At 39.6% G+C, this 288,358-nt stretch overlaps 5 protein-coding genes across 8 annotated transcripts; 3 read left to right on the top strand and 2 right to left on the bottom strand.

The window, feature by feature from the left end:
- Positions 1-14,764: 14,764 nt before the first annotated feature.
- LOC139158377 (cytosolic 5'-nucleotidase 1A-like) lies at positions 14,765-30,273 on the bottom strand. The gene is made up of 7 exons (XM_070735683.1): positions 30,045-30,273; positions 25,550-25,607; positions 22,108-22,275; positions 18,720-18,849; positions 17,718-17,840; positions 15,992-16,170; positions 14,765-15,172 (listed from the first exon to the last, which is right to left on the bottom strand). The coding sequence occupies exons 2-7, from the start codon at positions 25,592-25,594 to the stop codon at positions 14,858-14,860; spliced, it is 960 nt and encodes a 319-aa protein (XP_070591784.1). The 5' UTR covers positions 25,595-25,607; positions 30,045-30,273; the 3' UTR covers positions 14,765-14,857.
- A 14,855-nt stretch (positions 30,274-45,128) lies between these two features.
- On the top strand, positions 45,129-76,514 carry SYT8 (synaptotagmin 8). Its single transcript, XM_070765002.1, has 9 exons — positions 45,129-45,332; positions 52,215-52,358; positions 58,022-58,182; positions 59,456-59,551; positions 60,372-60,539; positions 61,369-61,536; positions 72,215-72,332; positions 74,300-74,433; positions 75,410-76,514. The coding sequence occupies exons 2-9, from the start codon at positions 52,232-52,234 to the stop codon at positions 75,641-75,643; spliced, it is 1,206 nt and encodes a 401-aa protein (XP_070621103.1). The 5' UTR covers positions 45,129-45,332; positions 52,215-52,231; the 3' UTR covers positions 75,644-76,514.
- Positions 76,515-101,874: 25,360 nt separating this feature from the next.
- Positions 101,875-110,630, top strand: TNNI2 (troponin I2, fast skeletal type). The gene is made up of 5 exons (XM_070735672.1): positions 101,875-101,913; positions 103,462-103,590; positions 106,421-106,510; positions 108,240-108,416; positions 110,261-110,630. The coding sequence occupies exons 2-5, from the start codon at positions 103,468-103,470 to the stop codon at positions 110,354-110,356; spliced, it is 486 nt and encodes a 161-aa protein (XP_070591773.1). The 5' UTR covers positions 101,875-101,913; positions 103,462-103,467; the 3' UTR covers positions 110,357-110,630.
- A 20,413-nt stretch (positions 110,631-131,043) lies between these two features.
- LSP1 (lymphocyte specific protein 1) lies at positions 131,044-261,282 on the top strand. 4 transcript variants are annotated; one of them, XM_070764968.1, is made up of 11 exons: positions 131,044-131,597; positions 209,743-209,883; positions 219,090-219,263; positions 228,450-228,756; positions 230,672-230,785; positions 231,605-231,648; positions 232,475-232,556; positions 234,636-234,773; positions 234,989-235,069; positions 237,870-237,988; positions 259,910-261,282. In XM_070764968.1, the coding sequence occupies exons 1-10, from the start codon at positions 131,518-131,520 to the stop codon at positions 237,963-237,965; spliced, it is 1,257 nt and encodes a 418-aa protein (XP_070621069.1). In that variant the 5' UTR covers positions 131,044-131,517; the 3' UTR covers positions 237,966-237,988; positions 259,910-261,282. The 4 variants fall into 4 exon arrangements, with proteins under 4 accessions (XP_070621069.1, XP_070621078.1, XP_070621086.1 ...); XM_070764977.1 differs by having other exon boundaries at positions 131,289-131,597; positions 237,870-237,994; XM_070764985.1 differs by lacking the exon at positions 131,044-131,597 and adding an exon at positions 179,047-179,352.
- PRR33 (proline rich 33) lies at positions 242,309-274,187 on the bottom strand. The gene is made up of 2 exons (XM_070764954.1): positions 274,087-274,187; positions 242,309-243,990 (listed from the first exon to the last, which is right to left on the bottom strand). The coding sequence occupies exon 2, from the start codon at positions 243,979-243,981 to the stop codon at positions 242,410-242,412; it is 1,572 nt and encodes a 523-aa protein (XP_070621055.1). The 5' UTR covers positions 243,982-243,990; positions 274,087-274,187; the 3' UTR covers positions 242,309-242,409.
- Positions 274,188-288,358: the final 14,171 nt, after the last annotated feature.

Raw genomic sequence — 288,358 nt, 5'->3', positions numbered from 1 at the left:
CCCCTGGAAAAGGGTGCGCGGGGGGGCATTTTGGGGTGTGTTGGCGTGCGCAGCCTACAGGGAACGGTGCCAGGTGCCGCTGCAGCCGGCAGCCTGTTTCCGCTGCCAGTGCCCTCCCGCCGGGCCCCAAAGGACACTTGCCGCCGACGCCAGGGAAGGCGGGAAAAAGGCGCGAAGAATGAAGCTCTCCTTCTTCCTGCCTTCCTTCTTTGGGGCGCAGCAGGAGAGCGGCAGAAACCGCGGCATCGGGCAGGAGCCGGGAGGTCGGAGGCACCGGCAGTGCCCCGCTCAGCTGGAGCTGTTGCGGCACACCTGGCCGTGTCTCGCAGCACACTAGTGTGCCGCGGCACACCGGTTGGGAAACGCTGGTGTAGGCTTCATATTTTTCTCATTAACCTTATCACAAATCTGCAAAATATAGAGACTACATACAGATACATGCATATTTTTATACCTCCACATTCCATAAGGACTTGTGGCAGTGTGGAGTTAAAATTTAAAAGACACATTAAACGGCCAATAACATTATAACTTCAACAGTGTAATTAAAAATATTACACATAGGTGTCCGATGATTAGGCATCAACCTCTAAATATTTGTATGAATAACTCAAATTCAGGAATAAAGGCGACGTCTGGTGGTTCCTTATTTTTACCCTAAATGTCCAATTTAGGTGGAACTCATAGCATCTTCTTTCAAATACAGCAGATGGAGAAGATCCACTTGAAGAAAGTAACCCTGCAGGGTTACTTTATAGGTTAAAACCCAGGGTACTTTATAGGTTAAAACCCAATTGTACTTAGAGGTCTACTGGCCACCAACAGAACATCAGATGTTATCTCTGACATAAGATGTTAGATCTGGATAGTAGCTCTCAGTCACTAATATGTTGCATTGGCTGCCAATTGGTTCCCAGGCTCGATTCAAAGTCCTGGTTATGACCTATAAAGCCCTACATGGCATCGGACCAGATTACTTGCGGGACCACCTACTGTCACATGAATCCCAGTGACCAGTCAAGTCCCACAGAGTCGGCATTCTGAAGGTCCCGTCAACTAGACAATGTCATTTGGCAGGGCCTAGGGGAGGAGCCTTCTCTGTGGGGGGCCCGGCCCTCTGGAATCAGCTCCCCTCGGAGATTTATACTGCCCCCACCCTCTTTTCGTAAGTCTTAAGACTCATGTATGTCATCAGGTTTGGGCCGATTAGATCTTAGCCCCGGGCCAACGAATGATTGTGTGATTGTTGTAAGAATGGCTGTGATTGACTTTTAATTAATTGGGGATTTTAGATAATCATGTAATTTTATTTTAATTGGATTAATTTTATTGTATTTCATATGTTGTAAACCGCCTCAAGTTTTTGGAGAGGGGCGGCATAGAAAATAAATAGACGATAGATAGATAGACAGACAGACAGACAGACAGACAGACAGACAGACAGACAAACAAATATTGCATTTGGGACCAATTGCAGCTTTTTAGTATTTTTCCAAGGCACATCCATATAAAGCTTCTTCAAATAATCTAATTGCGAGATGGCAAAGGAGTTAGTTACTGTCATCAGGGCTTCCTTCTCAGGAGGGGCAACATATATGATGTCCTGAGTCGGTTGAGAAGGGCGCTGTTGCCCCAGGTCAGATCTCCATTGGAGATCGTTACTTTCGTGAGCTTCTGTTTCCCTGAAAACAACGAAACAGAAGCTCAGGAAAGAAAAAGATCTTGCCACGCTGCCGGTGTTATGATGCCCCGCTTCCCACTGGCCAGCTGGTCTTACGATCTCTGCTGCACATACATGTCCATGCATGCATTGGTTCACACATTTGCTCATGTGCCCATACCTTTCAGTTTGGCATACACAGGAAGTTCAAGGACAACATGAGGAAGGAAAACAAGCAGGAGTACCACAGGTGCAGTTTGGGCACTCAGTGTACTGGTATATAGTGACCAATACAGTAATTCTTCTAAGCTATAGACCAGTGTTTCCCAACCTTGGCAACTTGAAGATATCTGGACTTCAACTTCCAGAATTCCCCAGCCAGCGAATGCTGGCTGGGGAATTCTGGGAGTTGAAGTCCAGATACCTTCAAGTTGTCAAGGTTGGGAAACACTGCTATAGACCCCCCCCCCACACACACACCTCTTTATCCAGTGTTAATTGTGAATTTAGGGGAATCCCCATATTACTGTCCCACTTAAAGCGATTAATGGACAATTAAAGTGCTAGATAGTTTTTAACAAATAACTTGAAATAGTCTAACATGCATTCAATAAACAACTAATTCAGTAATTTAATTTCAATCTCTTCCATTACAGTATATACAGTCACGAAAGAGTGCTTTTTCACGCACATTTGCCCAGTGGCAGCGAGAGTACATCATTTGGAGATCTCCATAGGCTTTTTAACTTTACCTTTAAAGCTTAGGAAAAGTGATGGGGAAAGAGGTTTGGAAAATCTCTCACGTTTGTCCATAGGATCTAGTAAGCTTATTGTTATTCATTGCTCCAGATGCTGACTTAGCTTTTGCTGATACCGCAGAAGCTTTTGGTAGGGGGAGGAAGCTACTGACCAAATTAGTTTTAGGTACATGCCAACTTTGCTATCTTATAACACTATGAGCAGCCTGTGTAATAAGGCTGATTATTTCACATTTACTGAAGTTCCAGTCCAAAGAGCAAATTCATTGTCAACAGAATTAAATAAAGAGCTTAAGAACTGCTGCAAACATACACTGAATATTTCTACCTTTACCAAATCATTTCTTCCCCCCATTTTTTTAAGTTTCCCCAGCCTGAAAATATTTGAAAACACCTGCCTTAGTTTATATCTAAGACATATCATCTAGTGCAGTAGATCAGTGATTTTCAACCTTTTTTGAGCCGCGGCACATTTTTTACATTTACGAAACCCTGGGGCACATTGAGTGGCGGGGGAGGGGGCGACTAAAAAAAGTTTGGACAAAAAAAATCTCTCCCTTCCTCCCTTTCACTCTATTTCTTTCTCCCTCCCTCTTTCTCTCCCTTCCTCTTTTTTTCTCTCCCCTTCCTCTTTCTTTCTTTCTCTCTCTCTCCATCCCTCTTTCTTTCTCTTCCTTCCTTCCTCTCTTTTTTGGTCTCTTTCTCTCTCCCTCCCTCCCTCCCTCCCTCTATGTCTTTCTCTCTCTCCTTCCCTCCCTCTCTTTTTCTCTCTCTCTTGCTCTCTCTCTCTTTCTTTCTCTAGTTCTCTCTCTCTCTCTTTCTTTCTTTCTCTCTCTCTCTTGTTCTCTTTCTCTCTCTCTCGCTCTTTCTCTCTCTTGCTTTCTTTCTCTCTCTCTCTTGCTTTCTTTCTCTCTCTCTTTCTTTCTTTCTCTCTGAGCTTCACGGCACACCTCACCATGTCTCGCGGCACACTAGTGTGCCACGGCACACTGGTTGAAAAACACTGCAGTAGATGATGGCAGTAGTGACAATAAACATTGTAGATGATGATGGAAGTAGTGACAATAAACATTGTAGGATTTCTATATGGCAACACAAGAATGGTGCAATTGCTGGCATAAGAACATACAAAGAGTCCTAATGGATCAGGCCAAGGTCCATCTCAGTCCCACATTTTGCTTCTTATCAGAGGCCATTCAAATGCCAGATGGCTGCTCAGAACCTATTTAATAGATTAATAGAGTTGGAAGGGACCTTGTTGGTCATCTAATCCAATCCCCCGCTCAAGCAGGAAACCCTACACGATTTCTGATAAATGGCAGTCCAATCTCTTCTTGAAGGTCTCAAGTGATGAAGTTCCCACAACTTCCTAAGTGCAAGCTGTTCCATTGGTGGATTGTTCTCACTGTCAGAAAGTTCCTCCTTGTTTCTAGGTTGAATCTCTCATTGATCAATTTCCATGCATTATTCCTTGTTTCTAGGTTGAATCTCTCATTGATCAATTTCCATGCATTATTCCTTGTTTGTCCTTTGGGTGCTTTGGAGAATAGCTTGACCCCCTCCTCTTTGTGGCAGCCCCTCAAATTTTGGAACACTGCTATCATGTCTCCCAATCTTCGCTAGATTGTCCATGCCCAGCTCCTGCAACTCCTCTTCAGATGTTTTAATTTCCAGTCCTCTGATCATCTTAACTGTTCTCCTCAGCACTTTTTCTAGAAACTCAATACTTTTTTGTAGTGTAGTGACCAAAACTGGATGCAATACTCCACGTATGGTCTAACTAAGGCTTTATAGAATGGTATTTGTACCTCCCTTGATCTGGATTGTATCCCCGTTTGGCTGCTGCTGAACACTGCTGACTCATGTTTAGCTGGTTGTCCACTAGGACTCCAAGATCCCTCTCACAGTCACTGCTATTAAGCCTGGTTTCACCCAGTTTATATGTATATTTTTGGATTTTTTACCTATGCGTAGGATTTTACTTATTTCTAGCTGAAGCTATAGAGATAACCCTCTCTCACTGTTGTTTCTATGCTTTCTGTTCCACAGACTGCAGATATGATTTATCTCCTGATATGTTAATCCAACAAAAGTTGAGTTATGCTACTACAATCACCTCACGAGGAAAGAACCTGTGGTTTGTGGGGAGATATTCTGGAAGAGCACAGGACCCACACACAAAAGATTCATAGAAGAAATATGAAAAGAAACTTGGCAACCTCATTGGGAAAAAGCTTGGAAGATCACAGGATTTGAAAAAGACAAGCAACATGCCAATACTCATTAGCAGGCTAAGTGAATTGAGGGATTAAAAAGCAACTCAATTTCCAGTTTTAGAAAAATAAATGCAAATAAATAATTGGTTCCCTTTCATTAATAAATTTTTAAGGCTGCTTTCACATAGCCTTTAGGACAACTGTGGCACAAGTATTAATGAACCTATTTGTGAAAAGAATCTAGTTCATAATTGCCATTGGTTTAAATGAAGAAAACCCTGTATCATTTGGTCAGGCTTTTTACTAGAACATTTTGGCCATTATTGAGTTGGAAGAGTTCCAGGTTCTAGATTCATCTGATTCCTCTAGAATGCAACTTTAACTGACTATGAATAGCACTACCCCCCCCCCCCAACTGCATGCTGGGTGTGCTTCATTCTTGTGTTTGTGTAATGAACATTTAAGAGTAGCTTTTACAGTGGGGCTGTGGTACAGGGCTGTCAAACTCCAGGTGCAGATCTATAGGTCGATGCATCACATGCTGGCCATGCCCATGCCCAATTTAGTGAAGTTGGGAAAAGTCTGGATATCTCACATCACGCTGTTGTTATGACATGAGTTTGACACCCCTGCTGTGGTGAAATGGAAGGAAGTGCAAAATAACTTCCTGATTGAAAAATCAGGAAGCACAAAATAACCCTAACCAGTTTTTTTTAAAAAAAGTCCTGTTTGATATGGAATAACCTCATCATATTCCAACCCTGAGTTACTATATTATCTTCAGGTCAAGCTGCTTAGATGATGTGCCTCAAAACAAGGCCAGTCAGGTGTCAACCCTTCAGAAAGCAGACTCCATAAGAAATCTAGAACAAAGCTTTATTGAAGTAGGCTCCAGTCACACATTTTTTGATAGTTTGTGTTTTTATCTGGTTCCTCTTATACCCCAGAGAATCCAGAGCATGATACCATGGTCTTTCAAGGCTGAAGGATGCCAATGCAATGTTTACCTCAGTGAGTCAGCCTGAATCTCTTCCTAATACAAGCTCCTTTTCCAGAGCTAAGGAATGCCACGGCTCTTTTTGGTGTTGTAATGGCTTCTAAATATTTCATTCAAGTCTATCTCCACTGTTCTTTGCATCACATCAGGCAAACTGAGCTGAGAAAATCTGCTATGGATTTCTGTTTGGAAATGGTTTGCTGCTGCTTATGTTTGGTTAGTTTCCTGGCCTCTGACTAAAACATGTAACTAAGGATCTTTAGCCACAAAGTATGATTCCTCCGTAAGTCAAATTGAACTCTGTTCCCTGATCAGAGTTGTCAGGAGGTTTTGGGTTTTTTGGGGTGGTGGTGGTGTCAGTTCTAGCTGCCATTAAACTGCTTGTTTTTGAACAGGAGTAATTGTGGAAAGATAAAGGTTTTAATATGATGTGTTGAATAAACTACAATTGATTAGATTCACCGAAAACGCAAAGCCATAAACCATGTTTCAGAATTCTCAGTTCATGAGGAGAACACCTTAGTAAATATTACTGTGAGGTGAATCTGGGATAACATTTTGCAAAACATTTTGAAGATCTACCAAGGAAGCTAGCATTACAAATGCAACACAACACCTTTGAGATGTGTTGGATTATTATTCTCATCACACTCATCTAGCAAAATCAATCATCTCTTGCCCACAAAGCTCTTTGCAAGACAAAGCGTATTCTCTACCATGGAACTACGCTCCATCATATATGAAATTTGTAGTACCATAATCCTTACTAACCGTTGTGATTCAGCCTGAGGCTCCTCAGGGACCGGCTGGAGCTCTGCCGGATCCATGCCCAGAGGAGGAGGACAGTGACCAGGAGGGGGAGGACCAGGCAGACGGGGGAGGGGAACGTCAGGAAGAGGAGGAGGGAGAGCAGCCTGAGACCCCCGGGGGGGGGCCTCTCCCCAGCTAGTAGCCTGGATTCATTGGATGAAGATGCACAGGCTATAATAGACATGAGGCAGAGACGTGCAGCTCAAAGAAGGGGCCAATTAGAAAGATATTTCCATCCCTGAATTGGCAAAAGCTGGGTTTGGGTGTGGTTCTCCTCAGCAGGGTTGAAAAGGCAGGCCCGCCCTTACAGTCTTGTGGAGAGTTATCAACTGGGAGTCCTGTGACCTTGCTTCGATTCTTGGCGTCTCTGATCTTGGCTTGTGGCCTAGAAGGCTGAAAGACTTGGGGGAGGCGTGGGTTTTATTATCTTGTGTTGTTTTTGCCAGCAAGAATCCTGTTTTATTGCCTGGCCTTTGTGAAACCTCTGTGAAGCTTCATCGTGTTCCTGTCTGTAAGAACAGTTTTTGTTACCTGTGTTTGCTTTCCAGTATATAAACTGCCTTTGCTTTTTACCAGTGTGTCTGGGTACTCTTTTTGGTTGGTGTCTGGGGGAACCCAGAGAGAACACTAACTTGATTTGTGTCAATGACTAATATGTAAGTAAAGCATGACCAATAGCCATCCTGGTTGGCAATTAAGAAGTGTCTGGAGGGCACTCAGTTGGGGAAGGTTAGTGTAAGGCAGAGGTCTTCAAACTTGGCAACTTTAAGACTTGTGGACTTCAACTCCCAGAATTCTCCAGTGGCTATGCTGTGCTATGCTGGCTAGAGAATTCTGGGAGTTGAAGTCCACAAGTCTTAAAGTTGCCAAGTTTGGGGACCCCTGGTGTAAGGTATACTGCAGCACGTCTTAGGAGATTTAGATTGAAGTCTCCATGAAGTCATACTCTCCTCTGGGTAGCTTTCAACTGGGCAATATTTTCTGCTCACTCTATTCCACAAGGGTTTTGAGGGTAAACATAGAAATTCATATGATGCTCTATGTTTTTTGGGGAAAATTATTTATTTATTTATTTACTTATTTATTATTCATTCATTCATTCATTTATTTATTTTGTCCAATACACAATAATACACAATGAGGGTTACAGAGGATATAATTAGGTAGAATGTATTAAAGGGGGAATAGAGGAGAAAATAAAGGAGTCAAATATAACTATGAGATAATAGCAGTAAAAGATATAGGTATAGAAGAGAAGATATATGAGATATATCTAACAACAAAAGATTTAAGTGTCAAAGCCCACTGCAACAACATAGCCAAGAAGGCTTCAAGAGTTGTAAACCTAATCCTACGTAGCTTCTGCTCTGGCAATCTCACACTACTTACCAGAGCTTACAAAACGTTTGCCAGACCCATCCTCAAATACAGCTCATCTGTTTGGAACCCATATCGCATCTCAGACATCAACACCCTAGAAAATGTCCAAAGATACTTCACCAGAAGAGCCTGTCACTCCTCCACTCGAAACAGAATACCCTACGAGACTAGACTTTCAATTATGAGCCTAGAAAGCCTAGAACTCAAGATGCCTTAAACAAGATCTAAGTATTGCCCACAAGATCATATGCTGCAACGTCCTGCCTGTCAGCGACTACTTCAGCTTCAACCACAACAACACAAGAGCACACAACAGATTTAAACTTAATATTAACTGCTCCAAACTTGACTGTAAATAATATGACTTCAGTAACCGAGTTGTCGAAGCGTGGAACTCATTACCGAACTCCGTAGTGTCATCCCCAAACCCCCAACACTTTACCCTTAGATTATCCACAGTTGACCTATCCAGATTCCTAAGAGGTCAGTAAGGGGTGAGTACAACTGCACTAGAGTGCCTTCCATCCCCTGTACTATTGCTCTCCTATACCTTTCTTCTATTCCTATATCTCTTCTTCTATTCTTTCATTGATATGTTCTATTACTATATCTTCTTTTCTATTCTTTCATAGATATATTTTACTATGTGTATCTCCTTTATAACCTTCATCATGTATTTTACTATGTGTATATATATATATACACCCACTAAACCCCTCATTGTGTATTGGACAAAATAAATAAATAAATAAAAATAAATATAAGAGACTATAGGACAGGGGACGGTAGGCACTTTGGTGTACTTATGTACGCTCCTTACTGACCTCATAGGAACTTGGTGAGGTCAACTGTGGATAGTCTAAGGGTAAAGTGTTGGGGGTTAGGGGACAGAGTCCGGTAGTGAATTCCACGCTTCAAAAACTCGATTACCCAAATATGATTATGCACATTTGAAATTAGCTATCATTGTCTGGAATCCACTGAACTAGGTGAAAATGAGGTTTGATTGTACCGATTAATATCATCATAATATTGAAGGCCCGCCATTGGCTTAGCATGTCATATGAACTAACTCTTGGTTGTTGTGGTTATTGTTTTGGTGTTTTTGAGTCATTCTTGTCACTTGGCAACTATATGGACAAGTCCATGCAATTTTCTTGGAAACATTGTTTGGAAGTAGTTTGCCACTATCTTCTTCCTAGGACTTATAGATGGCCACTATCCCACAGTCATGCGGCTAGCTTTCTGCCTAAGCCATTGTCTTAGAACTTTGTAAGAACCACCTGGTTATATTGTGCCATAAAACAGTTTGAATAGAATGTATTATGCAACTCAGCAAAGTGTTCCATTAAATTGTTTTACCATGTCACGTGAACTTAACCACAGAAAAGATCATCGGTGCAAGGAACCTAATATTGTCACTGGCTGGGTTTTGGGGTTTTTTTGTTTTTTGGCAGATGGGATTAATCATGTTCTTTACCCTCAAGCTATGATCCTTCTCATTACATTATAAAATTAAGCAAGCTGCTCAAAATTTCTGCTGAACTAATAGAAAAAGAAAAAAGAAAACCCAAACTTTCCCCTTTACCCTAATATGTTCCACCACTTTTCGCTTGGTCATTCATCAGCCTATGTGCTGATGAATCTTTGTTTGATGCACATGACTGTTTATTCCTTCTGTCTTTGCACTTAATCAATCTTGCTTGCTCAGGATGACAGGTCACTTGAGTTCTGTGAATGAGTGCTTCCCTTTACCCATCATGCTGCTGAAGAACTTCAATACTGAGCCCTTTTGCCTGCAAGATCTTAGGTTTCACCAAGCATTTCTACCTTGTTTAATTTCCATTTACACAGACGTTTTAGCCCGCTATTAGCACTGTCAGGCAATCCTAGGGAGTACAATTTCCTTAATTAAAGAAGTTAATTTCATGCTGCTATGGAGTGCACCTAACTTCTGCAATAGAGTTTTTCAAGACCCGGACTAAGGCTGCTGAACACTGATGGGAGAAAAAAAATGAAATTGTTTCATGATTACAATCCATGGTGGTATGTTATATCTATAACAAAGAAGAAGTGTTTGTTGCAAGTCAGGAAAGTGAAGATTCTAAATTGTTTTAAGATATAGTAGAGGTTATGCTGATTTCTGGGACACATAAGCTCTACCTAAAATGATAATTGTGGAATATAGTCTACAACAAAAAATCTTTGAGTAAATTACCATTCCAATATTTGATTACCTTGTTTTTAATTAATAACATGAGTTAAAACACTGTTCTCTGTATACGTGAGACTCACTGATGTGAAGAAAGATTTTTGGCTAACATTCTTATTTAGCAATTTTCACTTAAGGGAGCAGATTGCTGCAGCCTGCCAGTTTGACACCCCTGAAGTAGATGTTATGCATCTTAACTAACATACATTTTTCCCTAATATGCTAGCTATACAATCCAAGAACCGCCTTCTACCGCACGAATCCCAGCGGTCGATAAAGTCCCACAGAGTTGGCCTTCTCTGGGTCCCGTCGACCAAACAATGTCGTTTGGCGGGCCCCAGGGGAAGAGCCTTCTCTGTGGTGGCCCCGGCCCTCTGGAATCAACGTCCTTCAGAGATTAGAATGGCCCCCACCCTCCTTGTCTTTCGCAAACTACTCAAGACCCATCTTTGTCGCCAGGCATGGGGGAGTTAAGATATTCCTTCCCCTAGGCCATTACAAGTTATGCATGGTATGTTTGTGTGTGTGTTTGGTTTTTATAATTAGGGTTTTTAGTTGTTTTATTAAATTGGATTGTTACATGTTGTTTTTACCAATGTTGTTAGCCGCCCCGAGTCTGCGGAGAGGGGCGGCATACAAATCCAATCCAATCCAATCAATCAATCAATCAATAAATAAATAGAGCTGTATTTTTACTTAATATTGGCACTTATTTTAGTACACATGATTATTTTATAGGTGGCAGTCTGCAGATTAAATATGAGATAATTTTTGCATCATAGTTATTACAACTTCCAAGTGACTGGAATATACTTCTCCCTAAATTGTACAATGGTAGCAGTGGCAGAAGTTTTAGATAGCTGCTTTGAGTGGTGGACCGTAAAATTGCAAGTGGCAGCTTTTAAATGTGGGATTTCCGGTTTCCAGAGTATATTTGTTAATCCAGACTATTCACAGGATTTTCCTGGCAGAATGGAATGTAAACCCTTCCTATCCTAGTTAAGGTTGTGTCCTTCAGCTTTAAAACTCCTTCAGCAGTGGCATATTATTGTACCACTGATTTTCCTGGATCTCATTTTGGCTTTCCTTTTAATCCTGACTCTTGGTTTGTCCTTTCAGCTAGTTAAATGCTAATTGCAGAAGCTGGTGATTACGTTTAAAATGGACATATAATCCTTTTGAACACACTGTCCCTTATCTCACCCCCACAGATGAGCAAACTAACTTTTGGAATGTTATTTAATTATATTTCAAATAATCATTGTGCTAAAGAGCCGTATGATGTCTTCTGATGGACAATTTGGGATAGCAAACTGATTGGTCTATCAATTATCTAGGTCAGTGGTTATCCATAAGTGGACTAGTATGTTTGTTTATTGTTAAACACTTGATAACTGAAACCTCATTCTTGAAATAGCAATAAATGATAAATATAATTGCAGATTTCCTGTCAAGACATTAATAACTTAATATATTCACAAAAGAAAATATTAAATTCCTGGGCTTGTATCATGGTAGGGCTTAGATTTTTGAAAAGGTAAGTGAACCTTATGTTTCTGAAGACTGAAAATCTCTACATTAGAAACTATTTCTAGTTTCTGTAAAAATGATTTTTAATAGAATAAAATAAGACATTATTTGTATATTTTATAAAGAATATGCCTAGGTATTTTTCAGCAAATGCAATGAATGTCCTCATTCTTATAGCTTTTGATGCTTCTGCTTGTAGTAATTATTTTGCCTGTAATCAGCATCATTCCAACATACTGTACTTTTTTTGCAAGCACTGGTTTTAGTAGGTATATTAAAATATTCTCTTATGAAGAGGTTATAGCAATATCTATGTCTCTATATATCTATATCTAGATAGATAGATAGATAGATAGATAGATAGATAGATGATAGATAGATAGATAGATAGATAAATAGATATAAAATGTTCTATATTATCAATGAAATAATTTTAGTGAAGAAGTGTTGATTCACTGATAGCTATTTTAAACTAGATATATGTAGTTTAATGCAATTACGCAACCATCACATGTTAAAACCTAAGCAAATTCTTGCAAAACAAGAAAATACATTTTTCACATCAGCTATTTAGTGTGAACTATTTATTTTAAAAAATGGAAGCATTTATACTCAAATTCACAATATTTAACCCTTCGAATTAAGCAGCTTGCCTTTATACAGAAGATATATAAAATGTATTATGCTAGAGAAGAGCTTTTTACATTTTACTCTAAAGTCCACTGGATGCCAATACAGAACTTACAAAATCAGAATTCCATGGTTGGAATGGTTATCAGATAGTAGCAGTGAAGGGCTACCAAAATTTTTACTACCACACTGTGGGCGTGGTTTATGCAGGACGTCCTGCATTTTCTTTCAACATCTTTCAGTGCAAATTGGGTGCTCTGGGGTGGAGCTCCATTTTTGCTACCCCACTGTATGTCCACCCCCCCCCCCGTGCCCGGGCAGTAGCCCATCCCTGGACTACTGCACTTTTCATGAATGTTTGTTTCCGAGTAATAGCTATAGCATTAGCATTTAGACATATTCTGGCTCATAATGCTTTACAGCACTCTCTGGGCAGTTTACAAGCATTTTGCTCCAACCTTGAATCCAGCTGGGATCAAACTCCTGGCTGTGGGCAGAAATAGCCTGCAATATTGCATTCTAATCACTGTGCCACTCTTCAAAGGTCTTGAAAGATAATCCCATGCACAGTCCATTGCATTATCTATTCAAAAGATGACAAGCGAGCGCATTACTCTTGTCAGGGACTCCTGCTACGGAAATGGTCACAAGTGGAACTAGTGATGTTATATAATGGACACAGTCAGTATTTTCTTTTTAATTACAGAAGAGCAGAATAGTTAACCATCTTATTCATTTACTGACTGTTTCGGTAGTGATTTTATTCAGTTTACTTGGCTTGACAATAATAAAAATAAATGTAAAAATGTGGGAGAAACTACAAAGAGGAAATGGAACCAGGAAATCTACAGTCATTATCAGATGATGCCAAGTAATTTATGTATAAGTCTCATCCTGCTTAGCTTTCTTCAAGATTAGGCAAGATGTTGACATTTAGGATTATTTAAATTATTTATGCTCTATTTTCTTATATCTTTAAAGGAGTAACTCACATGTACCTAAAGAAAATAACCATTTTAAAGTACATTCAAGTTTGAGGCTTTTAAAAAATGCACTTCAGAATTTCACTCTCAACTTTTTAAAATTCTTCCTGAATAGCAGGTAATTTTCAAAGGTGTCATGTGAAATTATTTTCAAGGGGTTGCTAAAGGCTGAAGTGGCTGTTACTTTGGATTAAGGGCAGTAATGGGTTTCACTTTCCTTGTTAGTGGTTCAGAAATGTGCATGCGCAGAGCGTCCGTGATGACATCTGATATGCCACAATTGGGGCGAACCGGTAGAAACCCACCACTGGTTAAGGGAAAGGGGCAAAAGAGGGCAACAACAATGATCAAGAAAATGGAGCAACTCCCTTATGGAAACCAGGTTGCAATGCCTTGGTCTCTTCAGCTTTGAAAGGCGGCGTTTAAGGGGTGATTTGATTGAAGTGTATAAAATGATGCATGGGATAAAAAAGATGGATAGATAAAAATTCTCTATCACTCTATCACACAATACTAGGACAAGGGGGCACTCCCTAAAGCTCATAGGTAAGAAACTGAGGACAAATAAAGGGAAATATTTCTTCACCCAGAGGGTCATTGGTTTATGGAATTCACTTCCAGAAGAGGTCGTGACAGTTGTCAACCTGGATAGCTTCAAGGCAGGATTAGACAAATTAATGGATGCCAAGTGTATCAGTGGTTATTGAAACTGCTGTCCAAGTGCCGCCTCTATGTTGAGGCAGGCAGGATTCCCTTGGGTACCATTTGTTGGGAGTCAAGGGAAAAGGAGGGTTTTGCCTTCTCTTTCTGCTCAAGATACCCATGTATAATTGATGGGCCACTGTGTGACACAGAATGCTAGACCCTGGCCCAATTCAGCATGGCTCTTCTTATGTCCTTATGAAATGGCAGCCAAGGATCACAGAATAAAATTATGTCACCAACGTAATGGACATAGACTCTAGGAGTTGGGGGAGTTCTTTAGGAAATTGCAGATGGATGTTGGTGTTGGTTTTGATAAACTAAACCCAAGCCAGAGTTTAAATAGTCCAGTTTTTCTGCCAAATCAGTAATTTTCTGCCATAATTTGGCAGCTCATTCTGAAGACTGATAGAAAGAAGGGAGCTGAAAGACTACAGAATCCAGGAAAAGGGGCAGATACATCACATCCAATTCAGATAGCGTGAAAGGATTAAAAGCACCCTAAAATGAGAAAAGACGATTCTTTATAAGACCTGTAGTAAATTGGTGTCACCAGGAGCAACCACGTGGGAATCAAAGCTGTTAGCGAGAATAGTTAATTTTTCACGGAGATGCTTAAATGGAATTCTTATGGTTACAGTAATTCCACTTGTAAAGCAAAGTCTGTTCCATGCAAATAGCTTTATGTTCCTAAACAACAGAGAAGTCCAGAATGTTTTGTTTGGAATGACCTTTTGTTGTAATAACACAGAATCTTCAAATTAATGGGGGGTGGGGGAGAGACTGTACAGGCAAAGAAAGGAACCAATTTGCTACATGTTAAGCATTGATTCCTCCCTTTTTTTCCAATAAGAACTTTATCCTGATCAGGTAAAGTCACTTCCTATTTTCTATAAATGTAATTTATTTTAAACATTGCTCTCACTATACACTTATGTACAGAAATATTGGTATTATTAACTGAGAGAACACTGTGATCCTATGATCCCCTATGGCAACTGTAAGGAACCAATGCAGAGGGTATGCCAACATCTTGAGCGCCTTGGATATTGTGGACATTATCATCAAAAAAGATGTGGGGCTGGATCTTGGAGAGGATAGGACCTTTTGGAGCTCCAGCCATGAAGAAGGCTTCATCAGTCGGCAGTCCCCATTCCCGAAGAGTTTTGATGGCCCGAGTGCCCATATCACGGCCACTGCGGGCAGTCACCAAATAGATGCGGATGGGAGAATCCTCTTGACTAAACTTTTTACGCATCTTCCCAAGATGCAAGGCAAAGGCTTTCATGGGGCCCTGGAAAAGACAGAAAGTACAAAGTATTATTTTACAGACAGAAATGAAAACCCACCTATTATACTCAGAGAAGGACAATTAAGCTCTATTATAATATTAATTTACAATGAGTAATATGATCAACATAGGGATCTTACTTTAGCCTATTAACAATAAGGGTTGGCCATGAAGGCAATTCAATAAAGTAGTGAATCTGAATCCATCCACTAGGCAATATGGAAGGACTTTGCATTGCATTTTCATATCTCAATTCAATTATCTTTTCATAACCATTAATGCATCATGTAACAAACACAGAGAGCGGCTGCTTTGTCGACATAAATAGATGCATTAAAGCAAATTTGTCATCAGTTAGCCTTTGAGCTGAATATACCTGTGAAAGTAAAACAGAGGTATTATGCAAACAGCTCACTTTGGATTAACCAGCTGTGAATTCTTTTTTAAAGTTATATCTCATCCCTTGTCATTCTTTGCTAAATTGAATGAAAAATATCATTTCAAGAATTGCAGTAAAACATACAGTTGAAGATGGAAAGAATGAGTTGACATGAAGGTTACTAGCAGTGGCAGGAAGACACCAGAAAGACCAGGGGGTGGACAAGCTGATGGGAAGACAAGGGAAAACTGGAGTGAGCTAACCATTAAGAAGATCAATAACAGCAACGGGATGATACTTGGGTTCAGGCTCAGTGACAGTACACATGTTTTGTGCTTAGAAGATCTTAAGATCAGATCCTCATAGTGAACCTTGAAAACACTGTCTATCTTGAGAAGAAATAGAGAAATCAGGGGTATCTTCTAGGAATGTAGCGATCTTACCTCTCCCATGGGTACAGTTTCCATATTTTTCTCATATTCTACTGCTTCCTCAAGACCTTTCTCATGAAAGACACGATCAGTCTCATCCGAAAAGAGTACAGCATCACCATCAAAGACAACTCGTAATTGGGTTCTAGGAGTCTGTATCTCCTGCTGAAAGGTGAGGGCTGCTGAGACTCCTGCATGACAAATAGACTTGTTACCTTGCTTGTTTAGAAGAGACATCTTGGCTCTGGTCCCAATTTAAGAAAGTAATTTCTTTTATCATTCCTGATTTTTCTGAAGATGATGTGGATTATTTATTTTGCATGAAACAAAAATGGTTAAAAATGCTTTATGGCTGCATAATGCCCCCTCGGGAGGAGCCATCAAATCATTTTATGTTTCTGAGGTTAGAATTGACAACTTTTCTTGTGAATAAAGTTTTTAAGAGGCACCATGGAGTAGGTGAAGAGAGATAGGAAATAGGCACCAAAATAGGCACCACAATTTCCAGAATTCTCAACTGGTTGGAAATTCTAGGGGGTTAAAGGTCAAATAGGACACCAAATTAGAGAAGAATGCACTAGATCAAAGTTTTTCAATGTGCTTCTAATAGTTCTACTGAACTATTCCTGCAGAGGATGACAGAAAATACCTATTCCTTTTTAATTAAAAGTAGACTTATTTTCCGGGTAGCAACCAACTTCAGAAAAACTTGCACTGCTAAACAGTGACACCAACTGGGATTTAGTGCATCTAACACAACTTGCTGCCCTCAGTGTTTATGCTACAAATAACCTGATATAAGCAATTGACAGAATGTCAAAATTGAAAAGCCAACACAGAGGAGATATTGTTCCTTGTTGGTTTGATCTTGAAAGAGCACAAAGGGTTTTCTCAGTGTTATGCCAGGCTCTTCACTAATAGCCCCCCAGTGAGTTAGGAATACAAATTCAAACACACACAAGCACAGAAGAAATGAAAATAGTTTATCCAAAACGTTTTTAAAGCACACACTTTAAAAAGAGCCAAATTTCTCTCACCCATACAACAGTCCTGGAATGTGGCCAAAAGCAAAAACAAACAAGCAATTAAGGCAGCTGTGAATCCTCACAGCCACCCCCTTCTATGACTCCACAAGAGTTAGTTAATTGTGAAGTGTCCAAAAAGTCAGTAGAAGTCCTGGAATAATCCAAACAGTAGCAATGGTCTTTCTCCCAATGGATAAAAGCCCACAAACACATTCCCAAATGCCCGTAATTTATCACCAAACCGATTAACCTAATTTCCTCAGGAACAGGTGTTATCCCTTATCTTTGAGGATACCTGCGCAGCTGGTCCCTTCTTGCCATGAGCCTGCACATATGGGCATCTACCAGTGGATCCTCCTCCTAGTCTGATGTCTCACTAATGGGAGCATTAACTGCTGAGCTGGCTGCACCCATATCTCTATTTGATTCCCCTCCCCCACCGTCTGACCTTGGCAATGAATCTTCACTATCATAATCTGCTGGCAATAACACACATCTCTGTGAACCCGAGAATTCCCCAGAAGCAACGTCCAAATTCCTGGTTGCAGAAGCTGGCCCAGAGCCACCCACAACAGTCAGAAGGGTCCTTGCAGAATTTGTGATAGTTATAATGGAGGAGCATTCATCTCAGGACAATAACCAGGGAAATGGCAACAAAATGTAAAAGTAAATGCTTCAGATAAAAAGGGAAGGAACAGAAAAGAAAGACAAACCTCTCTGAAGTGCATTGCACACATCTTTTGGATCAGCTGAGAGAAAAAGCTTCACATTGTGGGCTTTCAAATATTGAGTAGAATCTTCATCACTGACAAAGCAAAACTTGGAGATCTCCAAACCTTAAAATCCAGGAACAAATAAGGAGGAATACAAATAGAGGTTGAAGCAGCAAAAAGGTTTATCTTGAAATCTCATTCTTGCAATCCAACTATTAAAACCTATGAAGTGGTTAGTTGGCTCCTCCAGAGGTTTTTCTTAATGGAGATTGAAATGTAGCAAGATCACATTTGATATTTTACAGGGAAAGAGAAGGATTGTTTGGCTGTATATAACTGACAAAAAAAATGGAGTTGGCAGAAGAATAACTAATTCTCAAGTCCAGTATTTTCTCTCATGTGAAATTAAAGTTATAAAATTGTTTATTAGATCAGATTTATATACCATAGCAGCTCAAGACATACCCCTCCTCCTATTTTTTCTCAACAACAGTCCTCTGACACTAAAAGAAAATACAGTGGTACCTCTACTTATGAACTTAATTCATTCTGTGACCAGGTTCTTAAGTTTGTAAGAAGAAGCAATTTTTCCCATAGGAATCAATTTTAAAGTAAATAATGTATGTGATTGGGGAAACCACAGGGAGGCTCTGTTTCCTCCCAGGAGATTCCTAGAGAGGCCCCCACGGAGGCTTCTTCCAGCCTTTTCGGGCCCTGTTTCCTCCCAGGAGATTCCTAGAGAGGCCCCACAGAAGCTTCTCCCCACCTTTTCCGGTCCTGTTTCCTCCCAGGAGATTCCTAGAGAGGCCCTACGAGGCTTCTACCTGCCTTTTCCAGTTACAGTTTCGGAGGCTCGGGTTTGTAAGTGAAAAATGGTTCTTGAGAAGAGGCAAAAAAATCTTGAACACCCGTAAGTAGAGGCGTTTGTAGGTAGAGGTACTATTGTAACTGATTCAAAGTTTTAAACCCATCTTTGGGAGGCCAACTCAAAAAGCAACCTACCATATTGTTTCACACTATTGACTATTCGCACACCACTCTCTGGACTGTTATTGGAGAGAACAATGACATCAAAGAGGCCCTTTTCTTCTGGGTTTCTTTCAAGAAGCTTCTTGTTCACAAACTGCACTGCCTGAAAGAAGCAGGTAGAGATACATTACTATATGTCTATGGAGATTCTCAGTCAAACCGGTCATGATTGTCCCAAAAATGCTTTTTCAAAAGGCAACTGGACTTTTCTTTATTCTTTGGAGACGTTTTGCTTCTCTTCCAGGAAGCTTCTTCATGAATTGAAGCAGCTTCTTGGATGAGAAGCAAAACATCTTCAAGGAAAAACAAAACAAAAGAAAGTGCACTTGGCTTTTGAAAAAAGCACCTTTGTGACATGCGTTACTACAGGTTTCTCTGAACGCCAACCTTTAATGACCATATATATTTGCAAAAATGACATTTTAAACATAGTTGCAATTGTTTGAAAGGTCGCACATTCAATGCAGTATGTCCACATTAATGATCTGGAGTGAATTCTGAATAGAAAAACTTTGAACAGAAATAGAAGGATATATGTAGGAGTATTTGCAGAATATGGTCAAAAATATCAAGATTACAGCCACAACTGTGAGATCTAAGGTCCCCATCTAGTGTTACATGTGTTACATGTGCAACCCAGGTAGTGTTATATGTGCAACCCAGGTAAAAAAATGAGCAAGTCACCATTTTGACTTTTTCAAAAAAATCATATCTTGTGGACACCCCTGAGCTTTTGTTTATAAATAATATACAACTATTATAAAATACCCATAAGCCTTTGGCAACGTCTTCATAAAAAGAACACCTGGGTAATTAACAATTGAAGTTCTTATTTCTTAGAAAAAAATGGAGATACAATTACTGGACAAAAGAAGAAAAAACCAAATACTGGTAAAAACTTGGTTAGCTTTATATGTATAGATATAAAAGTTTCAGTCAAGCCAAAATCATTGCTGATGTAAAAACTCTCTGTGATTGCAGGCAGTAGAATCTTTGATGAGAGCAGATGGGGAAGAAGACTGCCTATAATGGCTAAACCACAGAGCTGACAGTTGGATGAAAAAAGTAGTGGTAAAGTAGACTGAAAATGGCCGAAATTAGTTCTAACTTCTATAGAATGAGTAGAACAAAAGGCAGAAGAACTGATTGAAATGTCTACTTGGTTTAAGGGAAAAAGCGGCGAAGGAGGTTGCAGAGCTTTTCTAAGACCCACAAGGACAGAAGATTGAAGGATAGTGATAGTAGCAGTTAACTAGATAGAGTGGATCTAGACTTGGAGATTTCCATGGGACTCTACAGGAAAAGTTGAAAATTGTGTAAACTGGAGAAGATTTGATAAACGTGTGAGATAAAATGGCTGTCCCCCTTTCCTTTGTACACTGACAAGACACTTTTTGTGTTGGAATTGAGATAAGGCTCAAGGGAGACATCTGTTGAGCAAAATACAATATATGCATGTAAATTGGAATTGAAGAAACAGAAAGAGAAAAGATGGATTAGTAAATTGTAAAATGAATAAGGAGAGATATGTTACCAAAATGAGGATAAAAAGAATATAGTGGAGGAGTTTTACAATAAATTATATAATGACAAAGACAGCTGTTCAGAAGATTAAAGCAATACATTGTCTAAAAAACGCCCTGTTCCCTAAAGTTCCAGAAGAAATTAAAAAAAACATGTTAAATGATGGAATAAGGATGTAAGAACAAATAGAAGCAATACAAAAAAACAACAAAACGCAGGCCCAGATGGTTTGCCAACAGAAATGTACAAAGAATTACAAGATATGTTTCGACAAATATTACTTGAGGTATATAGTGCGGTGCTAAATGAAGCAAAGTTTCTGTTCTGGTTTCTGGTAGAACTTTAGCTATTACAAATAACTCTTACTAAATGCAGTATTTCATAAACAAAGAAACTCCATCTTTATTTCTCTTCCCTTCCGTATTCAAAATACAGTTCATACTAGCACATTCCTCTTCCTCCCGTTATCTTTCTTAATTGCATTCCTCATATATTCCTCCCAGCCTTCTCTGTTTAACAAGATTTATATAGTCACAGCATGATTCAAAAACAGCAGAAATGACTGTAAAATAACACAGAATGCATTTGCTTGCTTGGGAGATGAACGGAAATACCCTAGAACCGTTGGTACATCCAAATCTCATTAACTGGGGAAAAATTGTGACATATAAGGATATGTTAAACGAACGGGGGACTAAAAATGAGATTGCAATTAAAAGAACAAGGAGTAGAATTGGAATGGTAGTCATACTTACAAGTTCAATCATGCTACATGAAAGACGTAGAAACGTGGGGCATCAATAGAGGTTTAATGATATTAGACAAACTTCTATTGGTGACAGATGAGAAAATGATTAAACTAATGTATAAATATTTATTAGACTACAAAATGGAGGAAGAACAAGTTAAAGAGACAATGGTGGTGGGTACAATATTGAATTGGAAAAGTGGAAAAAAAATGTGGGAAAGAAATAGGAAATTAACCCTTGTCATATCATATAAGGAGAACCTATATAAAATGTTCTACAGGTGGCATCTACCACTAGCTAGGCTAGCCAAAATGTATAGAAATTTATCATCTAAATGCTGGAAATGTGACCAACCACTAGGCACCTACTACCACATGTGGTAGACATATAAAAAGGCAAAAGACTGCTGGCAAGGAATTCTGGAAGAAATGACTGGACAGAGATTGGAATTTAAACCAGAACAATTTTTATTAGGAATTATAGCAGAAAAACCCAGCAAGGGGTTAATATATTTAATATTGCATATCACAACAACAGCGAGAATGGTTTATGCCCAACAATGGAAGAATGAGGACATACCTTTAGAAAGGGAGATAATAAAGAAAATATTAGACTGTGCAGAATGTGATAGACTGATGCTGGAATTAAAAAACAAAACAGAGACCGAATAATATGAGATTTGGAATAGATTTTATCAATGGTTGGATCTGAGGAATGGAAGCCAGAATGGAAAAGACCTAGGATATGTAGACAGAAAGATGATGTAATATATGTAAATATAAATGTTTAAAAGGGGTCAAATATGTATATATAATTAGTAATGCATACTGAACACATAAGATACTTGTGCTATATTTTAGTTTGTATGGTGGGGATAATGCCAGGACAGTTGCACCAAGTCCAATTTCTATTTTTATAATTATTTTTTTTAAGCCCTGTGATTGCTATTATAAATTTCCCATCTGCATTTACTCTATGTTTCAATTTAGTACGTGAGTATTGGATGAGGACTCTATTTAAATCTTAAAATGTGCACTACTTGCAAATATCTTGCTAAAAGAAATCCCATCTCCACAATATTTTTTTACCTGAATGAAAGAGAAAGCTGTTCCCTGCTCCAAGGGGCTATTCTCATATGCTTGCTGATGTTTCACATATTCCTCTTTGCCCTTGGTCAAGAAGATTTCATGCTCTTTCTCCAAATTGAAAATGGTCCTTGTTGTCACAGCGATAACCAATGCTTCCTTTGGATCTTTCTGGAGATGTTCAAGAACATTGACTTAATTAATATTACAGTGCTGGAAAGGAAGAGAAAGAAGCTGGTACATTCTCTTCTTTCACGCCTTTCTCATCATCAGGCTACATCACCTCTTGTGACCTGGCATTGTACTCAGAAAGTTAATTATTTAAAAAAACCTCTGCAAAACCTGTATTTACAGCATAATTACTACGTAGTATGAAGAAGTGATTCCAGCCTAGAAGCCTGGACCTGACCTTGCACACTGCCAAGGAAAGGAATGCCTAGGAAATCAGTCATCAAGGGAGGAACTGTAATCAACCAGTGGTCATCATCTCATACATGATTCTCATAATAATGTTCAAGGCAGTCTTGCGTGAATGTTAATGAGAGTCCACCATCTCTGTCAGCCACCATAAATCTTGCTTTTCATTGTAAGACTTGGCCCACACACACTTTTTAAAAAATTGGCTGCCAACTCATCATGTGAAGTGTCTTGAGGATACACTTAATTGGCCAGAGGAAAGGACAAAAGAAAAAATGGAAAAAGAAAAAAACTGGAAGGAGCTGGAGTGCCACAAGAGATCCAGAAGGGAGACATAAAAGCTTTAGAATAGACCTGAGCATTTTACAGCCTTCAGGCCTTTGGCAGTCCCTGTTTAGCCTGTGAGGATTGCTTTTATTTTGAAAGTGACTGTTTTTTAAAAAAATGTACAGGTATTTTTGTGTGTGTGCAAACCTACACATATTCACAGCCTTATTGCTTTGGCCACCCACAGTTTCAGTTTCTTACGTGGCCCCTTGGGAAAATTAATTGTCCATCTGTGCCTTGGAGGGTAGTTGGTTCACACAGATAATTTGGCCTACATTTCCCCTTTTAGTTCAAAGGCATATTGTTCAAAACTAGTTAATGTGACTATATTGAAGGTGTATAGAGCCATTCTAAAATATTTCTAAATTTAAGCTTTAAATTTTATATAAAATCAATATATCGACATGCCCAGAACACAAAAACTAGCAAGGAATACATCATCCAACTTTGCAATCGATTTGTAACAATTGGTAACTTTATGATAACAATTAACAACTCCCCAGGGAGAAAGCATAAAATAATTTAAAAATGAGATTAAACTGGCAACTTTAAAAATGACATCAGTAAAAGCTGCACAGAGAACATGCTACAACATATGTGTAGCCAAAACTTCTCTACAAAGGGATGCATCAATCATATTCATTCCAGTAAGACTGAAAGTAGTGCATTAACAAGAACGAAGATCTCTTATGATGTTTTGCAATATCAAGGTTATATATACTTACTCAGGTGAAAGCTTTTCATAGATTTCCCTTCTCAAAGCAAAAACAGCCCTTAGCATTCTCTCTGTGTCAATCAATATCCATTACCAATTCTCTTTTAAAACCCAAAGAGTACAAAGCTAAAATGGATAGATCCACAATTGTGTATTTTCCCTCTAAGGTCTCCTTCCAAATTGAGTGCATTATCTAGAAGCAGGGGAGATTAGCCTTCATAACAGAATGTCAGTTTAAGCCAATAATTGCTCTTTCTTAACCAGACTTGCCTTTCTTCTGGCATAGATTCTATTTCCAAGCAAAGAGCAGCACTAGGAACTTTCTGACAGACATCAAAGATAGCTTTCAAAAACACGAATTGCCTCCAATAAGGAGAAACATTTCCCATTTAAAATTAGCAAGAAGGATGACTATGGACTCTCAGATTTGTCTAGTGCACCAGTTGGGCCTGTTCTTGGATCAAGGAGACCTTCAGATGGACACCTGAGCTCCAGGTCACCACATGAATAAACTATTGCTATGTGTTCTACATGGAGCTGCTGTTGAAGATTATTCAAAAACTATCAAGAATATCGATCCGGAGTTCAGTGGTGCAGGCAATTATGGGTATGCTAATTGTTGGTTAAAATTCAAGGTGCTGGTTATTATTAATAAAGCCCTTAATGGCATAGGATCTGGTTGATGTATTTGTTGTTATTAGTCGCGAAGTTGTGTCCAACCCATCGTGACCCCACGCCTTAAATGGAATCCATTTAAGCTCACACTGACTGCTTCAGTGACTCCATCCAGCCACCTCATTCTCTGTCGTCCTCTTCTTCTTTTTCCCTCAATCGTTCCCAGCATTAGCTCTTCTCCAGTGAGTCTTTTCCAGTACTGGATTCTAAAACCCATCGCAACTGGTTCGCGCATGCGCAATGCCTCTGCACATGCACAGAAGTAGCCAGGGTGGATGGGTGGAGACTCCTGCTGCTACCAGTTCACAAAACTGGGCTGAACTGGGAGCAACCTACTGCTGGTTCTTCCTTCTCATTAGGTGGCCTAAGTATTTGAGTTTCATCTTCAGGATCTGGCCTTCTAAAGAGCGGTCAGGGTTGATCTCCTCTAAGACTGACCGGTTTAAACACCTTGCAGTTCAAGGGACTCACAGGAGTCTTCTTCAGCACCATAGTTCAAAGGCTTCAATTCTTTGGCACTCAGCCTTTCGTATGGTGTTTGACATATTACCTATCTCCAATAGTTTTTGCTTATGTGGTAAGTTTTGGCAGTGAGCTGTGCTCCAAGTCCCTTGGATTATATAATGCCATCTATAGGGATTTAGAAACTTAACCTTGAATGCGTTTGTAATTCTTCTGCATCCAGTAGCCTATGCAAAATTTCCAAAAGGGTGTTTCATTTTGCTGAAGGTTTGTGCGAACAATCTCTGAATGCGTTTGTAATTCTTCTGCATCCAGTAGTCTATGCAAAATTTCCAAAAGGGTGTTTCATTTTGCTGAAGGTTTGTGCGAACAATCTCTTAGAAGGTGCTTCCTATAACCATGCAGGCTTCTTGTTTCTAAAGACAGAGTAAATGTGTAGATCATCCCTGCTTTGTCCTTTCTTCCAGTATCCAAAGTGCCAATCCTGGTTGCAAAGTTACACAAAGTACATTAACAAGTCATGTTACTTCAGTGAGGTGAATTGTGATTGTCCAACCCTAAAATAATTGTTAATTCTACAAACCATATTTAGTTTAACATAAATTAGCATCTTATGTGACCACTGTCAAGCGAATTCCCTTATTTTTTAAAGGGTGATGGTATCAAGGAAAGAAACAATGAACTCGGGACCATATAACCTTGTTGCTGGCCCAATATTAGGCAAAATGAAAGCGCTTCCTTCATCATTTGCACAAGCTGAGCAGCAAAACTTGCCCCATGCAAAAAGCAGTCAGTAGCAGAAGCCTTTCAAACAGTGCATGTAAAGCACTGTTGTAATTAATACTTTACCTGGTTAACGCTGGTGTTTATGATGGTGCTGTCGGGATCTGCCATCTTATGTTCTCACCTTGAAAGGGGAAAAGAAAATGGCTGATCCATCAACTTCCTTTCATGTCAACAGAGCAGATATCAGACTTACAACATACTTTACTCTCTACCCCAAAGAGGAAGAAAACACTTTCTGTGCTATGAAATGCTGTAAGACAGAGTGAAGCAATGAGCTTTCTGAGATAAAAAAAAAAAGCCTTCCATGAATGAAAGCCTCCTGTTAATATTGACAATAGGGGACATCTCCCATTGTCCTTGAAGGCAACAGACTAGCATAGAGGATACAGAGTTGAGGAGAAGGTCCTCCACTTCTACTTTAGGGGGCTGCTATATACAAGCATTGGCTGTCCGAATTTCATTTTGCCTTACAGCCAAGTCTGTTTTCACTCAGCATAAACTTCTCATATAATTGGACAAAATGTTGTTCTAGAGAGCCAGTCTAAGCTGTAAATGATGAAATCTAATTCAAATGGAGTTGACAAATAACAGCTTAGTCATACAATTTGCTAAAAAAAAAAAGGAAAACAGAGAACCCCAAATTCAATTCAATTCAATTTATTAGATTTGTATGCCGCCCCTCTCCGAAGACAAATGAGTGAATATGCATTCAGCCAACATTCTGTTATGACATGTAATTCAGGCCAAAGTAAAAATATGGCACTTTTGTATTGATTTACTGATTTTTCTGCTGCTCAGAATGGGAATACACATTTTACATAAAAGATGGTGCATCTTTCGTAATTAGATCCTGAAAAAAGGCATTAACATTTGGAGGCTTTTAAAAAGTGTCATGTTTCTTAAAAAAAAAATAACCCAAACCTTAAGCCAATTCATTTTTTACTGGGACCTATTGATAGAACTTCTCATCCAGTAAAACTTGTCACTGCTAATATTCTTTCAGTAAAATAACTTTTATTCATTGAAATCTATCTAGTGACCAAATTGGATCCAAGCAGACCCAGATTTGCACTTAACTAAAGATCTCATCAAATTATTTTGAACCAGACATTCCTTCTGCTAACCTTTACTATAGGATGAAATTTATTTATTTATTTATTTATTTATTTACTTACTTATTTATTTATTTATTTGATTTGTATGCTGCCCCTCTCCGTAGACTCGGGGTGGCTAACAACAGTAATAAAAACAGCATATAACAATCCAATATTAAAGCAGTTAAAAACCCTTATTATAAAACCAAACATACATACAGACATACCATGCGTAAAATTGTAAAAGCCTAGGGGGAAAGAGTATCTCAGTTCCCCCATGCCTGGTGGCAGAGGTGGGTTTTCAGAAGCTTACGAAAGGCAAGGAGGGTGGGGGCAATTCTAATCTCTGGGGGGGAGTTGGTTCCAGAGGGCTGGGGCCGCAGGGAGAGGGGGGGCTTTTATGCCTGCTGTACTTGCATAAGATAAGGCAGGATACAAACACAAGGCTTACTTCTTAAAACAATGAAAAGTACAGACACCTGTTGATTTTTCTTTTTAATGTTAATTTTTAGGAAGAGGGAGTAAAAATAGATTCTTGAGCATTCTTTGTATTAGTCTGGAGTGTAAAGTGTCTATTGAGCCAGGATGGTGCAGTAGTTAGAGTGTAGTACTGCAGACTACTTCAGCTGACTGCTAGCTATAGTTCAGCAGTTCAAATCTCACCAGCGGCTCAAGGTTTACTCAGCCTTCCATCCTTCCGAGGTAGGTAAAATGAAGACCCAGATTGTTGGGGGCAATATGCTGACTCTGTAAACAGCTTATGAAGCGATATATAAGTTTAAATGCTATTGCTATTGTATGTGTGTCATTCCAGCTTGATATAGGTTGAATACTGCAGCAAATGTAGGCATGCTTGTCTTGAAAGATTGCATAAGTATATAAAGGACGGTGTCTGGATTAGGCCAATGTCTATCCAGTCCAGTCTAGTTCAGCATCTTCCTAACTCCCTTCCAACATTAGCCAATTATATAGTTTCAGGAGCATGACTTGTTTTAATTTTTTTTTAATATCACCAAGAATCTGTACCTACTTTAGCCCTGGCGCTCTTGCGTTGCCCTTTCTTTGCTGTGCAAAATTTTATGGTCAGCCTTGTCTTCCTGACTGCCCTTTGCCCGGCTATTCCAATCATAGCAATTCAAAGCCCTTGGGGCCTGTAGAGATTCTCAGTCATTCAGATCATGGTTGTCCCAAAGGTGCTTTATCAGTAAGCAACTTTGTTGGACTTTATTTTTTTCTCTGAAGATCTTTTGCTTTTCATCCAAGAAGCTTCTTCGGGGAAATGGGAAGAATTTTAGTTCCTTGCAGATAGCTGATCATTTGAATTCTTTTACAGCAGTGGTTCTCGACCTTTCTAATGCTGCGACCCCTTAATATCATTCCTCATGTTGTGGTGGCCCCCAACCATAAGTCTGGTGCTAATTCTCCCAACAGAGCTTTAAGCTGATTGGCAGGAAGGTCAGAGGGACACCCCCACTGTAAATGCCCGATTGGTCGGATTGTAAAAATATGTTCCAAGGTGTCAGAATAGAAGCTTTAGTTCCTAACACCATGGGAAATTTGTATTTTCCCATGGTTTTAGGCAACCCTTGTGAAACGGTCATTCAACCTCCAAAGGGGTCCTGACTCCCAAATCGAGAACCACTGTTTTAGAGAGACGTTGTAGCACTTGGATCTGTGTTTTCAGGGTCACCTGAGTAATGCTCCTGGTTCCTGTAGTGTACAATTTCCCCCCTGCAAATACTTTCCTCCTTCCACACCATTCAAAGGGTGTTCATTTCAAATTGCATAGCTAAAAGCACCTTTGGGACAACCATGACCTGGATGACTTTTACAGACTTTTAGGTATACAATTTGGGATGAACATCAGAAGTACTACTCAGGTGACCCTGAGAACACAAATAAACCTCCAAGTGCTTCAATGACCTCTAAAAGGATGCAAATGACCAGCTGTATACAAGGAACATAAATCCTTCCATCCAGCACTATACTGTCAGAGCTGAAGAAGTGAAATGTCTTCAAAGATAAAAACAAGAAAGTCCAGTTGCCTCCTAAGAAAAGCACCTTTGGGTCAAAGCCGTTGGCTTCTGAATGGGGAATCACTGAGGTTCCTTGATTCCTGTGCTCAATGAAATATACCTTCTCTAGGTAGATAAAGTGGATTAGGATTAACGCCATAGAATTTAAAGTGTGATCAATGATCAATGCCTAGAACTCACTACCTGGCACTGTTGTTTCCTCCCTAATCCCAAAATCTTCAACCTTAAATGATCTTCTGTTTACCTCTCCCCTTTCCTAAGAGGTCTATAAGGGGCGTGCATAAGCGCACTATTGTGCCTAATGTCCCTGTCCTATTATCCTTTTTATCACTTCTTTATACATTGTTATGTTAATACACACTATAATTCTATACTTGTTTGACAAATATAATAAATAAATAAAAAGCATGTTATAGACCTCCCCCCAAAAAAATTAACAAAGGGGCTAAAAAAGTCATTGTCTATAAAAATCTTAGGAATAAAATCCTAAGTACTGTACTTACACACTGTAAGTGCCAAATATTTAAAAAGACCAATGAATTAACTTGTCTTTTTTATCACTAACATTGCTGAAATCAGGTTTACAGCAAACCACTATTTCAGTTCTGCAATTTGTTGCATTTAAAGATGGTCTGAAAACTCCCAGGAAGTGTTATTTCACAATACTCTATTAATTTGACTGGATTGATTAAAGGTTTAATAGTGAGGGAGTTTGACTGGATTCAGCGAGATGTTCATATTTTTAGTTTCTAGCTATTAAATAATTTGGGTCAGTTCAGCTTCACCTGTAAAAGTTGGAATACCTGTTTGCAATTAAGAAGTTATAATAAATAGGTAGGGAAAGGGGATGAATTATAGGAACAACTCAGCCAATCTGTGGATGTAATTCATCCTCACCTTGTTTATAGCTAGTCAAGTGAAGCAGAGTCTTCGGAGAGGGGCGGCGCACAAATCTAATTAATAATAATAATAATAATAATAATAATAATAATAATAATAATAATAAACAAATGAATGAAGGCAAACATCCGAGTCCCAGAATAATGTTGCAAGATCCAATCTGGTGAATAAATCCGGGATAACTATTGGTTGACTTCCTTCCTTATACTACACTACACACAGAGAAACAATCTGCCTTCATCATCTCCGATGACTGCAATATTGTAGCCATTAAATCTCACTCCCCCCCCCCCCCCCCGGATTCCTCCAAGGGGAGAATGGCGCGCACAAGCAGAGAAATGGGACAGATTGAAAAGAAACAGCATTCGGCAAATACTTCCTTGTAACTCCAAAACGAATTGGGGAAGCGATAGAAAGGATCGTGATTGCAAAAAGTTGGATGCTTACAGTTTGCCGAATGACAAAAACAAGCATCCAATTCAACATCCAATGTGCAAATATTTAATAGTCAAATGTCCCCAAACTCACCGCCTTTCGTTCATAGACAGCGCGTTTCAAAACCAGCGGCATTCGAGGAATCACCTTTACAACTTAGCCCACGCCGCTTCTTTTTAAGTACAGTATACTTTTTTTTCCTCCCTTCGATTTAAAAGTTCTCCTGAATGCTGGGAGTTGTAGTTGACACCTCTGAAGGTCACATGTCTACTTACGAAAGAAAAGATCAGAATGGACTCCCTTTCCCAGAGCGCCTTGCGCTGACTAAAAAAAAAAATAGGGCGTGGGTAAGGCGTGGTTTTACAATTTTTTAAAAATAAATTCTCCTAGTGATGACAGTCTGAAGTTTCTCCACAAGGGATAGGGTACAAATTGCGGGAGAGTTACATTTCAAGGTTCCCATAGGCTAGCCTTTCAATTTTAGGACAGACTGTGCAGTCATCTTTCATAATCCTGTCAAAGGCATTTTTATTTTCACTGGAAGAGATGGATTATAATTTTCTTCCAGCCCTCTAATTTCATGAGCAATAAAGTGTCACTGTTAAATACAGCCCATCCCAGGCATCTGAAAATAGAACTTGGAAACGCCTTGATGTAAAAATATCAAAGGGGATAAATAAAACAGGTCTAATGATTAAAGACCCGTCCTTGCTTTTATTTAAAACTTTCTACTTTAGAATTCAAGAACTCTCTGCTTCCACAGATTTCAAGGGACGGAATCCATTTTTGCAGAAACAATACTTAACTGGTTCCTGTTCCCTTTTTAACCTATCGCTACCATTAGAATTTCATGTCCAAAATGTTTTTGCCTGCTGGGCATAATTGTTTAGTGCAATATACTTGTGATGGCTGTGGCATGGGCACATAAATTCTCAGCGGCCAAAAGGTCAAGACAGCTAAAAGAAATGGACATTTCACTAGTGTGCAAAACTTCCTGGCAGGCAAAATTATTTTGGCAGGCAAAACGGGAAGCGGAGCCTTCCAATTTTCTTTAACAGATTAGTTTTAGAGAAAAGCCCCTCTGAGCATTAATAGAATGCCTTTCTCTTTGGAATTGAAACAACCTAATAATCTTAAATAGGAAATAATGAAAATGCTTTTCTGATAGATGGACAGAAAAATGGTGAGGGCAATTCATCTGTTTACTAAAGGTTGTACTTAAGCCTCACCATGTTTATATTTCCGATTGGTTAGATTTCTATCCATCTTCTCCTCCAGGAGCTCAAAGCCTTCATTGTATTCCCTTTGCATTTCTGTGTGGTAAATTGTGAAAATCAGTGATAGATTATAGGGCAATTTTATTTCTTGTACAATCCAGGTGAGGAATTTTTTTTTTTTGGGGGGGGGAGGATTCTTCTGCCATCCAATCACAACTCCAACTGTCCCTATATCTTTCTTCTATTCTCTCATTGATTATTTTATGCTATACATGAACTCTCTCTTCTATTCTATTCTTTCTCTAATTCTATTTCCTCGAAGGCGTCCTCTATTACCTTCATTGTGTATTATTGTGTGTTGGACAAAATAAATAAATAAATAAAATAAATAAATGAGTTGAAAGGGTGGAGTAATTATTTACGTTGCAGTTCTAGACTCACAGAAGAGTAAGCCTCACTGGACTCACCATGAAGTGTGGTGGGATAAATACATATAAGATTGTGAATGTTAGAATCAGTAGTAGGTTGCTACTCATGCGGTAATGGACTGCGCACCAGTAGCAGCCATCCGGTGGCGCAATTTGCTCTGGTGGCAGTCCTATGGGTGCTGCCATCTTTGTAAAAACGTTTGGGGTTTTTTTGCTTCATGTGTAGAAGCAAAATCTTGTGAGGGAACATGCACACGCATGAGGTTTTGGCAATTTTTTGCTTCTGCATATGCACGGAAGCAAAAAAAAAATAACCAAAATCTCTCTCTTGCACACGTCCCCTCGCAGGATGTCAGCACATTTTTTGCTTCATGCACATGAGCAGAAGCAAAAACACACTGGGGACACACGCATGCACAAGCAAGACAACCGAAGTTGTGAGCACAGCACACCGGTAGCAGCAGCAATAGAAATACCCTATGCAACTAGACTTACAATCCTAGGTTTAGAAAGCTTAGCACTACGTTGCCTTAAACACGACCTAAGCATAGCCCATAAAATCATCTGCTACAATGTCCTTCCTGTCAACGGCTACTTCAGCTTCAACCACAACAACACATGAGCACACAACAGATACAAACTTAAAGTAAATCGCTCTAAACTTGACTGTGGGAAATACGACTTTAGTAACTGAGTAGCTGATGCATAGAACTCACTACCAGACTCTGATGTATCATCACCTAACCCCCAAAATTTTACCCTTAGACTGTCCACTGTTGAGCTCTCCTGATTCCTAAGAGGTCAGTAAGGGGCGTGCATAACTGCACCAGCGTGCCTTCCGTCCCCTGTCCTAATGTTTCTCTCTTAGTAGTATCATGTATATAAATATATCTATGTATACCATCAATACATACTTGACAAATAAATAAAATAAAATAAAATAAAATAAAATAAAAAAAATAAAATAAAAATAAAATAAATAAAAAATAAATAAAATAAAAAAATAAAAAAATAATAAAAAAAATTAAATTAAATTAAATTAAATTAAATTAAATTAAAAAAATAAAATAATAAAGTAAAATAAAATAAAATAAAAGTAAAGTAAAGTAAAATAAAGTAAAATAAATAAAATAAAATAAATAAAATAAAATAAAATAAAATAAAATAAAATAAAATAAAATAAAATAAAATAAAATAAAATAAAATAAAATAAAATAAAATAAAATAAAATAAAATAAAATAAAATAAAATAAAATAAAATAAAATAAAATAAAATAAAATAAAATAAAATAAAATAAAATAAAATAAAATAAAATAAAATAAATCCACCCCTGGTTAGAATGGAGAATTAGAAATGGGACTTAGTAGCATGATAGGGATTAGCAGTGAGGAAAAAGATGAAGCTCTAAACAGAGATGGCTCAGAGGCTGGATGTGTCACGCGCAGGCCATGCTCACTCCAGCTCCGAGAAGGGGAAAAACATTATGGAACATCACGTGACAGCAATGTGAGTTTTACACTTGTGCTCTAACATGATCGAGACATTTAAATATGTTAAAGGGTTAAATAAGGTTCAGGAGGGAAGTGTTTTCAATAGGAAAGTGAACAGAAGAACAAGGGGGCACAATCTGATGTTAGTTGGGGGAAAGATTAGAAGTAACGTGAAAAAATATTATTTTACTGAAAGAGTAGAAGATGCTTGGAACAAACTTCCAGCAGACGTGGTCGGTAAATCCACAGTCACTGAATTTAAACATGCCTGGGATAAACATATAACCATCCGAAGATAAAATACTGTACAGGAAATAGCATAAGGACAGACTAGATGGACCATGGGGTCTTTTTCTGACATCAATCTTCTATGTTTCTATGTTACTAAAATCAAGGAAAATTTTTAAAAAACAGAAGCTGCAAACCAAGAATTTACAAGTGGATGAGATTTCTGAATCTGGGGCAGAATAGGAAATAAAATCTCTTACGCCATTTGGGATCTACACAGAAACTCACACATCCTTGTTGGCATTAGTTGAGAATTCTTTCACAGCCTGTAGTCCTCAAATCGCAACAGCTCAATTAGTGACCGCTTGAAGTTGCATCATCACTGGAAAAAGTGACTTAGGACCGTTTTTTCACACTTACAATTCTTACAGGGTCATGTGATCAAAATTCAGATGCTTGGCAACTGACTCACATTTATGACAGCTGCAGTGTCCTGGGGTCACCTTTTGCAACCTTCTGACAAGCAAAGTCAATGGTGAATCCGGATTCACGTAACAACCGTGTTGCTAATTTAACAAGTGAAATGATTCGCTTAATAACTGTGGCAAGAGAGGTAATAAAATCAGGCAAAATTCACTTAAGAAATGTCTCACTTAGCAACATAAATTTTGGGCTCAATTGTGGTTGTAAATTGAGGGCTACCTATAGACATAAATATATATAGAGACATAGGCATATTTATTACCATTACTATTTAATTCATATACTAATTATTATTATTACTTTGGATGTTTTACTTGTAGTGTAGTCTTTACTATGGAAGTTTAAACTGATATTTCAGATTGTTTTTAACTGTGTACTTTTGTAACCTGTCATGATTCTATATGAGTAGATAAACAGAGATGGGTTCCTCCCAGTTCGGACCAGTAGCAAAACCCTGGTGACATCACAATGACATCATGGAACTGACATCAGCAAACAGTTGGTGCCGGTCTGTGGGTGCTGCCATCTTTTTTAAAAAAAAGATTGGAATTCTTTTTTATTTTGGGGGGGGGATTTTTTCCATTTCCCCCCCCTGCACATGTGCAGCAGCCAAGTTTCTGGCACTGTGCATGTGGTCGCCATCTTGTTTTTGGCTTTTTTAAAATTTTGAATTTTTTGTCATTGCATGTGCGCAGCTACGCGGTGCGAGAGGAAGCGGACCAGCAGCGAGGTAAATTAGAACCCACCCCTGAGGATGTAGCATGTAAATCTAACCACAAAGAGTACTTTCTTGTGGCCTTTGGGAAACTAAATTCCAGGCAATATTCACAAATTCAAGAGATACATGAAAAGATTGTAAGGAACAAAATTACTTTGTCCCCAGTAATGGGACATTCCAGTATAAGGGCTTAGGATATATCACACCTGCTATAGGAACAATTTCTCAGAGGGAGAAAATATCTGAGTCCATGAATTCAATGCCTGTGAAGATGCATAATGTGAATTATAAATTGTCTGTAAAGGCTGGTGATTAATGAATGCTTCATTAGGTTTTTTGGGGGTGAGGGTTGAAAGAGTGTTCCATGAGTATAGATCACTGATATTTATTTTATTTATTTATTTATTTATTTATTAGATTTTGTATGCCGCCACTCTCCGAAGACTCAGGGCGTCTAACAACAATAAGAAAGACAATGTAAACAAATCTAATATTAAAATAATCTAAAAAAACCCAATTTAAAGAACTAATCATACATACAAGCATACCATGTATAAATTCTATAAGCCTAGGGGGAAGGGAAAATTTCAATTCCCCCATGCCTGACGACAGAGGTGGGTTTTAAGGAGCTTGCGAAAGCAAGGATATGTTTCTCTTGCGCTGAGGTTTGGCTTAATCCAGAGGTCTTCAAACTTGCAAACTTTAAGGCTTGTGGACTTCTGCTCCCAGAGTTCTCCAGCCAGCTAAGCTGGAGTTCTGGAATTCTGGGAGTTGAAGTCCACAAGTCTTAAAGTTGCCAAGTATTTATTTATTTATTCAATTTTTATGCCGCCCTTCTCCTTAGACTCAGGGCAGCTTACAACATGTTAGCAATAGCACTTTTTAACAGAGCCAGCCTATTGCCACCACAATCCAGGTCCTTAATTTACCCACCTCGGAAGGATGGAAGGCTGAGTCAACCTTGAGCCGGTGATGAGATTTGATCTGCTGACCTACAGATCTACAATCAGCTTCAGTGGCCTGCAGTACAGCACTCTCCCTGTTGCGCCACCCCGGCTCTCTCTGTTTGAGCACCCCTGGCTTAATTTGTTGTTGCTGCTTTTAGAAAAAGAAAAAAGAAAGGGAACCGCCAAAATGAGCCTGGAGACCTTTAAACTGAAATATCATTAAACCCTGTCTTCATTGCCAAACAGAAACAGGGCAAACCTGCTCTAGAGTTGATGACACACCTTTTATGTTTCAGGCAAGGCTTTTAACAGATTTGGCGTTAAGGTGGAAATGCTTATGGAGATTTTGATATTTATTACTTCTCCATCACAGAGTGGAATGAACAAGAAAAAACAGCTCAAGTATGCAAGATGGACACAGAAGGTTACTGTATTTTCGTATTTTATAGGTTGCTTTACAAATAGTCCTCCAGTTACGACCATAATGGAGACTGCCCATTATTTATTATAAGATGGTAATTTGTACAAATAAAACATTAGATAAGTAATAATAAAAAGTAAGTAATGATAAAGATCAAAAGCAACATGAGAAAATATTATATTACTGAAAGAGTAGTAGATCCTTGGAACAAACTTCCAGCAGACGTGGTAGATAAATCCACAGTAACTGAATTTAAACATGCCTGGGATAAACATATATCCATCCTAAGATAAAATACAGAAAATAGTATAAGGGCAGACTAGATGGACCATGAGGTCTTTTTCTGCCGTCAGACTTCTATGTTTCTATGTTTCTAAAAGTAATTGTCATCATAAGTGATGACAATTCTAAAGTGAGTACAGTGGTCCCTTGACTTTCGCGGGGGATACATTCCAAGACCGCCCGCGAAAGTCAAATTTCCATGAAGTATAGATGCTCCCTTTTTTCCTTCCTTCCTCCCCCTCCCTCCTCCATTTCAGGTTTTAGGGGCGGCAAGCTGGGGGCTTTGCTGTGCTCGCTGTTGGCGTCTCCTATGGTGGTGGTGGCAGCATTGGTGTTCAGGGTCAGGACAGGGGAAGGGGAAGCTCAAGGCAAGAGGGATCCATGTCAGGACTCAAATCCGTGATTCCAGGCCGGTCAGTTGGGAGGTCAGACGCTACCACTAAGGGAGACGGTTTAGGTGGGTGGGAGCAGGGAGCCTACCAACGCTACGAGAATTAAAGGGGAGGGATCAGGAGGCTGGAGCGGAAGAGGAACTTTTATTTAAAGAAGCAGGGTGGCTGGGGTGGAAGGGGGAGGAGGAGAGTTAAAATGCACAGTACAGTGGTACCTCGAGATACGAGTTTAATTCGTTCCGGACCTGCGCTCTTAAGTCGAGCAGCTCTTATCTCGAACGACTTTTCCCCATAGGAATTAATGTAAATAATTTTAATTGGTTCCAGCCCTCAAAAAACTCACAAAGTTAGTCTAAATTATGCAAAAAGACATTGCAAGAATAAATGTAACTTTACTTATTAATAAGATGATAAGCTGAGAGCTTTCCTTCCCTTCCTCTTTTTACCCAAAACAATCAACATGGCAAACTTTTATTTTTATTCATTAAACTGTAGTTATTTATTCAACTTCACTGCCACCCAATCCTGTAGAGGGAGGAAAGAAGGGAGGAAGGAAAAGGAAAGCAAGAAATGGAGGGAGGAAAGGAAGGAAGGAAAGAAAGAAAGGAAGGAAGAAAGAAAGGAAGAAAGAAAGAAAGGGTGAAGGGACAGGAACAGAGGAAGGAAGCAAGGAAACTTATGAAAGGGGAGAGTAACTTCACTGCCACCCAATCCTGTAGAGGGAGGAAAGAAGGCAGGAAGGAAAAGGAAAGCAAGAAATAGAGGAAGGGAAGGTAAAAGAGAGAAAGAAAAAGAGCAAGAAAGAAAGCAAGCAAGAGAGAAAGAAAGAAAATGAAAGAGAAATAAAAATAGAGAGGGAGAATGAAAGAAATGGAAGGAGGGAAGGAAGGAGAGAAAGCAAGAGAAAGAAAGAAAGCAAGAGAAAGAAAGAAAGAAAGAGAAAGAAAGAAAGAAAGAGAAAGAAAAAAGAATGAAAGAGCAAGAGAGCAAGAGAGAAAAAGAAAGAGAGAGAGAAAGAAAGAAAGAAAGAAAGAAAGAAAGGCAACTTCAAAGAAAGGCTCACTGAGCATCTCTCACTCTCTCTCTCTTTCTATCCCTCTCTCTTTCTCTCCCCCCTCTCCCCCCCTTTCCCTCTCTCTTTCTCTCTCTCTCTTTCTCTCCCCCCTCTCCCCCCTTTCCCTCTCCCCCCCAGACCGGCAGCGATGTTTTAAAACAGCCGCGCTGTTTGCGAGCTAACTCCTGAGGTGCGGAAGTTCGCCTTTGGCGTTTGGGCCACTTGGAATGTGAAATTCAAAACAGCGTTCGGATCCCCCCACCCCCAGCAGAAGCCAAGGACCCCCAGAGTGGGGCGGCAGGGGAGGCGACCGCCTCTCCACTCACCAAGTGCCGGGATACGAGCCGAGAAGAGCCGGGCTGGCTTACTTTCCTTCCTTCCCGCGCTGATGCAGAGCCACTCGAACAAAGCGTCACGCCCCCCTGACGCTTTTGGCGGCAAAAGAGCCCAGCGTCGCTTCGGAAGCCGCCGAAAGCATCAGAGGGGCGCGACGCTTTGTTCGAGTGGCTCTGCATCAGCGCGGGAAGGAAGGAAAGTAAGCCAGCCCGGCTCTTCTCGGCTCGTATCGCGGAGAGGGGCGGCATACAAATCCAAGTAATAAATAAAATAAAATAAAAAAATGTCTCTCCTCTCCCAGCTCTTATCTCGAGTAGCTCTTAAGTCGAGCAGCTCTTATGTCGGGGTTCCACTGTATTGTACACTGGGTGGCCATAGGAAAACCCGTTTTGTTAAAAAAAACCACAGAGTATTTTTTTTATTAATATTTTTTGAAAACCCGTGGTATAGTCTTTCTGCGAATTTTGGACCTGCGAAAGTCAAGGGACCCCTGTAATCCTATGACTGATCATATTTTACAGCCTTTTTTTGCGGTAGTTGTTAAGTAAATCAGCCGTTAAGCTGTGTTTGCTATGGACTGTTTTTGCTGAAAACAAACATAAATAAATAATAACTCCAGTTTTCAGCAAAAACTTCATAAAGTGTGATCATGTTACCATAGGGAGCTACAAATACAGACCAGTTGCTAAGCAACTGAAATGTGGTCACATGACCAGGGTTGAACTTTAGGGTTTACCTGGGAGGGGGGAGGTATTATAATTTGAATGGCCATTAAGTGGCTAGTCATAAATCAAAGATTCCCTGCATTATACCAACACGCAATTGTTCTGACACAGAACTGTTTTAAAAACTGTAGTGTAGGAATTAAGGTGCCACTCTCAGTTTTCAAAATTGATATGAAAAATTGACAATCCGACTAATTTTTATCATAATTACTCTAGTTATTGTGATCTTTTCTGCGAATTAAACAGTCATCTGATAGAACCTAATGAATCCCAAATCATAAAAAAGGCTCTTAGGAGGAATTGTGAAAGTTTCGGTTGGTGTATTATACATATACTCCTTATTTCCAGTTTCCTTATCTTTAGCTCAATTCCTGCAGATATCTATTAGGTTAGCCTTCAGGAAGTGTGCAAAGATCAGGCTCTTTCCAGAAGCAATGAGATCAATGGAATTAAGCTATAAGGAAGTTTGTTTGATGCCCGGATGAAAAGGTATTTTTGTTTTTAATATTTTATGCATTATTGTGAGCTGTCTGGAGCCATGGTATGAGATAAGTGGCCATTATAAGTCCAGCAATAAATAAATACATACATTTTGAAAACACATTTCATTCATTCCTCATCTTCCCTTCTACCCTCATTTATTATGGATAGTTATGAATCACTATGCTACAGTCTAATTTTCCCCCCTGAATTATTTTTCTGTCATGCTTTTTTATAACAAAGAATGTGCCATAGAGAAAAACACAAATCCACCTGTTTTTCAAAACTATAAGAAAAGGGATAAAGATATTTTCAAGTTGAGCTCTACTGTTGATGATTTAATTCATGCAATCTTCTTTACAGAGCTATGGAAGTCAATTTTCATTATTTTCTTCTGGAATTTCTCCCCCCAGTTTGCAATCTAGCCGACTGTTTTGGTATTCTCCAATGGTCAGATGGCCCTATTGAGGAATGTTAAGCAGATCTGACCCAGCTTTTGTTCCAAAAATCATTCACTGAGTCAACTGAATGCTGCTTCTGGTCAAGGCCTCATAAGCTTAGTTGCATTGAACACATTTTCACTGTTCTTCTAGGGCAGGGGTCAGCAATTTGCGGCTCTTGAAAGGGCAGAGGAAGAGGTTCCTGGCAGGCACTGAGGCAGTGGTGGTTAACCTGTTGAGGCTCTGGGCCTCAGTGCAACAAACTGGAAGGGAGGCAGCCAAGTAGGTGGACAGGAAGGGCCGTGGCCTTGAGCCTCAGCAGGTAACCCGCCCCATCCTAAATGAAGTAGAATACTATAAAAAGAGTTTTTACATCACATGGTTTAATCTCTTGAGTACAAGAAGATGAACAGAGGCCATTTAGAGAACAAGACTGATTAAACCAATATTAATTTATGCAGTGTCCAAATTAAAGAAGCATTTCAAGAGTACAATTTCCCCAAAACTTGTTTATTCACATTTGGGGGGGGGGGGGGGGAAACAGCTGTAAAGAATTTATGGTGGATAATTGAATTTGCAACCACATGTTGTGATAATGGTGACTGGTTTATGTTGCTTTAGAAGGACATTGGTGAAATCATGCTGGTTGGCTATAATCTACCTGCAGGAACAGAAGCTATTACTAGTTTTTGCAGAAGAGCAATAAAAGATGAGAGATATTTCCTTTCTATATTCTGAGATCCAGGACTCTCAAATGAATATTTTTTTCTACAAAGATAGTTGACCTGATACTGCCTGGCTTTGCCTAAACTGACATGTATCTTTCTTTCCCCACATCAGAAATAGCTCCAAAGAGAAGGGAAGCAGACCTTGCTTTGATAATGCAACAAGCTAGGTGTTGTGAAGTGGGATGATTTATTTGTTTGTTTGTTTGTTTGTTTGTTTGTTTGTTTGTTTGTTCGTTCGTTCGTTCGTTCATTCATTCATTCATTCATTTATTTATGTATTTGTCCAATACATAAATACATAGGAAGAAAAATAGACATGTAGTAATATATATAAGGGTAAAAGTGAACTTATAGGAGAGGATATATGAAAGAAAGAAAATATATATGAAAAGTGAGAGAAGGGAAAGACAATTGGACAGGGGATGAAAGGCACACCGGTGCACTTATGTACGCCCCTTACTGGCCTCTTAGGAACCTGGAGAGGTCAATCGTGGAGAGTCTAAGGGAGAAATGTTGGGGGTTAGGGGTTGACACAATTGAGTCCGGTAATGAGTTCCATGCTTCGATAACTCGATTGTTGAAATCATATTTTTTTACAGTAAAGTATGGAGCAGTTTGTATTAAGTTTGAATCTGTTGCGTGCTCTTGTGTTGTTGCTGTTGAAGCTGAAGTAGTCATTGACCGGTAGGACGTTGCAGCATATGATCTTGTGGGCAATACTCAAGTCGTGTTTTAGGCGATATCTACTTGCTGCTATCTACTTGCTGCTGATAATGAGATCTCTTATTTTGAAGGCTTCACTAGCTTCTTCCAACTCTATGATTCTAAAAACATATAATAGTCTGAATTCAAATTTGTTTGTTTGTTTGTTTGTTTGTTTGTTTGTTTATTTATTTATTTATTTATTTATTTATTTATTTATTTATTTATTTATTTATTTATTTATTTATTTATTTATTTATTTATTTATTTATTTATTTATTTATTTATTTATTTATTTATTTATTTATTTATTTATTTATTTATTTATTTATTTATTTATTTATTTATTTATTTATTTATTTATTTATTTATTTATTTATTTATTTATTTATTGGATTTGTATGCCACCCCTCTCCGTAGACTCGGGGCGGCTAACAACAGTGGTAAAAACAACATGCGACAATCCAATACTAAAACAGCTAAAAACCTTTATTTTAAAACCAATCATACATACAAACATACCATACATAAATTGTAGAAGCCTAGGGGGAAAGAATATCTCAGTTCCCCCATGCCTGATGACAGACAAATGCAATAAGCATGATGACAGATGGACATACTGTAGATAGATATAGAGATAGATCATAGAATTGGAGTACCTTGGAAGTCTTCTAATCAAAACCCCTGCCCTAGGCAACAGACCTTATACTATAACATTCTGGACAAATGGTTTCTAATTTTTTCTTGAAGACGTTCAGTAATGGAGCATACACAATTCCAGGAGGCAAACTGTACCATTGATTATTGTTCTCAGTAGCAGGAAATTTCTCCTTAGAAATAAAAATTAAAGATTAAATATAGATTATAGAAATAGAGTCAGACATACATTAAAATGAAATCTAGCATCAGATGAAGTGTGGTGGTTTATGGAGGGAATGAACGTACGTTTCAAGATTTTTCTTAAAATGTGGCAAAGTAGAAGCCCACAAAACGGATTGGAGAAGGGAATTCAGGAGGAGGGGGCTGGTAATGCCACCCAGCCACCAAAAGACCCTACAGAAAGGTAATTCCAAGCAGTGGTGGAATCCAAATGTTTTTTACTAACAGTTCTGTGGCTTGGTGGGATAGGGGAAGGATACTGTAAAATCCCCATTCCAACTCCACTCTGAGGCCAGTCAGAGATGGTATTTGCCGGTTCTCTGAATTACTCAAAATTTCCACTACTGTTTCTCCAGAATCTGTCAGAACATCTGGATTTCACCCCTGACAAGTGAGCATTTTTTTTGGCCCGCAAAGAGCCTTTGAGGTGGCAAAATTTTGCAGGAGCAGGCTGCTGCCACTATTGCTCTCAAGTGCAACTGGGGACAAGTCTATAAGAATTTAAGAGTCATTCAGCATGATGTACCTCAACCCTGCTGGGCAAAAGTAGGCAATTTCCTAATTTTCCTAATTTAATTACATGTTAAGAATACACTGAAAAAGCGCTCTCAAATCTCATAATTACTTTGTTTACAATTAGGGAGACAAATGTATAACCAAATACTATCTGGCAGCAATTTTGCCTGTGCAGATGGTATTTTCCTGTGGAAACAGAGCGATGGATGGAAGCAGTTTGGATTATTTTGTGTACATTTTATTAAAAGTTTGAAATGGCCTGTAAAAACTAATACAAACTAATATGGAATGAAGAAAACAAAGAAAGGAAAAGAGAGAGAAAAGAAAAAAGAGAAAGCTACAGAAAAAAGATAAAAAGTAATAAGGGAGGAAACTTCCATTTGCCTTTGTGGCAAATATAAGCCTAATTATTTTATTATTTTATTTTATTTTTTATTTGGAAAATGTATATTGCCGCCTACTCACTCATGGTGACTTAAGGCAGCTTACAGAAAATAAAAACACAATATAAAAGAAAAAGTTAAAAAACAAAAGATAAAATAATAACCCCCTCCCTGGCGATAACACACACTCATACCAGCCATTTAATGCAACTGGAGGTTGCATTTAATGGGCTCCATCCCAGTCTGGCACTCTGGCAAAAGTACATCTTCCAGGCCTTCCAAAAAAGTGTCAGAGTAGGTGATAGTCTAATTTCCAGAGCGATGATGTTCGAAAGAGAGGAAGCCACCACAGAATAGGCACTTCTCCTGAGTTCCTTAGGGATGTATCTCCTTAGGAGACAGGACCTGAAATATTGAAATGTTCCATGCCACCCTTCTAGTGTATTGGATGGATGTCCCAACTCACTGGAGCTGGTTTCTCAGATAACCTAGTTCCAAACCATGAAGTAACAACCAACATCTTCAACTGCACCCGGAAGCAAATCAGCATGCAATGCATCTCCTGCAAGAGGGGTGGCACATGTGCTCACCGAAGTCTGCACAAAACCATGTGGGCTGCTGCATTTTGGATCATCTAGAGCTTCTGGATGCTTTTCCAGGGCAGCCCCATGCAGAGCATATTGCAATAATCAAGACTGGGCATGAGTGACCATGAATAGGGATTATTGGTCTGGGAAAGGCGTAAGTGGTGCACCATCTACAGCTGTGCAAAGACCCTCCTGGCCTTGACTGCTACCTGCTCTTTAAGCAGGTGTCATGAATCCAGGAGAACCCCCAGATTACACACTGGGTCTGTTTGGGGAAGTGCCACCTCATCCAAGACCAAGGTGGCAATTCTCCATGGACCAAAGAACCTCAAACCCAGAGCCACTCGGTTTTGCCAGAGTTCACTTTCAACTTGCTGCTCTCCATCCAGCCCCTAACAGCCTCCAAACATTGTGAGAGGCAGGTCACAGTGAGAGGCAGGTCACAGCAAAACAACTCATGAGGGGCTGAGATATATATGATGATTGCATGAACTTAACACCCACCCCTCCTACAAAAATGAAATATCATAGGAAATATTTTAAAAGGCAGAACATTATATAGAATATCTCCAGAAACATGCTTTTAGGCAAGGAAAAAGATTCACTCTTAGTAGCCCCCACCTTTATTATTTTTATTATTATTTTTATTTTTATTTTTATTTTTATTTTTATTTTTATTTTTATTTTTATTTTTATTTTTATTTTTATTTTTATTTTTATTTTTATTTTTATTTTTATTTTTATTTATTTTATTTTATTTTTTATTTTATTTATTATTATTATTATTATTATTATTGTTGTTGTTATTGTTGTTGTTATTATTATTATTATTTATTAGATTTGTGTGCCACCCCTCTCCAGAGACTCCATAGACTTTGTCTATGTGCCATCAAGGAATGGCCCAGCTCACCTTTGTTAATAGCTGGACCAATCTATTCTACATAACAAACAACAGCCATATTAGGAATTGCCCAAAGCCCTTTCCACCATCACCCAGCAAAGGGTCAGCTAAATTTGAATTCAAAAACACAGCCTACAAAGTTATGGCACCATGGGAATTTGACAACCAATCAAGAATTCATTTCTTATACTGAAACAGGAAACTCTGAGGTGGGACCTAACAGTAGTTATAAAATCTCAGAGATTCTCAGCAACTGCCCTTTTTTCCTCTGGACCCAACATCTGGAAACATGTGACCCACCTTTTCTGTACAGGGGTTCATACCATGTGCTCCTGTCCACCACTAAACCTTCTTTCCTAGCAACTTCCATGAATCTAGTGTCTTTCCCCCCACTTGGAACTGAACCCAGAAGAATATTACTTCCTACATGATATTTCTTGATCCGTGGTGACACCCTACACACACACTCACTGCATACCTGACAGATGATCTGGAATTAGATATATTCTATAAAAACATTCTGAACAATGATATTTGATATTTTAAATATAAGAATAGAATACAGTAGTACTTACGAAAAACCATCTAAATGACTGAAAACAACTTCTGTGTGAAACAAAAATGAAATGATAAAATTAAAAGAAAAAGAGGGAAAAGAAAGAGAAAAAGCAAAGGGTGGGGGGGAGAAAAAAATAATAAAAGAGAAAAATGAATAAACTGAATGCTATTAACAGTTTGGTAAAAATTGCTATCGCTTGGGAGTGTCCACACTTGTTTTCCTTTCCTACATACAGTAGATCAACAAATCAGGTGGGGCTAACTAAGACATTCCAATCCAGTTTTCTTAGTTGAGAAAAGAAGAATTTCCGGTTTAGTTTCTGCTTTAACCACCCACACCTATGCGCCTTCATCCCACTGGAGATTATATTCAACATGCTTAGCTGGAGGTTGCAGATTTAGCACCCCTTCAGGGAGGGGAATGGCTGAAAATGAGGAAGAAAGTTTCCACTGAGGGACAATGAAGAGAAATTAAAAGGAAACAAGTAAGTGGTCTTGTTTTCTTTTCAGCTGTAAGTGTAATTGCTTGTTTTTGAAGTGGCCAGTTTAATTTTGTTGATTGATTATTGAAACTAAGTATTATCATGTATAATATTTAAGAAAGTACACCCTGTTAATGAGTTTTTAAAGGCAACCCTCCTCCTCCATACACAAAGAAATGGCTTCTAACATCATCATTATCATAATAATTTCCATGGATAGGATAGAAAGGATATCCATTTCAGTGATATCCTTTCTGCCTGTGGATCATTCATACATATAACCTCTCTTGCAGTTTAATTCTGATTTGAAACAGCACTGTTCCTACTTGGAAAGGAAGTGTTGGACACTGATATAACTAATGTTCTATAAGAAACAAAAGAATCTGAAAATAATTTCCATGTCTTCTGAAACTCAATTTTATTTATATATTTTTACTGCAGGCCCCATACAGTTTGTTTGGAAATACAGTAGCTATCTTTCTGCTTCTGCTTACTTTGAATTCTGTTTAATATAACAAGTCCTATGGCATATATAATTATTATAATAATCTCTGGTAGTTTCTTTCGTAGTTGGAAAGTAGACGTTGTGATTAATCTAACTGATATATAAAAGAGACTATCCAAAGGCATTTAATCACATACAAATTTCACAAGGCTCTTACATATTCAGGCCTTCAAAACCAATTAGATTTCAGAATATTCACCCAGCCAGGAATCTCAAACCATTATGCAGGAAATGCTGGCAATTAGAGCTATTGTTATACCTTAATCAGCATTTGGTTATTCAGTTCAGTAGTTGGATTCATTTGATGTGTAACATCCATTTGAGGCTCACAGTTCACAGTTTGTGCTCTACAGCAATCTGAACTGTCTTCTTTTATACACAGCCAAGAATGCAATTATAATTCCATTGTTTGATTGCACCACTGCAGGAGCAACATTTTGATTATCTCATGCAACATAATTTCTGTGTTCTAAAAGCACACAGTCTTGGAACTCACCAGATGAAAAAGAACTGATTTTACTGTGCCCTGGTTTAGATGATAATACAAGTTGTGTGTTGATCTTTTGGCTGTATCCTATGTCTTTGCAAGGAACTGATATATCTTTACCAATAGCTCACTTAGATTAATTATTAGCTATTGAGCCCACAGCAGTAGAAATCAGAAAGAATAAATGCAGGAGGTTAACACGTACATTACTCATTTTTGTATAAAATACCAAATGCATGATCTGGAGATCTGGAATTAAATATATAAAACATCCTATAATCAGTGATGGGCTACCAAAGTTTTTACTACCACACTGTGGGCATGGCTTAGGCATTTTGTTTCAATATCTTTCAGTGCAAATTGGGTGCTCTGGGGTGGAGCTCCAAATTTTGCTACCGGTACTGTGTTCCTGACTGTACCTGTAGGAGCCCATCACTGCCTATAACCCTCACAGGCATCAAACCGGAGCTGGTGGTGGATGTAACGTGTGTACTGCCAGTTTGACACTCCTGCAGGCTAACTGCTATACTATTGCTCAGGCTGGCTGAATGCTGTAGTTTCTAGTAAGCCTATGAATAGTCTAAACTTCTGCTATTTGTATTTGTTTGTAATATATAATAACTTAATTATTAAATTTATGAGTCCAAAGACAGGTCCAAAGATGGGCTACAAAAATGGTGGAAGGTCTTAAGCATAAAAGTTATCAGGAAAGACTTAATGAACTCAAACCCTTTAAATATGATAAAGGGTTAAATAAGGTTCAGGAGGGAAGTATTTTTAATAGGAAAGTGAACACAAGAACAATCTGAGGTTAGTTGAGGGGAAAGATCAGAAGCAACGTGAGAAAATATTATTTTACTGAAAGAATAGTAGATGCTTGGAACAAACTTCCAGCAGACCTGGTTGGTAAATCCACAGTCACTGAATTTAAACATGCCTGGGATAAACATATATCCATCCTAAGATAAAATACAGGAAATAGTATAAGGGCAGACTAGATGGACCATGAGGTCTTTTTCTGCCGTCAGTCTTCTATGTTCCTATGTTTCTATGTATTATTTTATTTTATTTTATTTTATTTTATTTTATTTTATTTTATTTTATTTTATTTTATTTTATTTTATTTTATTTTATTTTATTTTATTTTATTTTATTTTATTTTATTTTATTTTATTTTATTTTATTTTATTTTATTTTATTTTATTTTATTTTATTTTATTTTATTTTATTTTATTTTATTTTATTTTATTTTATTTTATTTTATTTTATTTTATTTTATTTTATTTTATTTTATTTTATTTTATTTTATTTTATTTTATTTTATTTTATTTTATTTTATTTTATTTTATTTTATTTTATTTTATTTTATTTTATTTTATTTTATTTTATTTTATTTTATTTTATTTTATATTTTATTTTATTTTATTTTATTTTATTTTATTTTATTTTATTTTTTATTTTATTTTATTTTATTTTATTTTTTTGTTTATTTTATTTCTATTTTTATTTATTATAAAATTTATTTGCCATCCATCTTGTGTCCAACAACTCTGGAGGACCTACAACATAAATAATATATTAAAAAAACCCCAAAATTAAAACCCTCAATAATAATATAGTAACAAAGCGGATAAAAATCATGAACGCAAGATGGCAAAAGAGATAGCCAGATATATCTGGCAGAGAAGATTGGATGAGGTTTTAATTAGTCAATCACCTCCTGTATGAGGCTGCCCTCATTGGACAGAGCCAGGTCTTAAGGCTCTTATAAAATATCAGGAAGGTGGGAGCCAATATCACCTCAGAGGGTAGGATGTTCCAGAGGACAGAAGCCACAGCAGAGAAGGTTTTTCCCCTGGATCCCTGGATTTTATTAAACTCTGCTTCCAAAAAGCAAGCAAGCAAGCACGCAAACAAACAAACAAAACCCCCAGAAGCAAATATTTAAAGACTACGGGATAGGGAGAATGGAATTCCTTCTTATATGTGCTTGGCATACTGCATATTGCATATGATTTAGGGCTAACTTTCTGGATTTATAATTTCCTTAATTGCATTTTTATTTTCATCTTGTTTTATATGTATATGTATGCCATCTAGAGTTATTTTGGATTTGGCCAGTGCAGAAATTAAATGGAGGGAGGGAGGACAGAAAGAAAGAAAGAGAAAGAGAGAGAAAAGAAAAAGAAAGAAAGAAAGAAAGAAAGAAGCAAGCAAGCAGGTGTTAAGGAAATTTACCAATGGGGCAAAAGGTAAAAACATGCTTCTTTGAATTCCAGGATTGATGGGAGCATGCCTCTATTTATCTATACCTCTCTTCCTTATTGGTACAAGTTCAGCCACATTGCTTGTGTGTAGGTAAACTTTACACCACTGTGATAATGCAAGAAAATACAAAGAGAAGGGAGTCTAAAAAAAAAGAGCAGAGGGAATGCCAAGATGAGATTTATGGAACTATTAAGAATGAATAAAAAAGATCTGGACATAATGATCCCCAGTACCTATTAAGATTTAGACAATTAACAGAAGTGCAATTTTAGCAGATCTTTCTTTGAATGTGTACTGGCCAAAGGAGAAAATAAACAGCTAGATCAACATGGAATGCAGGATTATCAGTATGCTGATGATACTTAATTTATATCTCTATCCCACCTATCCTGATGAAGTGGTTAAAGTTCTGTACCAGTGCCCGGAGGCTTTGGCAGGCTCGGCTTAATCGTGCCAAGACTGAATGGCAGTGGATCTTAGAAGTAGACTTTCCATCCTTAATTCTGAGTGAGGTTTAATTGCCTTCCTTGGGCTCTGCCTGCCTGCAAATTGGGAATCTTCCTGAACTCGCCACTGCATGAAGGGTGGCAGTTGTAGAGGGCTTTGCACAATTTTGTGCCTCATGCCTTAGTCACTCTGTTGTTTGAACTATTGTAATGTACTGCATCTGGGCCTGCCCTTGAACACTTCCAGGAAGCTATAATAGGTGCAGAATATGATGGTGTGGGTAGTTATGGTTGCTTTTCATTATGCTCATGTGACACCAATACTCTGCAAGCTGTATTGGCTCTCAGTTGGCTTCTGGGTGCAATTGAAGGTGCTGGTTATCATATGGCATAGGACCAGATTATTTTGGGAACTGCCCTATTCCTGATATATCTTCCCCCTCATCCATTCTGAAGAGCCTGTTCTGAATATCTTCACTGGAATCATGTGGGATCTAGGATGCATAGCTTCCAGTGTCGGCCTTCCTTCTAATGTAATGAAATGCTCAACCCTGCTGGCTTTTAGGAAGACTGAGAAGGCCTGGCTCTTTCCTCGGGCATTTAGGTCATCATGACATGTTATAGTCCCAGTTGGATAGTAGTGTTATTTCACTTTGGATCGGCATTTAATTGTCTGTTTGTTTTATTAGTGCTTGTAAGTTGTGTAACATGGTTTTATGTTCTTTTCATTAGGGTTTATTTGATGCCTTACTGTTCGTAGCTTGCCCAGAGTAATCTTGGTTGATTAGTTGGCCATGTTTTTCAACAAACAAACACTCTCCGTGAGCAGCTTATAAAAAGACAATAAAAATGTTAAAATCCCATTAATAACGAACACAAAATGCTAAAAACAAATCTGGTAAAGTGGCATTAAAAACTAAAATATATAAAAAAATTGTTTTTGAGATTTGTTTCATAGCACAGAAAAGAACTAATTAATTGTTGATGCCAATGGATGATGTAGGAATGCGGAGCAATATTCTCTTAGTGACCCTGTAAGTTCAATGGTCCTATGTTGCATATTAGTTTTATGTATCATTGCAAATACCTTAAACTGGCACTCTTTGATTGTGGGAAAGACACCATATCACGTATATACAGGCAAGGGTTTCCATGTTCTCAGCTAGTTGCAATTTCAAGGCCGTCTTCCATGGCCACCCATGAAGTCCATGATCCCTGAGAAGGCCTTCCGGCATTGTGAGTGGGACTCAGAGGAGAGGAAACTGTCTTTTTGCTTCTTTTATTCTGTATAATGTAGCAATCAAAATAACTCTTAATAGTATTAATTAGTGAAGGATGTTTATGTAGCACTCACAATCTGTTTTAACAACTTTATCTCCTGGAAAACTAGCGGAGCTTTCTTATTAAAGAATGCTCTGAGAAAAAAATAATTCTTATGTAGTTGAGGAAATAGGACTTGCCAGTTTCAACACTGTTCCTTGATTAAATCCAGGTACATTGACACTCAATACAAGTGGATGCTGTTTAGAAGCCAAGGTAAATCAGTGATGAGGCTACCATCCTGATCAGGTGTGGCCCTTGAGTTGCCAGGGAGGAGTGTAATCTTCACATCTGCCTAGATTACAAATTGGTTAACCTTTGTAGTAGCAGCACAGCAGGGCTGGGTTCTAACTTACATTGCTGTTGATTAACTTCTTCCTGCACCGTGGGGCAGTGTGTTCATTGTGCGCCACGTGGGCGCATGCATGCACAGTGCAAAAACCTCAGCTTCTGTGCATGCACAGAAGCAAAAATTAGCTTCTGCTTATGAGCAGAAGCCAAAAACAAGATGCCGGTGCCCATGGACTGGCATGACAGAACCGGCTCTGTGACATCACCATTGGTTCTAAAGAACTGGTTAGAACAAGTAGAACATTGAGCATTGCCAGAAGGAAGCAAGTTGGATCCTTGAGGCAAATCCCACAAATTGCTTATGCATTTGGTTAAGTGTTGGTTATGACCTATAAAGCTCTTCATGGCATTGGACCAGAATATCTCTGGGACCGCCTTCTGCTGCATGAATCCCAGCGACCGATTAGGTCCCACAGAGTTGGCCTTCTCCGGGTCCCGTCGACTAAACAATGTCGTTTGGCGGGGCCCAGGGGAAGAGCCTTCTTTGTGGCAGCCCTGACCCTCTGGAACCAGCTCCCATCTGAGATTAGAACTGTCCCCACCCTCCTGGCCTTTCGTAAGCTCCTTAAAATCATCTCTGCTGTCAGGCATGGTGGAACTGAGATAACTTCCCCAGGCCTATACTGTTTATGTATGGTATGTGTGTGTGTGTATGTTTTCTTAAATTATGGGTTTTTAGTTTTAATTATTAGATTTGTATTGTACATTGTTTTTTCTATTAATGTTGTGAGCTGGCCCGAGTCTACGGAGAGGGGCGGCATAATAAATAAATAAATAAATAAATAAATAAATAAATAAATAAATAAATAAATAAATAAATAAATAAATAAATAAATAAATAAATAAATAAATAAATAAATAAATAAACAAACAAACAAACAAACAAACAAACAAACAAACAAACAAACAAACAAACAAACAAACAAACAAACAAACAAACAATAAATAAATAAATAAATAAATAAATGAATAAGGTGACATTCGCAAAACTAAGCATTTCTTCAAAAAGTATTCAGCATGTATACCTACCTGCATTTCAAGATTTAGAAGCACTCCCATTTTCTGCAACATCTGAACATGAGAGAGGCTGGTCTGAATGGTAGACCACCTCTTCTGCATGAAAAAAAAATGCCTGTTCAAACCTGGCATTGCCAGATATGGCTGAATAACTTCCTGTTTAAAGACTTGAAGGGAGGCTGAAAGACAGGAAAGCCAATTCTGGGACAGAAGGGCTGTCAACTGAGCCTTATGTAGGGAACTGATTCTACAGAAAAGAACAGAAAATCATGCATCTATCAAGGGATCATCCTATTAACATCATAAATTTTATTCTTGTTGCTCAGAGGAGCCATTGCCTTGTGTTAATTTAGAATCTGACTGGCTGGTGCTATTGCAGATACTGAGGTATAATTTAAATTCAGGTTATATGAAAGATGATAATAATCTATATGGTGATGTCGGAACATAATCAGCCTCTTGTAAATAATTATATTGTTCTTCTTTTGCAGGTCACCTTCCGTGGGCCATGGCTTCTAGAGCATCATCTGCCATCACTGTTGTTGCTCCCAGAGGCTCCAGTAACCTCACCACAACTGCTGTGCTAACCACTGCCCAACCCAGCTTCATTGAAGGCCTTATCAACAAAATACCATGTGAGTCCATTCAAGGCATGATGGAATGATCTTATTATGTGTAGCTCAGCTGAGAAGTTCCAGAAGGTCCAATTCATACCTAAATTCGATTTATTTTCAACAAGTGATTGGAAACTCCCCCCCCCCATCCATTCAGTCATGTCTGGATCTTGGTGTCCCTGCAGTTTTCTTGACAAAGTTTTTCAGAAGTGGTTTGTCATTGAATTCTAGCTAGGGCTGTGAGAGAGTGACTGGTCCAAGGTCACTCAGCTGGCTTCATGCCCAAGGCAGGATTATAATTCAGTCTCCCAGTTTCTAGTTTGATGCTTAACCGCTATACCAGATGCATTTACTAAAAACATTTACCAAAAATACATTACTAAAAATACGTTTACTAAAAAAAATAGAGATGGACATGAATTTCTTCCAAAAAATAGTATGTGCATATGTTTGTGTGTGTAATTTACCTTGTTGATTTAACAGTGACCACCATCAATTGAAACTACTCCTAGAAATTCCCCTACCACAAGAACCCTGGCCAATAAGTAGCTGCAGAATGTGCGTGTGTGTCCTCATCAAAAACCATCTTCCAGAAAAATAAGGCCCCGTTGTCAAATTGATAAAAAATACCTAAAATACACATACTCCATTTCTAAATTTATTCCTTCCTCCCAAATCTGGACATACCAATTTTTTCTCATGTATACAAACTGCGCCAACACACAAGTACCTGCCTGTATTCCTTTCCTTGTTTTTTACCCAACAGAAACAGCAACAAAGCAGAGGGGATACATAGAGAAGGATAGTTTATAGGGAATATGTAGATGTAGTGAGATGTAAAAGAAGGGATGGAATAGGGGAAAAAAGGGAGAACTTAGTTTAGGCATTACAATCAATGGTAAAAAATAACCAACATTCCCCTCTAAAACAGCCATTACTTTATATTTTGCAAGTGAGATATCTGCAGCCACTTATCCCTTATCGTGACCCAACCGCTGACAACAAAGTTGACAACAGACTTGAACGATGAGGAGGTTGGGGAGCAACTTGGGCCAATCCTGCAGTCTGAGATAGGCTCTAATGGATGCCCTGTGTGTGTGTGTCGGAAGCAGAGATAGAGCCAGAGCCACCTGAAATTTCCCAGCTGCCTTTGGAGTCGGAGATAAGTGGGGAAGAAGTACAGCTGGGGCCTGTTCCAGATGTGCGTATGTCAGGAGAGGAGAGCAACTGAGTATTAGGAGCCGACTCAGGAAGAAAGACAGACATGGATGCTGAATAGCCCCTCCCTGGCTGAGGAATAAATAGAAATAAAGGGGAGTGGTGTCGTAGGAGGCAACCATTCAGATTTCATTAGGAAGATTTGCTCATCGTGGTTCATGCCTCAGACTGCTTGAGAATTTAGTTTAACTTACAGCTTTGGGACTGGAAGCTCTCGGCCTGGCAATTATCCAAGGACTGATGAGGTCTGTTATTGCTATTAACCCTTGGAAGGGTTATTGCTGGACTTTTCTGTGTGTGAATGCCATGAATTCACAGTATTTATTTATTTATTTATTTGTTTGTTTGTTTGTTTGTTTGTTTGTTTATTTATTAGATTTGTATGCCGTCCCTTTCCGTGGACTCGGGGCAGCTCACAACATGATAAAAACAATTCATAACAAATCTAATAATATATAATGTAAAATTTAAAATAGTTAAAAAAAACCCATTTATAAACAGACATACCTACAAACATACCATACATAAATTGTATAGGCCCAAGGGAGATATCTCAATTCCCCCATGCCTGACGACAAAGGTGGGTTTTGAGGAGTTTACGAAAGGCAAGGAGGGTAGGGGCAGTTCTAATCTCTGGGGAGAGCTGGTTCCAGAGAGTTAGGGCCGCCACAGAGAAGGCTCTTCCCCTGGGGCCCACCAACCGACATTGTTTAGTTGACGGGACCCGGAGAAGGCCGACTCTGTGGGACCTAATCGGTCGCAGGGATTCGTGCAGCAGAAGGCGGTCTCGGAGATATTCTGGTCCGATGCCATGAAGGGCTTTATAGGTCATAACCAACACTTTGAATTGTGCCCGGAAATTGATCGGCAACCAATGCAGACTGCGAAGTGTTGGTGTGACATGGGCATATTTAGGAAAGCCCATGATTGCTCTCGCAGCTGCATTCTGCACGATCTGAAGTTTCCGAACACAGTAGCTAAATAAAGGGATTTTTGGGGGGGAGACAAAGAGTCTGTTTCTAGGTTCTGCTAAGGCTGGGTCAGAACAGATCTTTCTAGCTTCTTTTAGATTAGAGAAGAAGACACCCTCGATTTTTAATTTTATGATGGTTTTACAAATATAAAAGTAGAGCAGAACTGGTGATGCAGACACTGCTAAACAGCTCCAGTAAGGAATGAAAGCTTTTATTTAAAGTCTACTGCTCCTGTATCAGCTCTATATTTGATAGTAAGCCTTTGAGATCTGTACAGAGTGGAAAAAGAGGAGATGCATTGGCCTTATTTTGATACTCTTTCACATGGCTCTGAAGATCTGGTTTTGCCAATGGGATTGGGGAACCCAGTGTGAGAAGCAGCCCCTCAAGTGGCTTATTGGATTATCTGTTGGTTGTCGTGAGGATGATGGGAGGGATTATTGGTTTTTTATTTTTTAAAATTTTTTAATATTAGTTTTTTGTCTTTGTAAGCTGCCCGGAGTTACTGAGAGTGAATTGGGCAGCCATGTAAATGTTCATAAATGAATGTATGAATGAATTAATGAAGACAAGCAATGAATGGCTTTGGATTACATTAAGCCATTGTAAAATGAGGCTTAGTGTCAGGTGTGGTTCCTTAATGTAACACAACCCACGGTTAATTAAACTACAGCCTGATTTGATGTATGAAAGAAGGCAAAATAATCAGTGAGATTTTTTTTTTAAAGTTATTTGTAAACCCACCTTGATCAGATCATTTTAGCAACAGAAGAGAAGTCTTCCTTGTACGTTCCTATTATTCTGCATAGTTGTTTATTCTAGAACATTATTCTGTTCTCTTATTCAAGAGAAGCTAGATGCCCATTTAATTCTCATGGCAACACATACATAATGCCCGGGATTGCTGAGAGAGTTTACCAGACACCCTCCCCTTCTCTTTAACACAGTGAGTGAGAATAAATCTTTATCTCCTCCTTTTTTGGTCCTAAAGGACAAAAATGTTTTATTAATGTATCTGAAAAAAAGAGCATTTAGTATAGTCCCTACCATATCTGTTCATCATGGGTCAAAGTGTCCAAGCCTAACACCAGCATGTTCTTTGCTTCCGTGCATGTCCTTTTAAAGCTTTTGCTAATTGACTTTGGCATGATAAGATGAACGAACAAATTATTTAGCTAGTGGGAAGATGGCATTATAGGAATAAACAAAAATCTTCTTAAAAAAAATAAGAGGAACTGACTCAATAATTTACTATCCCCTTTTGATATAGTGATTATAAGAATTAAAATATAATTTATGGTTATTCCTCCTATTGGTGTCCTTCCAGGTGTGGTAGATTCTAATTCCTGACATGGTGAACCATGTCAGTCAATTGGCATCTTGGCTATTGGTAATGGAAATGGTAGTCTAACTCGGTCTCCTTCTGAATGCAGTTCTAGGTATTAGTTATGACCTTTAAATAGTTTTAAATGTGAGTCAAAAAGTAGAGGGTGAGTCAAACAGTAATGTCATTTTATTTAGGACAGGTATAATTACCAACACAGGAACGTGTAGCATACATCAACATGAAGCTGGTCCTCTGTAGATCACACCCCTACTTCTCAATATAGTTACTCCTTGTGTCAATAGCAGTGTTCTACTTTTGAATGAGAGCATGTATCCCTGCCTCGTAAAATTTTATTGACTGTTCTTTGAACTACTTCTTCACTGCAGTTTTCATTTCTTTGACACTGGAATAATGTTTGCCTCTCAAATCTTCTTTCTCAAACCTGCATACACTGCTATACTCTAAAGCAGTGATTTTCAACCTTTTTTGAGCTGCGGCACATTTTTTACATATACAAAATAATGGGGCACCTTGAGCGGGGGGAAGTGGGGGGGCTAAAAAAAGTTTGGACAAAAAACCCCTCTCTCTCTCTCTCTATTCCTCCCTTTCGCTCTATTTCTCTCCCTCTCTCTCTCCCTTCCTTCCTCTCTCTCTCCATCCCTCTTTTTCTCTTCTTTCCTTCCTCTCTTTTTTGCTCTCTTTCTATCTCTCCTTCCTTCCCTGCCTCTCTTTCTCTCTCTCTCTTGCTTTCTCTCTCTCCTCTCTTGCTTTCTCTCTCTCTCTCTTTCTCTCTCTTGCTGAGCTTCGCGGCACACCTGACCATGTCTCGCGGCACACTAGTGTGCCGCGGCACACTGGTTGAAAAACACTGCTCTAAAGTATTGTCCTCAAACACATTTTGTAATCGTCTGTGAATGTTCACAGGGGTTTCCCCCTCAGCCACAAGGAATTCAATCATTGCTCTTTGTTTTTGATGCAACTCTAAGAGGGCAGCCATTTTGAATTTTCCTTGCAAGTCTACAAACCTGAAAAGTAAGAAACAAAATATTTCAGAACGTAAATGACATAATCATTTATGACTGGGAAAATTTTCAAGTACTGTTCCTGAAATAAATAAAATGGCATTACCTTTTGACTCATTAATGTCATAGATGAACTGCCTCATCCCGCTAGGACAAGCCTGTCCTTCTTGTGCTAGTAGAGAGTGTCTACTTTAGAAACTATCTGTCAAAGGACTCTGATTATCAGGATTCAAAGAAGAGCCATCTTTGCCTCAGTGTCTGTCCCTTGGAACATTTTACTCTCTCAACTGCCCCTACAAAAGACTGGAGACCTGGTTCTGCAGATTGGCTGGGTACTAAGTGGGGGAGTTCCACACTGGGGGTGGCTGCTAGATTGATGGCAGACTCTACCTCCCTCTCCCCTTACTCTTGATTATGTACCTGTTATAAATTAAGGTTTGAAAAAGTGTAAACTGTTTACTCCAAGATTCGCTCCCTGAAGCGGGAAAATCAAGACCGCTGATTGGTTGAACCAGGCAGCAGTCCTCTATTTAAAGAAAGAGCTTCCTGGCTGGTTCCTTTGCTTGATCTATGTGCTATTCATTAAAGAGCTGTTAGTCACTACTGCGTCCAAGTCTCTTCAGTACCAGGACTTAACACCATCCATCCATCCATTATTTTGGTTATCCTATTGAGGTATTCCTGTTGCATTCCTTTTTTAATTATTATTTTATTATTTTTACTTCTGTTTGCACCACCTTTCATTTTCTTTCTTTTTAATTATTGCAAGCTGCTTTACATGGCAGCAAATAAATTTAACAAATCAATAAGTCTTTGGCGGATAATGAGTTCAGCATTAATTGTTGTAAATGCTTAATTCTTTGACATGGCAGAACCCATCCCCTACTTTGCAGCATTGCCCAATCTTTTGGGCACCAGGAACCAATGTTTTTCTGCAGACCAGAGGAGACCAGCATCCCAGAGATGGGGTTTCGCTTGTTTGTAACAGTTGCTAGCATGCTATGAACCGGTGCCAGTCCATGGACCAGAAGTTGGAGACCCCTGTACTAGAGCCCCCAAGACTTTGTCACTGTCCAGAAGCAATTTCCTGATTTGCATTACATAATTTCCCCCCCTCTTTCTTGTCTCCTGCTGCTGAAACAGTACCCAGATGGGCTCTCATAGCAATTGCTGTAGCAGTAGGCCTAGTCCTGCTACTTTTCCTTATCTGTATCATCAAGTGCTGCTGCTGCAAGAAGAAACGGAAGAAGAAGGAGAAGCTCAACTTAACAAACATTAATGGTGCCTCCACAACAGCCAGCTTGGTAGGTAACCTTGACTTTTAGGATGGAATAGCATTTTGATTTTTAAGTTCAAATTTCAAGAGGGCTGTAACCCCTGGAGAACTTTCAATGACTTCTCAGTTACAAAACTCCTTCTAGGCTTGAAGTACAAATGGTTTCTAGGCTTGAAGTACAAATACATGGCAAGTGGATAGGAAAACAAGATGGACACAATTCAAGTGATCTCAGTAGCCGTTAAGCAAGAACTGGCAACCAGGCAGTCAAAAAACAAAATCAAATTGGTAGCCATGAATGCATCCTCAAAGTTATGGTACTTGTTAAGAAAGGGGCAGAGCTTCAATTGTGCACTTGTATGCCATCTTGACCTTTTGATAATCTGTGCAGATGTCCCTGGTAGCCAAATGATTGGGAATAATTGTTCAACTTACAGTTGCTCAATTAAAAGTTGCTCAATTAACAGTTGCTCAATTAAAAGTTGCTCAATTAACAGTTGCTCAAAATATGACACAGAAGCTCAATTTTGGAGTATATTAATATCTTTGATAGGTCACTGATGAAATCATACACAGCTCTGATTTCTACTATTTGGCTCCAAATACCTATTTCTTGGTACAGAGAGTCAACAGTTAATGTCTTGTTCAGTGACCATTCAAACTTGTGAGGGCACTGAATGAGGGTACTTAAGACTGGTTCTCAGGGGTCTGGCTGGCACAGAGAGCAGATTGGGTGCTCAGCAACTACTCCAGATTTCTGGCGAACGGTGTCCCACAGTCACGTGATTACAATTTCCAATCTCTTCTTCTGCTTTCTCACGAGCAAAATCAATGGGGAACTGGCAGAAAATCAGTAGTTGTGGACACATGAGGTTCTCACCTAACAATAGTAACCAGAACTTGCTAGTAACAGTGCTGGAACTGCTGTCACTAAGTGGTATCACAAAGGACACTTTACAATTGCATCACTTAGAGATGGAAATTTCAATCCTAATTACTGATGTTAAACAAAGACTACCTGCATCATATTTTCAAAGTCATTTTTTTTTCAGTACCATTGATAAGACTTGATAGATTTTGGGTTGGTTTTGTGTCTTCAAAACTGAATATAATATGATAAACACCAGAGGATTGTTGTTATAGGGAAAAAGAGAAGCGGGGGGACGGGACACATTGAGTTCCTGAATGCAAGATGGCATACAGTATATATGGTCAACCCAAAGTCAGTCATACTTCATATACCATTTATTATATGAATTGCGTTGAATGTTTGAATGAAGGATGCTAATATTTTGATGTAGGTCCAACCTGATTTGGAAGACATTGAATGTGGATTGAAAGATGAGAAACGAGGACGGCTGCAATATTCCCTAGAATATGACTTCCGTGGCCAGGAGGTATATTTTGCAATTCCCGGGGTGACAAATTTATACTCCTCTTTTATTATAAAGCAATATTAAATAGCAATACTCTTCCTTTCTGCATTTCACATATTTGTTTTCATGTGGGCAATCTTGGATGTCTACCTTTACTCTACATTGATTCTTTCATCCAATGATGACCCATTTTAGAAAAGCTACAGTCCTATTGGCAAATGCATAGCTTCTGGGTTCTTCCTATTCGTTACTGCTCTAACAAATTTGAGTCAGTGACTAAGGCCTCAGTTGAATTATCCACCAGAAATTAAGGAAAAACCTGGAGCATTTACTGAAACCAATATGGGTCCAGTATTTTGATTGGTTGTGATTGCTCAATAGGTCTTTGTTCCCCATGATGTTTGGGCAACACCAGCAAACAGTCAGAGAATGATCAGGTCATGACAAAGGACTGATGGTAAAGTCTTGTAATAAGATCCTGTCACAACTGTCTGGGACAAAAAAATAGATCTAACATGTAGCCTAGCATGTTTTGGACCTTCAATGACTTAAATCAATTCCATAACTTAATGCCATCTAGTCAAATGAAAGTTTCTCAAACCCAGTGACAGAATCTAGACGTTTATTTAAGGATGTTGTTGTGACGTAGGCAGACCAATACAGATGAACAATCCAACTGTTTCCTAGAGTCAATTTTCATCCAGAGAGTCTAATGTCACTACTTTTAAGAACATTACTTTTCTATTTTGGTTTTCTTGCCTTCTCCATTTCTAGTCCATTTCTGCAGACTTGCAAACTTAATACACATTGTTCATTTCAAGACTTTCATTTATTTATTAAGTTGAAGGTTGGAGTGAAGCAGGCAGCAGATCTAAAGGCCATGGACAGTGGGGGTACCTCTGATCCCTATGTGATTGTCTTCCTGACATCTGACATAAGGAAGAAGTATGAAACAAAGGTTCATCGTAAGACACTCAATCCTGTTTACAACGAGAGCTTCATTTTTCAGGTAGGGTACAAGACTCTCGGTAAATTCATTGATCTGTTTCAATTCAGTTTGGTATTGTTAAAATTTAGTTTAGCAGTTTGCAAACAAATTCATTAACCGTTTTTTCATAGCTATTTCATGTTCTTTGTTTGCTTAATTGACTTTAATACAATTATTGGTGATGTTGAGTTTATAAATCCTGTCTTATTATTTATTTATTTATTATTTAGATTTGTATGCCGCCCCTCTCCGAAGACTCGGGGCGGCTCACAACAGAATAGAACAAATCATAAATAATCAGAAAACTTTAAAATTTATACAAGCTTTAAAAGAACCCCATAAACTAACAGACGCACACACAAACATACCATGCATAAATTAAACATGCCCGGGGGAGGTGTTTCAGTTCCCCCATGCCTGACGGCAGAGGTGGGTTTTAAGGAGTTTACGGAAGGCAGGGAGAGTAGGGGCAGTTCTAATCTCTGGGGGGAGTTGGTTCCAGAGAGTCAGTGCCGCCACAGAGAAGGCTCTTCCATTGACATCTTCTTTATTGTGGCACCTGATTTTGGTAACCCTATTCCACACACACACACACACACACACACACACACACACACACACACACACACAGGGTAGATTCAAAGAGGCCCCAACCTGTTGGAGAACCAATGTTGGAGAACCAATGTTGATCAAAATGGATCTTAGACACAACTTTTTGACACCATTCTTACTTTGCAGGATGATTGTCCCATATTGCTCAGATTCACTGCTTCATCATTTCAGAAGGACATTGGGTTTCATCCACTGGTAGAAGTGAAATTCCCATCCCCCTTTCCCCCCTCTTCTCTAGGTTTCCCAAGCAGAGGTGACTGAAGCTATACTGGTCATGCAAGTGTATGATTTCAACCGCTTTTCCAAGCATGACATAATTGGTGAGGTGAGCCTGCCTCTTGTGGATGTGGACTTACAGCATGTAATGGAACAATGGCTTGATCTCTCTCCAGCTGGCAAGATAGAGGTATGTATCTCTGACTTGACAGTGACAATTTTGTCAAATTTGGGGAACCTGGCATCTTATTCGTTCAGGGTAAGGGAAGCAACTCTAAGCCCCATTTTTATGAATTTAAAGCTTTCTAAAGTTATATCATATGAACATGCAAACAAATGGTTTTCCTTCAGCGGTATTGGTTGTCACTTCAGATACAACAGCAGTAAACCGAGAGTGATAAGCTGAATAATTATTTCATTTCAACTATTCAACAGAAAAATAAGAAGCAAATAATTTAGATGCTTTCCTTATGAATCATCTCATCCTCTCAGTGCCAGACCTCTTGTGGACCTCCAGGCTGAAAAAAAAATCCCCAAATAACTCAGACCTAATCACAAAATACCCCTCAGCTTTGATGCAGAAACTGGAATAAATCTCAAAAGGTTCACATGAAATTCTGGAGCTGGGGACGGAAAATGCTGACTGGTTCTACTTAACTGAAGAGTTAGATCTTGGTGCTGATTCTCTTGACCAGCCAAAAGTGCCTTTTCAAGCTCAATTATGCAGATTGCATCACTTTGCTATTATAGGAGTTTAATTATATAGTTCTTTCCCATGCTGAAGGTTTTGTAAATTCCTCTGCATGTGGGGCATATGTTGCCAAGGAAGGAAGTAATGATCTTTTCAAAGGCAATATAAAAAGATATATAGAAATGGAGGGGATTGTGGCCCCACATATGTTTGTTTGTTTGTTTTGTCAAGTACATATTGGTGGTATACAAAGATCTAATAATATTTATATACATGATACTAGTAAAAGAGAAACATTAGGACAGGGGACGGAAGGCATGCTGGTGCACTTATGCATGCCCCTTACTGACCTCTTAGGAATCGGGAGAGGTCAACAGTGGATAGTCTAAGGGTAACATTTTGGAGGTTAGGTGATGATACATCAGAGTCTGGTAGTGAGTTCCATGCATCAAGTACTTAGTCGTATTTACTGCAGTCGAGTTTAGAGCAGTTTACTTTAAGTTTGTATCTGTTGTGTGCTCCTGTTTTTGTGGTTGAAACTGAAGTCGTTGACAGGAAGGACATTGTAGCAGATGATTTTATGGGCTATGCTTAGGTCATGTTTAAGGCAATGTAGTTCTAAGCTTTATAAACCTAGGATTGTAGGGCTAGCTGCGTAGGCAGGGGTTGGCTGCTGCATGAATGCGGGGGACGGGACGGGACGCAGTGGGGTAGTGAAAATGGAGCTCCACCCCAGTGCATCCAATTTGCACTGAAGGAAGTTGAAAGAAAATGCAGGGCATCCTGAATAAGCCATGCCCACAGTGCGGTAGTAAAAATTTTGGTAGCCCTTCATTGTGCATAGGGTATTCTGTTGCGAGTGGAGAAGTGGAGGGCTCTTCTAGTAAAGTATCTCTGGACATTTTCTAGAATGTTTATGTCCGAAATGCGGTGTGGGTTCAAGACAGATGAGCTATATTCAAGGATTGGTCTGGTGAAAGTTTTGTATGCTCTGGTTAGTAGTGTGAGATTACCGGAGTAGAAGATATGTAGGATTAGGTTAACAGCTCTTGAAGCCTTTTTGACAATGTTGTTGCAGTGGGCTTTGGCACTTAGGTCATTTGACATGAGTATTCCAAGGTCTTTTATGGAGTGAGGGTTGTCTATAAGGTCTTGTTTATTCAGCTTGTATTTGAGGTTCTGATTCTTTTTGCCAATGTGTAGGTCAGACCATTTTTGGTTGCAATGCTCTGCTGTTGGACGAACTGCCTGAGATTTCTGAAACTACAGAGTACGCAGCATCTAGTTGTCTCCTCTTCTTACCTGTAAGGTAAAGTTAGCAGCAAGAGAATTTACTCAGTGTTTGTTTTCAGATTTGGCAGTCTCTATGAAAAGAGATTAGACTAAATTACTTGGTTATTCTGGTAGTAAAAGACAAAAATAAAAAGTTTTTTTTCAGGCAGGCTTTTGAGAACGGAGAAAAATGGCTTTGTTGTTTGTTTTGTCTCTAATTTGTGAGTGTGTGAACCATTTTATTTTGTACCCTATTAGCTGCCTTGAGCACCATTATCTGGTAGAAAGGTAGGGAATCAATACAATCATAAATCTATTTAGTTCCTGTTGTGCGCAGAATATTGTGTACAACCTTGTTCAGATTGTAAGCTTTGATAAATCCCTAAAAGATCTATCACAACCCTTACATAGTATAATGTTAACCTCACCATCTTTCTTCAGATTTAAATGCATTCTTAACAACTTATGCACAGTTGATTATAGATTCACAGTGTGACCATTGTGACTATCGGCAGGTGCAGAAATTAATTTGATTTAATGCTATAGTTTTTACAGTACAGTGGTTAATAAGGCCCCTGAAGGTGATTGAGTCATTAAGTCTACAATTACCGAGGTGAAGAAAATTCTGTTGGATATATAAACATTCTGAACCTTCAAATCTCTCAGGCTGCGATGTTTGTTTATTTTAATGGCCCTTGACTCTTTTAAAAGAGTTGTCTGAGTATTTGAAAATGGAGATAATTGTGTCTTATAAATTAGGGGAATGCTAGCAATTTTAGCTGTGAGAAACATTGTGAGAAAATAGCTACACGGAAATGTGGAACTCCAAACTAGACCTGAAAAACTAAGAAAAATCTCTGGTGGAAAGACATTCTATGCATATTCAGCCAACAAACGACAAGAGTCTTTGCAAAAGAGTCATATTCCAGTGGTGGGATTAATTTTTTTACTACTGGTTCCATGGGTGTGGCTTGGTGGGTGTGGCAGGGGAAGGTAACTGCAAAATCTCCATTTCCTCCTGATCAGTTCGGACTTGAGAGTAGATGAGGGCAGGGACAGTCAGAGGTAGTATTTACCTGTTCACCGAACTACTCAGAATTCCACTACTGGTTCTCCAGAACTGGTCAGAACCTGCTGAATATCCTCTGTCTTATTCCAAATCTGCTTTTTGAAATAAGTTGATGTCATTAGTAATTATTATTTAATTACATTAACAATATGTAATATTAATTTAATCATCAATATTCTAGATTTTATTTTTATTATTTGCCAAATGTTCACTAAATAAATAACAGGGCTACATAAACAATGTAGTAGCAAGAAATTTACCCATTTTGTAAATTTTGGAGCAAAGCCAACTCATCACTTAATATCAGGCCACTTATTCGGTAAAGACTAAGAGGAGAGACATAAGCCATTTTTTTTTTCAAAGTAAAGATCTGATTGCAATATGTCCTACTATTTTTTAGTCAATTATAAAACCAATTACAAAATGCTGTGACTGGCAAGCGTAGCACACAGGTAGACCTCACTTACCGACTTGTTCGTCAACCATTTGAAATTAGCATTGACAAAATAGGTTTATGACTGGTCCTCAAATTTGCGATCCCATTGTGGTTGCACAGTTGTAATCTGGGCATTTGCAGCTGGCACATATTTATGACAGTTACAGTGCTCCACAGTCATGTGAATGCCACTTGCAAGCTTCAAGCAAAATTTATGGGAAAGCCAGCAGGAAGTCGCAAGTCTCAGTCACATCATGTCACACTTAACAACCCATGCTGACTTGCTTAATGACTGCAGGAGAACTGACTGGCATGTCACACCACATGGCATCTCACTTATTGATTGCATTGCTTAGTGACAGAATCACTAGTCCCAATTTGAGGTCAGTAAGTGTGCATTCAGTAATGGGCAGCCAAAATTTTACTGCCACATTGTGGATGTGGCTTATCTTGTGGATGTGGCTTGATGGTCACGTGACTGGGTAGGAGTGGCTTGCTGGCCATGTGACCAGGTGGGATTGGCTTAAACGGTCATCATCGTTCAAGTGGACTGTTAAGTCCTCAACTTACAACCTCTGGGGTGACAATTTGCTTCACGTTTCCCACGCTCTCCTTCCTGGGTCACTCCCTGCCTCCAGCTCGGTAGCTAAGTGAACAGATGCCAATCAGCTGTTGAGAAAAGAGGGGGGAGAAAATGGGCCCCCTGCAACTCATGCTGGTGCTGGTCTCCCTGCCGCTTTCCAAGGAGGAGGAGGATGGGAGGGGGAGATGATCAGCTGGAGCTGGGCACACAGCTTCATTTATGTTGTGAGCTGTTCCGAGTCCTCAGAGAGGGGAGGCATACAAATCCAATAAATAAATAAACAAATTTCCACTGGTGGAACTGTGTTCCACCCCGTCCTGCCTGCTGCCCACCCCTGGGTGCATTTGTGTCCCAGGAATAAAGCTGGGGAATCAGTTCTAATAGCATAGCTTGGTCTGATATCCTTTGATTAGACAGACAGGGATACAATAGATCTAGCTGATGGAGCTGCATGTACAATTAGGATTCATCTAATCTCCTTGTTTCAGTTTGGCATGGCTAAACACTGCAGCTTACTGCACCAGTTGTAAGGCTAAACTGAAGGTATGAAGCTTACTGAAAAAGCTCTTTAAGGTCACTTTCAAAGCTTTCCAACCAGCTCCTGGCCTCAGTGATTATATGATATTGGCAGCGTTCAGAAGATTTCTTCCAAATCAGCTACGAGATAACTGAAACCAAAAGGCCAGGCTAATATATGAGAAATTTGTTGGGGATCTGTAAATAATCTCTTTTCCGTATTGCAAAAATTCTTCCTTATCCTGTTTCCTATCTCCTTAATTTAAATTTAAAATTAATTTAATTTAAAAAAAACTTTTTAAAAAATAATTTTTAAAATTTAATTTAAAAATTTTAATGGCATACTGTATGCAACTTCAAGTAAGACACAGAGGAGGATGCACAAGCAATTTGTTTTATTTCTATTTTGTTTGGAATGAGGGTGAGGACAAATTTGTTACTCCAGGATCTAATGGGATGGTGATTATTTTAAAACTCTTTGTTCTGAAAGGTCAGAGAAGGAAATATTGCTTCTTGACTTGTGGGCTGATCAAATGCAATACCTGTTCTTATTGTGTACCACCTTCACACTGAGCAATTGGGACATGCATTTAGTGGCAGGATGGAAATGACTTGAATCAAAGAAACTTGGTCTCCTCTATTAAAATCTGTATCAATAAGTGGCATTTTCAATGAGGCAGTCGAGGAAAGGTGTTTCAACCTCCCAGCCTGCCTCTCAAGTTTCTTTTAGTGGTTGAAACACCCTGCAGGAGAGAATAAGAGAATGAAATAAGGATGAGGGATTCAAATGCAATGAAGAGTAGGTTGAAGCATCAAGAAAACCCATCAGTCAATGGATCTGGAATATTTGCAAATACACCTTGGACACCACACATTTATATCTTGAGCAGCTGCTGTTCCCTTTCGTACATCAACCATTTTGATTAGGCATAGAAATGTAGTTAAATTTTAACCTGTGATGAAAGAGCATTCTTACTGCTGGATAAAAGGATTATCCCACCCATCCGTGAGTCAGCTCAAAACAATGCTGGCATAAAATTGACTGCCCATGTGGCCAGACCTGAGTGTTCTGTTCTGAGTCATTGACAAAAGATGGTGTCTTGATTTCTGAACATACCCATTGATATAACTATGAATAGTTTTCTGCTCTTATTTTGCTGCTATTCCTTTTCAGTAAGTCACCAGCTACAGGGAAAAAAAATACATGAATCAGGAGTTTGCAGCAAAAATAGGGTTGGCCTGTCTTAGGGAACATTAGAACACAAAGTTTGTCTGCTTTTTGATGTCTCATTTTGGCACCTCTTATTCGTAATTATCTCCAAGAATGAATAAAACATATGTTAAAAATTAAAGTACACGCAACCAAGAGATAATTTAATTAATTGATAAGTTATAATAGCGCTGCAGACCAAAGACATGTTTTAATATCATTTAATACAGAAACAAAAAGGGATACAACCAAATTATATAATTATTATATGTTTACTTCACTAATACAGAAAACATACCGTCCAGCCTTTCTGATACATTCTTTAAGGGTCCAAAGAATTCAGAATCACCTTAGAACCAAAGCAACATTTTAAACATTTATTAAAGATTTGAATCTACTTATGTTCCGTCATTGGTTATGCCAGTTGTTCATTCCATAAATCATAATGTCAGTTAATTTCAACTTCAAAAATATTTTCAAATTTCTGCTTTAGGTGCAAAATCTATTTGATTTCAGAATAGGCTCCATCTTTCTTGGGGCTCTTTGGGATTCATATTTAAATTGGTTTATATAGCCAGAGTCAATTAGTGGATTAGATTAGTGAATGGCCCCAAATATAGCTACTTGTTTGTAAATCAGGAAATGAAGGACTGTTTTTGCTATGTGAGGCTGATTTAAAACATTGTTAAGATCTTAACAGAGAGACATAACAACTTTCTGATAAAACTTATAAAAGTTGGTATTCAAATATAAATGATAATATAAATGTCTAGTGATATTTTTTGAGACTCTGGTAAATTAAAACTTCTTTATCAAAGATAGTTTCAGCTTAGGCCGTAATATTCCTGATAGTCTAGTTTCCTACATAAATTTCCTCAATAGACTCTTGATCTGAATAAAATAACTTTTTGGAATTAACAACAATACATATCTTATAATATGCATCAATTAGGTAGTAATATTCATTTTAATAATGTTAAATTTAATAGATTTTAAATAAATCCACTAGCCTTCAGAATCTCATTTTAACATTCAATATACTAATTTCCTCATATTTTGAAATGTTTAAAAAATTATATAAACCAAAATATTTTATATATTCTGCCCAAATTAAAAAGCCCAATAATTTTTATTGATCTGTTTATAAATCAGGTTCCAAAGAAAATAAATTATTGTCCCAATTAATCTTATACTTCGAATATTTACCAGTAGTCAATTGATATAATAAGTTAGACTATTCATACAATATTTTCCAAATATCAGCAACATTTAAAATAATTAAATTATGAATCTAAATAGCATGGCATATGCCAGTCCAATACCATTAATATTATAAGATTGCCTGAGAATAATTGTTAATAGCTCATGAATTAGGTCATAAACCAATGGAGCAATTGGGTAACTATGTCAGCTGCCATACTATAACTCATCTGATAACTCAACTGGTCTAAAAATTAAAAATGTTATTGCACTTGCTATTGGTTTCAAATAATACATTTCAATCCATTTAATAAAAGAAGTTGGGAATCCTTATGTACACTTGTCTCACTTAAAAAAAATTAAGCCTACCCATGTCTAAAGCTTTTTCAGCATCCAAAAACATTAATACATCAGAATCCAATTTATCTTGAGCTATATCATACCTATTTATGAGTTTAAATTATCTTATACTGTCTGGTTTTGAAAAATTCAGACTGAGTTGGATGAATTATGCATGGTGACATTCTCTGAAATCATCTAGACAAAAAGCAATAAATATTCTTCCATCTACTTTATCGATTTATAAATTGCACAAAATTCAAATTTTTTAACTGCTTTTAAAATCAGTGGCGTAGAAGCCTCATAAAAAGACAAAGACAATTTACTGGATTTAAGTAATTCATTATAGACCTCTGACAATAATGGCTCAACTAATCTACAAAACATTTATTTCATTGGACAGAAAAGCTGTCCACTGGAACTTTCACATTTTATCTCCAATTTCAAAGATACCTACAGAATCCTGTGATAATGGTTTAAACAATGTAATAATGGAGACTCAGAATTTGAGAGATTTGAAAATTTACATTCTATAGGTGGGAGAACTGAAACTCTCTACTTAATTTTGGAAGGAAGAAGGACTGAGACCAACCAATACAGGAAAGAAAGCAAATGAGCATAAACTCACCTCCCCCTTCCCGCTCCCCACTCTTTCCCCAAATAAATAGTGTTTTCTTTTTCTCCACATTGTTCAAAGCCTGTATGGATATAAAAGGAAGTCAGGAAATAAAGAAGGCATTTGTAAAAGTTGACTGAGGTAAAGGTCATTCATGATCATAGGGGTAATTATGAGATATCTATGCTTCTAACACTCCCAAACTGCACCATTTCTAGATACCTCTAGCCTCCTCATTTACCTTTCAAGATGAATCATTTTACATGTATCAAAGCTGTTCTTGAATGGTGTTGGATTAAAGGGAAATTCTACTATTATACCAATGTAATTAATGGTAGCTGATGTCTGTCTCCTCCATTAGTGAGGGAGAAGATAAGGGCAACACCAAGGAAACAAGGGCCCAAATTACATTAATGTCCACATACTTTATAATAAAGAATACTAAACAGTCACATCCAAAATAGTGGTAAATGAAACATTTGGAAAGGGTTCAATAAATAATGGATTCTTTGTCTTTTTCAGCATATGTCAAACCAAGTATGGTCTCTCTTGATCATCAACATAGAGATATGTTTGAAGACATCTCATCTGAATTCAGCATATGTCAATAGCAGATGTTATTATATCTTTGGAGACATACTGTTTTTCTTTCTCTTGAAATCCATTTTAATCAAAAGATGGGGAACATCAATTTTCCAAGATAGAAAGAAGCATATTTCATTCCCTAAGCTCATTAAAAGAATTGGGTTGCTGATCATCAGTGGGATTATGGAAGTATTCAAATCTCAGAAGTGAATGAATAAAAATAAGTATGCTTGGCTTGTGAGCATGCTAGCTTGATAGCACCTTGACATCTGTAAGACAATTCTAATAGTTTTATTACTGAGGAAGAAATGGAATATCCCCTAGAGGGCACTATTAGCAATTATATTATCAGGAAACCCGTAATATCTCCAGCTGAATATGAATGGTTAATTAAATTTGTGTGTTGAGTCCATTGAGCAGTGTTACATTTTGTTCAAGAAAACTACATTCACTTTGGGATCAATTGCCTAGAGCATGGATTTTACGGATGTGCAACATAGGCAACTGCTCATGGTGATAAATGTTTGAAGCGTATGATATTACAAATTGAAATCTTTGTATGCTGTGTGTTTATATGTGTGTCTATATATACACACATGCACATTCCTATTCAATGAATCAACATGTAATTGGTTGGATTCATAATAATGGTTTTATATAATGTTATAATGTAGTTTCATTGATTATTTCTCATACAATGTAAGAATAGCCATTGTAGTTGGTCAATATGGTTTATGCATATAAGAAAGCAGCCTTTATGTCTTAATCAACAATTAATGATTTAAACAAACTCCTAGATTAGTGCAGTATGTGAACCTAACACGTTTACTTTCTGGGATTAAAAAAATGGGAAATCCTTTTTTAAAACAGATATTTGGACATACCATTGGAATAGAAACAATATTTTTCAAATGATACCTAGTTTCCCCCTCAAGGAGCAAGTTTTTCAATTAATGCAGGTGAACTATTGGAGGTCTTGGCTCAGATCACTCTTTTCCTGTGTGTATGGCGTTTCAGGGAAATAAAACTACCGTACTTTATTTTTATTTTATTTATTTGTCAAACATTTATAGGATAGTAATAGTTTGTATAACATAACATAACTAAAAAGTAACAATAAAAGAAGAACAATAAAAGTAACAACAAAAAAAGAACAATAAAAATAGACGGTAGGACAGGGATGATAGCCACAGTGGTGCGCTTATGCACGCCCCTTATAGATCTCTTAAAAATGGGGAGAGGTTGATTGTAGACAATCTAAGGTTTCCCATCTCATTTCTCAAAGTTGCCCGTTTGGAAAATGCTAGTTGCCATTGATGCTAATAACATCCATACAAAGATGGGACCAAAAGATGTGAACCAGTAGTGGTTTCTAAAACCTTTGCTACCAGTTTGTCTGTGCACGCTCAACGCTTCTGTGCATGAGCAGAAGCATCCTGGGTGGGTGGGCGGAGACTCCCTCTACCGCTGCTACCAGTTTGCAGAACCGTGCCGAATCAGGAACAACCAATCGCTGATGTGAATGGCAGAAATGGTTCAAGGCTTAAACCTTCTCTTTCCTGCACTATTGCTTCACTTTAAGGTGGAACCCTCTGCTGGACATTTGAAGGCTGTTTGAAAGGATTTGCCTATGAACTTAAGCAGAAACAGTACAAGTGATTTGAGTGAAAGGACATTCCATTTAAACACTGCTCCTAATCAAAAAGAAAGAATATCATTGTTGTGGATACTGAAGATGAATGCAAGCAGACATGCATTCCACTTGATTTGAAACTTAGATTTGAGAGGGGTCCTTGGTACTCTCTGAGTTGATGATGTTACCGATTTAGGGCAATGAAATGTTTGCAAGAAAACAAGGAAGCTCATAAAGTATCAAGGACCCCTTATTTCAACCCTGAGCTACTAGTATTCTCCTTTATTGAAACCTAGGTGTGTTAAAAACTACAGAAAAACTTCACTTCTTCTCCCTACAGAGAGGGAAACCCAAGGTGTCCAATGGCTCATGGATGCAAATAAGCAATGTCAACATCTTTATTAAAGACTGGAACTCTGATCACAGACATCATCCACCATCCATTGCTTGGCTTTAGTTGAATTTGCCTAAGTTTAAACAAAAATCAATGAATTAGGGTTGTTAATATGGTGCATATTAAGAAGAGTTTCTCCTCTGAAGTGCCATAGCATAGTTCTCAGTTTTTCTGGATGTAGAAAAATGATTTCTGGAGCAACAATAATTGTTTCAAAAGTATTCCTCAGGATGTTCCTATTTTAGTGCTATGTTTTGGTTTCATCCCTTTATCTTTTCTCACTATATCAGTCTGATTTCTCCTGTGTGTTTTTTTTTCTCACAGCAAGAGCACCTTGGAGAAATCTGCTTCTCACTGCGATATGTCCCCAGCACCAGCAAATTAACGGTAGTTATCATGGAAGCCAAAAAGCTTAAGGTTATGGATGCAGATGGATTATCAGGTATGAAGGACAGATTTCTAAGGCTCATTGTGGAGAGCAGAGGAATTATTATTATTATTATTATTATTATTATTATTATTATTATTATAAATTAGATTTGTATGCCGCCTCTCTCCGTAGACTCGGGGCGGCTCACAGCAATAGTAAAAACAATATACAACAACAAATCTAATAATTAAAATATCTAAAAAACCCTTATTTAAAAGCAAGACATACACACAAACATACCATGCATAAACTATATAGGCCTAGGGGAGATCTCTCAATTCCATGCCTGATGGCAGAGGTGGGTTTTAAGGAGTTTATAAAAGGCAAGGAGGGTGGGGGCAATCCTAATCTCTGGGGGGAGCTGGTTCCAGAGGGTCGGGGCCACCACAGAGAAGGCTCTTCCCCTGTGTCTCGCCAGATGACATTGTTTAGTCGACGGGATCCCGAGAAGGCCAACTTTGTGGGACCTAACTGGTCGGTAGGATTCGTGCGGCAGAAGGCGGTCCCAGAGATATTCTGGTCCGATGCCTTGAAGGGCTTTAAATGCCATGCTGATTTAGAGCCTGCTAATCCACGTTGCTGAAATTGATCCCATTATATTTTGAATCTCTTTTGTCTAAAGCACAGATGTCAAACTTGGTGCATCACATTGCCATCATGTGATGTTTCATGACGTTTTTCCCATTCGTGGAGCTGGGGTGGGCATGGCCTGTGTGTGATGCATCCAGGCTGCAGGCTGCCAGTTTGACACATGTGAAGGCCCATATTATCCCTTTTCATTTGAATTACTGCTGATCTTGGAAGCAGCAGTTGTAAGAACTACAGCCCTCTCTTGCATCATAAAAGCAGAGTGAGTTCATCACGGCTGCTTTTATTGGTATCACAGTGCTCTAGAAAAGAGATAGAATTATATTAGTCTATGGCAGTGTTTCTCAATTATTTTCTGTTATGCCTCCTCCCCCCGGAAGAAGAAAACATTTTGCGCGCCCCTAACTCTCCTGTGGGATGTTTGTTTGCAATATTCAGCACGTTTTCCCTCCAAAAACCCAAGTGGTTTATCAGCCTGATTGGAGTATAATGTGTTCCCCAGAGTCACACGCCCCCCCTGGCATTGCTCTGCACCCCCGCAGGGGTCCCACCTTTCTACTTGAGAAACAGTGGTCTACGGTAACCAAAAATCAGAAGGAATCTGATTTTCTGGCTAACACATTTTATTAAAAGATAAGCGCTTTTATGAGCTGTAGTTCATCAGAGACGTAAGTGAATCTACGTACTTGATTAAATGAGCTGCAGGTTAGAAAAACTGATGTCTTTTCATAAAATTTCTTAGTTAGAAAGGAAAGTCCTCCTGAACACCAGAAACAAAGGACATTACTGTTATTTTTGTAAGAGCTGTGGTGGTGCAGTGGTTAGAATGCAGTATTGCAGGCTGAATCTGCCAACTGTCATCAGTTCAATTCTCACCAGGCTCAAGGTTGACTCAGGCTTCCATCCTTCCAAGGTCAGTTAAATAAGGACCCAGGGTTTTGGGGGTAATATACTGATTTTGTAAGCTGCTTAGAGAGGGCTGCAAAGCACTGTGAAGTAGTATTTGAATCCAATTGCTATTGTTGTTTTTGTTTAAGAAAAAGGAACCATATAACATTTGATAATATGATTCATTTTGGTTGTGAAAGCTGGTGGGGATGAATTACATTTTTTCTCCCAAAACCCCACAAGAGCATTTCAGTCTCACGGTGACCTTTACAGTAAGATCAGTTGTTGTTATTTTCCCCTTCCAAGCCAAATACCTAGTCAACCTACAAGGCCGCTGGCAGACCCACCAAGCTTTATAATAAAGAAGCTAATATTTGAGTTAGGAGTTTTTCGTGGAAATCTAAAAGGCTGCAATATGGTGTTCAGAAACGCTTTAATGTCTGGGGAAAATCCTTTTCGGATTAAACTTCCTCAACTGTTCTTTGCTTTGCTTTCCATGCCAGACCCATATGTCAAAGTGCAACTTATTCTGAACAAAAAGAAGTGGAAGAAAAAGAAGACAACTGTGAAGAAAAACACATTAAGCCCCTATTTCAACGAAGCTTTTGTTTTTGAAGTGCCTTTCCACTTGATCCAGGTAGGCCCAGTAGAAGCCATTTTATAACAGAGCCGGTTATCGGAGAACGAAATAATCTCTAGAAGCCTCATTGCTTTTGCAGATGTTTTGAGCTCACCTTACCAGACCTGCTGTAAAAATGTATCTTTTTATACAGATAATCCTTTAATGTCTTCCCTGCTTAACATTGTTTGAAGTTACAACAGTACTGGAAAAGTAACCTTATGACTTTATGGTCCTTGCATTTATAACTGTCATGTGATCACCATTTGCCCAATGAACAGCTTGCTTCCATCAAGCAGAATCAATGGAGAACCAGCAGTAAAATTGCAAGTCATGATCGAGTGATGTCTCACTTATCTATTATGGGTGCTTTGCTTAGCAGCCATGATGGAAGTGAGGTCACGTCTAAGTTGCAGTCATATGGTGTCCTGCTTAATGACCACATGACTTAGCAATGGAAATTTTGATCCCAATTATGATTATTAAATGAGGAATACTTGTACTAAAGTCTGTTTTTCTTCTTATTGTGACTTATTTCCTGTTACTGTGCTTCTCTTTTGCTACATGAAGCTATTGTTTTGGGGGCCTAAACTGAATAAACATAATAATTAAGAAATAAAAAAAATATCAACACCATATTTAATACCTACCATAATGATGTCAAACACAAATAAGAGTTTGCTCTTTTGACGTCTTGCAAGTGTTATTTTGTAAGTGTAATTTTCCAGGGTGCAACCCAAGGCATCATGGAAAGTTTAAAGTCCTTACTATAAATCTTTATTATGCAGCTCTTTTAAGCAGGATTTGGGCTGACATTTGAGAAATAATGTACACGAATACAAAAGAGGAACAGAAAGTGACTAAAGCTGTAATGGTAAAAGGGTATGAACTCTCCCAAATTCTCCCCATGCAGAGAGAATTGTTTGCATCTTTCACCCTTGTTTCCCCTTCCTTTTCATCCTCTCACCTCTCCACTTTGTAATTTTCATTCTAGAATGTAGACCTGGTGATCTCAGTCTGGGATCGTGACAAAGTGACCAAGGATGACCAGATCGGAAAGTTGTTTCTCAGCTGCCGAGCTACAGGGAACCAGTTGCGCCATTGGTCAGATATGCTGGCTAATCCTCGCAGGCCTATGGCACAGTGGCATAGTCTGCAGCCTGTGGAAGTCGTTGACAAAACTCTGGGACTGAAGACACGCTTCAAACTGAAATTACCCACCAGCTAACCCACCCCAAGTCATTCTCTCTGTGCTTCTCAGGAAACCCACAGTTATTATTTATTAAGGAAGACCTGATAGCACAAACCACCACATCCGGTTCAGTTAAAGATATAGCTGTAATTATTCTAGACAAGGGGAGGCAAGGCCACTATATGTTGCCACTATATCCCACATTTAGGTAACCAGCAGTTATATGCCATCAGGATTATTCTTCTGAAGACGTTTTGAACCATTGCACAAGTCTCTTTATTAGTGTTCTCCTAAGCTGGAGAAGATAAAGAAGCAAGAGAATGACAAGTCACCCAAAGTGGGAGATGAAAAATCAGGGCACCAACCTGTGTACTTCCGTTTTAATGTTAAGATGGAGACATCTCACATGGAGGCTGAAACCCCCCCACTGCCTGTGTAAATAGGGATGGTTGGGTGGGATGACATAGCAAAGCCCTACTGCACTTTAGGAAGAAGGTGGGATGGAAAACTGTCTGCCCCCTAGTGTCAGAGCAAACATTGCAAAATAGCAGAAGTGAAAGTTAACCAACTCATCAGCTGGTGACTTCCCTAAGTCTAAGGTCTAAGTCTGAAGACACAGAGATGTGGAGCCAATCTCAGACATGAACTTGTGAACCCAACAAAAATTGACATGTTCACCAATGGTATGTGCTGTACTATCATGGATCAAATCATTACTTTGATGGGGGGAAAATATGTATCACTTCAAAATCAATCTGTTCATGTATCAGTATATGGACTAGTATGGGTCAGATTTTTTTCCTCTAAATTTAAGGGGAAAACAAAACTCAAAAATAACCATGATTAGAATTGTGCTCCCCCTTTCCTTATTAAATATTTTAAAAATAATTTACTTTACCATTCAAAACATGTGTGCAGTCATTTATATATGTTTCCTTTGGCATTGCTAGCATCAGTTTGGGGAGAGAGCTTAAAAAAAGTTCAGATGAAACAAATGCAAATAATGATTGTATATATGAAATGAATAATTTAAATTGTGAGTTCTTTGTTCTCAAGCATTTTTAAAAAGGCTATCATTCTAGCTCTTTAGGGATGTATCAAGGCAGTCTTGCCTGATGGGAGGCTTTAAGATATGGGCTATTAATTGGATGGAATGAATACTAATTTCCCATTATGCTTGCACCTGACATAAAGCCTCAATTTCTCTGGATTACTTCCATTGTGCAATTCCATGACATACCGTATTTTTCGGAGTATAAGGCACACTTTTCTCCTCCTTTAATAGGTTGATAAAGCTCTGAATGTAGCTTTTCCTTCCAGGCCTAACTAGCTGCTAACGATCTTCCCAGCTTTTACCTTGCAGCCTCTTTCATTGTTTCTCTCTGCTATGAATGTTTTCCAATCCCTAAGTCTTTGCAGGTTTTTTTTTCATCACTCTAACTTGCTCCGAATAAATTTCTTTCCAGCCCTTACCAGGTGTAACGATGTTCCCAGCTCTTACCAGCTTGCAAGCTCTTTCATTGTTACTCTCTGTGAAGAATGTTTTCCAAACCCTAAGTCTTTGCAGGTTCCCCCCCCCCATTGCTCTGGATGTTTCTTTCCAGGTGCCAATAATGCTCCCAGCATTTACTGGCTTGCAATCTCTTTCATTGTTACTCTCTTCGAATATAGTTTTTTTAAAGCCCTAATCAGGGAATAAAATAATGTCCTGGCTAAGGAAACTAGCAAGATGAATACCTGGTAAGCAGATTCTTTTCCCTATTTTTCTCCCCAAAAATTAAGGTGCGTCTTATACTCCAAAAATACATTATCTTCTTCTATATGTCATCTTCTTCTTGGAATGAATAATAATTAAAAATCATAGCAAACCCAGTAAGCAAAGTAATTGACCCTTTTTAAGAATAACTATACATTATTCTGTCATGTCCCTTACAGAGATGGGATTTTCATAATTTCCCTACCTGTTCAGCCAGTGCACGCATGCTAACTTTGGTTGCGTGCATGCCTTCTGTGCATGTTCATGGCCTCCTGTGCATATGCTTTGCTCTTGCACATGGCTTGCATGCATGCACGTGGCTTGAAAACATGGCTAAATAGGACAGCATAGCACCGGGCAGAGGTGGGCTACTGCCAGAATGGCTATTTGTGTGCAGCTCCACAGCTCTGGAACATGAGTGCGAGATTGAGTGCAATTATGCTTCCTGCACAGGGACGTGTGTGGGGGGACGCGTTTTGGTGAGATTTTTGCTTCCCTGCATCCAGTTCCCTGCACCTGTGCATGTAGCAAAATTGTGCTCGATCCCACATTCATTTTCCAGAGCCACGGAGCTGCACACAATTAGCTGTTCTGGAAGCAGCCCACCAGTGGTGCCGTGACAGGTGGGTCTACCCACAGGTCACTACTACTGGTTCGCCCGAACAAGTCTGAACCAGCTGAATACTACCTCTTATCTGATACTTCTTCTAAGGATCCCTCCTGGGTTTATTGTTTCCCTATTGATGTTTAATAATAGTAATAGTAATAGTAATAATAATAATGAGGATGATGAGGATAGTGATAATGATAATGATAATGATCATGATAATAATTTATTAGACTTGTATGTGGCCCCTCTCCGGAGACTTGGGGTGGCTCACAACAACAACACAAATACAAATCTAATAATTACAACTATAGCTAAAACCCATTATCTTAAAACAAGCAGTAATACACAATCAACACTCAATATTGCAATCATACCCACACATAACTTTTAATGGTCAGAAGCGGGGGGGGGCATATGCTAGTTGCCCCATGCCTGGCAACATAACTGGGTCTTGCGGCTCTTGCAAAAGGCAGGGAGGATGGGTGCAGTCTGAATCTCTGAAGGGAGCTAGTTCCAGAGGGCTGTGGCCGCCACAGAGAAGGTTATTCCCCTAGTCCCTGCCAGATGACATTGTCTGGTTGATGGGACCTGGAGAAGGCCAACTCTGTGGGACCTGATTGGCCGCTGGGATTTGTGCGGCATAAGGCGGTCCCGTAAGTAATGCAATACAATTGCTCTTTTTCTGTCTTTCAAAATCCAGTTGCTGCTGCAGATGCAGTAAGCTTCTGTCACATACTCCTGTCGACCAAGCAGTCCAAAGACTTTGCACTGCTGGGTAGGTAGATGGGTACCATTTTGATGAGCAAAATAATGAGGACATGAAATGAAGACAATTGGGTGTCCCCTGGACAATGGTGATGTTGCTGTTCAATTCTTTCAACTAGAAGCACTTTGGTGCTCCCTACACAAATGGCATCATATAGATATGAGATATGGGACCTGATACACCACATGGGGCATCACATAGCAAACACTATATTGAATAGCAAAAATCAGGCTCATTAGCCAATTCTGTGGAAGAATGATGCTTTATCTACTCTCTATTAGCTGAGGTTATCTATCTTTCTCTATCTTTTATTAGCTGAGGTTGGTTGACTTAACCAGGCAGTCTAGGAATAGCAACAGGAAGCCAAGCAAAAGTAAAACAGAAGCAAAATATAACAGCTAAACATTGTGCTTTTAAAATTAGGTGACATTTGGATTATTACAAGCAATTCATACTTAGAATTCTAAGAAAAAGTATTTGCATCACTGTAATGTGCAGACATATCCCGCTTCATTAGATAATCAAACTTCTTTGGAAAGTTGGTCTGCAAAAAGAGAGAGAGGCATTTAAGAATACAAGGATTTCTGATAAAGAGGTTTCTTGTAGAAAAATTAATGAAGTCATTACAAAATAATTCCAGGGATTGCAGGTTATCAAAGGAAATCTATTGATAAAGAAACCCAATTTTGTATTCTTGTACCTCTTTCAACCTTCTCAATATAAAGAGCTAGAAACCACTTCTTTGGGGGTAGAGTGATTTCCACAAGCACATAAAAGACAGACATTTCTTCGTATTTTACTCCTGTTCCTACAGGTGCCATTTGTGACCAAATGAGAACTTGTTGCAAAAGTTCTTGACTTTCATGGCAGGTTCTCAAATTGAACTCCATTTTATGTGTGTATATATATTCAAGCTTTAATCTCTGGACCATTTGATGGGAAAAAACACATAATTCTTCCCTAGTACAAGCTGAGAGGAGGAGAACCTTTGTTCTAGAAGTTAAAGCTACTGCCTTACAGGCAGACTCCCCAGGTTCAAATCCCGGAAAAGGTATGGCTAGCTGATGAGAGCAAAATAGCTTGAAATAGCTCTATACAAGTCTCCCTTCCCTTTTATTATCAGCAAAAATATGTTACACATATAGAATATAGTTTGTTGGCTATAAAAATGTAACTGCCTTGGATATGGCCCGTTGAGGGTCCGAGAGGCAAAAACTCCCTCTCACATTTGGATACACCAGGGTGAGTCCACAGAAAAAAACACACATACATATATACATATGCAAAAGGTAAGCATATATAGATAAATATATACACATACACATATTCATTATATATACATAAACATATGTAAATATATTGGAAAGTAAAGACATATATCTTTATTAAGCAATAATGTTCAAAATTTATCACCACCTACTGAGAAAAATGTTTCTGAATCTCAAGGCATTTTTCTTATTGAGACTGATGTCACCATTAAATGTGCCGCCATACAGATACTTAATAATTTCCACTATTCATATAGGTTAAATATGGATATTCTAACCTCATCCTGCTAGTCAAGTAAAACAAGTAGGATATCAAAGGAGTCACTGTAGTTAAAATACAGTGAAAAACATCTTAGTTTTAAATTACTTTAATCATTCTGCTCAACAGAGTTTGGCAGCCGATCTGTTTTGTTGAATGATTTCAGTTGCCTTAAGTAAGAAGTGTGATGTAAAAGCAGGAAGAAATCTGAATATGAGGGTGGGAAATGAAATGAAGAAAGGAAGTCCAGAATTCAGAATATAGACTCATAATTCAGTTGCATTAAAACTCATCGGGTGAAGCCTTAAGACAAAAAGCAAACGAGCCACATGCAAAGCAGATCATCTGTGTGACACCTAGAAGCAAAGATGGAGATATATGTCTTTTTGTGAGTCCTTCTCCAGTGAATATTGCAATGACATGTGTAAATAACCTTGAGATACAGAGGGATGGGTCAGAGCCAGGGCAACAGTTCAATAAGTGGCATATTAGCCTGCCAAAGGAATGCGGGCATGGCAAACATTTCATAAGACACATTTCATTGAATCTTAGACTGTAAAGGTGGGGGAGGAAGAGCTGTATTTTCAGACTTGCAAGTTTCAGTGAGTGTAACCTTACAATAAAGTTAAAGCTATGGTAGTACAGTGATATCTTGTCTTATTTATTTATTTATTTTATTTATTACTTAGATTTGTATGCCGCCCCTCTCCGAAGACTCGGGGCGGCTCACAACATGTAAAAACAAATCATAAGCAATCAGACAAATTTAAAATATTTAAATATTTAAAAAACCCCATATGCTAACAGTCACACACACAGACGTACCATGCATAAATTAAACGTGCCCAGGGGGAGATGTTTCAGTTCCCCCATGCCTGACGGCAAAGGTGGGTTTTAAGGAGTTTACGGAAGGCAGGAAGAGTAGGGGCAGTTCTAATCTCCGGGGGGAGTTGGTTCCAGAGGGCCGGGGCCGCCACAGAGAAGGCTCTTCCCCTGGGGCCCGCCAACCGACATTGTTTAGTTGACGGGACCCGGAGAAGGCCCACTCTGTGGGACCTAATCGGTCGCTGGGATTCGTGCGGCAGGAGGCGGTCTCGGAGATATTCTGGTCCGATGCCATGAAGGGCTTTAAAGGTCATAACCAACACTTTGAATTGTGACCGGAAATTGATCGGCAACCAATGCAGACTGCGGAGTGATGGTGAAACATGGGCATACCTAGGTAGGCCCATGACTGCTCTCGCAGCTGCATTTTGCACGATCTGAAGTTTCCGAACACTTTTCAAAGGTAGCCCCATGTAGAGAGCATTACAGTAGTCGAACCTCGAGGTGATGAGGGCATGAGTGACTGTGAGCAATGAGTCCCGGTCCAGATAGGGCCGCAACTGGTGCACCAGGCGAACCTGGGCAAACGCCCCCCTCGCCACAGCTGAAAGATGTTGTTCTAATGTGAGCTGTGGATCGAGGAGGATGCCCAAGTTGCGGACCCTCTCTGAGGGGGTCAATAATTCCCCCCCCAGGGTGATGGACGGACAGATGGGATTGTCCTTGGGAGGCAGAACCCACAGCCACTCCGTCTTATCCGGGTTGAGCTTGAGTCTGTTGACACCCATCCAGGCCCCAACAGCCTCCAGGCACCGGCACATCACTTCCACCGCTTCGTTGACTGGGCATGGGGTGGAGATGTAAAGCTGGGTATCATCCGCATATTGATGATACCTCACCCCATGTCCTTGGATGATCTCGCCCAGCGGTTTCATGTAGATGTTGAATAGCAGGGGGGAGAGGACCGACCCCTGAGGCACCCCACAAGGGAGAAACCTAGGAGTCGACCTCTGGCCCCCCACTAACACCGACTGCGACCGGCCAGAGAGGTAGGAGGAGAACCACTGAAGGACAGTGCCTCCCACTCCCAACCCCTCCAGCCGGTGCAGAAGGATACCATGGTCGATGGTATCGAAAGCCGCTGAGAGGTCAAGGAGCACCAGGACAGAGGATAAACCCCTGTCCCGGGCCCGCCAGAGATCATCCATCAACGCGACCAAAGCGGTTTCCGTGCTGTAACCGGCCCTGAAACCCGACTGCTGGGGACCTAGATAATCGGCTTCTTCCAAGGACCGCTGGAGCTGGAGTGCCACCACCTTCTCGACAACCTTCCCCATAAAGGGAAGGTTGGAGACTGGACGATAGTTGTTAAGTACGGCTGGGTCCAGGGAGGGCTTCTTGAGGAGGGGGCGCACAAGCGCTTCTTTATAGAGTGATGGAAAAACTCCCCTCCCCAAGGAAGCGTTGGTAATCTCCTGGGCCCAGCTCCGTGTCACCTCCCTGCTGGCCGAAACCAACCAGGAGGGACACGGATCCAGTAAACAGGTGGCGGAACTCACAGCTCCAATGGCCTTGTCCACTTCATCAGGTGTCACCAGATCAAACTCTTCCCAGACAGGTGGACAAGTACGTGCCCCAGTCACCTCGACTGACTCGTTGTCAGTCGACTCTGTTTTACAATTGGAGTTGAGGTCGGCCCGAATCCGAGCGACTTTATCAGCGAAAAACGTGTTAAAGTCCTCGGCACTACTCTGCAAGGGCTCCCCAACTCCCCCCTGATTAAGAAGGGAGCGGGTCACCCTAAACAGAGCGGCCGGGCGGGATTCCGCTGATGCAATCAAGGCGGCATGGTACGCGCATCTTGCCGCCTTGAGCGCCACTTTGTAAGTCTTAATAAAAGCTCTTACAAGTGTTCGATCAGATTCAGACCTACTCTTCCTCCATCGCTTCTCTAGACGTCTCTTCTGGCGTTTCAACTCCCGGAGCTCCTCGTTGAACCATGGAGCTCTACGGGGTCTAGCGCCACGGAGAGGTCGCAAAGGCGCAATCCGGTCAAGAGCCTCTGCTGCAGCCTCGTTCCAGGCTTTCGCAAGAGACTCTGCCGAACTGTGGACAAGTGCCTCTGGAATAACCCCAAGCGCCGTCTGAAAGCCCTCTGGGTCCATCAGGCGTCTGGGGCGGAACATCTTAATTGGTTCCGCCTCCCTGCGGGGAAGGATTGGAGCCAGGAAGTCAAGCCGTAGTAGAAAATGGTCTGACCATGACAAAGGCACTGCTTCTAAGCCCCTTAGTCTCAGACCATTACTCAATTGCTCGGAAAGGAATACCATGTCGGGTGCGTGCCCCCCTTCATGAGTCGGACCCTGTACTACTTGAGTCAGGTCCATGGCTGTCATGGTGGCCATGAACTCCTGTGCCAGCCCAGAGGTTTCGCCGAGTGACGGCAGGTTGAAGTCCCCCAAGACAATAAGTCTTGGGAACTCCACCGCCAACCCGGCTACCTCCTCGAGTAGCACAGGCAGGGCTTTTGACACGCAGCTGGGAGGCAGGTACGTGAGAAATAAGCCCACCTGAACCCCTAAGTCCAACTTCATCAAGAGTGACTCGCAACCCGCAATTTCCGGAGCAATGAGTCCACGTAGGCAAAGGCTCTCCCTGGCTATAATAGCCACTCCTCCCCCCCTTCCCTGGGGTCGAGGTTGATGCCATATCTGAAACCCAGCTGGGCAGATTTCAGAGAGAGGAACACCTCCCTCTGGGCCCAGCCAGGTTTCAGTAATACATGCCAGGTCGGCCTCCTCATCCAGGATCAGATCCCGGATGAGGAGAGCTTTATTTACCACCGACCTGGCATTGAGTAGCAGCAACCTGAGCCCAGGGCCAGAGTTACACTCATCACCAGTACCCAAGATTGGGCTCACGGAGCCAGAACAAGGGATCGTTATTAAGCAACGGTCCCTCGTTCCCCTGGAACGGCTAACTCCGCGGCCCCCGCCATATCTGCCTCTCCCCAGCAACACAGGAATATTCTGACCCTCTGTCTCCCCAGAGATTAGTGCCCCCTCCCCTCCCGCCTCTCCGGCGTCAGGTGGGCAAAGTCTATCATTCATACTGCTTCCATTTATCACATTCATACCATAATCCCACCCGCCCCAACCATTGCATTCATACCAATCATTCGTCCCATATTTACCCCAATCATCCATTAATTACAAAACCCCCTAATGATATTAAAATGAATTAAATTAGTAATAATTAAAATACTAATAATATATATATTACGAACTTAATTGGTTCTGGAGGAGGTTTGTAAAGTGAAAAGTTCGTAAGATGAAACAATGTTTCACATGGGAATCAATGGAAGAGCGATTAATGCGTGCAAACCCAAAATTCACCCCTTTTGCCAGCCGAAGCGCCCGTTTTTGTGCTGCTGGGATTCCCCTGAGGCTGCCCTCCATGGGAAACCCCACCTCCGGACTTCCGTGTTTTTGCGATGCTGCAGGGGAATTCCCAGCATGGGAATCCCAGCATCACAAAAATGGGCGCTTCACTGGCAACGGAAGTCCGGAGGTGGGGTTTCCCAGCGAGGGAAGCCTCAGCAAAATCGCAGCATTGTAAAAACACCAAGTCTTCGAAACCCCACCTCCGGACTTTGATGTTGGGATTCCCCTGCTGGGATTCCCCTGCAGCATCGCAATAAGAAGTCCGGAGATGGGGTTTCCCATGGAGGGGAGCCTCAGGGAAATCCTAGCAGTACAAAAATGGTCGCTTTGCTGGCAATGGAAGGTCCAGAGGTGGGGTTTCCCAGAGAAGGGAGCCTTCACCTGGCAACAGAAGTCCAGAGGCGGTGCATCCCAGTGGCAGTGGCTTGGGTTCGTAAGGTGAAAATAGTTCGGAAGAAGAGACAAAAAAATCTTAAGCCCCGGGTTCGTATCTTGAAAAGTTCATATGATGAGGGGTTCGTAAGATGAGGTATCACTGTACTTCTGGGTGTGCATCTTGTTTGAACAATCCTGCAAGGATGACAACTCTCACCCTTATGGGTTATTCACTGCTTCCTGAGTACAGAAACAGATGAATTTGCCCTTATTTCAATCTTGGTATACCCCATATCTTCACTATAATGTTTGAGCTTTAATTCAGAACTGTTGTTTCCCAAGCTGAGCTACCATAAACTCTTTTCTTGTACTTCATTCTATTTATTAGCGCCTCCAGCTCCCACTGGCTGCAATGCCTGGTATGTCTTGTCCTCCTCCAGTGGTTGGCCACTGTTATGGATAGCCATTTCACTCTGAATTATCAGACTTATATTCTCTGATGCTTAGCAGGAGATCCAATGCTAGCCTGTTAAGTCAATGGACCATCCTTAAACCTAAAAGCTCAACTCCATTCAATCCTTATATTTCTCAGTGGACCTCTTTTCAATTTTTACCCAGCCTGCATAAAACAAAACTTTGCTTTTCCAACTCCCATCTTGCAAAGCTTCCTTTAATTTTTTGTAAAAGTATCTTTAGGTTGCAAAACAAGCACATTGTCACTGTCTTTCTACAAAGGAAGAAAGGAACACAAAAAAGAATTGTTCCTTTTGCATTGATTATTGTGGGATTGGAGTTTGATGGCATCATTGGGGCAGAGAGGAAAGGAAGGGTCAAAGGAGATGATTGGGAAGCAGCTACAAACATCCACATGTGAAACTTCTGATAAAGGAAAAGATTAAGACTTATGTTGGCCAGGTTTAGCACCCAACCAGTTCTATTGCCAACCCATTGCAATTTGGATTAGAATTTTCAGTTTTAGAAGCAGTAGCAACATGGGAGACAAGCAGCCTTAACTGCAATGCAGAACTGCCCTATGTTCACACACTTACTAAACCATAAATTATCCAGTTAAATTTGAACAGAGTGAATTGTGCAAAGCTGCCCACTTTTTTATGGTTGGGAAGGATATTGTGAAAAGCTTGAGGAAAATTGAGTAACTTGGGGTTAAGTTCATGAGTTAGCATGTTGAGTGGTTCATAGAGCAACAGCCTGTCTGTTCCCAGGCTAGTTTTCAGAGGTGGCAGCTCAAGCTGAATTCTGTACTACCTGGCTTCTTGTAAGATAGATCTTGTTTGCAAGATAATTTACTTTTAACTTATGGTACTTTTAAATCAACGTGACTTTTACAGGTGGTAGGGATGCACTCTTTTGAGGAGAGCAATTTGGCAGACCCATGGGACCCACTGGGAAGGGCTAGCATTGTTTTTTTCATTTTTCTTCAGGTTTTGTGGTTTTCAAGCGTATGAAAATATAAAATATAGTTTGTGCAGACTTTTATATTTCTTGCCTCAAAATGGCAGGATGCTACAAAGTCAAGGATAGCAAGATACAAGAGAACAAATTTTAAAATCCACAAATTACCTAAAACGTACAAGAATCAGAGCTTTCTTATTTATTTATTAGATTTGTATGCCGCCCTTCTCCGAAAACCTGGAATCAGTAATAATTCCCAGGTCATCTGAAGATTTTATTGTTCCATCCGACATCCTTCTCTTTGTTTAAACCTTGTGAGCATTGTGTTGTGATTAGAGTTTGCTTAATTGTCTTTTCTTTTAAATCCGGATCAGAAGCATCTAATGCTCTGTTTAGAGGATATAGATCTCATAGGTAATGAGTGCACGTAGCAGGAGGTCTAAATATTATTTCAATTAAAATCTAAAAGCCCATCTGTGTTGGGTTTGGATTCAGGCATAGAAGCTGATAGTGGGACCCAGAAGCAGAGCTCAGCATCTTGACCTTTAAAGGAAAACCAAAGGCTCCCTAAAGCAGAGAAGCTTAAATGTATTGATCTCTATGGGGAGATGGTTCTATCTGTAAGTGTCAACAAAAAATATCTGATTTAAATGCATAGACTATAAGAGGGAAGTCTGCAGGCTGTTTGCGTCACAAAGCTATTTGTATTCATAAGCTGTTTATTTAATCTTTTCATGTATTAATTATGTGATTCCCAGGGCAATGTATTATAAACAGACTGCAGCATTCACGACCCAAAACACAGAAGCACAAACTCATAACATAGTAGCATTTTGCACACATTAGGGCTATTGATCTGAGTTCTGTGGTTGCTGTTATTATTTAAACCTACTGTGTCCCCAACCCCTGGTCTTTGCAGCATGCCAGAAATCAGGCCACACAAACAAGCAAAACCCCATCTACGGGATGCCCCTTCTGGTCCATGGAAAAACCTCTCTCCACGGAACCGGTCCCTAGGTACCTGAAAGGTCGGAGGCCTCTGCTTTCATTTAATTTAATTAATTTAATTTATTAGATTTGTATGCCACCCCTCTCTGGAGATTCGGAGTGGACTTTAATCTAAGTACTTTTAAAACTCTAATTGCCATTACCTTGAACTGGGTGAAATGGTGCATCACAGAGCAACCAAAAAGTACCCCAAACTTACAGAATGTGCCCAAACTCTGGGATCTGTGCAGGGGTGGGCTTCAAAATTTTTAGCAAGGGGTTCTCTGCTCAGTTGCTGGGTGGGCACGGCCATGATGGGTATGGCCATGTCAGCTTCCTGCACCATAGCCAGGGTGGCATTTTTGCCCTCCCCGGGCTCCAGAGGCTTTTTTTGAGCCTCCAGGAGGGCAAAAACAGCTTCCTTAGTTTCCAGAGTCTCCCTGGAGGATGGAAACAGACCAATTTCCAACCTTTCCAACCTTCCAGTAAGCCTGTTTTTCACCCTTCCCAAGCCTCCAGGCCTACCCTGCACTTACCTGCACCCAAAATGGGCCTTGTGGGGATTCCAGGGAGGAGCAGAGTGAGGTGGGTGGGGCCAACCAGGAGTGGGATGTGGCGGTTCTCTGGAGTGTGTAGAATCTTAGCTAGAAGTTCTCCTGAACCCCCACAAATCTTCAGCAGCTCACCCCTGGATCTGTGCCTCCTGAGGGAGTGAAATGTGGCTGTTTCAGTCCCTCTGTCTCTTGCTGTGCTGCTTGGGCTGTTACCATGATTACATGGTCTTCATTTACAACGTTCAGTGACATTTTTTTAGTCAATCTCACTTTCCCTCACTGCATCTCCATCCAAGAGCAATCACTTACCTGGTTCTTGGAAAGGGAAGGAAGGTTCTGATTTGGTTGGGGGGAAGAACAGGCTTTCACCGAAATTTTATGTTCAGAAAATTATATGGAATGAATGAAGTTGTTTCTATCTAGCACACCAGCCTCCAAACATTTGGGCACCAGGACCAGTTCTATGGAGAGACCAGGAATGGGAAGCCAAAATTTTTACTGCCACACTGTGGGTGTGGCTTAGTGGTCATGTGAGTGGGTAGGAGTGGCTTGCTGGCTATGTGACCAGGTGGAAGTGACTTGAACGATCATCATCGTTCAAGTGAACTGTTAAGTCCTCGAATTACAACCTTACCAATGTCGCTCGCTGGGGTAACAATTTGCTTCACGTTTCCCACACTCTCCTTCCTGGGTCGCCCCCCTCCTCAGGCTGGGTAGCTAGGTGAATGGGTTTGCCAGAAGCATAAATGCTGCCAGTGCCACTTCTGCTTGCACCTCAGGCAAGTGATGGCCGTGTGAGGCTGGAAGGGAGCCAAGCAGGAGAGAGGAAAACTCGTCCGAGGCCAGGAAGGAGGAAAGAGGAAAAAAGCAAGGAGCGCAGACGCAGCAGCAGGGGAACAAAGAGAGCTGAGCTGAGACCGGTAATCCAGGAAGTGACTGCCACCGATTAGCTAGAGCTGCGCATGCAGCTTCATTTCCGCCTGTGGAACTGCATTCCACCCCATCCTGCTTGCTGCCCACCCTGGGAGAGACGTTTTTCCCACAGATCAAAGAGGCCATGATTTTGCATGCTGCCTGCATTTTATGGATGGGGTTTTGCTTATTTCCATGATCCAGTGGCTGGCATGCCACAGCCTGGGGCTGGTCTGTGGCCCAAGGATTGGGGACCCCTGATCTAGCATATCTATCTATCTATCTATCTATCTATCTATCTATCTATCTATCTATCTATCTATCTATCTATCTATCTATCTATCATCTATCTATCTATCTATCTATCATCATCTATCTATCTATCTATCTATCTATCTATCTATCTATCTATCTATCATCATCTATCTATCTATCTATCTATCTATCTATCTATCTATCTATCTATCTATCATCATCTATCTATCTATCTATCTATCTATCTATCTATCTATCTATCATCTATCTATCTATCTATCTATCTATCTATCTATCTATCTATTTGATATTTATGCCACCCTTCTCCTTAGACTCAGGGCGGCTTACAACATGTTAGCAATAGCACTTTTTAACAGAGCCAGCATATTGCCCCCACCATCCGGGTCCTCATTTTACCCACCTCGGAAGGATGGAAGGCTGATGCACTGGGATGTCTTCACCACAATATCTCAAACAAACCTGTCTTCCTATTCCCCCCACCCTTTCAATATGCTAAATCTCTTGTAATCTCCAGTAAATCAAATGAGAAATTGTATTGTAAATTCAGACCATTTCCCCCCCACAGTTCAGATTATAGTTTCATACTCAGTGACATAGACAATGCTGAATAAAAAAATGTAATGCAAGGAAAAAAGGTGGTTACAGACAAGTAAAAGACAATACTGTATTGTTGCAAATCCAACCTCGCAGGGGTAGGATTAGGGTTTGGGTTTTTCCTTCTTCACTTTTTCACACACTAGATAATTTTATTTTTGTCAGTGCATTTGTATGTTCTGTGGCAATCTGACGTTACAGCACTTCTCTTATTTTCTTTTCTTCCCTCTTTGCTTCAGTGGGTCACAGACAAATACCTATTCATTTGAAATTTCTTTTGATGGAATTAAGCCACTGGTCAGGCTTTGGCGCCTGTTTGTATTTAAACCATGTTGTTTAGCATTGCTATAAAATTTATAGCACAGGTTTCTTAAGTTAGTATTCGGTGGTTAACATATTGCAATACAGTACTGCAGTTTTAAGAGCTCTCTCTTTATGGAAAGGTAGTAACATTTGTAACCAAACAGCCCATACAGTCCATTGCAATAAGTGGAGCCATTTCCTGAATTACTTCATGAGCACATCATTTTGAAAGCGTTGTTTTAAGGCAATGCTCTGACTCACTGCATTGGTCTGATGAAATGTCCCTGGCATAGGAGATGCCTCATTGAACTCCGATTTCCCTTAGTCCAAATTGCAGAAGAAAGTAGGTTCAAGGTAATAGGATGAAGAAATTTCTTGGATGAAGAAGCAAAACAGTTACAAAGAAAAACAAAGAAAGTCTAGTTGCCTTTTGAAAAAAAAAGCATTTTTGGGACAACCATGACCTGAGAATCTGCCATAGATTGCACTTTGGGATGAACAAATGGTGCAGAAGTATGAATGGATTTCCAGAATACTTGTAGACTACAGGAACATTAGCACTTACAATTCGAGATGCAGAGAATATAGACTCATCCCCAACAGCCAGCACTTGTGTTCAACAGTGAAAGGACACAGGGCAGAAAACATCCTGCAGGCTACAAGAGAGCTAATGACCAGATGATTGCAAGGAATATAAATCCTTCCATTCTTCACCATTCAGTCAGAACTGAAGAAGCTTTTTAAATGAAAAGCAAAATTCTTCAAGGAAAAAGAAAGAAACTCCAGTTGCCTTTTGAAAAAGCATCTTGTGGGGGTAGTAGAATGAATTGTTCCTTTCTTACTATTTTAAGGAAATGTTTTGCTGCCTCGAAACTGAATAAATTGGGATAGATTTTGATGCTCACTTAATTGTCATTGAATTGTCTGCTTTGCTCGCATGCTGTGTTTCTTTGAGGAAGGATTGAAGGGACAGAGAATTAATTTAAATCCAAAATAGTTCTGGAGCTACCTGGGCTAAATTAATTCTTTCTGGTCAGCTAAGTTGCCCAAATGCGAATGAGATGCTTAATCTTTTTGTCTTTTTTTTTTTGCTTGAAAAAGATAAGATAAAATTACATGTCAAATAAAACAAAAAGAAAAAACACCTAGTGTTTTTCTAAAAAAAAATAAAAATACAACAAAAGGCAAAGGAAAAAGGTATATATCATTTTAACAATAAATGTTAGAATTCTCTATATGCTGTTATTGAAGTGTGTATGTGTGTGAGAGTGTGTGGATTTTTAACATATTTATATAACTATCGTTCTAATGTACTGTATTTTGTATAAATGAGTCATGTGGTTCATTTATCTCAGCGATCGGTTCGGTCCCACAGAGTTGGCCTTCTCCAGGTCCCGTCAACTAGACAATGCCGCTTGGTGGGGCCTAGGGGAAGATACTTCTCTGTGGGGGCTCCAGCCCTTTGGAATCAGCTCCCCCCAGAGATCCACACTGCCCTCACCCTCATCGCTTTCCACAAAAGACTTATTTATGCCGCCAGGCTTGGAGCCATTAGACCCTAGGCCCCTGGTCAAATGAATGTGACAAATATACAGCACTCCACTGCGGTGGGTATTTTATAGCCTAGGAGTCACATAGCAGAAGTTCTTCGCCCACTGCCAGGTATGTGAGTTTTAGCAATAAGGCTGCTCAAAAGAATTTCTTGCTGATGTAAATAGCTGAAAAGGTTCAGAGTTGGGCTTAGTCAGGTCCTAAGCATCATTGCTTTTAAAGATCAATGTTAGCACCTTAATTTGTGCTCAGATCATCATTTGTTTCAGGGGTCCTGTAATCCCAATATCTTCCACTGGGTTGGAGCTCCTGCATTTTATACCAAACGTGGTATTTCAAGAACAGTCCCATGTAAGGCATCTTGCAATAGTGAAGAGGGAATATAACCAATGCATGGATACTGGCTGAAAAGTCCACCCAGCTGACCACTAGCCATAGCCAGCTGAGTCAATGCACTCCTTGCAAGCCCAGTGACCACAGGAGGTCAAAGAGCCTCTCCAACCTTCAAATTTACTCTTTCCAAGGAAGTGTAGAACAATCCCTAAATTCAGCTTTCTTCTACTGACTGCACCTCTGCCTTACCTGTATTTAGATTCCCATTTTTCTCTCATGGGGTACAACACTTAACGACTGTCATAGGGGTCAAATAAGCAATGAAGAAACAATCAATATTAATAAAAATCTTAGGATATAAGCAACAAGTTATAGTCATACAGTCCTAAGTGGGAGGAAAAGGATGATAGGAATGATGAGAAAAATTAGTAGAATAGAAGTGCAATTTGCAATTAGACTACAGGGACCAGTGTAGCTGGCTGTCATCAGCATCCTAATGGCACCCCACTCAGCACTCTAAATGATCTTATCTACTGGTTTCACTTAGATGCTAAACAGCACAGAGGGCAAGATAGAACCATATAGGACATCCTAGCTTAGTGCCCTAGGTGTCAGGCAATAGTCACCCAGCACCACCTCCTGGATGCTTCAAAAATAGATGAACATATATTTTTAAAGTAAGTATCTCTGCAGCTACTAGATCTGCAGAGCCACCTATTGTGGAAAAGTCGGTAGATTTTCAGAGATTTCTTGAAGGTTCTTGCCCAAACCTGGGGCAGTTTTACATAATGGTGATGCCACTCATGTATTTTTATCCTGTTCTGTGGTCCATGTTAGGGGGATGTCACAGGATATGAACAGTTTCATGCCTTCTGAATGTTTTATTCATATTGGCTTTGCTCCATCTCCTCGGAGACTTCTTTTGCTTTGGTTTGGGAGTCACTTCAAGTTCTGGGGGTGAGAGGTGAGTGGCTCAAGAAATGCTTATAAAAGGAAGAAAGTGTGGTTGTGGAAACAGTCTCAATTCCATTGGCCTGAAGCTCTACTCTCACTATACCTGTTGATTCCTTTCCACAAGGATCTGTTGGATTGGATTGACTGTCATCTGCTGGTGTTTTGGCTGCAGATCTACCAGCAGGTGGCAAAAGAAAACAATCTTGTCTCCAGCAAGGCAAGTGATGTACTGTATAACTTGGGCATTTAAATATTAAGGAAGGTACCCTTCTCCATTGCAAATATATATAAAAATGTCCACTCTTCTGGCAAGGAGATGCTATGCAGAATCTGTTCATCTGTCTTCTCCCTGCTGCAATCATCAGAGGAAAAATGTGTTAGCATAGGGCTGGCATCTCAACAGAATAAATGAATTATTAACCCTTCTTTTTTTCTGCTTTGCAGTTTGATGGAAATTATAAACCAGATATTGGAGTTTTTCTCAATCTCATGACTTTTACTTAATACAAATAAGGCCATTCTTCTTTACTAACCTTTCGCAGTAAAAAAAACAACAAGAACTGTATTCAAGTTCTAAATGTTGAAGTAGTTTTAAAATTGAATTTTAGCATAAATTGACAAATTATTAATAAAAGCTTCAGTCATTTCACAAAGTGAACAAATATTGAACAAAGATAACTGATTACAGGAAATAATAGGAACAACAGTAGAACCTGCCCCAGAACTTTAAAAAAAAATTAGGTATGTTCAAAAGGCAATACGATAAAAGTACCAAGTATCTGATTTTGCACATCACAACAACTGCTACGATTGCATACACACAATGCTGGAGGAACCCTAATACACTCATTGAAAGTTTGATAATCAAGAAGATATGTGATTGTGCAGAAATGGACAAATAAACCATAGAATTTAGATGACAAAAGGACTCAGTACAGACAATGGGACAGCATGAGCTCCTGTCTTTTATTCCAGTTCCTGGATATGAAAAGACTTTGAAGCACTTTCTCTGAATACTTTTTGAAGTGATTCCCTAATAAAACTGGTGTCAGCTGGTGGGCTAGTGGGAGAGGGCCTTCTCTATGGCTGCTCCAATTCTTTGGAACAAACTACCTCCTGAAATCTGGACTACCCCCACCCTACTGGCCTTCCGGAAAGCCTTAAAGACCTGGGGCCATTGATATGATGGTATACCATTGGGATCCGGCCATTAAAAATATGCATGGTTTTTTTAAACTGTTTTAATTGCTTTTAATTGTTCGTTTAAATTGTTTTTAATGGGCTCTTAATATTACATTGTGCTTTGTTTTTCCATTGTGAGCTACCCAGAGTCCTTTGGCATATGAAACCAACCAACCAACCAACCAACCAACCAACCAACCAACCAAACAAACAAACAAACAAACAAACAAACAAACAAACAGTATGGATCTATGTTGGAGGTTACTTAAAGTATATTTCACAAAGAACTGATCACAAAAACAGTCACATAAAAGTTTCTGAACAGTGAAATGGGCAGCATATAAACTGAATAAATAAAAACTAACAATAAATATCAGTGTTCAGCCTAATCTACCTCTGTCTCCTTAAGGAAGGATGTGTACAACTTAGATAAATCAGCATCATAGTTAACATGCATGATTAATGCAAAATTCAGTCCGTGCATCTTTTCATCCCTTTGATTCACCAGATTAATTTTCCCTATCTCCTGCCTAAAATCACCAACTGACCCAATGGTAAAGATTCCTATTTCTCTTTAGGAGGATTGCCTGATAGAGCAATCTACTTCTCCAAGATCCCTTCAGGGTTTTGCAACCTGACTGCATTAATTGAGGGTGGTGATTTGTATTTCTGGATCCTTGCACACTATTGGTCTGAGGAAGGCTTCATGCCCTTAAAGAGAGATTTTTTTTTTGCTGAGCTGTTTAAGAAACCCATTTATACCTCCTGAGGAAGCCGACTGCTTGTGGCTTGTCAGTCGAACCTGCCCTCCCACCAGCGCTCTCTGTATTTCTTCTTGGGACTTGGGTGAGCCCTTTGCATGTCTCTTACTCATCTCTCTTTACCTTTAAGGGAGTAAAAGGAAGGAATAGAAGTGCTCCGGTGCTTAGATTAACAATGTGTGCTTGGCTGAATTATAGGGTCTAAAGATGAGCATTTGAATCAAAAAGCTGTTCCCCATCACCTCTCAGGAAGTCCCATTTTTCTCCTGATCCCCACTTTTAGCCTACACATTTTCAACTGATATTCTCTGTACTATGTTTCTTACTGCTCTCAGTCCATTCAAGAATGCCAAGTTTGTGGCACTTCAAAAGGGAAATGTTGACATTTCTCATCTGTTTTAACTCTCACACATTAAGTGATAAAGTTGAAAAAATCTATAAATTTGCATGCTGGCTAAATTTACCTGGTTGGTGTTTTTTTCTTCCCTTGTCCAATGAGGAAGCTTGGACAAAAGCAGCAATTTTTGCTTTGCCAAAATAAGTTTTTGGGCGGAAAGAAATGGAATTGATGCTCCGTTCAAAAGCAGTTTGAGGCTGCAGGCAGCAAACACTAAAACTGCTTTGTTCAAAGGGAGCCGGGAAGCTATCACACTTGGCTGCCTGGTCTTTTTCACATTTGCTGGTAAAGAAATAAATTGGAAGGGAGAGATTGCTTTTCATTTCAGGGAGGCCAAGCTGTGCCGCTTTCTCAAGCTGTGGGCTGACATTTTTTGTCAAAGTTATTGTCACTCATACTTTGGGCTCCTGTCGTTGCCACAGAGATTCCCTCACAACTCATGTGGTTGAGCCTGGAAAAGGCTACAATCCAAGGAGACAGCTGCAGTTCCTTACAAGCCATTTTTAGAAGCACTTTCTTCTCGGTTATGTGATAGGTCCTACACATTTTTAGGATAAGATTTCTTTTGGGAGACTTGCCACCGCCTTCTGGATGTCTTTGCTGGGCATCTTTTAACTGCTCGTCTTATTCCAACTCAAAAGGACATTGGTGGTGACTTAGGCTAGCATTAAAAAAGGACACCAGCAGCGTCACTAATAAGAGAAAAGGTCACCTTATCATCCTGGTATCCTTGAAACACCAGTAATACCTAAGGTTATAGTTATGCATTGCACCAGTGAGCACACCCATAGTAATCAGTATGCAAACATTGACTCTAGAAGATGTCATTGACCAAGAATCCTTACAATAAATATAAGGTGTCAGACTAAATCTCAAAACATGTTTTGCTTCCCTGTTCAAAAATATCCCCTGCCATTAAAAAAAGTCTTGCAGTTGTTCAAGTAAACATTATCTCAAGGGTGGGGGGAGAGAATAAAGTTTGGGGACTTTCTGAAATGCTTGGTGGACCATGGTTTTCTCCAGCTATGATTAATAACACACATGGCTGCTGTCTATAGATGTGGTAACTATTTCTCCATTCAACAGAAGGATAAGAGTTAGGGAGGTAGTATCACCTGATTTTTTCCCCCTGTTCAAAGCAGTGTCCAATAATAACTAATCTGAAGAATTCAATTTTATTAAAAAAGTTTATTCCTTCTCGTTTATTGCAGGGTCTCATCAACAAAACCAAGATGTCTTCAGAGTAAGTTATTCTTTGTAACTTGGATGTTTTTATGAATTAGAGATTCAAATATTTTTAATTCTCAGTTTTTAAAAAATGTGCCCCAAATCCACCTGATGTTCAGGCACGTGGAAAATGAGTTTTTGGGGTCTTATCTTCATGTAGAAATGGGAGGTGCATTTGCAGTTATTTATTATTTATTTATTTATTTATTATTTGGATTTGTATGCTGCCCCTCTCCGAAGACTCGGGGCGGCTCACAGCAAGTAGTACAAATCATAAATAATCCAATCAGTTAAAATATTTAAAGATTTAAAAAACCACATATACTAACAGACACACACACAAGCATACCATGTATAAATTAAACATGCCTAGGGGGAGATGATTCAATTCCCCCATGCCTGACGGCAAAGGTGGGTTTTGAGGAGCTTACGGAAGGCAGGAAGAGTAGGGGCAGTTCTAATCTCCGGGGGGAGTTGGTTCCAGAGAGCCGGTGCCACCACAGAGAAGGCTCTTCCCCTGGGGCCCGCCAACTGACATTGTTTAGTTGACGGGACCCGGAGAAGGCCCACTCTGTGGGACCTAATCAGTCGCTGGGTTATGGACTTCCTGCATTGAATTTTTTCCTATGCTTCCATTGTTCCTTCCTTGTAACCTTTGGAAATATTCCATCAGTGTTGCCCTTAATGTCCATGATTATTTTTGAGATAATGGTACTTATATTTCATTTTCAACCTTCAAACTAACCATCTTGTTTTCCTCCTCCCTCCCTTTCTTCTTGTGATCATCTCGTCTTTCCCAACAGAGAAGAAGTAAGTTTTTTAAAAATTGATTATTCTGGGGACTCTATTTAGAATTAGAATATGATTAACTTGGTGACACCATCGGCCTACCTAAATTTTCTCTTGGGTAGAAGAAACGGAAGAACAACGAATAGCTGATAGTCATAACAGATTTTCTAGCTTCTTTATCTTTCCATAAAAATGCCAGTTTGATTCAATTGTATTATGTAGTTTTTATTATATATTATTAGGAGATAATATTAGGGAGATTGTGATCCCACTATATAGAGCGCTGGTGAGACCACATTTGGAATACCGTGTTCAGTTCTGGAGACCTCACCTACAAAAAGATATTGATAAAATTGAACGGGTCCAAAGATGGGCTACAAGAATGGTGGAAGGTCTTAAGCATAAAACGTATCAGGAAAGACTTAATGAACTCAATCTGTATAGTCTGGAGGAAAGGGAAATGGGGGACATGATCGAAACTTTAAAATATGCTAAAGAGTTAAATAAGGTTCAGGAGGGAAGTGTTTTTAATAGAAAAGTGAACACAAGAACAAGGGGGCACAATCTGAGGTTAGTTGGGGGAACTCAGAAGCAACATGAGAAAATATTATTTTACTGAAAGAGTAGTAGATGCTTGGAACAAACTTCCAGCAGACGTGGTTGGTAGATCCACAGTAACTGAATTTAAACATGCCTGAATAAACATATATCCATCCTGAGATAAAATACAGGAAATAGTATAAGGGCAGAATAGATGGACCATGAGGTCTTTTTCTGCCGTCAATTTTCTATGTTTCTATTACACACACACACACACACACACACACACACTATACTAAATTATTTAAATTTGGGTAAAGCCAATCCTGCTGAGTTGGGTCATTGTTTTATACGGAAACATTCTATTTTTGGTCCAAAATCCTATTGAAATGGCAACACTGATCTCAACATTGCATCACATATTCTTAGGTGATAAAGAAACAGAATCCAGGTAAAACAATCTATGCAAATGAAGAGGAAGGGCTACATCAGAGGTCTTCAAACATGGCAACTTTAAGACTTGTGGATTTAAGATATGTTGGCTAGAGAATTCTGGGAGTTGAAGTTCACAAGTCTTAAAGTTGTGAAGTTTTGAGACTCCTGGGCTACATACACAGCATGAAGGCTTATGTTTGATAGCAAGATTAAAAGAGCTGGGTTGTAGAATGACACTGTTCCCAACAGAAGCATTTAATCATACTCCCAAAATTAAATAAAGTGCTGCCATTTTGGGGATATAATATCATAGCAAGTGAAGGCCTCCCTCCCATTTCTGATACTAGATTGCATATCTTTTCTGAAAGATTTCTAATGGGAAACGGCATTTTCTAACGACTCCTTATTGTTAACTATAATGAAATGGATATTTTAGGTAGCACACAAGAAAACTATTTGGATTATAATAAATCCCCATCCGACTCTTTGGAGTGGTTATTTCATAGTATCAGATGGAAAATAGTTGTTATAATTTTCTGGAGCGCATGCTGACCTCCAGTATCTTGCTCAGAGTAAGACTCACATGCTGGATCCAGAATGCTCTGCCGTTCCAAAGAATCCCTCTATGTTCTTGGGAGTTAAGCTTTGGGATAATCTGAAGAGCTATGAACAAACAATGCTTTGCTCTGAGGAGCCCCAAAGCAAAACTTTAAGGACTAAAGCCAGCCTGTTCTGCCCTACCATGCAAGAAAGCAGCTGGTGAGGCCCCCTAGGCATGCTTCAGGCAAAGATGGTTTGCTTTAAATCTTTTAATATCCCAGACGTTTGCACTCTCCAGACCCATTGGAAGTAGTGCATGTTGACTGCACAACATGCAGTGAAGGAACAACAGCTGTAGCAGTAAAGCCAGGGAAGAATGATGGAGTCCTTCTTCTTAAAGAGTCTCCTTGGCCCGCTCTACACACTGCATGGACCAGATTACTTTTAACATTATACAAGTCATCCTGCCAAGCACAACTTTCCGTATATAATAAAAAGCTATTAAAATAACTTAAAAAGCTTAAATAGACAATGCCTCAAGGGTTCCTCCTCTCCTGGGGACTATCATGGCACTGTAATAAGGCAATCTGTTTTCTTATAAATTGTGTGGGTAGCCTTGAAGGATTTGCAAAGTTGCTATCTGAAGAGCTATTAAAGGAGGATGTAGGATGAAATCAATTGCAAAGTACATCCTTCCTTTTTTAAACTTCATATCCCTAACCTTAATAAGAACTGGGGAGGGACTCCAAGCTTAAATCTGTAGATAGTTAAAGGCCGAATTAAAAAACTGCTGGAATATACATAGCCCGCCCCTCCCTATTATGATTCTACAACTCCTTTTGCTATAACTGGAATCCTGTTTTCCAGAGCAAATTTGTAACAGCAGAAGAATTTGCTCTATCTCTAATTATATTTGTTCTCTTTATGTAATTGCTTTGTAAGTTATTTGAAGAATTCTAGACCAACAGCTTTTCTACGTTCATGTATTACCAGGAGGGAATGAGTTGTTGAGAGGGACATTAAAAAAATTCATGGTTAGTTCCCTCCACCTTCCAACCCCTTTACCTTGAATTAAACTAGATTATGCCAAATAGTAAGTTGTATTCAACTATTCAGTCAAAACCAGTAAAGGAAACCAGTGTGTTAATACAAGCAAGCAAACAGATATCGATACTATAACGCTTGGCTGCATTCTCAAAGGTTTCATAGGAAAAATATTATTTTCACCAAGAGAATATAGGTTGATAAAGTTTCATGGTGGATTCAATTTGGTACACATGGTCTTTAGCAATGACTGGAAAAGCCCTAGCTTGAGAGTCATAACTTTGGTAAAGCACATGTATGCATGCAAAAATATCCTTGGATTCAATTCTGGGAGTTTCCTTAAACCACTACTCCCTTGGGACCTAAATGTAAGAAAAAATATACTGCTTCACCTCCAGAAAAGTGAAATTATAGTATAAAACTTATATCTCTAATTAGCATAATTTATGGAAAAATATATCTATTTCTGTATAACATGAAAAATATATGGGTACAAACATAGTTCCCTCTAAGCTGAGCAGTGAGCAATCGCTCACTTAAAAATCATCATCAACTCAGAGTTTTCCAAACCTGCCCAGAAGCCGAGAGGGAAAGAGTGAGAGGGAAGGAGAGAGAGAGAGGAAGAGAGGAAGAGAGAGAAACAGATAGAAAAAAGAGAGGAAGGAAAAGAGAAAGAAAAAGAATGGGAGTAAGGAAGAGAGAAAGAAAATCAAAATCTAGTTTGAAACTAGCTCAACTATTTAAGTGGCATTTTGATATTGATAGAGTTGCCCTATTATGAGCTCACTGTTATAGACACACAGTACAGTATTTTATTTTGAAATTCTCTGAGGCAAAACAGGGTGGGTTTTTAATTTGTTTGTTCGTTTGTTTATTTGTTTATTTATTTGTTTGTTTGTTTGTTTTTTATTTATTATTTCTGTGCCGCCCAGTCCTGAAAGGACTGCCGCTTTTCCGCCCACCCCCCCCAAAAAATTAGAGGGAACACTACAAATATAACAGAATTTATGGAAATAAAATTGGGACCTAAGTATTCCCTATGTGATGATTCAATCCTAGTCACTTCCTGAGGAAACACCAATTGGAAACCTAAAATCAACTCTGCTAAATTAGCTGGACCAATCCAGTAGTGGGTTCTAAAAACCATTACTACCAATTCATGTACGCAACACTTCTGCGCATGCACAGAAGCGTCCCAGGTGGGTGGGACTCTCTTAATGTACAGGGTTTTCTTTTTTAAAAATAGCTTCAGAACTTCCACTTTATTTTGTTTAATCCCATCTTTATTGAATTGGATTATCTGTACATAAGAAGAGCTACTACAGAATTGGTTTCTAGAATAGCCATCTTAGAACAAACATATAACTACAAACGATAGATTTGACCAAAGCTTACTGAAGTTGAACCAAGTCTTTCAAAAGGACAAATTCTGAGCTGAGGCTGTCCACATAATGAAGTGATCTTATCAGTTTTCTTAAACATTTCTTGGATAGGAGGCCCTCAAATGAACGTGCAACAAGCAGCACATGAAGCTATTCAAAACATGAGTAACTATTCCTGTTACACCAAACCATTAGAAGCAAAATATATGGTTCCCTAGAGAAGTCAATTTCTAGAAGTTAAAGTTCTAGACTCGCCTTCACTGGAGGTCTTTAAACAGAGACTGGACAGTAATCTTTCTGGAATGGTATAGTGAATCCTGCATTGAGCAGGGGGTTGGACCCAATGACCCTGGAGGTCCCTTCCAACTCTGTGATTCTATGATTCTTAAATTAATATAATCTAAGGACACATTTTGACATCTATATTAACTAATTTGAAGAAAAAGATTAGCAGGAATAGAAATAGGACAATATTAATAGGAGTCAAATTTTGACGTGAATATTTCCTGTCTCCAGAGTGTGAGGGGCTATAATTCAATCTTTGCACCACTATGAATTGTTAAAGCAAGTCTGAGAAAAGAAAAATTTGAATAGCAAATGGCAGGACAAAAGAGAAGTGGGTTTTTTCCCCGACTTCAATTATAGATGTTATTTTTGTGATGTTATCTCAAGTTTATATGGAAAGGGTGGTCAGCTTTCTAAGAAATATGCATGCAAAAATGTGGCTGTGGAAAAGGTACTGTAAAAGCTGAAAGTCTTCTTTTTCTTTTTCTTTTTCCTAATTTTAGAAAAAGAAGAGGGCTATCACTGCCCGCCGGCAACATCTCAAGGTATATTTACATATATATATATATATATATATACATATATATATTTGTGGAGATCATTTTGTTAAAGAAAGCAATGCCCCTTTGTTGCCTGTCTCCCTAGAGAAGAAGGAAGGTAAAAAGGCCTACTCCATGCAGCATTCCTCTTCTGGAATGTCTAGCAAAATATTTCCCAAATGATATCTGGGCATCTGCCAAGAATTAGAAGGAAAAAACTAGAACTGGACTGAACATTCCACATATATCTGCTGTCATTCATTAACAAAGAATGTTTCAAGTTAATGAACAGTTTAAGACAGTGATGGCGAACATTTATTTCCTTGGATGCCAAATGAGTGTGGATGTGCACTATCGCGTGTGTGTGAGTGCCCACACCCATAATTCAATGCCTGGGGAGGGTGAAAATAGCTTCCCCCATCACCCAGAGGCTGGAAAGGGCTTGTTTCCCAACTTCTGATGGGCCCAATGGGCTCCTGTTTTGCCCTCCCCAGGCTCCTAGAGCCAGGGAGGTAAAAACACCCTCCACAATCCCCCACGGAGGCTGTCTGGAAGCCAAAAACATTCTTCTAGAGCATCTATTCAAGCCAAAAATCAGCTGGCTGGCACACATATGCACATAGGAGCTGAACTAGGGCAACCGATTGCGTGTCATCACATATGTCGCCGCGTGCCACCTGTGGCACCTATGCCATAGGTTCACCATCACTGGTTTAAGATTTCTGTCCCATTTTCAAGTATAGGCTAGCTGTAATAGTGACAATTCTGACAATACTTTAAATGCAAGTCTGGCCCAAATGTTAGGAGATTTTCATTCTTTTCCTTCCCTCAAAATTTAAAAGAAGGAGACACATGAGGAAGAAGTTTTATCCCCGTACCTTCCATGAACCCCATTTCAACAATGCATTTTGCTCTTGATGTAATTTCTGATATCAAATTAAACTTGGGGAAAATGCTGTGAAAAGAATCTACAATTAGTAACCTACTGGTGGCTGGAAAAAGGTTCTTGCTTAGGGGCAAATTCATTATGTTACTGTGATCAGACTTTCATTCCATCTTTCTACATGATCAGGATAGTTCTTTTATTGAACTAAAGGACATCGTGCTAACCTCCAGTAAAGATGAAAATAATTAATAATAATTAACAGTTACATTTTGAATTTTAAACACTTCCTATTGGGACTTGAGTGTGATTTGCGGAAAATCTGTTAGGAAATTCATGGTGTAGTCTTAACATAATTGAACATCCTATTTTGTTGAACCAGAAATAGTAGCAATCCAGTCAATTTGGCCAGTTGGGAGCTATAGTATTTGGTAACATCTGAAAGACTATAGATGTCCAATTTGTGTCCTGTGTTTTACTTCTTAGATAAAAAAGACCACTATACTGACTCTGTTCTGTGCTATTTTCTAAGCCCTGCCCTTTGTTTTGATGTTAGCAGAGGTGATGGTTGTTTTGGGCACAACTTTATACCTTATGATGCATTATCTTTCTCTTCCTTGACAAATACTTATTCTGCCAATGTAAGTTTGCTTCTTCCAATTATTTTCCAGAGTGTTATGCTCCAGATTGCTGCTTCTGAGCTTGAAAAAGAAGCTGTAGCTAAGGAACAAGAAAAAGCCAATTATCTTGCAGAACATTGTCCACCTCTGCACATGCCAAGTTCCATGCAAGAACTGCAGGTAATAATTTCATCCCTTCCATCTCCTATTCAAGAACAGGAACATTTAACTTCACGTATAATGCATTAGTTGATTTGCTGATTGGACCTGACAATTTGTTTCTTTCCAAATTAGATTTTGCAAACTATAAAAGCATATCATACTCAAATATAAATATATGTTCTTAATTTGGCTTATGCAAAATTATTCCTAAGAGGCCAGTAAGGGGCGTACATAAGTGCACTGGTGTGCCTTTCGTCCCCTGTCCAATTGTCTTTCCTCTCTTTCATCTATCATATATATTCTCTTCCTTTCACATATCCTCTCCTCTAAGTTTACTTTTACCCTTATATATATTACCACATATCTATTTTCTTCCTATGTATTTGTGTATTGGACAAATGGATAAATAAATAAATAAAATAAATTAGAGGCCTAGGCCTGATAGTCCGTGTGGAGGAGAAAAATGATTATTGCCCAAAGACTGAAACTTCTATGCTTGTGTTAGGGCTTGGAACATTAAGAATCTCAGGGCAGCATTTATGTGATGAGGTCAATAGGCTAATATTGCCTTTTGATCCCATTATAGTTTGCTGAGGAAGCTGCTTCATGTAGGAGAAACAGCAATGAAAAATACTCATTGCTAATGTACAAGACTCTTTTTATCCATGATCTGTAAACCAAAACCCTAACTCCAAAATATCGGTGATGTTAGGACAAAACTAGACTTGAGAAATTAAACTTATATACAGGGGGGCCTGTAAGATGTAATTTAAATTCAATGTGATAATTATGCAGCACTTTGATCACATCTTGTGGGTACTGTTTTTTAAAATCATATCTCCATGGATACTTTTGTTTACATTAACTAGAATCAACATGAATATTCCAGATTTTGGAGATATAGTGACACATCCAAAGCTTTGGGAAGTTGTATCTCTTATTTTAAACTATATCACTATTATTGCTTATAAGTTACAGGCAGAGGTGGGCTACTGCCAGGATGGGAGGGAACGCAGTGGGGTAGCGAAAATGGAGCTCCACCCCAGCGCACCCAATTTGCACTGAAAGGTGTTGAAAGAAAATGCAGGGCGTCCTACATAAGCCACGCCCACAGTGTGGTAGTAAACATTTTGGTAGCCCTTTTGTATCTGTAGCCCTTCACTGGTTACAGATACAATTATAGAGAGACATTGGGTTACAACCCGTGATGTGCTGCCAGCCACCGGCGCTCGCAGTGCGCTCCGTGCATGCTCTCGCACGAGATTTGGCTGCTGTGCATGTGCAATCTCATGTGAGCATCCTTGCGTGCATGAGATTTGGGAGATTTTTGGCTTTTGTTTTTTGCTTCCGGGCATGCGTGGAAGCAAAGAAATAAGTGAAAACCGCCCAAATCTCGCTTATGTGAGGACGCTTTGCTTTCGCACGTACGGAAGCAAAAAAAAAAGGTGAAAACGCTGGTATTTTGCCAGCTGTGCCCGTGTACGGCCACCAACCTACCAGAGATGTGCACCTGGGCACACCGGGTGATGCCCACTACTGGTTACAGTACTTTGTATTTTTATGAATCATTTCATCCCATTTCTTTACTTGATTGAGAACTTCTGTTTTTAAAAGTAGTTACATTCATTTCCCCACAATGTCATGTTGTGTTCAGATGTTTTATTTTGTTTTGTCTGTCCGTCCATCCGTCCATCCGTCCATCTGTCTATCCGTCCATCCATCCATCTGTCTATCCGTCCATCCATCCGTCCATCCGTCCATCCACCCACCCACCCATCCGTCCATCCATCCACCCACCCATTCACCTACTCACCCACCCACCCACCCACCCACCAACCCACCAACCCACCAACCCACCAACCCACCAACCCACCAACCCACCAACCTACCAACCTACCAACCTACCTACCTACCTATCATTTATGTCCAGGGGTGGGGTCTAACTTACCTCATTGCTGGTTTGCTTCCCTCCGCACTGTGTGGCATGGGCAGTGTCAATCAATAAATAATTTTTTTTAAAAGCCAAAAACAAGATGGCGACATAAACTCAGTGCCGGAAACATCGCTTCTGTGCATACTGAGAAGAATTTTTTTTTAAATCCTCCCCAAATGATGGTGGTACCCATGGACTGGCAGCAACTGAACCAGTTCAGCTTTGTCATTGTGTTATCACCAGTGGATCACTACCAGTTCGAGTGAACCAGTCCAAACTGGGAGAAACCCACCTCTGGTAGTATCTGAATCTCAAAGTAATCGCAAAGGAATTTCTGGAAGGCAGCTTCTCCTGCTTCTTCTTCAGCCAAACCAGCAATGGAATGACCTTGAAAAAAACAAACAAAGCAGTGACCCCAAAGTTACAGGAAATCCCATCATTTATTAATTGTATTTAGGCCTTACTTTTCTTCCCAGGAAGTCCATGCTATGTATGTACATCTGCTTTACACCTAAACATCTTTAGGCAGCTAATTGTCTTCATAGTTAACTATGTCACATCATTTAAAAATAAATAGTTTTGGCCAAATGTTTATGTACCTGGGTTATACGGACATACACCCCATTCCGAAGACACTGTTGGCTTGGTATACCTTAAGTTTTTTTCATTCAGTGACCAATTCACTTCATCTCTTTCTTATTATATAATTTTACTTGGCTTATAAAAGGTGTTTTATTTAATTCCAAGAATAAAAAAATAAAATAAAAAATAATAATTCTGAAATGGCACATCTAGACATATCATCTTTCAAAAACAAGCTTTCAGAAGAAGAATTAGAAAGGTTTGGCCAAAAATATATAAGTTAAATAAGTTTAAGCAACCTCCTTTAAATAATCACTTGTTGTTTCTCAACAGGAATTCTGCAAAAAACTTCATGCTAAGGTAGAGGAAGTTGATGAGGAAAGATACGACACAGAAGTTAAATTACAGAAAACTACCAAAGAGGTAATCATCTTTAATTACAGAGCATATGTGTGGTACAGTATCCATACATATGGTCTATTGCCTGGATGGGCAATTTCTAAGCATTTGCGTCCAAGTGGATTTAAATTTTTATCTCGTAAAGAAATACAACAATTTTATACTTTATGAGACCAGCATGCTGGGCGGTGGCCATGGGGAGTAGGATTTAAAAAACAAATAAAATAGGTACAATCAAATGGTGCAATTAAAGCCACACCCCTTTTAATGTCTATTGCAACACACATACTGTGCAAAAGGTATGAATCCAATCACATGGATTGGCCCACCAACTTGTCTTTTTTAGATACTTTCCTTTGCCCAAAATGGTTTAGGCAGCTAACATTGAAAAATTGAAAAGAGGAAAATAAATTGCTGGACTGATATTGCTAGATAGACTTCATTACTCACACTTTCTGTTTTAGTAAATATTTAGATGAATACTGTGTACATTTAGAAAGTATAAATGGGAAAGGTGCAAAAAAGGGAAACAAGTATGATCAAGGAAATGGAGCACTTCCCTTATGAAACCAAGTTGCAACGCCTTGGTCTCTTCAGCCTTGAAACACAGCGTTGAAGGGGTGACTTGATCGAAGTGTATAAAATCATGCATGGCATAGAAAAGGTGGACAGAGAAAAATTCTTTTCTCTATCACACAATACTAGGATGAGAGGGCACTCCCTAAAGCTCATCGGTAAGAAAGCAAGGACAAATAAAGGGAAATATTTCTTCACCCAGAGGGTCATTGGTTTATGGAATTCACTTCCAAAAGAGGTTGTGACAGCTGTCAGCCTGGATAGCTTCAAGGCAGGATTAGACAGATTCATGGATGCCAAGTGTATCGGTGGTTATTGAAACAGATGTCCATGTGCTGCCTCTATGTTGGTTGAGGCAGGCGGGATTCCCTTGGGTACCATTTGTTGGGGTCAGGGGAAAGGGAGGGTTTTGCCTTCCCTTTCTGCTTAAGATCCCCATGTACAATTGGTGGGCCACTGTGTGACACAGTATGCCAGACTCGATGGGCTTTGGCCTGATTCAGCATGGCTCTTCTTACGTTCTTATGGATAGGAAAACATTCAGAATTCAGGCATCCACACCAATGGCAAAAAGCAACGTATTGTAAAAGTATGTTTATTTACACACACGCACACACACACATACAATTCTAATTACAAAAAATACACAGAAGCAAAATGGTTAACCCAGAGAAAGAGCCATGAGAAAATAGTTCAAGCCTTTTTAGAATATGCAGATTCATTGTGAGCGTATTTATTTGAAGAGATAATTAAATTCCAAGCACAGGATTATAAAGGAGCTATTGGAAGTTAAGGTGCAAAGTCAGGGGCTCTTCATTTTATTTTAGTTGATGCAGAACTGCCTGTGCATGATTTTCTGTAACAATTGTAGCATTATTTTCCCCTTGTATTCACAAGCACTTTCTCTTATATGAGCCGCCCCGAGTCTTCGGAGAGGGGCGGCATACAAATCTAATAAATTATTATTATTATTATTATTATTATTATTATTATTATTATTATGATTATTATTATTATTATTATAGTTCCAATATATTTACCTTTAGTCAGATTCTCTTCTGACTATGGATTGGATTCCTCTGGCACCTCTTTTTTAAAAACTTGATTTTGTCTTCCTTCACCATTCTTGGCTTTGGTCTCATCATTCGGATATTTTCATCTCTCTCTCTGACTGTAGCTTGAAGATCTGAGCCAGAAATTGTTTGACCTGAGGGGTAAATTCAAGAGGCCACCCCTGCGTAGAGTCCGCATGTCTGCTGATGCTATGCTGAGGGCCCTTCTGGGTTCCAAACACAAAGTCTGCATGGATCTTAGAGCTAATCTGAAGCAAGTCAAGAAGGAAGACACAGAAAAGGTATCTAGATAGTTGAAAAATAATAGAATTCCAGGGATGCATCTGTCAAGAATTTCACTGCACCTACCAAGTATTTTGATGGCTTGGTTATATTAAACCTAGGCTTAGCCATCTATCATGCTCAATATTTACCCTTGGTTGTTCAGTCTAATATTTGAGGAAACTGGGTTTGTAATCAATAGAAGGAATTAGAATGATATGACAGCTGTCCTCCAGTACTTGAGGGGCTGTCACAGGAAAGAGGGAAGTCAACCTATTCCCCAAAACATTTGAGAGCAGGACAAGTGAAAGATAATTAAAGAGAGGTCCAACCTAGAACTAAGGAGAAATTTCTGGACACTTAATTAATCAGTGGAATGGCTTGATTCCTGCAGCAGTGGGTGCTCCATCACTGGAGGTTTTCAAGAAAAATCTGGACAGTCATAGAGTCTCATGTCATGTAGTAGGGGGTTGGACTAGAAAACCCCCAAGGTCCCTTTCAACCTTGTTATTCTAATACTGAAGGTGTAAGTAGTATGCTATATTTGGGTATGTATGAGATTAGGGAAGTCTTTCAAATCAAGGTCAAAGTGGAATTCTATGCTGCCTTATTAAGGCCAATCATGGTCACTAGATATTTGACAATATTGCATTGCCCTGCAAATAAAATGAAATATTTAACAATATACTAAATGACTTATAATTTAATTTAGGATAGAGGTCATAGTTAATATGATCCTTTTTAAAAAAAAAAAATCAACTCCTCATCCTGCCTAATTGTCATTTATGGCTTCCTGCTAGAAGAATAATGTTATTAAAATAAGTGAAACACAAAATAAAATTAGATATTAATAATTGTTTTAGGTTCCATCAGAACTGATAGATCCTTCACTCCAAGAAATCTCCCCATTAGTTTTCCAGATTGCATCCAGGAAGCTTGTCATTCTAGAGTGACAGCAGCCACAAATAGATAGATAGATAGATAGATAGATAGATAGATAGATAGATATAGATCGATAGATATAGATAGATAGATAGATAGATAGATAGATAGATAGATAGATAGATAGATAGATAGATAGATAGATAGATCTTGTGCCCTAGCACAAGGACTAAAGCACCAGCCTGAAGATGACGAGTGGGACCCAGAAATCTATGAATCCTACATGGGAAGAAACCCGAATATACCAAGACCTTCATAGATAGATAGATAGATAGATAGATAGATAGATAGATAGATAGATAGATAGATAGATAGATAGATAGATAGATAGATAGATGATATACAGATGACAGATTGATGGATGGATGGATGGATAGTTAGATATCAAATATTTTTAAAAGACCTCTAATAGTAAAGATTCCAAAAATGGTGTTAAGAAAACTGGAAGATGAGACATTCCGCTTGTAGCTTTACCACTACAATGAGTGAACTCAACCATTGTGGAATGTTAAAACTAATATATTGGTGTAGTGCACTGTATGAAGCAATGGCAGATCATTAAACTGTAACTTACTAAAGTTTGTAAATGCAGGCAGTGAGGGTAAAAATGGGCTTTTTGACTGTAATATATCCAAAATACTATGGAGTTCTCAGCAGGGTTGGCAATTTTAATTTATTTCCAATTTACTGTCTGTTGAACATTTCACTCTTTTGGAATATGTTGGTAAGCTTCCAGGTTTCTTGATGAAAACTTGTGAACCACCACAATAAATATTAGTACACTTGGCAGTCATCTGTGAGTGAATAAAGGGTTTTTCTGTCCGGGGGAGATGTCATATCAGTAAGGCAAGAGTTGCCCCCTGCGTGAGCCCTGTTAAAGGCACTATCCAAGCATAACATTTTATCTCCTGTCTTTCCACAGGAGAAGGACCTGCGTGATGTGGGTGACTGGAGGAAAAACATTGAGGAAAAGTCTGGAATGGAGGGCAGGAAGAAGATGTTTGAAGGTGGCGAGTAATAAGATCTGCTCAACTCTATACTCCAGTCCTAATGCCTATCCAAATCTTCTTCAAACCTTCACAGCGCTGTTTTTGGGATGACTTTCCTCATGCCACAGTTGCATTCATAATGCAATCCACCATACAGAACCTACCTGCTGCCTGACCCCTTTTTATTTCTGGGTACTAGGCGATGAGATCCTTAAATACATAGTACAACAAAGGTAGTTGCATGAGCTTCAACTATTCAGTCTTCATTAACTCTTGTCATTTGGTAGGATCTGGTGTTGCAACGTGAACTAAAACTGTTGTAAATAAAGCTTTGAAAGTATGGCTGCTATCTTAAGACTTGGGAAATCAAGGCATGAAAGGGCTATGTGTCACATGGGCTTTGATTTCCTAATCGGGGAATTGTACATTAATTTCTGATAGATAGAAATTGCCTTTGATGTTTAGGAAAGCAACATAAAGAACTCATCAGGAAATTAACTGTACCGCTGAGAAATATTTCCAAAGCTGAATGACATCAAATTTGTTGTTGCACTCAGATTTATTCTTGCACTAAATCTTTTGGCAAACAATCAAATGTTTCTGAAACATGGAGGATAATTGCAGGTGGCAACAGGATGATCATAAAAATGACAGGAATTGTTCATGAATGGGTGAATAGTTTCTGGGATGCATTCCCATATTAATGGAAGAATTCTTCTCCTATGGGAGTAGACTGAACGAAAGCCAGCACTGAGAACAGTCAGAACAAACAGGCACCTATTTTGCTCTGGCATTAGGATGACGATTAGTTTCTTCAATTCTCCATTCTTCTAGATCAGTCAAAGGGTTTAACAAGGAACAGCATGAAGGGTATATCCCAATATTTCATTCAGCAATTAAAACAGTTATTGTGGAATTATTGCCCATCAACTCTTGAGCAAAGTTCCATGTGATTCAGAGTGTGTACTTTTCAAATATCATTTCTTTCTGTCATCTGGATAAGGTGGGTAAGATAAGGTGGGTAAGGTGAGAAGGCAGAGGTTTTATGGGTAGATGAAATCTGGAGTATGTTTATACAGTATGTGTATACACATACACACATACACAATCTATTTTGGGCAGGTTGTAATACTTCTAAGAAAGCAGGTCCACAGCTGGGAGCTGTTTCTAGAACCAACTTCGTTGCCAGAGAACCAGGTGGCCTCAGCAGTGTTAAATGCTTTTATTAACATTGCCCAGTTTGTCAGGTTATAGCCAATGCCGGACAGGAATAATTTTGTAACAGTCATCCATGCTCTAATAATTTCCCAGCTGGCTTCCTGCAGGATGCTCTCTGTGGGTCTTTTCTTGACAGTGATTTGAAAACCTAAGAGCACAACTGCTGGAATTCTGGCAATTATAACCAAATGCATCACCTTTGCGAGAACCTCATTTACTTCTCTCTTGTGACTTCATTTCAAAGTATAAATATTATTTACCCTAAATCCTAAATAGTTTAACATTCACATACCTCTTCTCATACAGGTTTGTGTTTATTATAGGATTGTTGGCCCTTTATCAATTGCCTATATCACAGGTGTCAAACTCTCGACATCACATTGTTGTCACATGATAGATCACAATTTTTTTTTCTCCTTCACTGAACTGGGGTGGATGAGGCGAGCACATGACTCATCTGACCTGCAGACCGCGAGTTTGACACCCCTGGTACATTGTCAGAAGGAAATTATTTAAGGACACAGGACAGGGATATCATAACACTCAAATCATGATTTTGAAAGTCCTCCTTAAAGGAAAATGACTGGCACCTTCAGGGCAATAGTTGTAATTTATCCCAACATATTGGTCATCTACATTTTAGGCTGTGGGATGGGTTCAATTGCTACAGTATATTCATTACAGTAGTATAATTTGCATTATGGTAGTCTTGCATCAATAAAACACATTTCTGGACATGGACCACTTTACTTTGCCAAGACTAGCAAAGTGGTAGATTCCATGTATTAGAATGGCTCTGATGTAGTATTGAAAGCAAAGTATGGCTTTATTACATAAGGGTCAATTGAACTGAAGCATCCACTCAGGGATTTATGCAGACTACATCTGTCTATTTTTCTGTCCTTCTGATCATACAACATGGAGTTGGACGAGACAGCTAGCATTATCTGGTCCAACTCTCTACAATTTACAGGAAAACTAATTAAACTATCTACCAGAGGCAGATGTCTAGTTTCTTACATTTTTTAAAAAAAGAGATGGAAAATGAGTAGTGATGGGCAAGTTCGGCAAGTTTGAACGAACTTTACACAAAATTCGAACCTGAACCGAACCCGAACTCGAAACCGAACGGGGAATCCCTCCCATGAAAAGATTCCGGGGGCGGAGCTTTGATGTCACCAGCAGGTTGCTAAGGACACCAAGGTGATCACTTCCTGGATTCCATGAAATCCAGGAAGTGATCACCTTGGCGTCCTTAGCAACCTGCAGGTGACGTCAAAGCTCCGAACACCGAACATGACCCCGAACTTTGCCCGAAGTTTGAAAAAAATTCAGGTTTGTGTTCGGCATACCGAACACCGCAAAATTTGGTGCGGACCTGAATTGTGCGGGTTCGGTTCGCCCATCACTAAAAATGAGCTACAACCTTAATAGATAGACTCTTCCACTGCTGTGCGGACATTAGATTTAGAATGTTTTCCCTTATACTTAAACAAAAGCCAGGTAGCTGCTATTTAAGACTATTTTTGGTCCTATTTTTTGTGGTAATGAAAACAGCTCCTAAACATTTTTTTCCTTTTATATATCTGAACCCTAATAATTGGTAGGAGGATAGAGAAAGATAGAATATCTGATTATCTGAAAAGAGCAGCCAGTTGCGAAAAAGAGCAAGAACAGATAGTTTTGTAAAAGATTTTGCAAAATTACATCCACCAACACTAGGTCTAAAGGAAGAAAAGAAAAAGATGAGAAAGTGAAAATCAGAAAGAGAGATGGAAAAGAGGATGAGGATGCGTTGCCTAGTTTTATTTATTTATTTTATTTATTTATTTTGTCCAATACACAATGAGGGTTTTAGTGGGTATATATCTATATACACATAGTAAAATACATGATGAAGGTTATAGAGCAGATATTCATAGTAAAATATATCTAAGAAAGAATAGAAAAGAAGGTATAGTAATAGAACATATCAATGAAAGAACAGAAGAAGAGATATAGGAATAGAAGAAAGGTATAGGAGATATAGGAGAGCAATAGGACAGGGGACGGAAGGCACTCTAGTGCACTTGTACTCGCCCCTTACTGACCTCTTAGGAATCTGGATAGGTCAACCGTAGATAATCTAAGGGTAAAGTGTTGGGGGTTTTAACTTTGCTCTTAACTACAGCAAGCATTAGTTCTTCCTACTGTCAAACATGGACCTAATAGATTATTCCTGAGAGTCTGCAGTCTTGTAAGGGGGAAAAAAATCCTAATTTTAATTTATGGACACATTCTAGAATTATAGGAACAAAGGGAAACTATTCAGTAACAAACGTAGCAAAAAGAAATGGTGCAGAGGATCAAGAAAGGGACTGCAAAGCAACCCATCATCAATAAAATAATGGTTAGTTTTGCTTCTTTCAGATCACCATTTTTAAAAATTATTATTATTGAAAAAACCTAGCTGGCAACTTAAATATATACCCATTTGTTCTACAGATCCAATAGTTCCTTTGGAGCTCTTTTCTACTGTTTGTTCTCCCATGTGATCATTTTTTAATGGGAACTCAATTATCTGTCTGCCATTTCATACGTAGCCAAAGTGGCATTTCTCATATATTTGGGGAATATCAGCAGGCTTGGAGAAAATCATAAGATCTGCTGGAGTACTGTACAAAACACAAAACACATTTATACAAGGATTTTTTAGGGAGGAGGGGAGAAAAGCATGCTTAGTGGGCATGAAATAGAGATGGGTTAGGCAGGGGAGGCTGTAATGGGAGAGACCACCTTGGAAGAAGGCACAATTGTGTTGTAGATACAGATGGTAATATTTTCTCGGAGATTTCACTTGCCTGTCATAAAACCAGATCCCGAACTGCCATGCAGGATCAGCTTTATAATATATGAACAAGCACAGCAGAAACAACTGGTGATGATTAGTCTCCTGGGATGTTTTCTGCTTAGAAAGAGATAATTTAGTATGCTGCTGAAAACAAACATTTCCCGAAGCTGAATACTTCCTTATGCTTCACTGACAGCCTTTGAAGAAAACATCCAGATACGGGATAACGAAACAAACCCTTTTCGTGTTAAGGGATCTGGAAGAATCAATTATGATGTTCTAAAACTAAAGGGTTCTTTGTCAACTTTTCAGACTTTGAGGGCAGGAACTGCATATTTCTGAGGCTTTTCCTTAGGACTACGTTGACATTTATCCTCTAGTTCTGGAACTGGGAGAAAATATGCCGGCACCAATTAAACTGCCCGAGTGGCGGAATCCTTTTCTGCTTCATTACTAAAACAGCGAGTGGAGCTGTCTTCATAGTTTTTAATGCAGGACAATTTAGGTGCAGTGATTGATGGGTTCCCCTGGATGTGTTTCCCCTCTCACTCCTTGTCACCAGCTGGTAGAAGATAGAGAGGGAGAAAGAACAGCAAACAACAGTGTCCTTGAGTAAACTAGACAAGGGATTCAGCAGGTTCTGACCAGTTCTAGGGAACCGGTAGCGGAAATTTTGAATAGTTTGGAGAATCTTTAATTAAATATCACCTTTGACTGGCCCCATCCCATCTATTCTCTGCCTCCCAAGTCCGAGCTGATCAGGAAGAAATGGGGATTTTGCATTATTTTTCCCCTGCCATGCCCACCAAGCTGTGCCCATAGAACCGGTAGTAAAAAAAATTGAATCCCATCACTGGTGTAAACATGCTTGGGAGCAATCTACAAGAGCTACCTGAGATGGATAAGGATTGCATTGGAGACTTTAGCCCCTTTTCAAGTTGTCTAAGTAATAGGTCATTGGTGTGAAGATTCCCTGTACCAATGACGTATCACTTAGGCCATTTCAGAACACAGGTCTGTTTTTTTGATTTTGCTATGGAAGAGAATTAAATCTATGTCCTAAAATAGCCCAGTTGACAAGATTGGTGGAGTGAGTGGGGGGAGGAATGCAGTATAAAGGAGAATTGACAGTTCCTGGTTCATGAGACAAAACTCCCTTTATTTCATCTGACACCCCTTCTTTACTCCATCAACCTGTTAGCTAGGCTATTTGGAAGTATAGATTAAATGATCTTCCAGAAGGGTGAATATAGACACTTGTTCAAAAAATAACTAGCATGGCAGATCACTGGAATGATGGAGCAGTAGCAAGGAGCATTAATGGCTCCTTCTGTGTCATCCCGTGTCACTCAGTTTGTGACCTTTGCTTAGTCTAAAAGTGAAAAAGATATAACTCTTTTCCCTTTCATCATAGCTCCCATATCTCCTAAGCTGGTAATTAGGCAAAATGGCACCTCCCTATCAAAAATAGCACAACCATTGCTGGCAAAAGCAGCAGGCATTTACTGCATAATATACTCATTTTGGATAGAATCGGCAATGCAGAGCTGAGAGAACCTGATTTTCCTCCTAGAGTTTAAAAAAAAATCAACTCTCTGTGAAGCACGGAACTAACACTCTTTCCAAGAAGAGGAAGCCCTATTTTTAAACACAATACTAGAATTCTTTCAAGCTAAAACTTTCAACAAGCAGTTCTAGTCTGTTTTAAAAAGCACTGAACCCATCTGTTAAAGAAGCCTACGTAAAGTTGAATAAGCACTGGTCAGGAATTGCACACAAAGGCAGGTGCTTCTGCAGAAAAAAAAAATCTGATCTCTACCATAGCACCAAAGTGGCTGTAGAAGACAATATCCAATCACTGGACAGAAGGGGACATTCACACAGCTGGCTTATAGAAGTGACTGTGAAATCAACAAGATCATCAACAAAATGTCATTGATTGTGTATATAGCAAGACTTGTGTTTCTTGCTGAAGGTGAACTTAAGCTGTGTTCATGGTCAGCTGGGGATGAGACCAAAACAAAATCAGCAGACAGGATAATTAAAAATGGCTATCAGAATATGTATATACCACGGCAAGCTCAATGCTGACACAGCCTTCCATCCTTCTGAGCTCAGTAAAATGAGGATTCAGATTGTTGGGGGCGATACGCTGACTCTGTAAACCACTTAGAGAGGGCTGTAAAGTACTGTGAAGCAGTATATAAGTCTAAGTGCTATAGCTATAATTAGGAGGAAGCAGAGGCGAGCATGAAGATTAATGTGGTGTCGAGATCAACTTTGCAATTTCTCAACTTCATTTCCTCTGCAAATAGTACTTCTGTTTTTCTTTTTAAAAATAATAATACTATTAAATTACAACTAAAAATAAAAAGTAATGCCAAGTAAAAAAGAAAAATGAAAAGAAAAAAATAGAAAGCACAAAACATAAAAAATAGAAAAGAAAGAAAAAAATAAAAAGTCTCACAAATAGCAAGAAAAGAAATATATAAATAAATTAAAACCTCATAATTCAGTCTTGAACAGCAAAAATCCATTAAGAGTCATCAGAGAAGGGAAGGGGTATGGCCAAGTGTTGCAGTTGTACGGTGTTTCCCCATTCTTAGGGGAAAAAAATGAAACTTTCAGGCATAGGGGGTCATGGAGACGTCCTTCCTGGCCAGCCGAAACATGGACTCCAGGAAGGACATCTTCGTGACATCAAAGCTCCGCCCCTGGAATTCCCAATTGGGATTCCCCACCTCCGTTTGAGCCTCCCGACCGGCTGACAGCTTCACGGCTCTTCTGCAAAGGTGACAGCCAGGTGGCGGCGCTTCTTGGCAGCCTCCCGAATGCCAAACCCGAACTTTTGCCGAACTTCCATGTTTGGAGTTCAGGAGAATGCCGAAAAGCCCCCCAGCTGTTTCGGGAGGTGACAGATGGGCGGCGGCGCTTCTCGGCGGCCTGCCGAACCCGAACCCAAACTTTTGATGAACTTCCGGGTTCGGTGTTCAGGAGAACGCCGAGAAGCACCCAGCTGTTTCAAAAGGTGACAGCTGGGCGGCAGTGCCCAGCGGAGCGCCGTTTTTGCGATTTTTTTTTTGCTTGCACGCATTAATCGGTTTTACATTGTTTCCTATGGGAAACATTGTTTTGTCTTACGAACTTTTTGCCTTACAAACCTCTTCCTGGAACCAATTAAGTTCATAAGACAAGGTATCACTGTATATATGGATGGCTTAGGGCCAAACTATCTTCAGGACTGTCTTCTACCACATAGCTCCCAGCGACCGATAAGGGCCCACAGGGTTGTCTTCTCCAGGCCCCATCAGCTAAACAGTGTCAGCTACTGGGGCCGTGGGGGAGAGCCTTCTCTGTAGTGGCTCCAGCCCTCTGGAACCAGCTACCTCCTGAGATCCCCACCCTACTGGACTTCTGTAAAGCTGTAAAAACCTGGCTTTTCTGGCAAACCTGGGGCTGTTGATTAGATGATGTACCATCCAGATCCGGCCATAAAAGAGAATATATATGATCTTATTGTGGATTTTAAATTGTTTTTAAATTTTTCCTTTTTAAAGATGTTTTAATATTCATACTGTATGTCTTGTTCTTTTTGGTTGTGAGCTGCCCAGAGTCCTCAAGAGAGTTGGGTGGCATAAAAATTGAATTAAATAAATAAATAAATTGAACTAAATAAATGTATTGTGGAGAAAAACAATAAAAAACTTTATTTTAAAAAATAAATAAAGAGGAACTGCTTGGAACATTTGTGGGTAATCTCAAGTTCTCTCTTTTTCCAGAAAGGAATTACGAATGAGTTAGTCTAGTCACCTGATCTTCATTCCATCATGGTCAATGTGGAGCTGTCTTTATTTTGCCATTTGTTCCCTAGAAGTCCCTTCAGGAAAAAAGCTGTTTTTGTAGACATTGCTGAGAATGATTGGAGTGACTTATAAACCTGGTAAAACAAATGAATGCAGCAATAAGTATAAATTAAGCTTGAAGAAATGTTAGGAATGTAGCCAGAAATGTTTTCTTTTGAGATCATTCCTTACTCATACTTTTTTTTTCCTGTGCAATTCCTTTTCTCTTTCATTTAATATCTTCTCAGACTACATACTTCATAATCAGATGCATCTGCTTAGAATAAATTTAAATCAGTGTCAAGCATAAGGAACAGTTACATGGAATCAAAAACTCATCCTTTACTGTCTCAAGATATTTTCTGCATTATGCCATCGTTTCCACTGTTTGGAACACTACAAAACACAGGTTCCGTCTGTCACTTTCCATTAACCATCCAGCTGTGACAAAATTGCCTTCTTCTCTGGCTGCCAGAGAATGAGAACACAAGTGCTGACATGTGAGATTGGATCACATGTAAAACAAATTGATCTTTGGTGCTGCTAAAGCGAGGGTGGGGTAAGCAAAATGGTACCATCCTCCCATCAGTAGTGTCATAACAATGATACATGGCATGAATGTCTGCAGAACTGCTTATTTGGGAAGGAAAAGAGGACATATTTTTGCATCTCCATATTGTAACTACTATACAGTGGTACCTCAAGATACGAACCCCTCGTCTTACGAACAACTCGTGATACGAACCCGGGGTTCAGAAAATTTTTGCCTCTTCTTACAAACTTTTTTCGAGTTACGAACCAGCATTCGGAGACTGCTGGGAAGCCGCGCGGCTGTTTTAAAAGGTGACAGCCGGGCGGCAGGGCTTCCCAGAAGCCTCCTGAACGCCGGTTCGTAACTCGAAAAAAGTTCGTAAGAAGAGGCAAAATTTTTCTGAACCCCGGGTTCGGTTCAGGAGGTTCCTGGGAAGCCCCCCAGCCTGGCTGTCACCTTTTAAAACAGCCGCGCGGCTTCCCAGCTGTCTCCGAATGCCGAACGCGGAAGTTCGGGTTTGGTGTTCGGCTTCGGAAGACAGCTGGGAAGCCGCGCGGCTGTTTTAAAAGGTCACAGCCGGCCTGGAGGGCTTGCCAGCACCCCCCCGAACCCCGAACTTTTGCCAAACTTCCGGGTTCGGGAGGTTGCTGGGAAGCCCCGCAGGCCGGCTGTCACCTTTTAAAACAGCCGCGCGGCTTTCCAGCAGTCGCCGAACGCCGTTTTTTGCGGGGGGGGGGGGTTTGGTTGCACGGATTAATTGACTTTACATTGTTTCCTCTTTTTTTTCCAATATTTTTTTATTAATTTTCTTAAAATAACACACAGACTTACAAACATTCAACATAAAATGTGGGGATGTATCTTCCCCGCTTCTCTCAAAAGTATAAATGCAGATACAGAAAAAGGAATACATAGTTAAATGCATAGTTCAATACTACTCATACAAAATATCTAATAAGGAAAAAGTGATATTATAAAAAAGAAAGATAGTTATAACTAATATAAAACCAAACAATCTTATCAATTCTATGTATATAAACTAATTCTAATATTATTCTTAATAAAAGAAAAAGAAAGATTTAAACCAAAACATCTATACTTATTATTAATCTTCTGTTGTTGTTTTTTTCTTATCTATCCATACATAAACATTGTTCCATGTTTCATAAAATTTCGTTTCTTCTTGATCATTTAAGCGTCTTGTCATCATATCCATCTCCGCGCAATCTAATATTTTTGTGATAACTTCCTCTTCTTTGGGGATATTTTCCCCTTTCCAATTTTGCGCGTAAATAATCCTTGCCGCTGTAAAAATATGTATAATTAAGTACAAAATTTCTTTTTTGTAATTTTGGTTAGTAATTCCTAGTAAATAGAACTCCGGGGTAATTTCTATGTTTTGCTTTGTAATCTCTTTTGTCATTTTCTCTATCATTCTCCAGTACATTTTAGCTTTATTACATGTCCACCATTGGTGGTAGTAGGATTCTATTTCTTTCTTACATTTCCAACACAAAGGTGATGTCTTGGGAAACATTTTTGCTATTCTACTTGGTGGGAGATGCCATCTATAGAACATTTTAATTTGATTCTCTTTTAAAGAAACTGATTTTGTCATCTTCCAATTGTGCATCCAAACTTTCTCCCATGTGTCTAAATCTATTTCTTTGCCTATATTTCTACACCACAGTATCATACTATCTTTTAATGTTAAATCAATATTCTTGTGAGCAATCAAGTATTTGTATATTTTCCCAATTACCCTGTTTTGATTTTTAGTAATTAAATCACTTAATAGATTTTTATTTTTATTAAATATATAAAGTATACTGTCTTTCTGGTATCTAGATCTAATCTATGCATAGTGCCACCAATCGATTTGTATCCCTTCGTCTTGTAATTTAATTCTAGTTTTTAATTTCATTTGATCATCTAACAAATCTTTATATCTTATTATTCTTGTATCCTTAGTAGAATTTGGATGTATTATTGCGTCTAATGGGGCAACCCAGTCCGGAATTGTTAAGAAGTGGTTTTTCTTTATGTCTTTCCATACATCAAATAAGTATTTTCTTAGTGTATGTCTTTTAAAATAAGAATGATTTTTGTCTTTATCATACCATACAAAGGCATGCCAGCCAAGCATAAGATCATGTCCTTCTAATTTTAATGTTCTCGTATCCTCTAAGGTTATCCAATTTTTAATCCATGTTAAGGCGGCTGCCTGGTAATATAATTTCCAATTTGGGAGGGCAAAACCTCCCCTCTCTTTTATATCTTCTAACATGTTTATCTTGATTCTTGCCTTTTTGCCTTGCCATAGAAATTTTCTAACCACATTTGTTAAATTTTTTAAAAAATTTGCCCCTGGATTTATTGGGATCACTTGAAATAAAAATAAAACCTTGGGTAAGATATTCATCTTAATTGTGGCAATTCTTCCCAGAAAAGATATTTTTAAGTTATTCCATATTTCTAAATCCTTTTTAATTTCATTAATTAATTTGACTTTACATTGTTTCCTATGGGAAACAATGTTTCGTCTTACGAACCTTTCGTCTTACGAACCTCCTCCTTGCACCAATTAAGTTCGTATCATGAGGTATTACTGTATGTCAGCTTGGATCTTTACTATTTATTTGCTAGATTCCCTGGATTGTATTATAAACTCCCCATATCCAGAAGCTCTCCTTGAAATGATTGACTAGCTTGCCAATAGCTACTCAATTTCAATTATCCTTTTTTTAAAAAAAAAAACACCAGAAACTAGCCAGTTGGCCAATCCTATCAAGAACACGCACACACACCTCTTTAACTTTCTGGAACCATTGTTGCACAGATGTATTCTCTTATGTTTATGTCCAAATGAGAGGTGAGAGAAGGAGAAGGTAAACTCTATTTGTGCTGCTCTGTTGCATTGGTTCCTCTATGTCAGTGATAGAAAAACTGTAGGAGAAAAAATAGTACTTTGCCTGTAACAAGTAGCCAACTCATCAGTCAGGGCAACCCTATCTAGCAATGATCTGAGTCCAGTGAAGGGCTACCAATTTTTTTTTTACTGTGGGTGTGGCTTATGCAGGACACCCTGCATTTTCTTTCAACATCTTTCATGCAAATTGGGTGCTCTGGGGTGGAGCTCCATTTTCGCTACCCCACTGCATTCCCCCCCATCCAGGAAGCAGTCCACCCCCTGCCTGAGTCATATAGAACAGAGGTAGGATAAGGATTAGCAATGTGCACAGCACATTTTGTGGCATTAATACTTTATGCTGTCTTAAGAAGGAAAGAACTTGAACTCAAGAGTGGGAAGGGCCCTCATCTATAGACTGCATTTTTAATTCTAGTCTATGCTTTGTTTCAAAGAAATCATGATATACAGGTGAAACTTGAAAAATTAGAATATCGTGCAAACATTCATTTATCTCAGTAATGTACTGGTAACTTAAAAGGTGAAACTTAATATATGAGAGATATTCATAACATGCAAAGCAAGATAGTTCAAGCCACGATTTGTCATAATTGTGATGATTATGGGGTACATCTCATGAAAACCACAAATCCCCCATCCCATAAAATTAGATTAATAAAACAAGGATTGTAGAAAGAACAATATCAAACTTCTGAAAAGTATAAGCAGGCATATGTACTCGGTACTTCATTTGGACCCATTTTGCAGCAATTACTGCTTCAATATGGCGTAGCATGGACGCTATTAGCCTGTGGCACTACTGAGGTGTTATAGAAGATCGGGATGCTTCAATAGCGGCCTTCAGCTCTTCTGCGCTGTTTGATCTCATGTTTCTCATCTCTTCTCTTGGCAATGCCCAATAGATTCTCTATGGGGTTCAGCTCAGGTGAGTTTGCTGGCCAATCAAGGACAGTAATCTCATGGTCATTGAAGTAGGTTTTCGTGCTTTGGACAGTGTGGGCGGGTGCCAAGTCCTGCTGGAAAATTTAAGTCACCATCCCCATATGCTCATAGGCAAATGAGTCTAAGGAGAAGGGTTGCATAAAAATTACATAAATTGGAATTACACATAACCCTGTGTAAGTGCTGAAGGCTTATTCAGCTGCTTTTTATCTATCACAACCCTGTGCAATATATTGCCACTTATTCTCCATATCTTGGAGATCGAGAAACAGGACCATCTTCAGCAGGTGGCAGCACCTGGCCAACTTAGTTTGATTTAGGAAGCAAAGTCAGGGTCTGTCTGGATAATTCTTAGATGAGAGACCTCCAGAAAATTCCAGGGATACAGACATGACTGAGACATTTAAAAGATATGTACTGAAAGAAAGCAGTGAAGCAGAAAAAAACATTTCTATGCTCTTGTCAAGAAAATAATAGGGCTATGTTTGCTTGAATCAGAAGATTTTCTCTATGGCTGTCCTTCTGTAAAACAAGAAATGGTCTGTGTTAAATTTGCACGTAATTGAAGATGCGAGTCGCAGGAACAGTTCAGCCCCTTTATTGTCTATTAGCTATAACTAATATGGACTGCTGGCAGGTTGCAGGGAAGCGGTTTTTAAGAGCTTCCCTGAAACCTGCCAGCCACTGATAGTAGTTTATTTCTCCAGCTGCTGGATTAGCCAATCAGTGGCGGCTATGCAAATTCATACACTGTATGTCAGTACATAACAGCCTGTTTAAGAGAACATTAGCATGCAAGGGGGTAAGTGGGATTTAGAAGCCCATCTCACAACTCCAGACCCTTTTTGGAGGTTTCACAGACATTTAAAGACTTCTAGATTGGGTGGCATACAAATTAAATAAATAGCGTAACATAACATGGAGGGCAAATAAGCATATTCAAGATGATCCTTGGCTTTGGAGAAATATTTGATTGTGGAGACTCATTTAAAGTGCTGCCATTTACTAACAGAATACAATATTTCTGCATTTATTCAGTGCTTCAGGCTGTAATCCCATGTACAATAAAGCAGGAGTCGCAGGAACAATTCAGCCCCTTTATTGTCTATTAGCTATAACTAATATGGACTGCTGGCAGGTTGCAGGGAAGCGGTTTTTAAGAGCTTCCCTGAAACCTGCCAGCCACTGATAGTAGTTTATTTCTCCAGCTGCTGGATTAGCCAATCAGTGGTGGCTATGCAAATTCATACACTGTATGTCAGTACATAACAGCCTGTTTAAGAGAACATTAGCATGCAAGGGGGTAAGTGGGATTTAGATGCGCATCTCACAACTCCAGACCCTTTTTGGAGGTTTCACAGACATTTAAAGACTTCTAGATTGGGTGGCATAGTGTAACATAACATGGAGGGTAAATAAGCACATTCAAGATGATCCTTGGCTTTGGAGAAATATTTGATTGTGGAGACTCATTTAAAGTGCTGCCATTTACTAACAGAATACAATATTTCTGCATTTATTCAGTGCTTCAGGCTGTAATCCCATGTACAATAAAGCAGGAATAATTGATTTCTCAATAGACATGTAAAATATAGGCTTGTTAACATTTCCCAAGCTTTTCACATGCTTAATCTAATTAATCCAAGGAGTCGGGCTTAAAGGCAATCTCTCTCTTTTCACTAACTTTGTTCAAGAAACAACACACAGTTTCACGGTTTCAAACCACCCGAGGTACTGTAAATTGCATTGTTCGAGCTGTGTGATAAAGACCTTGCTTCATGTATGAGTGTAGAAAAAAATGAGGAAGATATTGACACAAAGGAGGAAAAAAAAGAAGACATCAAGAGGAAGTGGTAGAATGGTGAGCATGGTTGCTTCATGCTCTTATTTCCTCTTCCCTGGAGTCCTATCTGTGTACAAGCTGTTCCAATGAAGCAGTTTCATTTTCCCCACCCCCACCTGCCTCTAACCACAGTCCTTTCATTCTGAGCCCTGAATACTTTGGATGAGATGACTGTGAAATGCCTAAGGGACACAGATAAGCATTTACACCATCTTGCCTTAACACTCCATACATTGACTTGTGCAAGCACTGAAGGAGCATTGACCAGTGCTTTATGCAATAGAGTACAATCAGCAACTCTTAGCAACAGTGGTAATTGTCTGGGCTTGGTGTGATTAGACAAGTATTATTTTTACTGGGCAATCCTAATATTTATTCAGAAATAAGTTCAGTTGAGTTCAGATGAGCTTTCCCAGGTAAAAGGTTATAGAAATGTGGTTAATATCCTCCAGGTGGATTGCCAAACACATTCTAGAAAATAATTGGGCTATTTTACCCTTTAAAAACATGTACACTTTAGGTGCCCTTTATACCACAGCTGCATTTATATTTCAATTGTTCATGACCTTGGTAAAAGAATCAGCTATGTTGTTAAATTACAATGGAAGCAATTTGCATCTCATTTAAGCAAAACATACAAAGCAATTTATTAGAAGGGGTAAAATTCAAACTCTTAATAAAACTAAATATTAGATAGAATAGGAAAAAACTATCCTGCAACCTACAGCCCCTCCACTGCAAAAGCATATGGACAACTCATCTTGACCAAGGAAAAACTATAGATGCAATTTATATTGACTTCTGCAAAGCTTTTGATTCAGTGGTCCACGACAAACTACTTCTAAAACTCAAATTCTATGGCATCTCAGGATCCCTCCACAGCTGGATTACTGCATTCCTATCAAACAGGCAACAAGTGGTCAAAATAGGAAGCTCCATATCCACACACATCCCTGTTAAAAGCGGTGTCCTGGGACCTACGCTCTTCATTCTCTACATCAATGACCTTTGCGATCTCATCACAAGCAACTGTGTCCTTTTTGCAGATGATGTAAAACTCTTCAGCACCACTGAAAACACAACTACTCTACAAAAAGACCTAGACTCAGTTTCTGACTGGTCCAACACATGGCAACTCCAAATCTCAACCAGCAAATGCTCTGTCCTACACATCGGCAAAAAGAATCAGAACTTCAAATACAAACTGAATAAACAAATTATCACAGATAATCCCCACTTGGTCAAGGACCTTGGAATACTAATAACTTAAGATCTAAGTGCCAAAGCCCACTGCAACAAGATCGCCAAGAAGGCCTCAAGAGTTGTTAATCTAATGCTACGTAGCTTCTGCTCTGGAAATCTCACACTACTCACCAGAGCTTATAAAACTTTCGCCAGACCCATCCTAGAATGCAGCTCATCTGTTTGGAACCCATACCACATTTCTGACATTAACACCCTCGAAAATGTCCAAAGATACTTCACCAGAAGAGCCCTTCACTCCTCTACCCGAAACAGAATTCCCTACAAAACTAGACTTACAATCCTGGGTCTTGAAAGCTTAGACCTACAACGCCTTAAACATGATCTAAGTATTGCCCACAAGATCATATGCTGCAATGTCCTGCCTATCAAAGACTACTTCAGCTTCAACCACAACAACACAAGCGCAACAACAGATTCAAGCTTAATATTAACCGCTCCAAACTTGACTTTAGTAATCGAGTTGTTGAAGTGTGGAACTCATTACCAGACTCTGTAGTATCATCCCCCAACCCCCAACATTTTACCCTTAGACTATCCCCGGTTGACCTCTCCAGGTTCCTAAGAGGTCAGTAAGGGGCGTACATAGGCGCACTAGAGTGCCTTCCGTCCCCTGTCCTATAGTCTCTCCTGTATCTCGTATTTCTTCTCTACTATATCCTCTATAACAGCGTTTCCCAACCGTTGTGCCGCGGCACAGTAGTGTGCCGCGAGACATGGCCAGGTGTGCCGCGAGAAGCTCCAGCTGGGCGGGGCGCTGCTGGCGCCCCTGCCTGAGTGTCGTCCTGTGGATGGTCTTGGGCTTCACAGTCGCTTCCTGGTTCCCTCTCCTCCCACCACCTGTGTCTCCCGCCGTCGCCTCCCACCAAGCCGTCGCCCGTTGCCATGGGTTCCTCGAGTGGGAGCTGCCGCTTCCCTCCGTCCAGCTCAGCCACGCTGCCATAGAAAGCACAGAGGTTATTGCCACCGCTTCTGCCTCCACTCAGGGAGCCACCGTGGTCACCGCACCTTTTCCTCTCGCTCAGCTCAACCACGATGGCTCCCTGAGTGGAGGCAGAGGCGGCGGCAATAACCTCTTGGCAGAGGGGAAGCGCTGACGGGCTCTCCTCCTTCCCCACCCCCGCGCTTTTCTCCCGCCCTGGCTTTTGCTTCGCCCCATGATTTCCCCACAATTTCATCCAGGCCACCTCTTGCCTCCTTTTGAACTGCGGGGAAATCTGCGGGCGAAGCAAAAGCCAGGGCGGGAGAGAAGCGCGGGGGTGGGGAAGGAGGAGAGCCCGTCAGCGCTTCCCCTCCGCCAAGCTGCCTGCTTGTCCTCACGCCTCATTGCTACCTCCTGCCTTTTTCCAGGGGCCTTTGGAAGGTACCCAGGGAAGGGGGGGATTGGGGGTGGCTGCAGCGGCTTCTCGTCCTCCTCATCGGGCTGCTAACGCCCACCCGGCCCCTCTTGCATGCAGTCCCTTCACCGAGCGCTTCTTTCTTCTCACAGCTGAGGCAAGATTTGGAATGTCGGGTGTGTGTGCGTGCGGGCTCCGCATCCCCCTGCCACCCGGAACATTTAAAATAAGAAAAACCTTCGCCGGCCTCCGCAGAGAAGAAAGGAAGAGAGAGAAAGAGAGAGAGAGAGCAAGAGAGACATAGCAAGAGAGGCAGAGAGAGAGAGAGAGAGACAGAGAAAGAGAAAGAGAGAGAAAGAAAGAAAGAGAGCTAGCAAGAGAGAGAGAAAGAGAGACAGAGAGAGAGAGAAAGAGAGACAGAGAGAGAGAGAGAGAAAGAGATAGCAAGAGAGAGAGAAAGAGAGAGAAAAAGAGAGAGAATGAAAGAGAGATAGCAAGAGAGGCAGAGAGAGCAAGGGAGAGAGAAAGACATATAGGGAGGGAAGGAGGGAGAGAGAAAGAGAGCAAAAGAGAGAGGAAGAAAAAAATAGGGATGGAGAAAGAGAAAGAAGGGAAGGAAGGAAGAGAGAGAAAGAGTGAGGGAGAAATAGAGCGAAATGGAGGAAGATTTTTTTTGTCAAAACTTTTCTTTAGCCACCCCCCCACCCACCCGTTCAGTGTTCCCCAGGATTTTGAAAATGTGAATAATGTGCCGCGGCTCAAAAAAGGTTGGGAAACACTGCTCTATAACATTCATTGTGTATTATTGTGTATTATTATTGGACAAAATAAATAAATAAATAAATATATTTCTCACATTTTAACTTTACGAGTTTAACTTAGCAAGGTATACAATATTTATTTGCATTAAGGAAAAATATTATGGAAAAATCCTATCTGGAAAGTCAAGGCATGTTGAGAATGTAATCACTGCTTCTTTTTAAAACCAAAATTACATATTCTTCCATCCAGGTTAATTATAGACAAAGCTTTCTCTATATTGCAAAGTATCATACCTAGCTTCACATGGAATATGTAATTCCTTGGTTGAAACATTTTTGTACAATGATATGGTAAAAAAATTAAAAAAAACTTTTGTGGGAATTTGCTTTCTCATGCTTATTGGTACATAATTTTCAACAGTTAATCTGACAGTCATTAATTATATCAAAAAAGTCAAGATGGCAGCCATAGCCATGTGGTCAAAATATCATGCAATTCATGAGATACATTTTGTCAGAAAGATTGGTAATTCCTAAGAGCAACTAAAACATAGAAAAATTGTTATGATTTGATAGACATAGAAGAAAATTCTTTGTTGGCCAAGTGTGATTGGACACCCAAGGAATTTGTCTTGGTGCATATGCTCTCAGTGTACGTAAAAGAAAAAGATACATTGGTCACGAATCATGTGGTACAACACTTAATGATTGTCATAGGGGTCAAATAAGCAATGAAGAAACAATCAATATTAATAAAAATCTTAGAATACAAGCAACAAGTTATCATCATACAGTCCTAAGTGGGAGGAAAAGGATGATAGGAATGATGAGAAAAAACTAGCAGAAATAGAAGTGAAGACTTAGTAAAAAGTTTGACAGTGTTGAGGGAATTATTTGTTTAGTAGAGTGATGGCATTTGGGAAAAAATGTTCTTGTGTCTAGTTGTCTTGGTGTGCAGTGCTCTGTAGCGACGTTTTGAGGCTAGGAGTTGAAACAATTTGGGTCCAGGATGTGAGGGGTCAGTAAATACCCATACTTATGGAGCAAACCAGGATTCTAGTTTGAAAAACTGGAGAATTTGTTTAAAGTACAAAAACATTTTTCATGGCTTTTTTTCAATTAAACAGAAGCAATCTACGTACAGGTTCACATGAGGAGAATAAAAAGTATTAAGGCCATAATTTTTAATAATATATTTCAGCAATTCTATGCACAGTTTCCCAAAAGGATGTAGATTTCACTGAACTTATTAATAGGATTTATTTCTGATAAAAAGAACAAAACCAACGATTTTATTATTGCCTGCAGTTCATTTTAGCAGATTTTGGAATAAAGTCCTACGAAAAGAATGCTATGTATGTGGAGTTTTTGGTGCTCTCTAAGCTTGGTTGTTTCTTGTTTCATTGTGCTCTGAAGATGTTACCTAGCTGAGTAATGAACATCTGGAAGCAAACAAACATTTCAGAGAGCCTCTGACCTTCAGGTATTCTCTTTTATTATTAATATTAAAAATGCACCCATATCTTGTGTTGTGGTTAGCTCTGGCCCAACTCCTGCCCCAAGGACTGTGGATGTGGGGGAGACATCCACATGCTGCAGGGCTGTTTTGCCCCCGATGGAATCTTCTGATGAAGGCTCCTCTGACCAAGGAGACATGAGTGACAGGGAGGAGGAGAGTGTGGCAGACAGCTCAGAAGGAGATCAATTATCTAGCTCCTCCTTGGATTCAGAACAAGAGTTAATGATACAGCCATGCATGCGGAGAGCGATGCATAGGCAACAACAACTGAGAGATTATTATCAAAGAAAATGAGGACACCTGTTGTTGGGTGGGGCTGTGGTAATTAGTGAGGCTGCTATAAATAGCAGCCTGTGGGTTTGGCCATTGTGGAGGATTATCTGATCATTGTGTTTCGTGACTGCTTTACTGACTTTGACCTTTTGTGTGCTGATTTTTCCTTGCTTTGAAACTAAACCAGAGCAAAGTGTGTTTCACTTTGTGAAAGGGGAAGGACTGTGAATTGGCTCACAGCTGCAAGCTAAGTATTAGAGAACTGATAAGGGACTTGTACAAATTACCAGTTTGTTTGGAGACAAGTGCTCTTTGCTATAACAAAAGAGGGTTTAGTTTAAGTGACTTTTCATTATAAAGAACATTGTTTTGAATTTTCAAACGTGTGTGTGTCTGAAATTTGTACCTGTGACTTTTTGGGAGGAGTCTACCAGAGAGCTCGACAGAACATCTTGTGAGTTGGGAAGAAAGAAAAGAAGAAGATTTAACACCATTGCTCATGGGTTAAATTAAAACTAAGGTTTCTTATCAGATTACATATTTTAACTACGGTAGCTAGGTAATCAAAGGTGAGAGATGGGACGGTTTAAAACGGAGCAAGTATAAAGCTGAAATTCAGTGTGATTTTGACCAGTATCTGCATTTACTGTATATTCTGGAGTGCAATGAATAGGGGATCAGAATCTGTGAGGTCTCAAATTGCTCTTTTTTTCCAGTAGAAATAAGAAGATGGCAGAGGAGAGGGTTGTTTCTGTTTCATGGCCCTGAATGTTTTCAATGCCTAAAAATGTATGAATGTGATATTCTGGTTACATGTGAAAGGTTCTATAGATACCAGTTCAGTAGTAATAAAATAAAACTTGCACTCATCTCATAAACTGGTTCACCCGCTTCTCTGAAGGAAACAAAAAATCTGTCTGGATCAATGGGTGGAAAATGAAAATGACAAATTTAAGTGGACTGTCTGGAGTAGATTACTACATGGGAGTCTTCTATTCCTTCTCTTGAGTCAGCATATTTACTGTATATTCTGGAGTTCAATGAATAGGGGATCAGAATCTGTTTACAATTATATTCTCTTTACAATGCTCATTTCATTTTTAATCTTCTGAAACATCTTGTCTTGGCGGTATCTTCTTCTAAAAGTAAAAACACTTTAAAAAAAAACCCAAACAGTTAACTATGCATTGACCTATCAGGACACCGAAATTATCTGTCCTTTTAAGGAAGTCACTTAGCCCATTAGCAGAAAAGGACTGTTTCATGTGGTTAGATGCATTATAGGTAGTTTGGGTTGCTTAATACTGACTAAACCTTTAACCCCCATTAATTTTAACAATATCTCTTGCTACGCAGCCCCTCTGGTCAGTTTTTTATTTCCTTTTCTTTTGCTAGACTGGATTTCTTGTTGCTTCCATCCCTTCAAATATGCAGCTTGTAGATACTTGAAGTTGTGTTGCAACTGCCCAATGTCCCAACCCTGTTGTTTGCTCTAAGGATCCTTACACAGACAAAACACAGATAAGGTCTGAAAGAAAAATGTGAAGTATCCAAAATTGCAAGTACAGATGTGCTGCCGCTTTTGTGAGTTTGACTTAAACACCAAGATTGCTCTGGGAGCTGCAATTATGTTTGTTCCCCTTATGGCCTGCATTAGTACTTGAGATTTTTTGGAGGAGGGGAGGGATTAGTTTTCTTCTTTTAAGACTTTTTTTTTTAAAGAATGATTCTTTCTGATTAAAAAGTAAACTCACACCCCCAGTCCCACATGGTTTCCGGTGCATCTGGCTTTAGAGTCAATACAGGAAGAGTGGTGAGAGAACAACTGCACTCTTATCATTCTTACAAAACAGTTTGGAGAGAAAAGTGACTCAACTCACAATCTTAACCCAGCAAAGAAAATGGCTGATGAGCAACAATGTTTGAGAGACCTTGAGGGTGAAATCGGGGAACAGAAAGGTGCTGAAGGAGAGACCCAAAGGTAGGGAAGTTCAGCTTAATTGTTAATTGCTTTTTCTTCTGATTTCTTTCTTTTTTTAAAGTAGATAAAGTAAGACTCTTTTAGAAGAAAGGGGGAATGACAAATCCAGAGGTATATCAGGTAAACAAAGCTAAAGAAGGCTCCAGCTTCTTTAGTACTTTGGCTTTCTTTGCAAGCTTGCAAGACACTCTTAAGGATAGCTTACTCAAATTCCTGGGTACACATTAACCACTTTGAGTTTGGGTTTGTACAAGTTAGATGAAGATATGGTTGGCTGATCTGTGTTTCATATGAATCCAGTTTGTACTACCTAGCTAGTCTTAAATATTAAATTCTGGCTTTTAGGAACAAATGAGCTGTCCCCGCAGTACACACCATAAATTTAAGCCTCAGTCATGAGGATTGTATGGGAGCTAGGAAGTGAACCAGCCTATCATCCCCACCCCGATAGCATTTTTCTCCGAGCTAGACTCCATACTACTGTGTGCAAAAAACAATGTGCTGATGGGAAAGCAATAGGCAATACTGTAACTCCAGAGTGGATATTTTGGGCAGGAGATAGAATTTTCTGTACTCTGTGTTCCTCACATTGGCCTCTCACTTTCAGCAAGACTGTGGCAGATCTATTTTTAAAAATTGGATGCCTAGTCTGAGTCTGATGTTAATGGCTAGAAGACATAGAGTGGCTATGCATCTTACAGCATGGTGGAAGTTAATACCGCTACAAATCTTAAGCCTTTCAAATTCTTGATGTCAGCCTTGGATTTCAGAAAATGCAATGACAGTGAAGATGCTCATGATGTTACAGTCCCACTGCAGTCTTGGCCTTTCTTAAGAATGTGTGTGCATGTCTTCCCTGGTAGCATTGATTTAAATGCAGTAAAAAGATTGTATTTTCTCATCCCAATTCTGAAAGTTCAGATGCAAAGCTGTGCTATTTTTGTTTCTCTGTGTTTGTGTGTCTCATGATTTCAGGTGGGTAGATTTAAGATAGCACCTATTGGGTGGGCAAGAAGAAAACAATCAAGACTTAAATTGCAGCATATCAGATAGGAAAAATGTGTTCCCCATCTTCCCTCTCATATTACAATCTTGATAAAAAGTTTGCTCCACTATTACCACTCACTAATAGTGAAAAATCCCCACCCCAGATGGGGAATCTTTCTTGAAAACCAAGGGCTTAAGAGGAAGAGATTTTGTTTGATTTCCTCTTACAAGTGTCTTTGTAATTGTAAGCATAGATTTAGTGGTATAGTGATGTCCAAAGAAAAGAAAGAAACATTAAATAAAGACCACTGTACAAATGAAAAGTTATGGATGTGTACTTTGGACACACATTAATTTGTCATTTAACCAAGTTGGCATTCTTCAACAGCTTCGATTCTTGAGGACCCTTGGGAAACCCATTCCCTGGACCCTCCAGTATCATAGGCAAAAGCCTTGAATTTGGCCTCTAATCATACCATGTTTCCCCAAAAATGAGACACTGTCTTATATTAATTTTTGCTCCAAAAGTTGTGCTATGTCTTATTTTCGGGGGGTGCCTTATATTTCTCAAATAAGACAAATTCACAGGCAGAAAAGCTGACACCCCCAAAGAAAGTGTACCGTACGGTACACTGATTACGGTATGGTACCTGTCACACACAAACGACGGCACTTATATGGTACAACAGTATACTCCCGCTATTGCAGCTTCCGGCCACCAGAGGAACTACAGTCTATGCACTGTAGTGGAGACTGTAATGGCGGTGAGACAGCAGCAGACTGTGTCTGCTGTACTGGACAGTACAAAGCGGTGGAAGGGGCCAGCAGGGGATGCCACATTATTACGGTACCGCTATGAACAGCTTTGAATGGTACCGTATGTTTTTCCACCGTATGTAAACTTGACTACGCCTTATTTTCGGGGGGTGCCTTATATTAGCAAATTCTGTGAAACCTCTGACATGCCTTACATTCGGGGTGCATCTTATTTTCGGGGAAACAGGGTAAATGAATGAAAAGTAACATTTTGGAATAAACAATTAGAATCAGTCACATGCCCTGAATAAAGTGTATCTATAGGTTTTGCATGAATGACTTGGAGGAAGACTAAAAACTGAATGTGGAACAACAGATTAATCATTTTGCTAACATTTTAGATGTGGTCCTTGCAAAGTAGCCATTAAAGCACCCAATGGATAATTCACTTAATCTTGAGATAAAGATTAGAATCATAACAACAGTGAATTGATTCAAGTGTCCCTGGATTTTGCTTTCAGTATTGTTATTACCAATCTCCTCCTTTTAACATTCTAAAAAGCAATATATGGTATTAGTAAAAGAAAGCTGTTTTACAACACAAAGATACTTAGGTGGTTATCTGACAGAAAGTCTCAAGGTCTTTGTAGGACTTCATCTTGATTTGCAAAGACTCCCTTCCAGTCAGTGCTGTTTCCTAACTACCAACTTCCCTTTTATGTTTTCAAAATGACAGGTACATGGCTGAATAAATGTTGAGCTAAGGGAGGGTAGTATTTTTACAGAGGTTTTTTTTTTTTTAAAAAAAAGATTGTCAGTCATTCAGAGGCTTTATGAGAACATAAAAATGTGGCATTGTGAGTATGTAAGTTAATGCATAAAATGGATGGAATTGGCTATGCAAACAGCCTTTCCTTTTCACAAAATCTGTAGACATCAATCTTTCAGAGTAAGAGTCTAGTTTATGATACTTTCTCTTTCCACTAAAAATAGTTGCAGCTTTTATGAAGATATTGATGGTATTAAGTGATTCTGCTTATTTTATTTGGGAGCTACAGTAGCTTTTCAGATTTTTCTTTTGGATGCATTGAAATTGTTTGGTACTCATGAATAGCAAGCATTTTACTCATTCCAGAGATAGTTTTGCCAATTAGCCAACATTTAAAAATTTATCTATCTTGAAAAATGGCCATCTGGAAGGATTTAGAATTATCCATAGTGATTGATGTACCCAGGGGCGGGCTGCTGGGGGTTTGCAAGGGTCCACTCCATCCAAAATGGCCCTGCTCCATCCCGCCTCATCCATGCGGCCCATTTTGGATGGAGGTAAGTATAGAGTACACGTGGAGCAGCGGTGGGTTTTCCCAGTTCGGCCCAGTTCTGCGAACTAGTAGCATTGGTGCCGGGAGGCTCAATCCACCTGGCTCCAGCAGAAGTGTTGTGCATGCGCAAACCAGTAGCAACAAATTTTATTACCCACTATTGATGAGGAGGCTCAGGGAGGGTGAAAAATGAGTCTACTAGAAGTTCAGGAAGGCCGGAAATGGGCTCAGAGGGTCTCCAGAGCCCTCCCAGAAACTCAAGGAAAGCCTCCACACCATGAGGAGAGCAAAAATGCCCTCCACCTTGGTCCAGGAGGTGGACTAGGCCACACCCACCATAGCCACACCCACCAGCAACTGGGCAGAGAAACCCTTGATAAATTTTTGGGAGCCCACCCCTGGATATACTGGGAAATTATCACATTTAGGATCTATTGGTTCAAGACTGAGGATCTATTTTCTGTCCCCACTGAGGGAACAGAAACTGAAATTATATTCTGGTATAATTTTTTTTTCTCTGCACCATAAAATAAAACAATATATAGTTATAAACACAACAATGCTTAAAATCAATCAAATATAAACTTTTCTTTTCTTATTACTCACTCAATTACTCAATCAATCAATCAATCAATCAATCAATCAATCAATCAATCAATCAAACAAACAATCCAGAAAGCAATTGTGTCAGCCTATACATTCACATTTATTCAGAAATGCTTTTCAGCACCTTGCATGGATTCAGTTTCTCTCTGTGACAAATCCAGCAGTCTTGCATTTTTTTGTAAATAAAATAAAATAAAATATAGCTGGTTTGATGCATTAAGGACTGATGTGATTCTTAAAGCAGTTTGTGGAAGTTTAGCAATAAAAAAAGCTGGAGGAGGGAGAGGAAGAGAAAACATGGCTGTTTCAATGAATAGCAGAGATGAGCTGGACTTGCAGATTTGAAACACTTCTATGACTCATTTTCAAAGCATGCATAGCCTAATTCATAGTGTTCAAATAGACAGGTTTCACATTGTGGAGTAGCTGTTACCAGTCACCACATTCACGTATTTTCTAACACATTCAACAAATCTTCATCAAAAAAAGGCATGACTAACTACCTCTGACTCATAAGCAGACCTGCAGGGCTTCTTAGGGGTGGCCTGTAAGAAGGCCCCTTGTAATGAGAGAAGAGATGTATGATTCCTTGAGCCCTATCAACTTGTTTCATTGGTGGAAGATCCTCACCTGGTGAAGTTCTCTCACTAACTAGCTAGTGGATATAGCTGCTGAGTATAGCCAGCCAGTATTTGTGGAGCTCATGTAGACTTCATCCTTTGGGCCTGGATAGATAATCTAAGAGGTTATTTGCACACATGATTATTTAATTTTAAAAAAACCCACTGAGAACAGTACCGCAATGTAAATACAGTATTAAATATATCCTCTATAGCTGTGGTTCTCAACCTGGGAATCAGGATCCCTTTGGGAGGCCAAACCATCTCACATTTTTGCATTTCTAGTAATCTCTTTGAATATCTAGGGTGGAAGCCACATATTATACATCTTCAAAATGTAAGGAGTGGATTTTTGGACAAAACTGCAAAGTTTTCCATAGTTGGGGTGTTTTGTTTTGTTTTTTGGAGGGAGAGCAAAAGTTTGAAACTGGTATACTTTATTTAGGCATAGCAGCCTTTGGGTTTTTTTTAACCTCCTTTAAGAAGTCTATTTCCATCTTAATTTTAAACTAATATAAACTTAGGTTTCTTGAAACAGGACATATCAAACTTTACATTTGAATGAAAATGACTGTACTTAGTAAAGCTGAAATATAAACGAAGAAGAATTTGCGTGAATGAGAAAATGGGTACTTGCAGACAGTTGTTCCCTACAGCTGCAGTCAAAGGTTTTGTGTAGGATTTTCGGTCTCTTTTCTTTCATAGGAAGAAAAGATGGAAGAAATGTTGTAGAAAAATATGGAAAGACAATGCTTACAGCAAAAATGATGGCATCTGGCAGTAATGGGCTGCTGTCCCCATGGGGGAGGGGGGATGCAGTGGCGGTAGTAAGTTTATGCACTATTTATTGATAGTTTTTTTAATTGTCTTTCCTTCTCTTGTACCTTAATATGATCCTTAATTACTTTTAAAATAGGAAATAATTAAATAGTATGTTTTTACCCTTAAACGCTTTAATCATTTAAATCATTATCTAGAACTGAACTTTTATAGGAATTAAAGAAAATTGAACTACTTGCCCAATCTGTTATCATACTGAACCTTGTGGGCTCAGTACAAAACCTTAAAATGTTACTGTGCTCCTCAACAAATAATGCTGTGTATCATTTGTCCTTTTTGTGGCTATTCAAATAATGTGACTTAATCAACTGAAAAAGAATCCAAGCACCTATTTGAAAACTTACCTTGGTCGGTAAGCCACTCCCACCAAATCACATGACCTTTAACCACCCCGGTCACATGATTGTCAAGCCACTCCCACCTGGTCACATAGCTAGCAAGCCACTCCTACCCGGCCAGATGACCAAAACGTCACGCTCACAGTAGGGTAGTAAATTTTTTTGCAGCCCTTCACTGGTGTCTAGATACCTTCCCTTATGTAGAATTCCATAATAGAGATGAAGAAAAATCAACAAAAGTCTTGCTTGAAAATATGTGAATAAAATACATGAATAAAATACAAGAATAAAAGTTGCTGTAAGAAGCTCAGACTTGTGACTATCAAATCAGAACTGAGATTCTGCTGTATTTAGTGGGACATACCCCCAAGCAAACATGTAAACATTACAAGTGCATGCACTATCAAATATTGTGTGTGTGTGTGTGTGTGTGTGTGTGTGTACATGCACACAAGTGTATTTTAATATATTTCCTTTCCATTTTCTTTAAATATCGGCTTAACCTGAGCTAATCATATCTGCTGTAGACAAGCGATGATCTAAAAGAATTGCAAGAATCTGAAATAGACTTCCCTTTCTTTAACTCACTTTAGCTCTTCAGAAAGAGGTGTAAGCAAAAAGGGCTGAGTGAGAAATTTAAGAGAAGTGGGAACCTACAACAAAATGTTGCAGGAGGTTCCAGACTAACTGCATAGCCTTTTTTCAGGATTTCTCCTTCCCCTTTTCCCTTTTGGTCATCTTCCCACAAAGCAGTATTTTATACTTGCTGCATATGCTGAAACCTCATAGTTGTCTTACTTCCTCTTTTTTCTCACTTTTAAAACTGTTGTTTTGGAAATACTGGGAGTTTCCCCAAGGTTGTTAATACTTCAGTCTTATCCCATAGGTGCTTTTTCAAAAGGCAATTGGACTTATGTATGTATGTATGTATGTATGTATGTATGTATGTATGTATGCATACATGCATTCATTCATTCATTCATTCATTCATTCATTCATTCATTCATTCATTCATTCATTCATTCATTAGATTTGTATGCTGCCCCTCTCTGAAGACTCGGAGCAGCTCACAACAGGAATACAAAATACAAATCCAATGATTAAAAAAGCAAACCCTTGATTAAAACCACTCATACAACCCAAAAAAACCATCCATAAAATGGAGTGGCCAAGGGGAATCAATTTCCCCATGCCTGCTAGGGAACACACAAAAATGCCTCGGTTGGAAAATGGTCTCCTAAATTATTAGAAATAACAAATACAGCAGATAAAACATCAACAAAATGCAACAAACTAAAAAAAAACAACAACAATGCCCAGCTTTCCCTAACTGAATAGTTTTCATCTATACTGGATTAGAACTCTCAAAATCTGCAGCCAATATGGCCATCTTAAATGGATGAATGATTTTGAAATCTAAGACCCCTGGCTATTTCAATCCATTTTTAAAAATATTGATCACACTTATATAATACATTCAATCATAAAATAGCCAACATAGTTGAGCTAACTGTGTGGTGCATGTGTACTAGTATATGTAGTTAGTTTAAGGTTGCCACCTAGTGATGGTTTGGATTTTGGCAGTATAGATACAGTAGCTGAAGTTAATGACGTTTAAGCATATCATGTAAATACAGTTACAAAACTCTTAGCTTAATCCAGCTCTTCCTGTTGTAAAAGGAAGATCTGATGGCAAAGATATACATTTTCTAGATTATTTTAGCTCTCTGTGTTTTGTAGTAACTTGATGATAATCAAGGATAAAGCTATGTGAAACATGATGTCAGGATGAGGCAAACAAAGTGTTGTGAGGACACAGGATAAAATTGGCTACACCACTTGGTACATTTGTCAGAAAATTCTAGCAGCACATTTGCTGGACCTGATACCTCAACCTTGTTTCAGGTTCCTCTGTTCTCCCTGACTGTAGTCACTTTTCTCTTTTCTTTCAAGGAAAGTGGTGAAAAGCTTAGAGATTTTGCCCTTGGATGGGGTCAGAATGAGGGAACTTCATTATATCTAAGGATGATTTAAACTTGCTTCTCTCTTGGGCTCATAATGTTTTCTTGGTGATGGCACAGGATATGGCACACACGCACACACATTTATCAGGGTGTGTCTTTGCTATGGTTATAACTGCAACTGGAGAAAAATACTTTGTCGCTTTAAAGAATGAGTTCATTGACATCCGCAAAAATCTCAAATTAGTATTTGAATGCTTTGTGATAAAAATATAAGGCAGAGCACAGGCACCAGCTTCCTCATTTGCATAAGAAGCAGAGGAACCTACATCGGAGACATGAAAATAAAAATGAGCAAAAATACTTCAATATTTTGAAGTAATTATAAATGTGGAGCGAAGGCATTTTGAACTGGGGGATTGGTGCATGCTCATCTGAATACTTTTTTTGGTTTTGTTTTGAAACAAAATGGAGGCAGTGGTTTAGGCACCAAATTCAAGTCCTGCCTTAGCCAGCTGCTTACCCAGCTGCTGTGGCCTAGAGGTGGAACTCTTACCTCACAATCAGGAGGTTGTGAGTTTGATCTTAGGTAGAGGCAGATGTAGGATCTCCTGCTTGGGCAATGGGTTGGACTAGATGACCTGCAAGGTCCAATCCAACTCTGTTTATCTGTTATCTTAGCCAGCTGGGTGACCTTGGGCCAATCATTGCCTGACAGGCTAATCCACCTCAAATAAGAGGAAAAATTATCTGCAAAACCTAAAAGATGTAAAAAAATAATACCTCAGCACTGAAGACATATTAATTAACCAGGCTATCCCACCAATCGATGGAAACCAATCATCTGTAACATACCAAATACAAACACTACAATACAAACCAGCAGATTACACATTAACATACTTTACCTTCGTACATACCCATCCAGATACATCATCTCTGATAAAACAATTTTCCTTCCCTTTTTAACTCATGACAGTACTTATGGAAAACGAGAATTCGCTAACCATACAAAATACTCTTGAACAGTTCGCTCAACTTCAAGAGCCAACGGAAACAGTTGGTTGCTCCCTTTCCCTATCTATTTCTCTTTCTTTCCTTTTCTATTTCTATTTACCCAATTGATTTATAATGTAATTTATTGAATTGTATCTTTGTAAATATTCTGTCAACTTTGTATGTTTTAATTGCTCAAATAAAGTCTATTTTTTTAAAAAAAAAATTAAAAAGAGGAAAAAGGTGTGTTGTCACCTTGAATTATTTCTAAAAACAATAAAGGCTGGAAGTAATTTTTTTTAAAAAAATGTTGCTGCTTAACATTTTGGGCCAGGTTGTTCTATAAAACTGGAGTGGCATGTCCTAACTCACGACAAAATGTCCCATAGAAATAGAAATGAGTTTTGGTTATTGTTTTCTCTCCCTCTGAAGAAGACCTTTCTCAGCAAATGTGCCTCTCCCTAAATTTCCAGTAATTCTCCATCCCCCAAAGTCACCTTAGATAGAGAATAAATGGACTGGCAAACGTGCAGATTTAAATAGTGCCTCCAACAAATATGATAGCCAAGGGGGTTGTCTTAGCATGTGTGACAAATATTCTCTGCCATTAGTTTCAGTGGATAATTGAACTTCTGCATTTTGCATAAATCAAAACTGGATGCAATTAGAGAGGACACAGATTGCAGGGAAGGTTGAGCGCAGGTTGACTGCACTCACATTTGGAAGGTTGTGTGAAACAGTCTCACCATTTTTATGGTTCGAGCTATGAGATCGTGGACTAGAAAATAGCTCCTTACAGGCACGATTAATTATCCCTGCCCATCCTTCAAGGTTGCCTCCTGCTCTGGCTTCTTGTTCCCACTATCTGGAGGCTGCCCATATATGGCCATTGATTAAGACTTGCTTTATGGGGCCAGGGAGCTACAGCCTTTCCTTTACATGTCCTTCCTTCAGCTGTCCTGAATTCTCTAGATCTCTTAGAGGAGACTTGGAGAGTCCTAAGTCAATGACAGCAATTGCTAAGAATATCCGGCATTGGGAGGAGATTGTCTAAGAAAATTGATACCCAAGGAGGCATCTTTGGATTCCTCAGAACTACATTCCATGGAGCAGAGCAGAAGAGGCACTGCTCTATGTTTAACTCCAATGCCTGTGGTTGCATTAAAGATGGCAAAAAGCTACACATTCTATTTTAGTGAATAGACCCCTTCCTGCACGTACTCTTTTTCTTGCCGTGGGTTACACAATTTATGATAATTCAATTCAATTCAATTTATTAGATTTGTATGCCGCCCTTCTCTGAAAACTTTCAGAATAAGTATAAAAACAAAGCGTACAGGACAAATCTAATATATTTTTAAAGTATAAGTAAAAACCCTATATAATACACACATAATAGGTTTTAAGTAGACCAGTTATTGGTGAGGTTGCCCACCCTGTGGTCTTTCAGATCCCAGTAATATACTGTAGATTTCGTATTTTTTCTGCATCAAAATACTGTATACCATCGGTTCATAATTTAATTGGTAGTACTAGAGCTAGCAGAAAGGAGGGGCAAAAATCTGAATGACCACTAAAGAGACACTCTTTGAAAGCATCAAACAAGAGAATCAGTCTAGGTATTTTTAATGAAACAAGACAAGGGCATTGGTGATTTCTTTAATCACAATTCGGAAGATTTACCTGGAAAATTAAAAAAGAAGAAGAAGAAATGAATTCTCATCATTAAGTCAAGCTCTCTAGATGAAATGTTCTTTTGCTAAGCTTGATCTGATTCTTGGAAATGGTGAGGACTAATTAAAATAATTAAATAGTAGAAAAGGTGTGCTGCTTGAAACCTTTAACCAAGACAAAAAGCACTGAGGAAAAGCACACCACAAGGGCCAGGCCAGCTTTCCCTTGAAACAGGGTGCCCCAAAAGACATCTGGACTTTCTTGATTTATTTCATTGAAAATGTTTTGCTTCTCATCCAAGAACTGAAGAAACGGCTTGAATGGGAAGTGAAATGTTTCTAAGAAAAACAACAACAAGAAAGTCTAGTTGCCTTTTGAGAAGCACCTTTGGGACAACAATGACCTGGATGATTGAGAATCTTAGACACTTAAAACAGAACGCTCAGACTTTGAATGGTGAAGAATGCAGAATGGACACAACTGAATATTCCAATTGAGTTGATCTTGACATTCTAAGTTTCGATGCTGCCCACTGAAGGGTGTTATTCTGTTATCAGGTTAGGTACAGCTGCTAAATTAATAAGCTTTTTGTATCACATGGTAATGGAAAAATGCCTATAAGAAACACAGAGAAACAAGAACAGGCATTTTTTCACCTTTTATGCCATAAGTGCTTATGGTTCGTTCCTGAATATAAAGAGTTTCTTGCTCCAAAGAGTTTAAAGTCTAAAATTCAACGCAGTGGAAACATCAAAGAAGGTGAGGAAATGGGACATATCATGTCATGACCATTTCAGATAAAGATTCTCCCTTAAAATGGAAGTATTTTTCTGTGTGATAAAGGATAATGACTAGATTAAATAGTATAAACCAGGGGTAGGCAAAGTTGGCTCTTTTATGACTTGTGTACTTCAACTCCCAGAATTCCTAAACCAATCATGCTAGCTCAGGAATTCTGGGAGTTGAAGTCCACATGTCATAGAAGAGCCAACTTTGCCTATCCCTGGAATAAACATATCCAGATAGATAATCTCATTGTTCCCCATTGTTATATAGCAGTCCTTCAAGATAAAACTGATCATTTTTTTACCAGCATCATAGGGCTGTGTAACATCTATAATGGGACAAAGATTTATTTTGCTACAGTAATTGTCAACTTGATCAATGAATGATATTTAGAGAAGGAGACTCTTGATGCAATCACATAATCAAACAAACCTTCTGTTGAATGGCTCAGACAATTTTATTTATTTATTTGATATTTATGCCGCCCTTCTCCTTAGACTCAGGGCGGCTTACAACATGTTAGCAATAGCACTTTTTAACAGAGCCAGCATATTGCCCCCACAATCCGGGTTCTCATTTTACCCACCTCGGAAGAATGGAAGGCTGAGTCAACCTTGAGCAGGTGATGAGATTTGAACCACTGACCTACAGATCTACAGTCAGCTTCAGTGGCCTGCAGTACAGCACTCTATCTGCTGTGCTACCCCGGCTCTCTTTTTACAGGCTTTGTGACAGATACTGTAATTGACATACATTGAGCACAAGACCAATGGAAACAATGGTTCTAGATTATTCTCTGCGATCCTGGGATAAAAAAATTCTTCTATTATTTGCAATATTCTGTAGATGTAAAACATCACACATCGAATCTAATATATGCAGTTGATGTGTTGTGTTGTTAAACACAAGATTATTTAGCCTATGGATACTTTCCTTGGAGTGGGCTAGCAAATTCTATGATCAAATTACTGCAGAAATGTTCTAATTGTGGTTTGACAAACCAGCAGCACCAGAAGATGGATAGCTGGAATGCAAGCTGATACTGGACTACTGTTCTGTAAGTAAGCATGGAGGTTTCTTGATGGACTCCTAGACAGAAGCAGCCTATCCTAAATTTTAATATGTTACATTGAATAGCTGTGCCTAATCAAATGGCTCTGGGAATAAATGAGATAACACAATACTGCTACCCAGTGAAGGGCTACCAAAATTTTTACTATCACACTGTGGGTGTGGCTTACGCAGGACACCCTGCATTTTCTTTTAACATATTTCAGTGCAAATTGGGTGCTCTGGGGTGGAGCTCCATTTTCGCTACCCCACTGCGCCTCCCCCCTCATTTGGGCAGTAGCCCACCCCTACCACCACCTCCCTTTGCAGTGGTGGGTTCCACTTACCTTCCCTACAGGTTCACATCGCATCGGAAGTGCGACCCTATGTCAGGTTGGAAAAATGACATGCACAGAAGCCGTTTTGCCTAAGATACTACCCTTTTTGCCTAAGATACTTTGCTCCAAGTCTATGGAGAGGGGGCAGCATACAAATTTAAATAATAATAATAATAATAATAATAATAATAATAATAATAATAATACTGTTAATAGGTTACAGACCTCTGATTTAGAGAGGAGATACTTTCAACACAAGAACTGTACATTTCTCATTGGTGATCTAAAATCCATCACCCATCCATCCATCCATCCATTTATCTATCTATCTATTCCAGTGGTGTCAAACTCATGTCATCACAGCGATGTCATGTGAAATATCAGGACTTTCCCCCTTTGCTAAAATGGGCATGGGTGTGGCCAGCACATGATGCCTCTGCCCCGTGGGCCAGGAGTTTATCAACCCTGATGTAATCTATCTAACCTTAGGAGAAATTACAGCAGACATAGACTGGATGATAGACATTCTTAGAAAATGAAGATGGCAAAAGGCTTTAACTCAGTATTTTGTTTATAAGTATGTTACATCAGGCATGGGGGAACTGAAACATCTCCCCCTGGGCATGTTTAATTTATATATTATTATTATTATTATTATTATTATTATTATTATTATTATTATTATTATTATTTATTCGATTTGTATGCCGCCCCTCTCCGAAGAGGGGCGGCATACAAATATATGGTATGCTTGTGTGTATGTCTGTTAGTATATGGGGTCTTTTTTAAATCTTTAAATATTTTAAATTTGTCAGATTATTTATGATTTGTTCCACGTGTTGTGAGCCGCCCCGAGTCTTCGGAGAGGGGCGGCATACAAATCTAAGTAATAAATAAATAAATAAATAATAAATAAATAACCAGTGAAAGGGCAGACGTAATTTGTGAGTTGAACATGAGAATCCTGGGTTGCAATGGAAAGTGGCAGAAAGCTACCTCATTGTTTTCTCTTCAGATAAACTCTTGATTTGTAAATGATGGCACTCATTGGCAGCCATTTTGGAAGTGGACAAAGCTTTCCCCCAAAGTCAGCCATTTTTTTTGAGTGGCCATGTATTTTTAAACGGTCAAAAGTGGTACCATCTAAAATATTTGGGAAGCCCCTTACTAAAACAATACTAAACAATACTGGTCTGACAATGTCGAGTATATGCAACTGAGTTTTACAATCATAATAACATAATAGCAGCTGGGTATGTTATCCTGTAAGGGTGCAAAATCTGATGCCTTTGTGGAAAAAGTTATTATTTATAATCATATAGATGGCCCCGATTTAAGATTACCAGCTCTCTGCTTCCATGTACGTCTGAGCCAGAATTCATTTTGATTTAATGTCAGAGCTGTAAGCTCCAATTAATCATAAGCACTCATAATTGTAAGCTTCAGTGCTTCGATTATTAAAGTATGGCCTTTGCGGAATTCTTTGTGAATGAGCTTGGCAGTAACTCGTTGGGACAATGTTGATATTAAACTATGGCTGGCATTAGTTTAGAACAGTACCCTCATCCACAAGAGATTAACCCAGGGTGGAAAAGCAGCTCAGCTCCTTCATCCTGGTATTTATGACTACATTGGATTACAGTTCCCATTACCTACAGATATCACACCCTCTGACTGTGTTTTTTGAAATTAATAGTTAAAATTGTGCAAAACAGCTAAAGACCAGCCAGAAGAAATGTAGACAAAATATGCACAAATACCTACATAAATAAAAAAGATTGGGTGAAACTTAAGCTGTCCTGTTGATTGATTGATTTCAATTTTAATTGGAGCTTTATATCCTTACTTAGGAGAAACACTAACAGAGTTTTCTTCTAAATAGGTATGCAATATTACAACTTTTGAACCATATTATCCTTTTAATACACATCATGTACACTTTTTTCCAGTCTTCACATCTGCCAACTTATATTTAGAGCAGTCTAAATATAAGAATATGTATCTGAGAGTGCCTATCTTATTTCTATGAGATACTTCTCTCTCTCTCTTCACAAAACATTTCTCTGCTTCTGTGAAGACTAATTCTAATGTAATCACGTGCACCTTAATGGCTTGAGGCATTAAAAAGTAGGTGAACTCTTGGGAAAATGCAGTTGAGTTAATCACCACTGCACAAGCAAGATAACTCGAATGAAGCAGAATATTAGGCACCCTCCCAACTTTCTAAGCAGTAAGGAGTCAGTTGTATTTTCTTGCTTGCCCTCAAGGGGGCAGGGTCTACTGTGCCATTTTCTAAAAGCAGCTGAAGAATGATGGTTACTACAACATTAGAGGCAATCTCAAGAAGGGAGAGAAATTTGTTCACTTTGCATTTTAATGAGATGTCACCTAATTTCTCCATTTCCTTCAGAGCAAAACACATTAGTTTTTGGGTGTTCTTCTTTTGCAATGTAATGTTAAGATTGAAAGCCATATTGGTGTAGTGTTCAAGGCACTAAATTAGAAACTAAGAGATCATGAATCTAGTTCTGTATTAGGCACAAAATCAGCTGAGTGGCTTTAGGGCTGTCAATCTCTCTCAGCCTGAGGAAGAAGGCAAAGGCAAACCAGTTTCCAGAATCTTGCCAAGAAAACATCGGGATCTTGTCCAGGCAGTTTCCATCAGTCAAGCCTGATTCAAAAGTACCTTGTCTCACAAAGACACACACACTTGAAAGATGTAAACAAAAATGCATTTGTTAATTAAACTTGTGTATTAACTTTGCATATGATTCACTGAACTGTTCATCAAAATACACAGGCAGTCCTCAACTTACAACCATAATTGAACCCAAAATTAATGTTGTTAAGTAAAAAAATTGTTTTTTTGCCCATTTTATGACTTTTCTTGCAATGTTTGTTAAATGAATCACTGCACTTGTTAAATTAATAACAGTGTTGTTAAGTATGTCTGGTTCCCCCGTCAACTTTGCTTGTCAGAAGGTCACAAAAGATGATCACATGACCCCGGGACACGGCAACTGTCATAAATATGAACCAATTGTCAAACATCTGAATGTCAATCATGTAACCATGGGGATGCTGTGATGGTTATAAGTGTGAAAAATGGTCATAAGTCACTTTTTTCATTGCCATTGTGACTTTGAACGGTCACTAAACAAACCATTGTAAGTTAAGGACTATAAGGGGGGAACCATGCAGATGCCACTTTGAGGAGGAACTGGTTGCAGAAAAATTTCGGATGAGAGAAGCTTCATCAATTCCAACCTTAACGCAAGCAGAAACATTGAGATGATGACATCTATGAAGGTTGCTTTATGAAAGCATCTTGCAGGAAGTCTATGGACATTCTCAGTCATGCAGGTCATGGTTTTCCCAAAAGTGCTTTTTCAAGAGGCAACTTCAGCTCTGAACTTCTCATTGTTCCTATCACCCATCCTCCTACTTATGACTGTATGACTGTAACTTGTTGCTTGTATCCTTACTGTTCTGTCGGGCTCTCTGGTAGACTCCACCCGAAAATTCATAGGTACAAATTTCAGACACACACACATTTGAAAATTCAAAACAATGTTCTTTATAATGAAAATTCACTTAAACTAAACCCTCTTTTTGTATAGTAAAGAGCACTTGTCTCCAAACAAACTGGTAATTGGTACAAGTCCCTTATCAGTTCTGTGATACTTAGCTTGCAGTTGTGAGGCAATTCACAGTCCTTCTTCTTTCACAAAGTGAAACACACTTTGCTCTGGTTGAGTTTCAAAGCGGGGAAAAATCAGCACACAAAAGGTCAAACGCAGCAAAGCAGTCACGAAACACAACAATCAGATAATCCTCCTCAATGGCCAAACCCACAGGCTGCTATTTATAGCAGCCTCACTAATTACCACAGCCCCACCCAACCACAGGTGGCCTCATTTTCTTTGATAATAATTTCTCAGTTGTTGTTGTCTATGCATCGCTCTCCGCATGCATGGCTATATCATTAACTCTTGTTCTGAATCCAAGGAGGAGCTAGATAATTGATCTCCTTCTGAGCTGTCTGCCACACTCTCCTCCTCCCTGTCACTCATGTCTTCTTGGTCAGAGGAGCCTTCATAAGCAGATTCCACCGGGGGCAAAACAGGCCCAGTCCTTGGGGCAGGAGCTGGGCCAGAGCTAACCACAACACCTTACGATTTACATTAATATTATTTTTTCCTGATTGCTTATTTGTACCCTATGACAATAATTAAGAGTTGATGATTGTCATGATTCTTGACAAATGTATCTTTTCTTTTATGTACACTGAGAGCATATGCACCAATCACAAATTCCTTGTGTGTCCAATCACACTTGGCCAACAAAGAATTCTATTCTTTTCTGGCCTTCTAGTCTAGTCTATGAAAAACCAGAAAGTTCAGCTGCCACTTTTAAAAGCACCTTGTAGGAAATTGAAACATAGGTCCTCACATTCACATGCTCATGAGTATCAAACAAGCCTTGCTTCTTTGATAGTTGACTTCCTTCCATGTAAATGGCTATGCTTTTCATCAGCAATGGCTCAACATTTGAATGGGCAGTTTCTAATACAAAAGAAGGACAATATGACCTTAATCATCAATACCAAATGACTGCTAGAGTGATATTAATTTGTTCGTGTTAATCATGTGAAATTCCAAGGAGGGTAACTCCCCAAATATATTAAGTCTTAAATAGACTTTCTGTGATATGATGATACTGTAGAGCAGTGATTTTCAACCTTTTTTGAGCCGTGGCACATTTTTTTACATTTACAAAATCCTGGGGCACACCATCAACCAAAATGACACAAAATGATACCCTAAGACACTCTTCTCTCTTTTTCCATCCCTGTCTCTTCCCCCTCCTCTCTCTCTCTGTGTGTGTGTGTGTGTGTGTGTATATACATACTCTTGAACCATTTCCAAAAACAGGTGAGGGCTGGGTTTTTTTTCTCTCTTATTCTTTGGGTGCTTTTTATCATATGCTTTAAATCAAGAGTCACTTCTCTCTCTCTTTTGTTTCTCTCTTTCCTCTCATTCTCTGTCTCAATCATTTTCTCATTTCTCTTCCCCCCCTTTCCCCCCTCATTTCTCTCGCTCCCTTCTTCTCCTTTTCTCTCTCTCTCTCTTGCTTTCTTTCTCTCTTGCTTTCTTTTCTTTCTCTTTCGCTCTCTCTCTTGCTTTCTTTCTCTCACTCTTGCTTTCTCTCTCTTTTCTTTCTCTCTCTTGCTTTCTCTCTCTCACTCTCTTTCTCTCTCTCTTGCTTTCTCTCTCTCTCTCTCTCACTCTCTCTCAGCAAAAGTTTGCGAGACCAGAACCTGAGCTTCCTTCTTCGCGGCACACCTGACCATGTCTCGGCACACTGGTTGAAAAACACTGCTGTAGAGGACAGATAAAATGAGGACGAAACAGGAGAGAATTAGAAATAGAAGACAAGGATGTTTGGTGGAAGAAAGAAGAAACTACTCTTGAAGAACGATTATTTGGAAGTAGAAAATGCAATTTAAGCTACATGCACCAATTCTTTGAATTTTAGAATTACTTGTGTCATTGTTAATCAACACAAGCTTTAGATTTCTTTTCTATAATATATGAAATCATCTTTCGTAAAGAGAGATCACCAGGAGTTTTAAGATTATTTAGTTTCCCTTTTCAGTTCCCTGCTGCGTTGGAACTTAAGACTATTTCTCTCTGATATGAAAGGTAGGTTTTGTTCACGATTGTTTTCCCCTTGAGCTTGTGGATCTATTCACTGATCCCAGTCCAGTGAATCTACCACAAAGCTGTGATTGTTCCTTCCACTATGCCTGCCCCAGCCCAGGGGTTAAGCCTTTTCTTGCTACAGATTGGAAGCAGGCTTTCCTTGTCAGTATATCTGTCTTAATATGCTCCAGATGTGCCAGACAGCCACTTCAGCATCTTAATCCTCCAAAGTTGGAGTTGTCTCTTTCCCAGCAAGGAAGAGAGGGTGCTGATGGAGACATCTGGGAGATTTATGGCACTGAATATTGGGGCAGAAAGTTGAGCAGACACTCCTCGCTTCCCACATGAAAAATGTGTGTTATGCTTCAAGATAATAGAAGCAAAATTATTATTTTGTAAATCCCTTCTTGTTGTTGAAGGTCCCTGACAAAAGCTGTATTCATAATTCCATTATTTCTCATGCTAAGGGTGCAGTATTAAAAAAAGGCATGAAGAAATATTTCTCCTTTACATGTTGGGGTCTCAGTGAATATACTAAGCATGCTATCATGCATTAGAGAACTGTTGCAAATTTGAGGTGTTAATTGCTCTCAATTAGCAAACCAGCATTGTGTTATTCTGCCCAATTCTCTAAATTGAGCCCTCGGAGTTGCTGTGCCTCTCCCCACCAATTAGCTCACCACTTATTTTCAATAGTTCCTGTGTAAACTGCACAAGCAATCACATTTTACATTCATCTTCATAGTACAGTAGTGAAGAATGTATTAACTGGAGGAGAACTGGTGACGATGTGTCCCGAATAAAAGAACTTTGATAAATGGAAATCTGAGTAAAGCTGTGCCAAAGGCAAAACAAAATGAATGCAATAAACAGAAGATATGATGGAAAATTATGGGCAATTTGAAGGTGCTTTCTTTATTCTTCTTATACTGTTGAGCACTGGGTATTTCTGCAGTGATTAATGAAAACAGCTGTTATTTCTGAAGCATTTTAAAGATTTCGTGTGTGTGTATACACACAACACACACATCTCTGTCTCAACACACACACACACCACACACACACCGAGGGAGGGAGGGAAGGAGGGAGGGAGGGGGAGAGAGAGAGACCCTCACAGGGATTGAATGGGTTTAATGTGTACAAAATATCAGACAACAGCCGATGGTGATAATTAATTACTTTGTATCATCTAAGGGGGGGGAAGTTATGTTTAATGGGAAAATATAAGGAAGATGGGAAATCCAAATACAGTGGTACCTTGTGATACGAACCCCTCGTCATACGAACAATCTGAGATATGAACCCGGGGTTCGGAATTTTTTTGCCTCTTCTTCCAACCTTTTTCCATCTTACGAACCTACCGCCCGAATGCCGAACATGGAAGTTTGGCAAAAGTTCGGGTTTGGGTGGCTGCCGAGAAGCCCCGCCGCCCGGCTGTTGCCTTTTGAAACAGCCAGGGGGGTTCTCAGCATCCGCCCGAATCAGAACGCGAAACCCAAACTTTTGCCGAACCTCTGAGTTCGGCGTTCAGGAAGCCGCCAAGAAGCCCCGCCGCCCGGCTGTCACCTTTTGAAACAGCCAGGGGGGTTCTTGGTGTTCTCCCGAATGCCGAACCCGGAAGTTCGGCAAAAGTTCAGTGTCGGCGTTTGGGTTCAGGAGGATGCTGAGAAGCCCCGCCGCCCAACTGTCAGCTTTTCAAAAGAGCCACGGAGCTGTCAGGCCGGTTGGGAGGCTCAAACGGAGGTGGGGAATCCCAATAGGGAATTTCATGGGCAGAGCTTTGACGTCACGAAGACGTCCTTCCTGGCCAGCCGAAACATGGACTCATTAAATAACCAGTCACTCCCTGTTCTTTGGTATAACCCCAAATCAACTTACTTAAACTATTGGCTCTGCCCAGGAAGGGGACTTATTCCACAAAATTGCTCTTTCTAACCCACAACACTAATCAAGAAGGGAAGCAACCTAGAACTAGGGAGTCATTTCCGGACATGGCATTGGCATCCTTCAGTCTTGAAAGACCATGGTATCATTGCTCTGGACTCTCCAGAGAATGAAGCCTGAGTAGGTTAGTATGGAGGATGGCATATAAATCCAATAGATAGATAGATAGATAGATAGATAGATAGATAGATAGATAGATAGATAGATAGATAGATAGATAGATAGATAGACAGATAGACTGTTACCCTAGCAGCAGATCCCACCTCTCCAGTGAAAGGCCACCACTTCCCGGCACTACTGGAATGGCTTCTGGCGGCGGGTGGGAGATAGTGCGCACACTTCAGCTTCCTGAGCATGCACAGAAGCTGAATCGCACACATGCATGACATTTCCTTAATTTCTGGTTATTTCTTTGCTTCGGCGCATGCACAGAAGCAACGAAATGCCGGAAATTTCCATGAGCCACACCAGGCTAAGCAATCGGCAACTCGCGCAGCTCCAGCAACAGTGGCAGCCCCAAACTTCAGCTGTGCGGCCTGTTCTGTGCTCTCCTGCACTGGAGGCATCTCTCGGCATGGCGGTGGTGCCCCAAGCGAGTCGTGGCCTTTGGGACCACAGCGCTGGAGGCCCAGCCTGGTGGCACACCATTCTCCACCAAGCCCCCGTATTTGTTGAAGATCTACCTCTTTGGCTATAAGAGTTATATACATCTCTGTCCATGAGTTTGGTATTTTAACCTTTAACATTAAATCAATAAATACTTCCAATATATTAGTTAATACATCCTATAAGATTTTGTGTGGTTCTGCTAGCAATCCATCTGGATCCGGTGTTTTCCCATTCTTCTGCCTTTTAATACCTTCTATCCCTTCCATCATTGTTATTCTCCCTTCTAACCTTTTCTCTGGTGTTTTGGGTATTTCTGCTCTTTCCAAATATTGTTTTATCTTTCCATCTGTTACTACTTCTTGTTGATATATTTGCTTATAATAATTTTACACTATTTTCTTCTTTTCTTTATTTTGATAATATACTGTTATTTTCTCTTAAGCTTGCAATGAATTGCTAAAGCTTGCTCCTAAATGACCACAAAATGTGATTCCTTTGATTGATTACATACCAGATAGAATGGAAAATGGGATATTTATTCCTGCGTGGAATAGGAGGGAGGAGAGACAGCTTTTGTTCCACAGATGGAGTTTACATAATGAGCAGAGAATGTGATGGCTGCTCCTGTTTCTCATGGAAAAATAATAATTTATTGGAAACCCTCCATAACATACAAAACATACATTTCTGACTCACTTGGAATGCTAAATTCAGGAAATAGTATTTGAGATTACACTGTTAGCTGAGAAACAGCGTAAATTTAAAAAAATAATCTGTCTCATTCCATATTTTTCCTATATGTTTTTTCATGTATTATGGAAGCCAAATGAGTAAAAATCCTTAATGTGGTTTAACTAATTTTTAATTTTTTAAGGATCTCTTTCTTCAATTACATCTTCTAGACCCTCACAAAATTAGATTTCCCTGTTTATTCTTTTGGGGCATATCATATGAAATAATTCATGCAATCAAATGTCTCTATCCATATGAATGACCCAGGCAAGTCCCACTAATTTAGCTTAACAGACAAATATCTCTATGTCTTCTTTGAAATCCTTTATGGAAGATGTATGGGGGGAAAAAAACTACACTAGATTTGCTGCTTTACATACTTTCCTCACCCTTGGCTTGTGAAGAGTGGATAACAAGGAAACGTGGCTTAAAAGCTTATTTTTTTGATATCTGCATCCAGCACAAAAGTGATTGTCTGCAGCTTCTGGCAATGCCTTTTATGTTGCTCCCACTTTGGATTATTGCAGAATGGAAAAAGAGAGAGTCATGCTCAGTTTGAATGTGAGATTGGCATCCACTGGAAGTGCTCTTCAAATATGCAGGAGTCGCATGTTAAGGTTTGAAGTAGCTACCTCTGACCTCCTGTCATTTGAATCTAATCTACATTGGAAACATGTGATTGGAATGAATAACAGAATTGTACAATATTTTTCCAAACCGAAAGCAGTGAAATGTCTTAGGGGGAAAAAAAATGCTCTGTGCTTCATTCATCAATATAAATAAAATAGCAGGCCTTCCTCAAAAATCATACATTGAAAAGTCAGAATAACTTTTGCCTCCATGATTTGTGTTGGCATAGAAAGTGTGATTTAGGATGATGAATTGGGCTAGTTAGCTATGGATTTTATAATCTTAAATCAAAGAACTGGGTTTTGGTAAGCAAGGTATGAATGAACCTTGCTACGTACACATGGCAGTTCTAGATTTTGTTCAGTAGTGCGTTCTAAATCCCGTGGCTACCAGTTCGCTCGCTTGTGATCAGAATCATCCTGGGCAGATGGGAGGAGCCTCCTACCACCACTGCTACCAGTTGGCTGAACCCACCACTGGTTTTACTTATAATTCATATGATCCAAAACAGATGCTGCACTGCTCTTACAACATGCCCTCCCCTTCATCTTCCAACTTATTAGACAAAGAGCCCTTCTATAACAGTTCTAGGGAAGCTCTTCTTATCACCTGCTGCAGTTTTGCACCCACTCCCCATATGAAATTAGAGTTGGTTTGCTTGGATGAAAGAATAACAGAGTTGGAAGGAACCTTGGAAGTCTTTTAGCCCAACTCCCTGCTTAGGCAGAAAACACTATACTATTTCAGAGAAATGGTTATCCAATTTATAAAACTTCCAGTGTTGGAGCATTCACAACTTCTGAAGGCTAATTGTTCTATCTGTAAGGAAATTTCTGCTTAGCTCTAGTTTGCTTCTCTCCTTGATTAGTTCCCATACATTGCTTCTTGTCCTGACCTCAGGTGCTTTTTAGAATAGGTTGATCCCCCTCTTCTTAGATATTGAAACACTGCTAATATGTCACCCCTAGTCCTTCTTTTCATTAAACTAGACTTACCCAATTCCAGAAACCATTCTTTACATCTTTTAGCATATAAGGAAAAAAGGGAGAACTTAATGAGCATCCACGTCTTGCCAACAAGAGATAAATTGGCAGTCTAGTCAACATACTCTTCAACTTATTTTCCTTATGGAAAGGGAGTTATAAAAGCTGTCTACTCAAATGACTGAGAAGTTTGGGGCTACCTTTGAAAAGTGTTCGGAAACTTCAGATCGTGCAGAATGCAGCTGCGAGAGCAATCTTGGGCTTCCCAAGGCTTGCCCATGCTACACCAACACTCCGCAGTCTGCATTGGTTGCCGATCAATTTCCGGTCACAATTCAAAGTGTTGGTTATGACCTATAAATCCCTTCATGGCATCGGACCAGAATATCTCCGGGACCGCCTTCTGCCACACGAATCCCAGCGACTGGTTAGGTCCCACAGAGTTGGCCTTCTCTGGGTCTAAACAATGTCGTTTGGCGGGACCCAGGAGAAGAGCCTTCTCTGTGGCGGCCCCGGCCCTCTGGAACCAGCTCCCCCCAGATATCAGAATTGCCCCCACCCTCCTTGCCTTTCGCAAGCTCCTTAAAACCCACCTCTGTCGTCAGGCATGGGGGAATTGAAATTTTTCCCTTCCCCCTAGGCTTATAGAATTTATACATGGTATGCTTGTATATATGATTGGTTTTTTAAATTGGGGGTTTAAAGATTATTTTTAATATTAGATTTCTTTACATTGTCTTTTTTATTGTTGTTCGCTGCCCCGAGTCTTCGGAGAGGGGCGGCATACAAATCTAATAAATAAATAAATAAATGAAAGTCCTAGGACAAGATGTAATTCCTACCAAATGGAAACCCTCTTGTCCACAGTTCCAGAGAGTTTAGGGTTAAGCCAAAACAGTGCACATCAACAGTCTTACTAAGTCTGCTTCCCAAACCTAAGTTGACCAGGCCAGGTCAGGCCAAGCCAAGTGGGTCAAGAGAGACAAACAGGATAAGGCAACAGCAGGAAAGAGAGGCAGACACTCAGTGGCAGCCCCTTCATCCCTCCCTTCCTCATTCTCCTGCTGGGGTGGCTGGGTTTGATTACAGCTTGTTTGGATTAGGACGGCAAAGACCTCAGGTGTCAGAGACCCTCTACTTGCCAGATGTTGAGGCTACCAAGTGTTTTGACTAGGCTTGGCAAACCCCAGAAAATAATGTTCACACAACCAGGGAATCAGACAAGCTTGGCTGTTCAGCAAGGAAAGAGATTAGCCTTGAGTAGAGGGAACACATCAAAGATGGGTTACTCCCAGTTCACATCGGTTCTATAGAACTAGTAGTAACTGGTGGTGATGTCACAGAGCCAGTGTGGTGCTGGTCCTTGGACGCCACCATCTTTAAAAAATAAATTTTGGCAGGATTTTTTCTTTTTGGATTTTTTTGCTGGTTTTTGCTTCTGTGCATGTGCAGAATCCGAGTTTTCAGCAATGTGCATGCACTGCCATCTTGTTTTTGGCTCTCTTTTTTGTTTTTTGGCATGAAGCACCTGCGCAGTGCAACCATGCGGCGTGCCATGTATGTGCAGCCACACCATACAGGAGGAAGCAAACTAGCAGTGAGGAAAGTTAGAACCCATCCCTAGAACACATGCCCCTTTTCTTTACCCAAATTGGTATCCATACCAGTGAAGGGCTGCCAAAATGTTGACTACCACACTGTGGGTGTGGGCCGCGTGGCTTATGCAGGATGCCCTGCATTTTCATTCAACGTCTTTCAGTGCAAATTGGGTGCTCTTGGGTGATGCTCCATTTTTGCTACCCCATGGGGTTGCCCCCCCCCCCATCCGAGCAGCAGCCCACCCCTGATTCATACCCTCAGATTGCCCAGGTTGACATTAGTGGTTGGCACAAGGTCAGCACCAATTAGCCATGCTAGGAAGGACAAATTAATTGGTATCAACAACTTTGCCAAAACTTTTCTGTTCAGTTTTCTCAAAAGATACCTTACAAAATAATATTATAGAGGGATATAGCATTGCTTCCAGCTGTACGGATTCAGCTCCAGTGATCTTAGCAGCCGATGTCTTAGAAGAACTTGAACAATTAAAGATAAATAAGGCGATGGGTCCAGATGGCATCCACCCCAGAGTTCTTAAAGAACTCAGATCTGTCATTGCTAACCCCCTGACTGATTTGTTTAACCAATCCTTGTTAATAGGAGAAGTTCCTGAGGATTGGAGAATGGCCAGTGTTGTGCCTATCCACAAGAAGGGCAGTAGAGAAGAAGCTGGTAACTACAGGCCAGTTAGCTTGACATCAGTGGTAGTTAAAATGATGGAGACTCTACTCAAAAAGAGGATAAATCAACACCTAAAAAACAATAACTTATTGGACCCAAATCAGCATGGCTTTACTGAAGGCAAATCATGTCAGACTAATCTCATTGATTTCTTTGACTATGTCACAAAGGTGTTGGATGAAGGTGGTGCCGTGGATATTGCCTACCTGGACTTCAGCAAAGCCTTTGATACGGTTCCACATAAAGAGCTGATAGATAAATTAGTGAAGATTGGACTTAATCCCTGGATAGTTCAATGGATTTGCAGCTGGCTGAACCGTAGACATCAGAGAGTTATTGTTAATGGCGAGTATTCTGAGCAGAGTCAGGTTACAAGCGGTGTGCCACAAGGGTCTGGGTCCTATTATTTTTAATATGTTTGTGAGTGACATAGGGGAAGGTTTGGTAGGGAAGGTTTGCCTATTTGCCGATGACTCTAAAGTGTGCAATAGGGTTGATATTCCTGGAGGCGTCTGTAATATGGTAAATGATTTAGCTTTACTAGATAAATGGTCAAAGCAATGGAAACTGCAGTTTAATGTTTCCAAATGTAAAATAATGCACTTGGGGAAAAGGAATCCTCAATCTGAGTATTGTATTGGCAGTTCTGTGTTAGCAAATACTTCAAAAGAAAAGGATTTAGGGGTAGTGATTTCTGACAGTCTCAAAATGGGTGAACAGTGCAGTCAGGCGGTAGGGAAAGCAAGTAGGATGCTTGGCTGCATAGCTAGAGGTATAACAAGCAGGAAGAGGGAGATTATGATCCCGCTATATAGAATGCTGGTGAGACCACATTTGGAATACTGTGTTCAGTTCTGGAGACCTCACCTACAAAAAGATATTGACAAAATTGAACGGGTCCAAAGACGGGCTACAAGAATGGTGGAAGGTCTTAAGCATAAAACGTATCAGGAAAGACTTAATGAACTCAATCTGTATAGTCTGGAGGACAGAAGGAAAAGGGGGGACATGATCGAAACATTTAAATATATTAAAGGGTTAAATAAGGTCCAGGAGGGAAGTGTTTTTAAAAGGAAAGTGAACACAAGAACAAGGGGACACAATCTGAAGTTAGTTGGGGGAAAGATCAAAAGCAACATGAGAAAATATTATTTTTCTGAAAGAGTAGTAGATCCTTGGAACAAACTTCCAGCAGACATGGTAGATAAATCCACAGTAACTGAATTTAAACATGCCTGGGATAAACATACTGTATATCCATCCTAAGATAAAATACAGAAAATAGTATAAGGGCAGACTAGATGGACCAGGAGGTCTTTTTCTGCCGTCAGACTTCTATGTTTCTATGTTTCTATGTTTTTATGTTTCCACATCCTTCCTTCTCTCAGACGCTAGAATAATGGGGTTAATAAAACTAATGCCAATATAGTATAACAGTTATGAGTCAGTTTATGATTGGGGAAACCCAGGATCACATTCCTATCCATCAAGTCTTTACTGGGTTACTTCGAGTCAATTAGTGCCTTTCCGCAGGAGGAGGAAGAGAGGATAAAATGAAGAGAGGTCTCCTGTCTGTTGAGTCCTTAAAGACAAAAGACAAAATGGAAAGGGAATGTGTTCCTTACAATAGCCATCACTCCCTCCCAAACTGGAAAATCCAAGGCTGAGGAAAACTTTTCTTAGCATTTTTTGTTTGTTTCTAGTCTACTCTTTCAATTCCTAAAGTCAAGAGAAGCCTGTTCAAAGTCATTCCAATGAAGAGCCAGTCAGAAATTAAATATAACATTGCCTCATGAATGAGGGGAGAACATTGGCCTCAAAACATTAGGAGGGTCACTCTAGAATTCCAATGTTGGATGCTGGACTGGAGGTGTGGATGGTTGGGGGTGGGGGGTGGAAAAGAGGAAGGAAATGTCTGGGGAACAAGAAATATTTGCCCTGAAATCACAATTCTCCACAGCTTCAGTTGTATAGGAGTGGTGGGGAACATGCTGATTGTCGTCACCAGGACTGCCCCACATAGCTCTTCAGACTTGCTGTGAAAATATTTACACTGAGTTTTCCTGATTGCTTGGGCAGTGGCTGCAATTACGCTTTCTCCCCCTTACCACAAACCCGGACCAGACTCAATTGTAATAACTTGGCATCTTGCAGTGCATTTCCATTTTTTAACACATTCTACATTTCAGAAAACCTCTGTGGTATCTGAGCATTTTCATAAACATTTTCTTAGGTTTCTTTTTCTCTATCCCTTACTTTTTATTTGCGTTCTCTGGGTTTTCCCAGAACTATTCTTGATGTAATAGCCAAATGCAAGAGATTTTATAAGAGATAAACATGCGGTTAAGTCCCAAGTATTGATGTTATTCATGAAGACAACCCTAATCTCAGGAATAATTCTAACTATACCTCTGCATCCAAATCCTTACAGCTGTTAATATAATGAGCATGATTTCAATTGGTTAAGAACACACATTTTCTACACATCTAAATTCTTACAGCCTACATCAGGGTTATCAAATTTGTGGCCTGTGGGCTGGATGCCTCATATACTAGCCATGCCCACGCCTGGTTTAGCAAAGGGGAAAAATACATCACATGACACAGGTTTGAAACCCCCCCCCACCCTGGCCATTATATTCAATATGGCAAAAGCAAATAATATGGATTTAAAAAGATTCAGGTGCTGTAATTTTTGGCAATGTGATATTACACTCAAGTTTTTGATTTTTTAAAGATGGTTCAATAATTTTGAATTAAACAGAATATTCTAATATCCTCTATGAAGCTCCTTTGCTGCAATATTGTTCATAGACAGCAACTTGTCCAGCATGCAGCCAAGAGAGCCGTGTTGGAGTACCCAGATACAGTGATAACTCGTCTTATGAACCCCTCATCATATGAACTTTTCGAGATACGAACCCGGGGTTTAAGATTTCTTTCCCTCATCTTAAAAACCCTTTCTGTCTTACAAACCTGAGCCCAGGTCCGTGGGCTCTCTTACTGCGCCTGCTCTCTCGTACTGCCGAAGGGATTCCCCTGCCTTGTGACTGTCACCGTGGGGATTTCCCATTTGCTTGCATGGGAATTCCCCGCCAGAATTCCCCGTCCCCTTTTGCTTGCATCTGAGGTGGGGAGCTGCCCATTTCCCTGCCACTTTCCCCTCTAGCCCTCCGCTTCCTCTGCTCCCTGCCCCATCCTACTGCCAACCCCCCTAGCTTGGCGCTTCCTTCACCCCATCTCGCTGCTAAAATCACCCCTCCAAAAGCTTCCTATCTTGCCCCAAATTCCCCCAAAAATCACCACTCCAAAAGCTTCCTGTCTTGCCCCAAATTCCTCCAAAAATCACCACTCCAAAAGCTTCCTATCTTGCCCCAAATTCCCCAAAAATCAACATTCCAAAAGCTTCCTATCTTGCCCCAAATTCCCCCAAAAATCGCCACTCCAAAAGCTTCCTAAGCCACCCCAAATCACTTCCAAAAGCTTCCAAACTCACCTCTCCTTTCAAAATGCCTTGTTTCTCCTTGCTGCCTTTCTTCACTCCATTTGCCTTCATTAGGACCTCGATTTGGGTGGCATAGGGAGTGGCTGGAGGGGCGATTTTTGGAGGAATTTGGGGCAAGATAGGAAGCTTTTGGAGTGGTGATTTTTGGGGGAATTTGGGGCAAGATAGGAAGCTTTTGGAGTGGCGATTTTGGGGGGAATTTGGAGCAACGTAGGAAGGTTTTGAAGGGGCAATTTTGGGAGAGATTTGGGGCAGCGTTAGCCTTTGTTAGGACCTCCATTCCTCACTTCTCCTCACTGTCTGTCTCCACTCTGTTAGCCTTCACTTTGTCCACCTGCCGCTTTTTCTTTAAGCCTTAATGTTTGGATTTTTCTAATGGGTTTGCATGCATTATTTGCTTTTACATTGATTCCTATGGGAAACAATGTTTTGTCTTACAAACTTTTCACCTTATGAACCTCATCCCGGAACTAATTAAGTTCATAAGACAAGGTATCACTGTACTTCCACATTAGTCCAGCACTCCATGAGCTGCACTGGCTGCCAATTGTTCTCCGAACGTAATTCAAGTTGGTTATTACCTATAAATCCCTACATGGCATTGGACCAGATTATTTACAGGACCATCTTTTGCCTCACACATCCCAGCAACCAGTCAGGTCACACAGAGTTGGCCTCCTTCAGGCCCTGTTGGGGGCCAACTGGCAGGTCCACGGGAGAGACCCTTCTCTGCTGCAACCAATTCGCCCTGGAGATCTGCCCTGCCTCCATTATCCTTGCCTCTCAAAAGGCGCTAAAAACACATCAATGCCAGCAGGCCTGGTAACCATGAGTGACAGTTTTGCTCCAGCCATTAATATGAAAGAGGAATGATTGTTTGTTTTATTGTGGTTTATATGCATTTTCTAAAAGTTTAAGTAGTATTTATTGTTATTGTATCTATTTTTACTTTTGTGAGCTGCCCTGAGTCCACAAGGAGAAGGATGGCCTATAAATCTAAATATATAAAATAATAAATGACTCTTAAAACATTTCCTCACTATTTATTTACAGTGATGTTAGAATGGCTGACAATTGTAGTTTTATTTCAGTCATAGCCCATTGTTTTCCATTCTTCTAAACTCAGATGTGCGGATATAATATTCAAGAGGAGACTGATCGAAGAACCTCTTGTGATTTGGAAACTAGGTTTTAACTAATACAACCTAAATACAACCTAAATAGTCAACTATTATTTCATATATATATATATATATATATATTAATACTGTTGTCAAGCGAGATAAAACCTTATCTATATTTGCACATCTGTATATTTTCTAAATGTAAAACATTGCATTTGTCTCTATTAATTTTCATGCTGGTATTTCAGGCCATTTCTCTAGCCCAATGATTCTCAACCTTTCTAATGCTACAACCCATTAATACAGTTCCTCATGTTGTAGTGACCCGCAACCATAAGTCTAGTGTCAATTCTTTCAACAGAACTTGAAGCTGATTGGCAGCAAGGTCAGATTGACACCCCCACTGTAAATGCTTGATTGGTCGGATTATAAAAATATGTTCCAAGGTGCCAGAATAGACACTTTAGTTCCTAACACTATGGAAAACATGTCTTTTCCCGTGGTCTTCGGCGATTCCTGTGAAATGGTCATTCGACCCCCCAAAAGGGTTGAGAACCACTGCTCTAGCCTATCAAAATCATTTTGAATTTTATTTTGATATTCCAAGACATTAGCTATGCTACCCAATTTTGTGTCTTCTGTAAATATAATAAGCAATCCCTCATCCAAGACATTAAATCCTTCATCCAAAACATTTAAAATGTTGACGAAAAACAAGGCCCAGAAATGAATGCTGCTAATTGGAAAGTTTTAATTGTCATGCCAAACCATTCCTCATTTAATTAGCTTGCTGACCAAAATGTTAATGTCAGATGCATTTGTCAAATTACATTAGGTCTTTTGCATTCCAACAATCTACTAAATGAGAGAGAAAGAAAGAGCCAGAGGAGAAGAAGAGAGGGAGAGGGAGGGAGGGAGAGGGAGGGAGGGAGAGAGAGGGAAAGAGAGGGAGAGAGAGAGAGAGAGAAATTTAGTGTGGAAATAATTGTTACTGTCAAATCTATGCTGATATCAAATAATTACTGCATTTTTTTCAAGGTGGTTACAATTTTGCAATCTGTTCTTGCTTTATAAAACTAAGATTTGTATCTTATTCATCAATTCAATAGACATTTGGTAATAGAGTATAGGACAAATTAGAAGTGTATGGTAACAAATCTTTACCTCTCCACTGGATGGGACTAGCATAGCAGATTTTGGTTTACCATAGCATCATAAAAGTATGCAACTACAATAATGGCCATGGTTCATCACCATAATCAAATCTGCATATACTTTGTCACAACCTCAGCATTCTCTTCTTGATAATCAATCACTAGCAATTGGATAGCAACTTCCCCAAAAATGATCTTCCAGTCTTTTTGCAAACCCCAACCTCCATGAATGTTGAAATATGATCACATAACCACTTTTTCCATTATCTAAAGCAAGCTGAGTTACTAGCTGCTCCAATGACTACATTTGAATTATGCACGAGTATGCTGTGGGAATGAAAATCAGTTTCAGAATTCCAAGGCATCTGTTTCAACTTTCGATTTGGATATGAGCCTGCGTATTGTATCTTACAGTCTAAGCCTAAACAATTCAAATTATCATGGCACATTCCCAAGAAATTCTGGAATTGTAGTTTTGTGGAATCTTACTTAGGAGTGCCTGAAATAGGTAGGGAAGAATACTCAAACACTGAATGATAAATCTTAAACCCCAACTTTTGAATATTACCAGTGAAGAAAGGAAAGGGAAGGAGAGGGAAGGACAAACCATTCAGTTTCCTTATCCTGATTTGGCCGGTGGCCACATTTTAATCTTATAAATTAATAATACTTTCTATTTTTCTATCGTATTATTAATATAATAATAATAATAATAATAATAATAATAATAATAATAATAATAATAATAATAAGCCGGGGTGGCGCAGCAGGTAGAGTGCTGTACTGCAGGCCACTGAAGCTGACTTGTAGATTTGAAGGTCAGCGGTTCAAATCTCATGCCCGGCTCAAGGCTGACTCAGCCTTCCATCCTTCCAAGGTGGGTAAAATGAGGAGCCGGATTGTGGGGGCAATAGCCTAGCTCTAACATTGCTAACATGTTGTAAGCCGCCCTGAGTCTAAGGAGAAGGGTGGCATAAAAATCGAATAAATAAGTAAGTAAGTAAGTAAGTAAGTAAGTAAGTAAGTAAGTAAGTAAGTAAATAAATAAATAAATAAATCTATTATTATGGATTACTGTTGTTACACAAGATCACAGGGAGTGTAACAAAAAACACCAAAGGAGCAGGGACAAAATGAAGGCCACTATTTCCAACCAGAATACAGATAGCCCTCAATTTATGACAGCAATTGAGCCCAGAATTATGGTTGTAAATCATGCCAGTTATTAAGCGGATCATCATGTGACTATGCCCAATTTTATGACCTACTCTGTAGCAGTTGTTAAGCAAACATGGTCATAAAGCAAACTCCACAGTTGTTAGGACAATTCCACAGTTGTTAAGTGAACCCACATAACTGTGGGACACTGCAAAGAGCCATAAATGCACCCAAAAAGTTGCTGAGCACCCAAAAAGTGATTTCTTGGCTGCAGGGGATGTGGGTGAAGAACAGCTATCAAAACTTTGAATCTTGGTCATAAGTACCTTTGGATCCATTGCAATTTTGAACAGTCATTAAATGACCCATTAAATCAAGGACTACTTGTATATTAATTGTAGTAGAAGCATAATGAATAATGTGCTTCGTTTTTGCATGCAGAAAACTGTGCCATTCAGAAACCAAGAACTTCCCACTGATTATCATCATTATTATTATTGCTATACAATCTTGGAGGACCCTGGAAATTGAATAAATGTGTCAGGATTTCTATATATAATTTAGAAACTGTGGGTTCCTCACCTCCTGTTCAATCTCCTTGTTCCTTAATTTGGCAGGCATGAAATACATCTTTAATCCCAATATAAAGGAATAGATAATACAACTCGCAGGGAGGCTACAAAATTAGAGCAGGTTGCTTTAGCTCCTATAATCCAAGCACTGTTTATAAATTCCCTTGGATTTTAATTGGAAGTTAGAATAACACAATAAAACTCTAGTATAGCCATGTTGTCACCTATTTTTACAGGAGACTCCCCCTCTGTGTTATGTCCCTTTGAAACCACATCTCCATGTGACTGCTACTGATATTGCCTGAACAAACAAGCTCTTTTGAATTGGTTCTCATTGTTTCCTGAGGTTTCAAGGTCAATTGATGTGGCTAACATTTACTATGCAGTTATTTTAATCACATTCAACAACCCAGATTGCCATAAGCTTGGAGTGTGCTGGAAGATTAATAACCTGGCATTACAGGCTTTCTTCACAAGCTCAGTGTATCATATAAAATGAACATAATCTTTCAGGGTGTAAAGATTCCTCCTCTTACACACTTATCTCACAATCGATTCAAACTTAATGTAAACCGCTCCAAACTCGACTGCAATACGACTTCAGCAATAGAGTGATCAATGCCTGGAATGCACCACCTGGCTCTGTGGTTTCTTTCCCAAACCCCAAAAACTTTAACCTTAGACTGTCTACTGTCAAAATCACCCCATTCCTAAAAGGTCTGTAAGGGGGCATGCATAAGTGCACCATTGTGCCTACTGTCCCTGTCTTACTGTCTTATTTCCTAATTTACCTGCATCTACCGTGCTAATGTTTATGTTTATACCAATACCTACTACCTTGTACATACTTGACAAACAAACAAACCAATCAATCTAAAGTCACCTAGACAGCTCCCTTACACAGATATTACAAATTCAGTGATCATGGGAATATGTTTCCTTTCAAAATGTCAATGAAACCACATGAAACAAAACATCTCTCTTATTTTTAAAATATTTATTGGATTTTTTTAAAAAAACCCTCCCTTATTACTTTATAAGTAACTCAAAGCCATGCACATACATAATATTCCTTCCTCCTGGTCTTTCCCCCTCAACAACAACTAAATGAGATGGGCTGTGCTGAAAGGGAGAGACTGTCCCAAAGTTACTGAAGAAAGAGCAACCAAGATGATTAAGGGATTGGAAACCAAGACTTACGAAGAGAGACTGAGGGAACTGGGCATGGATAGCCTGGAGAAAAGGAGGGCCAGAGCGGACATGATAGCAGTCTACAAGTATACGAGGGGATGTCGCAGAGAGGAGGGGATCACTTTATTCTTCAGGGCACCAGAGGGCTGGATGAGGAACAACGGCTGGAAGCTGACCAAGGAGAGATTCAACATGGAGATAAGGAGGAACTTCCTGACGCTCAGAGCGATCAACCAATGGAACAACCTACCAGTGGACGTTGTGAACTCCAACACTCTGGACATTTTTAAGAGAAGATTGAACTGCCACTTGACTAGTGTACTATAGGGTTCCTGCTTGGGCACGGGGTTGAACTCGATGGCCTTCATGGTCCCTTTCAACTCTAACAATAAATAAATAAATAAATAAACAAACAAACAAACAAGCAAGCAAGCAAGCAAGCAAGCAAGCAAGCAAGCAAGCAAGCAAGCAAGCAAGCAAGCAAGCAAGCAAGCAAATAAATAAATAAACAAATAAACAAACAAACAAACAAATAATAGAATAGCAGTCTCAAAGCTCCACTTTCATAGAGATTTAATTAAGTTCTAGGCCACTGATGGTGAACCCAAGGCATGGTGAACCTATGGCCATATCTTCTGGCACGTGAGCTGTTGCCCTAGCTCAGTTCCAGCATGCATGTGTGTGCCGGCCAACTGATTTTTGGCTCACACAGAGGCTCTAGGAAGGCGTTTTTTGCTTCCAGAGAGCTTCTGGGAGGATGGGGAGGGCATTTTTACCTTCCCCTGGCTCCAGGGAAGTCTTTGGAGAGGGCAAAACACGAACCTACTAGGCCCACCAGAAGTTGGAAAACAGGCTGTTTTCAGCCTCCAGAGGGCCTCTGGGGGGGATTGTTTTTGCCCTCCCCAGGCATTGAATTATGGGTGTGGGCACTCTTTCGGCACCAGATGAAAAAAAGGTTCACCTTCACTGCTTTAGGCTGTTCAACTTAGTGAAAAGAATTGTGCTATATTCAAAGGTTAGCAAGTCTTGCCTAGATTAGGACAAGCATAATTCTATTTATTTTACTGATCAATAAAGGTGGGGGCAAGGATAATTGCCTTTACTTCTATAGGAAAGTTGATTTCACTGGGGATGAGAAAGAAAGTTGCTAACTAGGCTAAAATCACTTCTTGGCTGATTTGCAAGCAACATCTTACAAAACACATCTTTACCTCAATTTGCTTTCAGAAGAACTAAATATTTTCAAGATGTCAGGACAATCTTTAATAAATAAATATAACCCTACAGTTTTCTTCGCCTAATGAGAAGTGTGATCAAACTGGAATAGGAAGCTTCTTCATAATCTTCTCCATTTAACTTTTTTTTCCTTCCCACTCCATGACTGAAAGAGAACTAGAGGCATGGTCTCATATTTATTGATGGTGCTAGATAATGAAATAAAGACCCAGCCAAAATATTGGTGATGTGTGTTACCACTTTAACACACAGAGTCAGCCAGAAATTTCTGATACAGGGAGAGAATGCTAATCAGGGAACTGATTAATAAAATAAATAGAAAATGCCCTTGAAAAGACAAAGGATGTGGAAAAGTCAGATAAGTTAAATGTTTCAAAAAAACCAAACAAACCTCTGCTGTCAAAGGGACAAACGGAAACTCAATAAAAGCCATTTTTCTGTATTTCAGAAACATTCTGGCTCTACTCCCACTCATTTCTCAGTTATTTTATTGCTTCCTGACTGCCGTTAAATGATCAAATCTCTCTCTCTTTCTTTCTTTCCATCATGTTGTGTCTTATCCACTTCTCTCCCCTTTCGCTTTTTGTGAGCTGTGGTGACGATTTGACGGAATCGGTGTGCTGATGCCTTACAGGCCCTAGAGCTCCTCAGATTTCTTGGAGCATAAATCCCATTGTTCCCACCTAAAGTAACAAGAGGTGCTAGATGACCCTTGATTTTGAACTTATCAAATTTCTAAAGATAAATGAAATGCTACAGTCTCAGAAATACTTTGACTTTTCTCTACTTGTCTGTAACCAACAAAAAGATAATTTAGAAATGTTAACTAAAAAGGGCTATTAGGCCATTTCCACTAGGGATATATCTAAACTGAGACTTGTTACATAAAGGGGACACAGAGAATACCCTGGAGCATAGGTGAAATGCTTCCGGTTCTCTCGTCCTTGTCAGTCATTGGAGAGCTTGCTGCGAAGGCAGACTGAAGTTCCACCCATTCGCCTGGACGTCGCCATTTGTGTTCTTTTATCCTCTGCACATGCGCAAAGCATTCTGTGCATGCACAGAAGTTAAAAGAACACAAATGGGGGTGTCCGTGTGGGTGGGCGGAGCCTCATACTGCCTTTGTGACTGGCTCTCTGATGACCGACAGGGATGAGTGACCGGGAGCATTTCATCCTTCCCTGGACTGAGATTTACCAATACCAGAGTTGGTAGCTGCTTTTGTTGCAACATCCCTGTTTATATTGAAATACTTTATGTTTTTCAGGGGAAATATGAACTCCCCATTTCTTACTTACATATAGGATTGCATTGGTGGTAACCTATTGGCTTTTAGTCTTCAAATCCCTTCCCCTGAGGCAACATGTTCAAGTTATGGTAGATGTGGAAAAGTAGTTTTAAGGTTCGCAATGAAATGTGATAGTTTCTTTACAAAAAATTGAAAACCCAAGAAGTTGATGACATTCCAATATATAAAAAAACCTTTTCCAAAGTTAGTCTAGCAGGTTTTTATTTTATAAATACATTACGCAGTCTTGATTTAATATGGCTTGAAGCTATGAATGTAATTTGGAATCCATATGACTTCATTAACATATGATATTGGTTGGAAAGAACCTGTTACAAAAAACACAAACGTTTTTCAGCTTTCTTCATATCCAGCTGTGCATGATGCCACTGGGAAAAAAAATCGGAAATTTAGGGGGAGAGACTTAATTAAAATATTATTATTTTTATTTTGTCAAGTACATATTGGTAGTATACATAGATATACAACACTATTTATATACACAAGATGAGTACTAATAAGAGGGAAACATTAGGACACGGACTGTAGGCACGCTATTATTTTGCTCTTTCTCTTTTGCAATTGGAGCCAAGGAAGTAATATAAATACTTAACTACTGCCTGAGTGCCATGAAGTGTTGGATGGTCCACATAAATTAGACCATCTGTTGGTTTAGGGGTGGCTTTTTTATTTTGATACCACCTCTTTTTAATGTACAGCTTAAGGCAGTGAATATAAAGTACCAATACGCTTCCTTTCTCCTTTTTTCTCTGCAACAATAATTCTGTGAGGTGAGACAGGCAGAGAAAGAATGATGGGCTCGAAGACACCTGATCAGTTTTCTATACCTAACATGGGACTAGAATTCACAGTTTCTAGCCCAGCATAGAAACATAGAAACATAGAAGTCTGACGGCAGAAAAAGACCTCCTGGTCCATCTAGTCTGCCCTTATACTATTTTCTGTATTTTATCTTAGGATGGATATATGTTTATCCCAGGCATGTTTAAATTCAGTTACTGTGGATTTATCTACAACGTCTGCTGGAAGTTTGTTCCAAGGATCTACTACTCTTTCAGTAAAATAATATTTTCTCATGTTGCTTTTGATCTTTCCCCCAACTAACTTCAGATTGTGTCCCCTTGTTCTTGTGTTCACTTTCCTTTTAAAAACACTTCCCTCCTGGACCTTGTTTAACCCTTTAATATATTTAAATGTTTCGATCATGTCCCCCCTTTTCCTTCTGTCCTCCAGACTATACAGATTGAGTTCATTAAGTCTTTCCTGATATGTTTTATGCTTAAGACCTTCCACCATTCTTGTAGACCATGTTTGGACCCGTTCAATTTTGTCAATATCTTTTTGTAGGTGAGGTCTCCAGAACTGAACACAGTATTCCAAATGTGGTCTCACCAGCATTCTATATAGCGGGATCATAATCTCCCTCTTCCTGCTTGTTATACCTCTAGCTATGCAGCCAAGCATCCTACTTGCTTTCCCTACCGCCTGACTGCACTGTTCACCCATTTTGAGACTGTCAGAAATCACTACCCCTAAATCCTTTTCTTTTGAAGTATTTGCTAACACAGAACTGCCAATACAATACTCAGATTGAGGATTCCTTTTCCCCAAGTGCATTATTTTACATTTGGAAACATTAAACTGCAGTTTCCATTGCTTTGACCATTTATCTAGTAAAGCTAAATCATTTACCATATTACAGACGCCTCCAGGAATATCAACCCTATTGCACACTTTAGAGTCATCGGCAAATAGGCAAACCTTCCCTACCAAACCTTCCCCTATGTCACTCACAAACATATTAAAAAGAATAGGACCCAGAACAGACCCTTGTGGCACACCGCTTGTAACATCATCTTAAACATTGTATCAAACGGGATTCTCTAGGTCAGTGATGGCGAATCTATGGCATGTGTGCCACAGGTGGCACACGGAGCCATATCTGAGGGCACATGAGGTACCTTCTTTTTGGTCATTTTCGTTCTCCCCATGGTAAAAATGGCCCAACTGGAAGTTCATTTGTGTGCTCTCCCTCAGCTTCCTTTTCTCTGTCAGAGGTCTTCAGGAACTTCTTCTGCTTTGGACAGTTGCAGCCGGGCCTCTCACATCATGGCCCATTTCTTCTGCTGCTAGGAAGGCTTTCCTGAAGGCCTGAATAATATTATTATTATTATTATTATTATTATTATTATTATTATTATTATTATTATTATTATTATGTCAATACAACACAGCAAACGAGATCACTATGCTGGATTTCGTATTTCATCTCCAGTCGGGCGCTTCCCAAGCACCTAGGACTGTGTGATGTAGCGGCAAATTATGTTTGCCGATCTCAGTAAAGCGGCCTTTTGCAATTGACAGATGGAGATTTTGTCAATTCCGATGGTTTTCAAATGTTTGCTGAGATCCTTTGGCACTACGCCCAGCGTGCCAAGTACCACTGGGACCACTTTCACTGGTTTATGCCAGAGTCGTTGCAGCTCAATTTTTAGATCTTCGTATTTCACTAATTTCTCTAGCTGCTTCTCCTCAATTCTGCTGTCCCCTGGGATTGCGATGTCGATGATCCATGCTTTCTTTTTCTCCACAATCAGGATGTCTGGTGTGTTATGTTTCAGAATTCGGTCAGTCTTAAGTCAGAAGTCCCACAGTAGTTTTGCTTGCTCATTTTCAACCACTTTTTCAAGCTTATGATCCCACCAGTTCTTTGCCACTGGTAAATGGTAGTTCCGGCACACGTTCCAGTGGAAATTATTATTATTATTATTATTATTATTATTATTATTATTATTATTATTATTATTATTTAGATTTGTATGCCGCCCCTCTCTGAAGACTCGGAGCGGCATAGCCGCCTGAATAACTGATAACAGAGCTCGGAATCGAACTGGAACTCTGTTATCGGCTACAAAGACCTTCAGGAATGCCTTCCAGCTGCAGAATAATAATAATAATAATAATAATAATAATAATAATTTATTAGATTTGTATGCCGCCCCTCTCCGAAGACTCGGGGCGGCTCACAACAAGCGATAAAACAATATTGTACAGGCACAAATCTAATATTAAGAAAAAACTAAAAAACCCTATCAATTAAAAACCAAACAGCACATACATACCAAACATAAATTATAATAAGCTTGGGGGAAAGGTGTCTCAAATCCCCCATGCCTGGCGGTATAGATGGGTCTTAAGTAGTTTACGGAAGACGAGGAGGGTGGGAGCAGTTCTAATCTCCGGGGGGAGTTGATTCCAGAGGGGTGGAAGAAGTGGGGGAGGCCTGGTTGCAACTATCTGAAAGTACATAGTAGGGCAGCTCCCCTTCCTTTCATTCCCAACTCTCCCCAGGGTTAAGGAAAGCTTCCTGAAGCCTGAGGATGGCAGAAAGTGGCCCAACAGGCCAAACTTCCAATTGGCCTGTTGGGCCACTTTCTGCAATCCCCAGGCTTCAGGAGGCTTTCCTGATTTAGATTTATTGGATTTATATGCCACCCCTCTCCGCAGACTCGGGGTGGCTCACCACAATGGTAAAAAAACCAGTACATAGTAACAAATCTAATATTTAGAAATCTAAATTACAGTTTTAGATTAAAAAGTCCAAAAAAGAACCCCCAATATATAAAAAACAAACACACAATCGAATCATACACAAAAACTACATGGGCAAGGGGGAGATGTTTCAGTTCCCCCACGCCTGACGGCAGAGTTGGGTTTTAAGAAGTTTACGAAAGGCAAAGAGGGTGGGGGCAATCCTAATTTCTGGGGGGAGCTGGTTCCAAAGGGTCGGAGCCACCACAGTTTAAGTTTAAGTTTAAGTTTAATCAGATTTGTATGCCGCCCCTCTCCGCCCACTCGGGGCGGCTCACAGCAATAACAATACAATGTAAAACAAATCTAATATTTAAGTTAATTTAAAAAACACCACAAATTAAAACCAATCATACACACTAGCGTACCATGCATAAATTTTATAAGTCTAGGGGGAGGGAACATGTCAATTCCCCCATGCCTGACGACAGAGGTGGGTTTTACGGAGCTTACGAAAGGCTAGGAGGGTGGGGGCAACTCTGATATCTGGGGGGAGTTGGTTCCAAAGGGTTGGGGCCGCCACAGAGAAGGCTCTTCCCCTGGGTCCTGCCAAACGACATTGTTTAGTTGACAGGACCCGGAGAAGGCCAACTCTGTGGGACCTAACTGGTTGCTGGGATTCGTGCGGCAGAAGGCGGTCCCAGAGATATTCTGGTCCAGTGCCATGAAGGGCTTTATAGGTCATAACCAACACTTTGAATTGTGACTGGAAACTGATCGGCAACCAATGCAGACTGCGGAGTGTTGGTGTGACATGGGCATATTTAGGAAAGCCCATGATAGCTCTCGCAGCTGCATTCTGCACGATCTGAAGTTTCCGAACACTTTTCAAAGGTAGCCCCATGTAGAGAGCATTACAGTAGTCGAGCCTCGAGGTGATGAGGGCATGAGTGACTGTGAGCAGTGACTCCCGGTCCAAATAGGGCCGCAACTGGTGCACCAGGCGAACCTGGGAAAACGACCCCCCTCGCCACAGCTGAAAGATGTTTCTCTAATGTGAGCTGTGGATCGAGGAGGACGCCCAAGTTGCGAACCCTCTCTGAGGGGGTTAATGATCCCCCCCCCAGGGTAATGGAACGACAGATGGAATTGTCCTTGGGAGGCAAAACCCACAGCCACTCCGTCTTATCCGGGTTGAGGTTGAGTCTGTTGACACCCATCCAGACCCCAACAGCCTCCAGGCACCGGCACATCACTTCCACTGCTTCGCCGACTGGACAAGGAAGGCTCTTCCCCTAGGTCCCGCTAGATGACATTGTTTAGTCGACAGGACCCGGAGAAGGCCAACTCTGTGGGAGAGTGGAAAAACAGCCCTACTGGAAGTCAGGAAGCTGCAGTGAAGCCTATGCGCAGGTGAATGGGGGAGGTAGCAGGGGTTTCCGCAGTGAAAGGCTAGCAAAATTTTTACTACCACACTGAGAGTGTGGCTTATGCATTTCCCCCCCAACATCTTTCAGTGCAAATTGGGTGCTCTGAGGTAGAGCTCCATTTCCATTACCCCACTGCATCCCCCCCGTCCGGATAGTTGCCCACCCCTGGGTTTGCATACATGTGCAAAGCATTGCATTACGGGTATGGGTACCCGCATGCATGTTAATGAATGCACATGCACTCTTTTGGCACCCAAGTTGAAAAAGGTTCTCCATCACTGCTCTAGTTGGTTGGTAGGATAAGGCATGCCAAGATTCACATTGCAACTTGTCATGGATTGAGAAACCCTGATTCTGAAACCAAGATTAACAATCTGGATATATCTTCGGACCAGCATTGTTTCTCAAGTGTCCAGGTGACTTTTACTATGTTTTAATTATAAGGGAATATAGAATAAAATTCTCACTTGACATATAACTATTTAAAGAAAGCATGAGAAAAACATCACTTGACATATCCAAACAACTTATTTATCTAGTCCATTCCTGAGCAGGGGTGGAAGGAAAGTTAATATGTAGCCATTTATTTATGCAAGAATTATTTGTTTGTTTGTTTGTCTTCTATGCTGCCCAGTCTCGAAGGACTCAGGACGGCTTACAATAATAATATAAAAAAGAAATAGAAATAGATACAGAACAATAAACAGAAATCATAATCCCATAGATACATACCATTCATACAGTGTGGCCCTGTCAGTTGTTAGTTCATGGCCTCCCAGGTCTGCCGGCAAAGCCAGGTCTTCATGGCCTTATCGAAGGCCAGTAGGATAGGAGCAGTACGGACAACGGGGGGAGGGTGTAGTTGGTTCCCTAGAGCTGGGGTGGCCACAGAGAAGGATTGAAGAAGAATTAAGAATTGAAGAATTGTTTTACTACATTGGCTCTCATAGGATGCACTCACTTGGATCCTGGAAAAATAGATTGGTCATTTTGTCTTGACCATCCATAAGTCATACCAATGTGGTGAAGGTATTTATTTGTTGAGGACTTGAATTTATTGTTTTCAGTCATGTTTGCTCAATGACAGTGTTTGAGAATGTTCTTGACTACTTAACAAAGCTTCATATCCAGTGAAGGGCTACCAATTTTTTTACTATCATAGTGTGGGCGTGGCTTATGCAGGACGCCCTGCATTTTTTTTCAACATCGTTCAGCGCAAATTGGGTGCTCTGGGGTGGAGCTCCATTTTTGCTACCCCACTGTGTTCTCCCCCCGTCCAGGCAGCAGCCCACCCCTGTTCATATCCTATACCTCTTACCTCTTGCGTGAGGTAATGAAATAATACTGATATCTCTGATACTATAGTATTGGATTTTTTAAAAATGGGATGTATGCAAGTCCTATGTGGATAGTATTGTACTACTTATATCCTTTTCGGAGGCCAGTCTGCTGCCTTGGGAAATAGAGGAAGATACTTTCCATTGTCGGTGTTGAAATTAGATTCAACTTCTATATAAGAGTTTGGAGATGGAGTTATCTTGTCTTTCTCCTCAAGCATGTTTTTAGGTATTACCAATCAAGTAAATTCCATTCATCATCACAGTCTGTTGGGATTGCTTTGAATCTAAGTAAGGTTAAGGAGTTTAAAGCATTTATTTATTTATTTATTTATTTATTTTGATTAGAGTCATTTATTTTGTTAATGAGTTGTATGGCATAAATCTGTCAGACATATCATGGTGTTGCAACAGTATATAGCACAGTGGTTTCTAAACCTGGGGGTTTGGGGGCTGAATGACCATTTCACAGGGGTCGCCTAAGACCATGGGAAAAGACAAATTTCCTATGCTGTTAGGAACTAAAGCTTCTATTCTGGCACCTTGGAACATATTTTTACAATCCAACCAATCGGACATTTACAGTGGGGTGTCCCTCTGACCTTCCTGCCAATCATCTTAAAGCTCTGTTGGGAGAATTGGTGCTAGACTTATGGTTGGGGGCCACCACAACTTGTAATGGTATTAAGGGGTTGGGGAATTAAAAAGATTGAGAACCAGTGATATAGCACAATAATGGTAAAACAGCAATTTGGATGATAGTGTAGATACATAGAGAAGAAGAAAAAAATGACTTTTAAATCAGTGCATAAGGTTTTGGTTACTTGGGTGCCCTAAGAAAAAAGAGAAAGAAAGAAAAATAACTTTTTTTTCTAGCTGATCTTTTCTGTTCTGTATTTTAGCAAACATGTCTTCTTAATTTTCCCCCAAAAGTTAATGGCAATCCCCCTTCTCTACTTTCATAGGAAACACTCTCTCCAATTGACTGGAACCCTTTACATGTGGGTGTCTCTGAGAAAAGGCTGAGCTAGTGATGAGTTTCGCTTAGATACTTTAGTCTTCTTGCCAAACATGTTTTAGCTTTCTGATGATTTTGCAACTCGCATAGCAAAAGGATTGTGTAATAGATGGAGGCTGGTTTGTCTTTCATTCTTGAGGACTTTCTCCCTCCCACCACAAAGCCTGATTCACTTCCTCCCTTGAAGTTTCCCTTACTTTGAAACACTTCCTTTTTTGAGGAGGGGGGGGGGGCAGAGATGTAGTTCCCTGAGGTCTTCTTATTATGGCTGTACAGTATATTTACTTCAGGGGTTACTATGCAGAGTTCTCACTCCCCAATGTCCATTTCATCATGTTTTAAAGCACATTAAAGTTTCCTGTAGCAATTGAAAAATACTTTATTTTGCAAGGCATCTGCAGTGAATATTCATCTATTTCTGCTATAAGCCATCCCAAAAACCTATCCCCATTTCTTTTCTCTCTTTTTTTTTTTTTGCAGTTACAGGGAGTTGACAATTTCTGTCTTTTGCTTCTTCTAGCAGCAAAGATGGAGAGAATGACAGAAGGGTACCTTTTTACCTTTGCCATAAGGACTAGTATCAATGTGGGGTGGGGGTCAACTGTAACTAATGGGCCACGATAGTTTGCTATCCGAACAAACAAACAAACAATAATGGAATAACAAAAAGGACCTTGGAAGTCTTCTATTCAATTCCTTGCTCAAACAGGAGTCCCTATTCCATTTTGGACAAATGGCTGTCCAGTCTCTTTTTAAAAGTCTGCAGTGATGGAGCACTCATAACAAAAAAAAAATCCCAAATAACAAAAGATATCTTAAATATATCAGCAGCAGAGTGATCAATGCCTGGAGCTCCCTACCTGATTTAGGGTAGTTGTTTCTCAATTGCACTGCACACCAAGACAACTAGACAAAAGAACAGGGTTTTTCCCCGAATGCCATCACTCTACTAAACAAATAATTCCTTCAACACTGTCAAACTTTTTACTAAGTCTGTACTTCTATTTCTATTTCTACTAGTTTTTTCTCATAATTCCTATCATCTTTTTCCTCCTACTTAGGGCTGTATGACTATAACTTGTTGCTTGTATCCTAAGATTTTTATTAATATTGATTGTTTCTTCATTGCTTATTTGACCCCTATGACAATCATTAAGCGTTGCACCCCATGATTCTTGACAAATGTATCTTTTTCTTTTATGTACACTGAGAGCATATGCACCAAGACAAATTCCTTGTGTGTCTTGGATGCTACCAGTCCCACTCCCATAAGTGGTCCATAAATCTAGGGAGTGTGTAGGTTGTGAGTGCATGTGCTGGTTGGATATTTAGCTTCATAAGCTGTCTAAAAATTGAGACAGGAGAATGGGAATAGAGTTGGAGGGGGTGATTGAAAGAAATATTTTTGTATTTTTACTTCTCAGGTGGAACTAGATAAACTACTACAGCCCATTTACAACACATTTTTAACACATGGTTGGCTTGTTTATGTGATTCTAAATCATGATTAGTTTATGGTTGGATGAATTTATACAGTTTTGTTCAATTATGGGTTAGAGTGTTCGGTGAACACAGCCCCACTCTCCACCGGCTACATTGACCAGTTTTCAACATACAGCCTTCTGCTCCTCAACACTCCTAGTGGTGGCAATAATGATGCTAGTATAATTTGTGCTATCATTTTTTGAACTCAGTCCTCGCCTCCTACCCCAGACTTACCATGCTTGCTATGACTATGCCATGTTTCAATACTTTTTCTTGTCACCAAAGTCAGCTTTTCACATTCCTCTCTGCCCCTCCTCAGTTTGCTATGGGTTCTGCTGCATACCAATCTATAATAAGAGCATGGTGACTGTTGGACCATAGTTTCATTTCATTCCCATCTTTATTGGTGGTGGCTTGACACTCTGGTTTCAGTCTGCAAATGGATAAATCCAGGGCAAATTTTTTGAAGCCAGTAGAATTGCTTCAGGCTATATTTTGAAAGTAAAATTGGATGTTATTTGTTGAGGAATCTGAATATTCTGTTTGAAACTAAGGATAATGCTAGCTCTAACTCCAGGGAATGAGGAATGGACTGTTAACCCCTTGTAAAACATACTGAGCCTGATTTTCTGCCCTACTCAAGTCCAAAGGATAAGTTGACATATTGAAACCAAAACATAAATAATGGTGTCGTGCAAACCAAGAAAATTAGATTGGTTTGATGAAATTATTAGTGAAAAATCACAAGTCTTCTTTAAATACAAAAATGTTCCTTGGCATGCAATTGTCTGGCTGTATTTGTCATTATTAGACAAATAATGTGGTTTGGGGCATAGCCTAAATTTTCAGATAGTCAATAAAATGAGCTGCTACAAAACTGAAAATTGGTAGTATCAATCCTTTTACCATATCCTCTGCAAATATTTGTGAAGATAAATTCTTCTTATAGTCATCAAATCAACTCTATTGCAAGGTTGCATTTTAAAAAAACTTTCTGTGTTAACTTTTCATCACAAAATGAGGCTATTTGTTCATCTCAGAATAAAGAATTTGATTTCTTTAGATGTCTATGGAGTTTCTTAACCATCCACATCAGGGTTGCTTGATTTGTCCAGCTGTTTACTGTGGGACATTCCTAATAATTTTTTAAAAATTACACCTACTTTGGAAGTTCACAGGGAGCAGTGGCTTCATGGATGTGGAACAATTTTTTACTACCAGTTCTGTGGGCATGGTTTGGTAGGCGTGGCTTGGTGGACATAGTAAGGGAAGGATACTACAAAATCTCCATTCCCATCCCACTTTAGGGGAAGGAAACTGTAAAATCTCCATTCCCATCCCACTTCAGGGGAAGGATACTGTAAAATCTCCATTCCCATCCCACTTTAGGGGAAGGATACTGTAAAATCTCCATTCCCATCCCACTTTAGGGGAAGGATACTGTAAAATCTCCATTCCCATCCCACTTTAAGGGAAGGATACTGTAAAATATCTATTCCCATCCCACTCCAGGGGAAGGACACTGCAATATTTCCATTCCCTTCCTACTCCTGGGGGAAGGATATTGCAAAATCCTCATTCCCACCCCGCTCTGTTGCCAGCCAGAGGTGTTATTTGCAGGTTCTCCAAATTACTCAAATTTTCTGCTGCCTGTTCTCCAGAAGCTGTCAGAACCTGCTGGATTTCACCCCTGGAACACATCCATTCCACCTAAGCACACATGTTAATTCGTGGACCTGTCAAGCCTCTACATTCTACACAGAAGTGCTTCCCCTGGAGAAATTAGGGAAGGCATGCCCAATAACTGCAATTTCAATTGTATTGCCTTGGGTCAGACTATAAAAGTTAGTTCTGTTAGTTCCAATCATGGCCAAAGCTCCAGCAGTATCTGATGGAGGACAGGCGTACACCAATGCATTGAAAAAACTCTGCAGAACATCTTCAGATGCTGGTTGGTTCTGCTCTTAATAGAATGCACCTTTGCTCTCTTAACAAATAAACTTAGGATTTTGTCAGGATAGAAGGAAAGTTATGGATCTTTGGCTGTGACAAAATTGTGACTTCACAGTGTGTGGTGTTCTTTTTTTTAAATGATCAGATAGGAGCAAAATATTTCTTTGCCTGTTGCCAGCTTTCCAAAATACCATTTTCTTTCCCTAGAAGATTTTTCTTCTAGTTTGAGAAAGGAGGGCGTGGAGGTGAAACAGGGGGAGTATTAGAGCGCGAGTGGGATAGCGGACTTGGAGAAACAAAAGGAAACCAGCTGCAGAACTTCCTGAACTGGGGGGGGAAAGTGTGAGAGGAGGGGGGGAAAGAGAGAGAGGGAGGGAGGGAGGGGAGAGAGAGAGAGAGAGAGAGAACAAGCCAGTCCACAGTAACTAACAAGATACTTAAAAGCCAGGGAAGGGATTGTGGTGGGGGTGGGCAGAGAAGAAGGCGGGCTCGCAAGCAGGAGTTCCGTCCCTGCCCCGCATTCATTTTCGCTCACCATGACCAGTGCGATCTTGAGGCGGAATTCCAGCAAACAGGGTTTGCAGAATCTCATCAGGTAAGTCCTTACCTGTCCACAGCGAAGAAGGGGGGGCGGGGGAGAGGGACCGGGACGCCGTCCGCTGTTTCTTTGTGTGGACCGAGGGACAGGATCCCTCACCTTCCCTCCGCACTCTCCAGATTGTCTACGGTGGCTAAAAAGGCTTCCCCGGTATCTGAACTGGGACTAGGAGAGTAGCTCCATCGGTTTGCAAGGCAGCGATGGTCAGTCTGTGGCAAACGCATTCCTACAGGCAGGAAGAATGGAGAGAGAGAGAGAGAGAGAGAGATAGAGAGATATGGCTTTCCCTGAAACACCCCTAGAGAATCGTTGCTTGGCTTTGGCAATTTCACTGATCCGGCATTTGGAGCGAAAATTATGATAGGAGAAGGAAGGACGATCTAGCCCCCAGACGCATATATGAGGGGGGAGCTGGAGTTGGTGGCTAAGCTCAACAGGGCAAACCCTTGGAAGAGGCAGCCTTTCAACCGTTTGAAAGACTGGGGTTTTCATCTGTCTCGTGAAACACGATCGATTTCCTTCCTAAAGCGAGGCAAGGTGAACTGGAGTTCTCCTCCGAGGCGCCCTTACGCGGGCGGCCCGCGCAGCCTTGCGCGCTGGAGGAAGTCCGAAGGAATGTAACAAGTTGCTTCCCAGCGCGCAAAGCTACGCGCAGGGGGGGGGGGGGGGGATTGCAAAATTAATTTGAAAAGAGAAAAGAAAAGGGGCGGAATAGCAATAGCAATAGCATTTAGACTTATATACCGCTCCATAGTGCTTTTACAGCCCTCTCTAAGCGCTTTACAAAAGCAACATATGGCCCCATTGGATCCTCATTTTACCCACTATGGAAGGATGGAAGGCTGAGCCAAACTTGAGCCGGTGGTGAGATTTGAACAGCTGAACTACAGCTAGCAGTTAGCTGAAGTAGCCTGCAGTGCTGCACTCTAACCACTGTGTCACCCTGGAATAACTGCACTAGGGTTTTCCTAAGTAGAGGCAGATGTAGGGTTTCCTGTTTGGGCAGGGGGTTGGACTAGATGACCTGCAAGTTCCCTTCCAAGTCTGTTAACATGTTATGTTTAATATGTTGCCTTCCATTGTAAAGAGAAGGGGTGACAAAGGTCAGTCCATTGTGCCTTCCTTTGGGACCAAGATGACAGATATTCTTGTATAGTAACCATTTGGTAACTAATTTGTGGATTTCTCTCTCCCTCTCTCTCACTACATATTTGTATGTGTACACATACACCCTCACCCCCACCACACCATTGTCCAAAACTAAGAGTGTATTTAAAACTCCCAACTAAACAACAGATTTAATGAGTTTACTGCATAGGGATTATTGGACTGATTTAACAGGACATTTAATAGAGAGTTCATTCATTTCTTATTGCTGTTTAGTTCTATTAATTAATGTTGATCCAGCAAGAAGTCCAAATATAGACAAGGGAAAGATTAATCACCTGGTCCAGGACAGAGAAGAATAATGTCTGTTATGGGATTGCTTCCCCCACCCTCCCCATCCTCGGTCCTCTCCATCACAAAACAATTGGCTAAGAACACTGGGAATCACCATCCCAACCCATCTGAAGGGCACCAATTGGGGCAGGCTAATTAAAACAGTTTGGCCATGCAGGGCACAGCAGATGGCCATCTATTGTATGGCAAGTCACTGTTTAAGCATGTTTCATTTGAGAGTCAGCATTTGTTTGGAAGCACTGACAACATGGAGGAGCCTTTACATATTTATGGAAGCATGAGAAGCTTCTTAACCGTGTGGGGTGCCTTTGAGCGGTGACCAGATGGTTAATGGTCTTCACACTCAGGTTTTCACACAGTGCCTGAAAAACATTGATCAGGCTGGTTACAAGTTTTAATATATACTGCTCAAAAAATAAATAAAGGGGACACTCAAATAACACATCCTCGATCTGAATGAATGAAATATTCTCATTGAATAATTTGTTCTGTACAAAGCTGAATGTGCACAACAGCATGTGAAATCGATGGTCAGTCAGTGTTGCTTCCTAAGTGGACAGTTTGATTTCACAGAAGTTTGATTTACTTGGAGTTGCATTGTGTTGTTTAAGTGTTCCCTTTATTTTTTGAGCAGTGTACTTACTCTACTTTAACATCTATTTCAAAGAGTATCCAGAAAGAAACAAGTTTTTGATAATGATGTCAGTGCATCCTCCTCCTCCTCCTCCTCCTCCTGTTTCTGTAGCCTCAGCTGCTTACAAAATGAAAATCTTGGCCAGAAAAAAAATTATGGTGCAGAGAGATGCAGCTATGTGCAAAAAAAGATTTATCATCTTCAATATATCATTCATCCCTCGGTAGATTTTATATGTGTATAAAATATTGTTTTTCATTTGCCTGGTTATATGCATCCATTTGTTGAAAACAAATAACCAACTGCAATAGAAACCCATGCATAAAATAAATACTTGTGATATTGAATAATCTACTCTCTTTTTCCCCCTGAAACAAGTTTTAAGTTGCTTAAACATTTTCCAGAAGTTGGGTATGATTTTTAAAAAAGTTTAAGTTCCCGTTAAATCAGCGGGCATCTGTTTTAGAATGATCCTATTAAGAGCAATGGGCTTACTCAGACAAATGAACGTTTTAGCTTCTAACCAATGTTTAACATTACACTCTTTGGAAGATTTATTCAGACATATGCTGAGTGGGATTTATTCTTATATAAATATGTGTTGGGTTGCAGCCTACATTTCACTGGCTTGTTAGCATTCCTTTTTATCTGGACTGTGGCCAAGAATTCTTTAAAAAAATAAAAATCCATACACTAATGAGAAAGAGAGCCATCCTTTCCTATGTACGAGACATAAAAACTACTAAATTGTACAAAAAAAACCATTAAAATTACCTCATTTAATAGTTATCTGGGCTGTCTGATACAAAAGTTCATGCATTTAGTTGTCCCATACAATTCTAGCATTCCAGAAAAGCCAAAGAAAGCATCGTTTGATGGAAAATTAAGCAGATCTCATTGGGTATCAATACTAGTAAAAGACTAATAGATTAAGGATTCTCCGCATGGATTTTTTAAAAATCCACATTACAAAATAGCATACAGAGTTGAGAATAAGAAATACTTTGCTCTTTTTACTGCACCCCCAAAATTAGAATATGCTAGGCTGGGTGACTTTGGCCCAGTAATCTGGATGATTTGCATATACTTGTATAAACTGTCTACATCCAAAATAATTATCCATTAGGAAGCAGTGTGATTCTGAAAAGATGGAAATAATTTATTGTGTCTCTGATTTTTTTAGTCAAGGCTGAGACTTCAGCCAAGTGAAAATCCTTGATTGCACTGCAGTTCTCCTTCTGTCTTTCTTCTTATAAAGATTCGTCTAAAACAGTAATGACATCACTGATCAACCACTATAAAAATGATAGTCACACTGTGTCATAAAGCACAATTATTGCTTTTAATGGAGACAGTTCATATAAGCATATGCAAATGAAGAATGAAATCACCAAATGATCTGTTCTCCCTTATCAATTAGCTCTTGATTAAAACAAATTGATCAAGAAACTAGGTGATGGATGAGCTAGGTTGATGAATAATGAACTAGCAGCCAAAGGGCTGCATACATTCTTTGGAAAACTTCCAGATCTTCCCATCGGAATTTCAGTCAGCAAACAGCAGCACTAAAATGTCTTGATTCTTTAAGTTGAATGAATTCAACATCTATTTATTTAGCTGTCTATCTCATATATGGCGGCCCATCTCGTACCTCTGAATAGCATGCAAAGACAAAATGGTACATTAAAGCAGGGGGTTTCCAACTGTGGCAACTTTAAGACTTGTGGACTTCAATTCCCAGAGTTCCTTAGCCAGCTGGCTAAGGAATTCTGGGAGTTGAACTTTACAAGTGTTAAAGGGTGCCAAGGTTGGAGACCCCTGTATTAAAGTATCGCCCTCCCTAAAAGAAGAAGGGAAAACAAACCCCAACATACCCCCCCCCCCATATCTACAATACTGCATCAGCACCTGTTAAGACCTTCAGGATATAGTAACATGCCATCTTCAAGCTCATATAAGAACATAAGAAGAACCATGCTGAATCAGGGCAAAGCCCATCGAGTCCAGCATTCTGTGTCACGCAGTGGCCCACCAATTGTCCATGGGGATCTTGAGCAGAAAGGGAATGCAAGACCCTCCCTTTCCCTTGATCCCCAACAAATGGTACTCAAGGGAATCCTGCCTGCCTCAACCAACATAGAGGCGGCACATGGACATCCGTTTCAATAACCACCGATATACTTGGCATCCATGAATCTGTCTAATCCTGCCTTGAAGCTGTCACAATGTCTTCTGGAAGTGAATTCCATAAACCAACGACCCTCTGGGTGAAGAAATATTTCTCTTTATTTGTCCTCACTTTCCTACCTATGAGCTTTAGGGAGTACCCCCTTGTCCTAATATTGTGTGATAGAGAAAATAATTTTCTCTATCCACCTTTTCTATCCCATGCATGATTTTATACACCGATCAAGTCACCCCTTAAACTCCGTCTTTCAAGGCTGAAGAGACCAAGGTGTTGCAACCTGGTTTCATAAGGGAGGTGCTCCATTTCCTTGATCATACTAGTTGCCCTTTTTTGCACCTTTTCCAGTTCCATTATATCCTTCTTGAGGTGCGGTGACCAGAATTGTACACAGTACTCCAAGTCTCACTATCGATTTGTACAGAGGCAACTTTCTGACTTATTTTCTTTCTTTTTTTTTTTTTTTAAAATTTTTTATTACAAATATATATACACATTTACATACAATATATGTTTTATATTAATACAAGGCTAAATCAGCGCGTAACAAATAAACGAACAAACAAACATGACAAACAAACAAACAAAAATATTCTTAAAAAAAGATCTAATTGCTTATTTAAGTACATTAATAACAATAACTATTCACTTAGCATATTTTATAATATTTGTACTTGTATTCCCTTCTGGAGGTAAGTTTGAATGATTTTTGATTTTAAATTATTTTCTGGTGAAGCATTGTTATTTCCTCAGCGTATACCATTTTCTCTTGTAGGTTGTCACTGTTTTTTTTTTTAAATCTTTTATTTCTTTCTTATCCGCCTTCTTTTATTCATATTCAATTTCTTTAATGTCATACAGATCTTTTTTTTTTATAAAGAAGTTTTTTGTATATATGTCTTTTGTATTTTTTTTTCTATGTAATGAAAAGGATATAAAGTATTGTTAATTTGATTTTTTCTTTTGAATTTTATTTCTTTTCTTAAACCAGTTATAAAGATGTATCCAGGTTTTATCGTGTTCGGAATCTTCTTTATTTTTTAATTTAATTGTTAGTGCGTCAAATTCAGCGCAGTCTAATATTTTTTTAATTATCAAATCGTCTTCAGGTGGTTCGGGTTGCTTCCAATTTTGAGCTATCGTTATTCTAATTGCTGTCAATATATGAATTAATAAGTAATGTTTGTTTTTTTCAATTTTTTGATCTATAATTCCCAGGAGAAAGGCTTCAGGTTTTTTATTTATCTTTATTTGTAAGATCTCTTCTATCCAATTCTGCATTTTGTTCCAGAATTTTTTCATTTTTAAGCAGGTCCACCAAATGTGGTAGTATGTCCCCATTTTTTTGCACCTCCAACATTTTGGGCTTGTTCCTTTATACATTTTGGCTAATGTTGCCGGTGGAAGGTGCCACCTATAATACATTTTGTATATGTTTTCCTTATAGGCTGTAGATTTTGTTAATTTATAGTTCTTGGTCCAAATTGATTCCCACTTATCTAAATTTATGCTATAACCAAAATTTTTGCCCCAACTATGTATACTGTTTTTAACGATGTGTTCTTCCATTTTATAGTGTAACATATATTTATATATTTTGGAAATCATTTTTTTTTCTTGACCTAAAATTATCTTATCTAATTCTATCTCTTTTATTTGTATTTCCTTCTTTTTCCCTTCTTGATATTTTGATTTAATTACATTATACGCCCACCAGTCGATTTTGATTCCAATTTCTTCTAATTGTTCCCTAGTTTTTAATTCCCCATTTTTTTCTAATGTTTGATAATAATTTAACATTTTGTTTAGTTCTCTTGAGTTTGGATATACCGTCGCCTCTAAGCTTGAGTACCATTTGGGAGTTTGGTGATAGTACATTTTTTTGATTTTTTTCCAAGTTGTGTATAACGAGTTTCTTATTATATGTTGTTTGAAGTAACTATGTGTTTGTTCTTTATTTTCCCACAGAATAGCATGCCACCCTATTCTCATATCGTGTCCTTCCAGTATTAGAAGTCTTTTATTTTCCAATTTAAACCAATCTTTCAACCAATCCCTAATTGCTGCATTATAATATAGTTCGAAATCTGGTAGTGCAAATCCTCCTTGTTTGATATTATCTTGTAGATATTGTATTCTAATTCTAGGTTTTTTTCCGGCCCAGACGAATTTTGTAATCATTCTATTTAATTTTTGAAAAAAGTCTTTTCTTAATATAATTGGAATCGTCCTAAATAGATATAGAATCTTGGGTAAGATAGACATTTTTATTGTTGAGATTCTACCTATGAGCGAAATAGGCAATTTGTTCCATTTTTCTAATTTCTTTTTTATTTCTTTTATTAAAACCGTGTAATTATCTTCCTTTATTGTGATCGCTTTTGCTGTTAATTTTATTCCCAAATACTTAACTGTTTTTACTATTTGTAAGCCTAATCTGTCTTCTAATATTTTCTTCTCTGTATTTGTTAAATTTTTAGTCAGTATTTTGGTTTTTTGTTTATTAATTTTAAGTCCTGCTACTTTTCCGAATTCAGTAATCTCCTTTAATAAAACTTCCCCTGATTCAATTGGATCTTCTATATTGAATACTAGATCATCGGCAAATGCCTGAATTTTGTATTCTTGTCCAGAATTGTACACAGTACTCCAAGTCTCACTATCGATTTGTACAGAGGCAACTTTCTGACTTATTTTCGATTCTCTTCCTAATCATGCCAAGCATGGAATTTGCTCTTTTTTTTACTGCTGCTGCGCACTGGATTGACATCTTCATTGAGCTGTCCACCAAAACCCCAAGATCCCTTTCTTGGGTTGTCTCAGAAAGCTTGGTCCCCATCAGTTGGAAGGTATAATTGGGGTTCTTTGCCCAGATATGCCTTATAGTTTTCCCAATGTTTATTCAAGGTAAAAGTCTGTGACTGCCTTTTTCAAAATAACCACTTGACAATTCAGTGTTATCTGGCTTGTATAAACTGTATCCAATCGCCCAGTGAGGCCCCTTTTTCCAGTTTAGGGCCATACTCATTCAGCTGTGAGCCCCATCTGGAGGGAGGTGAAGTAAGCAATGAGTTGGCTCAGAAGAGAAGTGAGAGAGAAACATCCACTTTCTCTCTTTAGCATCTCTCTTTTGTGCTTTGTTTTTACAGCTCTATTTTGTAAATTCTCTTTTATTGCTCTCATCTACAGGCAGCAACACTCTTATGGCATTTTAAAGGCACACGTTTATTGTTATGATCAGGATGGGGAACACAATGTTGACAACAAATGCCTTGATGGAATATGTCTAGACTCTTCTGACATCGCTGTTTAAAAAAGCAAGTCTTTAGATACATACTTCTGAATTGAAATGCATCTAATGCAATTTATAAAACATGACAATCACATATTTTCCAAACAAGAGCAGTTTTTCCACATGAGCTTTTGTAACGTTGCCAGCATTACACTTCTCTTTAACCAGTTGAGTGTAGCATCCTTATGTCACATTTGTACGCTACTGAATACAAATCAATGGAAATGTTTTTATCTGAAATAAGAATGCCATAGTTATCATACATAACCCATCTTTTTTTTGGGGGGGGGATCTGCAAAAAGTTTGCAAAACACACACAAAAAAATGAAAAACTGGTGGGCAAAAAATTTCTCTCAACCCTCTTCCAATCTCCACTTTGCTCATAGAAACTTTGATCTTTCTTCTCTAACAACTGGCCTGATCAGTTGGGCATGGAGTATTTTAGGAATATCCATCTTCTTATCCAACTTTTGTAGAACAGACATCATACTCTTTGTTTCTTCTTTGCTAGACTTGTTGCACTTGACATCCACTTGATCAATTAACTGCCTGAAGGTCACTTTGTGTCCACTTCTTTATAACAGCCTTGGGAAACAACTCTTTGGACTTTATACTGGCCTATCCTGTCTCAGAGGTTTGGATGCTGTCCTGATGATAGTTGATCTTTTTTTGTTCTCTTTCCTGGCCTCCCCTCTATCCCTGAAGCAGTTTGCCTATTCATTTAGCAAGTTTTTCAGAACTACTCATTTGTCCCATGTGCATGGCATATTTTTGGAATGTATTTTAGCAGTCGGGTACAATCTTCCATGTGCCTTGTCTCCATCATCCATAGTCAGATAGAGTGTTGAATCCTATGTAAATAGTTGGTTCCATGAAAAAACGCTGTCTGTGCTGAAACAGGAAGTCGCGCCTGATTGGCTCAGACACTGACTGCTCTCTTTTGGCGGGAGCCGCAAATGTATAAAAGAGCGGCTGCTCTCCAGGTTAAGCCAGACGTGTTCCCGCTGATTATCACTTCCCTTTTAAGAGCTGAATAAAGGAACCGTCTTTACTTAAGCCTTTGTCTCTGGACTCTTCATAGAGAATCTGAAATCTCGAAACAGTAGCTTTATTACTACATAAACTGTTGTCAAAATATGATATATGGCTGAGTTCATGCATAATAACTTAGTTTATGCTCTTACCTAGATGTCACTGTTTCAGATCACTTATAACTACCATTTATTCCTGCTGCTGAACACTTATTGGCTCTCCCCTGTATTAAAGGTCTCATGTTTTCCCTAGAGACTTCAAACCTTTAATCATCTCCTTAAGGATGAACTAACCAAAGGGTTTCTACCAATGCTCTTTTGGGCATCATTTTCAACGAGGTCCTGCCATCACTATTAGAGATCATGTTCAGCTTTCTACCAGGTTTCTCCCATCCAGTTAAGATTAGCCAAAAAGATGGAAAATGAGAATCAAATTCAGAAATGGAGGAGAATGAGAAAATAGGGAAAGAGATAGTATCAGAGGTATATCTCTTACAGTATATCAAATCAGGTGTATTTGGAGAGCCAAGATTCATTGCTAAAAATCTCCTTTAAAATTTTTCAACTTGAGATATGCATCAACTTCATTTTAACCACAATGTTTTTCTCTTCTTTCTCTTCTTCTTGACACTTTTACTCTTTATTCATGTATTTGTTTTGCAGTTGGTCCTCATTCATTCTACCAAACAATCTCAATGAATAATGGAATTATTAATGGAAAAGGGTGGGGAGAATTATTTTGATAGGGAAAAAAATGCATACATATACCCATTTGGTGGCTTTCATTCATATTTTTAAAGACATTGATGACTTGGATTAGAAAGTTTGATGAACAGTAATAAGGAAAAAATATGTTAAAAGGATATCAAAAGCAAAACCCCCTCCATTGTTACTGCATTTTATTTGCATAAGAGAGCTCTGAATGCATGATCAATATAGCAGCTAAACTAATTAGGATAACACCCTGAGATATATTCAAAATTAAAGTTAGAGCTATTTTTACTTTTCTAGTTTATAAATTAAAAAATTGCAAAGTTATATTGTAATTTATATTGAATTTCTCAAATGGTACTTCTATATTAAACCTAACCGTCAAAGCTTGTTGGTGCAAAAGTTATTCTGGCTAGTTTAAAATGTTGAGTCAACAAAATCTGGCCTCAATACAGTTTATTGTTATTATTATTATCTTATGTGTAAGAGGATTGAAAACATATGTATGTATATATATATGTATGTATGTATGTATGTATGTATGTATATGTATATGTATATGTATATGTATATGTATATGTATATACACCATGCCTATAGAATAGAATAGAATGGAATGGAATGGAATAGAATAGAATAGAATAGAATAGAATAGAATAGAATTCTTTATTGGCCAAATGTGATTTCTATTATAAGTACAATAAATCATATTGAAGCATAGACTGGAAGGGATGCAGCCATCTCCCCTTCAAACAGTATAATGTAAAAGATGCTTTGTAGACTCAATATATGGCTTTGGTATAAAACTTTACAAATGGGAAAAATCATAGGATGGATGTCTAATGTAACCTTTCAACTGTAATATCCCTATTCTATGTAGAGAAATTCATTAGAAATAAAACATGTATAATATTGCACAAATTCTTAAAAATATAAATGCTGTAGTGCTATGCTTCATCTCAGCAAGAAATAGGCCTTATGGGTATTGGAACTGTTGTTATTGTTGTTATATTATAATACAATTGTGTGCATACCAAACCAGAAGAGCAAAGTCAAATGCCACTGTTTGATTCATGGTATTTGAGTGACAAAGAAAGAAGTCTAGCATTTTATAAAACTGGCTTCAACCAAATATCTAATCAGATTCAACTGATAGTTCTGCTTTACATAGATGAACTATGCCAAAGCTGAGAAATTAGCATTTAGCCTTAGGCTAGCCATGATAATTATTCTTTTATAAAAAGAAACTTCATTTCTTCTTGCCTACCTCTTCTTGATTTAGCAAAGGATGTAAGTTTTACCTCAGAGTAATCTTGGTTATGTGAAGACCTTCACTCCAAACTGGAAATGATTGGAATTGTTTGGGGGAGAAGGATATTCAAGTCTGGAGCTTTGATAGGCACCCCATAATAATAAGTGGTATTATTGTGGATAGAAAAGATAAACAAAATGAGGCTGGTTGCATAAAACTGAACAAGCCCAAACCCAAATACACTTTTGTCAGTCTGCAAGCCTGAGAAAGGGAAAATTTACTGAAGAGAAACTTGGACAGCATTTCAACAGTGTCCGGTGCCACAGAAGTGCCAGGCATTGTTGCCATTGTTTACTTATACACAGGAATAAAGCGACTCAAAGCAATTCACCACGAAACAAAGGCTCATTTTGACAACCCTGGCAGAGTCTGGAAGAGAAGGGGAGAGAAACAGAGAAAGAGAGAGATAAGATGGTAATTGTCCATTCTTTCCAAAGTCATTCCTAGTTAATTACACTGTCGCTGGCAATAAAGTCTCCAAGGAATTGCAGTGTGTACTCAGGGCTTCCTTAATTGGACTAGCAGTTCTCAAATCCACAGCTTTTCAGCTGTAAACCGCTTCTTCCTTCTAGCAAGTGTTTCCATGCAAAGCTATGCTTGCTTCAAAGGTCAGAAAGAAAGGATACAAGCTCTATCTGAAGCACCATGTTTACAGCCACTTTCCATATTGAAAGATAAAATTGGATTTTCCATAGTTTTTCTTATGTCACATGGGTTCTTTGTTTTGTTGGTGGTTCAATGACATCAACTTGTAAACAACTGCCTTCAGTTTTTGTAGAACTATAGAATGGTAGAATTATAGATTTGAAGAGATGTCAAAGATCATATATTCCACACAATCAAGTCTGGATCCACTACAGACTTTTTTTCCTCAGGTGCGCAAGTGCCCACACCCATAATTCAATGTTTGGGGAGGGTAAAAACAGCTTCCCCCACCTCCAGGAGGCCCTCTGGAGACTGGAAACAGCCTGATTTGCAACTTCTTGTGGGCCCAGTAGGTTCATGTTTCACCCTCCCCAGGCTCTAAAGGCTTCCCCGGAGTTAGGGGAGGGTAAACCCCCCCCCCCCCGGCTCTGTGGAAGCAAAAAATCCCCTCCCAGAGCCTTTGTGTGACCCAAAAATCATCTGGCCAGCACACACATGCATGTTGGAGCTGAGCTAGGGCAACAGCTCATGTGTCAGCAGATATGGCTCCGCGTAACACCTGTGGCACCTGTGCCATAGGTTCACCATCACTGCTATATGCCAAAGGGCATGGAATACATACCTTCCCACCAAAGTGATGCCCATTTATCTACTTATTTACTTGCTTTCAAACTGCTAGGTAGACAGGAATTGGGGCAAGGACAGAAGCTCACCCTGTCACACAGTGCTCGGGACTTGAACTACCAGACTTCTGGTTGATGAGTTCGGCATTTTACTCAATAGGCTCATAAGAATCTGCAATATGGCCATAGCAGCTTTATAGCAGCCCAGAGCTCCTCAAGAAACAGGTCAGGTTTATTCTGCTGTTGAGTTGTCTAAGTGTTTTCAGTAAGGTTCATAACTAAGGTTGTTCGGGTGACAATTAGAAAGGTTTAAAACTCATTTGATTGGCCCAAAGAATTCTGTAAACTGGATTTAGTGTACATGCTAACCTTTTTTAGAGATTTCAAAGCTTAGAGAACTGCAGTGTTCATGATTTTTGGGGAGGGATGAAATTTACCAGTTAACATTTTTGATGAAGACCACCTATATCCTCCGTTTTTATGAACTAAATCGGCGCGAATTCCAGAAATATAATGAATAGCCTGATTTTCACACAAAGAACTTGTTCACAGCTGGAAAAGTTAGTAAGCAATAGCAAATCAATGAAATGATGGTATGTGCATTTAATGAAGAGTAGGCTGGGTGCTTCCAGCAATTCTTTTATTATGCAATCATTCTGCTTCATTCATGCTATTTTACAAGGATTCCAGATGATACTCAGTTCTGTTTACAATCCTCTTGTGTTTCCCGCCATGCCTTTTCTTATTAAGAAAAGATTTATTAAAGACATAATCTTTGAAGCATCGCTAGTGCTAGGAACCATTTCTTTGGGGAAATCCTAAATTATAGATCATCCTAAAAATAGAGTTCAGCTCCATATCTGATTTTTTTGTTCTGTTTTAAATTATCTTCAGGAAGTAAGCTATATTTTATGACTTTTGTTAGTGTGTCCACCAAAACTGTTTAGACTAACTACAGACTTGATAAAAGTCAATCACTACAGATAAATCCTCAGTAATATTTTTGTCTGAGGAGTGGCAAATGGAAAATATCTCAATCATGCTTATTTTAAGCTAGTACTTGTACCATTTTGCTGCCCATGAGACATTTATGAGACATACTCATTCCATTTTTAACGCTCATCTGTTCTTTAGAAGCCTGCTAGCTCATTCATTCCTTAACAATGTAAGAATATGTGAGCATGTATACTATATGTTGTCATTCCCATAATTTCCTGTCACAGGTTCTGCAGCTGCCTGAGTTCAGCTCATTATAGTAATCAATATCTAGGTTCTTATTTTGACATGCTCAGTTAAAAGTAACCAAATGATTTTATCTGAATATTAAACAGCTATACAGTGATACAGGCCTTCTTATAGTATGTGTGGGAAGTAGAAATCTGAACATAGATTAGACAGCCAAGGTGAAAGATAGTGTTGTGCAAGAGGACAAGAAAAGAACACAGAAATTGAGTATGGTCCACAGTTGTTGTTGTTGTTGTTGTTATTATTATTATTATTATTTATTTGATTTGTATGCCGACCCTCTCTGAAGACTCGGGGCAGCTCACAACAGCAATAAAAAACAGTATAACAATGGAACAAATCTAATAAATAAAATATATAAACCCCCCAACAATTAAAAACCATACAGCACATACACACCAAACGTGAAATATAATAAGCATGTGGGAGATGTCTTAGTTCCCCCATGCCTGGCGATATAGATGGGTCTTAAATAACTTGCGAAAGACAAGGAGGGTGAGGGCCGTTCTAATCTCCGGGGGGAGTTGATTCCAGAGGGCCAAGGCCCCCACAAAGAAGGCTCTTCCCCTGGGGCCCACCAAACGACATTGTTTGGTTGATGGGACCCGGAGAAGGCCAACTCTGTGGGACCTTATCGGCCGCTAGGATTCGTGCAGTAGAAGGAGGTTCTGGAGGTATTCTGGTCCAATGCCATGTAGGGCTTTAAAGGTCATTACCAACACTTTGCAGCTGAAGGTGTGGTAGAATGGGATTTGCCACTTGCAACTGTGGATGAAGGATAGTAGTTCTGAATGATTCTCGATATAAGTCTTCTTCCAAAGGAAATTTCCATCTTGGATGAAACTTGAAAATAAATAAAGACAAATTTGTTGTGTGTCCAATCACACTTGGCCAATAAAGAATTCTATCCTATCCTGTCCTATCCTATCCCATCCCATCCCATCCTACCCCACCCCACCCCATCCCATCCCACCCCACCCCATCCTATCCCATCCCATTCTAAATAAATATTAATCTGTTAGTCTGTGGAATGATAATTGCAGAGAAGAACTATATGGTGACAGGGAGACTTACTTTTGATCATTAAATGTTGTCTTGTCTTGGTTCCATTGGTTCTTTGATGATTAATAACTTAGTACTCAGGAATTATTGGTTATATTTTTGGAATGTATTAACTTGGTGTCATAGAATGTTGTTATATCCCTCTATACTATTTAATATTTGAATGAAAATGCTCAGTGTGTTACCAATATCACATGCTTGCTCTTTTCTTTTTTATTGAATTCAACTGTGAAAGCCTATTTTCTAATCAGTTCCTGTAGATGTAATGCATGGTAATAATCTGTGAAAGTCAATAAACTGAGCTCAGTCCAGAGAAGGTGAGAGTAGGTGATTTATTTATCCAGATTAGTAAGAAAGTGCTTTCTGCAGAGGAGTGGACTATAAACCATAAAATAAATTAATATCAATGGAAACCAATGAAAAATATATCACTGAAAGGAATGAAATTTACATAATAGTCTAATCTTAAAAATAAATTTTATTGCATAATTTAAGAGAAATTATGTACTGTTGGTATTTGTCAAAGGAAAAATGGTTTAGAATGTATTTTGAATCTTTTCTGGAATCCTTATCCAGGGGCGAGTGGAAGGGGAGGGAAAGACAGCGGAGGCTGTCCGGAGGGAGCCTCGTGGGTTGATTGACACGTGTGGGAAGCTGCCTGTCAACTGGCAGGTCTTCCACCCTCCTTGAAAGTTTTCGGCGACGGCGGCAAAGGAGAATCCCAGCATTCCGGCTTCAGACAAGGCTCCCTGGCTCCGTGCCTGGCACCCACTTCCTCCGGGGAAGTCCCTTCAAGTCCCTTCAGGGCTCCCTTGTGGTCATAAAGATAATAATAATAATAATAATAATAATAATAATAATAATAATAATAATAATAATTTATTAGATTTGTATGCCGCCCCTCTCCGCAGACTCAGGAAGCCGCGTTATAGATAGATAGATAGATAGATAGATAGATAGATAGATAGATAGATAGATAGATAGATAGATAGACGGACTATATGTTCAAAAATGGAAATATTCAACCTTATTCACAATAGAGAAATAGTTGGTGAAGATAGTGGAACTTGATATGATGGCTAAATCAACTTATTTGATTATAGAAAAGATGCACTATATGTACAGAAACTCCTTTTTGCATTAAACGGGAAAAATATTTATGACTTGTGGTTTTGGTGATTAGAAAAAAAATGGTAATAACTGCTTCTTTTTATAGAGTAAGATTAAGAGATAATTTTGTAATCATACTTATAGCTGCTGCAGAAGAAATTAGAAGTTTCTTCTTTCTCTTTTCATTCTTTCTCTCTGTACTTCTTTCTTTCTTTCCTCCCTTCCCTTCTTCTGCATTGGTTCATTTTAACTTTTAATACAATTAATTAATTAATACAATCCATATAAAATATATTACATTTACATTTACATTGACAGCTCTGCTTGAATTTGAAATGATACCATTCATTTTACCATTTCAGGACTTTATGTGTTTTCTCCCCATAATTTTGCTACACATGCCAACAAGCCCATATCTTTACATCTCATCTGAACTGTATCATATGGAAAGATTATATGAACTTGTAATTCTCTTTTTGTCCAATATCAATAATACAAAGCTTCACAAGGTTAATTTCATTGAAGTATGAAAGAACTTTCATTTGGGTGAAAATCATTGGCTGCCTGACAAAGCCCAGGAATCCGGGATTCTACTCATATTCTATCATAAGAAATGCATGAAATTGGAGCTAAAAAAACCCAAAGCAAAACAAAACCCGAAACAATTATTTTGCAATCCACATAATCTGTTTTTAATAATTGATGCAACCTCTAAGACAAAACCAAATTATGGCATATAGTGGCATATAACTTCTTGCTTTAACCTTCTTCAGAGAGTTGTAATGAGAATAAAATAATGATTTTGTGCTTAAATTTCTTAAAAAGAAACCAAGGATATATATATATATACCAAGACCATTATATATATATATAATTTTCAAATTCAGCAAAAAACAAAACAACACACACACACACACACACACACACACACACACATATATATATGTCACATGGTTTTTTTTGGTTTTTTTTTGCTGAATTTGAAAATTAAGGGAGACTTGGATAGATCTATTTCGGCCTTATTTTGGCCTCATCAGCTAGCCATACCCACTGGGACTTGAACCTGCAACCTTTGCCTTGTAAGGCAGAGAATTATCCTCTAGGCTGCAGTATCCAATCCATTCAGCTATATATATATATACAAACACAAATGCACACACACGTGGGAATAGATAGATAGATAGATAGATAGATAGATAGATAGATGATAGATAGATAGATGATAGATAGATGATAGACAGACAGACACACACACACACACACACACACACACACACAGAGTATATGAGCTCTAAATGATCAAATAAGATATCTGGCATGACATACAGGAAGACCTGTTCTCCTATGGTACAATGGGAATTTACAATTGCAATAAATTGGTGACTCCTCCTGAAACCTTAAAAAAAAAATCTTCAGTCTCTTGTCTGGTGCTGCTATGGCAAAAAAACCAGTATGTGCTAAATTATTCAGTGTCTACAAATATCATTTGGAATCTGGGAATATTGTGATCTGGAATAAGTATCCGGTTAAAATAAATAAACTGTGGTGTTGCAACCCAAATCCTTGCATCCTGAGATTGAAGGCAAATCTATAAGATATCCTTCCCATGTGCTAAATAAATAAATGTGATACCCTGGCGTACATTTAATCCTTTGCACTCTGCTGCCTCCACTGCCATCGTCATATATGGGTCTGAATCTATTAACATATGTGATAACTTCCTTTCCCCCTTTGAATAGTGGCCTTTGAATAACAACTGAATTTGCCATGTTTTCACATGGATGTGATGCGTGTCCTTCTATCAGCCCCGGGTCATTTCATCCCAGGAATATTTGCAAGCCAAGAACTCCTTTCCTTGGATTGTCAAAGTGATCATGCCCAGCAATCTCATTCAGCTGGGTAGTCTATGAAAGTTCTCTTCCCTGAACTCGACTCTTAACGTTCCTGTTTTGCATTCTGAACTAAGTCTCTTCTTGCCTTTCATGCTTCTGGAATGAATAAATCATCTGTTTCAAATTGTCACTGCAAATCTTTTTGCTAAATGACAGTTTCTCTTCTAGAATGTAATGACCTGCAAAATGACTTTCAGTTGTCCTGGGTTTTGTTGGTTTTTTTTTAAAAAAAAAAACATTATTTGGTGTGACATTTTTCACTGAATTCTATTTCCCAAGTAGTTTGTCTTGAGATGTGATATTATTACTTGTCTGACACAATTCCTAGATGAGAGACTGATATTCATGATTATTCCATTCTACAGCCAGTGAGAAATGGGGGAAGGGGAGACAATTTCTAAAGTAATTGATGCCAATATAAACTGAAAAGCATGAGGAAGTTTCTGATGATAGAATTTCGGCTAGAAATACCAGATGCAAAATTTCAGATGATCACTAGATGTCAAAAAGAGATAAAACAAAAACAAAAACCTGGAACTCTTTGCTGCCATCTATTGGCTGCCTGAAGTTTGACAATCCAGATCTTGTAGCCATAAATTCGGCAGATGGCTAGTGCTCTACTAGTGCAGAAGAGGGGGGGGGGGGGGAACCAGGCTGATTTGAGATTAATTAAGGTATTGAATATTGAAGAATATTTTTTTGAAAAAATGCAGTGAAGTATAGTACTGCACCCACTGGTTGTTTTAAAAAAATCAATTTACTCCTTTAATATTTTCAATGAAGTTAGGAACCAGTTATACCTGACCTTTCTTTCTTTAAGGTTAATATGACCTCCTCTCTCTTTTAATTTAAAGATACACTAATTCAATTAGAAACACTTACCCAAGCTCACCCTCATTATATAGCTTTCTATAACACCTGAGAATTCATAGTTGAGAAGAAAACTTTGACCAGTCTAATCCCTAATCTCTATTTTAAATCCCAACATCTCATATTGTTTTCAGGTCCTTTAGAGCTATGTAGCTGTCATTTGAGATTATTTTACAATAAAACCTCAACGTAACTCAATGCAGAATTCCATTACACTGCGATAGATAGATAGATAGATAGATAAATCAATCAATCAATCAATCAATCAATAAAGGGAACACTTAAACAACACAATATAACTCCAAGTAAATCAAACTTCTGTGAAATCAAACTGTCCACTCAGGAAGCAACACTGATTAACAATCAATTTCACCTGCTGTTGTGCACATTCAACTTTGTACAGAGCAAAGTCTTCAATAAGAATATTTCATTCATTCTGATCTAGTATGTGTTATTTGAGTGTTCCCTTTATTCTTTTGAGCGGTATATTTACTGCCCCACTGCCTTTTGTAATAGACATTCTGAAGCATCTTATTTCTAAGCAAGGCCACATGTCACTTTTCTGAAGGATCTTGAGCAGCATAGGCAAGCCATATTTCTACAAGAGGTGGTGATTTGGTGCTTTTGAGGAAAAGCTAGAACTGCTGATATCTTTGAAGAGATGGCCAAGACACAGTTTCTCACCAAAGTTGAAAACCAAACACCTTGGTCATTTGAATAATGGAAGCATTACTGGGCAATGCTATGCAAATAATACAGTGCTTTGAAACATATAGAGCAGTGATGGCGAACCTGGTGTCATAGGTGCCACAGGTGCCACACGGAACCATATCTGCTGGCACATGAGCAGTTGCCCTAGCTCAGCTCCAACATGCATGCGTGTGCTGGCCAGCTGATTTTTGGCTCGCAGAGACTCTGGGAAGGCATTTTTTACTTTTAAAGAGCCTCAGGAGGGCGTTTTTTTACTCTCCTCAGGATCCAGGGAAGCCTTTGGAGCCTGGGGAGGGCAAAACACAAGCCTACTGGGTCCACCAGAAGTTGGGAAGCAGGCCATTTCCAGCCTCCAGGGAGCCTCCAGGGGGTGGGCGAAGCTGTATTTGCCCTCCCCAGGCATTGAATTATGGGCATGGGCACTCATGCATGTGCGATAGCGTGCACACACACTCTTTTGGCACCCGAGGAAAAAAAGGTTCACCATCACTGATATAGAGTATGAATAGTGTCCATCTGAATTTTTTTTGTTTATGGTAGATACATGTTTTTGTAGGATGGCAAGGGTTCCCTCTGGCAGTTTAAGGCAGACACAGCTGCTTTAAAAAGTTGATCACGAGTCCCGTCCATTATAAACTCTGAGCCACTGTTGAGGAATCAAATCTGCACAACCTTAAGAAGTAAATTTCTTTTTATTTATTTAACTAAAAGGAAGGGGGGGGGGAACCCTGGCCAAATACTGTAAAAGCTTGATGACAGGCATAGTTCCCTCTAAGCTGAGCAGTGAGCAATCGCTCACTTAAAAATCATCATCAACTCAGAGTTTTCCAAACCTGCCCAGAAGCCGAGAGGGAAAGAGTGAGAGGGAAGGAGAGAGAGAGAGGAAGAGAGGAAGAGAGAGAAACAGATAGAAAAAAGAGAGGAAGGAAAAGAGAAAGAAAAAGAATGGGAGTAAGGAAGAGAAAAAGAAAATCAAAATCTATTTTGAAACTAGCTCAACTATTTAAGTGGCACTTTGATATTGATAGAGTTGCCCTATTATGAGCTCACTGTTATAGACACACAGTACAGTATTTTATTTTGAAATTCTCTGAGGCAAAACAGGGTGGGTTTTTTGTTTGTTTGTTTGTTTGTTTGTTTGTTTGTTTGTTTGTTTATTTATTTATTTATTTATTTATTTATTATTTCTGTGCCGCCCAGTCCTGAAGGGACTGCCGCTCAGACACTATACTTTTCCGCCCACCCACCCCCAAAAATTAGAGGGAACACTGATGACAGGTGGTACTTATTTCAAGATCTAGTTCTTAGGATGCCAGCTGGATGAGGGCAACCATGGGCTCTATTTTTGGAAGGGGTTTGTTGCGCTACTGTTACACATAGAATAACTGGCCTTCAATTATGTTCCATGCAGTCAGGACAAAGAAAAAGCAGCAGATTGTAAGCTTGTGAGTTCATGGAGGGAGACCAGTAGTTGCAACCAACGGAAACAAAAGGGAATGGCAACATCTCAATGAGAAGGCTTGTCTCGTGTACTGAACACTGAACTGAAATCAACTGAAGGACTGAAATCATTTGCTCTGGAAATTTTGCAAAAAAAGAAAAAGAACCCGAAAACGAAACAGGACAACAATAATGTAATTTTATGTAATTTGGGAAAAGCAAGTAAGCAAAAAACAACTTTCCTTTCGTACTGGAAAGGAAAAAAAAACCATAGTTGGAACACTTTGGACTTAGAGCATTTCTGACTTGGAGCTTTTATTATAGATTTTTCACAGACACTGAGAGCAGGATAGAGGTCATGATCGCAGGGCGTAGAGTGAATGATTTCATCTAGATTCTATTTCACTTTTCAAAGAGAGCACAACACCTTGGCTTTCTTCCAGATCCCAAGCAAGACTGTCCAAAGAAACTGTTGGCGGGTGGGGGGGACCACAGTGAATTTGGGTGCAGATGGTATAAAGAAAGTGGTTCTTCAGGTTTTGTTTCTGATGGTTTCATCTTCTTTGTTCTTTGCTCTTTCTGAGCTCAAAAGGATGTTGAAATCATGAAACAGAACAGAAAGAAAGCGAATGAGAGAAAGAAGGTACCAGGAAATGTTTCTTTATGTGGCTGTGTGAAAAGCTCCACAGTGAGTGGGAAAAAATGCATGAGGTCATCTAAGTTAAAAAAAAGGAGGAATCTGTGTACCTTTAGACTTCACTTCTGCTAAAAAGGCTTGGTTGTAGCTCTGGGAGTCCAAAGAAACATTTGAATTTCACCCTTTGTCAGCTTATTTGAGAAAGAAAAGGTTGGCATGGAATCCCAACCATGCAAAATGAGAGGTCCCAAGTGGTTCATGTGTCATATCTCACGTCTCTAACAATCCTCCATATGTAATCAAATTAGAAAAGGTTGTAGCAAATGTGGCACCATCAATCTCAAATAAATAACAGATAACGTTCCTGAATCTAAAACAAAAAGAAACATTCTTAAGTCCATGGAAATGAACTGTTCCTATTTTTTTTTTGTTTAATTGACAGAGGGCACAAAGCATCCAATATTTATTTTGCTTTTAATACAATATCATTCCTGCATCGCATTCCCTGTCATTTATGGAAACTGAAAAGTCTTAAACATAATGGGGACAAAAGGATAATGTTTGATCAGTCTGCAGTAGAAAAGAAAACTCATCAGGGGTTTTTATCCCTCTCTGAATTTGATTGTCTAGCACTGATGATGTTACCTACTCTGGATAATAAAACATCTGCAAGAAAACAACCAAGCTCTGAGAGCACCAAGGACCCCTCATTTCAATCCACAGCTACAAATATTCTCTTTTATTGGAAAAGTCATTCCTGGTAGTAGAATCTACTAGTGATAGATTTCTCTCAAGCCATTAATTGAAATAATTATACATCATGTGAACCTCCTTAGGAGAGAACCACCAATTTCTCTGTGTATGGGTTGATTAATATTACATTGAATAGAACTGGGAAAGAGAAATCACCAAAGAGTAGTGAATGTATCTTTGCATGTGGGAGAAGGGTGGGTGGCTTTGCAGGAGGTTCACTCACTCCTGAAGAAATCTTTCCAGCATCCAGAAGGATTTGCCAGCAGTTCCCCAATTATAATATTTTTTCTGGAGGAGGAATCTTGAGACGAGCTTACTTATTACTTTTATTCATTTTCAGTTGGGTGCAGGTCTGATTTAGAACATAATCTGTCATGGTCAAGATGACAGATGACCTCTTGTCTAGATTATCTCGTGTGAAGTTTAAACAGCTTTGAGAATCATCATCCCTGGTGGTCTACAGAAGTCTTTCAGGCACTGCCTGCTTCTATTATCTGAGAGAGATGTGGAGTAACTGTGCCTCTACTCAAATGCTATGAGGTACTATCAGGCACTATTTAATCCCTAGTGCTATTTAACTTTCATATCAAATATCTGGAGGTTTTTGACCAGACTATTTGCAATACTGACGTGCAGACAATATTGAGTTCTATCTTTTTGTATGTATGAATCAGGAAAGGCTGTGTATGTTTTTAACTGGTGCCTGGATGCAGAGTCAGGGTAGATGAGCTCGGTGAAGCAAGAACAACCTCAAAGGGACAGGCCTAGTTGAGGTGTACCAAGAGTTACCAAATGCCTTCTGGTCAGGGGCGGGTTCCAGTTACATTTTGCTACCACTGTGCATCCATGCGCGCTCTTTCCACCACACAATATCACTTCCATGCATGCTCAGGATGACATTACAAACAGAAACACAGCTGAGGAACTTCTTAGTTGTGCTGCAGACAAAGAATAAAGGTTGGCATTAATGCAAGGATGGGAGGGAGAACTTTTTTCAACCCAGAGAAGCCAGAAAAAAATTGCCAAAAATTACATCATCACCGGGCTTCTACTTGTGCATAGCACAGGACCGCACTAGTAAGAATCCACCACTGCTTCTGGTAGATCCTCTAAAGTGGACCTTCTCTGTTGTTCTGGAATGCTCTTCCTTCTGAAATTTGGAAGACATCTACTAGGTATCACTTAAAATTATATTTATTCATTCAATTTATATTGTCATTTATCTCATCTAAATGAGTCTGGGTGGCTTGCATAATTAAAAAATGATTAGGAAAACACAGTTAATGAAAACAATAAAAATGAATTTGTGGCAGAATACAATAAATTGCTAAGAACCAACAGGCTTTTTATTACCATTTGGCCCCCAAGCATGATGATAAAACCAAGTCTTAAGGAGTCTTCTGCAAAGCCAACAGGGTTGAAGTCTTTTCTTTCCACCCAGATTTTATATCATGAATGCTAGAAGTTTTTATTTTTCTCTTTTCCACCACCTTTTTAAGTGTATGTTACTGCATATTGCATTCTATGTTTTACATTGTGTACAGCATTGCTTTGTTGTTGTTTTTAGTGGTCTTTTTTGTTGTAAACTATTTTGAGAAATCATATGTCAATTGGCATAGGAATGTGGTATATAAATCATGATCTTCAATTTTTGCATTCCTAAGTGAAAAATAACCAGGGTTAAATATGTAAAATGAGTTAGAAGAGTTTTGAAATTAAATCTGAATGCTGATAATACAATACTCTAAAAGCTATTAATATTTAAGCTGTCTTTGGAATATGCTACGTAACAGGTATTGTTGTTTTGACACAGGTGGAACTAGATGCCATAAATCTAACAGCTTATAGCAATAAATCATGCCTTACACTCAAAAAGTGAAATAGATTATTTGCTATTTACCAAGGAAAATTGTTTGTTTTACTTTGTGGCAAATGAAACAGCTAGTGAAGGACAAAAACCAAAGTCCAAATGATTATATAAAAGCAAACAAAGAGAAGATGTTAAAAATGTCGACAAGGAAAACATTTTAAAAGGAGCAGAATCAAAGATGACACACAAAACTGAGCAGTTATAACAGTAAATGAAAAACTGGAAACATAAATCTCTACAGTTAATACTTGAAAGAAACTGATGGCAAGAAGAATAGTAAACAAAGCTTGGCAATGGCTTCAGGTTAGATCCATCAAGAAGGAAACAAAAGGTTTGATATTTGCAGCACCAGAACAAGCATGAGCAATGCAATAAAAATTAAAATACCCCCCTTGCTCAAAAGTCTTATGCAAAGAGAAAGACAAGATTATTGACTACAGAATCAGTGGTTGTAGCAGTTAAGACAAGATATCTGTCTGTCTGTCTGTCTGTCTTTCTGTCTGTCTATCTGAGGACCTAGATTGTTGGGGGCAATATGCTTACTCTCTGTAAACCATTTAGAGAGGGCCGTAAAGCACTATGAAGTGGTATATAAGTGTAAATGCTAAATGCTATTACTATCTACCTTCTATTTATTTATGCAAATTTATATGGCTGCCCAACTCATTGCCAGAAAGCAAAAATGAAATTTGCAATTAATGCAAAAGCCATGGATCTGATGCCCCCAAATATTGTCACAACCATTATATTATGTAAAAACATTTGTAGGGTTTCAGATTCAATTTGTCGGACCTGCCAAATACTTAAACCTTTAAGTAGAAACAATCCTTGGTCCTATTTGTTGAGAAAACTATATTTTTTATTAGCAGTCAAATGCATTGCAGAAGTGCTCAGCCAAAAATGAGAATCATGCACCACAATCCCTAAATTCAACTATCTGCTCTCTTAATTGCCTCTTATCGCTGACCAACCACCCCTCCTCCTATGGCCCATCAGGTTTTAGCAAGATAACAGTCACTTCAAGTGAAGGTTGGTATGTGTTGTGGTTAGCTCTGGCCCAGCTCCTGCCCCAAAGAATGTGCAGGTGGATGTGGGGGAAACATCCACATGCCACAGGCCTGTTTTGCTCCTGATGGAATCTGCTGACGAAGCCTCCTCTGACCAAGGAAGCATGAGTGACAGGGAAGAGGGGAGTTTGGCAGACAGCCCAGGAGGAGATCAATCATCTGTATCATCCCTGGATTCTGAACAAGAATTAATAACACATCCACGCATGTGTAGAGTGATGCATAGGAGACAACAACTGAAGGATTATTACAAGAGAAAATGAGGCCACCTGTGGTTGGGTGGGGCTGCTGTAATTAGTGCTACAGATAAAAGTGCAGCGTGGTGTTTTAGCTTCATGGCAGTTTATCTGATTCATTGTTTTGTCAAGATCGTGGTTTTTGTGCTGTTCAAGATTGTGTGGGGACTCTCTGGACTTTAGAATTGGACTCAATTTCCCAGTTATTGGGTGAGCAATTGGATTGCATTTAACCTGTGCCTTGTGTGTACCAGAAAATCCCTTTGACATTTAAAAGGGGAGCTCTTTCTGTTTTTCTGTTTATAAACACTTTTGGGTTTTCCTTTTATCGTGTGGTGTGTGTCTTCCTGGACTAATTACCCTGTAATTATGGGCGGTTGAAACCCGCTAGCAGAACAGTATGCAGCTGCGTTCTTCTCCCAGCTAGGTAACCTTGAAGCACCATCCCTGGGAGATACAGCAGCTAATTTCATTTTCCCCCAAGCATCTCTGATCCCATCTACCTTCCCCAAAGTTCATGGCAGATTGTCACCGTGTAGCAATGAAGCACACAAACAAGCATCCAGTGGCAGCTGACACAAACTGAGAAACATCTAGAACCTAAAATGCACCAAGGATACATCATTTTAAACTAAATAGTAAATAGTAAATACTAAAATACTTTTAATTATAACTATATATTTTGTCCCATTTACCCACATTTTCCCCATGTATCTACCTGTACATTAATAACAATTGATAGCTCACTTTATCAAACAATCCCCAACTTGTTTATCTAGTTGTTGTTGTTGTTGTTGTTGTTATTATTATTATTATTATTATTATTATTATTATTATTATTATTATTTAGATTTGTATGCCACCCCTCTCCGCAGACTTGGAGTTTTAAATCCTAACAAAGGTTTACAGTGTTCCCTCGATTTCCGTGGGGGATGCGTTCCGAGACCGCCCGCGAAAGTCGAATTTCCGCGAAGTAGAGATGCGGAAGTAAATACACCATTTTTGGCTATGGACAGTATCACAAGCCATCCCTTAACACTTTAAACACCTAAATTACCATTTCCCATTCCCTTAACAACCATTTACTCACCATTATTACTGGTACTCACTATTGAATAAGACACTTAGTGATATTTATAAACATAATTATTTATTAACAATAATTATTATTTTTTTATTATTTATTTGCAAAAATTATTAGTTTGGCAATGACATATGACGTCATCGGGTGGAAAAAACCGTGGTATAGGGGAAAAACCGTGAAGTATTTTTTAATTAATATTTTTTTGAAAAACCGTGGTATAGGCTATTCGCGAAGTTCGAACCCGTGAAAATCGAGGGAACACTGTATACATTTTTTTCAATTATAGCTTCATAATTTTACATAACTCATTTTCAAATTCCATTTTACCATTTTCAATTCCAAGTACCTTTTTGTATATATTAAATCTTACTTTCAGTGGTGTATATGAAAGCTCATGTTCTGTTGACTTAATCTTAAATTCATCATCTTCCTGTACTAATAAATCTTGTCAGATTACGATTTTTCTATTGTTTCTCTTTTGTAAAAGCTGTTTTGGGACACAATTCTGGGTTTGAATTTGTTCCATCTACTTAATATTATACTTCCCACATAGTGATTTTAAAAACTATATTAATTCTATTCTATACTAAAATGTTCTGTCAACTAAACCTCAAGTTATGTTTTCCTAATTCTATCTATCTGCTATTTCTCACCAACAGCCATCCAAATTAAATAGCAGGTTGCAAAACACAATTTAAAGTAAGGTAAATCTAGCCTTCCTTTATATAATATCATTCTTTTTTTTTTATCACAGAGATTCTACCAGACATCACTACAACCTTAGTAACTGAAATATAGCAATTAGCAAATAATCCAGCCAAGGTTTTCCCTTTAATTATTAGAACATCTAGAAATATATGTTCTAATATAATATTAATAAAGTATAATAATGGAATTGAGAAAACAGTTTACAAAATTAGAATAATTTGACCTCATATTTTGTTCACAAAAACTTTATTCAGAAGCACATACATATTAAAGCAAGGAAAAAAGGGTGGGGGAGCAGCCTGCTGCTAAAAGAGGAGAGAGATGATTCTGGCTCTAGATATCCAAACTTAATCCATTTTGAAAGGTTACAAAATTATTGTTACAATGTTCTCTCTTCTGGATTCTATCAAGGAATTGCTTATCTGGTGCCTAGGAGACTATGGAAAGCTGTTCCAGGCTTTTAATCCCATGTGGCATGGAAGGAAAACCTGAAATAAAACAGTACAGTACATGGTGCCCTTCTCAAACTGTATCTGTTCTATTTGTAGCAAAATAATCCCTTTCTAATATTTCAATTAAAACACAAAGCTTCTGAGAAAAAAAACCCCCTGCTGAATTCATTTATTGTTCAGAATAGCCTTTTCTAGAGCTCCAGTGAAGGATTGAGTTGTTTTCCTGATGATGCCATTATTTCAAGTAATATCTTATTTTTTTCCTTAGCAAATTGCTTACTGATTTTATTCCCCAGAACAGGTACCTTATGAGATAGACTGGGCTAAGAAAAAAACTACAATGTTTCCCTGAAAATAAGACCCTGTCTTATATATATATATGAACCCTGAAATAAGTGCTTGGCCTTACTGCCATGCGCTCAAAAGCCAGATTGGGTTTATTATCAGGGGATGTCTTATTTTGGGGAAAGCAGGATACTGGCCTGGTCAACCCAGTGAGATGTCATAGTTAAAAGCTGATTATTTTCTTTGCCTTTTACTTCCTTTCTGAATTATTCCAAATTTTAAACATTTATTCGAAAGCATGGCATAGCACTAATAACCTAATCAGTTCCTGCATCATCAGTGCTTTGACAGATTTTTCGCTTCAGTCTGCAGGCAATATACACAAGAGGTTGGGTGGCCTGAATTATTTCCCAAATATTGGCTCGATTTCTACAGCTCTTTTAACTTTTCTCCTAATAGAAGAGAATGTATGTAGCTCAGGGTTGAACTATGGAGTTCTTACAGGGGTGGATTTTATTTCCCTTCCCTGGTTTGGATTACATCGGAAGTGCGTGTTTTGCATGTGTAGAGAGTTCCTTCCAAGCCGCTTTCGGGAAGTGTTGAATGGAGGACTGGTTTGGGGGCGTGGCCAGCAGCTCTCGCTGCTGATTCAGGGAACAAAGGCAAATTCCTGCCACCGGTACAGGTGAAGTGGCCCAAACTGGCAGCAACCCACCATTGAGTTCTTAGTGCTGTCTGAATTTGCTTGTTTTCTTGCAGACATTTCAATACACTACTAAGCAGCAGCATCAGTGCTAGTGAATGTAGGGTTTACTGCCTGTCTATATACTGTAGCTTGCCCTGCCCTTGTCAGTGTGGGTGGGGTGGGGGGGGAAAGATAATTTTCTCTTTAGCAGGTCCTTTAGAATATTCTTTACTGCCTGATTGTTTGGCTGCTTGTTAATTTAAAAGATTTTCTCTTTCTGTACAGGTCGTTCATTTAATGATAGTTCAAAGTTACAACGGCATGGGGAAAAGTGACCTATGATATTTTTTTTTTACAGTTAAACCATTGCAGCATCCCCATTTTGATCACATGATCAAATTTCAGACACATGGCAACTGATTCATCTTTATGATAATTGCAGAAACCCTCTCCTTCTCCCTCTTTCCTTTTCATAACTTTTTGCTTTCTTTCTCTATTACGACTTTTTTAAAAAATTATTTCCTCTCCCTTCTTTTTTCTGCCTCTGTTTCAATATGATACATATGATCGTGATATTAAGAATTATACATACCTTTGTTATGTCTTGTTTTTGTTGTGTTTTTAAAAAGTATATACTTAATAAAGATTATTTTTAAAAGATAATTGCAGAATCCTGGTAATCATGCGATCAGCTTTGGTGAACGTCTGACAAGCAAAGTTAATGGAGAATCCAGATGTTCTTAGCAACCATGTTATTAACTGGACAAATGCAATAACCGTGACAAGAAAAACCGTAAAATGGCCCAAAATCACTCGACAAATGTTTCCTTTAACAACATAAATTTTGGGTTCAATTTTGATCAACTACTTGTAGTAGGGTTAGCACCAGTATTGGGTTCCTTACTGGTATGGGCCACACTGGGCACCGGTAGGAAAATGGCAATGCACGCGCAACTCCGGGTGACCGGTGGGTGGGTCCATCCATCCTGGCAAGATTTTGCTTCCGTACAGGACAGAGGATGTGCATGCATGAAAGCAAAAATCACTCAAATCTCTGGAATCAGCTCCCCCTGGAGATTCGCACTGCCCCCACCCTCCTTGCCTTGCAGAAGAGTTTAAAAACTCCTCTTTGTCGCCAGGCCTGGGGTTACTAGATCTTCCCCCTGACCAACGAATGTTTTTAGTATGATTTATTGAATGAATAGAAACATAGAAGATTGATGGCAGAAAAAGACCCCATGGTCCATCTAGTCTGCCCTTATACAATTTTCTGTATTTTATCTTACAATGGATATATGTTTATCCCAGGCATGTTTAAATTCAGTTATTGTGGATTTACCAACCATGTCTGCTGGAAGTTTGTTCCAAGGATCTACTACTCTTTCAGTAAAATAATATTTTCTCATGTTGCTTTTGATCTTTCCAACTAACTTCAGTTTGTGTCCCCTTGTTCTTGTGTTCACTTTCCTATTAAAAACACTTCGCTCCTGGACCTTATTTAACCCTTTAACATATTTAAATGTTTCGATCATGTCCCCCCTTTTCCTTCTGTCCTCCAGACTATACAGATTGAGTTCATTAAGTCTTTCCTGATACGTTTTATGCTTAAGACCTTCCACCATTCTTGTAGCCCGTCTTTGGACCCGTTCAATTTTATCAATATCTTTTTGTAGATGAGGTCTCCAGAACCGAACACAGCATTCCAAATGCGGTCTCACCAGTGCTCTATATAGCGGGATCATAATCTCCCTCTTCCTGCTTGTTATACCTCTAGCTATGCAGCCAAGCATCCTAGCTAGAGGTATAACAAGAGGTATAACAATGTTAATGAAAGTTTTTAAAGTTAGAACTTTTAAAGATTATTTTTATGTATATTAATTGGATGAATTGTACTATGGTGTTTTTCTATATGCTGTGAGCCACCCCGAGTGCTTGGAGAGGGGCGGCATACAAATCCAATTAAAGTAAAGTGCACATGTCCTCTTGCGAGATTTTGTTTCCTGTGCATGTGCAGAAGCAACATCTCACTGGGACGCGCCCCCCACCTGCTGGTCACCTGGAGATGCGCGCACATCACACACCAACAGCAGTGGGAATGGCAACTCTCACCTGGTTAGCACCACATGCAATGGAATTTTGTATGGTTCATTCCCTCCCTCACACCAGGCCAGCTGGGACTTCAGCTTGATCTTCACCACTGCTTAGAGGGTGGAGGTGGGGATATTTGCATCCAGCAGTTACATTTGATCCAGCAGTTATTGCTTGGATCAAATGTTTCCTAATAAAATAATTTCCTTCTGACACCCCTTGTTTCTGGTGAGGACTTGGGGACAGAAACATTAGCAAACTCTAAATATGTATCCATGTGTTTCTCTCTGGCTGATAGGCTGACAGCTCAATGGAGCGTGGAGGATGAAGAGGAAGCTGCAAGGGAGCGACGTCGAAGGGAACGTGAGAGACAGCTGAGATCCCAGGTAGAAGAAGGCCTCAACAGCACCTCTGAAGTGGTAGTAGTCCAAGAATGCAGGTAAGTCTGTGCCTGGCATATCAACAGAGCAATGAGAGTTATGCTGAACTACTGTAATGCTTTAAAGCAGTGTTTCCCAATAATTTTTTGTTATACCCCCCACCCCCCAGGAAGAAGTAAATATTTTGTTGTCCTCCCAACTCTCTGCCGTGACTGTAAATAGTATCATGGCCTGCCCCGCCCACCCTGACACCCCCAAATAGTACCCCACTGCAAGACACATGTCCTACCTGACACTTGTACCAGTACCTCCATCATGTTCCTTGGCATTGCACCCATTTGAAAAGAAAATGTCTTAGGAGTTCAATCAAACTTCTCAAACTTCAGTTCGAGAAGTTTGATTGAACTTGCAAGACAGCACAACGCTGAGGAATGTGATGGAGGTAACAGTACAAATGTTAGGTAGAACGTGCATCCTACTCTCTTTGGCCAAAAAAGCACATGCACCACCCTGGCATTGCTCCACACCAGAGCTGTCTTTGCCGGTCCATGTGGACCGCCATCTTTTTTCTAATTTTCAGTGATTTTTCAGCTCTCTGAACATGTGCAGAAGGAAAATCATCTCTTTGCACATGCATGGAAGCAAAAGCACGCTAGGGGATGGATACATGTGTGCGAGCATAGATAGCATGCACACATGAGCATGAAACATCACATGCAGCGCACTGGTAGGAAGGAAAGAGGAACTTGCCCCTGGGCCTCTGAATGCAGTAATATTCAGGAATATCATGGACTTTTATTAAATTTGGCTTGCCAAATCTAGTGAAGGCTTTTCCAGATATAAGGGATTCTACCTCTTAGAATTTCCCACACAGCCAACTCTGGATTTTGTTGCAACAGTGTGCTCTGTGTAATCAGTCAGGGAACAACCATCAACCAGACAGTCATATAAACGGGCTTAATAAGTACAGGTAGTCCTCGACCTACAACAGTTCATTTGAAGTTACAACATAAAAAAAATAAATTATGACCATTTTTCACACTTACAACCAATGGTGGGTTGCGCTTACCTGCATAGCGGTGCACTGCGTGCACATCCTTCCTGCATGCACAGGAAGCAAAAAAGGCCCAAAAATTCAGGGAAAAAAGATGTTGCCACCTGATGGACAAGCGAAGATGGCACTGGAGCGGTTGTGTTCAAATTGAGAAATCTGGCAGCTGCTACTGGAACGGAGTCTCCTACCGCACTGGAAGGAACCCGCCACAGCTTACAACCATTACAGCATCCCCATGGTCACATGATCAATATTGAGATGCTTGGCAACCAACTCATGTTTACGATGATTGCAGTGTCCTGGGGTCGTGTGATCACCTTTTGCAACCTTCTGACAAGCAAAGTCAAATGGAGAAGCCAGATTCACTTGCCAACCATGTTATTAATTTAACAAGTGCACCAATTTACTTAACTGCGGCAATAAAGGTTGTTAAAATGGGGCTAAAACTCCCTTAACATATGTCTCACAGCAACAAATTTTTTTAACACAACTATGGTTGCGGGTCGAGGACTACCCGTATCATATTTTGGGATCTTCCATGCAAATGCTTTAGAATACATTTATTATTATTATTATTATTATTATTATTATTATTATTATTATTATAGGTCTTTTTCTGCCGTCAGACTTCTATGTTTCTATTATTATTATTAATTAGATTTGTATTAATTAGTGTACCAGGATAGATCGTCTTTTTAAAAATTGTTTTGATATCACAAATTCCATTTCTAAATTGAACAGTGTGTTTTCTAGATAACAAAGATGTTGCAATTTAAACATCCTCATAATCATTATGATCATATCAACATACAAACATATACTAGATGCTATCAATCATAGTTACAAAGTATACTATCTTTCATAATGGCATCAATTATATAAGCATCAAAATGTTTACTAATCAATTTTACTTTCTCATATAATTCAGATTTTGACATAAATCCATCCATCTAACCTCTGTATCTATCAACTAACCATTTGTAAAAATGTTCCAATGTCATAAAATATTCAGAATCTTCTTTTTCTTTGAGTTTTAGCATTAGCCTATACATTTCTGCATATTCAATTTTTTAAATTATATTCACATCTATGGAGGTTCCTTCATTTTTTCAATATTGTGTGTATACAATCCTGGCTGCTATTAAAATATGTAGAATTAAATAGGTCTTACCTTTTCCTATAATTTTCTGACAGCATGCCTAGCAGAAATATCTCAGGTTTCAAGTCTATGCGTTGCTTTATCATAGCTTCCAGCCCTATACAGATTTTTCCATTATTTTTTTGCTCTGGGACATGTCCACCACATATGGTAATATGAACCTAGTATTTGGTTACATTTCCAACATTCAACCGATTTATCTTCGTACATATTTGCTATTCTTGCAGGTGAAAGTGCCATCTATAAAACATGTTATAGAGATTTTCTTTATATGCTGTCGACATTCTAAACTTGCAGTTTCTATTCCATAATTTCTGCCACTTGTCTAATTTGATTGTATAGCCAGAATTCTTAGCCCAAGGATGGATCATCTTGTTGGGTTGTCAGTTCCCCAAATTTGGTTCAGAGCAGCCATTCAGTGGATAATCTTTGCTGGAATCTTGTGCAGCTGTTATGTGCACACCCATGCATTCTCAGTTATTTAAAAATTGTAAATACTTGTACAATATAAATATTTACATATAAGATGTCAGGGAAAATAAGAATGTTTTGGTGCTGAAAGGACAGTGAGTGATTTTCAGGCAGGCCTCTTTAGGGAGGATATTTCACAAATCCTGGGCCTAGAAAATCCTGGGCCTAGAAAGCCTGGAACTAAGACGCCTTAAACAAGATCTAAGTATTTCCCACAAGATCATATGCTGCAACGTCCTGCCTTTCGGCGACTACTTCAGCTTCAACCACAACAACACAAGAGCACACAACAGATTTAAACTTAATGTTAACCGCTCCAAACTTGACTGTAAAAAATCTGACTTCAGTAACCGAGTTGTCGAAGCGTGGAACTCATTACCGGACTCCATAGTGTCATACCCAGATCCCCAACACTTTACCCTTAGATTATCTATGGTTGACCTATCCAGATTCCTAAGAGGTCAGTAAGGAGCGAGTACAAGTGCACTAGAGTGCCTTCCGTCCCCTGTCCTATTGCTCTCCTATATCTCCTATACCTTTCTTGTATTCCTATATCTCTTCTTCTATTCTTTCATTGATATGTTCTATTACTTTATCTTCTTTTCTATTCTTTCTTAGATATATTTTACTATGAGTATCTCCTCTATAACCTTCTATGTATTTTACTATGTATTTTACTATGTGTGTATATATATATATACCCACTAAAACCCTCATTGTGTATTGGACAAAATAAATGAATGAATGAATGAATAAATAAATAAATGCCCTCTGTCTTGTAGCCATTGACTGAAGTTCATTTGATAGTGGCATTTGAAGGAACTCTGTCCAGATAGCTCAAACCAGCGAATGAGAATCCTATCAACAAAGATCCCGACTATACTTTGGAGAAGGCATATGAATGAACCCTCACTGCAAATTAATTGTTTTATTCTTTTCCTTCAGCTTCAGAAATGCCAATCCTCTCAGATATTTTAGCTGCTTGAAATGCAGAGCTGCTACCTGAGGCTTAGGATGTGGTGACAGCCTTCTCCAAAAGCTGTCCAGAGTGATTGCTTCAAAATAGGCTGTGAGACAGCAATAGGAGAATGGAGGACAAGCCACAAAGCATCTTCACTATTACTCCTCAGCACCTTCCCCTTTGGGCAACTACATCAGTGTGCATGATATAAAAACGAATCTTAATAAAGTATCTCTTTAGTAGTTGTTTCTAATTATGAAAATGTCTTTTGTATATTTGCTGGTAGAAATTGTAGACAAATCTATGTAAGCCTTACTTAACTAAAATGTATTGATTTTTATGGAGATTCTTTGCCTAAAGCTCCCAGAGCAGAAAATAACAAGCGACAAACACTGTGAAAACCAATATTTTCCACTAGGTCAGTGGGAGGCGGCCCAAATTTATTTAAAAACCAATGTTTCTTTTCCTTTTCCAATGGACCTGATGGTTTCATTCTCCTCCTTAGCCATTTCTGCAGCTGTGGTTCTAGCTACAAAAGCCAGAATGCTAATATAGATGTTTTTTTCCCCTTCAGTAAACCAACTCCCCCTTACAGTGACTCATCCACTTCTGGTAAGCTATGCTGATGTACTAAAACACAGCTATCACAACTTGCCTGCTGTAGGTCTAGATTACCTTTGCTTGACATCCCTTACTTAATTTCTTACTCCAAAGCAGCCATTCACAACCAGATGTTCTCCAGATGTTTTGGATTACAACTTCCCTAGCTAAAGATAATAGTGTTAACGGTCAAGGCTGATGGTAGTGGCAGATCCCCAAATCCAGCAGATATGGAGCTGTGGGACACTACTGATCTCCATGTGTAGAAGTTAGTTCTGAGCATTGTAACTAACATTTTGGACACAAGTAAGGGAGTATGTATTAATTATATGCCTTTGTGGTTTCCTGAGCACCTGACTGATTACATTAAGGAGGGAAAATGCTTCACTAAATTTCTCTTCAGTAAAAATCCTCTTTAGAACAGATTCTAAATCTCTTCATAATTTAGACATCTTTTCATATGTTTTTCCCATATGAAATAACCGTTTCAATTCCTTTTTCTAAGTTGCCACACCACACCCAACAATAGTTTTCAAATTAATTTACATTCTTTGTTTAGTAAGGGGAAAAAATAGATATTTTGAGTAATTTTACAAATTCCCTCAATCCAACCTACCTCACAAGGATGCTGTGAGAACTACATACAATGAGTAAGTGTTCTGTGTGCTGCCTCCTAAATCAAAGGTGGGCTATAAATCAAATAAATAAATCATTAAAAAGTGTCTTTTAATTGCAAAATTTAATTCTTTCATGGATATTGATAAGAATATCAAGGAGCGTCCCTTTGGTACCCCAAAGAACGCATTTGCTTCACCTTGTCAGAAAAGTAGGGTCACTTTTTATTTCTTCCAACGTCAGAAAAATCAGTATTTTAAAATCCTATCGATTAAACTGGTGGTGAAGGTGATTTTTTTAAAAAAATCCATACTATTCAACTGCCTGGAAGAAATTGGTATATATAATAAATTGTGGAAAGCTGTTTTTAAGACTCTATCTAATTGAATTAGAAAAAAAGAGTAGGTAATCTTTTATAGCCCATGAGGCACATTTGTGAGTTGTAGCTGCAATGTTAACTTTTTTCATAACAAAAGACTGCCATTGTGAACATGCTGTGATTCCCCCCCTTTGCTTGAATGGAAAGAAAATAGGGGATATTACTTCTAGAAAGGCCTCTCTAGCTGCCATCCCAACTTTTCTATCATTCTAGACTGTTTTGGCCTTGTTTTCTGGGCAGGCAGACGTGGTTTAATGTTCTACAAAAGCCCAGTGGTGTTTCTTTGGGGGCCTGAGCAGCAATGGGCTACGAGTCGGAATGCTAAATTGTGCTCGCCATCACAGCTCGTAAGTTCTTGTGGGACCAGCGCGATTTTGCTGCTGCACCTGCGCCCGTGTTTCAGTGAGGTTTTACCTGCGGTTCTGTGAGTGATTTTGTTACCTTCACAGGTGCAGCATCAAAATCGCGCTGGTCACACAAGAGCTTACGATCCATGGTGGCAAGCGCAATTTAGCGTTCCGGCTCGTAGCCCACCGCTGGGCCTGAGGTTCTGTCAGGCACAAAAAATCAGGACCATATATTAAGATGCAGTCAAGAAGATTTATTGCTCAAGCTTATACACAATAATCTAATCAATTAATGCTCAGTGCTAAATTGACAGTAGATAATGGAATTCAATGGAATTCAAGAGGGATTGTACTGTGGTAATGTTATGTGATTACTTCATTAACTCTGGACTACGATGTTGCCTGTTTTTTTCTCCTACAGGTTTTCTCTTAAACACAGGAAATGCTGTATACTTAATCTTTGCAGGATGCCAATTTCTTATTTATTAATTTTTAATTCAAAGAAAGTTTTAAAACATATGTTAGGGAGCCAAGACTTGAATTATTCTTTAGCTAGGCCATCTTGAGAAGAAAATAGCTGAGGATTCCCTTTCATTTGTCCTTTTGTTTTCTTCTATCATCTTATAAGCAGGGGTGGGCAGCAGGCAAGATGGGGTAGAATGCAGTTCCAATTATGGAAATGAAGGTGCGTGCACAGCTTCAGCTGATTGGCTGCTGTCACTTCCTGGTCTCGGCTCGCTCTCCTTTTTTCCCCTGCCGCCACTGCTGCATCTTTGCTCCTTGTTTTTTTTCCTCTTTCCTCCTTCCTGGCCTCAGATGAGCTTCCCTCTCTCCTGCCTGGCTCCCCTCCAGCCTCCCGCGGCCACCTCCTGCCTGAGGTGCAAGCAGAAGGCGTGGATGGAAGCGGCGCTGGCAGCATTTATGCTTCTGGCAGCACCCATTTGCCGAGCTACCCAGCGTGAGGCAGGGGGCAACCCAGGAAGAAGAATGTGGGAAACACGAAGCACATTTTTACCCCAGCGAGCGACACTGGTAAGGTTGTAAGTTGAGGACTTAACAGTTCACTTGAATGATGATGATTGTTCAAGCCACTCCCACCTGGTCACAGGCCCATTAAACCACACCCACAAAACAAGCCACACCCACATTGTGGCAGTAAAATTTTTGGCTGCCCATTACTGCTTACAAGTATATTTATATTTAGAAATACTGGGTTCAGGTTAGAGGTACCCAGTCCCACTGCCCCGTGGGAAAAAGAAACTTCAGTATTAAAAAGGAGAGGCAACCAGAAAAAAATATAAAGCAATGCTCCCTTCCATTTGCTTCTAATCACACTAGGATCTCTCTTTTACTTAAGTGTGTTCTAAAGGCTTGTGCATCTCTGTATTTAATTGCAATGGATCATAAGTTTGGAATGCAGGCTGTATATTTTGAAGGCCAATTGCTAGGGTCTGGCCAATTGCATTTCAGTGCTTCTTTCCTCTTTTCTTAACTTAATGAATGGAAGAGAAGAGTCATTCTTTATCTTCCTCCCTCTCTTCCACCCAACATCTCTCTCTCTCTCACACACACACACACACACACGCACACACTACAATAAAACATGCATTTCAACTCTAGTGAACTCCTGCAAATGTAACAAGCGCATTGATTGCTTCAATTTGAATTCTCTGTGTGAATTAGTGTTTAGTGGTGGGAAATTTTCTGATAACCTTGCTTGGGAACACACAACAGTCCATTGACAGGCTGTTTGTTGGTAAGTTTTAAGAGCAGAATTTGGAACTTATTTCAAAGCAAACTCCTTTTCATCCTGGGGCAAATTTAAAAGCGAGCTGCTGTCTTTTTGCATTCTTGATCCAGTTCTTGCTGATGTTATTCAAATGTCAATCGCAAAAGTATCTCCCCCAATAAAATTACTTCACCTCCCTGCCAAGCTTTATTACCATCCACCGGTATCTATTTTATATTCCACAGTTCCCACAACCCCAGAATCTTTACCCTTAGTTTTTTCCTCTTCCTATGCATTTGAGCAAGTCTAGCTGCTGTTCTGCCTCCAAGTCATCCCTGCTGTTAAAAACCCAGCCTCAACATTTATGGCATCCTTGCCTTTGGGAATCTTCTGAGATTCAGTCCACCCACTCAATCATGATTTGTTTAACCAAAAGATGCCGACTATACAGTATTACACTTAATTGATTTAAACTCCATACAGCCGGGCTTGGGTAGTGCGACTCCAGGCACCGATATGTCTCGATTTGTTTTATTAGGAATTGGGCAGAAACAGTTATAAGATAACCAAAATTTACTGCTAGAGGCGTGGCTTAACAGCCTCTTGAATTTCCTGACCGCGGTTTAGCCAATCCGCGACCGGTATGCAGATGGTCTTGTTTACATAACTATTTACATACACAACAACGACCCTGTAATCCAGCATGTGGAGGCTGAGACTACCGTGGATAGCTTGAGGCTGCAGTTTGTGCCAATCAGTTTCTAACTTCGTCATCAATCCTGGGTATTGTTGGCCAGTGAAGCGCCGCGGGCTAGCCGAAGGTTGCCCTAAGTGCAGGGGGTTGAACCGGCCCATGTCGAAGATGCAGTAACACAGTTCGCAAATGCTCCTCCTCCTCTTCTAGTTTAATAGCTGCTGCAGTCTGAGCAATACAACAATACAGCAAGTCCCAGTCTTTAAAAAGAAAAAAGAAAAAAATCCCACCTTCATACAACACTATAAGTCATGTTTTACGGATCAGAAGGGCTCCCAAAACATGCTAGAAAATAAATGGTTTTCACCATTCCTTTCAAGACTTTTAATTCTGAATGACATCTAGAAATGACAATGCGTCAGGTATCCTTAATTCATTAAATGTCTCTTCTTTGGTCCCTCTGCCATTGTGAAGGAATAGGAAAGGGTCAGAACGTAGGATGGTCTTCCTTCTCCATCTTTGCATTATCCTTGTGCCTCAGGTGACAGTACAGGAGGGATAGTGGTGGAACATATGTGATGTTGTCATACTAGGGGTGTCAAGCTTGTGGTATCACATTTTCATCACGTGAAGTATCATGACATTTTCCCCCTTTGCTAAACTTGGAGTGAGCGTGGCCAGCGTATGAGCTTGACACCCCTGTGTCATGCAAATGCCAGGACATATGTACCTGTATCAGATGTTGGAACGCAAGTATAATTGCTGTATTTGTGAATATGTTATTACACCTGTTTTCATTTTGGTGTCCTTCCTAAGATACCTGCCCCAGAAACCTTCCCAAATCCCAATGTTTCTAAAAGAAAACAAGTTGTGATAGTGACAGAATGATAGCGGCAATAATAAAGTAGAGGTCTTAGTATGATGTGTGCACTTAATTTATGCAATAGATCACCAACATACCTTTTGGGACTAAAGAATAAAATCAAACATTAAGAAGAACTATGTTTTGGAAGGGAGAGGGATTGATGAAGGCATGTGGCAGCATCAAGAGGCAAACACTGCTCCTTGTGCATTTGCAGAAAACATTGCAATTCAAGAACAACATGGCAATACTTGTCTTGATGCCACCATGCACATTTGGGCATCACTCTGGTTAGGAACAGAAATCTCTACTCTGCATACAAACAGACACAATTTCCATAACTTTCTCTAGGAACCTGGTAATGTTCAACATCATTTCCCCCCTCATCTTTCAGAATTGATGGGAAGCCTCCTGGAACCTTAGAAGTGGAAGAAGATGAGGGCTTTAGTGACTGGTCCCAGAAACTTGAACAGCTCAAGCAGCGACAAGGAGGAGAGGGAGTGCAAGAAATTCACCAAGGGGAATGCAGAGAAGCCCAAGAAGCAGAGCCTATACAGTGTGAAGAAAGGTAGGGAATCTTTTTCACTGCTTGGAAGGAAGTAGTAACTAAACAAGAACCAACCAGAAAATTTGGGGAAAACTTAGCAGATTCCTTGAACTTTGAAGTAAGACCTGCTGAATTTACTCTGGATATGGGATGATTGAATGTATACTCCAAACATATAATAGACTGCAAAGCAGGCAGATTTCAATTTGACATTCACATTAGCTTGGTCAAATACAGCCTAGCTCAGTGATGGCGAACCTTTTTTCCATCGGGTGCTGAAAGACTGTGTGCACATGCTATTGTACCTGCATGAGTGCCCACACTCATAATTCAGTACCTGGGGAGGGCGAAAACTGCTTCCCCCACCCCCCGGAGACCCCCTGGAACCCTGTTTCCCAACTTCTGGTCAGCCCAGTAGGCTCGGATTTCACCCTCCCCAGGCTCCAAAGGCTTCCCTGGAGCCAGGGAAGGGTTAAAACACTCTCCCTCATCGCCCCCGGAAGCTCTCTGGAAGCCAAAAATACCCTCCCAGAGCCTCTGTGTGAGCCAAAAGTCAGCTGGCTGGCACACACATGCACATTGCAGCTGAGCTAGGGCAACGGCTTGCGTGCCAGCAGATATGGCTTCAAGTGACACCTGTGGCACCCATGCCATCACTAGCCTAGCTCGACTAACTATCATGCCATGGCTGTAGTCACATGTCAACTTTTTTTTCTGGGTATAAAATTTTTCTTTCAACATACAATAAAACAAGATGAGCAATAAAAAACACAGAATCAATGCTAATAATACTTTCAATATGTACTTTTTATCCTCTTCTTTGCTAAGTTAATTAAAATTAACCACACATGAGATATATTTCATCTAAAAATAACAATATTATAAAATCTAGTCCCTTACATTCCCTTTTTCTATTTATAATAAAACATAAACATCTTAACATCTTAACATCTTAGCTCAATATCTAATAGAATCCTTTCATCTCTGTGTTAACTCCTTATCCAATGCTGCTACCAGTCCTTATTTCGTCATCTGGGTCTTTAATAGATTAAAATTAAATCATCATGTATTTCTTCAAAAGTAAGTAAAAGAAAATACTTCTCAATTATTTTTAGTTTCCAACCATTCATAAAACTTTCCCCAAATCTTATAGTAACCTTAACTTGGTTACTTTTCATATGGTTAGTCAATTAAACCCACCTTTCTGGTTTTATACAACAAATTTAGATAAAGGTAAAGGTTCCCCTCCCAGATATGTGCTAGATTCTAGCGGGTGGTGGTCATCTCTGTTTCAAAGCCAAAGAGCCAGCGATGTCTGAAAATGTCTCCATGGTTATGTGGCCGGCATGACTAAATGCCGAAGGCACATGGAACACTTGCCACCAAAGGTGGTCCTTATTTTTCTACTTGTATTTTTACATGCTTACGAATTGCTAGCTGGGAAAAGTAATGGAAGCTCACTCCATTACATGGCGCTAGGGATTCAAACAGTCAAACTACCAACCTTTCTGAGCATCTTAACCACTGAGCCACTGAGTCCCTACAACATATTTAACCATAAACTAAATATATAGATGTAATTTGATGTGTTCTGCAAACAGAGTCAAAGAAATTGCCTGGAACAACGAAGCAGCCCGATTGTTTCTGTTATTATTATCAAATTTCTATATTATAAAATTTATTTGTCCCCCATCTCACAGTTTGAAGCAACTCTGAGCAGCATATTGTAGCAATTGGTTTGTTTTTCTTAAATGGTTCTTAACGGAAGCCCTTTACCTTTAAAAACTCATGACTAGGCAGAATGGTAATCAAATTGTAATTAAAGATTTAAGTCACATGGGGAGCTGCCTTTACTAGTGATAGAAGAAAAGAGCATTTGCCAGGGAAGAAGATGCAAACCCAGGCTTAAGGTAGGCCTTATATGGATGTATTTGTTCATATATCAGCATTACTGGCTTCATAAACAATACAAAATCTCTCTATATTACTAAAGTCAGTTTCCATTAATTATAGCCAGATAGTTGCCTTAAAAATTCCAGTTTGAAATGAATAAATGGATCACTGTTGAATTGATATAAAATAGTAAATGAACAAATAAAAATTATTTGAAGATAATATAAACTTATTATTCTAATAAAAGAAAATAAGTTAACAAGCATGCCAATCTAAATGATAGCTATATACTTAGGTGGGGCAATTACAGTATGTTACTGCTAGGCAGTAGAAGTCAAGGGTCAACAGAATGGTTGATGTTCATGTTGAATGTTTTCTATACAATTATTCATACATATATATGTGCTTATATAATGTTATATGCACTTATGTATTTGCTGGTTTTACTGTTTGTTTATATATATATGGGTGGCTGGCTGGCTGGCTTTGTTGGTGTGTCTGTGTGTAGTTGTGTGTAATAAAGACTATTTTTTTTAAAAAAATCCAGGGACTCTTTAAAAGGTTACTCCCCCCCACCACCAAAAAAAATATTGCTTCTACTTAACTGCTAAAGATACAAAAACTTATCTTCTTTTGTTCCAGAGTCAACCTAAGTGCTTCTCAGCAACTAAGCAGAGAGCTTTTGGAATAGTAAAACAAACCAAAAGCCTTAGCTCTTGTGATCTGCAAACATTATCTTAGTATGTTGTGGGAATGCAGTTAGTTGTAGTTTATTTCACAACCTGTGGTTAATTACTTCAACTATTGGTGCTTCTCAAATGATTCTCTCAAAGGTGTAGTACAGTGGTACCTCTTAAGTAGAGGCCTAAGAAGGCCTCTACTTAAGAAGTTTTCTATATAAGAACTGGGTGTTCAAGATTTTTTTGCTTCTTCTCAAGAACCATTTTCTACTTACAAACCCGAGCCTCCAAAACTGTAACCGGAAAAGGTAGGGAGAAGCCTCCATGGGGCCTCTCTAGGAATATCCTGGGAGGAAACAAGGCTGGAAAAGGTGGGGAGAAGCCTCTGTGGTGCCTCTCTAGGAATCTCCTGGGAGGAAACAGGGCCTCCACCCTCCCTGTGGTTTTCCCAATCACACACATTATTTGCTTTTACATTGATTCCTATGGGAAAAATTGCTTCTTCTTACAAACTTTTCTACTTAAGAATCTGGTCACGGAACAATTAAGTTGGTAAGTAGAGGTACCACTGTATATATGTTTGTGAATTTACTTGCATGACTCTGTAGGCATTGATTAATTTTGCCACCCCATCTTTTTGTAAAAAATATAGCTGCATACAAACATATGCTTGAACTGGTAAATTATTTAAACTGGTAGAAAAAAAGTGTCGAACACCTGTCACAGTTGAGGGCAAAGGAGAGGAAAGGGTTTTACCAACTTTAACCATGGGAAATATATTTAGGAAGGATAAAACTTAAATTTTCTACTTTGTGAACTCAACTGAAATGAAAGTGGATTTCTAGCAGTGTGTTTTCTAAATTGTAATTCTATTTCAAGGCCTTTAGTGAGATACCTTCAATTTATCTCTCTCTCACACACTCACACACATACACACATTTTCCCAATATTGGGGTTTTATTTTTAGAGTTTCTGAAAAAAATGTTCTGTAGTTTCAAATGTTAAATAAAGCAAGGGGATTTAAATCTCTATAATGTTGGCACATAACTTTGATTTTTTTTTCCTTTCCCCCTCCATCCCCTCCCCCCTCTATAAGAGTTAGCACTTTCAGGCCAGGAAGGTTTATTGTGAAATTGAGCACATTAAGCAAAAATTTCTCCTACATACAATATAAGTTCTGTTCCTCCAAACTTTTCTGCTTAACTCATTTTCTTCAGCAAGAACTGAATAAACCCCAACATCTTTTTTTCTCCGTGTTGCAGGCACTACTTTTATTTTTAGATTTCCTTTCAATATCTTCAATTTTACTTTATGTGAAACTGTGCAAGCCATCATTTTTAGAGAGGTTGGCGCATTTGCACCAACCTAAGAATACCACACACACAACCGCATGCTGAGAAAAAGGAGGAGGAAAGATTCAGGAAGTAATTATTTGAAGCAGCTGTTTCAGCTGTTTGGATAAGGGCGAGGAGAGAATTAAAAGAAGCTGCTCGCTTATGCTTAGGAAGACAGTGCAGAAAGTGATAGTTTTTAAGTTTGAAGATGTGTTACCTCTTGAAGAAATTCCTTTAATGAAATAAAGCAATGACTCTGAATTAAAAAATCCTGTGGACAATGGGAGAACAGTGTTGGGCAAACAACATCCCATTCCACTCTGTCCCCAGCATGGTATTTGTGAGTGCGATTATGTCCTTTTTCATCACAAAAAAAATAAAAAATAAAACTTATTAAGCTACACAACAAAAACATTTCCATGAATTTTGAAACTAAGAATCATTTTTAGAAATAAAGAAGATAGACTTCAGTCCTTTGCTTGATTTGGATGTGGGTCTATGTACCCTTCACTTTAGAAATTTGAATTTCTTTTCATTATCTTAGCAAACGAAATCAGCTTTTGAAATTGTATTGCTGAATTGGGTGAATGAAAATTTAAAGGACTGAGTTGGAATCAAATATAGATGTTCTTTTCCCAGAGCGAGTGTGATATAACAATGATGATGATGATGATGATGATGATGATGATAATAATGATGATGATGATGATAATAATAATAATAAATATCATCATCATCATCATCATCATCATTATCATTATTATTTTTTATTAGATTTGTATGCCGCCCCAATTTGAGGACTCAGAGTGGCTCACAGCAACAAAACACAATGTACAAATCTAATGTTAAAAGAACAATTTTACAACCCTTATTATAAAAAACAAACACACAACCTAACAGACCATACATTAAAAACCATAGTAGCTAAGGGGCATATCCGTTTCCCCATGCCTGGCGACATAGGTGGGTTTTCAGGAGCTTTCGAAAGGCAAGGAGGGCATCACAAACTGGTTTTCCCAGATCTGAAAATGTGAGCATGTGCACCACAGGCTGGCTTAGCTCACATGTTCGCCTTACACGCATGCACATGACATAGAAAAACCAGAGAGGACAGTGATGGCGAACCTATGGCATGGGTGCCACAGGTGGCACATGAAGCCATATCTGCTGGCATGTGAGTCGTTGTTGTTGTTGTTGTTGTTGTTGTTGTTGTTGTTGTTATTATTATTATTATTATTATTATTATTAATTAGATTTGTATGCCGCCCCTCTCCGTAGACTTGTTGCCCTAGCTCAGCTCCAACATGCATGTGTGTGCCAGCCAGCTGGTTTTTGGTGCACACAGAGGCTCTGGGAGGGCGTTTTTGACTTCCAGGGAGCCTCCGGGAGATGGGGGAGAGCATTTTGACCCTCTCCCGGCTCCAGGGAAGCCTTTGGAGCCTGGAATGGCATGGTAACACAAGCCTACTGGGCACACCAGAAGTTGAGAAACAGGCCATTTCCCGCCTCTAGAGGGCCTCTGTGGAGTGGGGGAAGCTGTTTTCGCCCTTCCCAGGCATTGAATTATAAGTGTGAGCACTTGCGCATGTGCGATAGCATGCTCCCACACTCTTTCGGCACCTGAAGAAGAAAAGGTTCACCATCAATGATATAGGACGTGATAGCACCAGGACAAGTGCATTGGCCAGAACCAGCACCAGCCCACCACTGGATATAGTGGTTAAGGCACCAAGATAGTAACTTGGAGACTGTGAGTTCAAAACCATCTGGTTGATCTTCAGCTATTCACATACTCTCAGCCAGAGGAAGCAAGCAATGGCAAATCACTTTTGAAAAGTTTGCTAAGAAAATGCAGGGACCTGTATAGGCAGTCGCCAAGGGTCAATGCTAACTCAAAAGCGCGGGGTGTGTGTGTGTCAATGACTCAAAACAGACCAGGTGTTTCGTAACTAATAGTTATATGTCTTTTTTCCTCAGTATTTTTTTTTTTTTGCTTAAGAGATTTGTGACTCCATATAATGGTCTTCTTCAGACTTTGCTTTGAAGGTTGAAAATGGTTTCCCCCCCTACCACTTTTTTTGTTTTTGTTTTGTTGTTAATCTGGTCCATAATTCATGTGGCTTTTGCTTTTGGCCTAGGTGGAAGATAGTCAAAACAGTATATCTAAGATATAACTAGCATTTTGACAGGTGCATTTGTTTTGCATGTTCTCTTGTAGCAATATGCTGCTCTTCAAAATAGTTCAAAGTAACTATATGAAAATAGTATAACATTTTGTATTGCCTGAACATGCATGCCCAGATGTCCCTGATATGGATATTTGGGGTCAGATGAAAGTTAAGTCAACTTCAATTTAGTTTTTACATGCAAAGGTAATTATATAAGCAAGCTCCAAGTAATAGGACTTAGGTTTAGGAAATGGAAATGGGAAATGATTTGAGGGACAAATTATATGTGATGTTTGACATTTTGCTTGATAAATTATAGCACCCTTCCACGAGGCTCACTCTGCCTCTAGATGTCTTAAATGAGCTTGAACTCTTCTCCTACAAAGTAGAAAACTGGTAGTGAATTTTCTACTGTAATAAACAGCTTATACCTTCTATGCCCTTGAAAATCATAAAATAGGATTTGGAATGCATTGTGAAGGCCACATGTGTATTAGCTGAACCTATTCTGGTTCATAAACTTCTAATTATTTTAAATACATTAGTACAGACTTTGAGGAGAAATGAAGCTTGTGTGACTTTCAAATATAGCTTATCTTTCAAAACTGCAATAGTTTGGAGTAGAACCAGTAAGCTTGCTATTAATATTGGCTAATTGCTATAAAGTGGAACAGAAGTGCTGTGTAAAAATGTCTTTGAATAAGACTATTCCAGTTACTCAAATAACATTGTAAACCAGGTTTGTATTAAATGCTAGATTTATGCCTAAGTCCAAAATGTTTGGGTAGCCGTTATAACCTTCTTACCTATCGAAGAGAGAAATTACCGTACTGCTTGTTTTAAAATAGTACAACTTTTTTATTAATGCATGAATGTAGATTTACATTGGAAGACAAAGGTGGAGTTTTGCTCCAAACTAGCAGGAGTAAGGTGGGGAATTAAATTATGTTTATGTTTTTAGACTTAAATTCTTAAGAGTTCTTAAGTCAGAGCCCATTTGCAGTCAGGCGGCTTTTCCTTTCAAAGGGCTATGTATAGAATGGGCTTTTAGAGGGAGCTTTCATTGTAAGCAGTAACACGAAATGTGGCCTTTCTCAGTGAACTACGAACCAAAAGCCACATAACAGTTTGGTTTCAATGAGTGCAGGTGTGGCCTTCAAAGTTTTTAGCAACGGGTTCTCTGCCCGGTTACTGGGTGTGTGTTTCGCCCTAGTGGCTGTGGCCTAGTCAGCTTCCTGCACCATGGGAAGTTGTTTTTGCACTACCCAGGCTCTGGAGGCTTTCCTTGAGCCTCCGAGAGTGTGAAAATGGCCTCCCCAGGCTTCAGAGGCCCTCTGGAGGCTGGAAATAGGCTCATTTCTGACCTTCTTAAACTTCTGGTAGGCCTGTTTTTCATCCTCCCTTAGCCTCCAGTGCATCCTTCACCCTCCCTGACCCTCCAGGGGCATCCTGCATCCAAAACAGGCCACCTGGGAACTCCTGGGAGAAGAGGGACGGGGTGGGTGGGGCCAGCCAGGAGTGGACTTTGGGGGATTCTCTGAACTGCATCAAATTTTAGCTAGAGGTTCTCTGGAACCCCTGCGAACCCCCAGCAGTCCACCCCTGCTTGAGTGGATATTTATTCTTCAGAAAGTCTAGAATGTGACAATGATTCTAATGGTAATTGAAAGCAAGTTTGAGATTCTCAGCAGTGAACTTCTGTCTGTGTTGATCTCTTTCTCAAACGTTTAAACCAGGTTGCCTGTTCTTCTTCCTTTGGCTGAAGTCTCAACTCTGTCTTTGAGGGATGTGCTGCAAGCCATTCTTTCCCCAAAGCAGTGGGCTGGAATTGGCTCAAAAGCAAAGTTATAATAGTCATGATAATAAACATTAATTATAATGAATAGGTTCCAATCGTGTTTTAATGTTTCTTTTTAAAAATCATACTGAACATTATAATTGGATTTCCCTTTTTATAGGGCATGGTAAAGCCAGTAAATGTAATTTTCCCATTGGAAAAAAAATATATAACATAAATATTTTTGCACAATGAAGAAAGGCATTTGGATGCTCTCTTTTGGATATCCAGGTGTTGTATCCTGGGCCTACACAGCTTGAAAATAAAAGAGGAATCCACGTACTGATATTTCAAATCAGTCTTTTTATATATAAAGTCTCATTTTTACAAGCCAAAGTCATGCCTGTGATATAATCTTGGCAGATCCTCAGTGAGGGTAATTAAGAGCTACCAGTTCCATGGCTAGGCTGGTGCAAAACAGTTCCATGGCTAGGCTTGTGCATTCCTTTGTGAGATAAGAAGTCTCCAGTTTCACAAACTTACTTTTACAGCTTCCCAGCACCTCCACAAACAGGGCACTTTTATTCCAAGGATTTTAGCAGTAAAATAACAGGTGGCTGGCTAAAATCTCAAAAATCACCTGACTCCATTGCCAAGCATTGTAATTCCACCCTGAATTACCCATATGCTTCCCTTAAATATCCATAGGAAGTGGCCAACAATTCCCTAGAGTTACAAACTACAGACTACTTCCTTTTTCCATACAGGTATTCTTGTCTTTTTTCTTTATCTTCTAAACTGGGCATCTAGCAAGGCTCCTGAACTTCCTCCTCATCTAAATCAGACTCTATTGTCATTGGCATATCTGCCATCTCTGGTGGTCCTTCAGTTTCAACCAGGTTTATTTCTCCCTCACTCTCACTCTTTGCATCAGCTGGCAACACTACAGGCCTAGGGTGCCAAGATGGGTCTGGCTCACCCTCCTTAGAATCTATCATTACCAGAGTTGGATGAAGAGCACTCACAACATCAGGCAACCATGTTATAATGGGAACTAGAGTCTCACACTAGGATGCCACTGCTTCACATCAATATTTCCAAAACCCTTTTTCACTATGCATGAATAACTGCATTGGCTCAAAATGGAATATTTTAATATTCAGTCTTCACAGATATCCATCACCTCACCAAGCAATTTCTTTCTTTAAAACCAAAATGGCAGGAATTAGAGTAATTAAGCTTGTTTATGACCTTAATTAGAGTAGAGTAAGCTTGTTTATGACTTTAAAAAATGCATTTATTTCTTAAAAGGTCACTTGTCCTTTCTTATTTTTTTCCTACTTGCCAATTCTCAGTCCCAGGTCACCAACACGCTCCTACGAAGAAGAAGAAGACAATCTGAAGGAAGCAGAAGTAATGATGGAGCAAGTCAATCTGGATCAGGATTCTCCCACCTTCATCCGCTTTGAAACCGGACCATCCAATTTCCTCAAATTTGTTTCTACATCAGTTTCCGAAGATCAGTCTGAAGCAGAGCTGGAACAGCAGCAGCAGTTTAGGGAAACCTTGGAGCTTGGAGAAGAAAATCAGCATGCTGAGGAACAGCTCCAAGAAAATTTTACAGAAGAGAATAAGCCTGAGGAAGAGGAGGAAATACAAGAGGTTAGGGAAAAAATGAATTATTTTTTTCCTCCTACTACTTTGTATCTGAGTTTGAGAAGTCATAAAATGAAAGATGAATTTTTAATAAGATATCTTTCAAGTATCCTTAATACTTTTTCCAAATTGAAATTGCCCAGGAGAAATAAAGAAACATAATTTTAGCTGAAGGTGGCCATTCTTCTCTTATGCCTGAGAAGGAAGGGATTGAAATGAAAAAAGAATAGACAATACAGTGGTACCTCATGATACGAACTTAATTGGTTCCAGGAGGAGGTTCGTAAGGTGAAAAGTTCGTAAGACAAAACAATGTTTCCCATAGGAATCAATGTAAAAGCAAATAATGCGTGCAAATCCTTCAGGAAAATCCCAAACTTTAGGAGGGAGGCGAACAGAGGGCAGGGAGGAGCAGCTAAAGGGGCGGGTGGAAGAAGCAAGGCTAGGCTAAAGGGTGAGTGAGAAGGAAGAAAGGCAAGGGGGCGCCCCTCCCTTTTCTTTCTTCAAAAGACACTCTTTCAGTGCCTCTGCAAGCACGCTGTTCTCTGCAAAGTCTTTCCCCCTCCAAGCCGCCGCTCCCTTTTCTTTCTTCAAAAGACACCCTTTCAGTGCCTGCAAGCACGCTGTTCTCCTACTTTTGTTAATGCAAAGTCTTTCCCCCTCCAAGCCGCCCCTCCCTTTTCTTTCTTCAAAAAAGGGGGGGGAAAGAAACCCCTTCATCCCAGCAGCAGCGGCTTGGGTTCGTAAGGTGAAAATAGTTTGGAAGAAGAGGCAAAAAAATCTTAAACATTGGGTTCGTATCTTGAAAAGATCATTAGAGGAGGCGTTCGTAAGATGAGGTACCACTGTACAGTAAATTGTGAAAAGAAGGCTGTGAGAAAGCCAAACTCTAAACACATGCATAGTGTTGCATTCTACTGCTATTAAATGGTGAAAATTATAAAATTATAATAGCGGGATGAAGATTACTAATCCATGTTAAACAGAAGAATAAAAAAGGCGTAGCTAAACATGGAAGCCCTTAGTGATGGAGAATCAGAGGTCCTGTCTCCCACCTCCACCCCAAATCTTCAACTCTTGCACATAGGTTGCTGCATAGATACTACTTTAGATTGATAATGGTTGATAATGTTTCTTAATTTTGGCCCAATTCTCAATCTGGTCATTAAGCAAGGATTACTTGTAGTGCAAACCAAGTCATTGTAACTTACAATGGCTTATAATAATTTTATATGGCTCTGCACTTGAATGATACATATATCCAAGTACTTTTATTTTGATAAAACTCAGGTTTTTTAAAATAAAAAATCAAGTTATGCACAGAGCATCTTCTTTGTATATTTGAGAATACTTCTTAGTATATACTTTAGAATATTTTTTAAAGTCGTCATTAACAATGATGAATAATACAACTACCATTTCTCTCTCCTATCAAAACTTGATTTTTTTTTAAAAAACCCTGAGTTTTATCAAAATAAAAGTACTGTACTTGGATATATGTATCATTCAAGTGCTGAGCCATATAAAATTATTATAAACCATTGTAAGTTATAATGATTCGGTTTGCACTACAATACTTTAGAATTAGTTTTCCAAAAAATCAACTTGAGTTAGAAAACCAAATTGACACCAGCTTCATACTAGATCAGATAATAGTCTAAACCAGCTTTTCCAAAACCCAGGATCTTTTAATTAAATCAAAAGTGGCTGCGACTATAAGAAAGAGTGAGCTATAAACCATGCATATACAAAGCCACAGACTCACTTCACATTTGTCCGACCAAGTCAAATTTCCCACGATGTACTGTACGTTGAAGTGGGTTCACCTTAGCACGTTGTTCCTTTGTTGTGTTGACTGAGAAGAGAGGTATTGATTGCATTTGAGCAAATACTCCCCTTCTATGCCTTTTTCCACCTTCAGGACAAAAAAAGAAGGCATTGTGAGGAAGAAGAGGTCCCAGAAAAACGACAGAGGACCCCAAGTACTTCCAGTCAGGAAGAAGAGTGTCAAGCTCCTTTAAGCCCAACATTAAAGGTATACATTGAGTTGTGTAGGAAGGCAAGGGAAATGCTGACTAACAGATCAGTTTATAACTACAAGCTCAAAGAAGTGACCAAAGTAGAGGCATACTCAAAAAGTTTTCTATTAACCTCCAGTCAAGCTCCACAAGGTTTGTCATTTGAGGATTTTCTGAACGGTATGCTACGCCCTACTTGAGGAAGTTTCAATAGTTGCAAGGGATAGAATAAGTACAGTACTTTAAAGCACTTCTCAAATTCCATAAATCAGTGATGGTGAACCTATGGCACGGGTGCCACAGGTGGCACGTGGAGCCATACCGTATCTGCTGGCACTTGAGCTCTTGCCCTAGCTCAGCACAAAAGTGCATGTGTGTGCCAGCCAGCTGATTTTTGGCTCACATAGAGGCTCTGGGAGGGTGTTTTTGGCTTCCAGAGATTCTCCAGGGAGATGGGGGAGATCCTTTTTTCTCTCCCCCGGCTCCAGGAAAGCCTTTGGAGCTTGGGGAGGATGAAACACGAATCTACTGGGCTCATCAGAAGTTGGGAAACAGGCAGTTTCCGCCCTCCAGAGGGCTTCTGGGTGGTGAGGGAAGCTGTTTTCACCCTCCCCAGGCATTGGATTATGGGCGTGGGCACTTGCGCATGTGCTCTTTCGGCATCTGAGGAAAAAAAGGTTCACCATCACTGCCCTAAATCTTTGACAGCATAAGAAAGGGAGAAAAATCTTGGCCATGCCCATTTTTCATTTTGGAAAGGAAGTTGGCACCAACCAGCATTTTGTATCTTTCCTCAAGACCACTATCCAAATGAAGCCCCTTGTTTCTGTTTTTAGATCACGGACAGGACTGAATCTCTGAATCGATCTGTGCAGAAAAGGTAACTTCTGATGAAATAATGAATGTTCCAAGCTCTGTGACCTTTCAGTTGCCTACCGGTATCTGTCTCTAAGTAAATTTGTTTGTACACTGTTTTTCTGGATACAATCTTCCCAAGTAACAGAGGGGAAACCCCTGTTATAACAACATGAGGCCCAGTTCAGCAGTATACGTTAAATAAAATGAGATTAAAATAAACTTTTAAAATGCCACTTCAAATGCCAAATACAGGGTACAAGCATGTGGATAACATTTAGAAGAAAGCTCAAGAGTTATGATGCCACCTATTGAAAGAGTTTTGCTCTGAGCTCTGCAAATAATTCAAGACTGATGCTTTGTTATGATCATTGTGTGTCTGAAAGATCTCTTTTCAATGTGTTGAGCTGCAGAAAATATTTCTTGCTAAGGCAATATTTCCATCTCACCAGTATTCTATTATGCATTCTTTCTAGGCAGTTAGAATTTATCAAGCAAGCTAAAATATTCATTGAATTTACAGAACCCTAATCAGGGTTCAGTCAACAAATCACTCTGAATTGTTGTTCTTATGTATGATTATATAACATACTAAGCTGCGATTTGCTTAACTAAAGGCTACTAAATAAACTCCATTTGATACTGATACAGATAACCATGAATCATGATTTACAAATAATCTTGGCTTGGTTCATACAAAAACTAAGCCATAAATAAGTAAGCCACGCTGTGCAAATTTGCTGTGCAAATTGTGGCAATCACTGATCATAATTCTGAATAAACAATGGTGATTAGGTCTGAAATGTTGGGTCTGTGCTAAGCATCCTTTCTACCTCTCTTTCTCCTTCCAGTAACAGCATAAAGAAGACCCAATCACCACTGCCAGTTTCCAAGATTGACGATAAACTTGAGCAATACACTCAAGCTATTGAGGTGAGTTTAAATTAACTGACTTTGACAAGCACTTTTGGGGTCGTCTTAAGAAATGTGTTACAGCAAGCCCACTCAAAAGCCTAATTCCATTGATTTTCACTCATTGACTGAGCACTACTGTCACCCATGCAAGATTTTTGCTTTTGATGTGTTCCTGCAGATGTCCTCCTTTCCATGGCAGCCCAAAAGTAGAGATGTATTATAATTTTTTGTTTGGCAATTAATCCTCAATGGCCTAAAATCCACCTTCTTCAAGTATTCTAATCTTTGCTTATGGATGCTAAACCTGGCTGATGGCATTCTCCTTTCCCTTATCTGATGTAGCTGATGACTACAAAGTGAAGACAATGTGTGTGCCACAGCTGCTTGAGCTTCTTTGCACTGTTTTTCTTTGCATGGCCATTGATGGGAGATTAGAGACATGGGGGCAGTGAAGGGCTACCAAAATTTCTACTATCACACTGTGGGCATGGCTTATGCAGGATGCCCTGCATTTTCTTTCAACATCTTTCAGTGCAGATTTGGTGCTGTGGGGTGGAGCTCTATTTTCACTACCGCACTATGTCCCCCCCCCCCCCGTCCGGGCAGTAGCCCACCCCTGCATGGGGGCATAGCGTGCATACATGCACTGGACAACTGATTTTCAGTCTTCTTTTCGGCTGTTTTCGTTCTCCCCACAGTGAAACGGCCCAACCGGAAGTTAACTTGTGTGTCCATCATCAGCTTCCATTTTGCTGTCAGAGTTCTTTAGGAACTACTATTGTTTTTGGATAGTTGCAGACAGGGCTCTCACATCTTGCCACATTTCTTCTGCAGCCGGGAAGGCTTTCCTTAAGGCCTGTGTAGCTGATAACAGAGCTACAGATCAATCTGGGGCTCTGTTATCAGCTGCACAGGCTTTTGGGAAAGCCTTCCTGGATGCAGAAAAAATGGGCCGAGGTGTGGGAGGCCTGGCTGCAACTATTTGAAGGTAAGTAGTACGGCAGCTCCACTTCTTTTCATTTCCGAACTTCCAATTGGCCTGTTGGGCCATTTTCTGCCCTCCCCAGGCTTCAGGAGGGTTTCCTGGACCCTGGGGAGTGAAAAACAGCCGAATGAGTGTACTGGAAGTCAGGAGTCTTCAGTGAGGCCTGTGCACATGTGTACTGGGGGGGGGGCAGTAGTGGAGGCCTTCCTGGGCCCTGGGTGAGAGTGAAAAAAAGCCCAATGAGTGTACTGGAAGTCAGGAGTCTTCATTGAGGCCTGTGCACATGTGTACTGGGGGGGGGCAGTAGTGGAGGCCTTCCTGGACCCTGGGGAGAGTGAAAAACAGCCCAATGAGTGTACTGGAAGTCAGGAGTCTTCAGTGAGGCCTGTGTACATGTGTACTGGGGGGGGGCAGTAGTGGAGGCCTTCCTGCACCCTGGGGAGAGTGAAAAACAGCCCAATGAGTGTACTGGAAGTCAGGAGTCTTCAGTGAGGCCTGTGCACATGTGTACGGGGGGGGGCAGTAGTGGAGGCCTTCCTGCACCCTGGGGAGAGTGAAAAACAGCCCAATGAGTGTACTGGAAGTCAGGAGTCTTCATTGAGGCCTGTGCACATGTGTACAGGGGGGGGCAGTGGTAGGGGGGGTTGCAAGCAGGGCATTACATTATGGGTGTGGGCACGTGCATGCTATCGCCCATGCATGCATACACTTTTGACACCCGAGCCAAAAAAGGTTCGCCATCACAGGGTTAGAATGTTGTATTGCAGGTTACTCTGTCCACAGGAGAGTTCAATCCTGACTAACTCATCCTTCCATCCCTTGGAAAGCGGAAAAATGAGGAAACAGATTGTTGGGGGCCAATGTGCTGACATTGTAAACAACTGAGAGAGGGATGTAAAGCACCATGGGATGGTATATAAGTCTAAGCACTACTGCTAGTCTATTGGCACAAAGTAGAGGACGTTTTCTTACCAGTTACTGAATTGAATAGCTACCATAATGCTGATTCTGCCCAATGAGTGCACCAACTCAATGGTTCATAAAGATATTTGACTATAAGAGAGAAGTTGTTTGAAACTAGAAAGCCAGTTCATCCTTATATTATTTTGCAGATCTCCAGCAAAACTCCAAAACCAGCACGCCAAGCTTCCATTGACCTTCCCACTAATATCGCAGCAGTGGCTAGCACAAAAAGCCTCTGGGAGACTGGGGAAGTGGCTCAGTCATCTACAAAATCAACGCCCTGCAAGGTAACATCTTTTTTTTTTTAATGTGGTCAAATCTCTGCTCTTGGAAAGATACAATTTCTTCTAGAGATTGATCTTCTGATGAAAATGATGTCAGGATATAAATGTCACCAATCAATATGGGCTCTAGATTTGACCTGTATTGCAAAACGTAAAAGACTTTTTTTTTTAACTGACGGTACTTCAAACGTCTCTCATCACATCTGTGTTCTTCCTAGGACATTGTGGCTGGAGACATTGTGAACATAAGAAGCCTTTGGGAGCAAAAGGAGAACACCCCAACAGATGCAAATTCCAAGGTGGGGACCTCTGCTTCCTGTGGGAGAAATGCTATGATGAAGCTTAGTTTTTCTGTATAAGTGGCCAAGCATATTAGGCCTGGCGGGGCTTTGTTGGAAGAAGGCCTAGAAGTGATGCAAAATGAAACAATACAGCAGCTTCATTTAACTCTTCCTAATGTTGCTTTGAAAAGATACTTTGCATAAAGCATTGTCAAATTAAAGCACCCTTCAAGGACTTCTATACCCATCCTGTGATTATTGAAAGGAAGATCCCCCCCCCTCTGTATGTAGTTGGATCTTTCTCAGCTTATTGAAGGCAGGTTCTTCTGTTCAGGGTATTAAAGGAAAATTGTTCCACTATATCAAGTGAACTATGTATTTAATGCAGTGTTTTATTTTGCCAGAAGCATAGTAGCTGCCCAATGAAGCCCACAAACGTGCTCAGGAGCGTGATAGCATCTTCCTGCTTGCGCTTCCTAATAAATGACATGCAGAGGCACACTGCCTCTACCTCTATGGAGCTAAAAACAAATGTTCACATGGATTAATCCTGGATCACATATTCCTGTCCAATTTCTCTACACAAATCATAGTTCTATGTTCTTCATTCTCATCATCTTGATGTGAATGTCTCCATCCAAAAAGGGGACAGAGAGGGGTTGAACACAGCAGCGGTGGGTGGCTCCTGGTTTGGACCAGTTCTTAGAACTGGTAGTGGTGGCAGCGGGAGGTTCCACCCATTCACTCACCCTTGAAGCTTCTGCACATGCGCAGAAGCTTCTGAGCATGCACAGAAGCATCACATGTGCCTGCGAATCAGTGGAAAACAAATTCAGAACCCACCCCTGGAACACAGAGAAGTAAACTATCTCTGAGGTAGTGGTGCAAACATGTTCTTAATTTTATATGAAAATGGATTGGATATACAGTGTTCCCTCGATTTTCACGGGTTTGAACTTCGCGAAAAGTCTATACCACGGTTTTTCAAAAATATTAATTAAAAAATACTTTGTGGTTCCCCCCCCCCTATACCACGGTTTTTTCCCACCCGATGACATCATATATCATCACCAAACTTTTGTCCACCTTTAATAAATGTTATTTTAATAAACTTTAATAAAGAAACATGGTGAGTAATAATCTAAATAGTTGCTAAGGGAATGGGAAATTGCAATTTAGGGGTTTAAAGTGTGAAGGGAATGCTTGTAAATAGTGTATTTACTTCCGCATCTCTACTTCGCGGAAATTCAACTTTCGCGGGCGGTCTCGGAACGCATCCCCCGCGAATATCGAGGGAACACTGTATTTTTAAATTCCATGTTAGTGGCCAACTGTGTGCTCCCCAGAAGGTTGTGTCTTTTTTAGCCCAACACCTCAAAGGTTGTTGTGGGAAAATGGGGAGAAGGAGTTTCAGGTATGTTTGCTGCTTGTTAAATAATATAGGCAGGATTAATAAAAAATAAAAAATAAAGTTATGAATTGCACCCTTATATGGAATATTTCACACAGTAAAGCAGGTCCAGGAATTTAGAATATGGTTTTGAGGGAAAGAGTCAAGAAATGGAAAACAGTGGATGATTTAAATGGCTATAAAGAAAAACCTCTGATGCTTAAAGAGAAAAGAGTGGGTGGGAAACAGAAGGGAGGAGAGAGAAGGAGTCATCAAAATTCCCCTATGTACTTAGGTTTTTTTCCATTTTGCTTTTTCTATCTTTATTCTTGACCCTGTTCTCATTTTTTATTGCATTATTGGGGAGGGGGGAGGAAATGTATGCAACTGCATAACTTATGTAAATAATTCTGAATGACTAACAACCAGTTCATAAGAAAAAGAATTTTTTTAAAAAAGTATCATTTAAAGCAGCATCCACAATCTTTTGGGCCTGTGGAACAATTGTGACCAGCAGTGGGGTGGGGAGATTATGGTTTCCCACCATAGTTCCCTCTAAGCTGAGCAGTGAGCAATCGCTCACTTAAAAATCATCATCAACTCAGAGTTTTCCAAACCTGCCCAGAAGCCGAGAGGGAAAGAGTGAGAGGGAAGGAGAGAGAGAGGAAGAGAGGAAGAGAGAGAAACAGATAGAAAAAAGAGAGGAAGGAAAAGAGAATGAAAAAGAATGGGAGTAAGGAAGAGAGAAAGAAAATCAAAATCTAGTTTGAAACTAGCTCAACTATTTAAGTGGCATTTTGATATTGATAGAGTTGCCCTATTATGAGCTCACTGTTATAGACACACAGTATTTTATTTTGAAATTCTCTGAGGCAAAACAGGGTGGGTTTTTTATTTGTTTGTTTGTTTGTTTGTTTATTTATTATTTCTGTGCCGCCCAATCCCGAAGGGACTGCTGCTCAGACAGTATACTTTTCCGCCCACCCCCCAAAAAAAATTAGAGGGAACACTGTTTCCCACACTTACCTGCCACTTTCAGGGCTTGGTTCCCAATGGGCTGCAGACTGGTACCCATCCATGGATTGGGAATTGAGGACCTCTGATTTGTGTAGGAGCATCTGGAATAACTATTCAACAGATTTGCTTGTTACCCTTTGAGCTGTCTTTTTGCAGAGATGTGAGGTGATTTTGGTTTTTGACATAGAGGTTCAGGGTTTCCTGGTATCAAATAATAAACTGTACTTTAAACTTCTAGACCAAAGAAAAAGGAACAGAAGCAACAGAAGCATCAAACCCGCCCATATTTGATGGCTAATGATCAAATTGAGCCCCCCCCCCCCAAAGCATTGCAAATACTTGTAGGGTGGAAAAATAGAAATGATTTAGGTTTTAACCACTGAAATTGCAATTTTCCATCTTCATTTTTAGGTCAGGATTCCTGGCAAAAAATATAAGTATGTGGCAACTGGACATGGACAATACAAAAGGGTGCCAATGGAAGATGATGGGGTGACGGAAAAATAGCTGTGTTGGTACCAAATTCACAGGTAAAGGTAGGCCGATGTACTAAATAGCACTGTTTTTGCACATATAGTCAGTAATATTCACCAAATGCTAATGGGTTTGCTATCAGAATTATACCTGAAGAAGCAGAAAGTGCTTCTTTATAAAGTGATTCTTTGTCATGTTTCTCCCTTACTAAGATAATGGACAATTCAGACATGGTTCTTCATTAGGACAGTCACATTTTAAGCTCAAAGAATTGAATCTGGAGTATTTAAGGAATGATTTAGGTCAGGGGTAGGCAAAGTTGGCTTTTCTATGACTTGTGGACTTCAGCTCCCAGAATTGCTGAGCTCATTATGCTAGCTCAGGAATTCCGGGAGTTGAAGTCCACATGTCATAGGAGAGCCAACTTTGCCTATCCCTGATTTAGGTGGTGTATTTTAAGGGATGTATGAGGGAGGCACACCTTTACTTAGAGCCATGCTTCTCAAATAGTGGAGCGTGCCCCCTGGAGTGTGTGGAGCTATGCCAGGGTATGTGTGTGTGACCCCAGGAACATTGTGGTTCCTCTTGATCGATTCTCCTGGATGGGGAGTGTTTTCCCAGTTGCATGCTGTTCCGAGCCTGAAAGAGAAGATGGCCAGGCAAGGCAGGGTGGCTGCGTGGGTTACTGTTGTTCTTGGCGGGCACCACAGTAATCATGAACAGCATGGTGAACCTGCTGCTGGACAAGGAGGAGTATCCTCTGCAGCGGGGTGAAAGCTTCAAACAACACCCTAAAGCCTCCTTCCACACCATTCACTGGCAGAGGTGATGATTATGGGCCAGGCTGGTGACCCCAAAACATTGGCTTGATTAAGCTGGCCTGGCCCCATGTCAAAAGAGGGCTCTTACCATGGTAGCCTATGCCTGCCTTACCGAAAATAGACTCCACTGAGTTCAGTGTGACTTACTCCCAGGTAAGTGGATAAAGCAGCCTTCCCCAGCCAATAGTTTGCTTGTAACTTATAATAAATAAAATAATAAATATTAACATTAAAATTCCATTGGGGCCCAGATTGGAGAGTGGGAGGGCACAAAATATTTGCTTCTTCCTAGTGGGGACATAACAGAAAATAACTGAGAAGCACTGGCTTGGAATAACATTTCTCAACTCGCTACTAGCAATGAGAATCCATTTTTTCATAGAAATATTTTATTCAAACTATATATTCAAGTTTATAAAAATTGTTCTTGAGTCAGGATTTCATACAAACTGCCCTTAAAAATTGTGGGTCTCTAGCTGTGAAAATAATTCTTTCAATGTTGGTGTAATGACAACCATCCCTGCAGTTATTCATAAACTCAAATTTAGAGCATCTTCTGCATCCATCATACCACTGTTCCTTTCCTTACCGTATATCCGTTTCTCTTAGGAACCAAACACTTCTATTTCCTCATTGCTCAACCTACCTTTCATATCTTATATTATCATCTTAAAATATGGCACTTACCCTAGCAGACATTTGAAACCTTAGTACAATTCACGTATGCTTTCTTTACTTAGAATTCTCTCTCAACCCAACTAATTTTGGATAAAAACGTATTCGAAGATGTGTGAAACTGAGCTTTTGGCTTTTATAACTGTTGCCAGCTTCATCAGTCCAGGACATCTTTATCTTCTATTATATTGCCCTTAAATTTAGGACAGAAGACTTTAACGTTTCTTCACTTTACCTGCCTGACCTTTATGCAATACAGTATGGGATACCTTTAGATTCTTACCTATATGTAAATTTTAAGACACTGTTAGTATAAATGAGAAGAACACACCAATTAAAAGTGAACACAAACATATCGGTTGACTCAGTTTGGTAAGTGGTTGGTAGCAAACTAGTTATCCTGCCTGCTGCAAAATCCAAAATTTTGATTCTTAGTCTTAAGGTACTGCTAAAGATATATGTAGGATAGTAGCTAGGATGTTCTAGTGTTCCATATATTCGCACTAAAGGAGACTGCGCTCCATATCTTACATGCCCATTTGAGATTTCTTGAAGCAACAGGCAGCTGGTACAAAAAACTGTTTTCCAATTATCTGATTTAAAAAAAAACCTATGATACTGCATGGCATATGATGAAGGTGTAAATACTGGTACAACTGAAAAGAACTCAGGGATTCCCGTCTATCATGGCATTTTTGGAATTGCATATTTGCTGTCATTCTTTTGACAATTCTTCTGGGGGGAAAAAAACCCCAGATCATGAGGTGATGGTAGTCCTCTGTTGTATGATATAAAACAAAGGACTTGCAAAAGACCTATAGTAGCCTAAAATCTGCTATCTGCATCACACTTTTCAAAGCATCAGTGCTGGAGTAAAAACTGGACATACAATCATATACAGTGAAACTCAACTTATACTAAAATATACTTTCTAGCCAACCTGAACATGAAGGATGTGTGCTTTTTTTCACAGTCTGGAAGGATTGAGTGGCATTCCTCCTTATCCACTCTATTTATCCACAACATTGTGGAATGGGATGGCTGAGCATTCACCGAGGTGGTTAAATGAGCAAGACACAAAAACTGTACAGTCTCTCAGTCAGATGCTATTTCAACCAGCTCCCATTTCTCACTTCAAGCCATCCATTCTCAATTTGTGATTGAGTGAAAAGAAACAGAAATGTGAGATTAGGTGATACATGGAGAAAACAATAGCTAGAACCTCTTTATGCTGGTGTTTGAAGTCACTGTGTAGCATGTGCATACACAATTTGGCTCTTTGAGGGGATGGGGGGGGGAGTGTCAAGCACTCCTAAATTCAGCTTGAGTGTAGTTTGATAGTCAAGACCTTATCTGGAGTTTGGCAGGTAGGGTTGCCCCCAAATCTTCCCAATTTTGCTTTTGATAGCTGATACTCAGGTTTTGCAACTACCAATGGGAAAAAGATCGTGAAGTGGCCAAATTTCTATGCCATTAATCCCCAGACTTCCCCATTTGATAAGGCATAAAATACCAAGTCCATGGCTGTTTCTCTGGTACATGGGTAGCCATTGGCTACTTCCTGTTTTGCAGTTATTGTATGTTAGCACTTGGGATATCAAAATACCAATTTAGCGATAGCATGTTTGTAATTTCTGGCAATGAAATAGTGATATGAATGTTGGACTCTTCTGCGTCTCAGTGGAAAACATTCTAGATGGTCTAGCATAAAAGCATTCTTTTTATGAATCCATGGCTAGTGATAATGATAACAGTCCTTTTCTCCATGAATTAGGAAAAAGAAAGCTTGCTAGTTTTCTGGAACTGATTGTTTCAAGTATTGGCAATTGTTTGACAATATTTAAAAGCTAGGTTCAGGGGAACAAATTGTTATTTGCACAGGGTTTTCACTTTTTTTAATATGTAAAATTGGTCTGCAGCTGCTTTCTAGGGGAAAATAGCCTTGACATGGTCATGCTATATTTTGCAAATGGTTTAAATTGATTTTACTGCATTTAAGAGAGAAGCACAGAATTGTCCAGATTCCACAACTTGGGTTTCTGTTGCTCATGAAAAAAATATTATCCCAACTCTGGTGCAATCAATACTGTTTACCCTTCAATTCATGCTGATAATGGCCTGATTACAAGAGCACCTTAAGGCAAATCTCTCTTTATTAATGTGCCTATTTATCTGGCAAAGGCTCTACTCTAGGAAGGTGCGTCTATGAGTTACTAAAGAGCAGGATTCTCTTGATGGAGAAACTGACATTTTGTCTCTAAAGAGATTTGCACGACAACTTTCTATGCTCATGTGAGCTAAGCCAAACAGTTTAATCTTTTTAATGTCATATTTTTAGGATCTGAAGCCATCTTGAACCTTGTTCTTGTATAACTGATGATTCTGAATTGCAATTTTGTGTGCATGTTAGCATTAGAATTTAGATTTAGGTTGTGCGTGAGAAATATTCATTTTTCTTGCCAGAAACATGAAAGTAGCTAGTGACAACAACTTTTGCTCTTACTATAATCCTACTCATCTTGTCCTCTAACCAAAAGGCCTAAACCTCTGGACAGCATTTGACCTCAAAGGGGGATGGAGAAAGAGAACATGTCTGAACATCTGTGTACCATGATATGGGAATATTGTTTGGCTCTAGTCAAAATGCTTTTGACTGGTTATGGAAGAAAAGTCAAAACCTTTAGCATTACTTTAGAATAAAAGGTAGGCTTGGTGGAGCAAGCCAATATATTTCTGTCCCATCCTATATTTAGTTCAGCAGATGTTTTAACTTCTATATAGACTATTTATTCTAAAACAAAAACAAGACACTCTCTCTCAAGCCCCATGTTAGAACTGAGTAAAACAGGTATATTCATTTTTTAGTATTATAGACAGTAACCCTGTATGAAGGATTTTATTTTATTTTTCCTCTTCCTTTAGTAAAATCTGGATTTATTTCATATTTTCTCAGCCCATTGATCATCTTCTCAAGGAAACATCTATTCCTCTCTTTCCTTCACCTGCCACCCGGATGCCATCCTATTAAAACCCGTCTGTGTTTCTTCAGGTGGTTGGCGTTGGATACGACGCACGTCAAACAGAGTAGTGATCTTTGTCATGGGTTTGGAAGCCAGCTCTTTTAGTTTCCGGGCATCGAAGCGTGGCCTGTGAAGAAGCAGGGGTAAACGTCGGCGGAATGAAAACATTCCCTCTTTCCTTATTTCCTTTTCTTCCTCAGCTTGTGGCTTTTTTTCCTTGCTGATTGTCATCTGGTACAAGATGGCGTCCCACATCTTGACGGCTTTTGACCTGGTTCCTTTTTTCTCCTGACCTGGATCCACTTCTGAGATTTCAGTTATTCCCTTTTCTCTCCCTTGCTCTGGCTCAGACTGTGAGACTGGGAACTGAGGAACGTCAGATTCCACTACCAAGTGTTTTTTGAGACGAGACCAGCCACTAAGTTTACTTTTGGGGGGCACGGCTGGCTTTGATTTGGGTGACGAGCTGGTAGGACTTTGGGAGACAAGTGGTGGTGGTGCAGGTGGTGGTGATACAGCCTGCTGGTTTATCTTTTCTGGCAAGAACTTCTGCTTACTGACAGTGGATGGTGCAGGAAAGATTGTTTCTGGCCCCATGTACTGTGATGTGTTGGAACCTGACTGTCTCTGGTCTTCAGTGTGTTGTTCAGGGCTTTTGCTGGTGCTTGGAGTTACAGGCCTGTCCAGCTGACGTGTTGGGGATGTAACCACGGTATGCTGCCTAGGGATATGGAGTATTTCAGCTTTCATTTTCCTGGCGGGTGGTTCAGGGGGTGCAGAAACAACTAACTTGGGGGTACGTGATCTGGGATGCTGTACAAAAGATGTGTCATGTGTCTGGCTTGATAGTGAAGCTGTGTAGTTGGTTTGCAAATGAACATGACTTGGATATTCCTCTGGCTGTCCTATTAGTGGAGACTTGGCCCTTGGCGCTTGCACGCTATGAAAAGAGGAATGCGTTTCAGCCACATGAGTGACCAGGACTGGCGTCTCCACTTGTGCAGTGTAAGAAATGGGATTTTCGTGAGAAACAAAGGCAGGGGACAAGCGAGGCGAGGGACCTGAAGGGAACTCTGTGGATTGCCTTGGTGATTCGGGAGTTCTCGGTCTGTAATGCGGAGATATGGCAGGCGAGACTGTTAGTTTGAGATGCTCCGAAAGGCTCCTCTGTTCCGTAACTGTGAACGTGAAGGGTCTCGCTTTAGGCAAAGGAGAAGGAACATGATGGATGATGGGCTTGACTGAAAAACGAGGCGGAAGGTTGATAGTGAGGCGGGCTTCAGTTTCTGTTGGCTTGAGTGGGGAAGTGCGTTCATGGTGCTCCAAGTCTGGACTAGCTTCACTTACAGGAGACAGATTAGACCGGAATGATGTGGTTGATTGTGCTGATAAGGTGGCCTTCTTCTTTGCTGCTTTTTTCAGAAGCTTCTGTAGTCGAAGGTTGTCGGTTCCAGGTTTTGGTAGAATAGGTGGAGGTGGAGCCTGTGATTGGAGAGTGATAGGTTCATAGGGTGGTGTCACCGTTATCAGCATTTTGACCCCCTAAATCAAAACAGAAAAAAAATGGTATTTTTTTTACTACTTACTTATTTCAGGTTTCTAGCCTCCAAAACATATAGGGTTACTGATATGAACATTTTGCTCAGGAAAGATTTAACTCATTAACCAGATATCTGTAAGAAATGAACCAGGATTGGAACCAAAAGTTTCCAGGCCAGGCAGAAGCATTATCTCAGCATTCAGAAGATGACTTCCATTCTCAAGGCAGTGAACAGCCCAATTTTTATTGACAATTTAAATTTTGGAACGCAGATACTTATTTCTGAGTGCATATGCCTTCTATCTTGCCTTCGGCAAGAAAACATACTTAGCCATGTGGCTTCTGCTGTAAGCAAGGCTCTTAAATGAAGGATTGCCTGTCTGCAGAATATAAATTTATTGCTGCATTTGGCATGAAGCCTGAAATTACCGTTTTCAAATAATTAAAGATAAAAATGCTAAAAATCTTTTTAGGAGACATCAAATTGATATGAAATCAGAAAATTTTGGGGATTGGGCTATGATGTCTCTTTATCACATTGGAACACCCTCCCCCCCAAATTAACCCCATACTTCACAAAAGTTAGTCATAGTATCTCAGAGCTGATAGTTTTCAGTGCCTGGCTGAACCCCTCCAACCGAGATCCTTGACCGGTGGCTTTAATCATCAAATATAGATTGAAAATACTAAATGAACAATGGCACGTTTTTATTATTCTGATTGAGCTTCCTTCCAATGTGTGAATCAGGCGTAAACATTCCTATCTCAGGAAAGAAGAATCTATCTCAGGATGAATGTTTGTCCACTATAAAAAAGGGAAGGCCTTATGTGAAAGGTTCTAGCTTCCTACCAAATCAGTATAAGTATGTACTCCATCTTCCTTGGAATCCAAAATGCATAGAGCCAGTGCACAGAGCCAGATACTCTCAAGTAATAAAGGACATTAGAAAAAAGCTGGTGGCGACAGGGTCACACAACTACTTCAGTCACACGACTACTTCAGCTTCAACCACAACAACACAAGAGCACACAACAGATTTAAACTTAATATTAACCGCTCCAAACTTGACTGTAAAAAATATGACTTCAGTAACCGAGTTGTCGAAGCGTGGAACTCATTACTGGACTCCATAGCATCACCCCCAAACCCCCAATACTTTACCCTTAGATTATCTACGGTTGACCTATCCAGATTCCTAAGAGGTCAGTAAGGGGTGAGTACAAGTGCACTAGAGTGCCTTCCGTCCCCTGACCTATTGCTCTCCTATATCTCCTATACCTTTCTTCTATTCCTATATCTCTTCTTCTATTCTTTCATTGATGTGTTCTATTACTATACCTTCTTTTCTATTATTTCTTAGATATACTGTATTTTACTATGAGTATCTCCTCTATAACCTTCATTATGTATTTTACTATGTGTATATAGACATATACCCACTAAAGCCCTCATTGTGTATTGGACAAAAATAAATAAATAAAATAAAATAAATAAAATAAAATAAATTTTAAGAGATCATGTTATAGGAGCGATTCCATGGCTGCAATCATTAACCGGTTCAAAGTGTTAGGGTTGTTAAATCACTAATTGAGGTAAACTCTTATCATTACCAATAGGTTTAATTTTCTGTGTGATCTTCAGACTTTCTTACCTATTTTCCCCAATGTTAGAACTTGTACTTGGCTGGCAGAAGAGCCCTTGAGAGAAGAAACTGAAAATAGGCAAGTTCTCCTCACTTCTGGCTCTTTAAAGTCCTATCTGTATATTCCCTCCACCACCCTCATCAATGTGTTTCAGGAGGGAAGCCAGCAACAATAGGCAAAGCTTAGATTTGATTGAATTTGAAACATGATATTTGTTCTTGGAAACAAGTGTTTTCTCTTTGCATGCTGACAGCCCCACTTCTGCTACAATATCAATCGAGGGTCAGCAAACTGCGAAATGTGAAACATGAGAGCCAAGAAGCTCATGCACGAATCGAATTTTAGCTCCTGGCAAGAAATAGTATTAAGTTTCAGTTGCAAAAGTTCATGAGGTCTGTCCTTCGTGCTTCTCCTTGGTGATCTGACCACAACTGATTTCACCTGCCATGGGTTGCAAGCCAAAACCCATGGCTCAACTGATAGCTGGTCCTTTGGGAAGGAGCTGAGCATCTACAGGAATGGAAAAGCTCTGTCTTTAGTGCATACCCATCCTTCTTATGGGCAGAACAAATATTGCCAACTGTCTCAAAGACCATTTGCTTAAGTTGCAAGCCTAACTTTAAGCACAAACTCACTACCCTTCTGGATGGATAAATTTTTGGTATGAGTAAAGAGGAGTACACCTTTTGCAGCCTTGCTGTAATTCCCAAATCTTTTATGCAGTACATTGGCTTGAAAGTGATTCGAAACACAATTCTGGAATCCAATCCACATAGCAAACAATCCATGGGAGGATAGCTTCTGAGCTTCATAGTAAATTAGAAGATATGACTACAAATGCCAAAAAGATTGCTAAAAATTGCAGCTGCTCATGGATGGCTTGCATTACAGAAGCAGATGCCAAATACAGCTGCTAGTACATCATTTAGATATAACCTGTGGGATATAGGCTGCAAACTGCTTCTACAGCTTTCAAAGAGTAATTTACATTTCCCCCTCTTATTTGGGTCACTGTGTGAGTCCTCTCAGTGAAAGAAAACAGCCCGTAAGAAAAGAATGACCTCCTTTCCCAAACCAAAATTAAATAATGAATTTAGGGAACAAAATTGTCTGTGCTTCTTGTAACTAGCTTCTTGAGTATTGGTTGCATTCACACATTAAGCTTAGGTGATAATGTACTGAACTTTGTGTGATATATGAACTGAGTCACCTTCTTTGGGAATGAAGAGAATAGGGGAAAGGGAAGGATATAACCCTAGATAAGTGTGGCCAGCAGGCAGGCAGACTAATAAGTGAATTTTGTATTGTGCTTAACAAGCATTGTGTACAAAATCATGGCCAGCAGATGGGACTACATATAAATAGAGTTATATTTAAAAATGCTTCTTAGATGAAAACTCAACTCAGTGTACAACATATGCAACAAATCATCAACACCTGGTGTTACACACAGGAACACATAACAATGAAAGATACACACACACACAGAGAGAGAGAGAGAGAGAGAGAGAGAGAGAGAGAGAGAGAGAGAGAGAGAGAGAGAGAGAGAGATACATACATACATACATACATACATACATAAATACATACACACCCTCTGAAAGGAATGAGTCAACTCACCACATCCAACTCGCTCTGGGATAAGTCATTGTGGGACAATTCAACAATTCAATATTTTTAAAATAATTTAAAAATTCTTTTAATTTTTCACATTTTATTTTGTCCCTCCTCTGGCATCCTTTCTTTAATTAGTCTATTTCATTTATTTCTTCGATATTAATGTAACTCTTGTCTGTGGCGAGTTATCCTAGAACACCTCCCCCTTTAATTCAGTTAAAAGCCAAATGACAACATTCACTTGTATAGTATAGTTGAAGCCAATTGAGCTTTATTAGATTTCTGCTAATGGAATGCAGAAAACACTATCTTTTTTTCAATTGCTTTGAGAAATAAGTATATACTACAAGTGAATTTGTTAGGTGGGCAAAGGATTGGCAATATAGTATGTTACCATTAAATGAATGTTAGGAGTAACATGGAATAGATAAAGGTGAGCTTTAATTAAGCTGAGTTCAGACTGTGTAACGATTTAAAGAGTTTAACAGCCATATCCATTTTTCAAATTGGGCTTGAAAATGCAGAACACAACACAGCAGGACAACAAGTCAGAAACTGACTATTTAACATTTGTCCATATTTTCAGCAGCCACATTTTGTATCCGCAAGATAATCTGATAACAATCTGTCTTTAAAGGCAGTGCACAAAGACTATATTAAAGCAATACGGATACTAAAAAAATGACCTGCCATCTCCAGATGCTATCACAATTGACATAACAAACTAAGCTGATAAAAATGTTTCCGGTGACTACTGCCATTAAACTACTTCTAAGATAAAGACTATTACTGAAGTCCTAGTAAAGTATTTGACTGAATGTGGGAACACAATTAGATTGTATCTACAAGCAGGGATGGACTCCTGCCTGGATTGGGGGGGGGGACATAGAGGGGTAGCAAAAATGTAGCTCCACCCCAGAACACCCAATTTGCACTGAAAGATGTTGAAAGAAAATGCAGGGTGTCCTGCATAAGCCACGCCCACAGTGTGGTAGTAAAAAATGTACCTGCCTACAGGCCTACTTTAACTGCCTACAGGCCTACTTTAACTAACTAAATATTCAGAGCTCCAGTTGTATTTGCTTGAATCTAAACACAGCCTTTAGCACTGCTATGGAACACAAGCAAGATGGTTGCGTTGATGGATGATGTCTGGCGGGCCCAGGACAGGAGCTTGTCCTCTGTCCTGGTGCTTCTTGACCTCTCAGCGGCTTTCGATACCATCGACCATGGTATCCTTCTGTACCGGCTGGAGGGGTTGGGAGTGAGAGGCACTGTCCTTCAGTGGTTCTCCTCCTACCTCTCCGGTCGGTCGCAGTCGGTGTTAGTGGGGGGTCAGAGGTCGACTTCTAGGTTTCTCCCTTGTGGGGTGCCTCAGGGGTCGGTCCTCTCCCCTCTGCTATTTAACATCTACATGAAACCGCTGGGTGAGATCATCCAAGGGCATGGGGTGAGGTATCATCAATATGCCGATGATACTCAGCTATACATCTCCACCCCATGTCCAGTCAGCGAAGCAGTGGAAGTGATGTGCCGGTGCCTGGAGGCTGTTGGGGCCTGGATGGGTGTCAACAAACTCAGACACAACCCAGACAAGACGGAGTGGCTGTGGGTCTTGCCTCCCAAGGACAATTCCATCTGTTTGTCCATCACCCTGGGGGGAGAATCATTGACCCCCTCAGAGAGGGTTCGCAATTTGGGCGTCCTCCTCGATCCACAGCTCACACTAGAGAAACATCTTTCAGCTGTGGCGAGGGGGGCGTTTGCCCAAGTTCGCCTGGTGCATCAATTGCGACCCTATCTGGACCGGGAGTCACTGCTCACAGTCACTCATGCCCTCATCACCTCGAGGCTCGACTACTGTAACGCTCTCTACATGGGGCTACCTTTGAAAAGTGTTCGGAAACTTCAGATCGTGCAGAATGCAGCTGCGAGATCAATCATGGGCTTCCCTAAATATGCCCATGTCACACCAACACTCCGCAGTCTGCATTGGTTGCCAATCAGTTTCCGGTCACAATTCAAAGTGTTGGTTATGACCTATAAAGCCCTTCATGGCACCGGACCAGATTACCTCAGGGACCGCCTTCTGCCGCACGAATCCCAGCGGCCAGTTAGGTCCCACAGAGTGGGTCTTCTCCGGGTCCCGTCAACTAAACAATGGCACTTGGCGGGACCCAGGAGAAGAGCCTTCTCTGTGGCGGCCCCGGCCCTCTGGAACCAACTCCCCCCTGAGATTAGAATTGCCCCCACCCTCCTTGCCTTTTGTAAGCTTCTTAAAACCCACCTCTGCCGCCAGGCATGGGGGAATTAAGACTTTTTTCTCCCCCTAGGCCGTTACAACTGTATACATGGTATGTTTGTATGTATGTTTGGTTTTTATATATTAAGGGGTTTTAATTTGCTTTTAGTATTGGATTTTATTGTATATTGTTCATGATTGTTGTTAGCCGCCCCGAGTTTTCGGAGAAGGGCGGCATATAAATCCAATAAAACTTGAAACTTGAAAACTTGAAGCAAAACTAATTCTATTTAGCTCCCAGAAAGAAATGTTGACAGAATTGAAAGAATGCAATGTTGCCCACATATTGATCACATTTCTGCATTAATATTTAGAAGATTTCATTTTCAATAAAGTTTATTACACCTTTTTGTTTTAAACCACTTGTTAGGTAAAGTCACTCTGTTTTGCTTAAAGTTGGGATTTGTAGGTCCTATGCAGATGATTAGGACTAGGCCATGCTTTCATACACGGGACGAGTTTGAGACTGTTGATCTTGAGGAAATGTGTACTTGGCATAGTTACTTTGATATCCGTATTTTACATTTTTTTCCTCTTCTTTGTTGCTTAAATCCTCAAAGGAGGGGCCAGATGAATGAATTCATACAGTGATTTTTTTGAGAGGATGTTGGTGGTGCCACAAACTTTGACATTGCTACTGTGTGCTTTCTGTTTATTGGTCCTTTTTGGGATCAATACGTTTGGACAATTTTCACCTTACCTACAAATGTTCCTTTCTAGATTCAGGCCAGTATATAGTAGTACAAGTCTTGGTGCACTTATTGATAAGCTCCAGTGGGTGTGAGATTGGGGGAGTATACCCACCCTGGCTTTCCTTGATTCTCAAGGGCCTTCAGTGCCACTGATCACAGTTCCTTTCTGGACTGGCCCAGAGGGTTGGGATTAGAAAGTTGATTTTTCTTTTCCTGGGGGTGACATTCTAGTTGGTGTTGAGTGCTTCTTTCTAGCATGGCTCAGGGCTCTATGCTCCCTGCTTCTCTTTTGACATCTAAATAAAAGCATTGAGGAAGGCCATGGAATGGTGTATGTCAGGAAGGCACACCAGGGACTCTCAGTTCTCATTTGAAGGACAAATGGCAGCTTTGTCCAGGATGGCTTTTGGACAACTTTATCTAGTGTGCCAATTCTACTCATTCCTTAACTGGATGGACCTGCTTGCAATCACTCATGCTCTAGTCATCTCTTGGCAGGCCCTCAGGAAAGCACTTTTTCAACATGCCTCGAGGGGAGGATAATTGGAACTTCTTTCTGAATGGTTATGAATCCAATTCCTTGGATTTTAATTATTTGGCTTGTTTTTCATAGATTACTAGGAGTTGAAATGCTGCAGCTGAGCAATCATATACATTCTTAGATTAGATTAGATTAGTAGAGTTGGAAGTGACCTTGTAGGTCATCCAACCCACCCACCCTCGCTCAATCAGGAGTCCCTACACCATTTCAGACGAATGGCCATCCAATCTCCTCTTGAAAGTCTCAAGTGTTGGAGCTCTCACAACCATTGCAGGCAAGCTGTTCTACTGGTTGATCGAATAAATAATAAATAAAACTAAACGAATAAATGTAGATGTTTGGCAATTTTGAAATCATTCCTGAATTAACTATGGAGGTGTCACTTTGAGCCAATAATTTTCTTTCAGGTCCCTTTACCTTCCACTTAGATGTAGGGTAAAGTGCATGCCAAATAAAAATATTAAGCCTTCCATTTTTTTCCCAGTTTTGATTTTGTGGCCCTGCTGTACACCTATAAGAGATTCAAGACATCTTTGGTGCAGCTTCTAAGAATCCACTCATATTTCTTTTCAGTTTAGCACATTTTGGATTTCAATCTTCGAAATGTTTACTGCGGTCATTCCAAGTATTTGCTTGTTTCACTTCTAAATTGCCAGCTGGAAATCTGTTGAACTAAATGTTTTTAGCATTGAAACTTAGACTTATATACCACTTCACAGTGCTTTACAGCCCTCTATAAGCAATTTACAGAGAGTCAGCATATTGCCCCCAAAAATCTGGATCCTCATTTTACCAACCTTGGAAGGATGAAAGGCTGAGTCAACTTTGAGCTTACTAAGAGTCAATTCTGCCAAACTGCTGGCAGCCAGTGATCAGCAGAAATAGCTTGCAGTACTGCACTCTAACCACTGCGCCACCGAGACTCCTGTTGTTTTTTGACTTCTGTTTGTTAACTTTTCTGTGACTGTGTGAGACCTATTTGTAAGATAGGTGTGTTCCCCATTTCTCCCCCATTCCCCAGGTCTGCTCTGAATTCTTTACACATATCTGAATAGAGACATTTTCATAACTGATCACAGCTGTGTATGTATGTATGTATATAGAGGTGGGATTCTCATATTTTACCTACCAATTTTCTCAGCAGGTGCGCACTTTCTTTGGTCTTCCATGCATGCACTTTGCTCATGCTCTCAGCTTGAAAACGTGGCTAAATAGGATGGCATAGCACTGGGGCAGCAGGTCGCTACTACCGGTTCACCCAAACCAGTCTGAACCTGCTGAATACCACAGCAGGCACACACACACATATATGTATACACACATCTAGATAATTTACCGATTCTCAAGCTGAAAGGTAACTACAATAAAGCCAGAAACTCCAGATATTAACAAGCCTTTAATTTAACCTAATGCCAAATTTTAAGGAGCCATGCTGTTCTACTTTACGTCAACTGTATATCTCTAGCTTCAAGAAAGCAGGGAGTCAGAGAGGGAATAGCTTCTGAGATGGAAAAGTGATTTGCAATCTGTGAGCCAAATGTAGACCCAGCTGTTCAGCTTTGAGAGAAGAGTGAGTTATGAAGAAACTGGATCCTAGTGTCATTGGAGCTGAATGGCTAAGGTAAAATTGGATTCCCCCACTAATTTTTGCCGTTGTCATTAGGCTAGATGGAAAGAAGAACGAAATACATCTGTTACAAGTACATTATGTGCAACAGATGAGAGTCTCTCTTAAAAAAACCCATTATGGTTCTTTGTGCAATGGGTGGTGAGAAAGCAGTTTTAACTTCACTGATTAGTGTCACAACGTGGGAAGAATGGAACTGATGTTAAATTAAGAAGAGATAAGATAAAGGTGTTAATCTTTGCCTCTCCTATAAGAACAGCCAATGAAATAGTAAGCTGATCACAATTGAAAGTAACCTTTGTGGAGGATTTTTGATTTGCAAAATAAAAGATTAATCCGCTGATCTCCTTAAAAAACCCACAACCAGTCTCACCAGCAATTTCTAGAGTACCATTTCTCAACCTTAGTAACTTTTAAGATGTATGATTTCCATGTGCTGTTGGAGAAGTCTGTGAGTGAAAGCCTACAAAGTTGCTGAGATTGAAGCAGAAGTGAAATGCTCCTGGTTCATTTGTGCCTGTTGGTTGTTGGAGAGCCAATTGTGAAAGCAGCACGAGGCTCCACCTACCTGCCCGGACACCACCATTTAGGTTCTTTTACCCTCTGCAAATGCACACTCCGCAGTCTGCATTGGTTGCCGATCAACTTCCGGTCACAATTCAAAGTGTTGGTTATGACCTTTAAAGCCCTTCATGGCACTGGACCACAATATCTCCGAGACCGCCTGCTGCCGCATGAATCCCAGCGACCGATTAGGTCCCACAGAGTGGGCCTTCTACGGGTCCCGTCAACTAAACAATGTCAGTTGGCGGGCCCCAGGGGAAGGGCCTTCTCTGTGGCAGCCCTGGCCCTCTGGAACCAACTCCCCCCGGAGATTAGAACTGCCCCTACTCTCCTTGCCTTTCGTAAGCTCCTTAAGACCCACCTTTGTCGTCAGGCATGGGGGAACTGAGACATCTCCCCTGGGCATATACAATTTATGAATGGTATGTTTGTATGTATGTGTGTTTAGAAAATGGGGTTTTTAAATATTTTTAAACAGTAATTTAGATTTGTTGTAAATTGTTTTCAGTTTGTTGTGAGCCGCCCTGGGTCTGCGGAGAGGGACGGCATACAAATCTAAATAATAAATAAATAAATAAAGTGTTTTGTGCATGTGCAAAGGGTAAAAGAACCCAAATGGCAGCACCTGGGAGGATGGGTAGAGACTTGCACTGCCTTTGCGACCGGCTCTCCGACGATCGACAGGCACTAGCAAACCGGTAGCATTTCACCCTTGGGTTGAAGTGCATTGCTCTAGAGCAGAGGAAGGCAAAGTTGGCTCGTCTATGACTTGTGGACTTCAACTCCCAGAATTCCTGAGCCAGTCATGCTCAGGAATTCTGGGAATTCTTGGGAATTCTGGGAGTTGAAGTCCACATGTCATAGAAGAGCCAACTTTGCCTACCCCTGCTCTAGAGCCATAGGGAAAAAAACCAACCACATGGCTCAAAGAAGCTGAAAAACCATCCAATGTGAAAGTGAGTGTCTGGCCCCCTGAGAGAAAGACCTTGCTCCAGGCAGAAATCAGGTGCTTCTGGCAGCTGCGAGGATAGAAAATAGCTCTTCTGCTTCTATGCTGCTTGTTCAGCACCAAGTGATGAGAAGAACAGAAAGAAGCTCCCAGCATAAACTTAAGCCACACAGTGGATGCCCTAGCCACTACAGGTTGCTATAGATTATAACAAGTTTCCATTGTCCAAAAATCAGACAATGAGAACCAACAGATTCCGCTTTTCTATCACATAGATATTCTGATAGGAATACATTGGAAAAGAACCATGTGAAATTCTTGGGCTTAAAGCATTACATGGTTACCAATAAAAGGAATTAATTATTTGTAGTTCAGAGTTGAAATAAGATTCGTTTTCTTGCAAATGTTTTATTATCCTAACTAGGTAACATATTCAACACTGATGATGTTACCTAGTTAGGGTAATGAAATGTTTGCAAGAAAACAAGCAAACTCAAAGAGCATAAAGGACCTCTCATTACATGGATCTTAGACACTGAAATGAGATTTGGTTTCAGTAGGCTTGGCTTTAAGCTTCCTTGGCTATTGAAGGATAGAACAACTATATTTTGATAAAGCACCTTGATCTCCTTCTTTCTCCATCCTTAACTAGGCAACAGATGTATGATCAATGTATCTCCTTCCCATACAATGGTTTATGTTCGATTGGGTATGTGTGTGAAAATATAAGAGTCATAGACCAGTGGCAACATTTTGTAAGCAGAAGTTCTACTTCCAGAGATTCTGCCCTCTCTTTACTTCCTGAACCAAAACCAGTTTCTTCCCAGCAAGAAATTCAGAAATCTTACTAGCGAGATTTATTAATAGGAAAATAACGATGATTCAAAAATTCCAGAAAATGAGTTCTTTTAGGGTGAATATTAACAATAGAATCACAGGGTTGAAGGATCTTGAAAGTGTTGAGTTTAACCTTTAACCAGGCAGGCATGCTCAGGCCATCCCAGTCAAAAGCATGTCCTATATTTGTTTAAAAGCTTCTAATGATAGAATATCCAGAACTCCAGAGGGCTGGCTAATCCACTGTTTAATAGCTTTCATAGTCAAGATATGGGTCTTTATTTCTTGTTTAGATCTTTTTTTGTTGGCTGTCATTTTATCTTCAGCACTATGGACAATATATTGATATTCTCTTCCCTGTGACAGCTTTTCAAGTATTGTTAAAACTGCTATAGCACCTCCAATTCCCCTTTTCTTTAGGTTAAACATACTCAGTAACTTCAATAATGCCTCATAGAATTTATCTTCGGCCCCTCGCCTTCATCATTCTTCTCTGCATTCTTTACTCAGCATCCTTTACATCAGTGGTCCCCAACGTTTTTTCCACCAGGGACCAGTTTCAGCAAGACAATTTTTCTATGGCCCAGTGGGGGCGGAAAGGGGCGTGGTTGGGGGTGGGATTAAGCATGGGGGTGCTGGTCCTCCCCGCCCCTCTTTCCCGCCATCGTCCTGTGGCCGGCAGAACCTGCCTCCCAAGCCCTCTTGCCCAGTGGGAGCTAAGCGCTGGAGAGAGGGGGTCAGGCTGGCCCTCCTGCCTCCCCCCAGCCAAAAATGCAAAAGCGCCCCGCGGCAGAAGCCAAAAGAGGCTTGAGCCTCTCGGTCCTTCCCGCCCCTCTGTCCCATCCATCGTCCTGTGGCCGGCAGAACCTGCCTCCCGAGGCCTCTTGCCCGGCGGGAGGCGAAGCGCTGGAGGGAGGGGGTGGCAGCATGAGGGCCGGCAGCTGCTGACTCCACGGACCGGTGCAACATGCCCCGCGGCCCGGTACTGGTCCGCGGCCCGGTGGTTGGGGACCCCTGCTTTACATCATCAATGAAATTTGATGCAGTATTTCTGACCAGTACGGACTAAGCTATTTCCCATGATTTTAATATGTTGATGCAATCCAATATTGCATTGGTTTCTTTGTGAACAACAACACACTACTGGTTCACACTTAATTTGTGGTCTACTAGGATTCCAGATCCTCATCACAAAAACAACTGCTAAATTGTTGTCCTAAATATGTAAACCTTACCTTTCTCTCTAGTGAACAACATTTTACTGGATAGGTTCCAATGTCGAAATCTGTCGAGATTTTGATATTGAGACCAGATCCTTATCACAAAAACAACTGCTAAATTAGGTACTATTATCCTAAATGTGTAAATCTGTTGTTTTTTTCTTAAGAACATTACCTTTCTCTCTAGTGAACAACATTTTACTGGATAGGTTCCAATGTCGAAATAAGATATTTTTAAAAAAACTTGGAGTCCATTTCCTGAATTTTTGGCCATCTGTTGAAGAAGTGGGTTTGCAGTGGGATCATCCTTCCAACTTTATCAAGAAAAAACGTTATCAAATGCCACACTGTAGTGGTGGTATATTAGATTCATAGCTTCCATGTGGTCCATTGATATAGTTACTCGTCATTACAATTTGTCTGACATTTTAAGAAAACCATGCTGGCTTCTTCTAGTAATCACTTTTACCTTTCAAAATGCATGCAAGCCTACTGCTTGAGATTCAGCAGTTCAGCCTTCTCTCTGTTGTCCTTCAATATCTTGTCATCAGGTAGCTGACATTTCTTTGGATTTCCTCTTACTCTGCATATACCAAAGAATCCCTTTATGTTATTTTTGGCTTCATTGCAAGTCTTGATTTATTCCAAACCCTAGGTTTGCTTAAAGGTTTGAGTTATTTGCTGATATTTTGCTTCTTGTTAAATATCCTTCTTACCATTTTTAAAACATGTCCTTTAAAAAAAAAATGAGAACATTCTTTGTAACCACACTAGTCTCAACAGGTCTCCCATCTTTCTGTTTGGACCTTAATGGTCTTTTTCTTTCAGCCTTCCTGAACTGTTTTTCATTTCAGGATATCGATCTATTATGGACTCCTTCATATATTTTTCTCCTTAACTTAGTCAACTCAGCTTTCATTAAATTAGTATTCATCACCTAGAACACCAAACTCACTAGTCACTCTCTCCCAAGTTTCTTACATTTCTTCAACTTATTTTTTTTCCTTACTAGAAAACATTAACTCAGGAATTTCAGAAAAAAGATGATGCACTGGAAAGGGGGCTCATCTAAAAATAAAAACGAGGTCTCTGCATCTTTGGGTTGGTTTCAGAATGGTTGCTTGAACCCTTATCCTTTTATCTGGCTAAAGCAGGGGTAGGCAAAGTTGGCTCTTCTATGACTTGTGGACTTCAACTCCCAGAATTCCTGGGCCAATTATGCTATCTCAGGAATTCTGGGAGTTGAAGTCCACAAATCAAAGAAGAGCCATCTCTGCCTACCCCTGGGCTAAAGCAATTGTTGATACTGGCAAAGTGCTACTTGTGTCAGTGCCATCCAGGAATGTGTATTATTCCGCAGTATGAATGTTGTACCGAGGCAGATGGGATTGGAAGTAGCCAATGGTACAGATAAAACTGAATTAGATAGTCCGGTGATATACCTTGATATATGACAGCTTTCAAAGCAATTCTTCCTACCACATGTACTCAGTAGGAATGCATGTCAGCTCCTAAGTGTTGCACGCATAGTAATTAATGCATGCTTTTACTCCGCTTGCTACACCTGTGACTAAAGGCTTTTAACAGTTTACAACAGAAAGCATTTTAAATGTGAGTATGGACAATTGCTAGCATAGAAATTAAATAGGTAAATCAAATATAATTCATGGTGAGAATTGACAGTTAAAAGGCTCCATCAAAAGATGGTTTTGAGGGCCAGCTTTAAAGCTAATAATGAGATTAGGCCGGCTTAACGTCAGAGGGAGTTCATTCTTAAGAGCAGAGGAAGAATTTGACTCTTCACCAGATGAACTCATAGCAATTTTAGGTAAAACTTGATGATCTTATTAATAGCGAAGATTTTTCTGAATGGAGGCCTAGATCTGAAATATAGAGAGCCTTAAAGATAATGACCGGGTACTTTTGTTTGGAAATTAATTGGTAGTTTTGACACCAAATGTGGGAAAGCATCTCTAGAAAGAGTGCAGAGACGAGCAACTAAGATGATTGGAGGACTATAGGCTAAAACATATGAAGAACAGTTGCAGGAACTGGGTTTGTCTAGTTCAGTGTTTCCCAACCTTGGCAAATTTAAGATATTTGGACTTCAACTCCTAGAATTCCACAGCCAGCGAATGGTGGCTGGGGAATTCTGGGAGTTGAAGTCCAGATATCTTCAAGTTGCCAAGGTTGGGAAACACTGGTCTAGTTTAATGAAAAGAAGGACTAGGGGAGACGTGATAGCAGTGTTCCAATATCTCAGGGGTTGCCACAAAGAAGAAGGAGTGAAGCTATTCTCCAAGCACCTGATGGTAGGACAAGGAACAATGGGTGGAAACTAATCAAGGAGAGAAGCAACCTAGAACTAAGGAGAAATAGAACAATTAATCCTTGGAACAGCTTGCCTCCAGAAGTTGTGAATGCTCCAACGCTGGAAGTTTTAAAGATGTTGGATAACCATTTGTCAGAAGCGGTATAGGGTTTTCGGCCTAAGTAGGGGGCTGGACTATAAGACCTCCAATGTCCCTTCCAACTGTTCTGTTCTGATCTGATCTGTTCTGTTCTATTCCTAATATTCAGGAAAGAAGTCATAGCCTGGGCATTTCCACTGAAGGACCATACTATCTGTCCGTCCATTGTTCTGGAGGGAGAAACTTTAACTCCCTCAGAAAGGGTCTGCAATCTGGGAGTCCTCCTGGACCCATAGTTGAGCCTTGACCACAATGTCTCAGATGTGGCTAGGGAGACCTGGTACACCAGTTGCGGCTCTATCTGGATCAGGAGGCTCTCTGTATGGTCACTCATGCCCTCATCACCTCATGTCTTGATTATTGCAATGCGCTCTATATGGGGCTACCCTTGAAGAGTGTTAGGAGATTGCAGTCATTCCAAAACACAGCTGTGCGAGCTGTTGTGGGTGTACCTAGGTACACCCACATAACACCAACACTCCACATGCTGCACTGGCTACCAATTGGTCTCTGGTCACAATTCAAGATGTTGGTTATCACCTATAAAGCCTACATGACCTAGGACCAGGCTATTTACGGGACTGTCTCCTGCCATATACCTCCCAGAGACCAATCAGATCCCACAGGGTTAGCCTTCTCTGGGTCCCATCGACAAAGCAGTGCCAGTTGGTGGGCCCATGGGTCTGTGGCAACCCCGGCCCTTTGGAACCAACTATGCTCCAGTGTCCTTACTGCTCCCACCTTATTGGCCTTCTGAAAAGCCTGAAGACCCCGCTCTGCCAACAGGCCTGGGGGCCGTGAGACTCAACATCTTAATTCCAGTTGAATTATGGTTTGATTGTATGTGTGAGTGGATGACTGTATTGTTAGTCTAAGGGTTTTTACAGTTGATTGGTTGTTTAGTTTAAACGCGGTTGTATTTCTTAATATTTGACTTTTTAAATTGTATTCTTTTATTGTTGTAAGCCACCCTGAGTCCCATGGGATTGGGCGGCATATAACACAAACAAACAAACAAACAAACAAACAAACAAACAATAGCCAAACAAAGCTATTTTAATTGTGGAGGTAGAGGTCCCCATCCCACGTCAATCATTAAATGCAATTCTTTATTTATTAAATGCAATAAAGAAAAAGAATAATCAAAGACAGCATAATCTCTGGGAAAATGTATTCATACCAATGATTGATCATGCTATTATATTTTTAGCTGAAGAAGAAAAGTTGTTTCAAGGCTACTACCTTCATAGGCTAATAATTGTAGTATCTAATCCTATGTTCTGATAAATAGGCTGCTTTCTTCGATCATGAAAGAATACATGATAGTCACAATTAGCATTTGCATTAATAAATTCTTCTCATGCCACTGGGCCATTGCCTTGGGACATATATTTTAATTACAAGTATGTGATGCCATTTTGACTTATGTGTTGTTGTTTTTTCCTCTTTGCAACCAGCTTGGAAACCTGAGGCAATACTTCACGCAACGCTGATGTTTCCCTGGCTATAAGGGAGCTATAGTGAAAGGATTTCTTCCCTCCTGGCTCAAACTGCTTTAAAACCAGCTATTGATTTCTTCACCGACAGAAGCATTTCTCCAAGCTGACTTCATTTGAACTTCGACTTGGCATCCATTCAAAAAGCAATAATGAATTTGAAACCCTTTCTAGATCAGATTTTTATTCTGAGAAATCTAACTTGTGGGCTGTATTGAGCTTTTCTCAAATTTGGTTTTGAACTGAATTTCCAGCCTTGACTAGGGGAAAAAGGTGAAACTTTTCCTCCCTCCTATCTTTCTGTTTACATTCTTGGTAAGGAGAGAGGAATATTCAGCCTCAAGATAGTTAGAATAGATTTCTGAGACCCAAGAATGAAAACAAAAGTAAATATAGAAATAACATTGAGGGTTAAACAGTAAAGGTGATGCTAAGGATTCTTGTAATATTCAAGCTTATCGAATGGCAAGAGATACCAGAATGTCTATTCTTGACTATATGATAATGCTTTGCAGGTGGGAACATTATTTCTTAGTACCATTTTAATACCACAAAATTTTGGTGCCACTCTAGTTAAATACTGCCCTTAATATTTTTTTTGAATGAAGATTTCTAAAATGGCCTTTGTGGTGAAACTTTGTTTTAGTTATGGTTACCTGGCTAAACTGCACTTCAAGAAATACCTTCTCCCAAAGTGCCTATCCTAACCACAAAATAAAATCCATCTTGCTTTGCTTATTTTTTTTCTTTTTCTAATGGCTGATTCACGTGAACAAACTCAAACCTTTATTCTCTTCATATCTACACTACTCTCAGACGTAGATATTGAAACTGGAACACTGCGATGTTTCTTGAAATATTTTTTGACGGAAAAAAAAGGCTGAAGAGTAAATGCAGGACATTATCTTGAGCATGAGTGGAGATCTAATGTACCATTTGACCTTTATCTCCCTTGTCTAAATAATTCTTGCCTTGAAGGAAACACGGGGCAATTGAGGTGCAGTTTTTATGGTGGTGCATTTAACAAGAAGCCAGTTAAATTACAGGACAATCCTTCACCTGCTTCCCTGACAGCTGCTGATACCTTTTGACTTATTTGAATAGATCCATTCCTGGAAATATAAATGCATCTCTTTGCCTCTCTATTACAAATAGTATTTGCCACCCTGTAAGATTTTTTTTTTAAAAAAGACCATTATATATTGCTTCTCCTAAGATTTGCATTTAAAAAACAGTTCTTTTCTGTATCTCTCATTTTTTGCTTTCATCTGTTAAATTTTTGTGTGATCTGGTCTGTTTCCTAACAATTTAATAAAAATTCTGTGAATCATAAATGAGTCCTGTAATGTCAGTTATACCAAGTCCAAACATGAGGGGCTGTGGTTTAATTGGTTTATTGAATTTAAAAAATGAGATTGAATTGCTTGGCATACCAAACCTAAATCATGATTTACAAATAATTGGGTTTACAAATAATCATATAACATGCTAATACAGAAATCAAATTAATCATAGTATGGGTGGGTCACCATGTCTTATTAAGTCATTATCTTCAAATCTTTGACAATTCTCAGTTTGCTCAATTGTGAATTTGAAGTAAATTCCAAATTACTGTAAAGATGTTTATTAGGGGCAAGAAACCTTGCATGCTTAACCCGGGGACTACCTCTATTATATTTTATACATGTATGCATACGGAGTTGAGCTTGAGGTGTCTGCTGGAGCCGGCGGTGTCTGCCAGAGCTGGCAGTGGGTGAGTGGCTGGGTGTGGGGTGGGGAGGCCTTGGCAGAGCTGAGGGGGAAGCGGAAGGCTCACTGTGCTCTACCTCGGTGGCTTTTCTTTTCTGGACAGGATGAGGGGAAGCAAGGCGGGCATCTCCTTTCTTCTCCGGATCCCAGATCCTAACTTTTGGTTTCTCTCTCTCTCTTTCTCTCTCTCTCTCTGTATGTGCAGAATAGAATAGAATATAATGTTTGTGGCGGGGAGAGAGAGAGATATTTTGTCGCTTTACTTCGCGGATTTTTGTTTATTGCGGATGGTCCTGGAACGTAACACCCGCAATAAACGAGGGATCACTGTAATGATTTTCAATCTACATGGAAAGAGGCAATCTCACCCCTGGACTTCTTTGCAGCATAGTATATGGTCAGGCCAAAGTATTAATTAAACTGTGCAGCAAGCACAGAGTGCCAATTGAAATCCACCCTTGAATTGTCATGCAATCTGCTGAGCTGTCCTTGAAGGCTGATACAGGGAGGTTCCCGACCTAGAGAGACAATGCCCTTGTGACTCTGGACACACAGATACAACAGAACATATGCTTCTCCAGTGCCTGCACTATGGAAACATTTGTAGTAACCTCATCTTCCCGTTTCTGCAAAAATGCCCAAGGCATACAGGACACTTCTATATCTTCTTGCTGCTTTGAAATACCAGCCTTGCTCCAACATACAGGGTTGCTAGTATCTGTACAGCAGCATTTATAATTCATCAGACGATGACTTATGCCATAAACTAGACTTAATGAGCACCTATTACATCATATTAGAGCACTCTATGATTTGATAGTCTTCCATATATTAATCTTTTATGCTCCCTTATAATCTCTAATGCTCTTGTCCCTTCTTTCAGATATTTATAGACTTTTATACATGATTTCTGTTTTACTGTCTTCTGCTTTTCCATTTTTGTACATTTTTTAGCCTCTAGTACGTTTTTTAATTGAATGTACAACATCCTATGTTAGTTTTGGTTGTAGTAAAGATTTGATTTGAGCTGAATGCCCTCAGTGCTGTATCTCAGTCATGGCCTTTCTCTAAAATATGAAAGGACAAGGGGCCAGTGCATTTTTAATGTTTCTTGTTACAATAAAAATGAAAATTAAAGCACACTTTTTTGTAGCCAATGGCAAATGAAAGATGTAAGAGAGAAGTTACGGTAATTCAATTTTGTTGCTGGTATTGGTGAACCCTCAGAGACATACATTTCAAGGAGAAGCTATAAATTAAGGAACAATAGCACTAAATGTTTCTGCAGTGTGTAGTTTTTAAGGGCAGGGATTGATACTGCAGCTGCTTAATATTTTTTTAAAAAAATGCAGGAAGCAACTTTTAAAGTCAGGTTGAGCTAGCATTGGAATGCAACTAAATGAGAAGAGTTTTTTTTCATTGACAAATAAATTATTCAAAGATAGACATTCCAGATAAAACTGCTGATAACTAAAACCTGATAGAATCTAAGTTAATTGAAATTTATTAATATACTGTGAAATGATTGGAAGGAGTTGGACCTCCTCCTAGATACTGCGGTGGTTTTTTAGGTCAAAACTTCAGAGAACCAAATGCGTTGCTGTTGCAACTATCACAATAAGCAGAGAATTTGAATTAATTCTCTCTCCTAATTGACTTGTCTTCTAAGAAAATGAGCTGCTGATAGAATAACTGAATATTTGTGAAGGATACATTTTGTGGACTTCAACATTGCCAGATTTTTACATGTCATCCTTTCCTAAGGAAGAAATAACCCCCCACCCCCCAAAAATGGAGTTATCTACAATTTACCCATCCATCCCTAAAGGTACATTCTTGCATGCGTGCATGCACCCATGTACATACATGTAGTCATCAACCTTCAACCACAATTCAGTCCAAAGTTTCTGTGGCTATGTGAGACAGCTGTTAAATGAATTTTGCTGACCTTTCTTGCCATAATTGGTAAGAGAATCACTGCAGTTGTTAAGTCAGCAACACAATTGTTAAGTGAATCTGGCTTTCTCATTGACTTTGCTAGTCAGGTTAGATGATCGTGGGACACTGCAACCGTCATATATACGATGTGTTGCTATGTGCCCAAATTCTGATCATGTGACCATGGGGATGCGACACAGATAAGTGTGAAAAACGGTCATGCATCACTTTTTTCATTGCAGCTGTACCTTTGAATGGTCACTAAATTAACTGTTGTAAATTGTGGGTTGCCTGTACTTGAGAATCCTATTGTTGCAAGCACAATACTTTTTTTCTTTTTAAAAAGAATACTTTGTATTCTTTTAAAATACAATTTGCAATTTGCAATGTGGTATCACCATGACTTTCTTTAAATCTGGATGTACAAAAGAACAGAATGCAATCTTTGAAGCTTAATGGGAGCTTAACATTTTCATGGGACAGATCAGTGAAACACCCCCCCCCCCAATCTTTTGGGCACCAAGGACCAGTTCCATGGAGAGAGTATCTATGGACATTCTCAGCCATCCAAGTCATGGTGGTCCCAAAGGTGCTGTTTCCAAGAGCCAGTTGGATTTTCTGGAAAGTCATGTTGCCTGATTTTGCATGGTGCCAGCATCCCACGGATGCAGCCCAGTTTCTGGCATATAAATACAAACCTTTATTTCTTCCCCTGAAGCACAGCTGATCAGCTCTTCAGCTGTGTTTCGGCTAAATCCTTACACTGAGCATGCACGGAAATGAAATTGTACGAGTGGATACGCATGAACAGAGCAGGTGTGTGCACATGAAACATTGCAATGCAAACTGATGGTGAAGGTAAGTAGAACCCACCTCTGGTGTTGCCCCATTGCAGGCCTTTCCTGATATATTTGTTCAGTAAATCATTGCAGTTGTTAAGTTAGTAACACGGTTGCTAAGAGAATCTGGCTCCCCCTTTGAGTTTGCTTGTTGAAAGCTGACGACATGACCCGGGACACTGCAACTCTCATAAATATGAACCAGTTGCCAAGTATCCAAATTTTGATCATGAGACCAAGAGGATGCTACAATGATTATATTGCAATGATTATGTAAAAAAAGGGGGACATAAGTCACTTTTTAGTACTGCTGTAACTTTGAATGGTAAACTGTTATGAGTTGAGGATTACCTTATTTGAATTTTTAAAAAAGTTATGTAACACCCTTGTCATAGAAATGAAAAAAATATATTTGCTTTGTTTATTCAGATACTCTTGTCTATCTGTTCCACATTCTGCTCTCAGAATGTCTCCAGATATTCAAATTTTGCTGATTTGAGTCTTCCCTGACAGGTTACAAGAAAAGACTTGATGATGGTGTTTTGAAAAAGGAATTTGGTGGAGCAGAAATTCCATTTCATTGCACACCCATTGCTTCCTCAGAAATATAATTGAGCTGATACACTTATATGAACCACAGCACAAAGAAAGAATCAAACTAGCATCTCTGTGACAATATGGGAGTGGTGTAGTTGGATTAATCTTTTAGACTGGATGACATGATAGGCCTCTTTCAAGTTTGGTTGTTTTAAGCAAGGCACTTAGACACTTAGACAGTATATACTGCCCCATAGTGCTTTGAGTGGTTTGCAATGTCTGCATATTGCCTTAACAATCTGGGTCCTCATTTTACTGAACTCAGAAGAATGGAAGGCTGAGTCATCCTTAATCTGGCCAGAATCAAACTCCAGGCTGTTCTGGTCCAGCTGAGCTGCTCCAATAATGCTCTTTTTACAAGCTTGGATTTTCAAAATAACAGTTCCTTATTTTTTTCTTCCACACTGGAATTTATCAATGTTACGTGTACAATATGCTAAGTACTATACATTCCAATCTCACAGGCTGACTTTACAAAGTTATAAATCCTCTCTAATGAGCAGATTGCTGACTTCTAGCATCTCCTTATCTCTGGGTCAGGTTCAAGCTAATTTCAAACAATTTTATCATGCAATGTTAAAAAAACTTACTACACTGAGAATGGCAGACATCCATCTTTTCTTCTTCAGTTTGCACAAAAACGTCCAACATCTCCGGATGTGACGTATTAATAAATTTATATATTCTGAAATAGAAGATTCAAAACTTTTTCCCCACAGTCTCCTCCTTTCTTTTTGCTAACCTCCTAAATCTGGCATCTAACCAAGGACTATTAACAACAGCCCCTCCCCCCGTTTTCTGAGGAAGAACTGCTTGTCATGCTAACATCTGATTGATTTTTTGCTATGCTCTCATCTCTACTACTTTCTCCCACTTCTCCTAAATACAGGATACATTACAACTTCTGTCTCTTGGCCCTCCTCTGAATCTGACATTTGCAGAGGCTGACAGCGAACACTCAGAACACAGGCTATGTGCAGAGTTTACCTGCAATACTGCATTTAACCATTACATCAGGAATAAACTGGAACTCAATTCTTGTTTCTATAAAGTTTCACAAAATCATTTCCTCCCCCCCCTTGAACACTAATAAGATGCACCAAGAAATGGAACACATGAAATCAGATGTGTGAATTGGCCTACTCTTTTCCTATACAGTAGTACCTCGTCATACGAACCCCTTGTCATACGAACTTTTTGAGATACAAACCTGGGGTTCGGAAATTTTTGCCTCTTCTTACAGACTTTTTTCACCTTATGAACCCGCTGGCGCGAACGCCAAACCCGGAAGTTCGGCAAAAGTCTGGGTTTAGGTGGCTGTTGAGAAGCGCCGCCGCCTGGCTGTCACCTTCCAAAACAGCTGGGGGACTTCTCAACATTCTCCTGAATGCCGAAACCAGAAGTTCGACAAAGGTTCGGGTTTGGGGTTCGGGAGGCCACCGAGAAGCGCTGCCGCCCAGCTGTCACCTTCACAGAAGAGCCGCAGAGCTGTTGGCCGGTCAGGAGGCTCAAACGGAGGTGGGGAATCCCAATAAGGAATTCCATGGGCAGAGCTTTGACGTCACGGAGACATCCTTCCTGGCCGGCTGAAACATGGACTCCAGGAGGGATGTCTTCGTGATGTCAAAGCTCCGCCCATGGAATTCCCTATTGGGATTCCCCACCTCCGTTTAAGCCTCCCGACCGGTCAACAGCTCCACAACTCTTCTACAAAGGTGACAGCCGGGCGGCGGCGCTTATCGGAGTTCTCCCGAACCCAAATGCTGAACCCGAACTTTTGCTGAACTTCTGGGTTCGGCATTCGGGAGAATGCCGAGAAGCCCCCCGGCTGTTTTGTAAGGTGACAGCCGGGCGGCGGCGCTTCTCGGTGTTCTCCCGAACCCAAACCCGAACTTTTGCCGAACCTTATACTTGTTTGACAACTAACTAACTAACTAACTAACTAACTAACTAACTAACTAACTAACTAAATAAATAAATAAATAAATAAATAAATGCATACACACATACATACATACATACATACATACATACATACATACATACAATGGCTACCCGGACTGCCTTGAAAATGACCTTCATGGAAGATACAATATCACTCAGACTGAGACACTTTCACATTTAGCACTGATCTAAAAGCAGCTCAGCAGCTGTGGGCAAGTTTCACTTAATTTCTGGCTCAGTTTCCATCATATAAAGGCCAGTATTTCCATCTGGAGTGTTGAAGTTCTAGAGAGCTTGTAAGAGTCTGTTTCCCCATTGTTTCAACCCATCTTGTTGTGAGCTGCGGAGAATGGTCTGCGGAGAATGGTGGCATACAAATATTATTATTATTATTATTATTATTATTATTATTATTATTATTATCTTCAAGCTTCAACTTTCAAGTGACTGTTTCTTCTTTCTAAGTAGATAGGATCTTTCAAATACAAGAAAGAAGTGGGTTCTTGGAGGCACCTCTGTGTCTACTCTCGCCCATTTAATAACTCTTTATTTTTTTAAGGAAAGAGGTGTTGAGGAACATAACAGTCTAATGTCAAACAATGCATTCTAAAAAAACATTAAGGGTGGGGGGGCAGTGTATTGATAGAGTGGGTTAGGGTTAGGGGAATGAAACATTTTTTTTACTGGAAAGTAGAAATAGTGGAGCTGTGAAATTGCCCTGATTGCAACAATATCAGAAGATGAAATTCAGAATTAGCATTTTTTTAAAAAAAGGCTTCCTGCATTTTGGAGATAATAACAACGCTGGAAAAGGAATAATAAACTTAGCAGAATGTAGAATGTGACAAGAAGAAGCCCGGAAATGATTTCATTGGGATTCACCAGAAAAGGCCAAATGATTATTCCCTGAAACAGCCTCACATAAATATTGCATACACTAGGGGCGATCACTAAGTTAAAAAAACTTGGCGATCACTAAGTTAAAAATTCCCCAAAATTTAAAAATTATACAGAAGTGATTTTTTCGGGATTGACATATTAAGAATATTTCAACATATTTCATGGCTTCATTCATTATTGCAGTGTTTCCCAACCTTGGCAACTTGAAGATATTTGGACTTCAACTCCCAGAATTCCCCAGCCAGCGAATGCTGGCTGGGGAATTCTGGGAGTTGAAGTCCAGATATCTTCAAGTTGCCAAGTTTGGGAAACACTGCATTATTGCAACAGAGACGGAATGTCTCTTGAGATGACATCTTCCTGGAGACCTTAATTTATTAATGTGCTTAAGGCAGTGATGGCGAACCTTTTTCCCCTCAGGTGCCAAAACAGCATGCGTGCAAGCTATCGCACATGTGCGAGTGCCCATATCCATAATTCATGCTTAGGGAGGGCAAAAACTGCTCCCCCACCCCCCAGAGGCCCTCTGGAAGTTGGAAACAGCCTGTTTCCCAATTTCTGGTAAGGCTCATGTTTTGCTCTCCCCAGGCTCCAAAGGCTTCCCTGGAGCCTGGGGAGAGCGAAAATGCCCTGCCCCCCTGGAGGCTCCCTGGAAAAATAAGAAAAATGCCCTCCCAGAGCCTCTGTGTGAGCCAAAAATCAGCTGGCTGGCAGACACATTTATGTTGAAACTGAGCTAGGGCAACGGCTCGAGTGCCAGCAGATATGGCTCAGCATGCCACCTGTGGCACCTGTGCCATAGGTTCGCCATCACTGGCCTAAGGGCTCTCTCCGTTTTTTCACTCCTTTTTACCATGAAGCCACTGAGGTGGTTATCTGTTGGCACAAGATTCAGTACCAACAAAATAACAAAATACTCAGTTATACATTTTGTCCCTAGGCCAAATTATTGATGTGGTGGCAGTATTCTCCCACTGCTTAGAGGCTATTAGAGACTGGATGGGGAGGAAGAGACCCAATTAATAATCAGAATTATTCCAGAGAAATTTCATATTTGACTATGAAGGGACTGCACTATCCCACTCACAGCTGGTCTACAATTGAGGAGTTCTCTCAGATTCACAGGAACTGGTGGCAGCGAAACAGTGAAGGGCTACCAAAAATTTGGGCATGGCCTATGCAGGATGCCCAACATCTTTCAGTGCAAACTGGGTGTCTGGGGTGGAGCTCCATTTTTGATACCCCTCTGCATTCCCATCCCTACAGCTATACCTTACAGAACATCTTGTGCACCGATTTCAACATTTCCTGGATCAGGATTTCCCTAATCTTCTTCCAGTTGGGTTGTTGTAATGTGCTCTGTATAGTACTGGCCTTCAGGAAACACCCAAGAACTACAGAATACGATGGCTTGGGATGTAAAAGACTATAGAAACTGAGTAAATACGTCGATAATGTTTTAAAAAATGGAAAGGAATGAAAGAAAAGGGAAGAAAATACCTCATCTTAACCTTGTGTCCTCTAGCTTCATTGGATTGAGTTGACCAGGACATTTAGCATGCCAGTGCTGTGTTTGCTAATTAGGCTGTTAGGCCTAATTTTAAAATGGTTGTTTTTAATCCAGGTTGTCTGGTTTTGTTTGTTTTTCTTTGTTTTAATTTAATTCTATAGTTGGTAAGCTGCCCAAGAGCCCACTGGATGTTAAATCTAATTGACAATCATAATTATCAATGGAATATTATTACATATCCATAAGAATTAGCTCAGAAATTGATTAAGAAATGTTTATGATTACTAGAATCGATGCTTACTGTATATCCCAGCTAATAATATGGAGAAATTAATTCTATGAAACTAGGACGCAATGAATATAAGGCCTGTGATGCCGAACAAAGAAATAACACATATACAGTATATTTATTTATTTGCTTGAAAGCCTTGAAAGATCAAAACAAAGAGATAACAGCTTGCATGTAGTCTAAGATTTTGCCTTGGGAAGATTCTGACAAATCTTCTGACAAACAAGACAAATACGCATAGCATGTGCCTAGAAAGCAGACAACTCACCTTCCAAGACACCTGGAATCTACCAGATCAATGTTTGTTAACCTTGGCAGCTTTAAAATGAATGGATTTCAACACTGAGAATTATCCAGTTAGCAAGCTAGCTAGGGGATTCTGGGAGTTGATGTCCACCCATCTTAAAGCTACCAAGGTTGAGAAACATTGCATCTGATACCTGCCCTTTAAAATCCATCACCTCTACTAGCTCTCCCCATTGATTAAGAATAATGTGAGCTATCATTTAATGCATCCCAAAGACATTAGTTTTGGATAGACTAATAGACTTATGAATGAATATTGGCCTAGTAAATGAATCATGAATAATATTCTAAATGAACCTTTGAATTTGGTTGATGATATAAAGGCACGTCTACCGTAGAAATGACATAATATATTTTTCGGACTATCAAATGCACCGGTGTATAACAAGCACCAGGATGTCAAAGAGGTAAGTAAGAAAAAATGTTTTTGTCCTCCCCGATTCCAGGAGCACTCTACAAGCATCCCAAAAACCGCTGGGCATCCTGTTTTTTTTTGCAAAAATGGGTCCTTTTTTAAAAAACAAAAAACAAAAACGGGCATTTTTGCCATTGCCAGGCTCCAGGAGGACTCTGGGGGAGTCTCCCAAACCCTCTGTGTACCACATTTGTTGTAAAAAAATGGCCTATTTTCACCTTTTTTTAACAAAATTGGGGTGGGGAGAGAATTTGGGAGGCCTGCAGAGAGCTCCTGAGGGTTGGAGGAAGGCAAAAACACCCCCGATTTTGCAAAAAAATGGCCCTTTTTTCAAAACAGGGGTGTTTTTGCCTTCCCAGTCCCCAGGAGCATGCTGCAGACCTCTCAAACTCTACTTGCACCCCATCTTTCTGAAAAATGGACCCAATTTTTTTGCAAAAATGGGATGCAGGTGTGGAGCTTCGTGAGGCTGTATTCGGTATATAAGATGCACCGACATTTCCATCCTCTTTTCAAGTGGAAAAAGGTACATGTTATTTTCTGAAAAATACAGTAGTTGTTTAGTTGGTTTCGTGAGATCTCTAGAATGTGCATGAAGAGGAAAGCTGTTTTACCAGTAGAAATGAATGAACTCTCAAGCTCAGTGCATTTCCCTTTCACTTGACAGGAGTTTTTCAGGCAGAAATCAACCCTGACCCAACAGCCTGAAGTCTATGGACTTGAAATGGTAGGGATTAAATCAGGAACATTCTACATATAAAGTCTGCTTTTTGTTAGTAAGTTGTGACTCTTCCCTGGGCTATTCTTCTACATGGTACTCTTTAGAACATTTCATTTTTTAAATAATATTTTTTCTGTATTCCCTTAACTTCTCATGACTTTTAAATGACTTTATTTATTTATTTATTTATTCATTTATTTATTTATTTAGATTTGTATGCTGCCCCTCTCCGCAGACTCGGGGCGGCTCACAACAAAGTGAAAAAACAGTTTACAACAAATCTAAATTTCTACTAAAAACATTTTTTAAAAAAAGACTTAAATGTCTTACAGTTATTTTTTATTTCTGATATAGTACTTTATAAGTCTTAGTTCTCCTCAAGTGATTTGAGTACATTTGGCCATAACAATCAGGAATTAAAACAGATAATTACACCAATTATCCCAGTTTCTTTGGGAATCTAAAGCTTGTGAAATGAGCAGTCCAAACAAAGATGCTCCAAACTGTAGCTGAAATGTACCAGAAAATCAGAAAATGCAGAGATGTTACCAGAGATCTACTTGTCGTAAGGGAGAATGGAGGGACAATGCCAGTTTATCAAATTTCAAAGTAAGTCGCTGAGTTGCTGTGCAAAGGGTGGCATAGCAATCTAATAGATAGATAGATAGATAGATAGATAGATAGATAGATAGATAGATAGACAGACAGACAGACAGACAGACAGACAGACAGACAGACAGACAGACAGATAGATAGAAGTATCTATTTTATCATTTCAAATGTTCACGCTTTATTAGATCCAGGAATAAAACTTCTTATCCATCTTACTGAGTAAACTACTGTGACACTCATGTGTGTTTTTGTCATCCATGTTCTCACCAAGATAATCCTCAACATAACATACACGTCTACAAGACACCCCAAAGACTCAAGCACGTAGCAGAACTACCAATCGGAAGATAAGAATAGTAAGAGTCTCGCTATCATCACATAGCAAGGCACCTCAATTTTATATTTGGCTGCCAGTGGTAAATTTTGCTGCCAACTGAAACTTGAATCATGAATACACATGGGAAGCAGGCAATCCATACATAAGGGAAGAGAAGCACAAAACCAAAGCATTTTTCAAGAACAAAACTTAGTCCTTTCCTGTTGGAATGAAGAGTGCATGTCTCCTTTCAGTGTATAGAAATGGACAGAACAGGTGAATGAATTTCTGTTCAATACTGGAAACAAGAAGGCCTTATTTGCTGCCTCTGAAGGCAGCTGATTAATTGAGAAAGTGCAGAATAAGAGACACAGCATGTACCCCAAGATCTTGCCACATTACTTGCTGTTCTTGCAGCAAGTGGTAGGACTGCTCCTAAAAGTGAGCAGTAAGCTAATCATTTTTAACTGAGGCAGGTTCATAGGTATTAATCTTTTAAACAGAAGGTGTTAGAAGGAATTATTTTTGTTCCTTTGAGCAACAAACAATACAATCCTGTAAATATCCCCTTTTCAGCCCAAAGGCCTATAAAAAAAGTACAGAGTGCAGCCATACTATCTCAAACAGATTTTCAGTTGCTTCTTCCAACCCTTAAAATGAAGCCTACAATACTGGATTATTATTGTAATTTTTTTTTTAAAGGGTACTTTTAGAAAGAAGTGGCCCTAAAGGTAGTCAGATGTTCAAGCATTTTGTAAGAAAGATGCTGTCTACCTTCCGATATACAGCCAGGGAGTCAATATGTTATCTCTGCTGCAAGCTTCAAAAGTTTCCTTATACATTTTCTAACTTTTTTTTTTAAGTCCAGCATCCTGATGTAAAAAATCAGGTCTGTCCCTGAACTACTCAAAGTACAAATTCTGTCTCCGGGTCAGAGCAAGTTACCTGGTTCCAATACAAGAGAATATCTGTAACTCGGGGTTGAACTAGGGATCAGGAAGCCTTTGGTGTGGTTTGAGCTTGTTTGTTTGCCTGCAGACGTTTTGTTACCGGACTAGGTAACATCATCAGGGCAAGCAGCCAAGCTCGGAGAGTTGCGTAACATTGGGCAATGCTCTGCCAGCTGGTGACCCAAGCTGAGAAACAAGTTGGTCTACTGTACTTGTTACTCAGCCAGAAACATATTTATTAGGGATTGTCAAAGGACAACATACAAAGGCAAATTACTATCTTATTATACACATTTTAACAGCCACTAGACTATCCTTCCCACAGACATGGAAGGAGGGAAATCTCCTGACAGACAACATGAGGATTGAAAAAATGTTGGCTTGTGCAGAAATGAGTATATTTACTTTAGAATTACAGAACTGTCAAGAGAAAGAATTCTTTACTGTGTGGGAAAAATTCTATAATTGGCTCACCCCCCCCTCCCAACAATAACAAGCAATCTTATAAAGTTGCAAATATTAATATAATTGTAAATAAATAAATTTAATAATAATCATCATCATCATTAATTAGATTTGTATGCCGCCCCTCTCCGAAGACGGACATGAATGCACAAAGATCGTATACCAATGACACAGAAATGTAAAATGTAAATATGTTTATGTGTGTTTACCTTTGTTTCTGCATTTCTCTTTATTATTTTACAAACTGAACAAAATTTAATTAAAAAACCCAAATAGCTATTTTAGTTTGTCTTCTTAAAACTCCACAAGCAACACACACGGATCTCCCATTTGTTGACACAAGGAAAGCATCTGCTTGTGCAGAGTTGAAAAAGAAGGCGATCCGGAGCATCAAGGAACGAATGAGCGGGGCTGCCTGCACGCTAACTCGAGACCCCGAAGTTTCAAACCCTAAGACGGAGCAACTCCTCAACTCTCCCTCTCTCTTAAACGTGTCTTCCCTCCTCCTTCCCGCCTTTAATTCAAGAGGGGAAAAAAGACTGCTTTCTGACAACCGCTCGTTTGCTTTGCTCTGCATTTTACTGTACCTGGACTGCCGGAGGTTTAAAGGCTGCAGCTTGCCGCGCTCCGCTCCGCGGGTTTCAAACCCTGTAGATGCATCCTTGCTTGGACTCCTCCTTTCCAAGCCAGGGAGGGGAGGGGGGAGGCAGACCTGATGCCCAAAATAAAACCTGCCCCCGCAAGCTCTTTATCGAAGGGACTTCCTCCCTTCTCACACAGGCTGGAAGAAAGAGGCCGGCGGAGGGATCGACCCCTCTGAGGCAGCGGCAGGCTCCCCAGCAAGGGGAAACGCGCCAAATCGTGCCTGCGTATGGGGATGGGGAGGGGAAGGAAGGGAATGGACGAACAAGTTACCAAAGAAGACAGGCGCAGGATTTTGCAAAAGCAGAGGCAACGGAGGGGCGCTTATAGCTTAGAGCCGAAGGCCCCCTAGAGGCTGAAAGAGGTAAAACTTCCAGCTGCTGTTGACTCTTGATTTCAAGGGACTGGGAATACAGTACACAGTATTCAGTTTCATGACTTTGGGGGTGATTGGTTCAGCAGTGAAGGGCTACCAAAATTTTTACTACCACACTGTGGGCGTGGCTTATGGAGGACGCCCTGCATTTTCTTTCAACATCTTGAACAGAGTCCTCGGAGAGGGGTGGCATAAGAATAAGAATAGAATAGAACAGAACAGAATTTTATTGGCCAAGTGTGATTGGACACACAAGGAATTTGTCTTGGTGCAGATGCTCTCACTGTACATAAAAGAAAAAGATACATTTGTCAAGAATCATGAGGTACAACACTTAACGATTGTCATAGGGGTCAAATAAGCAATGAAGAAACAATCAATATTAATAAAAATCTTAGGATTCAAGCAACAAGTTACAGTCATACAGTCCTAAGTGGGAGGAAGGGGATGATAGGAATGATGAGAAAAAAAACTAGTAGAAATAGAAGTGCAGATTTAGTAAAAGGTCTGACAGTATTTTTTTTTTTGTTGTTGTTATTATTATTATTATTATTATTATTATTATTATTATTATTATTATTATTATTATTATCTTTCAGTGCAAATTGGGTGCTCTGGGGGTGAAGCTCTATTTTTGCTACCCCATTGCACCCCCCCCCCAGCCTTTCAGGCTGATATGATGAAACCCATCCTTAGCCGTTTTCCATCCCTCGATCGAAAAGCGTCTCTTTCCAAGCAAGGAAAGTTTCTTCAAAAGGTGCCGCAGTTTTGTTAATAGATCTCCCGACCACAACTTGCAAAAATTTCATCAGGTGTGAACAAATGTGCCCAGGTGTTCCAGACTAACGTCCAATCCAATGCCAAGGGTATAGTATAATTGCATTACATTTAATGTGTTGTTATATAAATTTCAGGGGCTTCCCAAACTCAGCAATTTTAAGACTTGTGGACTTAGCAATACCAATAGCACTTAGACTTATATACCACTTCACAGTGCTTTACAGCCCTCTCTAAGTGGTTTACATTTGCCCCCAACAATCTGGGTCCTCATTTTACCCACCTTGGAAGGATGGATAGCTGAGTCAACCTTGAGCCTGGTGAGATTGCCATACTGCTCTCTAACCATTGCACCCCCAAGGCTTGGTGGTTAGAGTGCAGGACCTCAACTGCTGGCTGGAGAATTCTTGGAGTTCAAGTCCACAAGTCTCAAAGTTGCCAAGTTTGAAGACCTCTGTAATATCAATCACACATATTGTGTTGCTGGAGGATGTTTTATACCATATATACCAAGGTTCTCTCTTTTAATTTCTCTTTTAACTTTTTGGAATGGCAAGGCCAAGCCGATTCCCATTGTTGCCAGCTACTCCACTAAGTAAGCAGCAGACCTAAATCCCCTCATAGCTGCTCGGATAAAGCTAATTGCAGTTTGGATTGGGCCCCCCTTAGTTTTTTCCTCTGCCTACTCCAGGAAAACATCCTGCCCCATTGCCTTCTCTGTCAGCGTTACAATTGCACCACGTGTGTGCTGTTGTTGGGAGTTAGAATAATTCTGCGATCAGGGTGGCTTTAAATTAACACAGGGAAATGATCACCATGCTTTTCACTGCATATACACAAGAACCTCTGGTTCCAGTGAACTGATTATCCTTCAAATTTCGCTGGCATGATGGGATTTTAAATATAGAAACCTCAGCTATATGGTTGGTTTATTTTTCACCCTCGCCAAACATGTCCCTCCCATCTTGATCTAGGGCAGCTCCTTCAGCTGCTCCTATACTTGGGCTGACCTTTTCCCACCCCTCTTTCTTTCCTTGCTCTTTCCCTCCTTACCGTTGTGAGCCTGGTGGCCAATAAGCTTCTCCAGAAGATCAGATGTCACTATAACAGGAGGACTTAATTGCCTGCTGGAGTTGGCAGAGCCTGCAGCCTGATCCATTCGGCCGAAAGCTCCTTGCTTCTCTCAGCTCCCCCCCAGCTCAGGTAAGAAAGAGATTCAAGTGAGACATATATCGTAAAGTAGAGGGAGAAGGCAAAACCAGGTCCAAAGTTGTCTTACTCAGTCTAGGGTGGAATGCAAAACAGGAAGGCAGAGGTTCTTGGGCCTACAATAAAAGTAGGTTTCCAGATCCTAGTACCACAGGATTTCTCCTCCTTTCAGAGGGTTTGCTCCAAGCTAGTAATAATAAGCAGTAGCAGCTGTCCATAAAAAAAAAAAAGGAAGATGATCCATCAAACAGGAATCTATATGGCCCTGCGACCTGTGGTCAAAAGTGATATGTATCGCATACACAAAACACTCAAAATTTTCCAAAGTTGTCAACTGAAATACAACCTAAATGTGTGGGGTGGGCTGTTTCCTCCCTGCTTGAATTCCCACAGAAAGGGATTGAGTGGAGAGACCGCGTGGATTGCTTAGATGTTACTGGGAAGGAAGCCCATTGAGTAGAAGCATCTCTCAGGTTACTGCAGAAATAAAAGCATTTGAATACGATTGGATAATGTGTACATTTTAAAAAGAAAAAGCATATTTGAGCAGCGTGTTTAGATTATGTCAGCATCATTGGTTCAAATAAAAGGACTGCGGTGACTGTTTTTCAGTTGAGGGTATTTTAGTTTTGTGAACTCGAAAATCAGCTTGTTGAGTTGTTGCTGAGTTTGAGCAAGGAAAAAAGTTAGATGTTATCATGCATTGTAGCGGCTGAGCTTTGTTTGACTTGCACGAAAAAATATTGTCCTATGGGGATGATTAAACCTCCGTTAAATACTGTATATTTTTGTTATACATTCAATTCTGAGGATTGTTCTTAGGTCTTATGCGCAATGTTGGCAATGACAGATTTTCTTGCAAATTATACATTTTGCGTTGAACTATATGAAAGGGAAAGACCAGGGTATGGCATTGTTTGATTCTGAAATGAAAGCAGCACATGTGAGTTAGGCCTTTAAATTGTTGCAAGTATCAGGAGCATATATCTATCCTAGTTCTTTAAACAAGACCAATAAAATCTGCCAGAGGATTAACTTTTAATTGTGTAATTGGCTGAAATATAATTGGTTTCTTGGAAACTGGTGGCAGAGATGAAATGATCCACGGTAAATAACAGACCTGAAGTAGTCAGGAATCAGTGGTAAATCTTCTCAGTAGTGTATAGAAACATAAAAAATGATGGCAGACAAAGACCTAGTAGTCCATGAAGTCTGCCTTTTAATATCTTGGGGTTTGTTTTTGCTTTCTTTTTAATTAATTTTTCAATTATTATTTATTTATTCATTGTCAGATGATATTTCCTCACAATGAGTGAATCACTCCGCTACAATTCTGTGAATCATAACAACTATTGCATCTGAGTAATGCACCCCTTATTATATAATGGCATGTTCTGTTATGTCTCCCTACGTGAAAGTACTTCGATGCTTCTAAAAAAGGGAAGATAAAAAGCTGACTATCTGTTACTGAATTCTGCTCCTGATTGGATATGGCTGAGACATGACCTAGGAGCAGGACTATATAACTAATGTACCTTCTATGTCCCATATTGGAAACCATTTGTGTACGGTAGGGCAGATAGGATACCTTTCTGCAGCTCTTTTTTGATTGGGGAATTACAGAGGCAATCACTACACGAAGATTGCCACCATGTGTTAGCTTTCAACATATGCATCAGCCCCTAATCTGACTTGCTGGATTTCTAGGTAACCTCTTATTGGTCAGTTACTTTACTTTACCCAACTTGAAGTTCACAGAGGTGCACTGGCCTAGATTTTGTAGCCGCCTACTTACAGCCTTCTACTTACCCACCCCCACCTCCATTTTTGTATGGTATTCGTTTGGTGTTACAAAATATATAAATCAATTGCATTAAGAAGAAGAAGAAGAATACCCATACTTTCTGGGTAATTGTGCTTCGCCTAGCCACATAGAGCATTTCCCTTGTTTCCTCTCTAATAAAATAGGACAGCATGAAAAGCTCTAATGTCTCATCCTTAAATTTTTCCTCATTCTGGAATGCCAGAGTTCCAACTGAGTATGGCCACCATGTTTCGATTTGAACCTAAGGATAAGCAGACATTTTTTCCTTAAACTCATAGAGCGGTAGAGTTAGAAGAGGCCACAAGAATTATCTAACTCAACTCCCTACAATGTACAGGAAGTCCAATTTAATAATACATAGAAACATAGAAGATTGATGGCAGAAAAAGACCTCATGGTCCATCTAGTCTGCCCTTATACTATTTCCTGTATTTTGTCTTAGGATGGATATATGTTTATCCAGGCATGTTTAAATTCAGTTACTGTGGATTTACCAACCACGTCTGCTGGAAGTTTGTTCTAAGCATCTACTACTCTTTCAGTAAAATAATATTTTCTCACGTTGCTTCTGATGTTTTCTCCAACTAACCTCAGATGCAATTAAATAATAGAGAATAGATAGATAGATGATAGATAGATAGATAGATAGATAGATAGAAAGAAAGAAAGAAAGATAGATAGATAGATAGATAGATAGATAGATAGATAGATAGATAGATAGATAATAGACGGTATTCTTTTTATTTTAATGACATATTCTGGCACTTTTCTAATAACATAGGTTTACCATGAGTTTACCTATACTGTATTTGGATTGTTTTGCAGGCAAGGCTTTGCTTCTAAGAAGAGAAAAGTTTACCTGGGCTATATAGGTATCCATATCTCCAGCTGTTTTAACGCAACACTGTTGGCTATAAAGTTTTGCCTGCTCTCAAAATTCTTCACAATTACCAATCCATCCATGAGGTTCTATAATAAAATAACCAAATTAACATTTGGCATAAAAGCATTATTAATGCTGGCTTTACCAAGGGATATTTTGTTTAGAGAGCAGGTCTTTAATGCTGCACCCAGTCCCTTGAAGAACCCTTCTAGAACCTGAGTAGAAATGTCATAAACCTACACAGCTGTGTAGAAAAGGATCCGAGAGAGTTTGGTTTTTTTTGAGACTCTCTTCTTAGTGAACTCGGTTCTTTAGAGCCAGATTGGGCCTAAAGATTGAGCATAAGATCTGGACATATGGGTGGGGTTAAAAATGAAACTCTTAAGCTCCCCTTGTTTCTTTTAAAAACTCCAGCTGCTGGTTTCTTGAACCACATATAGAATGGCATTGCAGCCCAGCTAAAGTGCCAAGAAGAATTTTTGAGGCAGTGAAAAAAAAAAGAGGAGAGCACTGGAGACATCAGATTGATTAAATATTCTGCCAGGAGAATAGTTTCATCTGCCAAATGGGTCCATGAACCAATTTGCTTTTCTCCTCTGATATCCAGCTATGCCTATCGAGTCTGTCGTTTTAGCACCAGCAGCTTTCCTTTTCATTCTCCTTCCTATAATCTTCCTGCTTCACCTTGTATGGCCAAGGAGAGAGAGAGAATGATTGATGGGAGGACAGCTATTTTCATCAATGGTCTCCGAGATGAGAGGGAGTGAATTCAATCTATCAAGGGGAAGATGGGTACATTCTCAGCTGTTAAGAAGCTCCTCAAGAGATGGGGTCTGGGCGTTTTCAGCCAAGAATTGGAAGAGATTTCAGCCAAAAGGCACATATAGTTCAGAGTGGGAAGGAGAAATTGGTCGGGGATTTATGGGACAGAATTATGATCCACCTTCCCTGCTGCAGATTGGCTCAGCATCAGGCATTTATTTATAACATTTGCACTTTGTTCAGAGCCTGTCTGATTTATCTGAGTTGAATTTGTCTTTTTAAAAAGTGAGTTGGTTTGCTAGTGTAAACCCATATCATATGCAATTGAGTCAACAGTATACTTTTTAGAATTGATGTATAAATGTATCGAGAGTTCACCATCTCAGGGGTTGAGTGGTTAGGTTACTGTGAACTGATTTGATGACAGCAGAGCTGAAAGAAAAAGGCTTTTTGCTTATTTAAAAACACCCCTTTTATCTTAATTTAGCTGTGTGTGTGTGCGTGTGGATTTGTACATAATACATCTATAGTAATGATCCTCTCTTCCCACCCTCTATATTTTTGCTTGTAGTGGTGACAGGTGGATGGATAAGTAGGTAGAAATTTTTTTGAAACCCTGCAAAACTAATGCAAATTTTGAAGTGCAAATTTTGACACTGCAAAACATGGAAAATGGATTGAGAAAATCAAATAAAATGAAAGAGGTGGTTTTTGAACTTTTAAAACCAGCTGTTTTAAGGTTTGGCCCTTAAGCAAAGGAACAATGCCAGTGTATACCCAGATGTCACCTGTCATGGTATTGATTTATCATGGGCAGCAGATTACTGGCATACTTATAATTGGATGTATTTTGGATATTCAGTGCAATTTTAGGATAAAAAATAAATTGGTTATATTTTAATAAAGGCTAGGCTTAAATTTCAATCACTGAAATGGATTCCCTCAAAAAATTATGATGATGGGATGGAGATGACCCAAAACAACCTGTAACCACCATTTGCAGATAATTACAATATATGATCATCCTGGATATGAAAACTATTTAGGGACAACACTGGGAAGGAGATTTGGACTTATCTGTTTCATTGGCACCTCTATATTATTTGAGTTACTTATTCCTTGCCATGAGGATATTTGAGGGGAATCTGAACTGTTCAGAAAAATCCTATTTAAAAATTTGTTTTCTTTATATCAAGCTAAAAGAATATTAAACACTGTAAGAAAACCAGCATGACCTGGAACCTGCGTTCAATGCTAGAACTCAGCTGAAGTGCAATTGTACTAAGAAGCAAATTAATGCTTCTAAAAGAGTTTCTCTATCTAGGATGCCTCTACTGCACTTTTAGTTAACCACAATATTACTGGAGGATAAAAAGGAAGGGTATCCTTACTGTTTTAATGTTTATCAAATGATCCTAGTTTTCCTGATGTTTTTTCCCCCTCTCTGTATGATGTCTCAACCAAAATAATGTACGCTGTATTTGTCATCCTGCTCTAGATTAAAATTTTATGATGGCTTGTTGTGGAGAAGGAATTTGCTGAAGGGAAAAGAAAGGAGAATACTTAGATGGAGTCAATACAGTTCATTGAGACAAAAACACATAGCTATGTGAGATTGAGTTGAGTAGGACTGAGCTATCCATTCCTGGGCACCCTATATAAGCATAGAAATAAGGAAAGCATCCCAACACATGACACTCGTATGCCATCTAATTTACCTGTTAAGTCAGAAATGGCTAAAGGTAATAATATTTTAAAAAACTTCAGAAATATTAAACCTATTGGTTTAAAAACCACTGTAGTGTACATAAAAGGCTTTCTTGAGCCAGAAGCTGAATGAAGCTTCTTTGGAGATACAACTTTGGAGACACAACTACAAAAATGAATAACCATTTTTAATCCCAACCATATATTTTTCTAGTGAAACATTAACTTTGCATGAATCATGCATGTAGGACAGCCTTATATTACATGCTTATATCAGAGATAGTGACTATCTGAATCACCCGAGGTCATTTGGCTATAGCGTGTGATTCTATTAGCAGTTCTGTATTTTGGATAAGCCTTTCAAGGCTTATCACAACTAAGTTTTTTGTACAGTCTTTTACCAAATAAAATGATGCTCATAGAATTGTTGAGAATTAGACATGAATGAATGGGTATCATCATCATCATCATCATCATCATCATCATCCCAACTATTTCATTGATCAACATCCCCCCCCCAATGTTGAAATATTATTTGAACTATGCGATGATATAATACATTTGTTTTTTTAGCTTTCACTTAGACATACAGGATTGTATACTGTACTGTTAATTGTTTCAAAAAGTGAAACAATGATAGAAAGAAACAAATTAAATCAAGACAGATTGACTTTCCTTTCCATCTAAAAAAGAAAAGAATGAAAAGAAAAGGAGCGGTGCCTTAATAACTATGATCGAGCTACACCAGAGGGTTCACAAAACACACACTGAACCATTAATTAACCAAGAGAGTTGCACTTGCATAAGATAAAATACTAAAATGAAGCAAGAAAGCTTTATTTAAAAAAATGAACAAAATCTTTTTGCTACCATCTAGAACAGGGCTGTCATACTCGTGGCCTGCAGGTGGGATACATCATGTGCTGGCCACATTTATTCCAGGTTTAGCAAAGGGGGTGGAGTTGTGATACGTCATGATGATGTAAGTTTGACATCCCTAATCTAGAGGCTGATTGGATTGGACAGTTGCACAAACTCATCCTGCTGAACACTGTGGAGAGTTTGTCTAGAAAAGAAGCCAGACTCTAGACTTAAATTGAAATATTTCCTAAGGATACTTTTTTTTTTTTTGCAAACTCAGGTTGGCAACTTATTTTAGTTCAGATGATTTACAGCTTTAATATTTGAAGCATTGCTTGTGCTGGTTTTCGGTTAACATGAAACTGAGAAATATTTTCATGTAATTAAATATGATTGTGTGATGATGTTACTGGCCTGGATAGCTGTTTTTCCCTCAGAATCAGCAAAATGATGTTTATGTGGCAGTCAGGCAGCCATACCGTCATAATCAGGGGTGGGCAGCAGGCAGGACGGGGTGGAACACAGTTCCACCAGTGGAAATGAAGATGCGTGCGCAGCTCCAGCTGATCGGCGGCTGTCACTTCCTGGATTACAGGTCTCTGCTCTCCTTTTTTTCCCTGCTGCTGCATCTGTGCTCCTTGCTTTTTTCCTCTATCCTCCTTCCTGGCCTCAGACGAGCTTCCTTCTCTCCTGCCCGCCTGAGGTGCAAGCAGAAGGCGTGGGTGGAAGTGGCACTGGCAGCATTTATAATAATAATAGTTAATAATAATTTATTAGATTTGTATGCCGCCCCTCTCTGAAGACTCGGGGTTTATGCTTCTGGCAGCATCTGTTAGCCTAGCTACCCAGCCGGAGCCGGGGGGGGGGAACCTAGGAAGGAGAGCATGGGAAACGTGAAGCAAATTGTCACCCCAGTGAGCAACACATTGTAAGTCGAGGAGTTAACAGTTCACTTGAACGATGATGATCGTTCAAGCCACTCCCACCTGATCACATGGCTGGCAAGCCACTCCTACCCAGTTACATTACCCTTAAGCCACACCCACAAAATAAGCCACACCCGCAGTGTGGCAGTAAAAATTTTGGCTGCTTGTTACTGGTCATAATGTTAGACATTGGCAATTCACCTGACTGGAAATTGGGTGAAATCTGATCTAATCTCTATTCAGATATATTTTGTTAGAGTAAAGCATGTTTATTGAACATATGGTCTATTTTACCATTAGATAGATTGCATCTTAGGCAGCTAATTTAGACAGGAAATTCTTTATTGCTGAAGTTGTTGCTGTATTTTCACTGCTCTGAAGAATTGTCCATGGGATGTTCATCTTCAGAAGCCTTAAAGGCTGAGGTTCCTATGAACTTGGACTTGAAGGCAAGGCGAGGAAGAGGCATTTGACTCTATCCAGAAAGTGTCTTGAACTGACCCTACACTTTTATAGGCCAGTTTTTGCTATTTTCTCTATGGCAACAACACAATGAGGTGAGTTGGACTGCGAGAGAATGACTGGGCCAAAGTCAGCCCAGCTATCTTTCATGTTTTACATGGGACTTCAGCCTTGCTGCCTCTTATTTTTAGACTGGTGTCTTAACAATTAGGCCAGATGTCTTCAAACTAGGCAACTTTAAGACTTGTGGACTTCACCTCCCAGAATTATCCAGCCAACATAATTCTGGGAGTTGAAGTCCACAAGTCATAAAGTTGTCAAGTTTGAAGACCTCTTACCTTGGCATATAAACAATGGCTGAATCAGGGGTCTTCTATATGTATTTTATGTCTTTTTAAATTAATATTTATTAGACATTTGAATTCTGGTTTGGTATATTAAAGTTGGTTAATGACCATCTGCTATATTTCCGCCCCAGATTAGAACATCTTGACTAATTTAGTCAGATTCTGCTGGGTTCCTCTGCAGTGGCTATTATGTGAGACATGAGATGCAATAAACCAGCTTTTTGGAGGTTATGTTGAACTACAGCTACCAATCTAATGCAAGAGGGAAAGCAGTACATAATTATGGAGGTTATTTATTAAGCAGATGGAAAGCCATACAAGTGAGAAGTGACGTAACAGAAGATTTTCTGTGCCCTTATGCTTGTCTTGGAACTCTACAAATCCACATATGCATTTTTAGAGTATGATTAAAAAGTTGAGACATTTTGGATTGGGACATTTACATCTCTTAAAAATGAGATTATGCCCTTGCTAGCATAGTTTTTATTCCCAGGGACTCCTAATTGTAGGTCTGCCACATCTGGAGGAGTCTGCAAATGTGTCACTTCTTTTTGTATTATATTGCTGTTCAGAGAACCTTTCATTTTAAAAGTCTGAGGTCAAAGCTGATCCATTCAGGAGAGAGGTTGAAGTCCCCACATTAGGTAATGGTTTAAAGATGCCAATTCCCCCCCCCCCCAAAATATGAAAACCAGAATAGCTTAAGGATATAGGACTATTTTAAAGCTGCTGTAAGTAGTGTGATTTTAATCCAATACCAGATTGGCCCTGAGAGTACCATATTTTTCGTAGTATGACATGGACCTTTTTCCTCCGTAAAAGAGGCTGAAAATTTAGGTGTTATACTCTGAATGTAGCTTTTTTTGAATGGTGCTAATGATCTTCCCAGCTCTTACCTTGCAGGTTTTTTCATTGTTACTCTCTCCAAATAATATTTTTCCAGCCCTAAGTCTTTGCAGACTTGTTTTCATTGTTCTACTTTCTTCGAATAAGTTTTTTTCCTAGCCCTAACCAGGTGCTAATGATGTTCCCAACTCTTATCAGCTTGCAGGTTCTTTCAGTGTTATTCTCTCTGAATGAGGATTTCTTAAACCCCAACCAGGGGATAAAATAATGTGCTGAAGGTGACCAGATTAAGGACGCTAGCCAGTTAAATACCTGGCAGGCAGATTCCCCCTCCCCTATTTTCCTCCCCCAAAACTTATACTCCACTGCATCTTACACTTGGAAAAATTGTTCTCAAAGTTAGTGTTTTTGGGAATGATCAGTTTACATATAGGTACAGTACTCAGACTCCACCTGGGATCGTTTCCATGATATGTCAGTATAATAAAAACACTAAAGGTATCATAATGACTATTTGAAAACCCATTGTTATTTATTTTAGTTGCAAAATCTCCATTTATTTTCTATTAACATACTTTAGATATTGCCACGATGAGAAAATATTGGAATCTAATAGAAACCACTATGGAAAAAAAAGAAACAAAAAAGACACAGACAGAACATGTGTCCTGACATCATGATGCACATTTTGTTTCTGCCTCCACTTTGCACACAAACCTACAAGGTATAAGATAATCTTGAAATGATTTGTGTTGCTGACTTAGCATCAGGAATGTTGAGAAACATGAGCCCACAGTCCCCAAGTCAACAACCTACGATCCCTGGGCCACATGTGACTTCTGAAGCCTTAAATGTGACCCAAGAGACCCTACATTTATTATGTTAATATTATAGAAAGGTGGAAGTTTAAATCACTAAATATTAGAAGAATATCTCGTTCAGTATTAACACAGTTTAAATGTAAATGAAATATCATTAATATTAGATTTCAGTTTGCCCTTACCCTCCCCCACAAGTGTGGGCAAGAAAGGTTTGCATCACTACATTATTCATCACTGCATTATTATAGTTGACACTATAATTATTGGCCAATTTTTCATGTTGAGCCAACATTAGCAGCAATGGCCACTTTTTTTCAGCTACCTAAAGTAGCTTTCAAGTTCTATACATTTACATGAGTATGGTTGAATTTGGATAGCTTCATGTGTTTACTTATTCATGAATTCAAATTGATTTGAAACAGTTTATACATTTTGGAGTGCCTAATTCAATTTGGAAAATAAATTTGGAAGACAAACTCTGCACCAAGTGGAAGATCCAATAGATTCCTACCATACCTAGTAGACAACTTTGTTACCCAAAAAGTAGAGAAGGGAATCAACCATATTGGACTTAATTCTCACTAACAGAGATGAAATGATAGAAGATGTCGAAGCTACAGGAACCTGTGACAAATTGAAAGACAAAAAATGACAAGTATAAAAAGTGGAAAGAAGGGGAAATAACTAAATACCAACAAATAGCCCGAGCCTGTAAAGATGAATTGGGGAAAGCTAAGGCTCACAATGAACAAAGGCTTGCGACAAAAGTAAAAAGTAACAAGAAAGGCTTCTTCCAACATGTTAAAAACAAGAAAAAAGTCAAGGAAACAATTGGTCCATTACAGGGAGAAAGTGGCATAAAGGTGACGAGCAACAAGGAGAAAGAAGACCTACTTAACTTATTTTTGTATCTGTCTTTACACAAAGGGAAAAACAGTCCAACCCATCAACAACATCCACAAAAAACATATCAGGAACTTGGTATATCTAGTTTAATAAAAAGAAGGACTAGGGGAGACATGATAGCAATGTTCCAATATCTCAGGGGTTGCCACAAAGAAGAAGGCATCAGGCTACTCTCCAAAGCACCCGAGGGCAGGACAAGAAGCAATGGGTGGAAACTAATCAAGGAGAGAAACAACTTAGAACTAAGGTGAAAATTCCTAACAGTTAGAACAATTGATCAGTGGAACGGCTTGCCCCCAGAAGTTTTGAATGCTCCAACACTGGAAGTTTTAAAGAAAATGTTGGATAGCCATTTGTCTGAAGTAGTGTAGGGTCTCCTGCCCAAGCAGGGGGTTGGACTCTTATGTTAGATCCACAGATATGATCAAAATGGCAGAAACATTTTAAGAATCCTGCATAGAGGGGGAAAAAAGTATTAGCGGCTCTTGATTTTTTAAAAAAAATATTTTCTGTATGAAATGAGCTTTCCCTGTCCTCTTAAACTAAAACAATATCTTCCTTGATTTTTTAAGTTATATATGATTAGAATACCTGGAACTTCAAAATGTTGTACAAAAAAACCCCCAAGTAAACACGCAGCCTTTTTGGTGTTTATGGTACATTATATCATTACGTTTTGTTAGTTGGAGTCATGTACTATCCCTTATATGGCAGGGCAATTGCCTCCAGGAATCCTTGATCTTCTAAAATAGAAACCTTGTAAGCTGCAGATGTTCTTTGGGCCATCCATCCATCTGCTGCTCCTTCAAGAGTCCTCTCAAGTATCAGCTGAGTAATTAAGTTAAGACCAGGCTTGGGTTTCCTTGGGAGCAGCTTTGTGTTTTCTAATTAAAGCTTCGTCCCTCAAGGACTTCACTGGTGTCAGTAGAAATGTTCCTATAAAACCTACCAGTGACCTCCTTGAGGTTTTTGAACCCTTCAGAAATTATTATTATTATTATTATTATTATTATTATTATTATTATTATTAATTAGATTTGTATGCCGCCCCTTTCCGAAGACTCGGGGCGGCCATTACTTACTTAAATTACTTACATCTCTGAAGAAATCCAGCTTTTGTGGTTTCCATCCTCATCTGAGAGGCAAAAGTAGACAAGAATTCCTGTTCTTTGTGGTAAAACATAAGCCAAAAGGGTCTAGAATTTAGTTTCCTAAACAGAGAGATGACATTTTGCTTGTATTTTGTGAAACAAAGCCATGTCGTGTAGATCAGTGTTTCCCAACCTTGGCAGCTTGAAGATATCTGGACTTCAACTCCCAGCAAGCAAATGCTGGCTGGGGAATTCTGGGAGTTGAAGTCCAGATATCTTCAAGTTGCCAAGGTTGGGAAACACTGGTGTAGATAATCTATGCTATTATTGAGAGTAAAAATTCCTCCTGATTTTCATACTCTGTGGTATGAAAGCTGTTGTAAATGTAAGGACACATGGGGTAATATTACTTAAATAG

This window comes from Erythrolamprus reginae, chromosome 1 (genome assembly GCF_031021105.1).
Source record: "Erythrolamprus reginae isolate rEryReg1 chromosome 1, rEryReg1.hap1, whole genome shotgun sequence".
NCBI lineage: Eukaryota > Metazoa > Chordata > Lepidosauria > Squamata > Dipsadidae > Erythrolamprus > Erythrolamprus reginae.
Note: the sequence above shows the minus strand (reverse complement) of the source record. Positions and strands in the feature narration are given on the sequence as shown.

Bases quoted from the DNA above. Each gene is read 5' to 3' on its own strand.
- TNNI2 (XM_070735672.1), top strand. From the start codon at position 103,468: ATGCTCCAGATTGCTGCTTCTGAGCTTGAAAAAGAAGCTGTAGCTAAG. The intron at 103,591-106,420 runs GTAATAATTTCA...GTTTCTCAACAG, and splicing joins GTTCCATGCAAGAACTGCAG to GAATTCTGCAAAAAACTTCA. The intron at 108,417-110,260 runs GTATCTAGATAG...GTCTTTCCACAG, and splicing joins AGAAGGAAGACACAGAAAAG to GAGAAGGACCTGCGTGATGT.
- SYT8 (XM_070765002.1), top strand. From the start codon at position 52,232: ATGGCTTCTAGAGCATCATCTGCCATCACTGTTGTTGCTCCCAGAGGC. The intron at 52,359-58,021 runs GTGAGTCCATTC...CTGCTGAAACAG, and splicing joins CCTTATCAACAAAATACCAT to TACCCAGATGGGCTCTCATA. The intron at 60,540-61,368 runs GTAGGGTACAAG...CCTCTTCTCTAG, and splicing joins ACGAGAGCTTCATTTTTCAG to GTTTCCCAAGCAGAGGTGAC.
- LSP1 (XM_070764968.1), top strand. From the start codon at position 131,518: ATGGCTGATGAGCAACAATGTTTGAGAGACCTTGAGGGTGAAATCGGG. The intron at 230,786-231,604 runs GTATACATTGAG...TTCTGTTTTTAG, and splicing joins CTTTAAGCCCAACATTAAAG to ATCACGGACAGGACTGAATC. The intron at 234,774-234,988 runs GTAACATCTTTT...TGTTCTTCCTAG, and splicing joins CAAAATCAACGCCCTGCAAG to GACATTGTGGCTGGAGACAT.
- LOC139158377 (XM_070735683.1), bottom strand. From the start codon at position 25,594: ATGGCAGATCCCGACAGCACCATCATAAACACCAGCGTTAACCAG. The intron at 16,171-17,717 runs GTTTGTCTTTCT...TTTGTCATGCAG, and splicing joins GTGCAATGCACTTCAGAGAG to GAGTCTCAGCAGCCCTCACC. The intron at 15,173-15,991 runs GTAAGATCGCTA...TGTCTTTTCCAG, and splicing joins AAACTGTACCCATGGGAGAG to GGCCCCATGAAAGCCTTTGC.
- PRR33 (XM_070764954.1), bottom strand. From the start codon at position 243,981: ATGCTGATAACGGTGACACCACCCTATGAACCTATCACTCTCCAATCA.